The sequence below is a fragment of the Arvicanthis niloticus genome, chromosome 1 (genome assembly GCF_011762505.2).
Source record: "Arvicanthis niloticus isolate mArvNil1 chromosome 1, mArvNil1.pat.X, whole genome shotgun sequence".
Classification (NCBI taxonomy): Eukaryota; Metazoa; Chordata; class Mammalia; order Rodentia; family Muridae; genus Arvicanthis; species Arvicanthis niloticus.
The window spans coordinates 151,321,111-151,603,972 of NC_047658.1; the positions used below are offsets into that span (position 1 = coordinate 151,321,111).

Genomic DNA, 282,862 nt, shown 5'->3' on the forward strand with positions numbered 1-282,862 from the left:
GGCTTACCTCCAAGTTTTTGTTTGTTTATTATTTATTCATTGTTTTTGTTTAGCCTATTTTTGAGACATGGTCTCATTCTGTAGCTGGCCTGGAACTTCTTATGTAGACCAGGCTGGCCTTAAACTCACATAAATCAACCTGCCCCTGCCCCTGCCCCTGCCCCTGCCCCTGCCCCTGCCCCTGCCCCTGCCCCTGCCCCTGCCCCTGCCCCTGCCCCTGCCCCTGCCCCTGCCCCTGCCCCTGCCCCTGCCCCTGCCCCTGCCCCTGCCCCTGCCCCTGCCCCTGCCCCTGCCGCCTCTGCCTCCTGAGTACTGGGATTAAAGGCCTGTGCCACTATACTGGACTGTCTTGTTTTAAGACTTATTTATGTTTCTTTTATGTATATGGCTGTGTTGCTTATATGTATGTCCCACATGCATGCAGTGCCCATGTAGGCAAAAAGAGGGTGTTGGGTCACCTGAAACTGGAGTTACTGGCTATGAGCTGCCATGTGAGTTCTGGGAATCAAACTAGGGTCTTACTGCTGATTCATCTTTCCAGTCCATTTTTGTTTTTGAGACAGAGTTTCATATAGTTCAGGCTAACCTCACACTTAAGATATAGTCAGAGCTGGCCTTAAATTCCTGATTCTCTTGCCTCTGCTTCAAGAATGTTGGGATTAGAAGCAAGTACTACAATACCTGGTGTTACTTCAAATTTAATCATGGCACTGTGTTTGGGCTTTGGGGGATGCACACGCCATACACAGTATGTCTGTAGAAGTCAGAGGACAGCTTTCCTGGTTCTTGCCTTCCACCTTGTTGAGGCAGGGTCTCTCATTTCTGCTACTGCACAATGTACTTTAGACTACCTGGACTTCCAGGCAATTTTCCTGTCTCTACCATCTGTCTTGCTCTGGGAGTACAGGTTTGCAGATGCTTACCATGGGTCAGCATTTTACATGGGTTCTCAGGATTAAATTCAGGTCATCAAGTTTTGGAGACAAACTCGTGAGTCAGATTCAGCTTTTTTGTTTTTTGTTTGTTTGTTTGTTTGTTTGTTTTTGTTGGTTTTTTTTTGGTTTTGTTGTTGTTGTTTTGTTGGTTTTTTTTGTTTTTTGTTTTTTGGGTTTTTTTGGTTTTTCGAGACAGGGTTTCTCTGTGTAGTCCTGGCTGTCCTGGAACTCACTCTGTAGACCAGGCTGGCCTCGAACTCAGAAATCTGCCTGCCTTTGCCTCCCAAGTGAGCTTTTTTGTTTTTTAATTTTTAAGATTTATTTTATGTATGTGAGTACATTGTTGCTGTCTTCGGACACATCAGATCCCATTACAGATGGTTGTGAGTCACCATGTGGTTGCTGGGAATTGAACTCAGAATCTCTGGAAGAGCAGCCAGTGTTCTTAACCAATGAGCCATCTCTCTAGCCCCCAGCTTTTTTTTTTTCCTTAACAGTCTGTGTTACATTGGTTATTTCCAAATTTTACATTTATTTATTTAGCATCTTCAGGTATTTATTTAAAGTACTAAATTGCTCAAAAAAAAAAAAAAAAAATCCAGAAGGATTGTTGCTGTGGTTTTTTTTTTCCCCCAGAGACAGAGTTTCCCTGTGTAGCCTTGGCTGTCCTAGTACTCTGTAGCCCAGGTTAACCTCGAACTCAAGAAATCTTCCTGCCTCTGCTTCCCAAGTGCTGAAATTTAAGGTGTGCATCACCTCCGCCTGGCAGAAGGATTGTTTACAGAGGCAAAAGACATGGTTTCATTAGTAGGTCCAAAGCAATGACAATTCCATGGGATCAGTAGCTGAAAAAGAAAAATGGAGAATGTATGTTCTTCCTTTCCACTTTCCTTTCTTTGTCTTCTTTTGAGATGGGAATCTCTACAGTGCTTGGCATGCCAAGCAATCCTCCTGCCTCTGCTTCCTGAGTAGTTGCAACTATGGACAGATTTTTTTCAACCCAGAGTTTAGAGTCTTAATAATCAGAATGGCAACTGAACCCAGATGGACTGGGCTGAGGGTGGGGGTGGGGCAGCAGTGAGGCCAGAGGTCAGAGGCAGCTGGGGAGACAGTGTAAGGAAAAGATGCCATCCCTACACTCGAAGCCACACAGAAAACCTCACCGTGGAGTCAGCTATTCTGGAGAAGGCCTAACTACCCACTGCTGGCAATTTGTTTTGATTTTAATCTTCAGTGTTCCTGGCTACACACGCTCATTGTAAACCTATCAAAAGTCAGAGAGATAGGCAAAGTAACAGTAGGTCTCCCTGCCCACAGAGGTGTAACTGCAATGGCATTCGAGTATATGCATCCAGATTGGTTTCTCTGTAGAAATGGACACATTTATATATATGCACACATTTGTGAATTGTAAATTGTTATAAAATTCTTATAGTAGAACCCTGACCACTTAGAGCAGTGGTTCTCAACCTGTGAGTTGCAACCCCTTTAGGGGTTACCAACCCTTTCACAGGTGTCACCTAAGGCCATCGTATAACACAGATATTTACAGTATGATTCATAACATCAGCAAAATTACAGTTATAAAGTAGCAATGAAAAATTTTTATGGTTGGAAGTCACCAAAACATGAGGAAGTGTCTTAACAGGTTGCAGCATTCGGAAGGCTGTGCAAACCACTGTTGTAGAGCTTAAGCAGTCTTATGCCTGCAGTTAATGTGCTCTCTCATCTCATGTATGTGCACATTAAAGATGCTAAGCGGGGCTGGAGAGATGGCTCTGAGGTTAAGAGCACTGACTGCTCTTCCAGAGGACTCAGGCCCACATGGTGGATCAGTAATTCCAGTTCCAGGGGATATGACACGTTCTTTTGGCCTTGACACTGCACGTATGCAGTACACAGGCAAAACACCCTGTAAAATAAAAAGAAAGACATCTTTTTAAAAATTCTAAACAATGAACAAGCAAAACGCTCAAGTGTTCCACTCTCCTCTAATGGTCACCTCGGTGCTCTCTTAGAAGATGCGTTCTCTCAAAACAATTGTTCTTCCTCCAAATGGTAGCCTATCTGTCTGGTACAAGGCCTGGGTTTATCTCCAGCATCACAAATAAGTAATAGCAAAAATTGTGGCTCCTCCCACCTTTCTTGGTGCCTAAAGTATATGCAAAGTGAATAATCTACCAATACACACAATATACATTACCCTGGAGCTGGCTGTGGTTTCTCGTTTTTTTCCCCCCTCACATAAGATATCTTGGACATCTGTCCCTGTCAATATCTACGAATTATTGTGACTGACAGGTGTGGAACCTCTCTAGAGAAAAACAGGATTCTTTAGATGTCAGAGCCTGTAGGCACGCATTAGAATCCTGGGGCAATTTTTATGCTTTAGTAAATGTGCATTACAACCACTGGTGAGGAGGGTTTCTTCAGATTCTGAATCGCACTCACAAGCAAGCGAACTGCTTTCAATCCTTCACAGAAAGAGGTGAGATATAAATTGACTACTTGCTCATTTATTCAGAGATATCAGAGATATCTTAACACAGAAGCAATGAGTTCTGCCATCATAATTAGAAGTGAAGGTTAAAAAAAAAAAAAAGGAACAGAGAAAATTTACCAGTACAAGTTTTTCCTTTGTTGCCTCTGTTAAAAATGTATTTATACACTCGTTATTTTAACTATTACTTCGTGTGATACATTTGTTTAACTACTAAATCTTTTAAATTATAGAATAGACAGTGTTCTTTGCATGCTATCATCTTTGGGTTCTCTCTGAATCATGCTATTTTTATTTTTATTTTTTTGCAAATATTCTACATGTGCTTGAAAAGAATATAAATTAATGCTGGAATTTTGCCTACCATTCTTAGTGAGAGAAGAAATCAGAAGAGGAAAGTCCACAGTCCTAGCTACGGTTAACATCTTAGGCTAGGGTAGCAGCTCAGGGGCAGAACTTTCGTTCAGCTAGTATGTGTGAAACCCAGGGTTCCATCCTCAGCACTGCAGAGATAGATGAATGATAGATAGACAGATAGATAGACAGATAGATAGACAAATAGATAGATAGATAGATAGACAAATGATAGATAGATGATAGATAGATAGATAGATAGATAGATTAGATAGATAGATAGATAGATAGATAGACAAATGATAGATAGATAGATAGATAGATAGATAGATAGATAGATAGATAGACAATAGATGATAGACAGACAGATGATAGATCGACCAGGGAGAGAGGAGAAAAGTGAGAGGGAAGGAGGAAGGAAAGAAGGAATGGGAGGAAATATTTCAAGGTGAGTGGTTTCTCTGGATCCCCTCAGAAACCACACCTAAAGTTGTTCAAGTCTCTTGTATTATTTGCACATAACACTTTAGGTCACTTCTAGATTATTTATAATACCTAATACAATGTAGATGCTATATAATTAGTTATAATATCATTTAGAAGATGACAAAAGTCTGCATACATTCAGAACAAAGGTTTCTTTTTCCTCAAATATTTTCAATCCTTATAGAATTTAAATTGTTATTTATTTTTGTCTGATGTGTGTAAAGTGTTTTGCCTTCATGTAAGTATGTGTACTGTATACATAACTGATGTACAAAGAGGCCAGAGAGTGTTCTGGGCCCCCTAGAACTAGAGTTTCAGCTGGTTTTGAGCTTGAAGGATGCCAGAAGAGCAGCCTGTGCTCGTAACCCCAGAGCCATGTCTCCAGTCCCAACTTCATACAATTGAATCCACTGATATGGATAGCCCACTATATTGGACATCCTGAAATCCACCTTGCCGAAATCATCAAAGCCTTTTTAAAACAGAATTTTCTTCAACAGTAAAAATGTTGTTTAAATTTGTCAATCCAAGGGGCTGAAGAGTTGGCTCAGTGGTTAAGAGCACCTGCTGCTTGTGGTGGCTGTTCCTGGATGTCAACTTGACTACATCTGGAATAAACTACAATCCAGAATTGGAGGGCACACCTGTGATCCAGACCTTGAGCCTGGAAGACACAGGCTTCTAACCTGGTTCTTGTCATGGAGATCTTGAGGCATAGTGACCACAAAAAGCTTAAGTAGGCCCTGGCAAGGTAGTACATGCCTTTAATCCCAGGAGATTGAGGCAAGAAGATCTCTTAGTTAAGGTCAGCCTGGGACAAAACAAGTCCCAGATCCAGGCGTAGTGGTACACACCTTTAACTGAGCCATACCTTCTGCTGGAGGCCTACATAGGGACATTGGAAGAAGGAAGATTCACTCTTCTGCAACTGCTTGCACTTACTTGTCAGCACATCTGTTGGAACCTACTTCTACAGAAGACCAGCTCAAATAACTAGCCTCATGGGACTAAGTAACTACTAGACTCTTGGACTTCCCCTTCACAGCTTCCCATTGTAATAAATCCCCTTAATATATAGAGACATTCCATAAGTTCTGTAACTCTAGAGAACCCTAATACACTGCTCTTCTATCTGACCCAGGTTTGATTCCTCACTCTCACATGGTTGGCTCACAGCCAGTTCCAGAGATGCTAAAGTCCTTTTCTGACTTTCTTGGACAATAGGCACTTACATGGCACACAGACACACATACAGATATAATACCTGTGTGCATTAAAAAAAATTGCCAAGCCATATAAACTCTACAAAGTTGAAAGTCACAATTCCTTGATACTTCTCTTTCAACCCAGTCATGGCAAGGTGGAGGTACTGTCAACTGTATTGTGTGCAAACAGTCTATGACTTATTATGCTGGTTCTATTTCATGGTTTTAGGCTCTATGACAATGTCAAAGCAACACACATTCAGTGTTCATTGGGATTTTGACCTTTTCCTGGCCTAGCAATACGCTCCGTGATACTCTCTGTCAGGAGCTGGGCACTGGCTGTGAGCTGCAGCTCCTCATGAGCCAGGAGGCACAAGCAGCACTCTACAGTGGACTGTGTTGCTAGACTGTGACCTACGAAATGCATTCCTACTTTCACTGGTCTCAATTCACCCCGAGTTTAGCAGGCTGTACCATCTCTGTCAATCAAAGACATTACTTTACTTCCTTGTAGACATCACCTATGTACATATAGAATGTTAGTAAATATTACATGCCTGATCTTAAAAAGATAATATACAACATAAAAGGGATTTCACTACATACATACTTTGGTACGCTGTGCTTTTTCCCCTTTTTCTCAAGGTATCCATTTATATCAACACATTTGTATCTTCTCCAGTGTTTTTAATGGTTGTATGGCTGGATACAGTTGTTCTGTGAGGTACTTAATGATCATCCTTTGATGGACACTTGAGTTATTTCCAGTTGGCAGTTTTGAGTGCTACCTCCTCTCTTCAGCCGTCTCCGGGTGATCCTCATCCAAACCTTTCTTCTTTCAGCTGCTGTAGACCAAGGTATCCAACCTGATCCCTTCCCTTTAGTAATGCCATTTGCCCTTTGAGGTTGTCTGCCTCTAAGTCTCACTAAAGAGCAACCTTCTGTCCCTAAGCTCTCCTGCCTGATGATCAATACAGGGGAAGGGAGGGGAGGGACATTTCAGTTTTAACTGGTCTTTGCTGTCACTCCACAATGTAAGCAGGGACAGCAAAACTCATAAAGTATGCTTTAACTAGTAGGCTCTGGTTCCTGTCCACCTTGGGCAAGAGTAAGGAGAATGCCTATTTTACAGAGTTCACCAACCCAATTTCCACCCCCAATACTGGGGAGATCAGATTAATTCTTCCTCCTATAATATGCCTGCTTGTCAAGCGGGAGAGTAGTGTATTTTCAGAGAAATCTTAGTCACTGAGCACCCTAGATGTGGGATCTCCATTCAAGGGAGGGCCTATGTCCTTCCTGTCAGTTCTGTTGGCTCTAACCCTGTGCTCAAGACAACAAGTCCCTCCTAATTACTGTGCAACTAGATGGCTGCAGTGTTCTATGACCAGCAGACAGCCCACACCTAACCTCCAAGTACCTGAGACCAAGGCTGGCAGAGGTAAAGTCCTCAGGATGCAGAATTTCTGGACCCCGCCCCCACTGTGTAGAACCAGCATGTGCCCTGGTTGGGGAGGGTATCACAAAGGGGCAAGTTTCATGAGAATTCAGTCTCAAAGTGAGCTGTTGGTTCAAGTATCCCAAGGGTCAGTACATCTGTGGACACCTGTTGTTTCCCCATTTGCTCTGCTGAACCAGAGCAGCTCAGAATCCCCCAGGCTGATCCCTTGACTTTCACACCTGTCCGTGTCTAAGTGTTTCATTGTGATTTAAGCCAGCAGCCAGGGCCCCTAGAAAATCAGGCGCATAGCACTTCTTGGCTCTGCTCTACCACACAAACATGAAGCTAATTTTTCTGTTCCTGGAAGCTTAGAAGGCTACTTTCTGCCCAGGTCATAAGAACACAAAGTCAAAATTTTGTGCTTGGAGGCGTTCTGAAAGAGAACATCATGGTAAGGAACATGTGAGCCTCCGACGTGGGAAGCTGGATTTTGGAGGAATGTTAACCCAGATGCTTGGAGCTTGCCACCACTTGAGAGCTCAGACTTGAAGCCTGCTTCAAGGGTGAAGGCAGACTTGGTGAGTGGGATAGAAAAGACTGGGGTGCAAACAGATCAGCGTGGCTGAACAGGGATTTTCAAATACAAAGAATGTTGCCAGGCTCCTTTGATACAGTGTGTTTTCCTGTACCTCTAGCTGTTCCTGATAGAAAGCTAAGTGACTGGGATGGAGGGTCAAGGGACATAGGCAAGGAACAAAATCATCATTGTCAGGAACCCCAGCCAAGAGTAAGTGACTACTGGGTGACTCCTGGACCTTCAGCTGGGGAGGTCCAGGTGTTTTCTGGACTAGCACAGCTTTTGCCTTGGGTATATCTTCCTACCAAGTGTCATCCATAATGATATAAATAAATGATAGCTATTAGTAACTAGTTAATAACAGTGATCATCCGAATGAAGATTTATTGAGTACTTACTAGATGCTGCCAGGCACTATTATGAGCCCTTTATATGTATTAACTCAATTAATACAAACCAATGAAACTGGCACTACTGCTATGTCCATTTCACAAGTGAGAACTCTGGGGCATGGAGAGGTTAAGTGACTTCCAGAGTAAAAAAAGGTATTTCAAACTCAGGGAGCTGGCTTCAGAGTGTACACTCCTAGACACCCTGCCATTCTGCCTCTTGAGACAATCAGAGTCCTGTCCTCCTGAAGCTTTAATGTAGAGAAACTATTTAAGTGTAAGGTCACACACAGCACAGTGAACCCAGTACTTGTAAGGCTTGAGCAAGGAACAACCAGGTCTCCTTAGGGATAGGACAAGCTGTAGCACAAATGGCTTGTACAAAAGCCCAGAAGCAAGGATGATGGTGACATGCTCAAAGGTGTTCCTGTGACTGGCTCAGTCTAGGGAGCACCAGGAAGAATGATGGTCTACAGAGATGATAACGAGGATCACATGATGTCAGATCTGGCATGGCAAATCTTCAAAGTTGACAGGGAGGTAGGGGAGAGTCATGTCTTGTATGACATTTCATTTTGTTTTCTTGAGCGTGATGAATGTATGTGATGAGTTCCTGTACATGAATGGCATGGTCAGAGTGGTTTATTAAGGACAGCGGAGGCTTCAGTGTGGAAAGTGCATGAAAGCAGAGCAAGAGTCAAGGAGACCACCGTGGAAGCTGTTACAAGAAAGTCAGGACTGGCTGACCAGTCAGGGTGCAGACAAGAGACAGGGTTTTTGAGTATTCAAAATATGGATTCTTCTAAAGCAAATTAAAATATAAACCATTTAAAAGAACATGGGCAAAATATAGAAATATGTAATTAACAAAAAACATTAAAGTTGTCCCCCCCAGCATATAAATAGATATTAAACCAAATAATTAAGGTTAATGTAAAATAAAACAATGAAATACTGGTGGCTACACTTGGAAAGGTGATACTCTGATATGTCTCTGAACAGTAAATTAATTCAGCCATTTACGGAAAGCAGTAAGGAAGCATACAGTAAGCTTGCAATACAACTACCCCGCCATAGTCTAGTAATTTCCCTTCTGTTTATACAGCTCATAGAGGTTCTTGCACATAGACAGAAAGACATGTGGACAGACATGTCCACAGCAGCATGATCTGTCACGGGCAAATAAAAACGCAGACTACTGACATATAATTAAAATGTACACGTGCATATTTTTAAGATGTGCAGAAAGTGACCTTCTTGTTGACTAAATACGCACAAGAGAGTCTTTCCGCTGATGTCAAAGCACAATAGTGGGAAAGAGGGGGAATTAAAAGGGGGTGGCAAGGTGTTTGTTTGTCTGTCTGTTTTTTGAGACAGGGTTTCTCTGCCTTGGCTGTCCTGGAACTCACTCTGTAGACCAGGCTGGCCTTGAACTCAGAAATCCCCCTGCCTCTGCCTCCCAAGTGCTGGGATTAAAGGCATGCGCCACAATGGTGGCAGTTTTAAAACAAACAAACAAACAAACAAACAAAGGGACCAGAAGAGAAGTAGCTAGAGAAACGATTAACAGTTGGGAATGAAAACTAATGGATGTGTAGTTATATTATTCTTTGTGTGTATCTATAGATTTTTACATTTGTAAAGAACAAGAGGGGTTTATAAAGGTACTTGAGGTGCCAAATCAGTAAGACTCGCTGACTGTCAACACAATAAGGCTAAGACTGAGAGAGGAAGGCTAGGCAGTCATGTACACGTTAACCGAAACACATCCTGTGCATGTAACTCTCTGCCTGGTAGTGTGCTGTGTAGCTTGATCGTCATCTGTTTAACGGGTCAGTTTCCTTTCAATGTTCTGCTACTGATAATATGTCAAGACATGCCTTCATACGTTCATCGCTCTGAATGTTCCAGTCTATCTGGATGTAATGTGGGTCAGAGAACATGAACATTTTATATTTTTGATGGATAGCGGTCAGTGGTCCTTGTAGATGACCATAGGGATGGGTGCATGTGGTACTTTCTTTAAATAAAAACTCTTGAGGATGGGGATGTAGCCAGTTAGTAGAATGCTTGATTGCATTGAAAACCCTGTGGATTCCAAGTACAAACCTGGTGTGGGGATGCATGTCACCTTTGTTTACATAGGAGTTCAAGGCCAGCCTGAGATACATGAGACCTTGTCTTTAAGGGAAAAAAAAAAAGAAATTCTTGAGTAAAAATCTTGCCTACTCTCTGGAGCATTCCTCTAGGAGCCAAAACCACTCATTATTTCTTCCTCCTTTGGCCTGGACTAAACAGTGAGGTGTATGTGGGAGGGTGTACATGATCTCAGAGAAATAAACAAGTATTGGGGTATATATGAATCACTGCTAATTGCCTGCTTTGAAAGCATGCCTGTCATGTCTCACTCACAGTTCCCCAGGGTTTGGTGCTAAGAGGAGAGACACCAGACCCACATTCCCACGTGGAAATTATGCTCTGGAGATACCGCCCTCATTTAGTTAGGAATGTGCCCTCCAATGCCCCCGTCCCACCTCCTTCCACTCCAAGGCTGAATACCAGTTACCATTTATCATCATGCTGATAGGGACACTGGAAAAGGACACCTTTTCTAATTTGTAGGAATGTGGTGATTAAATGGGTCAGAATCCAGAAACTGCTTAGAACAGGATCTGACCCAAAACAGGGCCAATGAGTGCTTGGTGTGGGCATTACTAGTGTTAAAGAATAGTCTGGGACTCCATGTTCCTAAAAGAGGTAGGAAAATAAATCTGATTTGATTTTCTTTGAACTCCTTTTATTTATTTACTTGATAAAAAATTTGAAACAGTTTCACTGTGTAGTTCTAGCTGTCCTGGAACTCACTCTGTAGAGCAAGGTGGCCTCAAACTCACAAAGTTCTGCCTGCTTCTATCTCTGCAATGCTGAGATTAAAGGCATCTGCCCAGAAAATGTCATTATCTACCTAGTCCCTGCAGGGCTGAGTGTAAGAACCTTGATTGTGCTACACAAAACAAAATCTAGACCTTTGTATGGAATCCCTTGAATATAAAATATTGTTCCATGTCTTTAAACTTACTTAGGGCTTGATAAAGTAATATAGGACTACAATCCCAACCTGCATGATCATGAGTTTAAATTCTAGCACCCACATAGTAGCTCATAACCATCTGTAATTTCAATTCCAGGGGATCTAGGTCTCTTCTGCATACTTGTGGTGCAGACATACATCAAATATACACGCAAAGTACCCATACACACACAAATAAATCTAAACACACACACACACATCACAACATCACAGTTAGTGCCTTGAATTGCAAAAGACTGATACCGAATTTTTATCCCCAAAGGCTCTCTGTAGAGAGCTGTAGCTCCAGGGGAGTCAAGTTCTTCATGAAGGACAGTTGGAACAGGGGATATAAGAGCTTTCTGCCTGTCGTTCTCCCTTCTTGCCTATATCTTTCTTGCAGTCACTAGATTATTGAAGACCCAAGACAAGTTACATCAGCCTCCCCTCTGTCTAGAAGCTGTTATAACAGAAAAAAAAAAAAAAAAAGACACACCAACAGAAAATAACAATGACAAGACAGAATCAGTGTCTCCCAGTATATTGAGTGAAATATCCAGGGATTTCTCCATCAGCAAGTTAGCATTCAGTTCTTCAGGAAAGACAATCAGGTCTGAGCTCATATACCACGTGCACTGCACCAGTATTCTCTATGCCCCCCCCCCTCCAGCAGTCCTTATTGTTTTACTGTAGTCTGTGACTCATCACTCAGTTTCAAAACCCTCTGATGGCTCTCTAAGCATGTGTGAGAAATGCTTGCCTGCAGGCTGCAGTCTCTAAAACCAATTATTCCCCAAAATTTCTTTTACATTTTTAGATGGATAAATAGACTAGCACGGTAGAAACTTAAGACTCTTCTCTTACCTCCTCTATGTATACACACAAACATAGGTATATGTATTATTTTTAAAAAGCCCATAGAACAATGTGTGTGTGTGTGTGTATTGTGTATGTTACATGTTAAAGTCAGAATAGCTGTGATGACACACAATCCTCATTCTCAAGAGGTAGAAGCAGGAGGATTGTGGAGAAGATGGGTTATCTAGTGAATTCAAAGATGGCAGAAACTGCTAGATATGTCCAAAATCACAAATATGCTTCTAATACCTGGGTTTTGAAACATTCCTTGGCTTTAGGTTTTGCAGTTTTACTATTCAGTTCCTAGGAAATTTAGATTGCTTGGCATTATATTACATTTATCATCTCCCAGGTAGCCCCTGAAGCTAAACTGGTGCTTTTCCAACTCATTTGCTCAGCCCCACTGAATTCAACATCTGTTTGCAAAGGTGGTTTCCCTCTTTCTTTTCTCTTCCCTTTCTCTTTCTTTTCTTTTCCTTCCTTCCTTTCTTTCTTTCTTTCTTTCTTTCTTTCTTTCTTTCTTTCTTTCTTTCTTTCTTTCTTTCTTTCGAGTCTCGAGCCATGGTGAGCTCACCTTCCCTTCTCCAGACCCTCCTATGGTCTGTTTTTCCTCTGTCAGGCTTTCAAGTTAATTATTTCCTGTTTCTGTGAGTCTGTTCCTTATCCCACCTCTCAGACCACCCTCCACACAATCCTACCCCCATCCACTCTTCAGCACATAGGCCTTTGTCTCTTGACCTGCCCTAGAGTACCCTCTGAGGGCCTGGGAGTTAATTTCGAAGTAGAGCAATCTCAACACAAAAAAATATGCCTTTCTTGTAAAAGCCAGAAGTTGTGTCCCATGTTTCCAGCTTCTTAGCAAGTCTTTCTTATGTACTGCTAGTCTCCATTCTCTCAATGCCTGAATCCTGAGGTACTATGAGAGATCGCTTGCCCTGTTTGAGGTCTCTGGCATCCTTTTACAGTAAGCTTCTCAGGACTCCCACCCTGAACTTGTCTGTCCTTAGTGAACTTGTTCCATTGTTCATGCAACAGTGTTTCCCTAGGTATGTCTCCCATTCCCTCTCACCAACATCAGAGCCTGCTGGCTTCCTGTGGGCTGAGTTGTAGTTCAAAATACTCTATGTACAGAAGCCACTGGGTGGGCTGGGGTAGAGATGTGGTTCAGAGCACTGGCTGTTCTTCCAGAGTTGAATTCCCAGGACCCACATGGTGGTTGACAACTGTATGTAACTCCAGTTCTAGGGGAACCAGAGCTGCCTTCTGGCCTCTGTAAGCAGAAGCCTTGCAAGTGACACACAAACATGTGGACAGAATACTCACACATATAAAGTAAATAACTTTTAAAAAGCCACTCTAGGACCCAGGACTTTGCCCCCTTTTCCAATGCTCAAGAAATCTCACCAAACTAGCCTTTTACAGTGTAGCCTTCCTTTCTCCAAATTCTTCTTCCAGCACTGCCTGGGGACTTGTTTTAGCTCTCTCACCTAGACTTGCTGCAGTTGTTTATCATCATGTCCCCTATCAGTACCTCAGTTTTTCTCTCCTGTCTTGTCACCCCATGAGAGCGTACATAAGCTCTCCTGGCAGCTTTTACAGTCTTCAGTTTCCTGGCCGCCTATTTCCAGTCCGCTAGAAAGTCCGCTAGAAAGTCCGCTAGAAAGGAGGAAGAAAAAAACCCAGAAGCTCTCAAGAAGCTGGGAATAGCTTAGTGGCGTGTGCTTGCCTCACATGGATGAGACCCAGAAGTCCAGCCTCAGTGAGGTACTGAATATAGGTTAAGAGTACAAATGTTTGTGCATAGTGTATATGTATACATTTAAAGTGAAATCATGAGTCTAAACACAAAGCAGAGGTTCAACTCTCTTTGAAGGAAAGAAGAGTCTCAGGCTCCAGCCATCTGTATGTTCACTGTATCTCAGCCTGCAACCCAAATCTATATGTTTTTCCTGTGCAGCTTAAACAAAGAGAAGCCTTGATGTTTACTGAGGATTTAGGTAACTACTTCCCAGTTAAGAAGAGATTTTTTTAAATTGTGCTTTCATTATGACTCCATCTCCGTTTATTGATCAAGGGATTTCTTGCCTCACTTAACTCCATAATCTGCTGATCAGTTTAAGAAAATGTGAGAACTATTGTTTGGCAGCAGGGAGCAGAGACCTAAAAGTGATACTTGGGAGGCAGGAGACTCAGGTACGATAATGCAGGAAAAGTGACTCATCGATCATGCAGAACACGTTTTTATGCTTTATTTATTCTTTTTATGCACTGAGCATGGAATGGAACGAATCGGATTAGAGGTTTTGTGGCTATGCTCTATTATAGGACTGTTTGGGAGTTCCTAGTGTAGAAATAGCCAACACAAAGTACTAAATCAACAAAGGGATATGAAACAATGCATGTTAAAAGGCATAAACATATGTATGTTGCTATTCAACAAAGTTTCGATACTTATTGTGTTCTTTTTAAATGTTAAGGGATAATACATAAAACTAATACAGTAAATTCTAAGTTACAAGATGCCCTTGATTTGGGTGTTTCTTTTCTTACATTGTTACTACCTAGTATATAGCTGCATGTTCTGGAGAGACCTGTGTTTACTCTTTACTTCCTACCTGCCAGCCTATTGGTCACTTTATTCTCATTAATTCTTCCTCTTGAGGGATACCAGGGAACAGAAAAGAGGTGAATTTCAGGTCAGCCTAGTGCACTTAGCAACAGAAGCAATTCAATCTCAGTACAATAAATTTGGAAGACCTGTTCAATTTTTTTGTGTGTCATTTAGGAATTTGCTCTATCCAACTGAGGGAACATTCCTCTCAGTTAGAGCCTGGACATTTTTGAGATTGATAGGCTTTTTTTTTGGGGGGGGGTCTCTGGGAGGTTTTTTTTTTTTTTAAGTTCCTTTGAGACAGGATTTTGCTACATAGTCAAGGCTGGACTCAATATCAATTTCTCTCTCTCTTTAAAAAAATATGTGTCTTTTATTACATTCATGTGTGTATATGCTGATAGACTGCTGACAGAAGTCATAGGGTAACTCACTGAAGGGAATCAGTTCTCTCCTTCTGCCATGTGGTCCTGGGTCATGAAAGCAAGTTCCTTTACATCCTGAAATATCAGCACAGCCACAGCCTCCATCTCCTTACCTTCTACCTCAGTCTCCCAAGTGCTAGGATCACAGGCCTTCCCTAAAGCAACTAGCCTGTTACTGCAGGAAATCTGAAGACCAAAGGAAAGAGAATCATGTATTTGTACCAATTACATGAGAGAATCTTAACCTGTTTACATTGCTGGGTTTTATTACTTAAAATTGCCCAGAGAAGTGAGTAATTACTATACCCATTCTATACACGTGGGAAGTCAGGTTTTAAATTACTCTGACCAGTTTCTCAGTCTGGAAAAAAACAAAAACAAAAAACAGCCTAGGACTGGTGAGATAGCTTAGTAGTTAAGAGCACTAGTTGCCCTCCCAGAGGTCCTGAGTTCAATTACCAGCAGCCTCATAGTGGTTCACAACCATATATAAGGGTATCTGATGCTCTCTTGTCATGCAGGCATTCATGCAAATTGGGCACTCATACATAAATAAAAATTTAAAGAAACCCAACCTAACGGCCTCAAAGCTTAAGTCCTTTACAGATATGGAAAAGAAGTCTATTTTCAGGGAATTCATGGGAAACCCATTACAGACAAAAATGCTTTTACATAATAAAAATGTCTAATTCAATGACTGAGTGCTCCCCCACCCCCTCCCTTAAAAAAAAAAAAAAAAGATGGAACAACTATATCACTGTATAGAAGATCCCTCAAAGAACGGTTAAATTACATTATAAGAGAAGGAACAGAGAGGAAAAGGTGACAGCATTATGGCATTTTGGCCTAAGATGCTAAAGTGACTATGTAATATTAGCGCAGCTGTGTATTTCTTGTAGCACAATCGTGACAAGTGTTGGCCATCTTCACTGCAGACAGCTGCAGGCTCGGGTTTACTTCTGCAAACCTCAACTCTAGCTCTCCATCAGGCGGGTGTCGCCAGCTGTCGTAGCACCCGCAACAGCCTCTTCTTTCCCACTCCCACGCACCCGCCAAGGCCGCCGCGGCCCCGACGAGGAGGCGCGCGCCCCAGGCGCACGTGACGGGCCTGGGGAGGGCAGTTTTCATTCTCCCCTCCCCCTTCCAAAAAACCCGCCCTCTCCTGGCAGGCCGAGGCTTTCTATTGCGCTACCACCAGAGTGACCTCGAGGTCAGCCAATCGAGATGCGGCACCTCAAGTAAGACCCGCCCCCTGATGGTCCTCAGGTTCCTTCCCGCTCACACCGGAGTCACTTCCGAAGAGAGAACCGCCATGAAGAGAGTAGGGGGTGCCGCCCACCTCTGCACCGACAGCTTCCCCGAGTCCCAGCAGCAAGACGGCAACCACGCACCCAGCTTCTCCAGCCACAGCTCATGCCGCCGTCGCCAGCGGCGCCGACATGACAAGGCGCTGCATGCCCGCTAGGCCAGGTTTCCCCTCATCCCCAGCCCCGGGGTCGTCGCCCCCGCGCTGCCATCTGAGACCCGGTAGTACCGCCCCTGCTGCAGCGGCAAAAAGAACAGAGAGTCCTGGGGACAGGTACCGTGCAGAGGGCTTGAGAAGGGGCCGGGTTGTGGGGGCACGGGTGTAAGGGAGGACTGCGGACGGCTGCTCTTCAGTTCCCGCCATCCTCAGCGAGCTCAGGCCTTGATGTTCTGGGGCCTGCAAGCCCTCGCCCCGCCTTCGCGCGGGGGCTTCTGGGAGTTGGAGTCTCCTTTTCTGTAGTTGGGGGTGTTGCTTCTGGTCTAATGACCACCAGCCTAGATGGCTGCGGAGAGCCCGCTTTAGATAGATTGTTTTTCTCCTTTTCGAGCGCTTGCCCTGGGGCCCTCCCTTCTCGAAGCCTCTATTTAGATCGTTCTGGTCCTGGTGGTTTCTACAGAGTTTAATTATGTAAGATGTGATAAGGAAAACCCACGAATTATTTAATAGTACAGTGTACACGACCATTCATACTAAAAACATTTTTGGAATGCGCCTGTTTTCTCTTTGAGTGACTTTCTCCCTGGCCAGCAGACCTTTCTTTTCCTTTTTCTTTTTTCTTTCTTTCTTTCTTTTTTTTTTAATATGGTAAAGGTTTTCTGGGAGCTATGTAATGATGGAGAATTGCATCAAATGACATCCTCTGATAATAAAACATTGAAATTATCTATGAACTTGGTACTGTCTTTTTTTATTTTTAATTTTAAGAAGTCACAGACGTTTAAAAGTAAATTTATGCTTTAACATTGTACCACAGACTCAAAATCCTTTATCTTAATTCTGAAAGCCAGAAAGCTATGAAAAGTAAACGTTTTCATTAAGTTTTCTTCCACAGCTTGCGTGGCAGCTAAGCCAGGTTGACCAGAGATAATATAAGGTTGTGGGTAGTCTTTATTCTACTGAGTGTAAGTACTGATAAGCTTTGCTGGAGAAATATTAGTATTTTGACTGCAGGTGCAGCACCAGATCCTGCTGGGGGCTGTACATAATACATTTAAGTTATTTCCTCTCCGAAATCCAATAAGTTGAAAATTCTAACACGTTTGGTCCCAGAACTTTCAGATAAAGGTTTGTGAAGCTGTTGTAATTTTTTTTAAAACCAGTTACACATAAGAAATGGACATTTCTGTGTGCTTGAACTTAAGAAACAATTATTTTTACCTCTACAGAGTTCATGTATAGTTTCATGGTTTACCCAAAGCCATTTTTTCCTTTTGGATGTATTGAAGAGTAGTATTAGGTTTAATACTTTAGGGAAGGGATATGGTGTTAATATTCAGTAAAAAGATATAAGTATATCTTGGTTTTTATTTTCTGCTTCTGGGTTCTTTAGCACCTCTCCACTACCAGTAATAGGACATCATTTGTCTTCCCTTTGCAGGCTAGCATTTCTTCCTTACTCAATGGTGGAGTTAATTTACCTAATGTAATTTACTTTCTGTAACAAATGCATGTATTCTCCCATAACCTGTCACTCATATTTCTCATAATCACTTAGGTTCCCCCAACATACTGGTGGAGTCTAGGTAAACCAGTAAAGATGATCATTGCTCTTCTAAAGTGACCAGTAAAATGTCCAATAGAGAAGATGAGCTGTGGGTTTGGATTGCTCAGGCTGCCCACTGAGTACTGGCTCAGTGGAGGAGTGTTTAGAGACAACGGTAGCCTGCTGCTTGTATGCTCTCTGAACAAAACGAAATTTCAGGAAAAAAAATATTTTTACTCAATTTTTTTCTACATGTGACATCTCAATATGCATGAACAGATCAGAGTATAGGTTCTGGTAATAATTGTATGCCCATGTTAGGGTTCAGTAACCCAGACATGTTATTAAAGCTGTTTGGTTTTTGTTTTACTTGTTAACTGTTCGATTCTCTATTTATTTTACTTAGGTAGTATGCGCTTTTGTAAAAATATCTTACGAAGTTTTTTTTTTTTTAAGTATGTTACTTATTTTTATTTTATGTAACTGAGTGGCTGCATGTGTATCAGCACCATGTGTGTGCCTGGTGCGAGGAGAGCAGATGGCATCACATAACCCTGGAACTGGAGTTAGTCATTTGTGAATAGCCATGTCGGTGCAGGGAACCTTGGCTCTGCAAGAGCAGTGAGTGTTCTTAACCACTGAGCCATCTCTTCAGCCCCTTGAAATCTTTGCTTGTCTTTGTAGGTTTTGTTTGTTTTAATTTGTTTTTCAAGACAGGGTCTCATTGTGTAGCCCTTACTGGGCCTAGAGTTCACTCCATAGACCACACTGGTCTCAAATTCACATAGATAGACCTGCCTTGTCTCCTGAGTGCTGGAATTAAAAGGTGTGTGCTACTGTTCCTGGCTAATCTTAAGGAATCTTAGATCTTGCTGTTAGTTTAGGATCTTATAAAACATAAAGCTTATAGTATAAGATTCATGAATGAGTCTTCCTGCTTTTGCCTTGCACATTCCTTTTCAGATCAACCTAATTGTTCATTCTCCCATTTGCTGTTCTGAGGCAAATCCCTGTTAAGGTCTATGATCTCTATTATTTATCAAATTTCTGTTTAAGTCTCAGTTGTGTTTATAAACTTAGCAAAAAATGGTTACATTTTAATTTTCTTGTAGTTTAGCAAACTATGATTGACATTTCAGAACTTGATTTGTTAAATCAGACAGTGGAATTCAGCCCATATTATAGAAATCTAACGTTCACTACTTAATCTAAAATATTGAGGTTTTAATGCTTGGTTTTGTGATGTCATATTAGTTGTGCTTTCATTTTCAGGAAGCAATCAATCATAGATTTCTTCAAGCCAGCTTCAAAACAAGGTATGCATGTTAATGTTCTTGACGGGCTGTTTGAGAGGTGAAGAGCCTCCAAACTTTTGATTATACTGTTCAGAATTGAGAAATGCTTGTAATAATGAAACTGTGGTAAACAAACCATTTCTTCTACATTCTTAACATTTAAAAAATAGTCCAGCTGATGGTACTTATATTATTTGGGTTCTCTAGTAAAGTAGCTCACAATAAAGCCATAGGAGCTTAGTTATTGTAGCAGAAGGGAGTCATGAAACTTCATAAAAGATAAGCCTATTTCTTAATTTCTCTCTATTCCCCCCAAAACGTAGTTTATCACCACATATTAACTGGCTTGAGTTTTTTAGTAGCTTCAATACAGTTAAAAGTTAATAGTTAATATAAATAATAGACACATCAGTTTATTTTTAATAATGTGTGATTAATATGTGTTTTAATTGTGGCTGTTTTAGACAAACATATGTTGGATTCTCCTCAAAAATCAAATATCAAATACAGAGGAAATGGATTATCCATCACTGGGACAGAGCAATTTGAAAGGAAAATATCTTCACCAAAAAAAACTAAACCCAAAAGAATGTCATCCGAAGAAAGTCCTATTTTAGAAGCTTTCATGAAAGGTGGGAAAGAGCACCACAAAGATCGTGGTGTCCATGAGTCACGTCGGCCTTGTATGTCTCTAAGCACCAAATATTTACCCAAAGGAGCAGGCATCTATGCGCCTTCCTCTTACCGATTGCCCAAAGAGATCAAGGCACGGAAGAAAAAACACCGGTCTCCTGAGAAAAGAAAGTCACTGTTCATTCATGAAAGTAACAGGGAGAAGAATGACAGAGATCGAGGCAAGAACAGTGAAGACTCCAGAAAACATTCCCCGGCCACAGAAGGTGACATCTTCAAGAACAGCTCCAGAAGTGTTAGTAGCAGAAGCAGCCTATCCAGGCACCATCCAGGAGAAAGCCCACTGGGGGCTAGGTTCCAGTTGTCATTGGCTTCTTACTGCCGAGAGCGAGAACAGAAGAAGTTGAGAAAGGAACAAATGGAGCAGAGAATCAACTCAGAAAATTCTTTCTCAGAAACAAGCAACCTTTCCTTAAAGTCCTCTGGTGTAGGGAAAAAATGTAAGCCAAGGCATGAGCACAGCAAACACAACGAGGCTGTACCTGGGAAGAGTAATCTCTCAAATCTGGTATGTACCGCAATGACTAAGGTAGCTTTGTTACTGCTGTACTGTGCTTAGACCTAAGTATGCAGATACTTAGAAATCCATAACATTTAAGGAAATACTAGGTTATCTCTACCCTTCATTGAATTCTGGTTTGTTTTTTTTTTTTAATTTAATTAATTTATTTATTTTGGTTTTTCGAGACAGGGTTTCTCTGTGTAGCCCTTGTTGTCCTGGACCTCTCTTCATAGACAAGGCTGACCTTAAACTCTCAGAGCTCCACCTGCCTCTGCTCCCGAGTGCTGGGATTAAAGCCTTGCACCACCACTGCCCAGCTAAATTCAGTAGACCAGGAGCAAAGACCTTTTTTTTTTTTTAACAATTTTAAATGATACCTCCTCTTCATTTTTTTATGTGCATTGGTGTTTTGTCTGCATGTATGTCTGTGTGAGGATGTCAGATTCCCTGAAACTGGAATTACAGACAGTTGTGAGTGCCATGTCGGGGCTGGGAATTGAACCCAGGTCCTCTGGAAGAGCAGCCAGTGCTCTTACCCTCTGAGCTATCTCTCCAGTCCCACAAAGATCTTTTCTAATGAAACATTAGGAAAGAATGAAACATTCTTTCAGGCAAGCGATATAAATTTTTTTTTTAAAGATTTGCCAAAAGGAGGTACTTAAGCAGTGGCAAATATAAAAGAAGAGGAAACAACTTAGAGCAGTGCTTCTCAAAATGTCCTCAAGGGCAGTAGCAGCAGTGACCCTTGGGAATTTGTCACTCACTGTTCCAGTAAGAAACAGTGGAGTCAGAGCATAGCAGTCTTCAGTTAAAGGACCCCCAGATAACTGCCCTCTGAAAGTTGAAGAACCACTGTTTTAGATTATATATAAATCTTTGATTTATTTACTTTATTTGAACCTATATGTGGAGGCCAAAATAAGCTGCCACATCCCTGGAGTTAGGGCTACAAGTGGTTGGGAGCTGTACCATGTGTGTGCTGAGAATCAATCTCAAGTTCCACAAAAACACAATAAATCTTAACTGCTGAACTGTTTCTCCAGCCTCATATAAATCTTAGCTAATTGACTTAGAAAACTACACATATTTTTAGTCCTATCATATTTTTCTTTTGAGAATACAGAATCAGTTAGCATTAAAGCTTTTCTTCTTCCCTAGACCGTCAAGTTATCAATTTCAAATTGTATCTACATAAGAACAAGGTCAGATATGAAAAAGTACATACTTAGAATTCTAGCGCTTGAGAGGTTAAGGTAAAGGATTATGAGTTAGAGACTATCCTAGCCTACATAGCCTAATCCTGTCTCAAAAACAAAAAGCGAAAGCTGGGAATGCACCTGACTGGTTGAGCACTTGCCAAGCATGTGAGAAGCCCTGGGTTGAGTCCCCAGCACTGCAGAGAAGTGCTATGTTGATTAATACTGTGAGAATTTCAAATCAGGTAAATGAAAAACTATAATGTTCTAGGTGTGAATAAAAAGAAATCTCAGCATTATATATTACTAGGAGGTATTTGTAAATCAAGAAGCCTATTTGTAATAAAATTGTACCTTCTGGGCTGCTGATAACAGATGTAATATTTGGTCAATATACCAATAGTCTTCTACTATTGTATTAGTTTTTTTTTTTAAAGATTTATTTATTTATTTTATGTGAGTACACTGTCACTGTCTTCAGACACACCAGAAGAGGGCATCAAATCCTATTACAGATGGTTGTGAGCCACCATGTGGTTGCTGGGAATTGAACTCGGACCTCTGGAAGAGCAGTCAGTGCTCTTAACCGCCAAGCCATCTCTCCAGCCCTACTGTATTAATTTTTGAGTTATAAATCAGTTAGCTTATGAAACAAGGACTTCATTTTGAGATTTTATTTTTTTTATTTTATTTGTTTTATGATACAGATGACCTCATGAGTGTGTGTGTGTGTGTGTGTGTGTGTGTGTGTGTGTGTGTGTGTCTGTCCCCATCCGTGTGTCTCCCTAGTACTAGGTATTGCATTTGGGCCTTGTGTGTCTGGGCAAGCACTCTACCCCTGAGTTATATTTCCAGCCCATATTCTTCATTTTAAGATTCTTTTTTTTTTTTTTAAGGTTTTTTTCGAGACGGGGTTTCTCTGTGTAGCCCTGGCTGTCCTGGAACTCACTCTGTAGACCAGGCTGGCCTCGAACTCAGAAATCCGCCTGCCTCTGCCTCCCAATTGCTGGGATTAAAAGCATGAGCCACCACTGCCTGTCATTTTAAGATCTTTATAAATTTTTTTTTTAAAGCTACCTCTGAATATAAGTGCTTGCTCTATTTGTCTAGAAGTCTGTTCAAGTGTAAGTTCATATTCTTCTCAAAATTTCTAATTTTCTTCTTTTCCTCATAGGAAAATGGACATCTCTCAAGAAAAAGATCATCTTCGGACTCGTGGGAACTTTCAGGTAGGTAGCATCAGACTTAAACATAGAATTTCTAAGTGAGTTTGTATCTTTTTCATACCAGTTTTTAAAAATAAATTTGTTCAAGTATTCAGTTCCTTTTCTAGAATTAAATGTCTCAAATAGTTAAGAGTTTGATAAAATTACATACCAAAGAGTAATATCCAGAGCTAGGTATGGTGACACACATCTGTAATCTCACGTACTTGAGAAGCTGAGACAGGAGGCTCTAGAAATTTAAGTCAGCCTGAATTGCATAGAGTATACCTGACCTAAAAAACTAAATAGCTTGAATTTATTCTGCATAATCTGTTTTCTTGACTTCTCTCTGTCTTCTTCGGGAGTTCCTAATAGTGTATTTTAACAGTGTATTCTTTATACTGGTATTGAGTGTTTCACTTCTGAATCTTTGTCTACAACAAATCTGCCATCCCAGCACTCAGTAGGCTGAGGGAAGAGGATTGAAGGTTTGAGGCTGGCCTGGGCTACAGTGGGTGCTGTCCTAGAACAGATGAGCAACAGCATAGTCTTGTGTTCTTGCTTGATGGACTGTTAAAGATGCTTTGTATTCAGTTAAAACGAGATCTAAATACTCCAAATACAAAAATGCTTTTCTAATAGTACACCTCAAGGACGTCTACAAGATTTAACTGATATTTTAATCACAAATAGCTGTTAGCTCAGGAACAACAGGAATTCTTTTTGGGTTTTTTGGTTGGTTGGTTGGGGTTTTGGTTGTTTGGTTGTTTGGTTGTTTTGTTTGTTTGGTTGGTTTTTTTTTTGAGACAGGGTCTCTCTTTATAGCCCTGGCTGTCCTGGAACCCTTTGTAGCCCAGGATGGGCTCAAACTCAACAAAATAAAGACGTGCACAACCACAATCGGCTAACTCAGTTCTTTAAGGTATATTTTCTTAATTGAAAAATAGAACATTAAATGCTGAACACTACAAGTGACCCTGGGAGAGCCTAGTTTATTGTTGTTAAGGAGTCTGGGAGCACCATTTGTATGTTAAATCTCTCTGGACCACAGAAAGATCTGAAGCAACTTGAGGTGACAACCGTGTATAAAAAGATTTAAAGTAGGGATCCAGAGTTAAAATATTAAAAAAAATTAACACTGCAGAATTTTATTCCTGAGGAAATGAAAGGCTTCTAGAAATAATCTTATTCCTCTAGTGTGTCAGATTTTTCTGCCATAACCTCAAACTTTAAGAAATGAACTTCACAGGTTATTCCTACATTTGGGAAGGTGTAGTGAACGTAGCAATAGCTAACAGTTACTGAAAATGTACTGTGTTTCTCGTGTCGTTCATGTGATCATTTAAAATGCCTCTGTACATGTAATACATTCCTGTAATTTAGGCTGCAGAGCAAGAGCTTGTCTCAGAAGCAGAAATGAGGGGCTAAAGAGATGGCTTAATTGAGAAATCGAGTGTTACACAAGGACCACAGTTCAAATCAGATCTCTAAGTGTGTGTAAAAGCCCAACATGACGGTGCTCGCCTATAATCAAAATTCTGTGAAACAAATATCCAGCTGATAGACTGTCGAAAGTACAAAAGAACTGAAAATTCTGCCATTCCTCTGCTTCCTAGAAAGTTTAGAAAAGGAGTCTCACACTGGGGCAGGGAAAGAAGGGATCACCACATTTGGCTAGCTTCATTTTTTGAATTGTATTTTCCAGATTATGTGTTCATAAAGGTAACCCCAAAGATTATTTATTTTGAGGGCCTTTTGTTTTGTTTTATGTTTTGAGACAGGATTTCACTATATAGCCATGGCTGCCTATGTAGACCAGACTGGCCTCAAACTCAATGGAGATATGTCTGACTATGCCTCCTGCCACCATGCTGAGTACTTACTAGGTTGAGGCAGGAGATGGAGTTCAAGGTCATCCTCAGCTACATAATGAGTAGCTGACTTCCAGACAAGCGTGGAGTACATGAGACCCTGTCTCACCCTCTTCCCCATCCCAAAACAAGCAAACTTTAAAATGGTAAGAAATCTGCACACACACACTCATAAACATACAAGAAAAGATATAGGCAAATTTGATTTTGAGAATACAGATTGTATTCATTATTGGTTTTTTTTGTTTTTGTTTTTGTTTTTTTTTGTCTTCCTGAGCCTTAAGCATGGGCTAGGCAAGTATCTACTACTATATTGCTTCCAGTCTTCATGAATTTTAAATGAATGATTAAAGGATGGGTTAATGAATTTTTTTTTCAAGACAGAATCTCTTGTCTAGCTGTCCTAGAACTCACTGTGTAGACCAAACTGGCCTTGAACTTAGAGATTGGCCTGCCTCTGCCTTGCAAGTGCTGGGACTACAGTCATTTCCCACCATAACAGGCTCAGTGAAAATTTTTTAGCATAATGTAAATTTTAAAGACTGATTAACTTAGGCTGAGGAGATGGCTCAGTGGGTAAAGTACTTTCTGTGTAAGCATAATGACTAGAGTTCAGATCCCAGTACACATATATGTGCTGGGCACGTGTTACATCCCACCTGTAACCCAAGTGCTCTAGAGGAAGAGACAAGATCCCCAGGGTACGTAGGCAAACTAGCCTAGGTGAATTCATAAGATCCATGTTCACCTAGAGACCCTGCTTAAGTAAATAAAGTAGAGGATGAGCAAGAATGACACCCAACAGCAACTTACTCCAGCTTCCACCCAAATACTCATATAAGCCAGAACTCAATAAATAGATAACTTTTGTTTGTTTGGGTCGTGAGGTGTCAAGACAGGGTTTCTCTGTGTAGCCCTGGGAATCCTGGAACTTGTTCTATGAACCAGGCTGGTCTTGAACTAAAGAGATCTGCCTGCCTCTGCCTCCCAAGTGCTAGTAATTAAAGGCTTCCACCACAACTGCCCAGAAAATATAGTTATTAAAATGTTTTTGGTTGCAGTTGTTAATGAATACAGGCATCTGTAACAAAGTACCCCAGCTAGGATAGCTTAAAACAACAGAAATTATTGCCTCATAGTTGTAGAAAGCTGAAGTCTAAAATCAGTGCGTTGGTAAGGCCCTCCTCTGATAACTGTAGGGGGAAAATGCTTCTTTACATCTTAAAGTTTCAGGTGTTTGCTTGTAATCTTCAGCATTCCTTGACTTGTAACTAACTGTATCACTCAGTCACATGGTATCTCATCCTGTAGTGCCAAAGGTCAGTACTTATTTGTGAAGACACAGTTAGTTAAACCCATCACAGCTGAAAACTAGAGGGACATATAAGAATTCTTGGGTAAGTCTGTTTACTTATTGATTTATTGATTTTTTTTTTTTTTTTAAATTTGGTTGGTTGGCTGAGATTGTTTTTGTTGTTGTTTTGAGACTATTGTCCAACCTTCCTACCCTCTTCCAGCCCAGGCTGGCCTTGTATTCATGATCCTCCTGCCTCAGACTCCTTAACTGCTGGTATTATAGGTATGCATCACCATGCAAGGTAGAATTTATTTATTTTTATTTATTTAGAGATAGGATCTCTATGTAGCTTTGGCTATCCCGAAACTCTCTATGTTGACCAGGCAGTCTTTGAATTAAAAAAGATCCCCTTGCCTCTCTGCCTAGTGCTAGGATTGAAAACATATGTTACCACCACCCAGCCCAACGAATTTATTTTTAAATAAGTTATGTATCTGCCTTTTTATTTCTATATTTGTTTATCATCTAAAATCCCTACACCTATGGATGTAAAATTTTATTTCTATAACCAGGTAGTCCAATGTGTAGTATCTAATGTTTTAGGGAGTGATACCTTTGGTAAGATAGCAAACTAAGCAATAAAAATGAGCATGTATCACTAGCTTTAAATTTCTTGGACATCGCTGTCAGTTGGTGTAAAATATGACAGCATTAGTTCTTTTTTTATTACATAAATAGTGAATTGTCTCAGCTTAACCTTAGAATTTAAATATTTCTTCAGAGTGTTCTGTGAATAAGCTTGACCCAGACAGAAGAGTATACTTCTCACTGATGTGACAAAAATTAATTTTAGGCTCTAAACAGAATAAATTCTCCGACAAAAGAAAAAGGAACTCTGTGGACTCAGACCTGAAAAGCACAAAAGAATCTATCATACCAAAAGCAAAAGAGCCCTTCCTAGAGAAGCGCCCAGACACATGCCATCAGAGAGAAAAGTTTATAAGACACATTGCACTGAAGACTCCTGGTGGTGTTCTGCGCTTGGAAGATATAGCCAAGGAACCTGATGATGAAACAGATCGCTCTTCTGCAGACTTGGCACCTTCAAATTCTGGCCACCATTCTTCCAGGAATAGTGACCAAGTCCACGCAGCAAGTACCAAAGAGACTAAAATACAGAAACCCCACTTACCTTTACCTCAGGAAAAATCTACAATTAAAAGAGCTAGCAGTCTTCAGAAAAGTAAACCGGCTGGCTCTGTGACATCAAAAGAGACAAAGCTACCTTTACTTTCTCATGTTCCAAGTGCTGTTTCCTCTCGAGTACCGCTAAATGCTAAAAATTGCACTCTTCCAGTTTCTAAAAAAGATAAAGAGTGTTCCTCCTCAAAAGAACGTTCTGGGCATTCTACAGAATCCTCCAAACACAAGGAACACAAAACAAAGACTATTAAGGCTGTTTCTAATGAATCTTCAGGGAAAAATTCTGGGGGATCTTTGCATTCAGAGTACACCCCTCCAGCAGCATCTCCCCCAGCTGCCTTGGAAGTTGTGCCGTGTGTCCCAAGCCCTGCAGCACCTTCAGATAAAGAGAGTTCAGGCAATTCCAATGCAGGTAGCAGTGCACTGAAAAGGAAATTCAGGGGTGATTTTGATAGTGATGAAGAAAGTTTAGGTTACAACTTAGAGAGTGATGAGGAAGAGGAAACACTAAAATCACTGGAAGAAATAATGGCTCTGAACTTCAGTCAGACTCCTACAACTTCAGGAAAGCCTCCTGCATTTTCCAAGGGGCTTAGATCCCAGTCGTCAGACTACATGGTAAGAAGTTCTATGGTAACTTGTCTTCACTTGACTGGGGAAAGATGGATTAATTAAAGAAGATAGATTGTTAACTCACTTTAAAATTCAGTGTTTACCACAGCTCATCGTTAGACTGACATGAGTGTGAATTCTTGTTTGGTAAATGAGTTCCCTATATCTTCAATTTTATTATTGTTAATCAGTGGTCTCCAAACTTTTTTGATCACATGTACTTTTTTATTAAAAGAAAACTTTAAGCATGTACCCCAGTATATATATGTAACTTATATATTCTATACATGTACCACTATAATACTGTGTACTTTTGAAATAAAGTATATAAAGAAAACAGATTTAGAAGGAAAAAGAACAATTGAGTATTTCCTGTGGCAGTTACATAGAAGTTACTATAGATTAAGTTCTACTGGAGTTTCTATAGACGTTCCATATAAATAGAAGTTCTATTATTTTCTTCCTGCACCCCAATGGATCACCTTGCACACCCCCTGCTTTGGAGACCACTGCTGTAAATGAAGGTAGAGTGTAGAAATGTTGTTAATTGTGGTGTGCAATTTTATTTATAAAGTGCTTCATTCTATCTTGGGAGTAAACTGTATTAATTTTAAAATTTCTGTAAAGTTTGGTGGGGAAGGTATAATATTCCATGGTAAAACCTAAAAATTAGTAGTAATTTGACTTCACTAAAATAGAATGCAGAAGCAAAGATAGGGTCACCACAGAACCCTTGGGTGTTTGCATTCAGATCCTGAGGCTAGCAGGGTTTTACAGGAAGTGTCCCTCCTCCTAATGGATATGAGACCAAATTGCCTGCAGTATAGAATACTAGATTTAAAGCATGATGATGAAACTTTTCCTTTAAGAAGGGTGTCATCCAGACCCAGGTTACTGACATAGAAAATAGTCAATTAGGACTCTGAACAACTTTAAAATATCCAAGTTCTTCTACTAAGGTAAGTTACAAAGTATTTTTTAAACTCTCTTTTTGTTTTAGGAATATCCTCAGAGTGGAACTTACACAAATACCTTAGAGCGACTGGTAAAGGAGATGGAAGACACACAGAGGTTGGTTAAATCATAATCTGTTACATGTAACAAACTGCTTTGCTATGTGGTTGGCTTTAATTTACCTTAGAATGGTATATTAGTATATATGGGATGGGGACTTAGCTCAGTGGTAAAGTGATTGCCAAGCAAGTACAAAACCATGACTTCAGTCCCCAGTCCACCAAAGAATCCCAGGAGAACTAAAAATTAACACGCATTTTTTAGGAGTACCATTATTCTAATTCTCTTGTCAACTGTTTTAGAAATAAGGTGTGTTCTCTTGTTCAAGAGACATCAAAAGATACAGGTTTTTATAGTATGCTGTATATTACATTATTAATATAAATCCTTTTGCTTGTTATAACAGTATCTTAACTGATGAAAAGCATGAGTAGAATTTATTTTCATTATATGTGTGCACGTACAGTGTGTGTGCATGAGAGTGCTAGTGCATGTTTGCTGTAGCATGCATGTGAAGATCTGAGGACAGCCTTGGTGTCTGTCCTCACCTTCTGCTGTGTTTGAGGCAGGCTCCTCACTGCTGTGTGTGCTAGCCTTAACTGACCCAAGAGCTTCATCAGGTAGTCTCCTTTCTCTGCCTCCCATTTCTCTGTGGGATTATAGACACTCGTGCTATGCATCCAGTGTCCTTTTTTAAGAGATAGGATCTTGTTGTATAGTTCTGGCTGGCCTCAAACTTACAGAACTCTGCCTGCCTGTGCCTACTGGGTTTTGGAACTAAAGGCATGCACCAACACACCTGGTCTATGCATGCAGCTTTATGTGGGTTCTGAGAATTCAAACTCAGGGCCTGGTTCTTGTGCAGCGAGTACTTTATGCCATCACCACAGCCCTACATCTTCTCAATAGTACAGGTTAGATCAGCATACTGACATCACCACCACCTCACTCCAGAGTGTTCTTTGTCTTCTCAAACTGAACTTCATGCCTGTTCCCATTCTGCTCTGCCTCCTTGCCTTTGACAAACCACCATGTTTATTTTTCTACCTGTTCCTATGAAATTGACTACTCTAGATATTTCATGTGAGATCACTTATTGGTTTCCTTATTATATCTAGAGTATGGTAATTAGCATAATATCTTCATTGTAGTGAAGATTGGGTCAGAATTTCCTTCTTGAGGTTTTCTCTTCCGTCTTGCATACATGTCACATTTTGTTCATTTATCCATTAATGGCCCACTTTTCAGCTGTTGTAGGAAAAAAAATGCTATGATGATTTATGTATCTTTCGGTTATTTTGAGCCTGACCCACACCGGACTTAGTGAACTTGAGGTAATTGTTGGGATTTGGAACAACTGCCACACTGTCTTCTGCAGCAAGTACACATTTTACATTACCATCTGCAGTGCGTGAGGATTTCTCTTCTCCACATTTTTTCCAGCACTTGTTATTCATTCATATTCATATTCCCTCCTTTCCCTCTCCCTCCCCCTCTCTTCTCTCTCTTTCTCTCTCTCTCTCTCTCCCTCCACTCCCATAGCCATCTTAAAGGACATGGGATGGTATAGTTTCTCATCATGAGTTTAATTGGCATTTTTAATACATTTTTGTGTGGTTTTAGGCTTCATGATAATTTTGGAGTAATATCTATTGACAGCCTTTGCCTATTTTTTTATTAGTTTTTATTATTAGCACAAAAGTAGGACCTTGATTTTTATGTTTGTGCTCACTTCAGCACAAACAAAATTGGAACAACACAGGGAAAATTAGCTTGACCCCCTGTACAAGGATGACAAGTAGATTCATGAAGCATTTCTTAATTTTAAAAAATTAGCAACATTTAGCTCTCAAAAAACTCGGTTTTCATAGAATATGGAAATAAACTACTTTAAATAAGGAACCATAGTTATTTATTATTATAAATAAATTGATTTCGCTTAGGGAAATAAACATTTTAAAATCCAAACTTTTTTTTTTAATGTTTACCAATTTTAGACATTTTATACTGTTTTCTTGGGCTGGAGGAAGGGTAATTTGCTTAATTAAGCATGATCTCAGTATATTGCCATGGTTGGCCTCAAAGATTGGATTCTTCTGCTCCCAGTCTCCCAAAATTTTGAGATTACAGGTGTATACCACCATGCCCAACATTAGGAACGAGGTTTGAAACGGTACATGTTTTCTGTGTCACGTTACTCTTTGGAAGAAATAGTTCAGAAAGCAGCCCATTTTGTACGCATCAAATGTGAGGGTCGTGATTCCCTAATGACATTCATGTGGCTAGCTGAATGTATTGACCATTGTTGTAATTCAGGAACTTGGGAAACTAAGTCAGAAAGAGTGCCATAAATTCAGTGTCTATCTCAATAAATAAATGGCCAGAGAGATGGTTCAGTGGGTGAAAGCACTTGTTGAGCTTAACATCCAGAGTTCAATCCCTAAGACTCATGTGGGGAAAGGAAAGAATTGACTTTTGAGTTATCCTCTGACTTATGTACCTATGCATACACACATGGAAGTCGATGTAATTTTGTTTGTTTACTTTTGGCTTTTTGAGGTAGGGTCTTACTATGTAGCTCTGGCTGTCCTAGAACTCACTGTGTAGATCAGGCTGACCTCAAACTCAGATCTACCTGCCTCTGCCTCCTGAGTTCTGGGGTTAAAGGCGTGCTCCACTATGCCTGGCTTAAATATAATTTAAAAAGTAAAATATAAATAAAAAGTTTAAATACTTGGCCTAGAGATATGGCTGTGCTTCAAAGAGGCCTGAGTTTGTTTCCCAAAACCCAAGTTTGATATCTCACAACCACCTATGACTGTAGCTCCAGGAGCTTCAGCACCCTCTTCTTGCCTCCATGGAAACACACATAATCATACATGTACATAAATTAAGCTTTGAATTAAAAAGTTATGTGTGTGGTTGCAGACTTGCTGTTTTGTTTTTGGTTTTTGGTTTTCGAGACAGGGTTTCTCTGTGTAGCCCTGGCTGTCCTGGAACTCACTCTGTAGACCAGGCTGGCCTCGAACTCAGAAATCCGCCTGCCTCTGCCTCACAAGTACTGGGAGCAGACTTACTGTTAATGATACCAGAACATGTCTATTCATGCACTAGCCCAGAAAAACCTTCATTTAAAGTTTGTTGACTGGAGCAGGTAAGATGGCTCAGTGGGTAAAAGCAGTTGCTTTGCCACCAAAACCTGATGACATGAGTCCAGTGTTGAGAATCCCTGTGGTAGAAGGAGAAACAGATTCCTATAGGTTGACCTCTGGCCTTCAAGCATGCACAGTGACACATGTTGCCAACCACCACCATGGTCACAATACATAAATAAGTTAGTAAGTAAATAAGTAAATGTTTCTTTAAAAAGCTGTTTAGAGAGCTAGAGAAATGGCTCTTTGATAAAGAATACTTGCTGTTCTTGCAGAGAACTACAGTTGAGTTGCCAGCACCCACATTGGACAACTCACAACTATTTATAGCTCTAGCTCCAAGGGTATCTGGCACCTTTTTCTAGCCACCACAGTCACCCCCATGCAAATAAAAAAAAAATCAAATTTTAAGTAACTTTAAAAAGAAAGTTTAGATAACTGAATTACATAGAAGTTACAATTCTCAAACTTGTTAAACATATAACTATAGGAAATCATCAGACATTTAGGTTAAAATTTTCCCCTCTGAATTTAGAGAAATTGTTTAAAATTAAGCATTGCTACATGTGGTGACAAACACACCAACACTTAATTTGAGGCATGAAGATCTCAATTGTCAGGCCAGCCTAGGAGACATCAAAAGACTTATTTCAGTACACACACAAACAATGGGAATGGTGATAATATTGAGTGTTCTCAGACCAAAGAAGAAGAAATATTTGGTGTGATGATTGACCCATCGGTAGTGAGAGAACCGTATGTTTATCAATCACTTATTTTCCTTTAATTTCACCAAGAGTTTGTGGTTTGGTGTTCCATAGTAAGTGCTCAGTAAGCGTTACATGTAGTAATGATAATAATCATGTGACCACGATGAAAAAAAAACCTAATTAACATTATAATGGTGTTGGTCTACAAGATGTCAGTATTAAAGATTTGAGAAGATAATTATATTTGATCATTATTTACCTTTTTTCCCCCCCTTTTCTATTTCTGGTCATTCTTAAATTTCTAGTTGTAAAAAAATATCCAAACGGCTGGAAAGATGCCTCAGTGATTAAGAGCACTGGTTGCTTTTCCAGAGGGCCCATGCTTGAGTCTCAGCACCCACATAATTGCTCACAATCATTTGTGACTCTAGTGCCAGGAGATCCAACACCCTCTTCTGGCCTTCATGGGTACTGCACATTTAAATTTAAAAAATAGTGTAATATATTTTGGAGATATGATTTCTTCTATATTATAACATAACTTGTTATATAACAGTACGTGGTAAAAGTCTTCCTTGGTGCAGCTTTTAGAGCACAGCAAAAGTTGTCTGTTTTTACATAAATCATAAGCCTGGCATGCATGCCTTTACTACCAGTGCTCAGAAGGCAGGTGGGTCTCTGAATTTAAGGCCAGGCTGGTCTATGTAGAGAGTTCCAAAACTATATAGAGAGACCTCGTCTCAAGAATGAATGAATGAAAAAAAGAATGAATGAATGAATGTGACTTATTTATTATGACATTCTTTTCAATTTTCAGGCTAGATGAACTACAAAAGCAGCTACAGGAAGACATAAGGCAGGGCCGTGGCATTAAATCTCCTATCAGAATTGGTGACCAGGAAAGTACAGATGATGAAGATGGCCTCTTGGAAGAGCACAGGTAGTGTCTTTTTATACCATCTATAATCTTATAGTACTGTTTTACCATTTTTTAATTTTGATTTTTATAAAACAGCTGGATCTTTGGCTGGCTGCTCAGGGACTGAGATACACTCGGGTTTTATTGAAAGGCAAACATTAAAACAAAATTAAATCCTAAATTTTAACACTGAGAGACTCTGGTTTTCACTACTGAAAGTATGAAATGTGTAGCCGTAAGAAGGACTGCAAAACATTGTTTGTCTGTGTCTGTTTCTCTCCCTCCCCCACCCCTCCCCTTCTGTCTCTCTCTCTGTCTCTCTCTCTCTCTCTCTCTCTCTCTCTCTCTCTCTCTCTCTCTCTCCACCCCCGGTCCCGGCCCCCCAAGACAAGATTTTTCTTTGTAAGAACCCTGGCTGGCCTGGAATTCTCTGTAGACCAGGCTGGACTGGAACTCACAGAGATCTACCTGCCACTGCCTCTAGAATACTGGGATCAAGGTTGTACACTACTATACCTGGCTGAAGTATTTTTAAGTCAGTCTGAAATTAATATTTTACCTACTGAGCCATCTCCTTAGCCTGAGTTAATCAACTTTAAAATTATTAATATGCTAAAAAAAAATACATTGGTCCTATCATGTTAGCACATGCATTAATTCCAGCACCTGGGAGGCAGAGACAGGCAGATCTCTGTGTTCGAGTTCAGCCTGGTCTACAGAGCAAATATCAGGACAGCCAGGACTGCACAGATAAACCCTATCTCAGAAAAAGCATACACAAAATGTTGATTCTTAAGAGTTTTCCAGGTGTTTTGCCTTCATTTTTAAGTACAAAGTCATGTATGTCCTAACTCTTTGATATTCAATGATCCTTGTATTTCAGGGAATTTCTAAAGAAATTTTCAGTTACAGTTGATGCTATTCCTGATCATCATCCAGGTGAAGAAATATTTAATTTCCTCAATTCTGGAAAAATTTTCAATCAGTGTACCTTAGATTTAAGAGACTCTGGTTTTATCGGAGAAAGTGCTGTGGAAAAGCTTATTCTCAAGTAAGTAAATCCGAAACATTTGGATTTCTTTTTTTCCTGTATAAAAATTCATTCTAAGGGCTAGAAAGGCAGCTCAATGATTAAGAACACGCAACTGCTCTTGCAAAGGGCCGAGCTTCAGTTCCCAGCACCTGCATGGTAGCTCAGAGCTATACATAACTGCAGGTCCAGAGGAGCTGACACTGTTCTGACCTCTGTGGACACCAGATTTGTATGTAGTACATACATATGCATGCAGGGTGCTCTAGAGCAGTGTAACCTGTGAGTCGTGACCCCTTTATGGGAGTCCCCTGAGACCACTGGATAACACAGATATTTACATTACAATTCATAAAAGTGGTAAAACTACAGTTATGAACTATATATAAGAATAATTTTATGGTTGTGATCACCACAACACGAGGAACTGTATTAAAAGATCACAGCACTAAGAAGGTTGAGAACCATTGGTCTAGAGGAGCAGAGCTTACAAAGTGAATCCGTTGGTATAGAAAGGGGATTTAGTAGGATGGTTTACAGGCTGTGTTCCAGCTACACCAATAATGGCTGTCTACAAAAGGAAGGTCCAGAAGTCCAGTTATTCAGTCCAAGAGGTTGGATGTCTCAGCTGGTCTTCAGTATACTCTGGAATCCTGAAGAAGTAAGCTTTAATGCCAGTAAATGAATGGACTTCCTAGGAAAACAAGAGCCAAAGCCAGGGGGGTGGGGTAATCATTCTTCTATGTCCTTCATATAGGCTGGGAGGCAGGGAACACCTGAATCTTTAACCCCAGCACGAGGAAGCAGAAACAGGCAGATCTCTGTGAGTTTGAGGCCAGTGTGATCTACAGAATAAGGTGCAGGTCAGTCAGGGTTGCACAGAGAAACACTTTCTTGAAAAACAAAAGAAAAAGAAATGGGGCTTTCTACTTCAAATTATTTTATTACAGGGAAAACAGAATCCCAAACATGGCTGGGGAGATGGCTCACCAGCAAAGAGCACTGGCTGTTCTTCCAGAGAACCCAGGTTCAATTCCCAGCACCTATGTGACAGCTCACAACCGTCTTAACTCCAGTTCTAGGGGATCTGGCACCAAAACGTAGACCAATGCATGTAGGCAAAACACCTATGCACATGAAAATAAATTGATTAAAAAATAAATTAAAAAGGAAAAAACCGCTCACAAGTATGCCCAGCCATTTGGGTTTTAGTTAATTCCATGTATAGTCAAATTGACAACCATGAATATCCATCACAGAGGCAAACTACCCATACACATAAAATATAACCTTTTTTTCAAAAGTTGCTCTTAAAAGTGTTTGATTGGGGCCCAGTAAAAGAGTGCTGCTGCCTTCCAAGTGTCAGCTTCCGTTTTCTTGCTGTTTACAGTGCTAGAAATAAAACCAAAGGCCTTGAGCATAGTACGTCCCCTACCTCTGTCAGTTAGGATTAAATACATGTGGAATGTCTGGGGCCATAGCTTGGTTGGCAGAGTGATTATGTAGCACATACAGCGCCCTGGGTTTGCTCTTCAGCACCACACAAACCAGAAGTGGTGGCATATGCTGGGTAAGGAAAAGTGAAAAAGCGTTTCAGGTTGTCTTCAACTTGCAAATTTGAGGCCTGCCTGGGCTACAAGAGATACTATCTCAAAGTGGAGAACTGAGTATGTAAAATCAAGCCATGACAGTTCACAACTGTAATCCTAAAGTTGCTGGGTAGGAAGATGACAAGTTTGGAGTCACCCTGAGCCTACAGAGCAGGGTCTTTTCTCCAAATGCATTCTCAGTACCACAAACATTAATAACAGTGGCTGTCAGAATAGCTGGGGCTTGACCAAGGTTTGTTTTACGTCATGGCTAGGGAGTCCTGGCTCCAGTCTACTGTTTCTGCCGTGTTTTTTCTCCACTAGTAGTATCTTACTGCTTTACTGTGTTGCAGTGCTAGCTTCAGAAAGCACACACAGCCTGAGCTTCTGCTTTTGGCTAATTGGATACTGTCAACAGTACCACATATAGCAAGTGATTTTGCCCAGCTAAAGTCAGAATTTAGGTACCACTGAGAAACTAAAATGAATACTGAGTAGACAGCTCTTAGGCTCTGCTCAATGCTAGACTAGGATAATTGTTCTGAGTGTGTGGCATTTTGGGTCTGTAATGACCATGTGGATTCTGGTGCTGAGTTTTAGAAAGTTCATCCCTAAACTGACAAAAGCTGATGTTCTCAGACTTGGTAGACTCTGAGTACTGCATACAAATGTGCCTTTGTCCACAGAGGAGTGTGGAGCCCACAAAGTAAGTCAGATCCACGTAGGTTATGTATAAACCCATTCCATGTTGTGTGGAATCCACCTCCATGGACTGAAGTTTGCTTACTTGTTTCTCTGATTTTGTCAAATGTGTTTGTGCTAGCGGTTTTTTTTCCCATGGATAACAATCACTGATTTTCTGTTTCCAGATCAGGAAAAAAAGATCAGATTTTTTTGACAACACAAGGCTTCCTTACCACTGCATACCACTACGTCCAGTGTCCTGTACCTGTGTTAAAGTGGCTGTTTCGGGTAAGAGAATTATTTGGGATTTATAGCGGGCACCTACTGTATTAACTCCTAGGGTCTAGCAAACTGACTCAGGAGTGAAGATGTTTATGACCAAACTTCACAGCCTGAGTTCAATGGAAGAAGGAAAGAACCACCTCAAGAAAGTTGTGCTCTGGCCTCTACTTAGATCATGCACATACCCCATACACACTAAATAAATGGATAAATGATTTTTTTTTTCTTTTTTTTTTTTTTTTCACTTTAAGCAGAAAACTATTACTCTAGCCATATTAAACCCATGATTTCTGGGGAAATAAAATGAGGCAGGAAGAGCCAGTGCTCTTTCTCAAGTTACCTATGTCCTGATATTCCCTATTCATATGTGTCTAAGTGTGAATATGTGGGTGTGAGTGCAAGCACCTGTGGAGGCCAGAGGTGTCAGATTCCTTGAAGCTGGTATTACAGGTGATTGAGTCACCAGACCATGCATGCCAGGAACCGAATTCTAGTTCTCTATGAAATGAAGTACAAGTTCTTACTCTTAACCACTTAGCCATGTTGTCAGCCCCTATGTAATGAGTTTTTATGGAAACTCAACTGAATGTTTCTCTTCCATGTTCATATTTAATACTTAAATTCATTTATACGTCTTTGTTTCTGTTTAAATGATGTAGATTTTATATATTGCTTTGGTGTTCCTCTAGATATATTAGACATGAATATAGGTGTTTATTGCTCTGGACATATCAAGAAGATAGTAATTTAGTATTTAATATAGTGGATTTTGGCAGAGCTGGAAGGTCATGGAGAGGGCTTTCAATGTTACACTGGGTCCTCTGTTTACAATAGTGCCCAGTTAAGGTAGAATTCTCCTGCCAAGGACAAGATTCACAGCGAGTTTTATCACTTGGGTTTTTTTGTTGTTTGGTTTTGGTTGTGGTTGTGGTTTTGGTTTGGTTTTGGTTTTGGTTTTGGTTTTGGTTTTGGTTTTGGTTTTGGTGGTTTTGGTTTTGAAGACAAGGTTTCTCTGTAGCCCTGGCCAGCCTGGAACTCTGTAGACCAGGTTGTCCTCCAACTCAAAAAGATCCGAGTGCCTCTGCCTTCCAAGTGCTGGGATTGAAGGCCACCACTGCCCAACTCATGTCAGGTTTTTCTCAGACTACTGGACTGTTCTATTTTAATAAAATTCTGGATTTATAGAAAATAATGGAAGTAAACCGTTTTTAAGTATAAAAGGATATTTTGTACTATGCAAAAAAATTGCCCTCCAGGCAGGGGAGATGTTTCTGTGTAAAATGCTTACTGCACAAGAACAAGGGGCCTAAGTTCAGATTCTGAGGATCCGTCTGCAGGCCAGGAGTGGCAACACATCTGTAACTCCTGTATACAGCTGGAAGTATATATAGGAAGATTGTGGGGCCTCATTGCCCAGTTATTCTAGCTGAATCAATAAGCTGCAGGTTCAGCAAGAGACCCTTTCTTAAAGAGTAAGATGAAATGGGCTGGGCAAGATGGCCCAGTTGGTAAGGGTGATGGTTTTCAGAAACCATATGGTAGGAGACAGCAGACTCCTGAGGTTGTCCTGTGACCTCCACTGGCTTGCCATAGTATACATGTGTTGCCTTTCACCCCCAATAAGAAAATAAGGTTAGAGTGATACAGGAAGACTACCAGTGTTCACCTTTGCCTTAACAGGGGCCTGTGTGGGTGATTATGCCTTCATGTACATACACACAAAAGTCTTGCCCTGGAAATCCTCTCCTTTTAAAGACAGTCTCATTATGTAGCCCTTACTACATAATGAACTCATACTAGAACTACATACTAGTTCTACATACTAGAACTCACTATGTAGACCAAGCCTCAAAGATCTACCAACCTGTTCTTGGAAGGGCTGGGTGGGATGACTCAGCAATTAAGAGTGCAGCTGCTTTTGCAGCAATCCAGGTATTGTTGTTATCAGAAAACTTTATTACATGTTGTCTGAATCAGTGGTGTTTTGCTCTGAAGAGACACCACAACTACAGCAACTCTTATAAAGGAAAACGTTTAACTGGGGCTTACTTAAAGTTCAAATTCTTAGTCCATTATCATCATGTTGTGGAGTACGGCAGCATGCAGGCAGATATGATGATGGAGAGGTAGCTGAGAGTTTTACATCTGAATTGACAGGCAGCAGCAGGAAGAGAGTGACACTGGGCCTGGCTAGAGCATATGAAACCTCAAAGCCCACTCCCACACCTACTCCACCAAAGTCACACCTAATAATGCTATTCCCTATGAGCCTGTGGGGACCATCACACTTGTGAACTAAGATTTAGGGGGAAATACGGCATTTCTACTCTGGATGTTGGAAGCATGTCAGAAAATTATCTATTTGGCAAGACTCTAGAGACATTCTAGTATACTCTTTCATTATTTTCATGTGGTTGTTGGCAGGTGAGAGGTGTTTTTGTTTTTTCATGACTGGTTCTCTGCATAATGGCTGTGGCTGTCCTGGAATTCTCTCTGTAGGCCAGGCTGGCCTCAAACTCACAGAGATTCACCTCCCTCTGCCTCCCAAGTGCTGGGATTAAAGGTATGTGCCACCATGCCCAGCTAGTGGTTGACATTTTTTGTGTCACTGTGTGAGGTAGTAGATGAAACATCACAGGAAGCCTACATTTTAACACAGAAGAGGTAGAAAAAAATGTGAGAATTTACAGTAGTTTTTTTCCTAAGAGTCAAGTACTGTGAAAAAAAAGTAAAACAGGCCAACATGGATATGGAAAGTATAAGAAGAAAGAGGGATTTTTGTTTTCTTTAATGGGAGGTAGTTCATGATGTTTTTGGTTGTTGCTTTTGTTTTCTTGACTTTTTTTTTTAAGACAGGGTTTCTCTGTGTAGCCCTGGCTGTCCTGGAACTTGCTCTGTAGACCAGGCTGGCCTCGATCCACTAGTCTCGGCCTCCCACCACCACCCTACTATGAGACATTTCTATTAAGGTGAAATCATAGGAACGAGGAACGAAGTTGTTTGAATGGGCCCCACCCTTGTCCCCATACAAAGCAATATAAGTTCCAAATAAGGTGTTTTCAGCACAACTCATACCACAGAAATTGATAGAGTGAGCTTCCTGCTGTGGGAGAGGAGCTTTGTCCACAGTAACAGCAGGTAGTATAAAGACCACAAAGCAGCATTTGCCTGAAATGGTTAACAATTTTGATCTGTTGGTACTAATTATCTTTTCTATCGCTCCCACAGTAAACTTCATCTCTCTTAAGTTATTTTAAAATAACAAATGACCCTCACCCTTCTCCGACTTTCCTGTCAGTCTCCTTGATGCCTTGGTGCTCTCCCTGAACAGGCTTTAGTTTGCTAATGTCACTGTTACAGTGCTTTGCCTCTTGTCAGAGAGCACGTACATATCTGAAGATATCTCTGTCTGCTCAGCAGTTTTCAGTGACACAACTACCTCACCTGCATATTTGTATTTATAATTTTAAAGTTGACTGTCATACTGGGGTTTCCGTAATCCCTGATTACATATTTTTCTATTGTATTTTTATATTGATGTGGACTGTCACGTATACAAACATACCTTCCCCTAAGCAGATTGTTATACCTTTCTGAATCATTCTTTGAAAATTAAGATAATAAATATTTTCTCTGTATAAGACACATTTTCTCATCTCTGTTTTTCAGTTTCATTACAATGATTAAAAAAAACTTTGACTTTTATCATTTGCATATTAGATAAATTTTAATGTTAATATTCCTAACTGTTGGATTTTTTTCAAGACCAGGGTCAGGCTGTGTAGCTCAGTGCTGGCTTATACATTTGTGCCACCATACTCTGCCCAGCATATTTTTTTTTTCAGTTTGCTAAAATGTAATAAAAATGATCAAGGCATACATACTGTTTTACATCTCTAATAATGGTGACTCCAGCAGCAAGGCAGGAACATCTCAAGTTCAAGACCTTTTCATGCTGTCTAGAGAGTTTGAAGTCACCCTGAGGCCAGACAAGGCAGCCAGCTAGAAGAACATATCCCACAGATAGGCAACAGGTTTTGGGATAGCACCCGTTCCACTTGTTAGGGACCCACATTAAGACCAAGCTGCATATCTGCTGCATATGGGTGGGGGGCCTAGGTCCAGCCAGTGTATGCTTTTTGGTTGGTGGTTCAGTCTCTGAGAACCTCAAGGGTCCAAGTTAGTTGACTCTGTTGGTCTTCCTATAGAGTTCCTATCCCTTTTGGGGCCCTCAGTCCTTCTCCCACCTCTTCCATAAGAGTCCCCAAGCTCCATCCACTGTTTGGCTGTAGGTGTCCGAATCTTTCTGAATTAGCTGCTGGGTGGAGCCTCTCAGGACAGCCTTGCTAGACATCTGTCTACAAGCATAACAGTATTATTAATAGTGTCAGAGATTAGTGCTTGCCCAAGGGATGGATCTCCAGTTGGGCCAGTTATTGGCTGGCCATTCCCTCAGTCTCTGCTCCATTTTCTGTCCCTACATTTCTTGTAAACGGGATAAATTTTGGGTTGAAAGTTTTGTGAGTCGGTTGGTTTTCCTCTCACCTCACTGGGGTTCCTGCCTGGCTATTGGAGGTGGCCTCTTCAGGCTCTATATTCCCAGTGCTGAGAGTCACAGTGAAGTGACTCTTGAGCACCTCTCCTATCCCGGGTCTCTGGCACCTCCCCGAGATGCCCTTCACCTCCCCACCCATGTGGAGCACATCTTTGGGTGTTACATTCTCCTGGTAGGCGAGCTTAACACAGACACAGCAAAGACGTTTTTAAGGTAGATTACTTTTTAAATTGGCTTAAACTGTGTATCTAGCTGAGCAGAATTTGGGTTATTCCTTATAGTTTAGATTTAAATTTATTGTGGTTACAACCTATGGCTCTGGGTAGGAGAAAAGGATAGCAGTTGAAGTTGTGTGTATCCTACAAACATTTTTACAGTCGGGAGTTTTAATTAGTGTGTGTGCACAAACACTCCTTCTAGGAGTTGGTTCTCTCACTGCCATCTGGATTCCAGCGATCCAGTTAGGCCCTAACTGGATCTTTCTAAGACAAGAGTTTCAATACATAGCCTAGGCTGCCCTCAATCCTGGTGCTGAGCTCACAGGTGTGTGTACCACCATTCCCAGCCACAGGTTGTTTTACCTTGGATTATTTGTCTCTGGATCTAAATTTTTACATCTTGTTAGATCAATGATTCTCAACCTATGGGTTGTGACCCCTTAGGGGCACTTTTCATAGAGGTTGTCACCTTCAACCATCTGCATACCATATTTACATTAGGATTCATAGCAGCAAAATTACAGTTATAAAATAACAACAAAATAATTTTATGATTAGGAGTTGTATTAAGGGGGAGTTGTATCATGGGAGATTGTATTAAGAGGTTGCGGCATTAGGAAGGTTGAGACGCACTGAACTAGGTAAAAGTACGATTTCACCTAAGTATTGATAGACTAAGTTTTTACCGAGTTACCAGTCATACTGAACATAAAGCTCTTTGCTTTTCTAATACCCTGATTGTTAGGATAAAACAGTGAAGGGGGCCTTGCCAGGTTGGAGCCAAGGAATGCCACAGTCACATTATGCAACATACCTAGTACAGGAGGAGAAGGAGCATCAGAGAGACAGAGGGGGAGTGAGAGGGAGCATGCCTTGATGTCCAGAGGGACTTTTGTAGCAATGCACCAAATGTTCTGTACCTAACAGTCATTGGGTGATGACATAAGCTCCTGTACTAGTGAACACAGATTGTCCTGACTTTTGTTTGGGGATGGGGGTGGGTGTTGAAACAGGGTATAACACTGGTTGTCCTAGAACTTACTCTGTACATTAGGCTAGCTTTGAACTCAGAGGTCTACCTGTCTCTGCCTCCAGAGTTCTATGTTTAAATGAGTGCACCACTATCACCTGGTTGTTCTGTCCTCTCCTTGAAGGCAGCTAATACCTAGTTACTGTTCTTCCTTTGTCTCTGGTGACAACTGAACATCTTTGGTACCTTAGTTGGACCTGGGGAGTTATGGGTAAAGTGCTTCCCTCACAAGCATGAGGACCTGAGTTCAGATCCCAGCAGCCACGTAAAAGCTGTGTAGAGTGGTGCATATCTGTATTCCCAGAAATGTCAGCATGAGGGTAGAGGCCAGTAAATGGCTGACTACTCAATCTAGAGAAATAGTGAGCTCCTGGTTCAGTGAGAGACCCTTTGGTCTCTCATTAGAATTATTTGAACTAGAAGACATGAGACCCTGTCTCAAAAAGAAATGAATGAGCGCTGTTTCATGAGTGTAGGTGCAGTGTGATCTACTAGCTGACACTTGCTTCTGTGCATTCTCTACTGTGATGGGATGATCTCCTGAAACTGTAAGCCACGATAAGCCCTTCCTTAAAAAGAAAATTGGAGAGTGGCTAGGTATGGTAGTGCCACCTATAAGCATATCCTTAGGAGATGGAAGCAGGAGGCTCAAGAGTTAAAGTCAGTTTTAGATGCATAGCTAGTTTGAGTCCAGCTGGGGCTACATGTACTCAGATTCAATCCCCTCACCTAATTAAAAATATATGGGTATATTGCTTATTTGTAACTTCAGTTACTAATTTGTGGTTTGATTTTCCCATATGGGTGCTTAAAAGAGGCCAGGGATAAACCTGGGGTGTTCCTCTTTAGGCCTGAACTTGCTTTGTAGGCTAGACTACACAGCCACTGTCTTAGTTAGGGGTTTACTGCTGTGAACAGACACCATGACAATGACAACTCTTATAAGGACAACATTTAGTTGAGCCTGACTTAACAAGTTCAGAGGTTTAGCCCGTCATGGCGGCAAGCATAGAAGTTCACTGGAGAAGGAGCTACACCTGAATTGGGAATTTTATATTTTCATTGTCAGGCAGCTGGAAGAGAGTGACACTGGACCTGACTTGAGCTTCTGAAACCTCAAAGCCCACCCCCAGTGACACACTTCTTCCCACCAGGCCACATCTACTCCAACAAGGCACCTCCTAATAGTGTTTCTACTCTGTATGGACCTTTAGGGGCCCTTTTCATTAAAATCACACATCCAGCAAGTTACAGGAATTCCCCTCTCTCAGCCTTACTAGCATCATGATTAAGTACGAGTAACACTGCACCCTAGCTTTTTTTTTTTCTTTTAAATGTAAGTTCTGGCAATTGAACTTAGTTAGGTTCTCTTCTTGAACAGCAAATACTTTAGCAACTGAACTGTCCTCACCCTGTGTTATTTTTGTGTATTGATCATCTTAGAAGCAGTCTTTTTCTTAAAGTTTGTTTTTTTGGTATGGTGGGGGTGTGGTTGTAGAGGACATATGTGTATGCATGTGTTGGCTCGGGATTGACAAGGGTGTCCTCAAGTTGCTGTCCACTTTATTTTTTGAGACAGAATCTTTTACACTTATTATCTAGTGTGAGCTCCAGGGTTCCTTCTGTCTCTGTTTCCCCCAAGCTGGGAATTACAAATGCACCCCGCCCAGCTCAAGAGTAGAGACGACTCACTAGTTAAGAGCATTGGGTGCTCTTCTACGGGACCCAGGTTAAATTTCCAGCACCTACATGGCAGCACTCAACCTGTGTAATTCCAGTCCCAAGAGACCTGATGCCCTCTTGGCTTTCATGGGAACTGCACGTGTGTCATGCACAGACATAAATGCAACCAAAACACTCATACACAGAAAAATAACAAATAAAACATAAAAAACAAATATATACCACCATACTTAGATTTGTTTGTATTTTGAGTTGAGGTTTCACTTTATAGTCCTAGATGGCCTGAACGCTGTAAACCAGGCTGACTTCGACTCAGAAGAGATCTGCCTACCTTTGCCTCCCGAATTCTGGGACTAAAGGCATGCACACCACAACCAGCCATACTTGGTCTGAGTTAGACACTAAGGATGGACCTCAGGTCCGAACACTTGTTCACTGGCACTGTAACAACTAAGTCATCTTCCAAGGCCTGCCTTTACATTTAATTTGGAGTGGTGCTATTGTTTCAAGTGTTGTTTACTTATTAATTACAGGTAGACATTGTAAAAATAGGAAACAACAGAGGCTGGAGAGATGGCTCAGTGGTTAAGAGCACTGACTGCTCTTCCAGAGGTCCTGAGTTCAATTCCCAGCACCCACATAGTGGCTCACAACCATCTATAATGGGTTCTGATGCCCTCTTCTGGTGTGTCTAAGGACAGCGACAGTGCACTCACATAAAATAAATAAATAAATAAATTTTTTTTTTACAAGGAAACAACAGAAACCTATGTATCTATTTTGTGTACCCATTGGTAAGGAATTGGTATGCTTGTTTACACATGTAATGAAAGCCCCTTTTTGATGACATATGTGAAACCCATTGGGAACTGGGATATCACTGCTTTTCCTGGGCTAGACTTGAATTCACAATCTTTCTGTCTTAGGCTCCTAAGGAGCTAGGATTAAAAATAATATTTACAACTGCATGTGGTGGCACATGCCTTTAATCCCAGCACTTGGGAGGCAGAGACTTGGTTCCTGGTCTACAAAGTGAGTTCTAGGACAGCCAGAGCTACACAGAGAAACCTTGTTTTGAAAACCCAAAAAAGGAAGGAAGGAAGAACAGGTGGATGGACAGACCAAGAAAAAAAAAAGTTCTCATGACCAGACTCAAAATAGCTTCATATGAACTTGCAAATACTAAACTTTCCTTTCTTTCTAATATTTATTTATCTGTTTTTTGATAGATGATGTCGGTTCACACAGATTGTATTGTGTCAGTGCAGATTTTAAGTACACTGATGGAAATAACCATTAGAAATGGTAAGTGTAAGTTTCTGTAGTATGTGCTCTTGCTTACTACACACTGCCTTTCATATTGCTTGATGTTAAAGTTGTGATTTTGTGTGCTTTGATTTTGCTGGTACTAAGAATTAAACGAGATATTAACAGATGACAGCCCTTAATATTTAACACATGAAGACTGGAGAAATGACTCAGTGGTTAAGAGCACTGGCTGCTCTTGCAGAGGACCCGGGTTCAGTTCCACATGGCAGCACACAACTGTCTGAAACTCTAGTTGCTGGGGATTCATGGCACCAGGCATTCATGTGGTCTTAAATCTTTAAAAAAAAAAAAAAAAAAAATAGTTAACACGAGTTATTTTATGGGGTCAGTAGAAATAGTTGAAAACTTATCTATGTGTTAAGTCACCCAATTAAAAAAATTATTATTATTTAGACTTAAGTGTCCTTATTGTTTGACATAGTCTTGTGCAACTCAGGCTATCCTCAAACTAACTTTGTAACCTTGGCTGGCCTTGAATTCTTGATCCTCTTGCCTCTCCCCTCCAAGTGCTGCTAGTATTACAAGGGTGCACCACTGGGCTCAGTTTGAACCAACTGAGGTTAACTGGCATTTGGATGAACAACAGTTATGTTAATGTTTGCACAGAGTGCATTAAGGCAGATTGAAACCATCTATTGGAAGTCTTCAGTGCTTTCTCACCTTTGAAAGCCCTTTTATTAAAAGAAGCATTATGGTTTAACCAGTCACTTATTTGAGGGATGAAGATTTGAGGGATAAAGGCAGTGAAGATGATAAAGTCTTCCAGTGTTGGTGGTATTTAGGATTTTAACCAGTATTGTCTCTAGTCACTTCAAAACATGTTACTTCCTTACTATTTACACTTTATGATGGATCACTCAGATATCTTTTTTGTATTATTTAGTTCACACAGTCTGAGAAATTATACTTTTTATGATCCATAGCTTAACTATATTATAAAAATACCATTAGCAGCTATCATTTCTGTGAAATCATTGTGATTAAAGCCAAGTATGGTGGCATATGCCTAAAATGAGTATGCATAGGCTGCATATTAAGACTTTTGTTTAAAAACGAAGAGAAGGAAGGAAGGAAGGAAAAAATCATAATCTGTTTTACAGATGGTGTCTTAATTAGGATTTTACTGCTGTGAACAGATACCATGACCAAGGCATCTCTTATAAGGACAACCTGTAATTGAGGCTGGCTTACTGGTTCAGGGGTTCAGTCCATAATCATCAAGGTGGGAGTATGGCAGCATCCAGGCAGGCATGGCACAGGAGGAGCTGAGAGTTCTACATCTTCATCTGAAGGCCTCTAGGAGAAGACTGGCTCCCATGTGGTTAAGAGGAGGGTCTTAAAGCCCATGCCCACAGTTACATACTTCTTTCGACAAGGCCACTTCCGAATAGTGCTATTCTCTAGGACAAGCGTATTAAAACTACCACATTCCCCTCTGACCCCCATAAGGCTTGTTCAAACATATAAGTCTATGGGGGCCATACCTAAACATAGCATAATGCAAAAATAATACAGTTAGTCCAACTTCCAAAGTCCTCATAGTTTGTATCAGTCTCAATGTTAAAAGTCCAAAGTTCAAAGTCTCTTCTGAGATTCATCCAATCACTTAAATATAATCCCCAAAGCAGGTCATGAAACCAGCAGGGCAAACCCCAAACTCTGCATCTCCATGTCTTATATCAAAGCAGTCTTTAGATCTCATCTCCTTTTTTATCTTTATTGACTGCAACAAACTTATTTTTCCTGGGCTTGTTCCACTCCCTGTCAGCAGCTTTCCTTGGCAGGTGACCCACAGCTCTGGCATCTTTAACATCTTGGGGTCTCCAAGGCAACTTCAGCTTCACAGCTTCTTGTTCCAGTGTCTAGGATCCACACAGGATCTTCTGGCCTCCTCCAAAGGGCTGGCATCACTTCTCCAGCTCTGCCTTCTCCAACACTCTAAGCTCAGGTTGATCCACTCCACTGCTGCTGCTGTGGAGTGGATTAACCTGATCTTGGTTGGATCTGCTGCTGGTTCTTGGTGATTATCCCATAGTAGTGGCATCTCCAGTGCACTGGCGTCTTTAACTGCAACTAGGCTTCACCAGTAGCCTCTCATAGGCTCTCTTCATAGTGTCAAGCCTCAACTCCTCTTCATGACCCCTTCAGTCCTGGCCATTTACTCCAGCTGAGGCTGCATCTTCACCAATGGCCTTTCATGGCCTCTCACAGTGCCAAGCCTCAGCTGTTCTTCCTAATTCCTTCATGCCTTCAAAACCTGTACCATCTGGGTGACTCTTACATTATCAAGTCCAGCAGCATGAGGTACAACCTAGGCTTCCTCTGGAACACAGCTTCTTTGTGCTCTCAGAAAATACTTCCTAGAGGTCACCTCAGTGATGCTGGTCTCTTCTTAACCACTGCTAGCTAATTTCTTAGCTCCAGCTAACCAGCATCAATTGTCCCAGTAACCCCTTCTATTCTGGACTCTTCTATTTTGGCCAGAACCATGTGGCCAAAGCTACCAAGTTCTCCTGCTTGCTGAGGCTGGAACATGTCCCCCCTGCATCCCCTTATTCTATTACCAGCTTTCTGTTTTTCAACCCCCTTAGTGCCTAGCCTTGGCTCTTCTGGAACTTGCTGTGTATATTGACCTTGAACTCAGAAATCTGCATGGCTCTGAGATTAAAGGTTTGTACCACCATGCCTGGAGTTAAGCTTTTCTTCGTCTAGAACTTGCTCTATCCTTGGTTGTTGTTAAACTCAAAGATGTGTTATCTATCTCCTAGAAACTAGGATTCAGCTCCATTCTACTTCCTGGTGCCCCTTTAATACTTGAACCATATATTTTGTATTTCTCCTTTTTCAGCTTTTCCTTTTCATTAAAATGTTCTTTGTAAGAGTAAAATTCAGAAACCATACAACAGAACTTATACCAGGTTCTTTAGGGACTTCCTTTTTAAAGCATTTAATCTAAATCTCTTTACCTTTGCTTTGGGCAGACTCTTCGGACAGTGCCAAAAAGTAGCCACATTTTTTCATCAAAATGCCACAAAACCGTCTCTAAGCCACATTCTTCTCCACTGAAACCTTTTCAGCCTGCTCTGCATGTTCAAATCACTCACAGCAACAATGTCTTCCATATTCCTACTAGGATAGTCCATTAAGCCCCACTAAAAGAATTCCACTGCTTTCCAAATCCCAAACTCCACATTCTTCCAAACAAAAGCATGTTCAGGACTATCACAGCAATACCCCAGTCCCTTCTGCCTTACTTAGGATTTTGTTGCTGTATACAGATACCATGACCAAGGCAACTCTTATAAGGTTATGACAACATGTAATTGAGGCTGGCTTACTGGTTCAGCAGTTCAGACCATTATCATCAAGGTGGGAGTATGGCAGTGTCCAGGCAGGCCTGGCACAGGAGGAGCTGAGAGTTCTACATCTTCATCTGAAGGCCCCTAGGAGAAGACTGGCTCCCATGTGGTTAGGAGGAGAGTCTTAAAGCCCAAGCCTGCAGTAACACATTTCCTCCCACATGGCCACACCTACTCCAACAAGGCCACACCTCCTAATAGTGCCACTCCCTAGGACTAGCATATTCAAACCACCTCAGATTATCACTATTCAGAGTGGCTTTGTGAATGAGTGGTTTGAATTAAAATAATTTCTTCTGTTAACCAGATACTTTCAGTGACTCTCCAGTTTGGCCCTGGATCCCATCATTGTCTGATATAGCAGCTGTATTCTTCAACATGGGCGTTGGTTTTGAATCTTTGTTTCCTCTGGAGACTCTTCAACCAGACTTTAATGAAGACAATCTAATGTAAGTTTTCTTCACATTGTAAATACCAAAAAGATCTCTTGGGGGTTTTTTCATTTTGTTTTGTTGAGATAGTAGTATCTTACTCTGTAGCCCTAACTGGCCTGGAACTTGCTGTGTAGAACAGGCTTGCCTTGAGTTTATCAGAAACCCACCTGCCTCTCTCTGCCTCTCTGCATGCCTCTGCCATGCGGAGATTAAAGGTGTATGCCACAAAACTGGGCTCAAAAAGATTTTTAATGGTTGCTGTTCTTACATCGTCATTATAATTGATTTAATAAATTCAGTATTCATTCTTGACTTAATAAGTTCAAAGCTGAAATCAGTCTTGAAATACTTACAGTCTTAATACCTGCCCTAATGTAAAAGTTACCATCATGTTTAATGAGGAAATAATAGAAACAATCCTATAAAGGGTTTTTAAAGTCTTCTCATTGCTATTTAACATTGTTTTGATAGGACAGCAAGATGGCTTGTCAGATAATTCCCATGTAAACCTGATAACTTGCCCTAGTAGATAACCTACACCTAAGAGAAGGAAATAGCTTGACTCCCAAAAGATGTCCTCTGTCCTCTGTATCAAGGCCTTGGCACATAGATCCAAACTCACACACTGTACCCTCAGTAAATTTAATTTTTTAAAAATCATATATAGATATTTATTGGCAAAGCAATTAGATAAGAGAGGAGGAAAGCCATAAAAATTGGAAGGACCTCGGTAAAAAAATAACTTGATAAATTATTCAGTCTATGCCTAAAGGCCGAAGAATCAGCTGAGAGACTATGACAAGTAGATTTTGTATGGATACCAGGGTATAAAATTGAGAAAGAGAAGCCAGTACCCTTTATGTATCTGATCAGCAACTGGTTAAAAGTATGCCACAGAAAGGAACTTCCTTAGTGGCAGGAGGGGAAAAAAAAATCCAGAGATAAACTTAACTAGAAATGCGTGTATATAAATTACTAAAGCCAAAAAGATAGTAAATGAAAAGCCTGCTGTGCTTTTGCACATGGAACTCTACCATGGGTACTCAGATCTGGGGCAAAATATCAGCAGGACTTAGGAATGCTGGAAGAAGTCAGACCGTACAGCTGATTCAAAATTCATAAAAATCAGAAATAGGAGGGAAAACTGGCCTCAGCAAAGTTTTACCAAATGGGAAAAACAGTTCACCAATGGTAAAGGTCCAAAGGTCTCCCAGATACACACCGGCACTTAGTGTACACTAAAGGTGTAGCTTAGGAAAGAGTGTTCTTCAGGGCCGCCAAAGCTCAGTAGCCATTTAGTGGGGCAGTGGACTCAAACCTCAAGTTGACAGATCATGGATTTCAACGTACACAGTGAAAATAAGTAATAGAAAAACTGGCAGAATTGTTTTATTCTAGAACAGGAGAAGATGGTTTTATGTATAAAGTAAAACTCACTGTGAAAAGAAATGTGAATTTGATTATATTTTTTGAAGTCTTGATGACAAAGATTAAGTAATGTCAAAGAAAACCTTCAAAATAAAAGGGAACAGAAAGATGGGGGGGGGGGGGGGGGAGCAGGAACGGAAGTGAGAGCCCAGCCAGTCACAGACAAGGGCTGGATTCAAATAGAAAGAGAAATATGTTCAACAGCAAAACGTGCTCTAGTAATTTAAATAGAAGAAACAACGCCTTCCTTGCCCATCCAAAAATCTCCTTATATTAGAACGTTCTATTTATGGTTTGAAACAATAGGGATAGCTGTCCTGAACTTGAACAAATCCTCCTGCCTTTGACTCCTGAGTTACGAGATTGCAGGTATGTGCCACTACACCTAGCCAGCTAAATACCTCTTCCCACCACCCCACCACTAACCTCCCTGGACAGGGTTTTACTCTGTGGGCCCTGGCTGTCCTGGAACTTGCTAGGTAGACCAGCTGGCCTTGAAGTCACAAGAGATTTGCTTGTCTCTGCTTCCCAAGTGCTGAGATCAAAGACATAGAGCATTGTCACACGCAGGTAACTACCCATTTAAAATACCTTATCCTTCTGAATAACACAACAATTAAAGAGCTGAAGTGATGTTTCCGCAGTTAACAATTTGTACTGCTCTTACAGAGGATCCATGTTTGGACCCCAGGACCCAGAGTCATTGGTTGACAACTACTTGTAACTCCAGCTCAGAGGGAATCAGTGTATTTCATCCTGTGACATATTTACATTCGGATACACTCATCCATACAACAATAAATACATATATAAATATTTAAAATAGCAACTACATTGTTTTTAAGGAACGCAATAGTGTATAGTAATTTTGTATATTGTATACATATGAGTTTGTGATTGATTGTAAGCATTACAGTAGTACAATTGAATAATTGCATTAATACAAAAATGTGAATAGTACTTAGTCATATAATTATGAGGGGTTTCTGGAGATCTGGCTCAGTGGTTGGGTTGCCAATGCCTGCATCAGGCTCTTTACAACTGCCTGTAACTCCTGCTCCACAAGGTCCAGTACATTCTTCTGGACTTTGGGCACTGCACTCATATATACACAGAACTAAAAATAATAAGTTCAAAATTATAATCTTGATTATTTAACTTGGGTTGAGTAAATAGACAATGGTGCATAATGGTCAGGGAAGATGTCTCATGAAGAACAACCATGGTGTTCAGAGAGGACTTTGAAAAGCTGACACAGTTCTGACTGTGACTTCTAGATACACAGACTTAAAATTTGAGTCCTAAGAACAGTCTACCACGACCAGTGGTGGGTACACCTTTGATCCCAGCACTTGGGAGACAGGCAAACAGATCTCTGAGTTGGAAGCCAGCTTGGTCTCCAGGATAGCCAGGGCTAACCTCTTGGGGGGAATCTGCCCTTTTCAATTGAATGTCTCATAGCTATTTCTTCCTGTATATGCCTCTTACCAGTCTTAAGATCCTTTCTTTTCTAGCATGTTTCTCCAAAATTCTTCACTTTTAGAAGAAATGCCTTACATAAACATCATATATTTGAGTTTACAATTTTACTGATCTATTTTTATTTTTCCTGTTTTCCCCTCAAGACAAGAATCACTGTTACCTCAGTCTAGGCTCAAACTGAGGTGTTCCAGCTTAAACAAGTAAGAGCTGGGAAATACTAGGCCTCTGACGAATTTTTTATTTTGTTCTTTAGCCTTTTGTTCTTACCAGATTGATCTGCCTATTAATTTTTCACAGCCTTGCATCACAACTGGGAAGTTTTATATCATATTTGCTGTGTGTCAGACACAGCTGAGGGTTTGCTACAGAATCTTTAGTTAACTATAGATATTACTAGTAATTCATTACCATTTTACAAGTGAGTTAGGTGTAGAAAGATGAAGTAATTCCTGAAAGTTATACAGAGGTGGGGATGTGTTTGCTAGATGAATAGTGATTTCCAGGCTGGCCACTGCTGTAGTTAACCCTGCTTTGCTTTTTGGTTATCTTGTTTTTCTTTTTTAAAGTCAACATGGTGCTTCATGTTTGTAATCCCGGCATATGAAAGGGTAAGTCAGGAGGATCACCACAAAGTAGAGATGAGTTTAGGCTACGTAATTCCAGGTCAGTCTGAACTACAGAATGAAACTATCTCAAAAACAAAAATGCTCCAAAGCCAGGGGACCATCACAGATAGAAGGCAAAAGGCGAGTGAGAACTGGAGGCTGGGAGGGACAGCTGTGGAGTGCTGTCGTCTGGGCATGCTGTGGTTGTTGTAGCTGAAACTTAGCAGTGCTGCTTACCTGGGCAAGACCTTGAGAGTGGTAGGTAGTGTATGACTGCCAGTAGACTCCTCTCCTTGTGTCATCTTACTCTTTGTGTGGCCACTGGTAACAGCTTTGCCAGAGAAGTAAACCCCCACTCAGGCTCATGCAAGTAGCTCCATTAAAGGTAATGGGACACAAAAGAGAAGAAGAAATTGTTTACATTCAGGTGTAGAGAGTAATCAAGGTACGTTGCTAAGAACAGTACATAGTATGCCACTGTTGGAGGTAAAGTGGATGCAGAGGGCATTGTGAAAGGCTGAACACTATTCTGACACCAGATATATGAATTTGCCACCTACACAGAGGCCTGAATAGGGTGTCTGATCTCCTGGAGCTGGAGTTAGAGATGGTTGTGAGCCACCTAGTATGGGTGCTGAGAAACAAACCCCAGTCCCTTCTAAGACTAGTATGCACTCTCAACCACCAAGACATCTCTCCAGTCCAACTTAAGACTTCAAGGTTGCATTACACACGGATGGTGGATAAAAACATTGGGCATTTAATGATCAATTTGATTTCTAGACCCTCTGGGTGGATCTTAATTTTTAAACCTCTACTCACAGGTTAAACACCGATGTCTTCACGAGTCACCTTATCTGCATGAAGAGAGTTTCAGCTGTTAAGAGCACTTGATGGGACCTGCTCATAAAAACCAAATACATGTTCTCAAAGCACAGGGTCCTGTGTTTGCATTTGCATTTTATATGTAAAATGCTTGTAGAAAAGGAAGGAAGGAAGGAAGGAAGGAAGGAAGGAAGGAAGGAAGGAAGGAAGGAAGGAAGGAAGGACTGAAGGACTGAGGCCAGTCCTTCCACAGTAGTAGCTGTGGGAAGAGGAAGCAAGTAGCTCAAAGAGCCCAATTGGGAGGTCAAAACTTTTAATATGGTTTGAAGATGGTTTTCTTTCTTTTTTTTTAGCCAAGTGAATCTTGTTGGGTAGTAATGATGGTTGTTGGGGTTTTTTGTTTTTGTTTTTGTTTTTGCTTTTAACAGAACTATGTTGCATAAGTCAAATGCAGAGTCTACAGAGATGGCTCAGTGGTTAAGAAAGAGCACATAATGCTCTTGGAGAAGATCTGAGTTTGGTTCCCTATAGTCTGTAATTGTATCTCCAGGAGTTCCCATGTCCCCTTCTGGCCTCCATTGGCATTTGCACCTGTGTGTACAAACCTACACATACACAAATAAAAAAGCCAGTCCATGCATTTTTTTCATGAACCTTTACTAAATTCAGATGCTTAAAATTGGTATGTGTGTGTATTATTCTTTATGTATACTTACATATAAGTGTGCCTGTACCTACTCCTCTTTGCATGTACATGCAGAGGCCAGAGCAGGAGGTTGAGTATCTTCCTCTACGATGTCCCACCCTATTGCCTTGAGGAAGGATCTCCTCACTGAACCAGGAGCTTATCCTTCAGCTAGGCTGGCTAGTGAACTCTTGGGATATGCCTGTTTCCATCTCTCAGTGTTGGAATTTCACACACTTACAGCATGCCTGGATTTTTATATGGTTGTTGTAGATTCAAGCTCAGGTCTTATTGCATAACACTGAGCCATCTCCTTATCCTCTATAATTGTTTCCCTATATCAGTTTTGTAGTTTATTTAGGTCACTCATGGGGCTTATAATAATCATAAGTTTATTCTTGTTATATTCACCCTGTATTACATAGCTTTATGACACCAGGAGCACTAAGGAAAATAATCATTTCAAATAACAACTAAGCTAGGTATAATGGCATGCATCTGTAATCCTAGCTTCTCAGGAGGCTGAGGCAGGGTGAATGTATGTTTGGGGCTTTCCTGGGCAGCATAATTAAACCCTGACTCAAAGGGTAGCTGTTCAGAGTTTCCTACAGTGAATATTGATTGATTCCATACTGCTTTCTCATGATTCTGAAACACATGCTTTATTTTCTTTTCAATAGTTCTGAAACACAGAAAACACTGGGAGGAAAAGGAAGTGAAGATTCATCTTATAATCCAGTATTTTCAGCTCTTCCTGAAACCAACATTTTAAATGTGGTTAAGGTAAAGGAAAGACTTTGTATATACTTAGCAAAGAGCCATAACCAGTTTTGTGGTCAATTGTTTAAAACTCCACTGGTTTCTTACCAAGTGAAATGTCTTAGCAATTATCTTTCCATTGTAAATGAATTTTTCTTAATTTTATTTTTGTTTTGTTTAATAAAACAAAAGCAATCTTCAGGTCAGAACATACCGTTAAAGTGTTACAATGTAATTCAGTGACCAAATAACTATAGCATGAGACATTTTAGTTGCTGACTCCAGTCAATAATACTGAGAATGAAGAAGAAACACCCTTTCATTCTCCTATTTGTGTTACATTTGTGCCTTTTGTAGACATCTGATACTTGTAATCTGTGTGATCCTTTTTTGAATCTTTTGTCAAAAGTATAACATAACTCTTGAAGTAATTGTTTCCTTTGTCCATTTCCGGCAGTTCCTGGGCCTGTGTACATCTATACATCCGGAAGGTTATCAGGATGGAGAGATAATGCTGCTGATTTTAATGCTGTTTAAAATGAGTTTGGAAAAAGAGCTTAAACAGATTCCATTAGTAGACTTTCAGAGCCTTCTGATAAATCTCATGAAAAACATCAGAGATTGGAACACAAAGGTAATGTCTCTTAAAATGTAGGTTTTACAGCAAAGGATGGCAGTGGACACCTTAGAGTCTAGCATTTAGGAGTAAAGGCAGGAAGTGGGAGAGCTATAGAGTCATCCTCAGCTACACAGTGGCTACAGGACAGTCTATAAAGCCCTGGGTGTTAGGGTCGTTACAGCACCACAATGTTTCATGTGCATTCAGTGTTCAAGGATTCTAAGCCCAGTTAAGAGTGATGCTGACTGAGGAAGGCCGTTTGCTGGAACTCTTAGTTAAATTAATAACAGTTTTGTTTTTTATATAAGCAGCTGTTTTTGTTTTTTGAGATAGGGTTTCTCTGTGTAGCCCTAGCTGTCCTGGAACTGATCTGTAGACTTAGGCTGGCCTTGAACTCACAGAGATCCACCTGCCTCTGTCTCCCAAGTGCTGGGATGAAAGGTGTGAGCCACCACAGCCCCTCAAGTAACTGTCATTGCAACATTTTATTGGGGATTTACTCTGCCTCAGCATTTACAGGGTATAGCAACCCAGTCAATGCCTTTGCCCTGTTGGGCTGCCTTATCATTCACTGCAGATGTCTTAACACATCAGGTTGTAATTAAGTGTTGCAAATTAAGATAGAGGGTGACCAGGGTGTCAAGACTAGCACAGCAGGGCTGCAGTGACATCATCTGAGGCCTTCAAGGAAGGCCTTTCTAAAACAACCTCTGAGCATAACCAACATGATCATGATTGTCATGCCTGCAGCCAGGATTGAGTTGGGGGTTGCCCATGGATAATTTTATTAGGCCTTTTTGTAGGTACATTTTCAGATAAAACTTTGGTTACACTGGATCACAGAAGGTGTAATAAACTCTTACCAAGCTCCAGAAATTATCAAGAGATAATCTATCTCGCTGTCTTGTCTGAGTATACCCAATCCTTATTTCCTTTACTCATCAGCTCATTTTGAAGCAGCAGTTAATTTTTAATACTATTAAAACAGAGAGCTAGAGGCATCGTCCAGTGATTGCATACTTGCCTCGCAAGTATAAGGCTGGGCTTTGTCACCAGAAGAAAAGAAAAATACTGTAACAGGATCCAAGAGTGCAAGAATTTTCAGGTCATGAATATCTGTGATCTTGTGTATATATTATTATAGACATTTAGGGAAACTGGGATTAGAATACTTTATTCTTTCAAGAAATACCTTCAAGTATAAATAAAGATAAGGTGTAACAACAACATGAGAGTGATGTGACATGCTAGTAGAATGTTACCATTTTACAGTACTTTACAAAAACCAGAATTTGTATTATGTTCACTGTAGTAGGGTCTAAATGACATGTGTTTTTTAAATTCAGAATTCTTTTTTAGTGATTTATAGTAAGGCAAGAAGTTATGTAGATCTGATTCCGGGCTGGTTCTCTCTCTTTCAGGTTCATGAACTTTGTCTAGGCATAAATGAACTCTCCAGTCATCCCCATAACCTTCTGTGGTTGGTACAGCTAGTCCCTAACTGGACATCTCGTGGAAGGTATTGAAAAGTGAGATAAACATCAAGCTGTTTTATAATGCTGGCACTAGTTAAATGCTTTGGAGTTCTTATTTTGAGACAGGGTCTTACTATGTAGCCCACACTGGCCTCAAACTCAACAGTCTTTCTGCCTCAGCCTCCCCTGAATGTTAAGTTTACCAGCCTAGGCCACCATGCCCTCCTTGGGACTTTGTTTGTATTCATCATTTCTTTGAATGTTCTTTTATTGAGGGAAAAGGTGTAGAAATCCTGATTGTAGCAGTGGTAGTGCACGCCTTTAATCCCAGTACTTGGGAGGCAGAGACAGGCGGATTTCTGAGTTCAAGGCCAGCCTGGTCTACAGAGTGAGTTCCAGGACAGCCAGGGCTACACAGAGAAACCCTGTCTCAGAAAACAAACAAACAAAACAAACAAACAAAAAATCCTGATCGTGATGGTGTGTATATGCTCAATAACATATACAATAGTGCCAGGGAGTGGCGTGATTAGGAGGTGTGGCCTTGTTGAAGTAGGTGTGTCACTGGGTGTGGGCTTTTAAGACCCTCATTCTAACTGCTTAGAAACCAGTCTTCCGGGCTGGTGAGATGGCTCAGTGGTTAAGAGCACTGACTGCTCTTCCAGAGGTCCTGAGTTCAATTCCCAGCAACCACATGGTGGCTCACAACCATCCATAATGAGATCTGATGCCCTCTTCTGGTGTGTCTGAAGACAGCTACAGTGTACTTATATACATAAAAATAAATAAATCTTAAAAAAAAAAAAAAGAACAACAATATATGTTTTTAAAAAAAAAAAAAGAAAGAAAAAGAAACCAGTCTTCCACTAGCAGCCATCAGATGAAGAGGTAGAACTCTCAGCTCTGCCTATACCATGCCTGCCTGATGCTGCCATGCTCCTACCTTGATGATAATGGACTGAACCTGTAAGCCAGCCCCAATTAAATGTTGTCCTTATAAGACTTGACTTGGTCGTGGTGTCTGTTCACAGTTGTAACACCCTAACTAAGACACTGATTATGTCAGGTCACAACATGATTGTTCTTGATTGTTATTGTAAGCCAGTATTGATCAGTGCTTCTCAACTTTCCAAATGCAGCGACCTCTTATAGCTTCTCCTTTTCTGGTAATCCCCACCATAAAATTACTTTCGTTGCTACTTCATAACTCAAAATTTTCTACTGTTATGAATTGTAATATAAATATTTGATATGCAAGATAGCTGATATGGGACCCCTGTAAAAGGGTTGTTCAACTCCCAAACTGATTGTAAACCACAAGTTGAAAACTGCCTTTATATATAGATGATCCATAACACAAAAATGAAATTTTTATTTATTTATTTTTATTTATTTATTTTGAGGCAGGGTTTTTCTGTATAGCCCTGGCTGTCCTGGAACTCACTCTGTAGACCAGGCTGGCCTCGAACTCAGAAATCCGCCTGCCTCTGCCTCCCAGGTGCTGGGATTAAAGGCGTGAGCCACCACTGCCCGGCTATGAATTCACTTTTCTATTGTTCAGTAAGATTATTTATTTCAAATAGGTTGGTTTTCTGTCTGTAAGTCAGCAAGATCAGTAACTGGTTCTTAGTGAGCTTTAAGGAGTTTCTTTCCTACTTTTACTGATGGTTGCTGGTGTGCTGGTGGTGGTGGTGTTTGGTGAAGGGAGCTGGAGGAGAGTTGAGGTAGAGTTTCTCTGTGTAGTCTTGTCTGTCCTAGAACTCACTCTGAAGACTAGGCTGGCCTCAGACTTGAGAGATCCGCCTGCCTCCACCACACTCGGCCTTCTTTTATACTTTTTTTTTTTTTTTTTTTTTTTTTTGGCAAGTTCTTAGTAGCTCAAGCTAAGTCTGGACTTGGCATGTGGTAGTGGATGATCTTGAACTCCTGATGCTGTGCTGAGCACTGAGATTACACATGTGCACTACCATATCATGCTAGGTAGGCACTCTACCAACTGAACTATATCCCCAGCCAGAGGCAGTTTTAACTTTATGTGTGTATTTCTTACATGAATATACTGCAGCTCTGTAACAGTTGTTTCTTCTACAACCCTGAGAGACTAAGACTTCTTTGGGCTCATTTACTTGCCTGTCAAGCAGTACTGGTTAAACACATTATAAATGCTTTTCATTTTTAATTCCAGGCAGCTGAGGCAGTGCCTCAGTCTGGTGATAATTTCAAAGCTTTTGGATGAAAAACATGAAGATATTCCTAATGCCAATAATCTCCAGGTAAAAACATATTTTTGTTTCTAATAAATGGGAGAGTTAGATGTTGGGAAATATAAATTTATGAGTTCTAAATCAGAATTTGGGGAATATAAATTTATGAATTCCAAAATCAGATGTCCTGATTAGCTGGGTGTGGTGACTCATGCATTTAATTCTAGCACTCTGAAGGCAGAACCCGCTAGACCTCCAAGTTCAAGTGCAACCTGGTCTACACAATTCCAGGACAGCTAGTGCTATACAGAGAAACCTACCTCAAAAACAAAACAACAGCAAAAAAGTCCTTAGTAAATTCAAGTTTCAAGCATAATACTGTTAATACAATCTTTAGTGTGATACCTAATAAAAAAAATTCAGGTTTGTTTTTTTATCTGTAATGAAGATGGTATACCCTCTACCCTATAGGACAGTTACAGACTGATGAATTAATCTATAAATAAACTACTGAGAAAATCATAATTACCATTAACAGTTAGAACCTTGAAAATTTATTCAGTTCCCAAGATTAGCAGTGTGATGATAGGATTAGAAGTTTCAGAGCTATTAGCCACATTTTATACCTGTTTTAATACAAGTGGTCTTTATAGATCATAGAGCTTAATATGGTTTGCCTCCAGTTCTTGTCAGTAGAGATGTATATGAACATGCGTAAGTATCTATACAGGAACACCACTTGAGTTCTGGCGACTTTGCAAACAGTGACAGTACTTATAGGGCTGCCTTTTGTTGGATCTGAAAAATTTAAAAACTTCATCTGGGTATGCCTGTATTGTTTTAATTGCAAGTCACCATAAAGTAATAGGTTATGTCCTAGGAATAAATAAAAATGATACTCTACTCTAATACTAGATTATACTAGTATTATAATACTCTATTATAATACTAGATAATACTGATACTCTAATACATAATACTAGATTATGGTAGACATAATCTAGTCGTATAAACCAACAGGATGCTGTGGACAGAACTGACTCCCACCCTCGTCAGGTGGACATGGATTTGATTATAGATACATCGGCTCCATTCCTGAGCCATTAGGATAATTAAAAGCCCTCAGTGCATTTAACAATATTTATAGCCATCAAAGGATCCAGGATAGCATCTCTGCTGTTGGTCTTACTAACTCTATCTTGTCTCTCACATAAAAGAGAACCAAATGAATAATTACCCATCAGGTTTCCTGCTCAGTGTCAGCCAGACCTGCCACTCAGTAACAACCCAGTCAGCCTTGAACTCCAGGGATAGATAGCTCCTGCTTCAGCCTCAAGGGGTGACATTGCAAGTGTGAGCCACCACATTGGATAGTGCTGCTTTTTTCGAATTCAGTGGCCTCTATTGTAATATTATTTGATCTTGTCCTAAGCATTTATCCTAACTTAACTAAATTGTAACATAAAATGCCTTAAGTATATGAAGACTTTTCAAGTAAAACAGAAAAATGGCTATCATAGAACTATGGCAAGGGAGCGGGAATGAGGATGGGCACAGTGGAATTAGCTCAAGAAAGAGCACTGCACTGCTCGGAATTGACCAGTCTCTCTTCTCTTGATAGATCTCAGTCCTACATCGCTATCTAGTGCAGATGAAGCCTTCTGATTTGTTGAAGAAAATGGTCTTGAAGAAAAGGGCCGAACAGCCAAATGAAACTATTAATGACAGTCTTCATTTAGAACTTGAAAAGCAGGTATCCAGAGCTAGATCTCAGAGAATGAATACACAGGGCATATAATCATGTTTTATAGTTTATTGCATTCTGGAAGTTTTTCAGAACAGTGAGAATGGGAGTGCAAGGGTCGCTGATAGTGACATAATACGCTTTCCTGTGGCCCAGTGCCAAGCAGTTTTAAGGTAGTAAAAAGAAAGCACTTAGTTAAAAATCAGAAAGTCTGGTTTAAGTACACAGCTTCCCTTCCTCACAGACTAAGTGAAATCCTATCTTTCCTAGGCAGCTTTGCTAGTCTGTAGACTGAGATGGTGTTTATACTAACTTTTTCATGGGTAGTAATTTTCTTCATCTCTCTAACAGGCATATTACCTGACCTACATTCTTCTTCATTTAGTTGGGGAAGTTAGTTGTTCTCATTCTTTTTCTTCTGGACAACGGGTAGGTAATATTTAGTGTTATTCTAAGTAGGTGTTTCCATCTGTGAAATGAATGAGCGTGTGTATGTTAGAAGAAAACTTAAGAGTTGGCTGGTTTTGCTCTGGAAATCAGAGTGTACTCTAGAAGATGGGTAGTCATACTACCCTGCACCTCTGTCTTAGTGACAGGAATTACTTCTCAACAGTTTTGTTCGAGTAGACCACAAGGACCATACCCTGACAGTAGTATAATGCATTCGTAAGATACCAGGGGTACCAAGTGGACTAGCTTTTGATGGTTTGTTCCCACTTCTTCCTTTGAACCCCCTCCACTCACTTTCATTTTTCTTTAGAAACACTAAAAATGCCTTTAAAACTGCTCATTTATAGGGACCAGGGAGGTGCTTAGTGGTGTAAGGTGCTTGTTGCAGGTTTGACAGCCTGAGCTCAGTCCCCAAGGCCACCGTGGTAGAAGGAGAAAGCCAGTGTATGCATTGTGTCTGACTGCCACATGTACGCCATGGTGTGTGTACATACACACAAAAATTTTTCTTTTAAGATTTATGTATTTTATGTATTTAAGTGTTCTGTCTGCTTATACGCCTGCATGTGAGTGCTGGGGCTGAAGGCGTGCACCACCTTGGCAGACATTTGATTCTCTATTAATAAAAGCCTATGATTGCTGGCCAAACTGGCTCATACCTATAATCCAGAATTTGGAGACTGAGGAGTAATAGCATGAGTTTGTGCCTGGACTGTATAGTAAGTTGCAGGCTGGACTGTAGAGTTGCTTCTCAACCTTCCTAGTGCTGTAACACCTTACTACAGTTCCTCATGCTGTGGTGAGAATTATTTTGTTGCTACTGAATCATAACCATAACTTTGCTACTGCTATTGAATTGTTATGTAGATAATATACAGGATATCCCCAAGGGGTCTCAACCTACAGGTTGAGAGTGGCTGCTCTAGAGTCATACCCTGTCTCAGAAATAGAAACAAAGCAAATCCCGTAAAACCAGGTGTGATTGGGGATGCACCATTCTCTGCAGTCAGGAGGGGAAGAAAGTTACTATGAATTAAATCAGTGTGCACACAAGTGCTAAAGCCCACAGGGCAGTCAGTGCTCATTCCACCTTAAGTGGGCTCAAGGCTTAAATTAACTCACGATGAATCATAACCATTGTGTTCTTGTGGAAGCCAACACCTTTCATAGGTGGGACTCCATCAAATAAGTTTGAAGCAATTTAGTTTTTTTTAACTGCATTGTCTGTTGTTTTGCAAGACTTCAGGATTGTTTTCATCTATTGTGTTTGTTTTGTGTAGAAACACTTTGTGCTGCTTTGTGGGGCTTTGGAAAAGCATGTTAAGTGTGATATTAGGGAAGATGCAAGACTTTTCTACAGAACTAAAGTAAGTATATTATTTGTGGTGGGTGTGTGGTGTACATACATATGATTTGCTGTACATGTGTTTTGAGTGTCATTCCTTGCTTCCTTTATACCTGATTTAAAACACAGTCTAGTTTCTGTGATAACTAGCTTCTAGTTATTACATACGTGTACTGCTACAGCTGTCTTGCACTGATTCTGGGGATTCGAACGCCATCCTCAAGCTTACGTACACAGCAAGCACTTTTCCCACTGAGTGCTCGCCTCCTGTTGTTATGTATTGTTGGTAATCCCAGCACTTGGGAAACTAAAGCAGGAAAACCTGGGTCCTAGGCCTTTGTGTGCAACACAGTAAGGCCCTGTTGAAAGAAAAAGAAAACATAAGCAAGAGAAGTACACAAGCTCTTTGGGTGGGGTGAGGGGTGTAGTGGGGGGTGTGTGTGTAGGCTTGTGGTTATAGCTTAGTGGTACTGTGTTAAGGCTACTTAATTGGATACTCAGACAGATATGTACTTATTTCAAAGAACATAAAAAGGGCTTTTTAAAGTAAAGACAGTCTACAGGGTCTCACTTTGTAGCTCTTCTGGCCTGGAATTCATTGTATGGAGCAAGCTGTCTATGAACTCACACAGATCCACCCACCTCTGCCTTCTAAGGCTCCCACTATACCTGGCTTTCCTTGAGCTTTGAGGGGTTATTTTATATTTGTTTATTTCTTAGGTGGGGGTGGGTGTGCACAAATTTCAGTGTGTGTGTATTGGTTGGAATATAGAGGTCACAGGAAAACTTGTAGGACTTGGTCCTTTTATTCAGTCATGTGGATCCTGAGGATCACACTTGGGTTATTAGGCTCTGTGGCAAATAGCTTTAATGTTTGGTCTTCTTGCCTCAGCCTCCTGAGTACCAGAAATGTTACTTACCACTCTGGGTTAGGACTTGGTTAGTCAGCTTCTACTAAGTGTTTTGCTAGCTATGTTGAAAGTACAAGTAGCCAGGCGGTGGTGGCGCACGCCTTTAATCCCAGCACTTGGGAGGCAGAGGCAGGAGGATTTCTGAGTTCGAGGCTAGCCTGGTCTACAGAGTGAGTTCCAGGACACTCTGTAGTTCCAGGGCTACACAGAGAAACCCTGTCTCAAAAAAACAAAACAAAACAAAACAAACAAACAGTAATCTCAAAGCAAATATATTTTTCACTTTACTATTTGTTCTGAAATTTCTTGACAGCCAAAGAGATAATTTCTTTAGCGCTATTGGGACCTTTTGTTTTTCTCATTATACAAATTAAAGCCATTACACAGTTATAGTTAAGTGCCTGCTGCACAAGCATGAGCACCTAAGCTTGGATCCCAGCACCCACATAAAGAGCAGTGCTAGCACACAGCTGTGGCCCTGTGCGGGGGAGGGGCAGAGGCAAGTGGGGCCCTGTGCTCACCTGTCAGCATCTAGCTGGTCTTTGATCTCTAAGTTCATGAGTGATCTTGTCTCAAAAACTAGGGTTGAGAATGATGAAGACGCTTTGTCCTCCACACACATTTGGTCTCAGACACAAAGCCTTAGCCTCAGAAGCATACTCTGAGTGACTAGTTACTGACCTATCCATGCGTTTGGCTGTTGGTGACAGACATACTCACAGGGACCACTAAGGTTTAAATTTCATTGTTTTTTGTTTTTTGTTTTTTTTTTTCTCTCATATTTTATTTCCTATTTGGGAGATGGGTGTGTGCCACATTGCTCATGTGGGGGTCATAGGACAGCTCACAAGATGGGTTCACTGTTTTCATGATGTGGGCTCCACACGTGGAACTCGGGCCACCAGACTTTCACAGCAAGTGCTCTTATCCACTAAGCCATTTCACTGGCCCAGCAAGGCTGTTGCCAGAGTCACTGGCCCTGTAAACCGCTGCAGGGCATCATCTTGAAATAGGTTAGCAGCTTCCTGCTTCCCCAGAAGTTCTGTAGACAAGTGGTGGTTGTCATTAAGACAGTTTTCTAACTTTACATAGTAGGGAAAAGTGGAAATTTTAACTTTGTTTGTTTGTTTGTTTCGAGACAGGGTTTCTCTGTGTAGCCCTGGCTATCTCAAGAACGCCTCTGTATACCAGGCTAGCCTTAATTCACTTGACTCTGCCTCCTGTGTCTTCTTGACTTATGGCCAGGAATGGTGGATCAGTTCTTTAATATCAGCACTTGGGAGACAGGTAAACAGATCACAGTGATTTCAAGGCCAGTCTGGTCTACATTAACCAGTTTTAGAGCTACATAGTGAAAATATGTCTCAAAAATTTTTTTCTGGCTTGTTTAAATATCTTATTCTAGGTGTGGTAGAGCATGCCTGCAATCCCAGCACTTGACAAGTGGAGGTCATAGGGAAAAAGTCAGTCAGCACAGCTATATAGGGGAAAGTAGAAATTTCTTTGAAGGCAGAGTTGTGGTTCTCTGGACCATCTTTACTAACAGGAAATCAGGCATGGTGGTGCATTGCTGTAACCCCTGTACTCAGGAGACAGAGGCAAACAATTGCTTTAAATTTAATGTTAACTGGGCTGGAGAGATGGCTCAGCAGTTAAGAGCACTGACTGCTCTTCCAGAGGCCCTGAATTCCATTCCCAGCAACCACATGGTGGTTCACAACCATTGGAATACGATCCAATGCCCTCTTATAGTGTGTGTACAGTGTACTTGTATACACTTAATAAATAATATTTTTAAAATTGTAATGTTAACTAAGGCTACATAGAGCAACCCTATCACATAAAATAATTTTTAAAAAGGAAATTTAAGACTGGAGAGGTGGCTTGCTGTTAAGGGAACCGACTGACCTTCCAGAGGACCTGGATTAGATTTCCAGCACCGACATGGCAGCTCACAAGGATCTGTATGTGATAACTCCGTTCCAGGGGATCTGAAGCTCTGTTCTGGCCTCAGTGAGCAATGAACAGATGTACATGGGGGTAAAACACCCATACAGATAAAATAAAAGAAAATTAAGAATGGGAGTGGTGGCTCAAACCTTTAATCCTAGAACTCAGGAGGCAGGGGCAGGTGGATCTCTTGAGTTTGAGGCCAGCCTGGTCAACATAGGGAGTTCCAGAATAGCCACAATTATATTGAGAGACCCTGTCTCAAAAAACAAACAAACAAAATTAAGTCATAATCATTTCACATTTTAGATTATTAAAAAAATAAATTATGGTAATAAAAGAAAAAATGTTATCATTTGAAAGCCTCCCCAAAAGATGAGTATCCTTTTTATTGATGGCAATCAAATAGAATTGTTGGGTACAAGCCTGTGATACCAATGAGATATGTGTGGGGATTTTTGTATTTAATCTTGTTGTTACTGTTCTGTTGTGTTGAAGCAGGATCTCCCAGCAGCTCAGACTGCCCTTGGACTCTTGAGCTGTCCTCCTGAGTGCCTGGTGCACAGCGTGCACCTCCATGCTAGGAGCTCTGGATGCTTTCTATTATGCTAAATTGATTTTAAGTGAGGATACTTTGATCTGAATCTCTTTCTCTTTTTGTTATTTTAAGGTGAAAGACTTGGTTGCCAGAATACATGGAAAATGGCAGGAAATAATCCAGAACTGTCGGCCTACTCAGGTGTCATTTTATTTAAGTTTTATTTATTATGAAAACTCCTGCATACTGTGTGATTTGTGTCTGAATTTTAGAGTTTGTTTCCTTTCTGTCCATTATTTTCAGGAATAGCTTGCACCCACTTAAAAGTGTCACAGTGAATCAAGTGCAGGAGGCTAGCATGAATACTTCTAACAATTGTTAAGATAAAATGCACAGCCTGGCAGTGGTGGCACACGCCTTTAATCCCAGCACTTGGGAGGCAGAGGCAGGCGGATTTCTGAGTTCGAGGCCAGCCTGGTCTACAGAGTGAGTTCCAGGACAGCCAGGGCTACACAGAGAAACCCTGTCTCGAAAAACCAAAAAAAAAAAAAAAAAAAAAAAGAAGAAGAAGAAGATAAAATGCACAGTGCACAATTCAGGACACTTTCTGCGGTCCCTGCCCATTCATTCCTCCACCACCTTCAGATGCTTATCTGTTTTCTGTGGAGATTTTCCTCTTGTAGATATTTCCTGCACATGAATGAAGTATGTGATCTTTCATGATCAGCTTCTTTTACCTGACAATGATAAATCCATGTTGTAATATGTATATCCTTTCTACTGCTAAATGACATGTGTAAAATTTAGTTTATCCACTTACAAAATGAGCACAAGTTGTTTCTGCTTTCTGACCATTAAGAATAATTTCTCCATGAACATTTGTGTACAAGTATTTGTGAGTATGTTTTTAAAGGAAAACATCTTGAGCATATTCTTTGGTAGAGTCCTGTGTTTACCAATTTTCAGTGGCCAGTGTTTGTGTGCTTACAGTGCTCTAGCCTGGTGTAGTAGCAGTGTTACCTCTTCCTCTCCTGCTACCATTAGGGGTATGCATCACCACACCCTGTTCATTCTGAACTGAGGAGCAAACCTAGGACCCTGTGCATGCCAGGAAGACTTCTGTCAGCTGAGCTTGAAGATGTCCTCAAGCTCCCTTTGTGCAGTGTGGGGCCTTTGTTGTTGTTTATTAAATATTTTATTTTGCGTGTATGGGGGTTTTATGTTCATGTTTGTCTGTATCACTTCTACGCCTATAACCTTGGTGGCCAGAATAATACGTCAGATCTCCTAGGATTGGAGTTACAGACATTTGTTGGCTGTCATTGGGTGCTGGGAATTAAATTCAGGTCCTCTGGAGGAATAGTCAGTGCTCTTAAAAGTACATCCCTTTGTGGGTATTCCCATGAGAAAAATACCCTGTATTTATATTATGCATTTTTACTGCTAGATCATAAAATGTAAAGGTTATAAAATCAGAAGAAATTTTTAGTTGCACGTTGTTGCTTCGTGCTTTTACTCCCAGCACTTGAAAGGCAGATGCAGGCAGGTGTCTGTGAGTTCAAAGTCAGCCAGAGCTACACAGTAAGACCCTGTCCCAAAAAAAGAAAAAAAAAGATTTGTTTTCAGAGATGTGTATATATAATGATTTTATTAACTTTCATTATCAAAACCTGCTGTCAGTGATTAGTAGTTTTAGAAGGATTAATTTATAATCTGATTAAATTTTTCCTTTTTTTCTTTTTTTTCCCCTTCTCTAAGGGGCAGCTTCATGACTTCTGGGTGCCAGATTCATAACAGAAGCTATAGCAGCAAAAATACAAAATGCGAAGGGCCTTTCCAAGAGGACTACTGTGGGATCCAGCAGATGCTGAGGAACACGGCTGTGTGCCACCTGCATGGGTAGTGTGAGGCTGGTGATGAGGGCTTGCCAGTTTCTGAAGCAGATATGAAATGCCATCTGCAGCTGACTGTAGAGGAAAGACCAGGGGTCGAAAAAAGGAGGGGAGGCTAGAAGCAGCTGGTAGCTACAGATCCAGCCTGCCCCTCCTAGCCCCTCTTGATAAGTTTTCAGCAGTTATCTTGTAAGGTGGCTTCATAACGCTTGGATCATCACAGAAAATAAGGAAGAAACGTGTGGACCAGCTTGAGTTGGACATTGAAATGAAGGCCTAAGTCCAGCTGATTTTCATTTCCCTTCTGGTTATTTTAGGGTGCAAAGGGAAAGCTTAGAATAGAGCCCTGTAATTAAAAGTGTTGGTCTCTTCTATAACCCCATAAACCATAAGCAGTTTCAGCTCATATATATCCTTTAGTATTCAAGATTATAAATCTGAGATTTTTAAATATATTTAAAATCAAGGAACAGACATCTGGTATGTTGTCAGACTGCCCTTAGAGGAAGAGATTAAGCTACAAAGTAGTAACTGTTTTTAAAGTGCCAGAACATTCATAGGCAGTTTGTTTAGAGTTTCTTGTAATTCATATATTTTTAAATACTGGTTTAATCATAAAATCTCAGCTAAGCTAGAATTCTGGCCATTGGTAACTATATTACAGAAGTCTCTGTAAAAAAAGGCTTAAAAAAAATCTGGAAATTTCCAAAATCCTTGTTTCCACAAGTATATAATTTAGCAGAGGCCTTGATGGTGTTTATTTTGGAGAGAGAGAGAGAGAGAGAGAGAGAGAGAGAGAGAGAGAGAGAGAGAGAGAGAGAGAGAGAGAGAGAGAGAGAGAGAGAGAGAGTGTGTGTGTGTGTGTGTGTGTGTGTGTGTGTGCTCGCGCGCACATGCACACTGGAGTTTGTATCTTGAAATTGTTGCACTTGAAAACCACAGCTGCTCTAAATTCTTTTAAACACTGGAAAGCCATCCTTTAGTTTAGATGGTAGAGGTTAGCACATGCTAGATTGAGCCTTAGGCCCTTTAAAACTTTGGTAGTGACACTCCTGCTGACCAGTGTCAGTTTGGGGAGGGTTTACTTCCTAAAAAGGATGCCAACTGCTTATTCTTTGACTATTGGCTGGAGCGGCTTGCTCCCTCCTGAGCATGCTAATGTCTGTATGGGCCCAGGTAGGGTGGTGGAAAAGGGAACTGGGTTCAGTGTTGTGGTTTGAGAGGAGAAAATAAGTTCTGAGAGCTAACTTTCTACCTCTAAACTGAGGCTTAGGAATAAAAACCATTTTCTCTTAAATTCATCATTTAAAATAGTATTAGCAACTTTAGAGCTCATGTCAAGCATTGGGCAGTTAGAGATTTTTATAGGGAAGACTACACAAATCACATTTTCATGAATTGAGGCTGATCAAGGCTCCAGGAGTCAGACCAACAAAGGTTTTATTCTGTGTTGAGTTTACTGGTAAGAATATTGTCTTGATGCTACCTCTCAAGGGTATTGTTACAAATGCCACTATGGTTAAAGAGATAGATACGAGTTATATTTGACTGAAGCTTGAAACTCTGGCATCTATCTGCCCAACAGTGGGGCTTTCACTCTGTAATTTAATACCTTGTAGATACATTATTTGTGTGTAATTTTATAAGTGTTCATATTTTTCTCATTTTGCATTGTGTAAAGTGTACAAAATCTCAAAGTATAAAAATCTGCTTATATTGCTTGTAATTACAGTGTGTAAATATTTTCTATTGTGTACATTGACGGGGACAAGTGGGTTATTCAGGTTTTTAAGTGATCCTTTTATATTGCAGTTTCAACCAATAACCACCCATCAAATTTAAAACCACTTTGATACATTCTTATTTAGCAGTTCCAATAAGAATAAAATCTATTTTCAATTGTCTTTCTCCATTAGAGAAAAATACTTTATCTGTCCCTTTAAAATAAATGGCCAGACATCAGTTTAGGCCTCTGTATTTATGACTCTGGTAGCCTCGTCAGCCTCCGGGTCATAGTCCAGTCAGTATTTACATTTGCTTCTTGTGGAAATGTTGTGGTTCTATTTTAGCACAAGTAGCTCATGGTTTTCCTCCCAAATCAAGTATTTTCCATCTCCTTCTGAGTCCCCATGCGTTTTCTCCCTCTGCCTGTTGTTGCCCAGGAAATGGTATGGGAGAGAGGGAGGAAATGCTCATTGCACAGAGACTGTCAGGCCATATTTGGGACTTGGCAAACGGAGCTTGCACTGAGTGGTGGTGTGTTTGGCAATATTACTGTGCCAAAAATAATCCTTGTCTAATTTTCTGGATGTGTATGTCAAACTTTTTACCCTTACTGCAAGCTGAAAATTAAAGTACTTGTGTTTATGCTTTTGTGTGTAACTGTTTGCCTTTTCTGACCTGTTTTTCTTGTTACCTGAAAATACAGTTCTGTGATCCATGTTAAGTGAAGAGGCTTTCCGTGCACAAAATCACCTGTGTAGCACTGAAGTCAGTGGTGTGCATTGTTTTGTCTGTGTCCTGATGGCATCGGTGCCTTTGTCACCTTTCAGAAGGTTGGCTTTTTTTTTTTTAATGCAAGTAGTAGCTTGCTTTTGACTTCACAAAAAATATATATATATATATCTCCCCAGTAATGATAGAAAAGATAGTTACCACCCAGGCTCTGTTGAAGCATTTGGGAATTTTTGTTTGTTTGTTGTTTTGGGTTTTTTTTTTCTTCCCCTGTCCCACCCAATCAAACAGTTGGTGGGGGCAGTAATAATGTGTGGAGTCTAGAAGCCAGGAGTATTTTTAAGTTTAAAAACTGACTCATTGACAAGCAGCTGAGTTGGAGACCTTACTTGGCTTGTCTCTCAGGAGGCAAGGGTCGGGTACAGGTGGTGGCTGTGTGAGTCACTCAGCACAATTTGATCTCGTGGGTATGCCTACTCTATGGTGCAGGCGCACCTCATCTGTGCCTCAGTTTCCCCGGGGCATTCTTGTCAGCCAGTTAATATACTAGCTCTTAGGCAGTAAATGCAATGTGGTTCTTTTTTTCCTTTAAATTTTTATACTGTCTTGTTTAAAGTCTTCTGAATGTATGTGTATGTGTTATTAAAACTTTTTTCTCAGCTTATACGTGTCTGGTAACATTTGATTGAGTAGTAGAGGTAGTTGAGTATCTAAAGTACCCTGTTTTAAACTTGCTTTTAGCTTGATGTCCTTTTTTAATCTGTGGGAAACAAAGCCACAGCTCCACAATTCATGTTTACATAGCCCAATTAATAATTTGCTGTGGACTCTACAGTCAGTTTAATCTCATTCTTACCTCATTCTACACAACCATTTGGCTGCTCTTGCCTACCTACCTGGTAAGGTTTGGTGGTGAACAACACAAAATCATGACTCTTACCTGCTGGTATCCAGGGGAAACAGGAAAGGAAGAACTACCCTTGACCTGGGTGTCTCTAAAATTCTAGAACCCAGAATCAAGAAAAGTGATTCCATACAGTGCAGGAGGGTTCAGAGCCACCTGTGACCTGGCAGGCAGATTTGTGACATGCCATCTGCGGAAAGGCTGACACCTTGTAGGAGAAACACAGGAGCTCACAGCGGGCATAGGCATAGTCGCCAGAGTCATGGTGCTGCAGCTGTTTTTGCCTTTATGGCAGACTAGGTTGGAAAGATGGATGCTGACAGCCCAGGTAGAAGCAAACATGGGCATAAATACTAGGGATAGTCACCGTGTTCAAGGAAAGGACCTAGGCTTGGCCTCAGGTCTCAAGATTCACCACACTGGCCATTTGATGTTTGTTGACATGAGTTTCTATCTGTTGAAAGGAGTATCCCTTATTTCATGTTTTGTGAGGACTCACATACATGGCAGTCACTCAGCACAATGCCTGGCATGCAACATGAACAGAACAAAGGAAGACAAGGTTGAGGCTGGGCATTGTGCATTGTGATCACCTTTATCCCAGCCCTCAGGGAGGCAGAGCAGGCAGAACTCTTGAGTTCAAGAATAGCCTGGTCCACAGAGTGAGTTCCAGGACAGCCAGGGCTACATGGAGAAACCCTGTCTCAAATAGATACTAATGTTTTTAAAAAGACAAATTTAATGGAACTGAAGAAGATAGTTTAACAGTTAATATGGTTGCTCTTCCAGAGGCGCTCTGGGTTCAATTCCCATCCGCCGTGTGATGGCTAACAACTGTAACTAGTTCCAAAGGCTCCCGTGCCCTCTTCTAGCATTTACAGGCAAAAACATCCATGCACATAAAATATTAAGTTAATTTTTAAAAGAAAATTGACCAGTGGATATGCTTACTTCTAAATCAGGCCTCCCAACATCTGTAGCTTTAGAGTACTCTTCCTTCAGACTCTAGGAACTCTGGATGCTTCCCTGTTCCTGCTGCCAAAAATATGTTAAATAAACCAAGCATGCTGACCTAGTGTAATACCTATGATCCCAGCACATGGGAGACAGAGGCAGAAGGATCACAAATTTGAGGCCATGCTGAGCTACAGTGTGAGACATAGTTTTAACCACCAAACATGCTTGATGGTGATGGATGGTTTCCCAGCATCTGCAGACATGTCCTGACATTCCCTTCTAGCTCACCAGGGCTGGAAGCAGGAGAAGGCAAACCAGAAGGTCCAGCTTTGGATTTGACTCCAAGACAAGTGGCTAGGATTCTGGAAAACTTAACAGGCAAAACAGGCTTCTGGGGCACAGTAAGACTACAGCATTGTTGGACAGGTGGCAGTCGCTACTGAGGAAGTACCTTGTGGCCAAAAGATTACATTCTCCCTAAGGATAGTGCTGTACAACCAGAGATGGCAAAGCAGGAGCCAAGGCCACCACGGTGAACAGGAGACAGGACATCTTGGCTAAGCCAGGGTTCTCATGCCTTGAGGACCTCTGAGGTCCTTCCTCTTCCTGGGTCACCAATACAATGTAACTTTTGTAAGCCAACCCTAGAGCCAAACCAGCCCTGAGATGTGTGTCTGGACACCAGTGTCAGACACACTCAGATGCTTTATCTTACAGCAGAACTGGGGAAGATAGGTTAGCAGAAGTGAAGTTTGTGTTCTCCAAAGAATTTTGAATGACATCCTTACACATCTGCCCTGTGAAGCAACTGGCAGTGACTCGGAGGATAGGTAACACCCCACTTAACAAATGATCTGCCTTGTGTCCCAGGGAAGAATGTCACTACTGTATTAAAACTATTTTTTTTTTAATTTTGTTTTGTTTTGTTTTACTTTTAGATAAGCTCTTAAAGCCCAAGCTGGTCTTGAAATTGTTAAATAGCTGAGGATGACCTTGAACTAAGCCTCCTGCCTCCACAGATGAGATCAGGCGTGTCCCACCAAACCTGTTTAAAGTAGTGCTAGCTTATTTGTTTTGGCTTTAAGTCGTATCTCTTTCACAGTAAGGAATTTTCCTTTTATCAACTTGTTGCAGTGATTAAGAGTTGTCTGTCAAGGGAGTTTCCTATAGAAAGGTGGGATGTTGAGATCACGAGGGAAGAGAAAGGAATGGATTGTGTACTGAGTCTGTTTTACCAGCAGTGCTGACATAAACGCCCATGGCAGTTTCACAAGTGCCATCCTAGAACTTAGCTTTGAAATCACACGTTTTACTTATTTTAAAAGAAACCCACCGGGCAGTGGTGGCCCAGGCCTTTAATCCCAGCACTTGGGAGGCAGAGGCAGGCAGGTTTCTGAGTTCAAGGCCAGCCTGGTCTACAGAGTGAGTTCCAGGACAGCCAGGGCTACACAGAGAAACCCTGTTTTGAAAAAGAAAAAAAGAAGAAGAAACCCAGTGCTCTGTTTAGCATGCCTTGGACCTAGAAGAGAAAAAAATGAAGAAAAAATATACATACTGGGATTGGTTGGGCTGTGTTCACTCTGATGGAGCAGCACTCCAGGCACCAATGACTGGATCCTCAGTGGGTGTGCCGTGTACAGCACAGAGGAGAGTAAGCTCATCTTCGTAGGCTCATCTATTGGGGAGCAAACTCACATCATAGTCATGCAGGAGGAGGAAGCTGCAGTTGCTAGATTTTGCACACACTATTGTACTTGCACAAACTCCCAACATCTGCACTGGACCAACTGAAGGCTCAGGCCACACCCAAGGGCATCTGAGGTATTAGGGTCCTCAACACGCCATGCCCCTGTCAGATAATACAAGTTCACTCAGGATTTGGTCTTCACTTTACACATTCACTGAAGGCTTCCTCAGCTCCCTCCAGTTCAGTGAGCGGCAGAACCTGCCACACTGGCCGACTTGTTTCCTCCTGAGGGAAGTGCAGTCAGCACAGCAAGTGCTGACTTAGCAAACCAGCCTTCTTAGTCTAGTGGTCCCTGCAGTTTCTCCACAATGCCAGGTACCAAGACTGGCAGTCTTCTGTCCTCTTCCTTCCAATCCACTTTCTCACGAAGCCTACAGGGGTCCTTTAGCCATGTCTTGATTCAACCTGTATTGAAGCTCTGAGTTTTTCTGAAGTTTTCCCAAGCCATTAGCTAACTTCTCTCCCCCTCTGTCTTCCACTAAGAACACCCCTATCTTGCCAGATCAAACCCACCAACGTTTTGTAGTTTTGTATGCCCCTTGTCTTCTTCCATCAAACAAGCCTGTCTAGTCATCTTTCTCAGGCTTGTCTGGCCCACCCTTCTTAGACTTCTCCAATCCTGTCCTCCATAAACTCAACAGAGTTCAAGGCAAGTTACAATCTGCTTAGAACCTGTTTTCCCAACTAAAAAATGAAACCACCACTTCCTCCGAATGGGATAGGGGCACAGAAAAAGGAGAAGTGAAGCAGAGCACTCTGTAAAGTGTGTGCTTGGCTTCGGCAGGTGAGGTGGGCTGGCAAATGACAGGTGTCTGTCGCCAAGCCTGACAACCTCTGAGTTTGATATCTAGGCCCCACATGATGGAATGAGAACAGACTCGCTGCAGTTTATCCTCCGGGATATTGCACGTGGGTGGTGTCCTACATGCATGTATGCGCTTTCACACAAATTAAATAAAATAAACGTTTAAAGTGTGTGCACTTTTTAATATAAGCATTTCTCCCAGTCTCCCCCACTTCACCACACACTATCCTGCTTGCAGAGTGCCAAGAGACATTCTCACAGGGGGTGGAAGTGTGATCTGGGCCCTTCTGTCTAGCAGTCTGCAGCCACGCACACAGTCCAAACTCTGAGATTGTATGGAATTGAGTGCCAAACTGTATGAGCTTTGGGGAATCCTGGAAGAGGAATGAAGTTTCTTCCCAGGCTCTCATCAGTTTCATACGTCACTAGAAGCCGACTCAAACTCCTAGGCACATGCAGGAGTCTGCTTTTCAGACTCTTATTTTGGTCCCCTTTGCCCATTATATTGTCATGGATTTTTTTTTTTTTTTCAAAGGTGGGGTGCTCATGGCCAGAGATCGTGCTTAAGCTTAACTAGGATTTAAAACTGAGTTCACTGTTGCTTTTGTTTTTTGTTTTTCTGTGGTGCTGGGGATGAAACTAGAGCGTACTACATGCTGGGCAAACAACTGTGCCCTTGAGCCACAACCCCAGCCCTAGATTCGCTCCAATAGCTCTTGGAAAGGAGGAGAGCCCTCAGAGAAGACCATCCTAAAGGAGTTAGGGAAGGAGGCTGAACCTGGCAAGCACAGACTATTTGGCTGCCTGGGAACACTGAAAGTTTGGAGATAAAATGAGGATGGAAAATGAGAAATACAATCCCTGAGGTGAGCCCGGGTTTGGACTAAGATTTGTTGAGCGATCCATGCGTAGCGGCATGGCTTACTTGTGCATAAAGAGCATCCTCCGTGTGCTGGCCCTTCATCCCTCCAGGCCCCCATCTCACCCACTCAGACCTCAAGCTGAACAGCCTGGGGAGAGCGGGGAGCGAGGAATTACACCTTGAACTGGGAACCAGGAGCTACGCAGAAATCTGATACTGTTCGTCCCCTTCAGCACGCCCGCTCCATAGACCAAAGGCAGGAGGGCATGGCAAACATGTTTTGCAAGAAGTGAGGTGCAGGTTAGAGAGCAGAGTACAAGACTCTAGGACCCGAGGTTTACGCGTCCCTGCAGTAGGTAAATGGGAGGGGTCTTAGGACCAGAGCCGACCCGCAGGATCAGCCTGTTTTAGGGCGCACGCTGTGGTGAGCCCCCCCCCCACCAGGGGGCGGGCGATACCCAGACCGACTGAGCCTGGAAGAAAGAGGACTCCAGGAGCCGTGGGCCTCGAGCATCACCCACAAATCGAGTCTATTGTGTGTGGTGGGGGGCGCAAAGGAGGGCGGGCACCCTTCCCCGCCCCCGCCTCCGGCCCGCCTCCGGCCCCCGCCCCACCCCCGGCTCCGCCTCCACCCCGCCTCGCTTCGGCCGCGGCCCCTTCCTCCCGCAGCTGGTGCCGTGGGGCCGCGGAGCCGCACGTCGCTGTCTCTATGGGCCCGGATCCCAGCGCAAAGGTGAGGGAGGCGGGGAGTGCGGGCGGTGGCGGGACCGGGGGCTGTGGCCGGGCAAAGCCTTGTCCATGTCCATTCCACCCTCCAAGCTAGGCCAGGCCTTTTTCACCGCCGAGACCCCCAATCCCGCATAAATGGTTCTAGAGGGGTGCGGGCCAGGCCTCGGGTCGCGCAGAGCGCAGACTGGCCTTCTCGGAGTCGGGGGGCCCTAGCGTGGCAGGGACCCGCATGGAGAGCAGTGTTCCCCTGGATCTGGGTCATGTCTCCTGGCGTCCGGCGGGATCGAAGGAGAGCTTGTCCTCGAGCCGCAGCAGTTGATACTGAGGTTAGATCTGATCAAAGGAGAGATCTGCGGACTGTCCAGGATGGTGGAGGGAGGGGAAGACGAGGGAGAGGCGCCCTCAAACCTGAAGAGACCTCCATCCTACTGGACAGAGGCAAATACCGCTAACCCCAGGCAGATGGACATCAGGGATGAAGGTTGAGATCCTATTGATCCTATTGGGGGTGATCCTCCCCTCCCCAGTTTTCTCCACCCTAGGATCTAACAGAAGATGATCAGAGTTCAGCGGGCAAGCCCTGGGAAGGAACCCAAACTTGGAGTGAAGTGTGGGGTGTGAACTGGAGACCTTGACCCCTCTTAGTACTGCGGGGAGGGGGTGGCATGCTCCACCCCCTGGCCATTAACCCGGCCCTCCCAACAGGTTAAGTGGGGCTGAATGCTTTAGCCCAGTTCTCCAGATCTAGAAATGCAAACTGGGGGAAAAGAAGGCTGCTAAGGTAGCATTTTACCTTCCATTTGCGAGATGAGGATCTCCTCCTCCCTGGGTTAGCCATTTGCCTTTACAGGCACTCACCCCAAGTCAGAAGACACACACAAACACACACACACACACACACACACTCGGCCGAGGCAGGGGACAGAGAGAGAGAGAGAGAGAGAGAGAGAGAGAGAGAGAGAGAGAGAGAGAGAGAGAGAGAGAGAGAGACAGACAGAGAGAGACAGAGAGAGAGACAGAGACAGAGAGACAGAGACAGAGAGAGACAGAGAGACAGAGACAGAGAGAGACAGAGAGAGAGAGAGACACAGAGAGCTGGCCTTATGACCAGGACTTTCAGGAAAAAAGACAACATTCTGCTGTGCATCTCACCCCAGGAGACTCAGAATACATGTGTGCACTATGCCTGCCCACGATCAACAATTTTGTGTGAATGCCCCTATACAAATGTGTGTGAACAAGACCCTCCTGTTGACTAGGACGCCAGCTATCTAGCCCTGCTTGTTCACCTCTGAGGATATATGATCCACTGAGTGGATGACAGGTAAACACAACCTTAGGTGGCCTTGGCCCTTTGTGTGCTCTGTGTGTACGCGTGTGCGGGCGCATGCGTGTGCACATGACTCCTATAAATAAATGCATGTGTTCTCTGCCCTACTTGAACCTGTGTACACACTGTGTGCAAGTGTGTCACAGTCTTTGAGACCCATGTGACTCAAAATAAATGCACCCGCGTTCCATTCACTCCACACTGAGTGTTTCCTCTGACCTAGGATGTGTTCCTCCTGCCTCTCCTGGTCAGACAGACTTCCCTAGCCATAGGACTTCAGTGCTGAGCAAACAGGAGGCCCCAATGTAAGCAGGTGTGCTTTCACAGTGAGGGTGGAGCTTGGGCAGCCTGAAACTTCCTCAAACAAGAACAGATGCCCTTTCTGGGGCGGCTCAGTCTCTCTCTCTCTCTCTCTCTCTCTCTCTCTCTCTCTCTCTCTCTCTCTCTCTCCCTCACCCTCTCCCTCTTTCTCCCTGCCTCCCTCCTTCTCATGACAGGGCTAACCTTTACCTCTTGAACAAACCCTCCAAATTCTTTCTATTCCTCTGACCAGCTCCAGATCACACCCCTCTCTTTACAGCCAGATGGTTAATATTTGACCCAGAAGGAAAAGGAGAGGTCAGAGACACCCTCTGACCCTGCCTATGGCTGTCTGATGACATTGGGTAGATCAGGCATTCTCCACACCTTGCCCAGCCAAGGAAATCTTCGGAAGTTCCCTGGAGATAAGGGGGAGGCCCATCAACTGCCCCCTACCTCAGGCGTGGGACTAGTCTTTAAGATGTGCCACGAAAGGTGGCCGAAAGCTTCAGGATCCCATAGCTCACTGATTCCATATTGCTTAAGTCTTAACTAGTCTTTCACACCGCAGTCTCCTGAGCAGAAATTACACCTGTGCAGCTCAGAAACCCAAATACCTGCACCTCACCCCCAGCCCCTCATGCCTGTGCTTCTTGCCAGTGGGTAGATGCCCAGCCAGAAGGTGCAGTAAGGGCTCGCACAGGCAAGGCAGAGTTGTGTACCCCTTAGAGAAAAAATGCCAGAGAGAAGTGTCTAATTAAAGAGAAATTCCAGAGGGAGCTCTTAGGCCAAGGGAAAGAAAAAACAAAGGGAAAACAGAACAAAATTAACAAAGGCCCATTAACTGACTGCCCAGGCCTTTCAGCAGTAGGCTCCCCCGCAGGCAGCTTTGTTAGAGGATCAGGCCTCTCTACCAAGATGGGCCCAAGCAGTCTGCTGACTGGAAGAGGGTTGTTACCATGGTATAGGTTAAAGCTAGTCTAGAGTCTTGTGAAGACAGTGAGTTTGCCACAGCCTTCTGCTCCAGAGCAGATCTGGGCAGAATGCTGTGAGACTTTCCTGGTGTGGGATGTCCGGCCTCTGACTTTCAGTGCCACCTGAAGTCTGGTAGTCCCTCTTATGCCCACGCACAGATCAAAGGCTTTCCATTTTGGAGGGTTCGTTTTATTTATTGTTTTGGTTTGTTTCTCTCCTCCTTCAGAGAACAGACAGAGAACTGGAACTTGCCCTGAGGTTGGGGGCAAGGTGACCCCTTCAGTACCCTACAACCCTGCTGGCACTCTACAATGCCCACTCTCCATGGAATTTGCATTTGATGCAGAAAGGCACGTGACTCACCCCTCCCTCTGACTGCTTCCCTGTGATTCCATGGCCACACAACCCTGTGGCTCCATGTCCCCTCCATTCCAGGATCCTCCATGGCCCCATGACTACTTGACCCCCATGACCTCATGACCCCTGACCTCCATGTGATCACACCCTGGACTTTGAACCCAGTGACTGCTCTTCCCCTCCCCTCCTGTGACTCTCCTGGGCTGCCCTTGGGGTCTTGTTGGTCTGAACTTCCAAGGAAGATGTGGGGGAGGCTCTGGCCCCTCCTCTTCAGCTTCCTCAGGGTAACAGCAGTGCCTGGACCCTCACTGCGGAGACCATCCCGTGAGCTAGATGCTACCCCACGGATGACCATCTCCTATGAAGGTTAGACCCCCCCTCCAACCTTGAAAGATTATGTCTGCCAGAGCTGGGAACAGGAAGTAGCCCCCAGGTGGCTCACTGCCTCTCTTGTTCTTAGAGCTCTCCTGGATTCGGTACTTCAAGGGCCAAGCCCACAACTACTCAACACTGCTGCTAGAGGAGGCATCTGAGAGGCTGCTGGTGGGGGCTCGAGGCGCCCTGTTCTCTCTCAGTGCCCGTGACATAGGAGATGGGACTCACAAAGAGGTCAGCCCCTGGCACCTGGACCAACCACAGGGTCTCCAGCTTCCTGGTACCTCAATTACCCAAAGACCTGGCCCCCAGCCTTTGACCTCTGGACAGCACTGTCCTCTCCAGCCCAGGGCTTCTTCTGAAATCCACCTCCCTTTAGTGTCTCCTGTACTCTGGAGCACCACTGTCTGATTCTCTGGGTAGTGGATATTGAGGTCAACATAGCAGTCTGTCCCTTTATTCTCACTAGATCCACTGGGAGGCCTCCCCAGAGATGCAAAGCAAGTGTCATCAGAAAGGGAAAAACAACCAGGTATGTGAGCTCCCTGTCCCCAGGTCTCCTTTTTTCCTCCTCAACCAGGGGTGCCAGGATTGGAGGGACACAGATGGAGTAGGACAGATGTGCATCCAAGTGCACAACCGTGATGAGTCGTGTGAGTGCCTGGGCCTCAGGGTAACCCTTTGACCCCAAATATCTGTGGTCTATAGCTTGGTCTGTCACAATAACTTAATCTCTTTCCTGGGGGATCTCAAAGTATAATCATAACAGTAAGTAACTGCTAACAAGTGACAACTAGATCTAGTTCTAAAATAATCCGATGAAACATTGTTATACCCATTTCACAGTTAGGAAGAATGAGACTTTGCTGGACCTCTAGTCTAAGCACCTGGTGTTCATGGAAAGACATTAGTCAAATATTAGTCCTTTCTAGCTAAAAGGCAGAGTGTTTGTGAGGGATCGGGAGATCATGTCTGGCTAGGTAACAACCATTTAGAGAGCTTTCTAGGTTTCTGTATCTACTTATTTATTTTGGAGTTTTTGAGACAGAGCCTTACTATATATCCTTGGATGGCCTGCAACTCACTCTGTAGACCAGGCTGGCCTCCAATTCATAGAGATTTGTCTGCCTGTGCCTCCCAAGTGCTGGGATTAAAGGTGCATAACACCACTGCTGGCTTGCAGAAATTCATAAGAATATACATTCTTGGACCAGCGACATGACTTAGCATAGGCACACATATGAACACACAAAATAAATAGAAAAAATACATATTCTAAGCTAGTTATGGTGGCATATGCCTATAATTTCAGCCCTTGGGATATATATATATATATATATATATATATATATATATATATATATCATATATATGCATGTGTGTGTGTGTGTGTGTGTATGAAACAAAAAGTGCATATTCATACTGGACATGGTGGCATGTGCCTATGATCCCGGCAGTTGGATTAGAAGTTCAAGGAAAGCCTTGGCCCCAAACAAGTTTGAGGCTAGCCTGGACTATATCAGATTTTTGTTTCAAACTAAAAGCAATATATATCCCAAGGGCCACCAATGTAGAGATTCTGACTCAATAAGTCTGTGGTGTATCCCTCTAAATTTTTCTCTGAGAGGCTCCCTCAGTGTACTGTAGGTAATAAACAGAGGTAGTGGGGTAGATGAACCCAGGTCACAAAGTCTCATAAATGCCCAATGGAGGGTTTGGACTTTATTGTGACAATGACACGCATACTGTTTGATGCCTTAGAGGCCCTCATGTGAATCACAGGCTCCGGATCAGTTGGTCTGAAAAGGCCCTAAGACGCTGCTGCTCTAGAAAGCCGACTAAAGCTGTTATCTCTGGTTCCCAGACCACTTTGAGCAGCAAGGTATCAGAGAACATTTCCCAAAGCATTGCCCTGAAGGATACTCGTTTTCAAAAGAGGGACTGAAGTGGTCCAGTGTGTTTGGAAGGGGCGGCATTCCTATCCCACAGTGCACAGTGACATCCTTAAGGCTCTGAGAAGTCACCCAGTAGAGACAGATGTGACTGCTTCCCAGGCTTATTGACTTCAGAATTCTTCCCAAACTGCCTTTTCTCTGTCTTAGGGAACGGCTCTAGGAATGTCTGCCTCACCTCACACACCAGAAGAATTAAAACAGACTGAGTCTAGAGACAGCAAAACAGTGGAAAGTTGGGGGCATCCTAGGGCTGAGGAAAAGGCCTGAGCAGGCCAATACAAGGGACAGGCATAGGTGACAGCGTCTAAGTGGAAATGAGAAGTCTTCCATGGATTTCAGTTCTGGGTAACAGACAGAAGGAGGATCCGAGATTTGGACAGCAGCCTAGGGCACCTGAGGGACAGAGGAAACCAGTGTGGCTGGCGTAGATGGAGCGAGCAGGCAGGGGAAGACCAGGGACATGTGGGCCTGTGTGCTCAGAGCATTGGTGAGCCGCGGCCATGCCTTGGTCTGTTTTACATCTGAGGTGCTTTGGAAAGTAAACTGGATGGGCGCAAGAGGGCACTGACAGATGGTCATCTCTGGGAGCAAACTTTGGACATGGCGTCTACGGTCCCCTCCTCAGGCCACCTGGGAGGCAGGAAGACAGGACAGGCTGTTGACAACAGCTCCCCTTGTCTGTTTGAATTTCACACTCTGAGTGCCTTTCACTCACTGAGTGAGCGGCTGTCATGAAGAGTAGCATCGGTTACGAGGGGCCAGGTGGCTGCCAGACCAAAGGAAGAGGTGCTGGTTGTCTGAACCAGATGAGAATAGTGAAGTGGCCAAGTTCAAGAACCACTTGGCACAGTGGCTCATGGAGCAGGACTGAGTGTAGGGACAAGAGAGTAGGCCACAGCAAAGATGCTTCTGGACCAGAGCTAGGTAGATGGAGGTGGAGGAGGGAAAGACTGGGTAAATGGGTTTAAGAAGGATGCTGTGGGTCAGGGAAAACAGGAGCTTCCTTTAGGACAGTGTGAGATTGGCGTTGCCTGTAAGGTAACAGAAAGAGAGAGAGAGAGTTAGGATTTGTGGGAGCTCCAGGATTAGGGAGGAGCATTGCTCAAAAGTAACTTTCCCCCCTCTGTGCATTAGTGTTTTGCCTACATGTATGTCTGTGTGAGGGTGTCATATCCTGGACTTACAGATGGTCGTGAGACTGGGGATTGAACCTGTGTCCTCTGGAAGAACAGTTAATGTTCGTAACTACTGAACCATCTCTCCAACCCCTTAAAAGTAACTTTTGAGCTCGTGTCAAGCCCCCATTCTCCTGAAATCCTCCTCTGTCTTTGAGCTCTGGTGGAGGGGATTGCAGGAGACAAACACAGGAGATGCTGGAGGAGTGGTATCAGGAAAACGTATCCTGTAGGTGGGGGCAGGAATCTGACTGCGAAGCTAGAGTCATGGAGGTGGCTTGTATCTGGGCAGACGGGTTCCATCACTGCCTCCCTCTGTCTGTAGACGGAGTGTTTCAACCATGTGCGGTTTCTACAGCGGCTCAATGCTTCCCACTTCTATGCATGTGGGACCCACGCCTTCCAGCCCCTCTGTGCAGCCATTGTGAGTAGCCGTGCCCCTAGCCCTGACTCCTAACCCTAGACTGGCCTGACGTTGAGCTGCAACCCTTGCCTGTCCTCAGGACCATTGACCAATTGGGACCTTTATTCTCCAGGATGCTGAGGCCTTCATCTTGCCCACTAGCTTTGAGGAGGGAAAGGAGAAATGTCCTTATGACCCAGCCCGTGGCTTCACAGGCCTTATCATTGGTGAGCAGACACTCCTGCAGCTAGCCCTCAGCCCCAGGATTCTATGATCTGAATGTGGATCCTGTTGCTAGGACTTGCCGTTTGTGCATGCCATGTTCCCTGTTGCACATGACATGTATCTCATGCTTGGATGTCCCTGCCCCAGATGGAGGCCTCTACACAGCCACGCGGTATGAATTCCGGAGCATTCCTGATATCCGCCGGAGCCGCCACCCACACTCTCTGAGAACCGAGGAGGCACCCATGCACTGGCTCAATGGTTAGCAGGATGACGGGGATTGGGGGGAGTCTATTTCTTATTGTTTATTCCTTTGGGCAGCTGACCATCCCATTTTTAAGTCTGCAGGTGAGCCTGTCCATTCCACACCTGTGTATTACGGAAGAAGGCTGTGTGTGTGTGTGTTGCGGGGGAAGGTGGCTATGAGGGGGTGTGGCTTGGGGCGAGGTTGTGGGAGAGAGCTTGACCTGTTTCATAAGCCACTCAAATAAATACTCAACCCACAGATGCTGAGTTTGTGTTTTCTGTGCTGGTGCGGGAGAGCAAGACCAGTGCAGTGGGTGACGATGACAAGATTTACTACTTCTTCATGGAGCGTGAGGAAGGCTCCAGCAGCTTCACTCAGAGTCGCAGCAGCCACCGTGTGGCTAGAGTAGCCCGTGTGTGCAAGGTGCATATGATGCAGTCAGGGTGTGGGAAGAGGCTAGGCCTCTGATCCTGATCCTGTGTCCCTGCCTCCTCAGGGAGATCTGGGAGGGAAGAAGATCCTGCAGAAGAAGTGGACATCCTTCCTGAAGGCTCGTCTCATCTGCCACATCCCACAGTATGAGACACTGCGTGGGGTCTGCAGCCTGGACGCTGATACGTCATCGCACACACACTTCTATGCGGTCTTCACACTGGCCACACAGTGGTAAGCACAGAGGTGGTGGGAAAGGAAAGGAACTGACATCATGGAGGAGCTGGGGAGAGGGAGGGCTGGCTGCAAAATGAGGTCAGGCTTGTCAAGCTATCCCAGGGCCAGAGGGCATTGTGGTCCACTGATGCACAAGATGGGTCCATGGGCCTCCAGTGGAGATGGACCGTGGTGAAGTGGCTCCAGACGGAGCACAGGGCTGGGGCAGGCTCCACTCAGTCCTCCACTATGTCTCATTCCTAGGAAGACGCTGGAGGCTTCGGCCATCTGCCGCTATGACCTGGCTGAGATTCAGGCTGTCTTCACTGGCCCTTTTATGGAGTACCAAGATAGTGCCCGGCGCTGGGGCCGCTATGAGGGTGGGGTGCCTGAACCCCGGCCTGGCTCGGTGAGCACCCAAGCCTGGACACCCTTCATTGAGTAGACAGAGCTGGGGGGGGGGGGTCGGGGGCAGGGCCTCAGCTTTATAAGAGGGAGGCAGGTGGTGAAGTCCCGAGCCTCACCACCCATCCCCCAACCCAGTGCATCACAGATTCATTGCGCAGCCGAGGCTACAACTCATCTCAAGACTTGCCCTCCCTGGTTCTGGACTTTGTGAAGTTGCACCCACTGATGGCTCGGCCTGTGGTGCCCACACGTGGGCGGCCCCTGCTGTTGAAACGCAGTGTACGCTACACACATCTCGCAGGAACACACGTCCACACACCTGCTGGACCCACCTATGACCTGCTCTTTCTGGGCACAGGTGCTTCTGGGGACCCAAATCCCTGATCCCCAATGGCCTTGGTTACTGATATTTCTGAACACAATAGTTCCTGCCACCGTGGCCTGGAGTATCCCAGAGCCTGAGCAACCACTGCTGGTGGCTGACCTCTTGTCTCTAACCTTATGATTCTTGAGCTGTTCCCATTAGGCATCCTGTTGGGTACTGAGAGCATATCACACTGTTGGGTTCTGACTTCTGCCTTTTCTACATCAGCTGATGGCTGGATCCACAAGGCCGTAGTCCTGGGCTCTGGGATGCACATTATCGAAGAGATTCAAGTGTTCAGGGAGCCCCAGTCTGTGGACAATCTAGTTATCTCACCAATGCAGGTAGTTTGGCCTCAATATGCTAACAGAAAAGGGGACTGGGGAGGCTGGGCAGAGACTTGGGTTGCTGATCGACTGTCCTCTCTGGTTCCAGCACAGCCTCTACGTGGGGGCTGCGACTGGAGTCATCCAGTTTCCTCTGTCCAGCTGCTCACGCTACCGTTCCTGCTATGACTGCATCCTGGCACGGGACCCCTATTGTGGCTGGGACTCCAGCACCCATGCCTGCATGGTGGCCACCACCGTAGCCAACAGGTCCCAGGGTAGAGGTTGGGGGTACGGATGGGGTAGATGTGCCTTAAGTGGAGGAAAAAAGTCCACCCGCCTGTAAGGTATTACTGGTAATCTTGATGCCCATTTTTTTGGTGTTCACGAATCTTGATTTTCTGTCTGCAGGACAGCATTGATACAGGACATAGAGAGAGGAAATCGAGGCTGTGAGGGCAGCAGGGGTGCAGGTGAGTGGAACTCATGGACTTATGTGGATGCTTCTGAGTTGCTGTGCTTGGGTGGTTTTGGTGAGGATGACCCAGCACAGAGTGCTGGTTGGATATTTATTTCCCAAGTAAAGTGTAAATAAGGAAATGGACTCAAGACTTGGAGACAGGTGGGGGTGTGGCTAATTGGTAGAGAACTCTCCTTGTCTTATGTGTATAAAGGCCCTGGGTTTGCTCTCTAGCACACACACACACACACACACACAGAGAGAGAGAGAGAGAGAGAGAGAGAGAGAGAGAGAGAGAGAGAGAGAGAGAGGAGAGTGTGTTATGGTTATATGATCGTATATATCTAAAGTATATGCCTAAGTAGGGGGATGTAAGCACAAATAACTGTGATTATTAACAGTTTCAACTACAACAAGATGCAGAAAGTTAATGTGTTTCTCTCCAAACGAAATCATGCAGCAGAGCTGATACCCGAAGGAAGAACAGAAGTCGGCAGTCAGAGCTGGCATGGACTGAGAGCTTAGGTGACAAGCATGGGTGTAAATCCTGCCGTCTGTTTATTTTCACAAACACTCCATGTGAGCGGCACCATTGTCATCCCCATGAGGGACAGCCCCTCTGAGGCACGGGGACTGTGAGGAAACTGTTCATGGTTACTCAGCTACTAAGCGGCAGGTGCAGAAGCAACCTGGCCTGAAGCAGTCAGATCCGAGTTTGTGCTTTTGATCACTAAGCTGTGCTGTGTCCAAGCTCGTCAGGCAGATAGAGGGCATGAGGAGAGCAATGGCACCAGACAGGGGTCAGCAGGGCATCAGAGAGCTCAGGAGGAAGAGGCTGGCGAGTGTTGGTCCTTACAGGAAACCTCGCAAGAGTTTTACACCACCAAGAAGTAGTATGATCATATTCGGGTTGTTTGTTTGTTTGTTTTAAATCTAGACAGGGTTTCTCTGTGTAACCCTGGCTGTCCTGGAACTAACACTGTAGACCAGGCTGGCCTTGAACACAGAGCTCTGTGTGCCTCTGTCTCTCAAGTGGAATTAAAGGCCTCCCCACCCTATATTTTTAAAAAATATTTTATGAGTGCACTTTGCCTACATGTATGTATGTGCACTGTGTGCATGTCTGGTGTCCGTGGCAGTAAGAAGAGCATTGTATTCCCTGGAACTGGAGCTATGGATGCGTGTGAACGACCCCATGGGTGCTGAGAGCCAAACTCAGATCCTCTGTAAGGGCAACAACTGCTCTTACCCACTGAGCCATCTCTCCAGCTCCTGAGTTCAAATTTTTAAAACTATTTATTTTGCTCACAAGCACGTGTGATGTGGATGCACACGTATAAGACACCTTATGGGAGTCCGTCTTCTCCTTCCTACATGTGGATCCCAGGGGTTGAAATCAGTGGACAAGCTTAGCAGCTAGCCCCTACACTCACTGACCTGTCTCCTCAGTCTGGATTTGTGTTTTCAAGGATCACCTGTAGTTGCAAGAAGAGATTAAACGAGGGCCCTAGAGGGCAGACAGCCATGGAAGGAGAGAAAGGAACAGGTCTGAGAGTCTCATGAGGGTAGACATAAAGAGGACAGAGAGAGAGAGGCAAGGGAGCCTCCCAGGTTCCTGATGCAAACTGCTGAGCAGCTAATGGTAGCAGTGCAAAGGACGGACCTGGTGTGGGTGATGGATGAGATGTTAGCCTTATCGAGATGCCCAGAACATGGTAAACAGTCAAGTCTGGTGTTCAGGAAAGGAAGCTGTGCTGACGGTAAGATGTGGTAAACAGTAGGAACTGAACGCAGAGGGCAGAGGGGCTGCTGGAGAAGGAGAAAGGGCCTAAGACACTGCTCACTTCCTACGAAGGGAGGGCCGAGGTGCATCCTGGGAAGCACGATGCACGCACAGGCTTGCTTAGGTGTCACCAGTTCTAGATTGTGTGCCTGTAGACAGCTGTCTACAGTCTATCTTGCCAATTCCAATGCTGTCTGGGACGGGCAGGTATTGATCTTTCCTCCCGTTGCTCCCCAGAACCACCACCGTCACTCAAGACCCGATCTGTGCTCCGGGGTGATGATGTCCTCTTGCCCTGTGACCAGCCATCTAACCTGGCCCGGGCTGTGTGGCTACTCAATGGGAGCAAGAGCTTGAGTGATGGGCAGGATGGCTACCGCGTGGGAGTGGACGGGCTGCTGGTAACAGACACACAACTGGAACACAGTGGCAACTACGGCTGCTATGCCGAGGAGAATGGCCTCCGTATGCTGCTGGCTTCCTACAGCCTCACAGTCCGGCCAGCCACCCCTGCCCCAGCTCCACACGCCCCTGCCACACCTGGGGCACAGCTGGCACAAGACATGAGGTTGTTCTATGTGGTAGCCATTGCGATTCTTGGTGGCCTCTGCCTCATCTTGGCATCTTCCCTCCTCTATGTGGCTTGTCTGAGGGGAGGCAGACGAGGTCGAAGACGAAAATACTCATTGGGTCGGGCTGGCCGGGCAGGGGGCTCGGCTGTGCAGCTGCAGACAGTCTCAGGCCAGTGTCCTGGAGAGGAAGATGACGGTGATGATGGAGATGGAGCTGGAGGTCTGGATAGTGGCTGTCTTCAGATCATCCCTGGGGAAGGAGCGCCAGCCCCACCCCCACCACCCCCACCACCCCCACCGGCTGAGCTGACCAATGGGCTGGTGGCACTGCCCAGCCGGCTGCGAAGGATGAATGGCAACAGTTATGTGCTCCTGCGGCAGAGCAACAATGGAGTGCCAGCAGGACCCTGCTCCTTTGCAGAAGAGCTCAGCCGCATCCTGGAGAAGAGGAAGCACACACAGCTCGTAGAACAGCTAGATGAGAGCTCTGTCTGAGCGCAGCTTCCCAAACAAATGCTCTTCCAAGCCAGCCTGTCTGCCCTAGGCTGAGCCACTGCCTCCCCAAACATGTCCACCCTCCTTCATGCTCCCAACTCCACTTCCTTCCAACTTTTTGATGTCTCTGTAGGTCTAGCCAGAGTCATGGTTAGCCAAAGTCCCCTCCCTCTTCAGTCTCCAAGGCACATGTGAGCAGCCCAGGCCCACCGGTGCTCCTCAAAGGTAGGTGCTCCCCGAGAACCAACTACTCCGCAAACCCAGACCCAGTTTCTATCCCTTGACCTAAAGACTTGGGAGGAGAGAATTGTCTTCTTATCCCATTATCTGCCCAACCTTCCTCTTCTTCTCAGGTAGGGCTCTGCAGGTCCAGATGGCCTCAATGTCACCACCCTCTGCACAGCTGTGTGCTGGGTAGTCCTGAATTCAGACAAGACCTCTCTCTACCAGCCACCTGAGTCCTGCTTCCTTTCACACGGACACATGGATGAATGTGTATCAGCTGGGCTGCAGTGTCCGCTCCTCCAACTGGGGCATCCTTGTCTCACTCATCCTAGATTCAGGGCACCCTCCCAACTGTTACCTTCCGGTCTATCCTCTCTCCAGCCCCAGCCCCGTGTGGTAACCCTTTAGCAGGAGACTGGGAACAGGCCAGCTTGGAGGAGAGAATCATCACTCCCCTCTTTTTTCCTCTGTAGTCCTTGTGAGTCAGCCTCCCTCCTCCTCTCATTCACACGCAAGGCTGCCAGAGCTCCAGGCATGTCCTTTCCCTGAGCCGATGTGGCAACACATCCATATCATGTGCTTACATTTCTGCCCACATGTACATCCTGAACCTCCCCTCGCTGCCTCAGTCAGACCTGTGTCTACTAGGTTTGGTCCATGGATATTTCAAAGGAAGATTTCCCTTCCCATTTAGCTGTCCTCACTGAACTAGGACAAGTGGCCAACACTGCACTCAATGAGCCAGCCTCCCTCTTAGGGACCAAGCAATTGCTTCTCCTAGACCAGAGCAGGAGGAAGTGATTGATATCTCACCTGGCACATGACGCCCATTTCCTGGAACTATGCAAAGGGCAGAGGCTGGGAGTGTGGATGCTTGGCTCCCATTCCTGTCCTACCTCACCAGGGCACCTTCAAGGTCCAAGGGCCTCAGATGTCTCCAGGCCCAGACGGGACAATCAACCCTGACTGAGCTCTCCCATTCCCCTTGGGTGAGGATGACTGTTATTTTTGTAGCTGAGAACGTGGAACCCCACGAGTTTTTACTGCCCTTCACCCATGCCTCTCCCACCTCCACCCCACAATGAATGTATTTATTGTGAGAATGGCTGTACTTCTTCAGGAATGCCCCCACTCATCACCCAGGTGGGTGGGACAGGCATGGGATGGGATAGGGAGCCTGGGCTCTGCTCCTCCTGATGTTGGCTAATAAATGCCCTCTTTCCCCACAGCTTTGAGTGTCTGCTTGGTCTAGACTGGCTTTACCACAGCCACAGCCAGATCTCTGGCTAATGGAGAAGGTGCTCCAGAGATTTCTTCATCAAGGGTTGGCTTTGTTCCCGATAAAAATATTTACATAAGGAATGAGATCCTCCACTTCTGCCTTTGCTGAGCTGGGCAGGCACAAGGGCCATGAGGGTTCACTTTACTCACTGATGATGATGTTAAGGGGGACAAAATCAGAGCAGCTCAAGAAGTCACAAGGCCTCCCAGCATTTGCTCCTGGCCCTTTTCCTTTGGCTGCATCTTTGCAGATAGGGAATCTCACTGTTGCTCAAGCTGATCACTAACTCTTGGGTATGTGCAACTATTTTTTTATTTTTTGGCTTTTTCTGAGACAGGGTTTCTCTAGGTAGCCCTGGCTGTCCTGGAACTCACTCTGTAGACCAGGCTGGCCTCGAACTCAGAAATCCGCCTGCCTCTGCCTCCCAAGTGCTGGGATTAAAGGCGTGTGCAACTATTGATATGCACTAACAGTTCCTGGCTTTTTTTAAAAAAAAAATTGTTGTGTGTGTGCACATATGCTTGAACATGGCAGGGTGCACATGTGGAGGTCAGAGGACAACTTGAGAGAATGTTTGCTTCTTCTTCCACTATGTGAGTCCTGGGGATCAAACTCAAGTTGCCAGGCTTGCCAATGATTGCCTTTATACACTGAGCCATCTAATCAGCTTTGCCTTTTTTTTTTTAAGACCTAGTCTTACTGTGTAGCCTTCACTGGCTTGGAACCCACTTTGTAGACTATGCTGGCCTTGAACTCATCGATCTGGCTGCCTCTGCCTTCTGAGTGCTGGTCATTAAAAGTTGAACCACCACACGAAGGCCTTTCCCTTCCCTCCCCGACACCCTGCTGCCAGATACCCTTAGAGACCAGGTTCCCTGGAACCATGACAGACGGTTGTTGGTTGCTGTGTGATTGCTAATTGAACCTGAGGCCTCTGGAAGAGCAGCAAGTGGTCTTAACCCGAGCCATCTGTGCAGCCCTTGCCTTGATTAAAGTAAGCCTGGAAGATACTCCCTGCCAGCCCCTGTGCTCCCCGCAAGCTTCTCAGCACTTCCCACTCGTGGATCCAGGGACAGACATGGGCTCAGTTCTGTACAAAGAATTTTGGGGTAGGAGTGCAATTAGGACTACATAAAGCTTGTCACCTGGCACCTGCTCTGAGACTCTTGAGTCATATTGCCTTTGACACTAACCATTGAAAGGTTTTACGTCCTGTTTCTGGTTTCAGAGTCAAAAGTATGGCTTATGCTTAAAACATGCGTACATTTTGAGCCAAGCAAGTGGCGCACACCTTTAGTCCCAGCACTTGGGAATCAGAGGCAGGCAGGTTCTGTTAAGTTTGAAGCCAGCCTGTGTCTACATATCAATCCTGGACAGTCCGAGCTACATAGTGAGATCTTACACCTCGAAAAAAGTACACATTTCTGAATTGTGACTTTGAGAGGCTGGAGAGATAGCTCAGGTGGTTAAAAACATTGACTGTTCTTTCAAAAGGCTCGAGTTCAATTCCCAGAACCAACATGGTGGCTCACAACTGCCTGTAACTCCAGTTCCAGGGGACCCTACACTGCCTTCTGGTCTCCGTGGGTACTGCATGTGCACAGTGCACAGAAATATATGCAGGTAAAACACTTATACACATGATAAACATGATAAATAATCTTCAAATACGGCTTTAGTAAGTTTAATAACTTCAGTTTTCTTTCTAGTTTTTCTTTGGAGAGCTGGTTGTCTTGGAACTCATTCTGTAGACCAAGGTGGCCTTAAACTCAGAGATTTACCTGCCTCTGCCAACCAAATGCTGGGATTAAAGGCATGCACCAACACCAGATTCGACTTCGTCTCCTAAACTGCACATAAACAGGGATATAAGATGCCTTGCCCAGTGCCATACCACTGCAAGAACAGGATATCCCGGGTCCTTCAGAAGTCAGCCCTCAGACTCTTTGCTGTGTTTTGAAGTCATTATTATTTACATTTCAGAAAACCAGCTCCTTGTATAACATTTGGAAGTGTTGTACACTTCTCAAATCTCAGTTTACAAGGAGGCCAACTGAATCAGAATTGGGGTATTCACAAGGTAGCAGTCCCTAGCTACAAGTGGGCAATGGAAAAAGCTCTTTATCCGGGGCTATACCCTCGCTGGTAGGCTCCACCTACTTGGCCTGCGTTTGAAATCCGAAAGAGGAACCAATCCTATCACTTTCATTGTCCAAAGCCTGGTTCTCTACTGTGCTTGTATGGAAGCTGGAGCAGAATCCTGGAGTTCTCTGGGTCGCAGCCCGTGGAGGGCAGTCCGTTTGTTGGTGAAGGGGTGCCACTGGCCCTGGATGCTAGGGTTGTCCGTATGGAAGGGCTTTCGGATGCGGATCACATCCAAGCCGGATTGGTCTGCCAGCTTCTGCACCAGCGACGTGATCTCCTCCACCGACTTGCTGTTGACGTTTTCCTCGCGTACAGCCCCGTTAACTGGCAAAGGAAAGTGGGAATGAGTGGAAGCCGCCAGGTCGGAAATCAAACAGGTAGAACCCAGCGGGCAAGCCGGGATCCCGCCCTCACCAACCCTAACTCGGCCCCACTCACGGTATTCGGCTACTATTCGTGGCACGGCGCACGGGCGCGGGTTCACGTATATTACGACTCCTGGGTTCCGTCGGGCGAAGTCGGTCACTTCACGTTCCACGAACTCCCTGCGAGACGCAGCGAAGGTGAGTACGGTGCGCCGAACCCAGTCCCGTCGTTCCCCGCCCCCCTTTCCGGTCCTCCCGCTACCGCGCCCCTCACCTGGCGCCGCGGGACGAGGGCGAATCCCGGCTGAGGCTGAGGCTAAGGCGCTGCAGCTGCTGCACGTAGCGACCTAGCCCATTATGGAGGACGCTGGTCAGAAAGCGGCTCGGAGTCCCGCGCCCGGTCATGGCTACGGTTAGATAACTGGGACACAGAACTGGAGGGCGGGACTAACCATCGACTTCCGGTTCCGGGGACATGGGCACCCAGGAGAGTTTTGCTTCCGGAGTCACAGCGAATGGCGCGTGCGGGCGACCCACGTTTCGGACAGAATACGAGAAAGGAGAGCGGTGACGCGAAGCTGGGGGCGGGAGCGTGGAGCTTCTGAAGTGGAGGGCAGAGCCCGGAGCCAGCGAGGAAGCCGGGCCTGAGCGCGTGACCTCCGGCTCGGTGGAGGGTCCCTGTGAGCGCTAGGAGCTAAGAGCGCCTGGAGTTGGGGTTCAGACAGGATGCAGAAAGCTGTAGAGATGAGGTTGGCGAGGAGAGCCCGTAGAAGGGTAGTAGACGTGAAGAGATGATACAGAGAAGCCGTTTAGATTGAGGGACCGTAGAAGGCCCTAGTAGTATGAGAATCTTCAGAGAGGGGCGTAGACGCGAAAGGGTAGTATAGGTGTGGAGGGATGAAGTAGCAATATACAGGCAACCAAGGTGATTAAAAATCGTGTTCTTAAAGAAGTTTTAGGAGAGATAAAGAGAAAAGCCAGCAATCGTGAGTTCTGTGAGTGCCTTGTGGAAGATCCCTAGTGAGGGCACTAAACCAGACACCAAAAGTTTTTGCAGTAGTTGCATCCGACTCCATTAGAAATGTGGCTTCTTCTCCGACGTGCGTATCCCCTCCGGATCTTGCTGCCACTGCGTGGGGAGTGGGTGGGTAGGAGGGGCCTGCCCCGAAGCTTGGCTCCAGGTCCTCCCCGCAGAAGGTACAGAAAAGAAGCGCTCCCAGCCGTAGAGATACCAGTGTCGCCTGTGACTACAACTGAAATCCGCCAATATTTACGCACACATGGGATCCCTTTCCAGGATGGCCACAGCTGCCTTCGAGCACCAAGTCCCTTTGTGGCGTCCTCAGACATCAAAAATCAGAAAAAGGATGATACCACTTCCTTCTGCCTCTTCATCGACAAGACCACAGGACACTTTCACTGCATGACCAGCCTAGCAGAAGGGAGCTGGGAAGACTTCCAGGCCAGTGTGGAGGGACGAGGGGATGGGGCCAAAGAGGGCGTCCTACTTAGGGAGAGCTCAGAAACTGAGGACAGGGAGGAGGTCTTGAGAATCTGGAACCGAGCCATACCTCTTTGGGAGCTTCCTGACCCTGAGGAAGCCCAGCTAGCTCGGGTGATGTTTGGCCTTACCAAGGTGACAGATGACACACTCAGGAGATTCAGTGTCCGATATCTTCGATCTACTCGAAGTCTGGTCTTCCCATGGTTCACCCCTGGGAACTCAGGATTACGTGGCCTGAAGCTCCTAGGAGCTGAGGGACAGGAAAATGAAGTACAGTACGTAGACACCACCATTCCCCGGCCTGGTGCCTATCACAACCTATTTGGATTACCACTGATCAGCCGTAGAGATGCTGAGGTGGTCCTGACAAGTCGTGAGCTGGACAGCCTGGCCTTGAGCCAGTCCACGGGGCTGCCAACCCTTTCCCTACCCCGAGGAACCGTCTGCTTACCCCCAGCCTTACTCCCTTACCTTGAACAGTTCCGTCGGATTGTGTTCTGGCTAGGAGATGACCTTCGATCCTGGGAAGCTGCCAAACTGTTTGCTCGAAAACTCAACCCCAAGCGATGCTCTTTGGTGAGGCCTGGGAACCAACAACCTCGTCCCCTGGAGGCCTTAAACCAAGGCTTAAGTCTTCCCCGTATTCTTCGTACTGCCCTCCCTGCCTGGCACAAGTCTATCGTGTCTTTTCGCCAGCTCCGAGAAGAGGTGTTAGGAGAACTGTCAAATGTGGAGCAAGTAGCTGGTGTCCGTTGGAACCGCTTCCCAGACCTGAATCGTCTGCTGAAGGGGCATCGGAAGGGCGAGTTGACGGTCTTTACAGGTGACTATAAAATCACTGCTTTGGGGGCTGGAGAGATGGCTCAGTGGTTAAGAACCACTTAACTGGCTGCTTTTGCAGAGGACTCAGTTCAATTCACCCATATAGTGGCTCACAACTGTCTGTAGCTCCAGTTCCAGGGGGATCTGATGACTTTTTCTGGCCTCTAAGGACACCAGGCGTGCATATGTTCCGTAGCCATACATACAGATAGAACACCCATACCCATAAAATAATATAAAAACATCAGTGTTTTAGGTAAAGGATTAGACAATATGGTGACAAAGTTTGACCACTGGCAGTGTCTATTTATTTATTTATTTTAGATTTATTTATTATCATGTTCATGAGTGCTATGTATGTATGTATGTATGTATGTGTACAACATGCATGCCTGATGCCCTCAGAAGCAAGAACTTATTCTATCACCTGGAACTGGACTTGTGAGCCATCATGTGGGTGCCGGGAATCAAATCCAGGTCTTCTGCAAGAGCAACAAGTACTCTTAGTTCCTGCTTCATCTCTCCTCACCCTGCTGGCAGTGTTAAAAGGAGGCTTCCCCTCTCAACTTTGACTGGAATCTTGGTTCAAAGATCAGACTTTTATCTTTTTGTTTTTAAGATTTATTTATTTTATGTATATGAGCACACTGTAACACACCAGAAGAGAGCATCGGATCTCATTACAGATGGTTGTGAGTCACCATGTGGTTGCAGGGAATTGAACTCAGGACCTCTGGAAGAGCAGTCAATACTCTTAGCCACTGAGTCATCTCTGCAGCCCCTCTTTTTTTTTTTGTTTTTGTTTGGTTTAGGTTTTTTGGTTGTTCAAGACAGGGTTTCTCTGTATAGCCCTGGCAGTCCTGGAACTAACTCTATAGACCAGGCTGGACTTGAACTGAGAAACTCTCCCCCTGCTTCTGCCTCTCATGTGGTACTAGACTTTCCTCTTTTGTTTGTTTGTTTGTTTGTTTGTTTGTTTGAGACAGGGTTTCTCTGTGTAGTCCTGGCTGTCCTGGAACTTACTCTGTAGACCAGGTTGGCCTCGAACTCGGAAATTCACCTGCCCCTGCCTGCCAAGTGCTGGGATTAAAGGAGTGCGCCACCACTGCCCCGCTAGACTTTCCTCTTAACTTGGGACTTTGTCCATCCCCCTATAGGGCCAACAGGCAGTGGCAAGACAACATTCATCAGTGAGTATGCCCTGGACTTGTGTACCCAGGGAGTGAACACACTGTGGGGTAGCTTTGAAATCAGCAACGTGAGACTAGCCCGGGTCATGCTGACTCAGTTTGCTGTGACACGGCTGGAAGAGCAACTGGACAAGTACGAAGAGTGGGCAGACCGTTTTGAGGACCTGCCTCTCTACTTCATGACTTTCCATGGACAACAGAGCATCAGGTAACTTCAAAGCCCAGTTACTTTTTAAGGAGATAATTGATTGATTGATTGATTGATTGATTGATTGATTGATTAGAGGCAGGTCTCTCTTGCTAGCTCTGGATCTCATTATGTAGACCAGGCTGCCCTTGAATTCACAGAGATCCACTTGCCTCTGTCTTCAGAGTGCTGGGATTAAAAGGTATGTGTCACCATACCTGGCCCTTCCTTTCATTTTTGAGAGATCACATCATATTTTTGATTCTTTTTCCAGTTCCAGTGAGAGTGCCATCCAGTCTCTTTAAACAGGCTTGAGGTTTTCAGAGAACAGGAAGTAGGAAGAGCAGGCAGGTCTTCACTGGTGTTTTCAGGATGCAAGCTCTTCCCCCTGGTGTGTCCTGAGGCTATTTGTTGACTATTTAAATGTCTGCTTCTCTTTCCCAGGTCTGTCATAGACACAATGCAGCATGCTGTCTACGTCTATGACGTTTGTCATGTAGTCATCGACAACCTGCAGTTTATGATGGGTCACGAGCAGCTGTCTACTGATAGGTGAGCTCTTCCCATCTCACACACACACTTGTCTTCTCTTGAAGCTGTCAGGGACTGGAGGGTGAACCCTTACGTAGAGGGTGTAACAGGACTGGGATAGTTTGTCTGGTGTGACTTGCTCAAGAGTTTGTGTATGTTCCACCCAATAACCTCTTTTATTGCTGAACTTCGTTGCTGCAGGATTGCAGCTCAAGACTACATTGTTGGAGCCTTTCGGAAGTTTGCTACAGACAATAGCTGCCACGTGACTCTTGTTATTCACCCACGGAAAGAAGATGACGACAAGGAACTGCAGACAGCATCCATTTTTGGCTCAGCCAAAGTAAGTTGTCTTTAAGGTACTCAAGCTCTGAGGAGTTAGAGAGGTGTAACTAGAAACAGTCCTCATTCAGCCTTAGAGCCCCGTGACGGTCCTGAACAAAAGAAAGATGTGGGGCTCTGGGGCCATGGCATGAGAGATACCAGGGGTGGTAGCTGGCTCTTTGCAGTCTAGGAACTCAGATCTGCTAGCAGCAGAGAGCGTGAGCTGGTGATATAAGGAGTTGTCTGTGAGTCATCCTGTGACATCTGGGGAGACTTCCCAGCAGACATCCCAACAAAAGTCATACTGAGATTTCTAGATGGTAAGTATCAGGTTATCAAATAAATAGGCAGGCCTTCTGGGCCACAGGACCAGCCCCATCCTGATGTCTCCAGTAGTCTACTGAATTCCTTTTACATGCAAGGCCTCAGCTAAGCAAGGGGGGTTGAGGCTGAGTTACAAAAACTATATCACTTTGAAACAATCATGGAACAAGAATAATGCAGAAGTTTAAAAAATGGTGGTACTGTAGGGGATCAAAGGTGGTCCTAGGGAAGTGACACATGAATGGTGAGAATAAGGTGGGCAGGTGGGAGGGACCACCATGGAGGAGAGGCATGGTAAACAGGGGCAGCAGCACAAAGTCTGAGACAGTGGTGAGTTGGTTAACAGCTGGGAGATGCAGCGGCTCCAGCATCGATTGTGATTAGTTGCTTAAAGAGCTTAGTGATGAGGGGGTGCTTTTTCCATTTTTAAAAATTTAATTTAATGTGTATGGGTGTTTTGCCTGCATGTATGTGTGTGCACCACATGCATACTGGTACCCACAAAGGCTAGAAGAAAGCATTGGATTCCCTGGGACTGGAGTTACAGACATTTGTACAGACTACCCTGGAGGTGCTGGGAATTGAACCTAGGTCTTCTGAAAGAGCCGCCAGTACTCTTAACTGGTGGGCCATCTCTTTAAGCCTCTCCTTTTCCCATTCTTGCCACTCCTCCCTGCACCCTCAACCTTTCACTCATGTCTTTTTTCTCTTGCCCCGTCTCTTTTAGGCAAGCCAAGAAGCAGACAATGTTCTAATCTTGCAGGATAGGAAGCTGGTGACTGGGCCTGGGAAACGGTATCTGCAGGTGTCCAAGAATCGCTTTGATGGAGATGTAGGTGTCTTTCCACTTGAGTTCAACAAGAGTTCCCTTACCTTCTCCATCCCACCCAAGAGCAAAGCCCGACTCAAGAAGGTCAAGGATGACAATGGACTGGTGGCCAAAAAGTCTTCTTCTGGCAAAAAAGGGGCTGTGCATCAGAACTCTGAGACTTGCTTAGGCCAGGACCCCAGCTCCTACCAGCCAGATACTTCCAAGTCCTCAAGGTGAAAGCAGTGCACAGCTGCTTGCTGAAATGAGCCTGGTGGACCAGGCTGACGCACAGGCGCTTGGCCTTCTGCTGGGTCTCTTCTGTATAGTCCTGAGCTATGGAACCTTTCTCAACCCAGGGCTGGCTTCCATGGTGAAAAATTTTAATTCAGCAGCTACTGGGCATCTCCTGTATGCTGGTTTGTTTTTTGTTTTTCCCCATAGATTTTTATGTATGCACTGAAAAGATGAGGTCTGTTTCCAAAAAGCCAGCATTTTGGTGAAAGGAACAAAACAAAGTGGAGCAAAGCTAGTTTTGATTAGTCAGTCTAAAAAGGTGTCTGAGCAGAGTGCATGTGAGAACTAGATGTGGGCCTTGTGAACCTCTAGAGAAAGGGACCTCAGGTGGGAATGAGCAAGTCAGATAAAGAGGGTGGCAGGAGAACCTGCCATGAAACGGGAGGCTTGGTGAAACTCCAGCATGTTGGCATTCAGAGCTGAAGAACGATGCAACGGACACCAAGCCTTTCTGCTCTGCTTTATAGAGTCGGGCAGAAGAATTGATCTGAGGTGCTTCTTATGTACTATCAGGGCCTCAAAGACGGGAGCCGCTTCTCACTGGACCATGGGAAGAAGCTGTAAGCCTGCAGTGCCTGCCCCCTGGGTACCAATTCCACTGTATGCTGCCTCTGACAGCTGGAGCTAGGACTCTGTAGATAGAGCCTTTTCCAGTTTGAATGAAGCATTTCTATTGCCTTTGTTTCTGTGCTTTTTCTTATTTGTCCACCAGGTGTCTCCCCACACTAATTGGATTTCTTCTCTGAATTGGGAGTAAATGGGTCCTTTCCCCATTTCAACCTTTGAACCATAGGCTCCCAAATAGCAGGGAGCAGTACAGGGTCTTCCCATCCCACCCCCTAAATAGACATCTTCCTTGGCCTAGGGGAGTGGTGTTGATAACTTACCTGAGGACTCCAGAAAATTCCTGACAGATGTGGGTCAATGGGCCACATACCCAGGCCTTGCCTGACCAGCTGTCCCTCTTCACCTGTGAGGTGAGCCATTCACATTTCTCAGTGTAGACTCAAGAATCAGTCCTAGCTGGGTGTGGTGGTGCATGCCTCTAACTCCAGCACTTGGGAGGTAGAGGTAGGAAGATCAGAAGTTCACAGTATCCTAAGCTACAGAGTCTGGGCCAGACTGAGCTACTCAAAACCTTGTCTCAAAAATAGCTTATCTTTTTATCTTTACCCTCATCCATTTCCTCTGGAATCCTCCCATTTCTCCTTAACCTGCTAGAACTCCTGGGAATTTGTTAAAAATGCAGAGCTTAGAGCAGTCACTCCCCTCGGCCTTTACAGACTCTGAGTTTGATATGGAGTCTGGATGCCTCAGTTAACAAACACTACAGAAGATTGTAGAAGAAATGACCCACAGGCTGCCAGGCATGTTGCTAAATGACCTTTTAATTTCACTTCCTTTCATACCCTAAAGTACCAATTTCAAGATGCTCAGATTGGGGGTCTTAGAAAGCCTCTGCCTTTTACTCCATAGAGGAAGAGCAACCTTTTCAAATCAACCCAAGGGGAAGGTTTTAGAACGGGATGGAAGAGTCCAGGGTTTCTGAGAACCCTAGCCACAAAGACCTGAAACAATTGCTTGCAAAGCTGTTGGTGGTGGGGAACAACCCAGGGGTGGGGGTAGCTCCTCCGGGGTCTGCCTTCTTGGGGGTCTTTCCCAGACTGGCTGGAGCCAGGCCTCTCTAATCCTGCAGTAATCATTACCAGCAGTTGGCTGCTCTAGGCCTCATTCAGGGTCTGAAATATTTAAGTCAGCCATGCCTTCCAGATGTACAAAGAGAGATCACGTCTACCTGTAAGCGCATGATTTCTGTATTCTCTCCCTAAAATGCCTGGTGTGTTCTCAGAAAATCCTTTAGTTTCTAGTTTGGAGTTTGTGAGGGCTCCGCGATCAGGAGAGAGAAATAGATACACATTTGCCTGTTTGTCTTGCTCCACCCTCCTGGCGCACACCCCCACACAGCACAAACCAGAATGAGGAGGAGGAGGGGAAGATAACACACCCCCTACACAAACACATTCCACTTCATACCTGCCCTAAACTCCCCACAGCAAGATCTAGCACAAAGTGTACTCAGTGGCTATTGGAGCCTAGAAGCCAGGAAAGGTTCTATATGTTTAATATAAAATCCCGAGGAGGCACGGAAATTATGTCCACATACTCAAAGTGCCTTGAAGCAAATCACCTGGGATGAGTCGTGTAACCCTGTGCTCCAATTAATGTGCCAGAGACCTTCTGGAAAGGTCTGGCCTAGCAGGGTCAGATTAGCTGTGCAACCCTGTTTTCAGACTGACATTGTGTCTCACATGGCCGTGAGGGGCAGTGTTAGGTCTTCAACAGCTGTACTGTGTGGGAGAGTCTGAGAAGAGACCAAACTCACCTTGGTCTCTTGCAGGCCAATTACTCAGGCAGTGTGTCTGGCTCAGAGAGCTGTAAACTCAAGCCTTCCCACAATATACACCTGGTAAGCCAGGGAGGAAGGGAGCTTTTGGTACCTCCCTGAAATACAGGCCAACTTCCTGTTTGTTCCTGTGGGTGGGACTTTATGAGTCTGAGGGAAGCCTAGCCATGCCCTATGGGGGCCAAGACTAGCAGCTTTCTCACCTGGGTTGGTTAACTACTCCAGGGAAGGAGGCGGTGCTAGGTCTGCCAGGACAGCCCCAGACAACCCAAGCCCTAATGAATGTGAGTGTGTGTGTGTGTGTGTGATTTAGTTTTATGAAACTCGACACTTCTTTGTCTGCTTCATAGGGATTTTCCCTCTTCTGGTTGTGAGCAGAGTGGACCGGATTGAGCTCTCTACAGAGCAAGAGAGAGTCAAGCTCTATAGCGCCTTAGTTAAGGCTGCCAGGTAGCTTAACCGTCAGTTACATCTCCCCTCCCCTTAGGTCAAAAGCCAGTGTGCTGCTCAGTCAAAAGGCCAGAGAGACAGCCTTAGGCCACCATCAGGCTACTTTTGGACTGGGTACTGGGTCGGACTACTTTTGGGCTGGGTACTAGGTTAAGTATTTGGAGGTGCGGGGCAGACCACTCCCCTCTCTGGGTGGGTGGGGCGCGGCTTCAGCCGCCCCGCCCCACACTTCCAGGGCCGTCCTGGCGGGAGCGGGGAGCCGGGAGCACTAAGCCCGGAGCCCGCTGGAGACCCAGAGTTCTATCGCGGCGGGGAAGTAGGCACGCTGGAGCAGGAGCCAGGCCAAAAAGGGAGCAGCGGGCAGGTGACTCTGGGTGAGTGGTGGGGCGGACTGGGTGCAGGAACTCCGGCCTCCCGCAGGTCCTCACTTTGGAGAGAACTTTTCGCGTTTTAAGAAACCGGATTGGGATGACGAAGGGGTCCGCCCTCTGGAGCGCAGGCGAAACCTGAACAGCAAAAGGGGCAGGGAAACGTACACAGACGCACCGACACACACACACACACACACACACACACACACACACACACCACGCACGCATAGACCCATGTATTCACTTAGGATACGAACACACGTGTGCTCAGGAAAGGACAAGCACAGCGAGGTACCCTAGCTGTCCCAGAAGTAGTGCCACAAGCTCGCATGACCCCCCAGCTCACCCCGCGACTTGGACGTTGAGGTTTTCTGTCGGAGGCTGAGGGAGAGGGGACGCCCTGAGACTGTCGGCGGGGGCGGGCGGGGTTTGTCGCACCAGGCGGTTCCTGCTTCCCTGCCGGCTGCCTGCAGGTGAAGACCAAGACGTAAACAGGCTCTGAGCACGTGATTGCTTCGCAGACGGGTGGGCAGTGCTCCCCAACTCTTGTCTAGGCAGGGACACCCCTCTCATCCACCTCTCCGCCGGTCCTAGCATGTTTGTTTCGCCCTGTACAGGGCTTTATTCCACACTTCACCTGGAATGGTGAGAAATCCTCTCACCATGAATGGGAGCTCAACGCCTCTGATGGCCTGGGTGCCAGGCCGGGAGGCCTGGAGAGGGTTGAGGTTAACCTGGGCTCCTTGCCTTGAAGCTCACTAGCACGTTTTGGGAACCCATATCCTTGAAAGGTATCTGAGAGAGGACCTTGATGGCCTCGGACAGCTGCCCCGGTCTCATACACCCAGCCCCGGGAGCAGCTGTCTGTAGGTCCTCTTCCTACGGCCACCTCCAACCCTTGCAGGACTGGGCACAAATAGCCCACCCATGCAGAACAGTCTCCCCTCACCCCTCCTCACAGGGAAAGCACTAAGAGGAAATACATCCTTAAACCTGAGTTCTGCCTCCTCTAGGTGGAACAAGGACCAGAACCCCCTCTCTCAGAAAATGAAGGGAGGGGGGCTGCAGCCCTAGTCCTCCCTCCCCCTCCGGCCCCCACCCTTCATCCCCCACCCCTCACCCCGCCACACGCTGAGCCCAGCTGCTGCCTGAGCTTCTGGGCAGGAGGCCAGAAAGGGGAGGAGGTTCTCGGTGCCCTAGGAGGCAGGGATCAGGGCAAGGCCAGAGGAGGGGGTTTCTGTTGGGGAGAGGGGTTCAGTCTGTTCTTGTGAAGCTGAGGGGCTGGAGTGTGCCCGAGGGTGGCTAGGCTGTGTTTTCCTTTCCAGGGAAAAAGAAAGAAAAACAACCCTTTCCATGGAGCTAAAAATAGAGCGGAGAGCCGGCCAGGCTGTGGCCTGGAAGGGGGGGGATGCTTCTTCCTGGGGCTGAGCCCAGCTCTGGCAGGCCTTGGCCCTGGCGGGGTGAGGGGAGCATCGAGGAAGAGAGGATGGCCTTGCCAGGAGATGCGAATGTCAGCTGACCTGACCAGGTCACAGAGACCCCTCAGGGAGTGTGGCTAGTTTGTGGCTATGATGTAAGGACTTGCCTGAGTGGCTGAATACGGCTATGGCTGTCATTGCGTGGAAGAGGGTTGGGAGCCTTAAGTGTATTTAAAGAATGTGACTGGATGCGAAGGACTGTTGTGCACTCTCACGTGCACGAAACACCCAAGTCTTCTGTGAGTTGGCCTGAAGGATTCTGGAATGAAGGACTATGGAGCCACGTGATGGATGAGACCGTGATTGTGGCTGCCGGAGACAGAATGTGGGAAAGGTCGTGTGGGTGTTACGACTGTTGTTTTCGAGAGGGTAACAATATTTGTGACCCTGAGAAAGCCTTTGGGATGTCTGCTGCGGAGTTAGTGTAGGTCTGAGCTGTTCGTTTTTGTGATTATTGGGGGCCAGGTACCCCCCTCTTGGAGCAGCGACCTTTCTCATAGCAAATGACCCCCGAGGTTCGGCTGGGGAGCCTGGAGCCATGCCAGGGACAAGCCTAGGCTCGCTGCCCGAGGTGCTGCGCTGGAAAGGGAGTGGGATTTTGGGGGGGACTGGGGGGGGGCTGGTAAGTTGCTGGAAGGGGCCGCCAGGTGGCGCCGCTTCGGAAAATCCAAGTGTGTGACCTCCAGCCTGCTGGGGGTGGGACAGACAGCGACCGAGCCAGTCCCTCAACTTGTGCCCGGGAGCCGGCAACCGGAGAGGGGCGGCTGACCCCCTCGGCCTCCCCTTGGACCGGGAAGCTGGAGACTGAGGAGGGAAGCTTCTTTTAGAGGAGCGGAGGGGGAGGGGCGGGCGCCGCGCCTTGGCTCTTTGTGCTGGAACAATGACCAGCTGCCGCCAGCCCTCGGGCTCCGGCAGGGGTAGCCGATGACCCGCTCTCCCCCGTCTCGAGCCGGACGAGCCTCCTAACACACACGCAGTCGCTAGGCCACTCTGGGAGGAATTCCGAGTGCCACCGTGCAGCCCCCGCGTGCGCCCTGGCGGGCACGCGTGACGTGGGTTGCTTGCGCGTGTCCGCGCCCCGGGGCGGGAACGCCCCTCGGACCCCTCCCCCGTTCAGCGCGCACCGCCCACTCGGGCCGGGCGGGGGCTGGTCAGGGCCGGGGGGCGCCGGCTAGGCGGAGGCGGGGCCGAGCCGGGCAGCTCCGAGTGGCCGCGCGCGGGCTGGAGCGGGCGGCGCGCCTGTGGAGTGCTGGGGCGACCCGGGGCTGAGCATGGAGCGGCGCGGCGGAGGTGAGGGGTCCAGGGCTGAGGGTGCCCCAACTTCAAAGCGATGCGGTCCGGTGGGGAGGTGGCATTTCATAGACGACCCCAATTCATGGAAGGAGCGGACGGTTGTGGGTGGGCCGGGGGACTCTGGGCTTCCAGTCTCGGAATGGAAACTCGTGATCCCACACTGGATCCTGCTTGACTGGTCTCTGGAGTTTGAGTGTGTGTGGTGGGGGACTTTCCCCAACTCTCCGACCCCAGCCCTGAGGTCAGAGAGTTGGGACGTGGCCAGACTCATCCATCTCGGGCCCTGGCGCGGCCCCAGACCCCAGAACCCTCAGCCTGCTTGCTGGGGTCGGGGCACAGGGGTCTGTGTATCATAGTGATAGGTCAGGGAGTGCTGGGGAAAACCAGGGGTTTCTTTTTCCCACAGCTACAAACGCATTTCTCAAAATGGAGCCGCTTGCCCCTCCTTCTCTCTTGGGCCTCAAGAGCGGGAGCCAGGCTGGCTAGGCCTGGCTTTCCAGACGCCTGGCCCTTAGAGCCCAGCTTTACAGTTCCTCTGGCTTTCGGAGTTCTTGCCTGCGTAGCTTCAGCGACCCTAACTCGTGGTTCTGCCTCTGGCTCCTCGTGTCTGAGCCTCTTGGCCTCTTTGTCTTTAATGTCTTCGGTCTCTCTGAGTGTCTGCCCCGGCTCTTGCCCTTCCTTCTGGGTCTCATTTTCTGTGTCTCCTGGAGTAGGGACAGGAGTGCCAGCCCTTTCTGTCTTCTCTCTATACTGTGGAGCATTCTCCATCCCTAGGCTGGACCTTGTGGGGGCGATCTCAGTACTTAGCCCTACAGAGAATTATGTAGTTGCTTCTCGTACCCATTTCACTTCCTACCCTAGATCTCAGCAACTCCTCAAGCTGGACTCCCGGTGATTCTCTGGCCCTAACGCTTAGAGCTTTAATGGAGAACAATATACAAAGATAAGCTGGGGAAAGGGCGTCAGACATTGTGATCTCACCTTGCCTCAAACTCTTAAGTTTAAAGAAAAAAAGTTTTAGGGAGGAGCTCCCATTCACCCGGTGGCCTTGAATGTCACTGAGGTGCCAGCGCACTCCCAGAACTCTCACTCAGATTACTTCAGATGAGCTTGTGTAAAATACATACATAGGAATCCATGTAACTGTCCTGACAGAAATGAACAGGTTCTATAGAGATTCATGTGTCTCTCAATCTATGAGAGGCTGGAATCAATGGACCCCAAAGAAATGAGGATTTCCCTAGGGATTTCATGCTGAGAAAAGAAAATTGCTTATTGAGGATGGCTGACTGAAACTGACTTGGGGCCCAAATTTGGTGGTATTTACACAAAAACTCACAGATATGTAGACACACTGCTATATCTATCCAAACATTTTGTTTGTTTTTTGTTTTTTTTTTGTTTTGTTTTGTTTTTTTATTTTATTTTTTCTCTGTGTGACAGGGTTTCTCTGTGTAGCCCTGGCTGTCCTGGAACTCACTCTGTAGACCAGGCTGGCCTCGAACTCAGAAACTCAGAAACCCGCCTGCCTCTGCCTCCCAAGTGCTGGGATTAAAGGCGTGCACCACCACCGCCCGGCTTATCCAAACATTTCTTATGTCATATAGTGTCAGTCAGAGCCCACAGATTCATTTCTTACATACACATTAATAACGTTTATGTGCTTTCTAAGTTATGAAACTCGTAGCCTTGTAAAACATAAGAATTCACACATATAGCCTGGTGGTGGTAACACATGCACTCAGAAGGTGGATTTCTGAGTTCAAGACCAGCCTGGTCTACAGAGGAAGTTTCAGGGCAGCCAGGAATACACAGAGAAACCCTGTCTTGGAAAACAAAACAAAAAGAATTCACACATACAGCTGTCCATAAGAAGCACAAGGTTAGAATCCCAGCTCTCTGAGGCAGGAGGATCCCTGAGTTTGAGGCCCACCTGTGGTACATAGCACAACCCTGTTTGGTTTTGTGATGTCCCTCTACATCACACACACACACACACGTATGAACGTACTGACATCTGTCTAAACCCACATGGATTCACACTGTATATTTTCATGCACTTCTCACAGATACAGTTCATTTTTATGATCCTGTCTACGTACTCACACCCACAAGTAAATGTGCAGACACACTCTGCTCACGGAATCCTCTGTCCACTCCTTGGCCCCTGCACTACGTGATGACTTCAGCAGATGCCTAAGTCTTGGTCATCAGCAGCCTTGGGACTGGGAGGGAGTTCCGGGTGCAGGCTTGTTGTCCTTTCCGGGAAGGAGCAAGACTAAGGGAGGTGGAGCCATCTTACTTGAGATCCTACCAGAAGTGGTAATGGGCTCCTGCTCAAATTCCATAGGGGTTATTCTGAAGATCAACTGAAGCAGGAAGGTTTATAAAGGTTGGCAGTGGGACAGGGCCTGAGTAGGCTCCCTTAGTCCCGAGTGATGGCAGAAGCTAAGAGTTGACATGGAAACAAGCACAGCGTACATCAACCTCTGGGAGGTAGGAGACCCCCAGAGGGCACCTGTGGGTTCCTAAGACCTTGTAAGGTTTCCTGTTTGGCCAGCTCCACCCTCAATGTCGCCTGAGTGTCTGGGAGAAACTGAGGCCCAGCAGTGGGAGGCCGGACAGTGCCTAGCTTTGACTCTTTGTTCCCTAATTACCATCTGAGTTGCTGATTGCATCCCTGACGTGTCCCTCTGCCCAAACAGCCCAGTAATGAGGCCACCTGTCCCAGGAGAGGAGGGACCTGTACTGGGAGCTAGTAGTTAGGGATCTCGGCCCAATCTGAGTCTTTGGCTATATAGGGGATACAGGTTTGGCCTTAAACTGGGTCTTCTCTGCTAAGGTACCCTGTGTAACCTCTTAGGTGTCTCATTCCTTTGTCTCTGTTTGGTGAAATTATTCCTTAGCATTGTTCCAGACTAGAGTTCAAGACCAGAGGAACTTGAGGGTCATGCCAGTTGTTCGATAGGAAGTCTTTTTACTATGTGGGGAATGTTCTATTAGGAGGGGGTCAGGAGAAGGCCTATAGGGGAGGATCCTCAAGGTGCAGGGACTCTGACACCAATGCCCTGCTCACAGGTTGCCCTGGAGGCCCCTGGCCAGGCCTGAGCCTTTGCCACCATGGCCATTGTGCATACTCTGCCAGTGCCACTGGAGCCCGCACGTGAGACAACCACTGCCCCACAAACTCCAGCAATGGGCAGCGTGAGCAGTCTTATCTCAGGCCGGCCCTGTCCTGGGGGACCTGCTCCTCAACGCCACCATGGTGTTCCTGGGCCCACCTTCTTCCGCCAGCAGGATGGGCTCCTACGGGGCGGCTACGAGGCACAGGAGCCACTCTGCCCAGCTGTGCCACCCAGGAAGGCTGTCCCAGGCAACAGCTTTACCTATGTCAATGAGGACTTCCGGACAGAGTCACCTCCCAGCCCAAGCAGCGACGGTGAAGATCCCCGAGAACATCAAGCCCACAATGCCCACCTCCGTGGGCCCCCACCAAAGCTCATCCCTGTCTCTGGAAAGCTGGAGAAGGTAACGGGCAACCAAGCCTCTTGGGAGGATCTGGGTGGGGTCAGGAGCTCCTGAGGGAAGCTAGAATTTGGGAGCATATGCAGAGCAAAGAGTATGGGTTCTGTCTTATCTCTCCTGGCTCAGGGAAATAGCCTATCAGGGCCCCATTTTCTGTATCTTTACAGTAAAGGTTAGAGGCTAATCTTTGTCGGCTCCTATTAGAATTAATACTTACTATAATACCCAGCACCCTCAAATGAACAATATCATAGTTGTTTCAGTTATTTATTTTATTTTATTTTTTTGTTTTTTTTGAGACATGGTTTCTCTCTGTAGCCTTGGCTGTCCTGGAACTCACTGTATAGACCAGGCTGGCCTTGAATTCACAAAGATCTGCCTGCTTCTGCCTCCCAAGTGCTGGGATTAAAGGTATTTGATACCACCTCCAGCCTAGTTGCTTCAGTTATTACAGTGATATGTGTGTGTCTTTGGGCCTCTACAGCCTTGTTTTTAATATGAGACAAGGATAATGTTTTGCTTGCATGGCTATTACAGTGATTAAAAATGAGCATTTTTGAATTACTTAACATAAGTGGACAATTAGGGGCCTGCTGCCAGTGGGAACAATTGGTTTTAATTTGTAAGGGTTAAGGACCCTGGATGGGAAAGCAAGTAGTATGATGGTTTTAAGGAAGGTTTGGGGCTTGAGGAGATAGCTAAGTGGGTAAGTTGCTTGCTGCGTAAGCACAAGGACCTGAGTTCGGATTGCCAGTACCCATGTAAAAAGCTGGCCATCGTGGCATAGGACTGGAATCTCAGCACTTGTCGGGCAGAGACAGGCAGATCCCTGGGGGTTGCTGGGCAGTCAGACTAGCTGGATTGGTGAACTCCGGGTTCCAGGTTCCATCAGAGACTGTATAAAAAATTAGGTAGAAAGTAACCTAACTTTGACATTTGCTCTTCACACACAGGCACCAGTGTGTGCACCCTCATGCACATACAATACACACATACAACACACACACACAATACACACACACACAGATTAGTGTTTTGAAAGATCAAGCAAGCAAACTGGGCTTGGTATCACACACCCGTAATCTATTTATTTATTTATTTATTTATTTATTTTTGGTTTTTCGAGACAGGGTTTCTCTGTGTAGCCCTGGCTGTCCTGGAACCCACTCTGTAGACCAGGCTGGCCTCGAACTCAGAAATCCACCTGCCTCTGCCTCCCAAGTGCTGGGATTAAAGGTGTGCGCCACCACCACCCGGCTCACACACTTGTAGTCTTAAAGGGCAGAGAAACCTTGCTTGTGTTCAAGGCTAGCTTGAGGATACATAGTGAGTGAGCTTAGGCCAATAGAGTCAAATCCTGTCTCAAAAAATAACAACAAAAAGAAAAAAGTTTTAAAGAAGGAAAGGGATCGGGCAGATGAACCTCACAGCTTCACGTGGTACCTCCTTTCAGAATATGGAGAAGATCCTGATCCGGCCAACAGCCTTCAAGCCTGTGCTACCCAAACCTCGGGGGGCACCAGCCCTACCTGGCTTCCTTGGTCCTCGAGCTGCTGGGCTATCTGGGAGCCAGGGCAGCCTGACACAGCTGTTTGGGGGGCCAGCCTCTTCCTCCTCCTCTTCCTCTTCCTCCTCTGCTGCTGACAAACCCTTGGCACTGAGTGGTTGGGCCAGTGGCTGTCCTTCAGGAACACTGTCAGACTCTGGCCGAAATTCCTTATCCAGCTTGCCCACCTATAGCACTGGAGGTGCCGAGCCAACCACCAACTCCCCAGGTGGGCACCTGCCCTCCCACGGCCCTGGCCGAGGGGCACTTCCTGGTCCAGCCCGAGGGGTCCCTACTGGGCCGTCCCATTCAGACAGTGGCCGGTCCTCTTCCAGCAAAAGCACGGGTTCCTTGGGGGGTCGTGTAGCTGGGGGTCTCTTGGGCAGTGGTGCCCGGGCCTCTCCTGGCAGCAGTTCGGGTGGAGACCGTTCTCCACCCCCTCCACCGCCTCCACCCCCTTCGGATGAGGCCTTGCTACACTGTGTCCTGGAAGGGAAGCTCCGAGACCGAGAGGCAGAGCTGCAACAGCTGCGGGACAGTATGGATGAGAGTGAGGCCACCGTGTGTCAGGTGCGGCCAGTGGCAGTCCTGGGGCAGTGTGGCTGGACACTCAGAGGCCTAGGAACAGTGAATGCGTGGAGCATTTGCCGCTGGGGAGGGAGAGGGTCAAGACTCAAGGTGTGACAGCCCCAAGGTTGTTAGCTTACCCTTCAAAGCAGTGAGGAGACGGGGTATGTGAATTGGATCTAGCACTGGCTTGTAGGGTGTTAGATTTGAGTAAGTTGCTGGACCTCACCCAGCCCCAGTCACCCTGTCTAAATGGGGATAGCTGTGACTCTGTAGGGGTGGGGGTGGGGGGTATGAAGATTAAATAAGACGAAAGGGATGAAGTGCTTAGAATACAGCCTGACACCTAAGAAATGCCATATAAGTGCCTGCTTTTATGGTCGTCATAATTCACTGGATTCGGGCCAAGCAGGAGATGCTAGAGCTCACGACCTGCGGGATCCTGACCGTTTCTAGCCTGCCATCTTTCCCTAGGCATTCGGGGCACGGCAGCGGCGCTGGCCCCGAGAACGCGAGGACTGTGCAGCCCAGGCACAGCAGGCCACGCAGCGTGTCCAGCGGGCCCAACAGCTGCTGCAGCTGCAGGTGTTCCAGCTGCAGCAAGAGAAGCGCCAGTTGCAGGATGACTTTGCCCAGCTGCTGCAGGAGCGAGAGCAGCTGGAGCGCCGCTGTGCTACCTTTGAACGCGAGCAGCGGGAACTCGGGCCGCGGCTGGAGGAGACCAAGTGGGAGGTATGCAAGATGGGCGCCGGGCAGGCTGAAGGGGTCACGCTCTGCCGATGTGGCCCAGGGTAGTTGCTGTAGAGGGTCTGCCCTGCCTCGTCTTTCTGGGTTGAGGGTTTCCTTGTGCCTCTGTTGGATCTCACGGTTGCATTCTAGTGCCCACATAGCTAGTGGCGTTTCCTTCTCTGTTAGATGGGTACTGTTCATACCTCTGCTTCATGAATGAGGAAAACTGAGCTAGAGGCCAGAATTAAACTAGCCCTGGCTGGGCTGAGATACGAACCCTGGCAGTTTGTTTTTGATGCCCTCTCTTACCCAAGACACTTGCCTTTTCACCTGGACCTGTGGGAATTGCCCTGGACTGCCCCACTCCACTCCTGCAGCCCCTGCCACCATCCCCAGGCCTGATACAGCGTCTGGAGTAAGGATCCCGGCATTGAAAAGATCTTGGTCTCTATTCTCCTTTAGCCTCTTACTAGAAGTATAATCATGGGGGCTGGTGAGATGGCTCAGCGGTGACTGCTCTTTTGGAGGTCCTGAGTTCAAATCCCATCAACCACATGGTGGCTCACAACCATCTGTAATGGGATCTGATGCCCTCTTATGGAGTGTCTGAAGACAGCTACAGTGTACTTACATATAATAAACGAAAACCTTTTGGCCAGAGCAAGAGGGAGAAGGGAAGGGGGGTGTAAAAAGTATAATCATGGGCATGTCACTAGGCTTGTCTCCTCCTGTGCTTCTGTGTGTAAACTCATGGGACAGCATCTCCTTGAATGCCCAGCCTGCTGCCCAGTGCCCAGCACCCAGAGGCCTCACCATCTTTCCTCAATACTTTCCACCCACAGGTTTGTCAGAAATCAGGTGAGATCTCCCTACTGAAGCAGCAATTGAAGGAATCTCAGGCAGAGCTGGTTCAGAAAGGCAGTGAGCTGGTGGCGCTGCGGGTGGCCCTCCGAGAGGCCCGGGCTGCCTTGCGGGTCAGTGAGGGCCGTGCCAGGGGCCTGCAGGAGGCAGCCCGAGCACGGGAGCTGGAGCTGGAGGCCTGCTCACAGGAGCTACAGCGGTACCGCCAGGAGGCTGAGCGGCTCCGGGAGAAGGCCAGGCATTTGGATGCTGAAGCATCGGGACTCCGCGAGCCCCCAGGACCCCCTGCCACCACCGACCCGTTCCTCCTGGCAGAGAGTGATGAGGCCAAGGTGCAGCGTGCAGCGGCTGGGGCAGGGGGTAGCCTGCGGGCTCAGGTGGAACGGCTGCGCCAAGAACTGCAGCGGGAGCAGCGGCGAGGAGATGAGCAACGGGACAGCTTTGAGGGGGAGCGGCTGGCCTGGCAGGCAGAGAAGGAACAGGTAATCCGCTATCAGAAGCAGCTGCAGCACAACTATATCCAGATGTACCGGCGTAACCGGCAGCTGGAGCAGGAACTGCAGCAACTGAGCCTGGAGCTGGAGGCCCGGGAGCTTGCTGATTTGGGCCTGGCAGAATCAGCCCCTTGCATCTGTCTGGAGGAGATCACTGCCACTGAAATCTAGGGCTTTGCCAGGGATGCGAGCCACAGGACCATCTGCCCCAGGATCCACCGAGCGCTCCAGGTCTTAGAGCCAAAGGGCCTCTGCCGAGCTTTCGGGTGGCCCTGTAACTTGGAGAAGCAGAATCAACCCTCCGTGTCACCGTCACCCAGAGGCTCCTGCCCACTCTGCCATTTCACTTCCCCACTGTCGCCACTGCCAACCCACTCCAGCTGGGAAAGGAAAGGGGCTCCCCTGTCTCCACATTCTACCTGCCTGAAGCCAGAGAGAGCCAGATGGCACCAGCTGCTCCAGATGTGCCTGCCCTCAACATGCCCATGTGGAGGGGCAGGGCTAGGAATGGGGGCTGATCCCCATGTCCCAGCTCTGCAAGCCTCTTCTGGGCTGAGAGGGCTGAAGTCAGACCAAAGGAAGAACTCAGCAATGTCTTGTTTATTTGTGTTTGTGACCAAGCCGCCCTCCCTAGTTCCAGGGTTACGGCCTCCTTTCCACTTGTATATTTTTCACACTGTAAATTTCTTGTACAAACCCAAAGAAAAAAAATTTAAAAAAAAAGTTTTGTTTAAAAAAAAAAAAAAAAAGAAGTGTGCTGGATAAAGAAACTCCAGGGGAATTTGCTTGACCTCTGTCTTCTCTGCTTGCTGGCTACTCAACCTACCTGTGATGGAGTTCTTAGGACTAATCCAGTAGAATTCCGGGCCCTAGTGCACTACACCATGAGTCTTGAGAACTAGAAAAGCCTTTCATCCTGTCCTTTGCACTGAACCCTGCTTGCACAGTGACCTCCTTGAGGACTCTCAGTTTAAGCTCCTCAAACTCTGGTGAGCCAGGTCCATCATGAAAAACCTCACACCAGTTACGTGCTCCAACTTGAGTCTCTCTGTCTCCTCATTGGGAAGCAGTCCAGGATTAGGGAATCTACATGACACAGGTTGCCCACTTGTGCACCTTGTTCTTGGACACCCAGCTTAGTTTGAAAGGCCAGAGCCACCAGCATGGTGGTGCTTTCAGTAGTCAAATGGATAGGACAGAGGTGCACGAAACCTGGAGGCAGCAAGAGGACTTGAGGTCACTAGGAAGGGTCATGGGGATCCTTAAGGATGGGGGAGAGTTTAGGGGTACTTTGAGGGACCTTTAGGGCTGAGCTGAGAGCCTGCGGTAGTTGCCTGGCCTCAGTGGGAGGTAGCTGGGTGGGAGTCAGAGCATCTTCAGTGGGTCCATGGGCTGAGGAACTGTCAGCAGCAGCAAGGCTCTGGTCCTTAACAGCTCGTAGGTCAGAGGATAGGGCCAGCAGGCCAGGCCCAGGGACCCTGACCACAAGCTCCATAGGTTCCCGTGCCTTGTTCCGATAGGCTCTGCGGATGGTGTCCACAGCTCGCTGGTGGGTTACCTGCTCCAGGCTTTCTCCATCTACTGCCACCAGCTCAAAGCCAGCCTGGCACAGAGGTAGAATATTCAGTTCTGAGTCATTACCACCCACCACCCAACCTGAAGGCCGTGGCCTTTCACCTCCACTAGCTAGGACACTCCTACCCATCTGGGTGCTGGCAATGGACAATAGGACTTTTGTGCCTGGAGTTGGGGGCAGGGTGGGGCATAGACAATAGCCCTTTGTCCCTTGGGACTTGAGGTGGAACAGGATGGGCCATTATCAGGCCAAGACTAGCATGAGGGGACACATTCTTCTCTAGGACTGCCCATCTTATGGGCCTGACCCCCATATCCCCAAGCCACCTCCTATGACCTGTTCTGAACATGCCCAGCCAGAAGTGTGGAACAGTCTTGGACCCTGCTATACTTGCGCCCTGGGCCTAGAGAGGCTTAGCCCTTCACCTACCTGCAGAGCCCCGCAGAGGAAAGCAGCACCTCCGGGAAAAATCTTCTCTATCTTCACCATGGGCTGCACCTTGGACTCAATACCCCCTGAGATGCTGATGCCTGGGAAAGATCCGAAGCAGAATGACAGCCTTACCCCAAACCTTGAGCTCCCGGGAGGAGCCTAAACTCCCCACCCCAAATCCAGCCCTTCCTTCTTCCCACCTCTGACATTTGTCTCAAGTCTCAACCTCCAAACAGATTCTCCAACTATATACTCAGATTCCTTTCCTGGCCCACCAACCTCCCTCAAGCCCAGGAGTCCACCCTGCTTAACCAGTATTCCCAGGACTCACCCAAAGACTGCTTCATCTTGGATAGCGTGACGGTCCTCAGCTCTCCAGTGGAGACATTCCCGGCTGCTTCCAAAGCTTTCCGACCAATCCCATTCTCCAAGGGCCCTTGCCTGGCTCCCACCTTGGCCACCTGCCCATCCAGAGGTCGTGGAAGCAGGGGCCTTGCCTTCCGAGGCCTATGGTAACGCCCGTTGGCTGTGGTGGCATTGGTGATGGGTGCCGGGGAAGGGGAGCGCCTGCGCCCGGGAGACTTGCCTCGACCTCGGCTGCGACTGCGGCTGCGACTGCGGCTGCGGTTGCAGCTTTGGGTTGGGGTCTGGCTCTGGTTCTGCTGAGTGTCCTCTTTGCTTGGGGGTTCTGTCAGTAACCAGTTAGGCCTGGGAGGCCTGGGAGCCACTGGAGGTGGCTGGGGAGGAGGTGCGCATGCGCTTCGGCGAGGAGAAAAGGCATCAACTGGCACGTCTTGTAGAGGGGGAATTCCCTTGTGGTGGTGAGAAGCAGAGGCACCGAGGGAGACCTTAAGGCCCTCAAGCCTCTCCCTTATCTCTCCATCTTCATCCTCTGAGCAGCTGTTCACTGGCAGCAAGTAAAAGCCTCCACGGCTATCTGGGAAACATGGTCAAGGCTAACTGGCTCCTCTTGGCCATCGATTCCAGGACACCTTTCCAGACCCTGCTTCTTACTCTTGCCTGTAGGATGCCCGAGTATGTGCAAACAAGGCCTAGATTTGCTCAGGTCCATTTTAAAGTATCCCATGGTAAAGGGGCACTGGGCCAGTTGGACAAGCATGACCTGCTATTAATAATATTTTATAGTATAATACAGTTCTACTTTGACAGAGCCAAGAGACCAGATTTTAAAACATGTAGTTTTAAACTGTCCTGTACAGGTATGTGTGAATAACAATGGCCTGGAGGACAGTGCTTTCCTTCCTGACTACAGTGACCCTGCTTGGAGGCAAGGATGGGAGGCCTGTTCTTCCTGTTCCAATGTCCCCAGGGTTGTCCCCTTTCCCCAGGTTATAGGACTCTGACTGACCAGGCACAGGGGTGATGAGATGACGCTTGGGTGGCGTGTCTTGCCTGGTAGGTCTCAAAGCAGAAGGCCCCACTGGTTGGAGAAGAGAGCAGGTCAGAGGTCAGACACCCCTGCCAGGCTCCCAGATGGCTCTGCCAGTGAGCTCAACACCCTTCACTCCCACCCCATCCCTGACTGGAGCTCAGGAGCTGGAAGTCCCCCAACCCCACATACACTGCTGACCTGCCCTGCTCTTAAGCGCCTCAAAAGCCTCCAGCTCCACAGGCATTACCATGCTATCGAAACGGCCAAGGTCTGTGGGAGCCACCACGCTCCTGGGGGGAAGACAGGGATGTGGGGTAAGCAGGACTTGGATCTAGGGTGCAGTCATGGAGAAGCTTCAGCCCTTAGGGTCACTGGAGCTTCTTGCCCCTCCCCCTCCCTAGCCTCTCCCAACCTGATGTCTCTCAGCAGCAGCAGCTTCGCCGGCCTGTCCAGGATGGCCAGCAGGGGGCGCACCAGGTCCTCCACACCACCCTCATGGACGTACTGCATTTAGAGACATCACAGGTCAGCCAGCAGCAGCAACTCTAGAGCTGGGTGTGGGGAAACATCAGGGCACACAGGGACCCTGGGGCCCATGCGGCCGTCTTCACTCTAAGATAGGGTCGCCCTATCCAAGGTCCACAAGTTGGTGTATCAATGACCTTGTGGATGCCTGGAATGATCAGCAGATCTGCAACAAGTACCAACATCAATAATGGCATCTGGACAGGCAACTCTAAGCCTTTTACATGCAGTCTCTCACTTAGCAACCACTCTGAGATGATTCCTGCTTTACAGACGAGGAATTCTCAGGAGAAATTGCTCAAAGCCACACAGATAAGGAAATATGAGGAAAAGCAAGGACCCAAGACGTCTACTTCTTCCTTGCTCTGGTTCAGGAAAAAAAATGTTCAGGAGCTGGACTTCCCCACCCCACCCCACAATCCCCCACACCCCACCCCCACGCCTTTGCCCAGGCAGAAGGAAGAAATGTGAGCCCAACACTAGGCTGTGGGCCTGGCTGTCCCCACCCTTTGTTCAGGGCTAGAATGATGACCTTGGCAAACGGATGGCTCTACAGCCTCTCTAGTCAATACCCTTCTGCCTGGTACGGCCTGGATGCCACACCCCATGGATTCTAGAAAACTGAACACTGAGAGCCAAGTTACTCAAGCAGCACACCGCCCCCTAGTGGTGAAAGGAAGGAAGACAACTTTAGAGCGCTCCTCGGATAGTTACCACGTATGGACATATAGACACAGAAACAGCCAGCACTCTGGTCATCAGAATGAATCATCAATAAATATTTAGGAATGAATGAAAAAGTGTGTGTGTGTCCCTAACCTACAAGTATGATTTCAGGGACTCACATCAACAATATGCTGCCATACATGTGAATGTCCCTCAAGTCCACAAACACAAATTCAGCATCTACTGTTGGACCCTGGGTGACAAAAGAGGCACAATAAGACCCTCTCCCAGAGCCTCAGAGACTCTGGTGGGAACAAGGACAGATGAGCCTCATGCCGCAATCAACCGTAAGCGACATTGCGAGTTTCTAAGAAGGGCAAAGGATCATAATGGGTGCCTCGGGAGCAGAGACCACTCCATCAACTCTTCTGGAGTGGATCCAAGGACCAGCCCAGGAGCTGGGGAGGAAAGCGTTCTGAGGGTAGGCAGGATAGTGAGTAAACAAAGGGCCCATGTAGACCCTCCAGTAGGACTGCACAGGTTGAGAACACGTGACTAGCACCCCAAAAGATAGGTGACTCATAATTTACATCAGCTATGTGGTAGTCCTGGAAGATCCCAGAAAACCTGGGGATGGCAGATTGGGGTGTCACACCAGGGACGGCTTAGAAGGTGGGAGAAAGCAACTTGTACTCTGTTCTGCCTCATAAGGGAAGTGCAAATCAGTATGAGAGGTATTTAAATTCCTGGCCTGAGGGATGTGGAGGGGTGGCTCATGGGAGAGAGGAGAGAACAGGGCATCATAATGACTAGGGAACTTGGCCTCTCTCTCAGGCCCGGGCTCTGTTTCAGAGGGTGTGGGGTGGGGCACTGGGTTGATTGTGGACAGTAGGTTCAACCTACAGGGTAAATAGAACCACGGTGAAATTAAGTCCTGTTTTTGAAGAAGGCTGGGGAAAGGAGGGGTGTGAGAAAGGGGCTGGTCAAAGATACAGGTGAAGAGCCCCTCCTAGTGGCCATATCCTGGAGTTGCAGTCTCACCAGAGCTGGACTGCTTAAAGTTCAGAACGGAGAATGACAGAATTTAACCCAGAGCCCTTGGCAGGACCCTCCATCTACATTTCTGTTGTAAACCAGACCTTGGAAAAAAGAATGTGTGAATGACCTCATCTTAGCCTTTGAGTGATACTACATCGTATATGGGCGCATATGTGCGTGCTAGGCACGGATAAACCCATGTGGACGTGTCAACACAACACCTCACAGACATGACAGTGTACACATCACGACAATACACACACAGCCCCATCACCAGGTATAACCAGGTATAATTAGGAAGAAGTGGCTTTCTGAAACTGCCCAGCTTGCCCACAGTGTTCATGTTCCCTCCAGGGAACCAACCACAGGATCCTTGGGGTCCCAGAGACAAAATCATAGTAAAGAACTTTACAGTTCTTCTGGAGGGGTGAGCAGTGCCCCGCAGCCTCCCCAACACTTAGGCTCCAGGAAGTCCTCCAAAACTGACTCCCTCTGGTACTGGTCAAAGAGAATAGCGTGGGTATTGGGGACAGTTGAGATGAGAGCAAAGGCTAACCAACTTGGGAAACAGGAACACGCCCTTGGCATGAAGCCACGCCTGCTGGCTGTTCCAGGCACAGAGGGGAGATGGGAGACAAGACTGGGGGCCGGAGAGAGCACCGTCAAATGCCTGCAAGGACTTCGCTTCCCGTTTATCATCTGTTTCCCTCTTTTCCTCAACTTAAGTGTCACCTCCTCTGAGATGCCTTCCCAGATTTCCTGGGTTACCCACCTCTATCTTTCACCCAGCTCTGTATAACTGGTCACTAAGAGGGACTTAGATTCTAGGTGTTGTCTTCCTCTTCTTCCTGCCTGGGAGTTTACTGACCATTGTCCCCGCCCTCCCCCCCAACAAGCCCAGGTACTGGTCAATGAACAGTAGCCTAAAATGAGGGACCTTAGGCGGAGACTTACCCGGGAGCAGTGGCGAGTGACTGCTAGTACCTCATCGTCTGTCAGCAGCCTCCGGGCCAGGTCCTGAATGAGGGGTCGTCGACTTTCCCAGGCCTGCACCTGCTCATCCCCATTGGGCGCCTGGCCAGAGGGGCTTCCAGACCCGGTGGAGAGCAGAGCCCGGCCCCTCTCCCGGTCTGTAGAGCAGGGGTGAGAGGATGTGATAAAGGTGACAAGAACTAGGAGAGCAAGGTAGAGTTTCTCTTGGGGGGGGGGGGGTGAGGCTCCAAAGAAGCCAGCCAGAGACTGAACATGCTGGGTAAAATCCTGCTGGGCCCCTGTTCCCAAACACGGTCTTCCCTAACAAACTGCCATCAAGGGAGAGTCAACTCCAGCCTCCCTCACTCTCATAGTAATCCCCCCCCCCATTGGAGTACAGACAAGCTCCGTCACCCCCCAAACCCTTTGGAGATCCTAACACAAGCCTCATTCTCTGTCCTCCTTATACTTTCTAGTAAGTTAGGCAAGTTCTGGCTGATTCCTCAGGCTCAGCTCTAAGTGAGTTTTGTTCAAAGTCGCTAAGCTGGTCACAGGCTGTGATCTGCTGCTTTACCATGGGGCCCTTGGGATCCTGGATTTACCTCGTCTTAATCTCCAGGTGACAAACTTTTGTACAGGTCCCACACTCCCTGCTGTAAAGAAGAAATAGGTTCAGTTCAGCAGGACTCAAAGGCCTGGTCATACTCAGCTAGGGACTGCCCTCACAGGCAACGGGGAAGTCAGCAGAGGATGTGGAAGAGGAGGCAGTGTGAGTGGTTGTGGAGTTTATTTGGAAACGAATGAGATGAAGAACCCCCGAGGACAGCTTAGCAGTACCTACCTTCAAGAAACAGAGAAGGAAAGAGGAGCCTTGGAAGGAGAAGGGACTGGCCAGAGAAGTAGGCTGGGAACCATGAGAAACCAGCATCCTGAGAACTGAGAAATGAGAAAGCAGCTAAGGAAAGGGGTACCCCTGACTGGAGAACCGTCTCTCCCACTAGCCTGTCCCCCAAGGCCTCCAGACACTCAGTTCTAAGGTGGAGCAACCTCGGGTCTCTCATCCTTCGCTTGCTTCCACCTACCCAATGTTCGCTCGCTCCCACTTTCGGAAGCAGCACCCTGCTTGAATCCTGGGTGACCACCTCCATTCTTAGCTCATGTGTTCCAACTGGGCTCATGGCCCAGGGTGAGCTCCGAAATCACCTGTCTATCACGTCCGGCTCCTGCCTTGCCTTTCTCTTATGTCACAGTGGTTTGCTCAGCAGGATAGATAAACCCAAGAGGGTCCCGAATGACCCCTTCAGCTGGAACTGTTGAAAAATATTCCTTTAGGCTGGGTGCGGTAGCCTGTGCCTTTAATCCCAGTACTCGGGAGACAGTCAGAGACACATCTGAGAGTTTGAGGCCAGCCTCAAACAAAATGTCTCAAAAACAAAAACGAAATAAAACAAACAAAAAGCCCCAAACAACAACAAAACCTCTCTGCTAAGGGATAGTGGTCATCTCATCTCCAAGTTGGCAAAGCCTTCTAAGGCAAAGGCACAGGCTTGAGGAGATATGCCCACTGGTGTTCCTGCCTTCAGACAGGCTAAAGTCAGTTGTGCCTAGAGACACACTTTAAAGCTAGCTGGACTTGAGTTTCTGTCCTATGCGTCCATGTTGGCTCTGGTCTCTAAGCCGCAACAGGGTTGACAGGCTTCCTGTGAAGATCCTTAGGAAACTTATACCTGGGGCTGGGTCTAGAATCCAGTGTTAGAGGGCTTTTCTAGTATGCTTGAGGTCCTCAGATTCAATTACCATAGTGTGTGTGTGTGGTGTGTGTATGTGGTGTGCAGTGTGTGATGTATGTGTGGTGTGTGATATATGTGTGGTGTGTGTGTGGTATGCAGTATGCGATATGTGTGGTGTGTGATATATGTGTGGTGTGCAGTGTGTGATGTATGTGTGGTGTGTGATATATGTGTGGTGTGTGTGTGGTGTGCAGTGTGTGATGTATGTGTGGTATGTGATATATGTGTGGTGTGTGTGTGGTGTGCAGTGTATGATGTATGTGTGGTGTGGGGGGGTGTTTGTGTGGTGTGTGTGGCATGTGTATAAGTGTGTGTATGTGAGAGTGTGAGTGTGTATATATGTGGTGTGTGTGCGTGTGCATGTGTGCACACATGTCTCCATGGGGCCTGTGGAGCTCTGGATGGAGGACGTGAAACCAGGGTCCCTACCAAAGGCACCTTCCACTGCCACCACTGCCATCACTGCCACCACTGCCATCACTGCCACCACTGCCACCACTGCCATCACTGCCATCACTGCCACCACTGCCATCACTGCCACCACTGCCATCACTGCCACCACTGCCAAGAGCACATAACTCCAAGCTGATCTCAATCATTTCTTGCCATGCCTTGAGCCTGTCACTTTGCCTTTCTGAGACGTAAGATGACAGTGTGACTGCGGCCACCCCATTTTCAGAGCACCATCTAGGAGTTAGACAAAGTGTGACTTAACACTCCCATTTCACTTGGTCTCCATATACCTAACAAAGTGCCTTTTACTCCTTTGGGGGAAGGGCAGGGTGGGATTTCAACCTGGAACTACCAGATGGATCCCAGCACCTACCTTTCTCCAGGTCCAGGCGAGGGCGGACTTTGGTGGGGCTTCTGCTGTCCAGTGTCCAGGCCTCTTTATGCCCGTCCCCTGCTGGCCGCCCCTGCCGCCCTCCCTTGAAGAAGAGGTTCATCAGAGTCTTGGAGCGCTGCAAGGCCCCCTTCTCCCCAGAGGATCCTGACTTCTCCTTCTTCCTCTGTTTCTTCTCCTCTGTAGATATGAGGGAGCCCCCGGGAGGGCTGGAGGGTGGGCAGAAGAGGGGGCGGGGCATAGGAAAGGGCAGAGAGAAGGAAGGGGGGCAGGAGGGATCTTCGGCTATTCCAGAGTGGGAGCAGGCGGGGTGGGGTCTTCTTCATGCCTTTCACCTCTCCCTACCACACACCTCCAGGGATGTTGGGAGTCTTGAGTATATCTGTAACTATACAGGCCTGGGCATCCCAAGCTGGAGAAATTGGAGTTACGGCTGATTTGGGGCCCATGCTTCAGTTTGGGTCCTGGGACTGAGGTGGGTTTGGAGTCCAGGCCTGTTTAGTGAAGTGAAGCCTAGAACAGGCTCCAGGGATGTTCTGGGACTGGACCTGGGACCTGGCCTAGACCCTGGGACAAAAGCAGATTTGGGATTGCTCTTTGGAGTGTGAGACAGGTTTGTTTGGACTAGAACCTGTGGAAAAAGTGGCACCCCTCCCCCCAACATACCCCACAGTGTCAGGTGGCTCTGGGATCTTGTGATGGGAGGCCTGGGTCGGCTGAGGGCCAGAAGCAGAGCTGTCTTGGGGGACTCTGAAAGTGCAGAATCAAGGTGTCGGGTAGAAGATGGACCATCAGAGCGGATGGCTGTGTCCCTGAGGATGACAGTTGGCCTTACGCTGCACCAAGTTTCCACACGGCTGCCCATATCAGGCTCAGTCTGCATGGCTGTGTCTGCCCGCCCCCAGCCTGAGCCATGGCCAGTGGGCTCCTCTGGCCCCAGGCAGACATCCATGCGGTCAGAGGGTAGTGAACCCGAGCTGCAGGGGGCGCTGGAGGCATAGGAGGAGACGCTGGAGCTGCTCTCAGAGGCTGGTGACAGCTGCTGCAGTACCCCATTGCTCACTGCAAGGGAGAGGAGGCAGGGTAGCTCATGGGTCTGCTTCCTTCCCTTGGGGCCCTGCCATGCTCACAGACTACCCTTGGGCTTCGGGGTAGAGGAAGGAACCAGAGATCAGAGCTGCCAGCTGCGGGCTTGCCACCTCCCTCAGGGAGGCCTTGGGAAGTCACTTCTCTCCTCACCCACTGGGGCTTGAGGCCCACAAGACCCTGACATTGAATCTGGAAATCCTCAGGGGAGGTTATAAGCATCTCTGACTGTGAGAAGGTTCTGAGGGCATCCTGATACTCCCCCGCCCTGCCCGAGAGCCCAGTCCCACCCATGGGCCTTAGCTCTTTGCTTCCATCTCTCCAGACTCACATCTATCCAGCCAGCAGTACTCAGAAACCATCTCTTTGTAGGCAGGGTATCGACCGGTCTCCTGAAGAAGACATGGTGGGCATGGGAGGAGCAGGTGAGGAGTAGGGTGGGGTGGGGTGGGGTGGGGTGGGGCAGGGGACAGGAATAGTTTGCAACTCCATTTCTCTCCACTGGGTCCAGCAGGCTTACTTCCTAAACATGCTAATTTCCTTTGTAGTTTAGGCCTTTGCTCTAAAGCTTGTCACATGGCTAGCTTGGTCCGTCTTTGACTGTCACTGTCCTCTTGTCTTGCTTACAAGGCCCTGCCTCAGTTCCCCCTCACATGCCAATTTCATGGTAGCATTTATCAAAATCTGATGATTGCTGTCCTCGCAGGAGCTGAGAGGCCTGGTTGGTTTGTCCTAATCTTGGTGTATCCCAGCACCTGGCCTCAAAGACACTGTTGAGCCAGGCAGGGTAGCTCGTGCCTAGAATTCTAGTGTTTGGTACTTGAGGCAGGAGGATCTAGTGTTTGAGGCCAGCCATGGCTACATAGGAAAACCTAGCCTGAACTACACAGGGAAAATCTATAAAAACAAGAATAACACATGCATGCGCGTGCGCACATGTGCACACACACACACACACACACACACACACACACACACACACTTGACAGAGGACAGAGTTAACAAATGAATTGGGGCAGAGCTGGAGTTGAGAATGTTCAAGACAATTAGGTGCTGGGCGGTGGTGGCGCACGCCTTTAATCCCAGCACTTGGGAGGCAGAGGCAGGCAGATTTCTGAGTTCGAGGCCAGCCTGGTCTACAGAGTGAGTTCCAGGACAGCCAGGACTAAACAGAGAAACCCTGTCTCAAAAAAAACAGAACAAAACAAAAAAACAAAAAACAAAAACAAAAACAAAAAAGACAATTAGAAAAGGGATGACGGATGTGAGAGAGATGGCAAAATGGAGGCTCAAGTGAAGTAGGGAGGGGCCACTGAAGTGCTGAATGAAGCTGGGTGACAAGCCAGAGAGGGAGCCAGAGAGGGAGCCTGGTAGACCCTAAGAGAGAGTCACTTCTCTGCACACAAAGACCTGATCCTTAAAGTAGACATGACTGCCATGCCACCTGAATAATGAAACCAACCATTCCCCAGGCAACCCAACCTCAGCTGTAGCCCAGTCTCTTTTGGCCTGTGCCCCAGAGATCCCCACAACCCAGGTCTTACCCACTGTAGCTCCCACCCCTGTACAGTAGTCCTTGAGGCCTTCCCCCATGCTGAAGAAGAGTGACTAAGCTAGAAATAAGGGAAGCCAGACCAGAGCCAGGCCAGGCTGCTGACCAGCTGAGCCACTGACTGGGGCCTCTTTGAGCCTCAGGTCCCTCTTTTGCCAAATGGGCAGGAAAAGGGTTCCTGCTGTCTCTTCAGGTGGCCGTGGGATTGGTGGCAGTGGCAGAACAAGGAGCCTAATTAAGAACTTGGTGTTCTGAGAAGTTCCTCCCCTAGTCAGGCCTCTCCCTGCTGCCATGTAGTCTGGCGCACCTTGATGGTCAACATGATGTGTGTTTGGCCCTTCAGCACCTCCACGGCCTGGCTGTGGCTGATGTCATCAAACCTGACACCGTTGGCCGCCAGGACTTGGTCCCCCACTTTGATGCCATTCTCTTCAGCCAGCCCCCCATGGTCCACTCTGGGAAAAGATGGGTGTTGGTTGATAAGACCCCGACGTGCCTCCCTCCCCGTCATCCAGACCCCTTCCCTTGCCTTTGGCAGTGCCCACCTGCGTTTCTTGGCCCTCTTCTGTTGACAACACCCTCTGCCCAGGCCCTGTCCTGAAGGGGCCCTCACGTCAACATTAGTTGGCCAAACCTCATGTGTTGACCCATGCCCGGACTCCACTCTCAGCCCTGCCCCCGGCCTAGGTTTTCCCTTTTACCCCAGCACTCACTTGGACACATAGATGCCCAGGCCAAACTCCTTGCCCCCCCGGATGTTGAAGCCTAGGCAGAAGTCATCGGAGGTTGTATAGAGATGGACAATGCGGCGCACACCGTCTTCGGAGCTGCTGTCCGACGGCGTTGAACCGCACTTCTCCACCACCAGCCGCCGGTTCACTACATCCACCCTGCCACAGCACAAGACACCCTGATCCCAGCTCCTCCAGGAACACCCAGTCTAAAAACCCTGGCAGCTAATTGGGGAAAGGAAGGTTCCTTTGTGAGGGGGTGGGGATGGGGGAGGAGCCTTCTCTTGGCGCAGGATCAGCGGAATGTAGGTTCCATCAAACGTATGAAAGGATCCGAACCACCCCATCATCTGTTTCTACTAAGCAGCCGCAGCATGCTGGGGACCAGGTTCCTTTTCTGTTTTGTTTTAGATGCTGTGGATGAAACCCAAGGCTTCCCTGGATGACGATAAGCACCAACTCTACTCCGATCTCTGTGCCTGCGTCCCAGATCCTCAGTTCTGCTCTTTACAAAGCACCGTGGGAGGATAGGTGCCCAGAGGGGTAGGTGGCTCAGTACTCAGAAAGCAGTGCAACAGGAAGACATTGGGCATGGGCAGGGAAGTCACTGAGCAGGGAGTCTGGGTAAGGCCAGGTCTACTCACCACGTGGTCTTCTCCTTGGAGAACTTGATGCCGGGCACACGGCCCATGCGCCGCACCATCATGTGAAGGCAGCTGCTACTGGTCAGCAGCCGCACAGCGCTACCCATTGTGGTGCTCTCTAGACTCAGCCCGTTCACCTCCGTGATCTTGTCTCCCACACACAGGCCAGCCCGCTCTGCGCAGGAGCAGGGAAGGGCGAATCCTCAAAGTGGGATCCACATGTCGTTGCACTAGGCTCTGTCCCCGAATCCACTCAGCAAGAGTGGGATCTAGCTCCCATCAGTCCCCGCCCTCCTGAGCTGAGCTGATTCCTATCCTTGGACACCTAGCTTCTGCTCCTCACTAAAGAGGGAGGCACATCCCAAGCCACGCTCACCTTAAGGGGGTCCCTGCTCACCTGCGCTACTCCCTTCCTCCACCTTGCTGACGAAGATGCCCAAGCCATGCTCAGAGCCACCTCTCACGCTGAAACCCAGCCTTCCTGAGGGGCTCTTCTCCACACGAACTGCGTGGATGATGTCACTTTCATCACTGTTGGCTGTGAGGATAACCACACAGGAATGAACTCCATGTTAGTTTTGGCCACTAAGCATCTGGGGTCCCCAGCTTGGTGTCTGAAAAGGCTAGGTTTCTGTGCAGAGCAGCCCAGATGATACTCAGGGCTCTCAGTGGAGATGGTATACAAGTTCCCTCTGGGTAAATCTGAAACCACAGGCGGACAGCATGGGAACAGCTGAGAATGGCCAGTTCTCTCTCTCCCTACCTTTCCCTCCCTTCCTCCCCTACTGTGTGTGTATCTGATGTTTTCTGAATTCTTATGTGCAATCTCTGAAAATCTGCCCTTCTGAGTGACAGATGGCGAAAAGGAAGGTTCAGGACTCAGTTGTGAGGAGTCTGGGCTCTCTGCTTGCAACAGAATGAGGCCTGCATTAGATGCCCAGTGTGTGACTTAAGGGCAGAACCAAACTAGCACAGGGGAGATGCCAGGGCAAGCTGGCCCCACATAAGAGGGGGAAATTTATTTTAAACAAGGTTTACTCCAGAGGTTTTGAAAGGGAGAAAACACACACACACACACACACACACACACACACTTCAATTTAGTCTATCGGGTTACAATGTGTGGCCAGGACAGATGGGGCTGAAATCCCCAAGGACAGCCTGGACAGGGGTGGTACAGGACAGAGACAGGGACCCTGGGGCTTCCTAACCAGTTGTCACCACACAGTTCTCAGATCCCATCACGTCTTAGCTAAAAAACCTTTAGCTTTCTGCCCTCAGCCCACTTCCTTCTCAGTTCCTCCTTGGGGACGTATGCTCTGGGCTGTTGGGATGTCACATCTGAGCTTTTGTTTGTTTTAGGTGTGTGTGTGTGTGTGTGAGAGAGAGAGAGAGAGAGAGAGAGAGAGAGAGAGAGAGAACATCTCAGTATGTATCTCTGGCTGTCCCAGAACTCAATATGTAGAGCAGGCTGGCCTCAAACTGAGTCTGTCTTCCAGGCGCTGGGACTAAAGGTGTGGGCTACCATGCCCTGCCACATCTGAGCTTTGAGACCAGGGATGTAGATTCTTCTCTCCCTCATCTGACCTGAGTAGGCCACTGGCCCTCTCTGCAACACATCCTCTGCCACCTCTGGAGGCTTTCTCTGTCAGTCACCTTCAGACATCCTCACTTTTTTATTTTGGTGGCTCACATGAGCTAGAAATTGTCCCCTCCTGTAATATTCTCACTTTGGCTTTAGTTTTGGGGAGTGGGGAGGGCTGGCTCCTTTGCTCATCCCCTCTCATCTTAGACATCACTTTCTCAGAGAAGCTTGGCCCAGGGCATGGTACCAATAGTAAACACAACTGGAAATCTTGTTAAAATGGGAATCCTGAGGGTGAGGAACCTGGGGCCTTGTGTGTTAGGCGAGCACTCTGCTGTATTGAGCAGAGTTATTATTATGAGTTTTATTGTGCAGGCCACGTTGACCTTGAAGAGACCTTTGCAAGTGCTAGGACTGGGAGTTGTCTGGCTATAATGTTTGATTGTTTTTGGTTTGTGTTTTAAATGTTAAGAGCTAGGGTACAGTAGCCCAGACATAAAATCTTATCACCTAGATGCCTGAAGCCTGTGGGTGGAGAATTCAAGGTCAGCTGTAGTGAAACTTTGTTTCAAAGCAAACAAGTCAGGTGCAGTGCCTGAGCTAGTAATCTCAACACCCTGGAGCTGAGGCAGGGTTGCCACAGGCTTGAGGCTGGCTTGGCCTACATAGCAAGTTCTAGACCAGCCAATACTCTCTCTATATTGAGAGTTTATCTTTAAAAGAAACAACAACAATCCCAGCACTTGGGAGGCCAGCCTGGTCTACAGAGTGAGTTCCAGGACAGCCAGGGCTATACAGAGAAACCCTGTCTCAAAAAACAAAACAAAACAAAAACAAAAAAAAGAAACAATAACAAAACCAATAGAAGTTTAAAAAAAAAAAAAAAGCAAGCTAAGATAGGCAAGCAACTCAGAACACGGCTTAAATCCTGGATGCCGATAAAATAAAAAGTAAGAAAATCCAGACATGATGGCAAACATCTTTAACCCCAACACTCTGGAGGCAGAGGCAGGTGGCTAGCTCTGAGCTCAGCGTCAGCCTGGTCTATACTGTGAGTTCCAGGACACCCAGGAACAGAGAAATGTTGTCTCAAAAAAAAAAAAAAAAAAGTACGTCTTTCATGTATACGAATGCTCTGTCTGTCTGCATGTATACCGAGAGGGGAGCTGATAGCTGATTCTCTGTGGATGTTTAGAAGCCACCATGTGGATGCTGGGAATTGAACTCAGGACCTCTGCAAGAGCAGTCAGTACTTTTTAACTGCTGAGCCAACTCTCCAGCTCCCTCCTGATCAGTCTTCTAAAAAATTACATGTGTTTACTTATCTATTTAGCGTGTGTATGTCAGGGACATGTATGGGGGTCAGAGGACAACTTTCAAGAGTCAGTTCTTTCCTTTTTGGGGTCTCAGGTCATCAGGTTTGGCAGCAGATGCCATTCCACACTGACCTGTCTCGTAAGCCCCCCAGTCTGCCTGTTAGTTGCCTTCTAGGGCAACTTTGGCCTGAGTCTGGCTTGAAAGGCTTAGGAACACTCTCCAGTCTACTAGTCACATGACTTTTCCTTCAGAATTGTTCTATCTTGTGTCTTATTGTTTATCTGTGCATTGTTTACTGTTGTTCCGGAAGTCTGCAGGCTTCATCCCGGGACTTTGCAGTTCTTTCCCACCTATACATCCCTAGTTCTTGCACAGTGCATAGTATCTGACAGGTAGTTTTGGATAAATGAACAGAGGAGTGAATGAATGAAAAAACATTAATGAACAAACTAGGAGAGGAGAAAGGGTCATGCCAGCCGGGGTGGTGGTGGCACACGCCCTTAATCCCAGCACTCAAAGCAGAGGCAGGAGAACCTCTGAGCTCAAAGCCAGCCTGGTCTACAGATCAAGTTCCAGGACAGCCTACACAGACAAACCCTGTCTTGAAAAAAACCAAAACCAAACAAAAAAAGAAGAAAGGAAGGAAAGAAGGAAGGAAGGAAGGAAGAAAAGGTCATCTTTCCTGCTTTCTAGCTCCTCTGGGGGTTTCTGCTTCTTGGTCAGAATGGCATTGGTGACCTCAACCGTGCGGGGCCAATAGTGGTCACTGACAGTGATGGAAATGAGCATGCCAACCATATCCTGGGCAGCTTCCTTTGAATGAGAACAGAGACTTGCAGTTGCATTGGAAGAAACACCAGACCTGAAAAGTCCAGTCTGAGATCCAGCCAGGAGAACCGTGCTGGCTCAGAAAGAGGAGAGGGGTTGGAGATATTGATCAGGTTCTATCCACAGAGAGCCAGTCAGTCCCACAGGGCCTCACTCCCCTCCTGGCATTCAAGGCTCTGCCTTGCTCACAGGCTCTTTGTCATCTCACGTCTGTCACCATAATCTAAGCTGCCTCATTGTTCTTCCCACTGTTCACTTCTGACTTTTGTGGGGCGGTAGCTGCAACCCCCCTACCAGCTGTTTTAGTTTTTTGAAGTTTGACTATGCTTCATATTCCTATAAGGGGAAAACTGGGCTTCATCTCTCCAGGTCCCTTGCAAGACCTAACCAGGGTAGATACAGATTTGGTTGCCATGATATAGTACCAGGTAACCATACAGTCATTCTCTCCTAAGGTCCCAGCTCTGGGGCTCTCACTCCCTGCCCCTGCCTCTCATTCCTCCTATCCCCACCCCACCCCCACCCTGCCTTTTCATGGACATTTGCTGCTGTGTTTTGGCCCATGCCCCACACTCTGAAGCCTGGGCACTGACTCTCTACAGTTCCCCACAGTACTGGTCACACAGCTGATTGTCTGGTGGAAGATCTCCTTCATCCTGCTCCACTCCCTAAGATACATACAAATGAGTTGGGAGAAAGAGTTTAAGGGATGGAGGGGCAGATTCAGCAGGGGCTCACGTATGCCTTTTCCTCAGACTGTGGTTCCCTCTCCCACCTCTGATCCTTCTACAGCCCTGACGCCCTAAAATAGTGGCTGCAGGATATGCAAGGGTAGATGAAAGATGATCCTGTTCCCTGAGACTCTCGGCTCTTGAACTCCCTTGAGCCTACTGGCTCTGCTTCACACCCCAGTTGGTTCCTGTTGTCCTCAATACTCCCATCCAGGCGGCTCCTGGGCCCCACACCCACCTTCGATGGGGGAGTTGATGAGGATGACACGGCCCATGGGTGAGGAGGCTCGAATTCCTCGGGAGGGCCCATTCAGCAGGTATCGTGTTGCGGTGGCGCCTGAGTCGCTGCCCAGGTGGCCTCGGGAGGAGAGGGAGCTTAGGGAGCCAGAGCTGAGCTCTCCTAGACCCAGCGGGTCAAAGCCTACTGTGAAACCACGTGCCATACTGAGGCTAGGCAGTGGCCTACAGATCCAGATCCAGACGGAGTCTGCCTGTCCTCCAAAGGCTGGCTCTTGGTGTTCCAGACTCCATGAGCTTTCTCTGTAGGGTTGGAGTCTTGATAAGGCAGATCTCACTGAGTCATAAAAACTTTCTCTGGCCACCCTGTCCTAGAAAGTCTGCAAGACAGAGCAGCTGATCCCAGGACACTTGGAGAAAAGGGATCTCTCTGATATAATCTCAGTCTGAATGCTTCTTTGGAATATGGGTTCCACATCTGTGTAGGAAGAACAGGGTTTGGGGGAGAGGGATGAGTGACCCATTGACCCAGCTTCCACACTTCCCCCTGCCTTGAGCCATCCTGTCCTCTTATATTTTGGGCCCCTCGCCTCTCCTACCCTGAGGCCAAGGAGATCCGTCCTGTTCTGCACCGTCTTGGATTTAGGGAGCTGTTTCTACAAGGCTACTGGGGAGCTTCCCTTCATTCCTACATCCCTCCATTGCTGCTCTCAACTGAGTCATCTCCCCAGTTTCCAGTCCTCATCTGACGCTCAGAGAGTAGAGATGGGGTTACAGCAGGCTCTTAAATTTTAGACACACAGAGAAAAATGGGTGTCACGGCAGTATATTGCAGCATCTTTCCTGTGTGTATGTATATGGTTAGGGGCTAGCCTCCCGAGCTGGACTTCAGGACCTGGGACAGCTGCAGTTGAGCTTGCCCCCCATCGCCACCCCCAGGTGATTGTCAGGCTCCAAGCTGCAGCTGTGAATCTAAAGTCGCTGCAAGCCCCTATCCCAGGACTGGGTGATCTTCTAGAGAGAGCCCCATAAATCGCTAGTGCAAAACCAGGGGTCATGCCCCCCAGAGCATTTCTGTGAACCAAAAAGCAGACTCCCCCATGTAGGACCTCCTGCCCCGCTACTTCTAGGACTTGGCCCCCTCACCTGGTTGCGTGTGCCGCTGCCCTTGTCGCCCGCCGGCGGGCTCGAGACAGTGAACTAAGGACCCCGCCCACGCTCGGTGAGGCTGCTGGAACAGGGCTGCCCTGCGCGGTCCTGGGATCCCATTGGCTGCTAAGACCGCCAGTCATTCTCTTCTGACACCTTTGGTAGCCTGTCCGGATTGTAGCTCCTCACCTGCCTGATATCTCTGGGCTCTGACCGCCCCCACTGGTCGTTGGAACCTAGGAGTTGGCTCTGGAGCCCCGCACTGGCTACTAGAATCACGTCTTCTCCGGGTCACGCTAGCTTCCCGGGCTCCTAAAATTGCCATCCCTTCCGTAGTCACTCCTGAGGTCTCTGTGGGAGAATGTCACAAACGAAAGAGCTGAACGTGAGCCTGAGATGAGCAGGAACGAAAGCTGGAACCTGGCTATGTCGCGTGTCGCGGCCGTGCTCTAGGTGCTAATGGATAAGGAGTGTGTGTGTAACCCCTTCTTCACCTTCTGAGTCGAAAAAAAATGTTTCTCTGAACACCCTGTTCTGGAAAGGCCGCATGACAGAGCCGCTGATCCCAGAACACGAGGAGAAGAATCTTTCTGATGCGCCTGCTTGGATGCAGGCAGAGATCCCAGGAAACTCTGGCCGTGCACATTCCAGGGACTGAGGCGTCAGTCTGTGTACGGATAAGTGTTGGGGGTACAAAGAAACTGCTGGCACAGTGGAGCTGGGGATTAGGTGGCAAAGGGGACTGGGAACACAAAAGGGGCCCAGACACCACCACAATGTGGCTGGGAAGGGATGCGAATGATGGGTGTCTGCAAGAGGAGCCTCTAGGACCTGGAGTAGCAGACCAGGGTGCAAGCAAGGAGAGCCCATTGCCAAGGCAGCCATCAAGTAAACAAGCAGTAATCCGAATCCCTCCGGGCGGCGCACCACCAGAGGCCCGCCCTCCCCGCCGCTCACCCGCACCCAGTGCACCTAGACTGGGTGCTGCCGGGTTGGGTGCCTCCAGAGGCGAGCTAAGGGACTGCAAGCGAAGGAGGCAAGTGGGGCGGCTCCTCCCCTTTTCTCCCTGGTTGGGAAGGCGGCCAAAATTGCTTCCCACGACTGGGTAGGGTCTGGTCTCAGCAGCCTGGTCTGGGGGAGTCACTCCATATGACATCCACTGCCTCAGAACTCTGCCAAGAGGGGGGTGGGTCAGGCGAACGAGCTTAGGGAGCCCCCGCCCTTCTCTGCTGCTCAGCGTCACGCGTGACGTCTCGGTGATGGCTGGGAGGAAAGCGCAGAGCGGTGAAGGAGGGCGGGTCTGAGAGCTGCTAAAAGCTGAAAACCCCGGAAAGCGTGAGTGCGGGCTGCCTTGGGAATCAGCAAAGTGTAGGGGTGAGGGATTGGGGTCAGAAGAGGAGGCTTGCTTTGAAAGGCGCTCTCTCTCTTGTGGGAATTCCATATTGCGTGGTCTGTTAGGATCTGTAGGGCACAAGGAGGGGTTGGTTGGGTGAGGCTGTGTGCTAGGCATGCTTTCAAATGTCTGCAACTGATAGATATGGCTGAGCCTGTGCGTGTGTGTAACGGTATTCTGGCTGGTTGGCTAGTGTATACAGTGTGGGTCTAACCTGTTTGTGTGGCGGGGAGGGCGTGCCTGTCTTTGTGTATAAGTATGTGAGAGTCGGGTGGGGACAGTGTCTACTGTGAAGGAGGATGTGGGGTTGGAAGGGATTAGTCATTCTGCAGGATTTCTGCCTAACACAGCCAGATGGCTGTTCTTGACATTCCTTTTTGTGCTGGGTGGAGGGACGTCCATTGAATCTTGCCCTTTCCTGAGGTTTTTCTAAGGCCCAGAGAGAGTTGGGTAGGTGTCTGCGTCACTCTATTCAACCCAGGACCAGGGAGAGCCCCGGGTTGTTGTGCAGGAGTCGAAGCAAATGGGTTTGAAGGGGGTATGTGCATGCTCTCATGCTCACAAATGGCTGCCACTCCAGTGCTGTTTGAAATCTGGTGCCGGTCAGCCCGCAGGTGCCTTATGACCCTTGTTCTCCTCCAATCAGGGGCTTGCTTGAGTGTGGGATGACTTTTGTCATTTTTCCAAACAGCCTTGGAGGTTTTTATCTAAATCTTAGAGCAACTGGGGCCTGAAGCTTAAATGAGCTTTGGTGTGTATAAGTTATCCATGTTCTATGCTCCTCCAGTGGGAACCCAAGATAGCTGCCCCGATGAGGGCTGGTGACTCAACCACACACATGTAACTCCTGCATCAGGCCACAGTGTGAGGAAAGCTATATTCTTGGTTCTGGTCTTCTACTCTTCAGTGGCTGTAAGTCCCTGGCTAAAACACTACCTAGGGAACACCCTCCCCCACCCTTGTTTATGGAACTGGAGTCACCTTGAGCATCTGCAAGCCCTGGTCAGTTTCTGGGACCAAGGCAGAGCCACCAAAGTTTCTGTCAAGTGAGTGAAGTCCTTGGACCTGATGCTTATTCTTGCTGCCTTGCAGAAGATGGGTGATTTGCCCTTAGATATCAACATCCAGGAACCTCGATGGGACCAGAGCACATTCCTAGGCAGAGCCCGGCACTTCTTCACAGTCACCGATCCCCGAAATCTGCTGCTGTCCCGGGATCAGCTGGAAGCTTCCCGGAACATCGTTCAGAATTACAGGTGAACCTGCCTCAAATCCTGCCACTGTGACACAGCATTTTTGCTCAGCGGATTTGAGGACATTTGGGCTGAGGAGACAGCACCAGTGTTGTGGGTAGGCGGCAGCTCTGCAGTTCACAGATCCTCAGAAATGACATTCCTCAGTGCTGTCCACTTTGCTAGGACAAAGAGAGTCCCGTGCAGACAGAAAAGCAATCCTTTTCCGGAGGTTTAACTCTTGGAATGTCCCCCAGCCATCCCAAACCCACTCAAAACCACCATCACTGTGCCCCTGGAGAAAATGTGGGACCACCAAGGATGTAGAAATAGGAAAGCACATTTAGGAGAAGCTTTGACCTCCTCCAAGGGACAGGGAGGTTCTTTACTCTGAGGTTGGGTGCCAAACTTCCTGATCCTTTGCCCAGAGTTCCCTGAGGCGAGCAGCAAAGACAAGAAAGGCAGGTCTGACCCCTGCAATAGCCTGCTGGTTTCTTGCCAATTTCTACAGGGCTGGTGTGGTAACCCCAGGGCTCACTGAGGACCAGCTATGGAGAGCCAAATACGTGTATGACTCAGCATTCCATCCGGACACGGGGGAGAAGGTGGTCTTGATTGGCCGCATGTCAGCCCAGGTGCCCATGAACATGACCATTACTGGCTGCATGCTTACCTTCTACAGGTAAATCTTATCCCATGTCCCCTTCCTGCATGTTGTGTACCAGAGCATGGCTGGGTGACTAGAAGTCTCCTTTCTGCACCCTTTTCAGTAAAGGACAGTGGGTGGGAGAATACGTTAGGATCCTTTCCAGTTCTCAGAACCCAGCCTCCATTTGTGTAGGTGAGCCTGCAAGGTGGATGAGGGCAAGCTTGGGGACCATCAGCTAAGTCCCACTTGCAGAGTTAAGGGACCTTAAGGGTTTTAATATTGGGGGGCTATTGTGGAGGGACAGATATAAGTAGTCTGTCTTTGTCCCCTCAGGAAGACTCCAACTGTGGTGTTCTGGCAGTGGGTGAATCAGTCCTTCAATGCTATTGTGAATTACTCTAATCGCAGTGGGGACGCTGCCATCACTGTGCGGTGAGTGCCCCACATCCCCAGCCACTCCTAGTCCTTGTGGGCCCCTGTGCTAGCAGCTCGGCTCTCCTTTCAGTGTGTTCTGTTCACCTCCACTTAAGGGCACTCAGTCCTTTTGTAGCTGTTTTGGGGATCCACTCCCCTTTTAAAGAAGAAGGAAGACTTTCATAGAAGTTTCCTGGAGTAGGGGAGGGCTTTTGCCCTCTGACACCTCTTGCACCAGAAACACAAATGTCCCTAAAGGAAACGCAGGCTGGACTCTCCATCTCTCCCTGTTACCTAGCCTTCTCCCCCACAGGCAGTTGGGAACAGCCTATGTGAGTGCCACCACTGGGGCTGTGGCTACTGCTTTGGGACTCAAGTCTCTCACCAAGGTAAAGTTTCCCTACCACTACTGGCTTCTCACGAATCCTTTACCTATTTTTCTCTTCCCTGATACCCTCTCAAAAGGCTTCCCATATCTATCCTGAATTCCTCCCTACCCATGATCCTCCAGAGCCACTGAACACCCCCTTTCCTCCCCCAGCACCTACCCCCACTAGTCGGTCGATTCGTGCCCTTTGCAGCTGTGGCCGCTGCCAACTGCATCAACATCCCCCTGATGAGGCAGAGGTGAGTGGTCCTGGCTCCTGGCACAGGCATGTCCAGGGCATACATGATAGACCCTCCACTCCTGCAGACCAGACAGACCAGGGTCAGTCTTCTCCATCACTGGATGTGAGCAGCTGGGCCCTGGCTTAGACTGACCCCGTGTTTGAGAACAAGCAGTTCCCACTCTGTGAGAACTTGCCCTGAGGTGAGGTGAGATGGTAGGGTGCAGGGTTTTAGAAAGGGCACTTCACTGGGAACTTGCTGATAGGGCCGAGGTGTTGGGTGGCAGCAGCAAAACCAGCTCCCCATGACTTGAATGAGAAGGAACACTGTATTTGATAGTCAGGTTGAAGGTGACTTTCAATAATCAAAAATGTACCCTGAAGTATCTCATGCCACTATCAAGGAAATCACATTTCTGGCAGTAGTGACATCAGTGTGTTGGTTATAAAACTCTATGTGCCTTTTGGTTTTTTTTTTTTTTTTTTTTTTTTTTTTTTTTTTTGGTTTGGTTTGTTTTGAGACAGGGTTTCTCTGTGTAGGCTTGGAACTCACTATGTAGATCAGGCTGGCCTTGAATTCAGAGCTCATGCCTGCCTTTGCCTTCTGTGTGCTGGTATTAAATATTTGGCTCACACAGCATTATTAATAGCTTTGTTTGTTTGTTATTTTATGTGAGCACACTGTTGCTGTCTTGAGACACACCAGAAGAGGGCATCGGATCCCATTACAGATGGTTGTGAGCCACCATGTGGTTGCTGGGAATTGAACTCAGGACCTCTGGAAGAGCAGTCAGTGCTCTTAACCACTGAGCCATCTCTCCAGTCCCAGTTTTGTTTGTTTATCTGGGATGCCTTGTGGAGAGGCCCCACCTGAGCTACTCAGGGGCATTCTTGGTAGTTAGAACTCAAGATACTTGTTCCTGTCATGCTTGATCCCAGTACCTTGGGAATTATCCTACACCCTGGCTCCTCTCCAAACCCATCTTCTTCAACCAACTGAATGACCCAAAACTTACCCACATTCCCTGGTTGGCCAGGCATCTATCTATCTACTCTCTCTGGGATCTATCATACACCCTGGGAGCCGTTCAGAACCAGCCTTTGAGTGGGGAAGGTAAAGGGTCCCTATTGATCAGCTGCCTATAATCTGACCCAGCCTCTTTCTCTCCTTAGGGAGCTGCAGGTGGGCATTCCAGTGACTGATGAGGCTGGTCAGAGGCTTGGCCACTCGGTGACTGCTGCCAAACAGGGAATCTTCCAGGTGGTGATATCGAGAATCGGCATGGCGATTCCTGCCATGGGTGAGGCTGGGATGGCTGGGTGGAGCTCAGGAGGAGAAAAGAGGGCTTGGGGGGGGGGTCTCAGGGTTTTCTGATAATTCAGTCAGCAAGTCTGGGAAGAATGGGAGGAGCTGGGAGGGAAGCCTTCCCTCAGGCTCCTGGAGCTTGCTCCATGATCTCTCCCACTGCCCTGTTCTCCCCTCAGCCATTCCCCCGGTGATCATGAACACTCTGGAGAAGAAAGATTTTCTGAAGGTAAATAACTCACATTTTACCTATTCTGTCCCAGAAGGGTTGGTGTCAAAGAGAAATGACCTGTCCCCAGTCCTCTATCCAGCCTGGCCTAAGTCTAAGACTTGTGGTCCTTCCCTGCCTCTGTACCTTCATTCATTTATGAAGAAAGACTGGGCTGAAGGGAAGGAACAGGAAGGGGAGACAGAAGGAAGGAAATGGAGTCCATCCTGAAGAAACTACATTAACTCCAGAGGTCTCTGACATACACAAGATGACTCTCACCCACAGGCTTGATGCCATACTCGTGATGTCACGCACTGTGTCCCCACTAACAGGCACACATAATACTCATGAATGCACAAACAAGATAGGGAAGCTCAGGAATACAGTCTCCAGCTCATTCATCAAATCATTTATTCACCAGTCAGTATTAAGCGCCGACTGTGCACCACACATGCTAAACAGAACGAACATGGCTGTGGACCCTGTCCTCATGAGGCTTACAGTCAAGTACAGAAGCCAATAAAGGAACAAACAATAGGGCTGGATGTGGTGGCTCACATCTTCAATCCCGGCTGAGGGGAGAACAGGGCAGTGGGAGAGATCATGGAGCAAGCTCCAGGAGCCTGAGGGAAGGCTTCCCTCCCAGCTCCTCCCATTCTTCCCAGACTTGCTGACTGAATTATCAATCTCTGGAAGCAGAAGCAAGTGGATCTCTGTGAATTTGAGGCCACCCTGGTCTACATAGCAAATTCCAGGTCAGCCAGAGCTACACAATGAGACCTTTTCTCAAAACAAACAAACAAAAAAACAAACAAAAAAACCCACCCAAAACAAAACAAAATCAACAATACCCTCTCAAAACAAAACAAACAAAAAACAAAACAAACAAAACCCAAACATATCATTGTAAGTTATGAAATGTCCTTTGTAGGAATCCAGTGGGGCGGTGTAATTGAGACTATCTGGGGAACATTTTAGGCAAGCACAGGCCTCGGGAGATCCAAGGAGTGAGGCGAAGAGTGTTTCGGATAGAGAGAACAGCTAGTGCAAAGGCCCAGAGGCAGGATAGCCTGATACATTTGAAGGACAGAACAATGGCTGAAGAGGATGTAGGAGGGTGTGGAGAGGGACATTTTTATGCCCTGGGATGACAGGAAGTAAGTGGAGGCCCAAGGGAGGCTCCATGAAGAAAGTAGCTGCTGGAGAAAGTTGAGTAAGAGAAAGATGGTCAGAGTACAATGGGGACCGATTCTAAGAGGCAAGAAATGTACAGCGGGCTAGGCAGCAGGTCTGGTTGGGGTGGGAGGTTGCCCTGTGCCGGTCCCAGCCCCTCATTGACTGGGAAGAAACAAGGGCTGCAGACCTTGGTGCAGAACGGTAGGTGGAGTTAATGGTTTAACAGGACTTAAGCCATTCTGTTGTCTCTGTTTCCCCACAGCGCCGCCCCTGGCTGGGGGCGCCCCTGCAGGTGGGACTGGTAGGCTTCTGGTAAGTGTGCAAAGGGGTCAATGGGGGTACATGGGGGAGCCTTTATCATTTTGGGTGTGGGTGGGCACACACTATCTTTGAGATGCTTACATACATTGGTTAATCATACATCCAATTCCAACGGATACCCATAGTGCCAAATGGCACTATGCAGGCGCAGACATGTGTGCATGTGTGTTGGGGGGCTCTAGGGGCTCTAGGGGTTCTTGCCTTTGAAAGTTGAGGGGTTCAGTCTTCACTCACCAGAGGAAACCATACGAATAAACTCTTTGGTATGATCCAGGAGTTGCATCCCATTTTGTCTCTGGTCCTGTTGCTCTCTGACCATGGGGCTTTGGATGGCTTCGTGGGAAGCTCAGGCAGAATCTAACATCAGGACTGAGTTTAACATCCCCGAATGTCCTTCGACTCCATTTTCCAACCTTTATGGCTGGAATAGAGCTCAAAAAAAGGCCTTCGCTCCTGGGGCTATTTCTGTGAGGTGGGGTACAAGGAGGGTACACTCAAGCCAGCATCACAGACATTTCCTGTGCTTTGCTTCTCCAGCTTGGTATTTGCCACACCCCTGTGCTGCGCTCTGTTCCCTCAGAGAAGGTAAGTGACGGCCGCAGGTGGACCTGACCAGAGTCTCAGCATGGGACTCCCCATCTCAGGCCCTTAGTGTGTTGTTCTAGGGAGGCCTGCTAAGAGCATCTGGGAGCTGGGGGAATGACAGTGAGCCAGCCCTTCTGAAAGCAGGGAGGATTCTTCACCTGGGAGCGAAGGGAAGCCAGATCCTGGGTCTGAGACGCTGAGCCCGGAGCATATCCATCTATCGTGTGCTCTTTGTTCTATTGCAGCTCCATACAAGTGAACAGGCTGGAGCCGGAGCTGAGAGCTCAGATCCAAGCACAAAACCCCAGCATCGATGTGGTTTACTACAACAAGGGGCTCTGAGAGGAGTCGGCCTCTGTCCCTGTCCTTACCTCCTTAGGCTGCTTCTCTGGTGCTACCTTGTAACGCTACCACCTGATATTCTTCCGGGTACTGGGCAAGGGGCTTGATGTAGGGAGCAGCCACTGAGACCAGCAAACTTAGCCTGGGGGAGGCACCCCTATAAGCCTCTTCTCACCTCTCTGGTTTCAAAGAGCAAGTCACAAAACCCATCCCTCCTGCGTTTGTGTGTGTGCAGCTACACATGCAGTACACATAAGTGTTTATAAATTTGGTCCTGGAAGCTAAGATCAGAAATGCTGTTCTAGGATGTCCTGATACCTGTCTTCTCTCCTCAGTCTCCTGCCCACCTCACGGTAAGCCCGATGATAGGTAACACTTTCTTCCCTAAATTGTTCCTCTGGCCAAGTCATTTCTGACAACATCTTAGCGTTCTGCACCCAAAATCAGCCCCAGGATCCCAGAACACCAACTGAAGGACATCAGCAGGCCATACAGCTTAACCCATCAGCTCTAAAAGCTGGTTCAAGACCTGGGCTGGCAGAGGAAGCAGTGCGGGATCAGGGAGGCAGGGGGCTCATGCTTGCTGGCCCCCACACCCTAGAATGGCTCCACTCTTCTCTTCTCATGGAACATGGGGATGTCAGCAGCCTGCACTGCTCTCCACGCTGCAATGTGGGTGCCTTTAGAGACAGTCTTGGACATTCTTGGTCTGTTCTGATGACTCAGACAGAAACCCCACACTTTCAGTTCCCTCCCCAGTCAGAAAGCCACACAGGAAGAGCAAGCATTCCCTTCAGGAGCTGCCACCACCCCGTACCCACTTATAGGGGGACCGGAGTGGGAATGGTGCTTAAACACAGGGCTCAGGTGTACAATATCAAGACAGGTAATTTTGTGTTTCATTGACTCTTCTTAGACACACCCCCACCTCAGTTCCTTCCTTTCCATTTACTGCATCTCCAGGAGAACCCAGAGCTTCATATATGCTAGGCAAGTGCTCTACCACTGAGCTACATCCCCAGTGCCTGCCCTCCCCCCTCTTCCTTCCTTCCTCCCTCCCTCCCTCCCTCCCTCCCTTTCTTTCCATCTCTCTTTCTTTTTTTTGTTTTTCAAATATGGTTTCTCTGTGTGGCCCTGACTGTCCTGGAACTCAGAGATCTGACTGCCTCCTCCAGTGAGTGCTAGGATTAAAGGCATGTGCCATCATTGCCAGCAGCCCTTCTCTTTCTTAAGACATGGCCCTGTGCTCCCTCTGCCCTTAATTTCAAAAAGAAGAGGGATCCAGGCGTTAATAGCTGGACCAAATGGAAGATGGGCTTAGGAATGGCGTGAATAGTGGTGACTCCAGGGCGTAGAATTATATCTCCACTCTAAATCCATGACCTCCAGCTAAAAGGTGATTGGGGTCCCATCCCCAGTGTCATCCATGGAGACCACTTTCACTAACCCCCTCCTCCAGTGACAACAGCTGTCATGTCATAGTGTCAATAAACTGCAATCCTGTCTAGTTCTTGATCTTGGGTTATTCCATGTTCCACTTGTCTAAGTGTCCAGGAGATTTTTCTGCCTTTCAGCTTCTCCCCAAACCCTTTGTACTGTGTCTGTAGGGAGTCTCATCTCCCAGCAGAGGGCTCTCTGAGCTTACAAAATGGGTCCTCTGCCTAGCACCTATTCCCTTGGAAGCTGGAGCCTTGGCTTCATTTCTTTCTTCACTAAGAGAGGACTGCTCACATATATATTGATGGAGGCTCTTGCCTTTTGGTTTCTTTGAAGAATCTAGCATAGGGTGGTGACTTCAGTCTCTAGAAAACCGTTAGAGAGGGGAGAGGAGGCCAGCAAGTGGCTGCTCCACCAGAGAGAAGCTGGTAGGGGAAAGGAAACCCACACCTCCTCTGTCTTTACCAGGTCACTATGGAAACTGGCCTGGCCAGATCCCTTCCAATCACCCAGGACTCTTTATTCCCCCCCCCCCCCACACACACACAGAGAGAGAGACAGACAGACAGACAGACAGACAGAGAGGAGAAGAAGAAGAAGACGACGACGACACTGACACTATTTTCAGAAATCAATGTTTTCTTTCTACTGTTGGGTCCTAGGAATCAAACTCAGGTTGTCAGTCGTGGTAGGAAGAGCCTTTACCCACTGAGCCATCTCACCGGCCTCTTTCCTTTTATACTACTTTCCTGCCCTGGAGAAGCTGAAGTAGGAAATGCGTGCTTATATACAGGTGATTAAGAGCTATGAAAGGTCACCCTCAACTGCACAACACCCTTGAGGCCATCCTGGGTTACATGAGACCCTGTGTCAAATAACGAGCAAAAAATAGCAACAAGATGCTGGGTCTAGCAGCGCACACCTTTAAGCCCAGCATGTGGAAAGCATAGCAGGCAAATCTCTGCGTTCAAGGCCATCCTGGCCTGCACAGTGAGTTGTAGTACATTCGGGGCTACAGAAACTCTGTCTCAAAAACCCCCAAAAGAAAAAGCAACAAGAAAAACAAGACAGGATGGCAGAAATGGAGCCTGATTCCAGCTGAGCAGTGACTCCCTAACACGGTGTGTCCTTTCATTTGCCAGCTGCCAGCTAAACTCAGCCCCTCTGACATTCAAGAACCCCTTCTCCCAGACCCAGTGTGTTTACAGACCAGCACACCTGACAGGTCCACAACTATACACAAGCCTTTTCCTAAAGCCACTAAGAAAGCTAGACCAGGAGCCCAGCTGTTCATGTGGCCGGGAGAGCCTTGGTCACAAGCAAGCCCATGGTCAGTCTGGGCAAGTCCATGAGACATTGTCTTGAAGTAAACGGTAAAAAGAGGGATATAGCTCAGTGGTGGAGTGCTTGCTTAATATCAGCAAAACCTTAGGTTCAGTCTCCAATACCCTATCAAAAATAAAACAAAAAGCCTCAGCCATGACTGGGTTTCCAAATTTGAGTTTTATAGCTTGCACACATAAGCAAATAACTTCATTCTTGATTAAATATGGGACACTTAGGTGACCAGTTTCAATTTCATTCCACCCTGCCAATCACACCAAGGCCTCCTTCCAAGCCTCAGAGCCCTGGGCCAATTCTAGCTTCTTTTAGCAGTTAAGCTTTGACCTTTAGGCACTGCCTTGAAAAGAAATCTCGAACTTTTACTGGTGAATCCATGAAAGATAAACTCGTTTGTGGAGGAGAGAAGCAATCTGTGCATGACAAAATTAGTAAGAATGTTTTACAACAATTATCTGTGCTCTGCAGACAACACTTGGCCTCCTCAAAGACTGGTAGGTCATCTGAGGATGGCTCGCTTTCCTGTCTTTCCCTTCTGATTTCACACCAGTTTCTCAAACACTGTTGGAGAGTTAGCAATAAGGCATATCACAGGTTCTCTCAGGACAAATCCTAGCTAGCTAGGTACACTCTCTAAACTGTCTCCACAAGATGGCAATTTTTCTGAGAAATGAGCAGTCAGTGGGGAGTTGGGGAAGAACTGGGGGGCAGCACTCTAGTTCCACCAGGACCCATAAGGGCCAGAGCAAAACCCCTTTGTTTCCTAGGTAAGCCTATCAGCTTCTTGCTCCGCCCTTAAGACCTATCAATCAAAGGGAAGCCACGCCTCACCTACGTAGCCTGTCCAGAAATACTACCGCCCCTAGTGTCGCTCTTGTCTCTCAAAAGTTAAGCTCGACTCCACCCACTTCCGTTTTCCCTGGCAACGGCTGGCTTTAGCACTCCAGGCCCCTTTCCGGCCAGAACCCTGAGCCTGCTTCCTCCCTCGCTCTTGATCCTGGAACGCTCAAATCCGCCAAATCTCCTTCCTCTCCAGTTTCTAAACCCTAGAGCCACAGTGAGCCCGCCCCCTGACTTCCTGCCCGGAAATCCCGAGGTTTTCGAGGAATCACGCGACGTCTCTTATCTTCCGCTGCCCGGGATGCTGCAGGCTCTTGATCTCTGCCCTCCCCCCCCCCCCGCCCCCCAAACCGACTGTACCCGGACTGTTTCCTGATCCTCACATCCTCACGGCTCTGTGCCCCACGAGAACTAGGAAGTGATCTCACAGAGAACTGAATAGCTGCCTTCCCACCTACAAAGATAGTCCCCGTAACAGATAGGGAACCAGGCACCTTGCTGCATCTCCTCTTTGTTAATCTTGTAACAACATGTAGCGACCTTCAGGCCCAGGGTTCCGCGTGGAAGCCGAGAAAACTCGTTCTAGAGACAGAAGCTTCAAAAACAAAAGCTTAAATAAAAAACAAACAAAAAAGCTTTATTTTCTGAGCGCTCAGGGAGGCGGCCAGTTCTGAACCTGTAAGAATAAATTGTAAAAATGAAATTTTAGGTCTCAACGTGAGAGTTTCTTAGGTTCAGAGTTTCAATTTACACTCAAGTGTTAGCTGCCCCTGGGGTGCATTCCAAGGGCTTGAATAAACATTTCAAAAGCACAAAAGACCCAAGATAGAGGCAATAAAACCCCTGGGTAAACGGAAGTCACTTCAAAGGAATTCTCCCAGGAACAAGATACATATGTAAAATAGGATAGCCTGGTTGTAAATTGAGGGCTAGATAGAAACCAGGTTTGGGAACGGATGTTTGAAATCTCTTTTATTGTCTAAGAAGCAATTTACTGTCTTTGTGAACTTTGTATATATACCATCCTTTTTGGTCACTCGGGGTTCCTCTTTCTCGATTGAGGGTGAGGGACCCCGGTGCACCGGCTACTGTTATTCCAACTATTCATCAAATAAATCTCATGCGATTGCAGCGACTCCCTTCCGTGAGTATTTCTGAAAGAGCGCTTCCCGTGGGTTTGGGTTTGGATTCTTAGAGTCCAACATTTCTTGGAGGTTCCACCGAGATCCGCTCTCTCAGACCCCACGGGGTACAGGGGTCGGAGGTTTATTTCGCTCGAGCGTTTGTGTGTGATCTTTGTCTAAGTCTCTGTGTACTGTGTCTGTGTGCCCTGGCAAGGGCGGTCTGTGTAGCTTGGTTTTTTTTTTTATGCTTGTGGCAGGAGCAGGAACTGAGTTAGCCACGGAGAGCAGGACCCTGGGAGAGGGTCCGGACCCTGAGAGAGGGTCAGGTTGTGGAAGCAGTACGATAGACGTATCAGCATACTGCAAGCCACAGTTCCCTGGGGACGCCCAGGGTTCGATTGTGTGAGAGATAGGGTCTAGGAAGACCCTTCTCTGTGTGAAGGTGGTTTTTTTTTACCACAGCCGCCTGGGGCGGTGTCAGTTGTGCTCTCGTGGCAGTATATCCGTGTCTAATTCTGTCTGTGTTGTTTGTGATATTTGTTGGACTGACGAACCATTATGGGACAGACACTAGCTACCCCACTATCTTTGACGCTTGACCACTGGTCAGAAGTTAAGGCTAGAGCTTATAGTCTGTCAGTAAGAGTAAAGAAGCAGAAATGGCAAACCTTGTGTACATCAGAATGGCCATCTTTCCAAACCGGGTGGCCACCAGAAGGATCCTTCTTCTTAGAAAAGGTCAGACGGGTAAAAGAAAGAGTCTACCAGAGGGGTCCCAGTGGACATCCTGATCAGATCCCCTACATAACTGTCTGGGAAAACTTGATTCTCTCTCCCCCTTTGTGGGTCCGCCCATTTGTTTCACTTTCAGGCCCATTGAAGACCGAGGTACTCGCTCTAAAAGACGGAAACGAGGAGATGAAGGCCTCACATCCCGTGAGAGAAAAAAAGATTTTAACCACAGACGCTGACCACCTCTTGTTAGATCCTCCTCCCCCTTATCCACCAGTACCCCAAGCAGCTGCGGGACAAGGAGGCTCTGCCTCAGCAGGGGAACCGGGAGTTGTAACAGCAGCTGCCGGACAAGGAGGCTCTGCCTCAGCAGGGGAACTGGGAGGTGTGACAACAGGTACAGGACAGGGAAACTCCGAGAAGCAAGGGAGTACAACCTGGGTGGAACCCTCGGCCCCCTTACTTCACCTGGAGGAGGGAAGCCTAGAGGGTCCGGCAGCTGGGACTCGGAGTAAGAAGGTAGTGTCTCCTGACTCTACTGTCTTGCCTCTGCGGGCGTATGGACCCCCTGATGATCAAGGGAACCAGCTTTTCCAGTATTGGCCTTTCTCATCAGCAGATCTTTATAATTGGAGAACTCACAATCCTCCTTTTTCTGAGGACCCCCAGGCCTTGATAGGCCTAATTGATTCCCTTCTTTTCTCTCATTGGCCCACCTGGGATGATTGTCAACAGCTCTTGCAGGTACTCTTTACAACCGAGGAGAGACAGCGTATCCTCTTAGAAGCCAGAAAGAATGTTCCAGGGACGGATGGCAGGCCCACCTCCTTGCAAAATGAAATAGACGCAGCCTTCCCGCTGACCAGACCAGATTGGGATTTCAATACAGCAAATGATAGGGAGCACCTCAAAATCTACCGTCAGACTCTAATGGCGGGGCTCAGGGGAGCCCACAAATTTGGCCAAGGTAAGGGAGACAATCCAGGGTCCTGCTGAATCCCCCTCAGCCTTCTTAGAACGGCTGATGGAGGCTTTTCGGCAATTTACACCCTATGATCCAATGTCTGATGAACATAAAACTACGGTGACAATAGCTTTCATTGACCAATCAGCCAGTGATATTAAGAGAAAGTTACAGAAGTTAGATGGATTACAAGACAAATCTTTGAGGGATTTAGTACAGGTGGCGATTGGCCGGGAAACTCGAGACCACCCTAGACACACGACGACCCCTTGGAGGTAGGTCTGTGTGAGTGGTGTGTGTGAGAGTGCGGCGCCGCTGTCCTTGTCTCTTTGTTTTGGTTTCTTCTGCTGTCTTTGTTTCTGTGTTTTGATATCGGTTTCTTTGGTGAGGGGAATCTTCCCCATCTGAGACTGAGTGCAGCTGTCATTGTGGACCGTGAGGGCCCAATGACTGTGGATGGACAGACGTGTTGAAACCCACAGGCTGCAGCCCGGGAAGGACGCTTCACGGGTGGTTAGGGAGTCAGAGTGGTCTGGCTGCCCTTGGGGAAAGGCGGTATCCTTCCCCATCTGGGTTAGGGAGTCAGGGAGGTCTGACTGCCCTGTTTTGGAACAGGAGATGAGTGCTCCTGCTAGGGGGAAGATGTGGAATCCTTCCCGTCAGAGGTCGTGTTTGGCTGGTTCTATGAGACCAAACTCGGGCAAGTGTGTCTGACTGTGTTAGTTCTGTGTGTTTATATTTTGTGTACAGTCTTTCTGGAACCCCTCCCTGCCGCTACTGTGTGGCAGAGTACCTGAGCCAGGCTCCACAACCACTGGCTGCCCTGGCCCCCTCGGTGGTCCCCTCTTCGCCAGCGCTCGAGCCGCCCTGGTACTGGAAGCCAGAGTACATGCAGGTCTCCCACCCACCGCAGTTTAAAAGGCGGGAGATGAGTTCCCAGCCTCCCGCCCGTGATGAATTAAGTACGAGCGGGAGGCGAGAGGCGGGTGGCGAACACATGCAGGCAGGCGCCTAGCAAGAGATAAGGGCTTTAGTGAGTGCGCTCGACATCCTGAGAACTACGTTTCCCAACAGGCTTTGCAGCTTTGACAATTATATCCAAGATGGCAGCCGGCCTGAGAACTACGTTTCCCAACAGGCCATGCGGTTTCCAGACACTGCTGCGATTGTTGACAATTCTGTGCCACTGATATAGTGATGGGGCAGTCTATCGTGTTGTCTTTCCTTGTCTTTTCTTGATAAACTTCGTTCTGTGTTATTTGTTTCACATGTTCTTGGACTCTGACTGACAATTGACGTTCCTTTTCTTTTTTCTGGACTGATACTGTGTTAACATCCTGAGTTTTAAAAGCAGAAGCAATGAGACAGGCTGGTCCTGTTCCACAGCTTGTGGCCAAGAGAAAGCTCTGTTCCTCTGGAGGAAGAGACAGAGTGTGTCAGGTGCCTGATTTGGTGTGATGAACTACTAAAACTGCTTACTTAATTTAGTTTAAAACTTACTTGTGAGACAGTCTTAATTTACACAAGAAAAACATAATTCGCCCTGCTCTGTGGCCAGGAGAAGGACACCAACAGAAAGAACCTTGAAGAGAACAGACTGTTTTCAAAAGCGGCTCTTAGAAGGGGGCCAGCAGTTTTTTTTTGGCTTCTATGATAAGAGAGTTGATAGTGGGTTTTCCTAGTTTAATAAATAAAAGAGCACTTTTTTTTCCTTTAGTTACAGCTAAAAAGTTACAGGCTGTCCTGAGTCAGAATATATATATATATATAAGCTTCTATTTTGATAGACTTTCTAGCCATTGCTGTCTGAGATAATTTCATTATGTATATGAGACTTTCATCAAGATTTGGTTCAAAGGTGAGAGTTTAGACAAGAAGAAGTGGTGAGGACTTGTGCTCTTATGTTAGATATAAAATGTTTACTTTCCTGTTCTTGTTGTGTATCACTTCTAAAACAATATTCTAATTAGAAATAACTCTTTAAAAGATTTTTATAGAACTATGACTAAAGTTTCTATTTTGTCAAAAGTTAAATTTAAATAAGTATCAAATCATTAATACTATGTGAGCCTTCAACATCTTAATAGTCTTTACTGTGAAATGCTGTAGATAAAGTTATTCATTCTGATTTGGTTTCTTAGAGCTTCAGAGGTGAGCTCACATTACACCTGTAGACAAGGTACTGTTTACAGACTGAACTAGGTTGTGGTCTCTAGTGTGAGGGGAACAACAGTCATGCAGCCTCACAAATACATCAGTCTACACAGAGTTCTAAAAGACTACTGCTTTTACAGGTGATCAAAGCAATAAATAAGATAAGAGCCTTTCTTCCACAAGACCCTTGTAGGTTCTGGTCTTCAGGAGTGAAGAACAAGAGAAGACACTGGAAAAAGAATGCTCCTTCAGGATGGGGACCCCATCAATTGATCAGGCTGTGGTCAACAGCGGGTTACAGAAGGTAAGGGACACCCAAAGGCCCACGCCAGATTCCATTGACAGATCTTGAGAGAGATACATGAGATCCCACTAATTTTAATCAAGACACATGAGGTTAAGCAAGGGTCAGATAAGTTACCCACAGCCTTTCTAGACTAGCTCATAGAGACATTCTGTCAGTGTAGACAAGGCTTCAGAGGCTAGAGAGACTACAAGATAAGTCATTGAAAGATTTAAGAAGTATCAGGGAGAAAGGAAAAGAAAGATAAGATAGATGAGATCATAGACAGGATTAAAATTATTGATGATAATAGCAACTGTGAGAAAATTTAGTCTAAAAGAAAGGAGTAGAGAAGGTTTAGTGTAAGTCTAGAAGAAAAGAGTAGAGAAGAAGAATAGAGATAAGTTGCTGTGAAAGTCTAGAGAAAAAGAATGGAGAAGATAGAAAGTCTAGAGAGAGGTGAAGAAAAACAAAGGTGACAGAGAAAGAATTTACAGAAAGCAGAAAAGAGGGACTTCAATCAAAGAGAGATAAGAAACTCCTTGAAAAAAGACCAGTGTGCACATTACAAGTAAAGGAGCCAGCTTCGGTATCCAAGAGGGCCCTAACAAATAGAAGCCAGGGCCAAGAAATCCCAGGCCTTGAAAAACACCCCAAATGTCGAAGATATTAACTCTGTGTAAAGACAGAGATTAAGATAGACAGGGTCCTCCTCCAGGCCAATGGGCCAAAATATATTTATGGACTACCCGAAAAATGATGGACTGAGAGATGGGCTGGGTATCCCATTCATTTATGGTCATCCTAGACTGTTCCTACCTTCTGTCGGGTTGAGACTTACTCCCCAAGATGGTGGCCTAGACGGGCTACAACTAACTGACAAGAACTCACGGGTAGAAGAAAGGTTTCTCCTACTGACTCCAGCCAGGAGCCGAGGTAACCTGCTTTACAGACGGGAGCAGTTTTCTCCATGCTGGTCAGAGACAAGACAACTTACTGTCTTACTGTGGTAGACAAATGTCATCTGGGCTGACTCCCCACCCCTGGCCTCGTCGGTGCAGAGAACAACCTTGGAACTTGTGGGGCTGACGAGAAAACCAACATCTACATGGACAACAGGTATGCTTTTGCCACAGCCCATGTCCGCAGGGCTATATATCAAGAGAAGGAACCCTGATGAAGCCAGCAACTGTGAGTACTCGTTGCCCAGGACACCAAAAGGGAAGAGACTCAGTGGCCTGAGACAATAACCGGACAGATCAAGTGGCTTGATACGGGAGCCTGTTCCGGTTGTGGGCCTAAGAGATGGCCTCACTTAAAACACAGAGTAAGAGAAAGAAAAAAAAAAAAAAAAAAAAAACTCAGATTGCTAGCCATCCTGCCAGATACTATCTAGTAGGAAAAAGACAATGGTGCACACAAGAAGGGAGAACTATACTCCCCAGAAAACAGAAGATTTACCAGGTTAAATACACAGATGGACTCTTAAGATAAGAGTGCAACCAAGCAGCCAAGAGATTTAAAAACATATAATAGACCTCAGGTTTTGGGCCAGAGAAATAATAAGACAGTGTAGGATATGCCAACAAGTAAAGGCTTATGAGACTTAGAGTAAATAAGAAAAAAAGCTAGAAGGGAACAGCCTAGAATAGAAGTTGTCCCAAGGTTTTCAAGCATCTGAGATAATTAGATCAGATAATAGCCTTGCCTTTGTCTGTAAGATAAGTCAGAAATTGTCAGAAATATTAGAGACTAATTAAAAGCTCCACTGTTTATACTGTCTCCAGAGCTTAGGACAGGTAGAGAGAATAAACAGAACCCTAAAAAACTAAATTACCCCTGAGAACTGGCGCTGGCTAGAGTGTCCCTTTCCTTGTCCCTATTCTAAACCCAGAATGTCCATCTTGTGTGAGAGATGATTTTTCAGGCTACTAAGAAACTATTCCTGATGCTGTTGAACATAACTTGGGCTGACACCTGCGTCTGATGCCAACTGGAGAGAACAGCTGGACACCTGAACAACCTCCTCAGGCTCAAGATCACCTGCCATTCTACAAGGCCAAGGACCAGCAGGCCTTGACTCCTGAGATATGCCCATCCTGGAGACACAGGGATAGAGATTGCCCAATTGTCAGAGATAAGAGACATTTGAATCTAAACTGTGTCCCAGACACAGCCTTAAAGAGTGGGACTTAAGCTACATATGTACATCCCCGAGATGAAAAAAAAAAGCCAACAGGCCCATTAGTGTGTGTGTATATGTATATGTATATGTATATGTATATGTATATGTATATGTATATGTATATGTATATGTATAGAGAGAGAGAGAGAGACAGCTACTTTACCTAAGTACATACTAGAGACCATCCAGGGGGTGAGAAAAAGATAGTTAAAGATTCAATGACAAAGATATAATTAGACAACAATATCACTCTTTACACCCAGATGATGATTCATAATTCCAAGATTGGAATTTGACCATGAGAGAAAAGGAGGAAATGTAAGAATAAATTGTAAAAATGAAATTTTAGGTCTCAACGTGAGAGTTTCTTAGGTTCAGAGTTTCAATTTACACTCAAGTGTTAGCTGCCCCTGGGGTGCATTCCAAGGGCTTGAATAAACATTTCAAAAGCACAAAAGACCCAAGATAGAGGCAATAAAACCCCTGGGTAAACGGAAGTCACTTCAAAGGAATTCTCCCAGGAACAAGATACATATGTAAAATAGGATAGCCTGGTTGTAAATTGAGGGCTAGATAGAAACCAGGTTTGGGAACGGATGTTTGAAATCTCTTTTATTGTCTAAGAAGCAATTTACTGTCTTTGTGAACTTTGTATATATACCATCCTTTTTGGTCACTCGGGGTTCCTCTTTCTCGATTGAGGGTGAGGGACCCCGGTGCACCGGCTACTGTTATTCCAACTATTCATCAAATAAATCTCATGCGATTGCAGCGACTCCCTTCCGTGAGTATTTCTGAAAGAGCGCTTCCCGTGGGTTTGGGTTTGGATTCTTAGAGTCCAACAAACCTCCTCCAGAGAGGAGGCTGTTTGCTTTTTTTTTTTTTTTTTTTTTTTTTGGTTTTTCGAGACAGGGTTTCTCTGTGTAGCCTTGGCTGTCCTGGAACTCACTCTGTAGACCAGGCTGGCCTCGAACTCAGAAATCCACCTGCCTCTGCCTCCCAAGTGCTGGGATTAAAGGCGTGTGGCACCACTGCCCAGCTGTATTGCATTTTTAAGGGCAGAAACTGGGTTATCTAATAACATTTTGACTTTATGGGGTAAGCAAGGGAGTACACGTTAGAGACTGGGCCTTTTCCAGGGCTCCTGGCTTCAAGGTCATTCTCCTAGACTTTAGTTCTGGAGCTCAGAGTGACATGGAGACAAAAGAGGTGGTCAGGTGCATGCAGTTAATTAGGGCACAACAGGCAATTGGATATATATATATATATATATATATATATTTACAACTTATGCACCTTGGTTTAGATAACAGCAATTTCTATATTCTCTGCTGGTTAACAGACAGTTAAAACATTTGGAAAAGTAGGATGGGAGTTTGTTTCTAGGCCCGAGAACATGAATTTGTTTAACCCTGCTAGGAAGATGGAGAGTTGTCCCTGAGGTGTCTGGACTCAAGACAACTGCTTACAGTAGAAGCTGTTCAGCTATTGGGAAGTCCCCAGCTCTCCTAAGGTCTGGGACCTTGAATTTAGTTTCTCCCTATGATTAGAAGGTGCCAAGGACCAGCCTCTGCATAGAGAGGGGTTCCTGAGAGAAGGACTGTTTGGGAGCCAGGCAAAACAAACGACTGAAAGTCAAATCGTGGCTCCATGACAGCCTGTGTTTTGCTTGAGACTGCTTCTCAGATTGCTCTGGTGTGTGTGTGTGTGCACACGTGTGTGTGCACGAGTGTGTGTGTGCAGTCTCTCTGTCCCAGGCTGACCTTGATCTCAGGATCTGCCTGCCTTTATAAGCATAAACAAGAAACTTAGCTGGGTGAGATCTGACCCTGTGATCCTCACTCCCCCAATCTCTCTATCTCCTTCCTAATATCTTTCTGACAAACTGGCTCACAGTGCAGCTGCCTCTGTTCTTTAGATCTGTGAAGCTCCTTACACAGTTCGATGTAGGCCACCAACCTTATGCGGCTGAATAAAACGGCACCGCAGAGTTGACACGGCTGACTAAAACAATGCTGCTCCGCTTCAACTCTGCGGGCCAAGGGCACACATTTGCGGGTGCCAGCCGCTCTGAGGCAGCAATCCAAGATGGCGCCTGCCTAGGCTCTGGTAGGAACTACCAGAGGCCTGCGCATGCGCAGTTCAATTTGGCTCCAGCCCCTCCCGAACGGGGCATGCAAATGAGGTACCACTAGGGTACCACGAACCTGACCAATCACCCCCTCCCGGGCGGGGTATGCTAATGAATATGCTAATGAGCCATTGCAAATTGATCAATCGGACACCTCCATGCGCTTTGCCACGCCCAGGGCTGGGGGTATATAAGCAGCCTGTTCTGGGCATTCGAGGCAGTCTCTCCCAAGAAATCTAAAAGAGTGCTTCCACAATAAAGGCTGTTGAGAAGGATTCGGTTTGTCGCGTCTTCCTTGCTGGACAAGCGGGGCGCGACAGTTCATATTGCTTCCTTACATTTTGCAGCATTGAGAAATTATATATTTTTGAACTCATGCGTTCAGCATTTCCCCCCACAACCTTAAGGGCTGTTCTGAAGGTCACAGTGTTCTACCATTTTGCTGGGACATTAGCCATACCCTTGCCTCCTGGACTTGTGCTATCTCTGATTATCATGGAATCATTAACCTTGGCAGAAAGGAACAAACTTGAAGGAAGAACACAAAGTAAAAAATATATATATATATTTTTTATATACTACGGGCTCTGTGCTAGGGGTGGGAGCCATGTCATGCTGTCCCTGCCATGGCCAAGAAGGAATTGGCCAAAAGGAATCTGAACACAAAATGGCAGTAATTAGATAGTTTCTTTTGCTTGTTCCCAACAAAATATGTAGCTAAGGATGACTTTGAATTCCTGATCTTCCTGCCTCTCCCTCCCAAATGCTGGGACTATAGGCATGAGCCACCATGAAAGCAAAATCCCATGCTCTTTAGGGATAGGTGAATGTGGAATCCCAGAGTGCTCTCAAACCTTACCTACATGTTCACTCTAGGTGTGGTTGTGAATGCTGTGTTCTCAGTCTAGTTCACATCTTGGCAAACCTAAAAGATTGATACATTCACAAGAGACAACATGGTTCACAGCCCTGGTGTTTTTAGGATGGAACAGTGTCTCCCTTCGGCAAGCTTGTCAGAATCTCAGAGGACAGTGTTATTTGAAAAGTCCCCTGGACGACATGAATCTCATACCTAGATGAGACAGGCAGCAAAAAGATGAATGTAGCTGTCTTCATAGGTATCTAGAATTGAGCGCAGGCTGAGGTGCAGTGGATGTCATATATAGAATACCGATGAGTGTTTTGTTTGACTTCTCCCCTTCAGACCTCCATACCTATCTCTTTGGCCGTTCCCAGGGGCTCACCACTCTCTATCCCTGCATTTCCCTGGGTTAGGTCCCAAGTCGAGTGCTTTTATTTACAGCAGGCTTGCAAGGAGACACTTCACATCAGTGTCCATGCCTACAGAGTGGCCCCAACGGAGGGTTAGTTGGCCTTACTGTGATAAAGACTTGTTGTCATGGCTTTCTCTCCAGTGCACCAAGGTTCACTGAAACAAAAATGTGGTGTTACGCAATTGTGGTATTATAAGAGAAATCCAATCCAGTACTCCTGGAAACACTGCTTTCTGAATTATTCAGATCTGCTGATCTGTCCTGCCAGGCAGGCACCTCACTGCTACTGCTTTCCTCTGTGGGTCTTTCACCCCTTTTCATAAGCTTGCTTTTCTTAAAAATGAGTTATATGGGTTTTTTTGTTTGTTTGTTTTTTTAAAAAAAGACTTATTTATTTTATGTATGTGAGTACACTGTCATTGTCCTCAGACACACCAGAAGAGGGCATCGGATCCCATTACAGATGGTTGCGAGCCACCATGTGGTTGCTGGGAACTGAACTCAGGACCTCTGGAAGAGCAGCCAGTGCTCTTAACAGCTGAGTCATCTCTCCAGCCCGTGGTGTATTTTTATTAGTTGAGGATTTCATACCATGTGTTTTCCTTATCACACCCACCCCTCCCCTTCCTACCAGAACCACCCTCTTCCCTACACACCCAACTTTACGTCCTTCCCTCCGCCTCCATCCATCACGTCCAGTTCGTGCTACTAATATGTTCTTGGCTATGTGGCCTTCTGCTGGAGCATGTTTGACTTACTGAAGTTAAAACCATTGACTATCACCCAGTGGCTACCAGTTGCCAATAGCTTCTTGGCCAGCAACAGGACTTTTTACCCACCTCCCTCCCTGCTGGGATTCAGCATTGTTTGAACTTTCCACAGAACTTGCTGTCATGGTTGTTGTGGATTTGGGGTCTTTTGGGGTGTTGTTGTTGTCGTTTGAGACAGGGTTTCTTTGTGTAGCCTTGGCTGTCCTGGAACTCACTCTGTAGACCAGGCTGGCCTCGAACTCAGAAATCCTCCTGCCTCTGCCTCCCAAGTGCTGGGATTAAAGACATGCACCAGTACTGCCTTGTAAGCAGCTGACCTGACGCAGACCTGACGACTGGAAGGCACAGCAGGTCTGTCAGCTTGAAGAGCAGCGCCGCCGACTCAAAGCGGCTGCCCGTTTTTTCTCACGGCACCGCTGACTAAAAGCGGCTGCCTCCTTTGAAAAGCGGCTGCCAGCTGAAAGAAGCAGCGCCCCAGCCTCAAAGCGGCTGACAGCACTGACATTCGCGCGTCAGCCGCTCTGAGGCACAATCCAAGATGGCGGCTACTTAGGCTTAGGTAGAACTATCAGTGCACTTAGGAATTTGACTCCAGCCCCTCCCAAACGGGACATGAAAATGAGGTACCACTAGGGTACCGCAAACCTGACCAATCATCCCCTCCCGGGCAGGGTATGCTAATGAATATGCTAATGAGCCATTGCAAATTGACCAATCGGACACCTCCATGCGCTTTGCCACGCCCAGGGCTGGGGGTATATAAGCAGCCTGTTCTGGACATTCGAGTCAGTCTCTCCCAAGAAATCCAAAAGAACTGCTGTTGAGAAAGATCCGGTTTGTCGCGTCTTCCTTACTGGACAAGTGGGGCGCAACACTGCCTGGCTTGCCATGTGTCTTAAACGTCTATTTCTGTGTATAAGTAAGCCCTTTGCTGGAATGTACATATCTGTATCACGTGCATGTCTAGTGCCCGAGGAGGCCAGAAGAATGCCTCTGACCCCCTGAAACTGGAGTAACAAAAGGTTGTGAGGCATCATGTGGGTGCTGGGAGCTGAATCCACATCCTCTGTAAGAACAGCAAATACTGTTAAAACTGAGCCATCTCTCTGTCTTTCTTACATTTTTTTTTATTTAAAAAATGTTAAAGATGTATTTAACAACTTTATGTTATGTGTGTATTTATGTTATGTATGTATTTATGTGTGTCTGTGTGTATATATGCAAGTATATAAACCTGTGTGTGCGCCCAGAGGACAGAAGAAGGTGTGGGGTATCCCCAGAGGACAGAGGAAGGTGTGGGGTGTCCTACTTTCTTACTCTCCACCCATTCCTTTGAGACAAGGTCTCTCCTTGAGCCTAGGCTCATGCCTTCTTGGCTAGGCTGGGGTTACAGGCATTTTGGGGGATGCTCAGCTTGTTATGTGGGTTCTGAGATCTAAACTTCTGTCCTTATGATCACAAAGCAATCATTTATAACCATGCAGCTGCCTACCTAGCCTCTTGTTTGTTTTCTAGATTAGCACACAAAGTAACATTTCATTATGGCATTTTCATACTTAACCTTTGACAGCTCTCCCCTCTGCTCTGATCTGTCACACCTTGCTCTGACTTGGACCCTTGCTCTGCCTCACACCCTCCACTTCCCTGTCCATTAGCCCTTTCCTTCCTCTTCCTTAAGACCTCTTTTTCCCTTCTCATGATTTCTGTTTTTGTTTCATGACCTGTCATACACTTCCCACACATAGACACATAGATAAAAATGAAAGTCCCAGTATCTGATGATGAGAGACAGTATATGGTCTTTGTCTTTCTGAGTCTGGGTTACTTTACCTAATATAGTAATTTTCAGATCCATCCACTTGGCTGCAAATTTCATGATTTAATTTTTCTTTATGGCTGAATAAAATCCCATTGTGTATATGTACCATATTTTCTTCATTCATTCATGTACTGATGGGTATTTAGGCTGGTTCTATCTTTTTGACATTGTGATTAGTGACCATGTATGTGCAAATATATGTGTGGTAGGACTTAAGAGTTTTTGAGTATATACTAGCAGTGTATACCTTGGCTCTATGGTTGCTATATTTTCAGGGTTTTTGTTTTGGAATTTCCTAAAACTAATTTTCATAGTAGCTGTACCAGCTTAAACCCCACCTGCAGTAAATAATGGTTTCTTTTTCAACAGATTAGCATTTGTTGTCATTTTAAAAAAAGATTTATTTACTTTATGTATATGAGTACACTGTAGCTGTCTTCAGACACACCAGAAGAGGGCATCAGATCCCATTACAGATGGTTGTGAACTACCATGTGGTTGCTGGAAATTGAACTCAGGACTCCAACCTTGTTATTTGTTTTTTAAAAATATTTTAGTGGGATAGAGAGATAGCTCAGTGGTTAAGAGCACTGACTGCTCTTCCAAAGGTCCTGAGTTCAATTCCCAGCAACCATATGGTGGCTCACAACCATCTGTAATGGGATCTGATGCCCACTTCTGGTGTGTTTGAAGAAAGCTACAGTGTATTCATATAGATAAAATAAATACAAATCTTAAAAAAAAAAATAAAGAGCTAAACAAAGGTCACCAAACAGGAAATAAAGGTGGTAATACTAAAAGTTAGTGTACAGGTTCTGAAGTTGAGTAGAACTCAGTAAGTGCACACATCCCATTAGTAAGTCAAGTAGGGTTCCTTTGTGACAAAAACATTTCTTGGGGGAAATGCAACACACACTGTTATAGGTCCGGGGTTGTTCAGAGATTCACCAGTCTGACCATTAATACATATCAACAAAGAAGAGGTTTTTATTCATATACTGGCACCAGGTCTCCACCCAGGACTCAGGATCCCTCAGGATGACAGTCACATCAGTCAGGGACTTTTAAAGACAAAGAACACAAAGTTACTTTGTCTACCTGCAAGCAAAAGGTCATCTTGTGCAAAGGAAACTTACAGAAGCAGAAACAGCAGTTTTGCTAAAGTGGGACAAGACCAGGAGTTTGCAAAAATTAACCCTTAGCAGCCCTGGATATTTGAAAGTCCAATTTTGCTTTCTAGTTCTTGTAAGCACAGAAAAAGTGCCATCATCATCACAACAATAGGCATCACCTTAAATCTATTCACCCCAGATAGAGCCCACACCCAACCAAGCAGACGAAAGTATACACAACACCTTGTTGAACCCACCTTGGTGAACCGTGAGTTTTATTGAGGCTACTTACAGGAATATGAATGAGGGGTTATTTATTGAGAGTGGAAATGATTCAGAGACCGTTACATTGTCAAAGCCCACCCCAGCATGGGTGACAGCTTGCAAAGCTGGGACTCTAAAGCTCACTGCACAGCCTGTAATCAGCTCAACAGGTTGGAGAACGTCCTAGAAACCTCTTTTTAAGCAGTTCTGCTGGTTTCTGCTTTTTTCAGGCAGCTGTTCTGGTTTTAGAATCTTTGTAATTTTTTTCCTGTGAGGCAGAACCTTAGCTTTTATTGCTTACTCTGGCAGGAAAGGGCCTAGTGAATTTGGTAAATTTCAGGGACTTCCTGAAGCTATTTTGAGTTGCTTATCTTCCTGTTCAAAGAGCTTCCTGCAGGGTAGAACATTTTAACTTTCTGAGGAAACTGTTACACAAGGGGACAAAGGTTAAGAATGTGTAGGTTTGTATTTTTTTTTAAACTTACTTTAATAAGGGTTCTTAAACCCTTCAACCTCCCTTCTAGCCCCCTGACCAAAGGTAGGGGAGGAAGATGGTTAATAAGACAAGGGGGACGTGGACAGTTTGGAAGTAGTTCTTTGGGGACGATTTCAATCTTCAATATCAGCAGTTCAGTCCACTAGCAAAACACGAAACACAAATCAGCAGCAAGGACTAGATCCAGAAGAAACTTTGGGACTGCGGATCAGCTCCAGTCTGCTGAAGCGAAAAGAAGCAGACACACCACCGCCAGAAGTTCTTGGTGCATTTCTCTCTACAAAGTCGTAACAAGCGGAGATCAGCGAAGAAGCAAGGTGAACCAGTCCAAGAGCATTGTCCACTGCCTGTTGAGTTTTATGTGCCCTCTCAAGTCAGCTCTGGCAAAACATCACATGTCCTTTCACCAGGCAGCCTCCAGAAAAACACCACCTGTCTGTTCTCAGCAAAACATCCTCTTAAGTTTCTGCTCCAGCAAAACATCCTCTCATAAGACAGTTTCCAGAAAAACATCACATGACACAACTGAGTCTCCAAGGAAACCAGAATATTTCTTTCCTCCTCCTCCTCCTCTCCCTCCTCCTCCTCTCCCTCCTCCTTCTCTTCCTCCTCCTCCTCCTTCTTTTTCTAAGAGTTGTTCTATGTAGCACTGGCTGCAGTGAAACTTACTTTGTAGACCAGGCTGGCTTCAAACTCAGGGATCCTCCTGCCTCTGCCTGAGTACTGGGATTCAAGGCATGTGCCACCATACCCTGCAAGAATGAATTTTTATATACTCATTTGGGAGGCTCAGGAATGACTTAGTTGTGCTCAACTCTGATTCCCATGTGAAACTGCCAGGTGCCTGCAAATTCAGGACTACAGAGGAATAAACAAGGGTATGCCTGGTGCCCACTGCTCAACTAGCCTAATTTAACTGATGATTTTGGACCAACAAGAGCCACTGTCTCAAAGAAGGTGAACGGTGTTTCTGACGTTGACACTGGAGGTTGTCCTCAGGCCCCCATGCACACATGTATGAACATGTATACATGGGATTAAACATGTACACAGGCATGGACATGTACATATGGGGATTTTAAAAAATCCATGTTTCGCCGGGCGGTGGTGGTGCATGCCTTTAATCCCAGCACTTGGGAGGCAGAGGCAGGCAGATTTCTGAGTTCGAGGCCAGCCTGGTCTACAGAGTGAGTTCCAGGACAGCCAAGGCTATACAGAGAAACCCTGTCTCGAAAAAAAAAAAAAAAAAAAAAAAAAAAAAAAAATCCATGTTTAAAATCCCCAATCTATTTACTTTAGTTTTTCAAACAGCTATAGTTATTTATGTATAAGAATTTAGGGTTTTTTTGGCCCTTAAATAAGGGCCAAATTTTTTAATATTTAATATTTAAGGGAACTTTTAGGCATTTGGGGACCTTTCCTAAATAAATGTAGGAAGGAACATCACTGCAATGGTTTTCCAGTTTCAGATCTATGAAATCATCCAATGTTGTCTTTGTACAAAACGCTCCCTTACTGGATTCCTTCTGCCTTCGTGTGTTGCTAGCAAGGGTCTTGCTGCACGCTTGGCAAGGACTGTCCATTGGGCTGCACACCCCAGCCAGTTCATTGGATTCTTACCTCCATCTGGGACATCAAGAACCCTTGTTTCGTTGGTCCACATTGTGATCTAACGGCATGGGGGTAGGAGGAGAGGCTCTCTAAGCACTGGTTGTGGACAGTGATGGAAATTGGAAGTCAGAGTTTCACTGTCCAGGGCACCTCTGGCCACCAGGATCAGAACAGAAAAGAGATCAAGGACAGAGGGGTCCGTCTCAGCAAGGCTCTGGCTCTGCATCTCCTTCCTAGCTACACTTAGGTACTGGTATCCTTGGCAATCTGCTTTACAGTGCGCCCCCTGGAGGCTTCAACCAGGCTGATGGACTGGACAGATTGGCAGTCTTTCAATCACTGGCATCTGAGAGGAAGGGAGATGGTGGGCGCCTCTGGGCCTCACTAGATCCACGGTCCTCCCTCCCTCCACAACCAGCATCCTCAGGTGGCTAGCAGGCGCCGTTAGGGCGCGAACACTGCAGGACCCGCGGGTCCCTAGCTCCCTGCCTCATACATTAAAGATGCGGAGGCGCCAAGGCTGCAGTGCCACAAACATGAAGACAAATTTTTAATCCCGAGCAAGAAGATGCCTGGAGATTGGGGGCGCAGGAGAAAAATGAATTACGTTTTTATTATGTGTTTTATTATGCTGCAATTGAACAGGATTAGGTGAGAATACAATATATTTCTGATGCGGCAGGAGACAGCGGGAGAGAGGCTGACAGCAGGCCTGAGAAGGTGAAACTCTCGGAGGAGGAGTTGGGGTTCCTGGATGCAGCAGTCCCGAGGGAGGGCCAAGAAGAGGCATAAATGGCTGGGCGGGCTATTTCTCGTGTCCCTAGGACAGTTTGACTCTGGATGGGGGGTGGAGGGGTTGTGGTACTCCTTTGAGAAGATGGCATTACAGCTTGCTAAAGGAAGAATAGGCTTTGAAGGTGTGTGTGTGTGTGTGTCTCAAAGGTGCTTCCGAAGGGAAAGTGAATGGGGTTGTGGGCCAGCTAATGAAGACTGGACCCTCTGGGACACTGGGGTCCGAAGGCCAGAAATTTACACTGGCTCTTTTGAGACTCAGTCTCTAGACTCGGGGGCTGTGAGTCATTTCTCTTCTATGCCCCTGTCTCCTTTTTTTTTTTTTTTTTTTTTTTTTTTTTTTGCTCACGCTTAAATTTTTAGCTTCCTGTTTGTCATGGCACAGTCCTGGCGCCTTTGTATCTTTATGAGCCAGGGAACAAGGGATCTGCAGGTTATATTGACTTTGGGAGTGCCCACTGTGTGCTGAGTCTTTGCTTATTGCAAGGCTACCTTGCTCTAGGGTCCTTCCCCCCCAAATCCCACCCAAGGGCTATCACCATCCCTTCCCTCTCACCCCTGCACAACGCTCCAAGAAGACCTCTTGGGATGAAAGGCTCCCAGCTAAACTCCTGAACTGGGCTGTCAGCTGTGGGTGGAGTACCCCCTTCTCAGCTGGAACCGTCCCCTCCCCTGGATCTTCCCTCTGAGCACCCCAGCCTAGGCAGCCTCATTAAAGGGCCGTGGGCCCCGCTCACCTGCTGCAGCGCCCTCGCGCTCCGCCAGGGACCCGTTCCTGGCGGTGATGAAGAGGCCCATTAGCCGCTTCTACCTTTAGGGCGGACTGAGCCTCTCCTTCCACCTCCCAATTAGGACGTGAGAAACCGTCAACCAAGATTAATAGTTGCCCGGCCCCGGGGCAGGGAGAAGAGCCCAGAATCTGAGCCTCCGCTGCTCGCTCTGTTGGGGGGGGGGGGGGGGGGTGGCAAGCCAGCGCGGGCTGGGCACATCATCTGGCCGCACTCCCCTTCTCCCCAGCCCTTGGCGCAGCTTAGACTCAGGTGAGTCCAAAAACAGGGCGACCATGTTCCGAGCATGGGAGAGAAAAGTGGCTCTCTCCAGAGGGACTCCTCAGTTCTTCTAGACATTCAAATCTTAAATCATGAACTGACCACAGGATTTCTAACTATCACTGGCAGTTTTTCATTATATATTTATAGAGAGTATTATAGCGTTCGTGCCATTAGAGCGTCGGTGTCTGTCTCCTCAACTTGGGGTTTGGGTGGAGGGGAAAGTGGTTTTGCATATCATGTGCCATCAGAAACTGGGTGTTGAATGGGCAACAGGCTTGCTTGCTTGTGTTTATCAGGACATCTGCTTCCAGTACACACCCACCCACAGTCTCAGCACCTGCAATCTTGTGATTCATATTGTCATGACAATTCAGTATTTCTTTTTTTAAAGTCACCTTTGTTTAAAATATTTACCCACCATCCACTCCCCAGGGTTTCTCTGTGTAGTCCTGGCTGTCCTGGAACTTGCTCTGTAGACCAGGCTGGCCTAGAACTCAATAGAGATCTGCTTGCCTCTGCCTCCCCAGTGCTGGGATTAAAGGCATGTGCCACCATCACCTGACCAAAAGATACACTTTTTAATTTATGTATATGGATGTCTCCCTGTGTAGGGATATTCACAGAGGCCAGAAGGTGGAGTGAAACCCCCTGGAACTGGAGTTACAAGTGGTCGGGAGGTACCCCATGTGGGTGTTGAGAACTGAACTTGGGTCCCTTGGGAGAGCAAGGAGTACTCTTAACCACTGAGCCATCTTTCCAGCCCCTTATTATTTCTGTAATAATCAGTTCTGTTTCTTCTCTCCTGCAAGGCCAGAAGCTCTTGAAAGCACAATGCTGCGTCCCTCAGTGCCAGCAAGCGGGAGCCCTAGGCATTCTGACAGACGACTATATAGTGTCCAAGGCCCAAGAGCCTTGGGACTCTTCCAGCCCCAACACGTAAGTCACCCGAACTTGCCTAAGGCTTAAAAATAACGTTATCTCCAACACTTATTTTTCTTTGTGATTTTGGAACGCCTTGGGGAGTTTGCAGGCAGTTCCCAGGTATCCTTTGGCTATGACTGTCATCAAGAACTAAGCCCTCCCCCCTCCCAGATTAGGAGCTGGAGTCCAGAAGTGCCTTGTACTTTGTACTGAGAGAAAATTCCACTAAGTCTCAGGTTCTGGTGGCCAGTGCCTACATTACTAGATGAGGCAGGAGGGTGGCTTAAAGCAAGAAGTTGGAGGTTAGTCGGGGAAACAAAGGAAGATCTAGTCAATAAATAAATAAAAAATAAATAAAGTCAGCCAGCCTCAACTCTGGTTTCTCTCCTTTGGATGTAAAACCTAGGGCATCTGTCTGGAAGTATGTGAACTGTCCCTTCCCAGACCCACAGAGGTATCAAGGAGAAACTGAGAAGGGAACTAAAGAGACCCTGCTAAGCAGTGTATGGGTGTGTGTGTGTGTGTCCAGTGTTCCTCTCTATGTCATCTGGTGTCATCTCTCTAGAACCTACTTATTCTATAAAAGAGGGTCAGGAACGGATTGGGGCAAGATCGATACTTCTCTGGACGTTGATGACCGCAGGCTTTCACCTTGCAGATAATGGGGTGAGCGGTGGTAAATTCACTCCGACAGAGCGGGCTCCCCCGGCCTTAATGAGATAATCAATACTTGTTCTCGGCTTAATTTCCATCTAATTGCTCTTTAACGACGCCGGATAATGGGCCGCCTCCTGTGAGGTGGGAGCTGGCTGGGAATCCGACCCGACTTGGACTCCCTCCTTTTCACCCCCCGGGTGGGGTGCCCTAAACGCAGGTGGAAAGGGGGCGCACCGCCTGGCTGCAACTAGAGCTCCAGTGCAGGCTTCCCCACCCGCCCCATGCTGCCAACTCTGAGCACGCCAGGCCTTTGACGCAGGATGTCAGAAAAGTATCGGTTTGGGCCCAGGAGCCACCCACCTGCTGGGCAGCCTCTGGCCTTGCCAGGGTGCCTCTAGAAAAGTTCTCTTCCTTCTGTTTCCCACCCTAAGGAAATTATTGACCTCCCCCGGTCTTAGGTGCTGTTGTTGTCCTGAGGGAAGACTCGAGTCATCTATTTTTTTTCCTGTGAGAATGTTGATCCCACCTGCAAAAGAAACCAGCCAAATTAGAGGCCTGTATCACCAGGCCCGGCTAGAGAGAATACTGTTTTGCCTACCTACATTTTTTTTTTTTTTTTTTTTTTTAAATTTTGTAGTTCTGAGGATCAAAATCCAAGGCCTTGAGGCAAGTGTTCCACTGAGCCACACGCTGACCTGACAGCTCTTGGTTCTGGTCCTGAAGCGCATTAGCGTCCATGCTGAGAGACTGTGATCTACAAAGTTCCTTATCACCTCCCTTCCTCTTGGTCTTCTATCTTCTGGGCCAGCGGTTCTCCACCGTCATTATGCTGGGACCCTTTAATACAGTTCCTCATGTGGTGATGGCCCCCAGCCATAACGTTATTGCGTTCCTACTTCAGAACTGTAATTTTGCTACTTTTATGAATCATGATATAATGTCTGTGTTTTCAGATGGTCTTTGGCAACCCCTGTGAAATGGTTGTTCGATCCCCAAAGGGTTGAGGATGGCTCATCTGAGTTCATGCATCCCTGAATCTCCACAGCAGGGCAGTTCGGAGTCTTTATAAACTTCTACTCTGGGTTGCAGAGATGGCTCAGAGGTTAAGAGTATTGCCGTTCTTCCGGAGGACTGGTCCCAGCCCTTACATCCTCAGGCCTACAACTGTCTCTAACCCCAGCTCCAAGGGATCCAACATCTCTGGCCTCTGTGGGTAGCTGCATGCTCATACCCACACACAGATACACACTACAGATAATAAATACTTATTTAAAATGTACTGCAGTGTAATCCAGAGTAGTGGTCCATGCCTTGAGTCCCAATACTTTGAAGGCAGAGGCAGACAGAGGTTTTAGTCTGAGGCTATCCTGGTCTACAGAGTGATCCCAGGACAGCTAGGACAACAAAGACAGCAATAACAAACTAAAATAAACTTTAAAAATGCACTGCAGTTTGGATTCCAACTACAGGTTGACAAGTAATATCAGGATAGTGAGGTGGTGAGAGTCACGTCTTAGACCCGGCAGCTCCAAGGTCAAGTCTTAGCTCGGTTGGTCTCTGGCCAGTGTTGACATTGGGCAAACTTATCCAGGGATCTGGACCTCAATTTGCATCTAAGAAGTAAAGCTAATAATCTTACCTTGCAGGTTTTTTACACGTCTGAGACAAGCTAACATATGTAATTTGTTAACCACTGTGCTTGGTCCCTGGAACTATTTGCTAAATGATAGCTATTATTACCATTGTAGCGTTATAGCAGAGGGAACCTTCTAACTCAAGGAACACAGTAGCAAGGCTACAGGGGCAGGTAGGAACCTTAAATGAGGGAAGCAGGTCAGGAAGAGGCCACTGCAGGCTAGAGAAGACCAGCTTTGTCCAAAAGAGCATGCAGTATTCACGTGGACTTGTAGGTTAGGAAGTACACATGTGGATCAGACGTCAGTGTTAGGTATTATTTCTCAAGAGCTATCCTTTTCTCTCCTCTTGTCTGTCTGTCTGCCCACCCCGCCATAGATAGAATCTCTCCATGATACCTGGTGCTTGCCAATTAGGCTGAGCTGGATAGCCAGAGAGCCCCAGGAGATCCATCATGCCTGACCTTGTTCTTGAGTGTTGGGGATTTAATTCAGATCGTCTCATTTTTGCAAAAAGCAATTTACCAACAGAGCTATCTTCCTATACCCCCAGGACTCGCTTTTGGCATTGCTGAATGGGATCAATTTTCCATTTTTGTTTGTTGTTTATCTTTAAAACAATCAGGCAGCATCAGTGACTTAGCCGACAGCTCTAGTTTTTCTTTCTCCCTAGCTCCATAATAGCTGGAAATTCACTTCAAGAGATTTCCAGGGGCTGGAGAGATGGCTCAACGGTTAAGAGGCTGCTCTTCCAGAGGTCCCTAGTTCAATTTCCAGCAACCACATAATGGCTCACAGCTATCTGTATTAGGATCCAATGCCCTTTTCTGGTGTGTCTGAAGACAGTGACAGTGTACATACATTAAATAAATACATAAATAAATAAATCTTTAAAAGAGAGAGAGGGAGAGATCTCTAAACATCTTAACCAGACAATTTGGACCCCAAATTCTGGGTTTTATATACATTTTTCTATGTTTAAATATTAGTAGTTAAGGAAAAACTTTACAGACATAGTACCAGGGGCTGAAGAGATGGCTCTGCAGTTATAAGCACTAGCTGTTCTTCCAGAAGACTTGGGTTCTATTCCCAACACAAACATGATGGTTCACAACTGTCTGTAATCCCAACTTCAGGGGGTCCAATACCCTCATACACACATACACTCAGGCAAAACACCAATGCAAATGAAATAAAAGTGAATAAGTCATAAAAAGACATATTTTAAGAAAACGCTGTGACCAATTAAGTGTCCGAAGGCTGAATTCACCGAAAGTTTTTTTTTCAAAGAAACAGTCTAGATAAGTGACAGTTACTAGCAAAGCTGATTCCGGTAGTCTAGATCTTGTTTTCTACAGACTTATTTTTAATTATATTTATGCACATGTGTCTGAATGCAGTTGTCCATGGAGGCCAGAAGAGGGCATTCAATTCCCCCAGGGTGGAGTCACAGGTCCTAGTGAGTAGCCTGATAGGAGGACTGGGAACCAACTCTGGTCCTCTGAGAGGGCCCCAAGTGTGGAACCACTGAGGAACCTCTGTAGCCCCAAGGAAGCTCACATTCTAAGTCACAATAACCTCTCCCAGGAGGCCTTCCTTGACTTTGGCTCCACCCACCACAGAGAGATGCTAAATATCTCGACCTGACCCCAGGTTCGGACCCCAAGTTCTGGGGTGTGTGTGTGTGTGTGTGTTTTCTCTATGTTTAAATATTAGTAAAGGAAAAAAACCTTTAAAGACATAGTGCCAGGGGCTGAAGAGATGGCTCAGTAGTTAAGAGCACTGGCTGTTCTTCCAGAGGACCCGGGTTCAGTTCCCAGCACAAACATGATGGTTCACAATTGTCTGTAACTCCAGCTTCAGGGGATCCAACAGCCCCATACACACATACACTCAGACAAAGCACCAATGCAAATGTCTGGTGGCTAGGCTTGCAGAAGCTTAGCTCCCTAAGCCTTAGATCTGGGTCCCAGCAGCCTTGTCTCTTCTCTTGTCTGTCCACCTAGCCTTTAAAGTCTGTAGAGAGAAGTGAGACTGCAGATCAAGCCCCAGGTCCCAGGAGGCTTCAGTCCCCTTTTCAAAGCCCCATAGTTCTGCACTCTTTGTGAGCAGGACATTGATGTGAGGTTACATGTTACTCACGTGGAGGGTAATGATCAGGGGACGAGGCAAGCGGTTCTGATGAGCATTGTTCAGATTGCCGCCTTCTGTTACCTCTCTTTCTATGTCTTGCCTTTGGGAAAAGAGACAGAAAAGGTACAGAGTAACACTGGGTTTTGTGAGGCCGAGAGCAATCCTAAGGTTTACAAACTTCTGAAAGTGCTTGGTGGTGTAACAGTTACAGTAAAGTGCTCTGTGGGGATCAGGATTCTCCATGGGTTTGGCTGCCTACAATCCATAGAAGACATGATCCGTTCTCCTGTTTGCAGTTCTGAGTACAGTTTGCAGGTGCATTTTTTTGTTTCAGCAAGCAGGGCAGTGCCGGGGAAGCTTGCATGCTAACTTATACCCCAATTCTCCTCAGAAATCAACATTAGTCATTCTCATATATATATGTGTGTGTATATTCATATATACATATAAATGTATATATGAATATATATGGTTTTTGAATGAGGGTATTATGGACCCAGCATTCTTTATGCTTCTTGTTGGCAACTGTCATCTGTCTTTTGTGAGTCTGTCACCCTATCATGGTCCTTTCCCACCATTTTCAGCCCCTCCAGGGCTTGGAGGACCTATGGTCCAGTCTTAGAGCCTCTGCTGAGATGGCCTGGCCTGACAGCATTTCTCTGTATCCCCCACAGATCCTGGTCATAACCAATCCTTTGTGGTTCTCTCCATGTCCAGATGCCACGCTGTAAAAGCAGCACGTGTAGAACCTGTGTCATCATAGGGAACAAGCTCTTTTTGTTTGGCCAGCATGACAGTATCCACCCATTTGGGAACTTTTTGGCTTCTGGGACTCTTTGAGGAAGGCTACCTGATGGTTTATGGTCTTTTATCCTAACTCCAGGGTCGAGCAGCCTGTGTGTTGACAGCCAGGTGAAAGGGGCCAGACTTCATTACATAAGAGAAAAGGATAGAGGTAGGATCTGAACCTGGAGATTGTTACAAATAGATGTTACCAACATTTGCAGAGAATAAGATTTCTTACTGGCCTGTGTGGTCTTGGTAGGGCTTTTAGGAAGACGGCCCCCTCCCCTTCAGGGACTCAGAGAATCTAATTTTCAGTGCTTGGGATAAAGGGCACATTAAGGAATGAGTTGTCGTTGTCTGTGAGGTTGAGGCAAGCCTGTTCTGTGTGTCATGTTCTGGGTCATCCAGAACTACATAGTGAGGTCTTGTCTAAAGAGAACAAAGGAGCTAGAACAACAGGTGTGGGAGAGCGGGCTGGTGAGACGGTCCAGCGGGTAAAGCACTTGCTGGACAAGGCAGATATGCTGAGTTCAATCCCCACATCTGATGGTAGGAGAGGGGAACCCAACTCCCCCGAGTTGTTCTTTGGCTTTCACTGCTCAACTAGCATGTGTGCATCTGTACATGCATACAGACACCACTTACACATAATTATAACTTTAAGGAAACATAGACTACTTTAAATACCCCTTCTAACTTTATTCTTACGATTGGTCATCAGGTGGTCAAAAGCAGAAGTGATATCAAAGGTCGGGTGTGGGCGACAGAAAGAAACTGCCCTGAGAAGGAGGAAGAAGGATAAAAAAAAAACTATTGGCCTGGTGTCTGTCCAAGATGCCTTAAAATCCATTCAGCTTGCTGGAGTGCCTCGGTATTCCAGAAGCAAGTTCCTGGCTAGTATAAATTCATTTTGTAATGTTACTTGTAGATAAATTACAATATTTATCTTCCTATCTGGCTGACCCCTTTCTATATTCAACATTCTAATTTACCTGAAAAAAATAGTCTGTATTCATTTTTTGGTCTGCATGGGAGATTGGCCTCTCTCTTTCATTATGAAAATAATTTTACAAAGTAAAAGATAGCATTCCACTCAGCCTCATCCCAAATTCTCTCAGTGTTTACTGATATTTATGATACATCTTTATACAGTTGTGGTATCTATATACGTATCTTAATCTTATTTTTTACCTTAATGAGAACATCGATTTGTCATAGTAGGCCGATATAAAGCATTCTATCTTAATTATCGATCTTGAGCCTTTCTGACTTAATTGATTCTAATAGTCATAGGAAGCAGAGTTCATCTGTATCCATTCTGTCTCTGTGGACCATGTGCCTCATTTCCTCCTCAAATAACACTCCACTGTTCCCAATAACTGTGCCAAACACAGCGGCTATAAAGTGAGTCCTCCCAAGTCATCCCAAGGGCTTTTCCTGTTCTTTGAATTTTGGAGACAGGGTATTGTGTAACCCTGCTGGCCTTAAACTAGGTAGCCAAAGATGAGCTTGAACTTCTGATTCTCCTGCTTACACCTCCTGAGTTCTGGGATTACAGGCACGTGTCACCATTCCCAGCCTCCACCAAATTTAATTAAAAGGGGGTGGGGGTGGGGCACTGGAGAGATGGCTCAGTAGTTTAAGAGCACCAGTTGCTCTTCCAGAGGACCTAGGTTCAATTCCCAGCACCCACATGGCAGCTCACAACTATCGGTGACTCCATTTCCAGAGGATCTGACGTGCTCACACAGGCACACTAAACACAAATGCACATTAAAAAAAGAAAAAAAGATTTGGGGGCTTGGAGAGATGGCTGGAAGGCAGGACACTTGCACCAAGCACGATGATGGCCTGATTCAATTCCTAGAGTTCATGGGGTAGAACAGACCCCCACAGGTTGCTCTCTGAGCTCCATTCATGTGCACATAGTGTGTACAACGCACCCACACCTGCACCAACACAAACAAATAATGTAGAAAAAAATATTCGGGAGCAGCAAGATGGTTCAGCAGGTAAGGGTGTTTGCTCTGCAAGACTGATGATGACTTCAAGATGGAAGTGGAGTCCCTGAAAATCGCCCCGAGCTCCAAACAGGAATGTGCCTGCACGCGCACGCACAAACACACACGCACCATATACACAACACAGGAATAAATATTTTAGGAAAAAAATGAACTATCAGGAGTTCATCTGGATCTCACCTCACGCATTGATAGGCAAAGGACGCTGCCTGGTAGTGACCTCATCATCTGGACTAGAACTAATTTCCTCTGGCTCCACAATAGGAAGTTCGTCAAACCAAGGTTTTAAAGTGTAAGTAACGCAAGCTCTTTTTCTGTTTCTGATACACGCGGTTGTTGCTTAACGTGTCTTAGCGCTTCAATAGATGAAGTACCAGATGAGGAGCATATGGAAACACGAATAGCTAGCTAGGCTTTCAAATTGTCTTATGCGAACAAACTCCCTTCTAAAACATTACTATACGGCTGGAGATACGGCTCGGTGACACAGTTCTGGCTTAACTATAAAAGTTCCGGGTTTAATCACCAGCAACGCAAAATTACTGTTTGAAAGGACTTTTTCAAAGTTACAGTGGGTCCCTAGTATAGACAGTCTCAGCTGCTGCAAACCCACCAGAGGGCGCTCGTTCTCCGTCGATTTAATCCCTAGCCCCTCATTAGTGACAGAAAATTCAAGTGAAAGTCCTCTTTCAGAGTGAGGGAGTCTTTCACTTTTAATGCACAAACGCTTCCCAAGAACTTACTTAGCAGCCAGTCGTGGGGGTACAGAGACATAAAATACTGTACTGAATTAGTCGTGATTCCTATTAGGCGCGAAGTATAGGGAAGACTAAAAGTAAACACCGGCGGCGACTAGAATGTCTAGGACGCTGACGCTGGGGATTTTGATAGTGGCTTCTAGGGCTGGAAGCTCACAGTTTCTCATTTGGACCTGGAGAGCTCCCACTCTGTCTCGGGTGACGATCCCCGTCCCCAGGGGCGCCGTCAGTCACAGCTAGGGATCTCCCCTGGAGTGGCTCCATTCTTCCAATAGGCAAGCCTTCATCACGCCTTTTCCAGAACATTCTGAAATCCTCGGTTCACTTCCGCTCTCAGACCAAACTTAATTTGTCCTTCAACCAAGGGATTGCCTAGTACCACCATCAGTATCTGCCTGCCCTCGTTCTTTCCTGGATCAAAAGCCGCGGGCTTTTCCTTTCGAACATCTAGCTCGTCGTTCTGTTTCTCGCGAGTCCCGAAACCTCGCGTGAAATTCGCTTCCTGTCTCCTCGGAGTTTGGGATTGTCTTGTGTGCAGCTCTCGTCCACCTCGTCAGAACCCCGATGGCCAAGAGCAGCGTCTCTGCTGACTGAACTCCCCTTTAAGGATGACTCGGCCAAAGTCAGAACCGCGTGCAGACTTCAGTGCTTCTCCTCGCAGTGGAGCACGAAGCCGCCGCGGGCCGCAGGCGCACGCGCAGTCAGGGCCTATGACACCTTCTGGGCGGGGCCTATATAAGCCCCTCCCTTCCCTTGCCTGAAGGCCGTGTTTCTTCCTGCTCCTCCTCCTCTTCCTAGGATCTTGGATTGCGGTTTCTGGAAGCTGTTTGGGGCTGGCAGGGGCGGGGCCTTCAGGGATGCTTTGCTTCCTGCCCCTGGCCCAAGTGCCACCGTGGCGTTGGTGGAGGTCTGCAGACTGAACACTTTTGGCCCCGACCTGCTCGAATTTGCAACCTGTAATCCGGATGCCAGAGACGCCCTACGGGGAGTCACCCGCCGGCCTCGCTTCGGCCGATAGGCAGTTCCGACCTCTAATCACCAGGCTCTTCCGCGGGTTCAAGCACCTGCCCTATAGTGGGAGGGAGATAGCCAGATGTGAATGGCAGCTGGAAACGCTTATAGTCTAGTCTGCGCCCCGGTGGAGAGACTGGGTGAGCACAGCTGCAAACCGTGCCCAGGGGAAGCTGGCCCCGAGCCTGCCCCTCCAGAAACGCCCATACCGTTGAAGTAAATTTTACACTGAGTAAAATTTCTTAGCACCAGAACCCCTTCCTTCTGTATTGCAGCTGTTTGCCGCTCTCCGGAGCTAAATCAGATGAGACAGGACCTGGGGTTCAGCCAACAGTTTGAGCTCCTCGGCCATTCCCACCCCTACTCTCTTCTCACATCCTTGCTTTCCCAGCTGCGGCGTCTGGTTACGGCTGCTCTGTACACTCATTGTGACTTTGGGCTAGGGTTGAAGTGAAAGGCCCAGGAGGGTCCTTGTGAGACTGGATAAAAGTATCGGCCTCAGGGCCTGGGAAGAAGGCGGGTATTCTACATCTAGGGGCGGGGAGAAGGGGCGGAGGAGTTTCTCTTTGAATCTTAAGTCTGTGGGCTGGCAGCGATCCCCCGACAGAAGCAGAGGTGGCCTGCGGGTCTAGCTGCCCGTGCATGCGACTCTTTCGTTCCCCTACCGGTTCTTTAGGATTGGAAATCACAGCTGTTAAGGGCCCAGTCCAAGGCACTAGGTGAGTCGCTGGGATGCCCCCAGCACCATCACTCCAACCTGAAGTTTTCAGGTGTAGTTTTATCCATCTCTGGGGCAAAGGTGAATCAAAGTTGGGTGGCTTCTGGAGGTGGTGCTGGTGTGTGCGCGGGCGAGCATGTGCACGTGTTTATACGCGTATGTGTGTGGGGTGTGTGTGCATGTATATGTGTATGGATGTTACTGATCATACCCCGAGACACTGTCTCTTTACTACCAAGTCCCCAAGACCAGCTTAATCAATTACCAACTGGCATAAACCCCAGGGAGTCACCAGGCCTCTTTATTGGGGCTTCTCGTTGGCTCCAGGGTAGCAGAGGAAAGGTCAGTGCCAGAATCAAGCTTTTATACAGGGAGCAGTGAGGTTGGTCTTTCAGCATTGACTTTATCTCTGACCCCCAGACCTGGCTTCCCTCTCCTGGCAGGGTGCCACCTACGCGCTGATGCCCCGAGTGTTCACAGGGCTTCCAGCTAACCATGCTGCACCTACCTTGGCGCTGCCCTTCCTACTACTATTATTGCTGATGGTGCGGACCCAGGTACCCGTTAGCGCGAGGCCGTCCACAGGCCCCGATTACCTGCGGCGAGGCTGGCTGCGGCTGCTAACCGAGGGCGAGGGTTGTGCTCCCTGCCGGCCAGAAGAGTGCGCTGCGCCGCGGGGCTGCCTAGCAGGCCGGGTGCGGGATGCGTGCGGCTGCTGCTGGGAATGCGCCAACCTGGAGGGCCAGCTCTGCGACCTGGACCCCAGCGCTAACTTCTACGGGCGCTGCGGCGAGCAGCTCGAGTGCAGGCTGGACGCGGGCGGTGACCTGAGCCGAGGAGAGGTGCCGGAGCCGCTGTGTGTCTGCCGCTCGCAGCGCCCGCTGTGTGGTTCGGACGGTCGTACCTACGCGCACATCTGCCGCCTGAAGGAGGCCTCCCGCGCTCGCCCGGACGCTAACCTCACTGTGGTGCATCCGGGGCCCTGCGAATCGGGTACGCAAGCCCAGGGCTCGTAGTACCAGGACCCTGGCTTCCCACAGGCACTGCTCCCGGATCCCCGACAGCTTTGGTCTATGGTCAACAGAATGAATAGATGAGAGAGACCAAGAGCCTCAAAGGCTGCCAACTAAAACGCAGGTTGAGATTTGTTAGCAGGTTTGAGGTGCCTCAGCGCCCTATCCAGACTTGCAGGGACTGGCCTTCGGAAGGAACAGGAACATAGCCAATAGCTAGGTCAGAACTGAAAGGACCTCTCCCCAACCCCCAAAATTTTGCCCAATCTGCTGGAGCCGAGGCAGAGGGAGTCCTGTGAGATGCATCCTGTTAACCCTGGCTCCCGCCTATCCATTTTCTCTTGCATTTAGGATTTAGTGAAGGGAAAATGGCTCCTTGCCTCTCCTGCCCCTCATCCTTTGGGTTGGGGACGTTCAAGCTTGAGGTTTTCTTTGGCTACTCTCACTTCCTCAGCGTTTACCTACTCTAGTCTGGCTGGGCTGGAGTTGCATGGAAAACAAACGCACTAGCAGGGGGGTCCCAACAGTTTTTTGCGGTGCAACAAGGTGGCTTCAGGTTCCCCTCCCTCCGTGCTATTCCCACCTCCTCCCTCTCAGAGCCCAGATCGTGTCACATTCTCACGACATTTGGAATGTGGCTGCTCTTCAAGCCTTTGGGAACTGGGCCTAGTTAGAAAAGGGGGGAAGGAGGGAGGGAGGTGTTGGTTACATGGCCCGCAGGAAAGGGGCCCTAGGGTAGAATGAGGGCAGCGGAGCAGTCCAGGACAGAGTATGGTTGCCCAGCTAAGCTACAGGTTTGTAGGCATGTCTGTGTAATTTACACTGCTCTGTGTGCCTGTGCACTTCCAGATGCTTTTGTGCCCTTGTGTGTATCTGCACTTACACAAGTGTGTATCCGGGCTTGTGGCATATTTTCTTTGCAGATGCATGTTGACCTTGGCATGCTTTGTGTCCTGCCCCAAACATGGCCACATTAATTTGTAAATTGTGTTCTTGCTAAGCTGGATACAGTTTCCTGTTGTCAAACCTCATATTTCCATCCCTCTGCCCCAGAGCCCCAGATCCTGTCGCAGCCTCACAATATTTGGAACGTGACCGGTCAGGATGTGATCTTTGGCTGTGAGGTATTTGCCTACCCCATGGCCTCGATTGAGTGGAGGAAAGACGGCTTGGACACCCAGCTGCCAGGGGATGACCCCCATATCTCTGTGCAGGTAGAGGCAGGGAGCATGGGGGGGGGCATACTCCTAAAAACCTAGAGCATCTCCAGATGACCTTGCTGACAGCACATCTGTCTCCAGTTTAGGGGTGGACCTCAGAGGTTTGAGGTGACTGGCTGGCTACAGATTCAGGCTTTGCGACCTAGTGATGAGGGCACCTACCGCTGCCTTGCCCGGAATGCTTTGGGCCAAGTTGAAGCTTCTGCTACCCTTACAGTGTTCACACCAGGTAAGGGAGCCCTGAGCTCTGGGCCACAGGAAGATGGGTGCATTAGGACTCTTGAATGCCTGTAAGGGACAGTCTGCATGTGACTTGTACACACACACACACACACACACCTCTTCCCATACACCAAGTCTCTTCCCTGACCCTTTTCCTTTATCACGTATGTTTGCAGACCAGCTGAACGCCACAGGATTCTCCCAGTTGCAGTCGCAGAGCTTGGTTCCTGAGGAGGAGGCAGAAAGTGAAGGGTTGGAGGATCACTACTAGTCCCAGGTCTCTGGCTTTCGGGTGTGGGGGTGTGGGTATATCGCTGCACCCCTGCTGTTGAGAAAGCCCGGAGAAGACGGGAAAGGACGAGCAGGGTCCTTTCATGGGTTGTTTAATGCTCAGTGTAGCCTCAGTTTACCTTTCATCAAAACTCATCTTCCAGAAGTTTCTGCGGTAGAGATGAGCACAGTGGAACTGATTTAGTTTGGTGCAGGGAGGGGGTGGGGCAGCTTCATGTCTTATACACTCTAGGGGACAAAACCCACCTAGCATACAACTAGACACAGTAGGCACCAATAAAAAATTATAAACAACCCGAGCCACACTGCTGTGGACAATTCTTACAGATGCGCACATAGAGACCAGACAACCCTGAGTGGCCTCCTGCACTAACGGGACTCTGGTTTCTAGTGATTGCAGGCCCTGGTGTGTGACAGGAGGCTTGACTCAGGCCTATACTGCCCTCTCCTGTTCTCCAGTGAGGGAGCCTAGAGCAAATCTGACTGGAGAGAGGAGAACATTATCCCAGCTCCCACCCCAAAGCTCAGTACCCCCCCGCCCCCCCAGGGACAGATTATCTCCAGATTATTCTTGTCTTCTCCCCAGGCAGAGTGGGAAACCAGGTCTCTATGGGTAGGACCCCAATATAAATCTTAATTAGGTGGGGGCACCTGTGTTAGCTACACCCTTCCTCTTCTCCCTCCTTTTTCTTCCATTTTCCAGCTAAAACGTACAACCCTGTTTCTAACTGTCCCCGCTGTGAGCAGTCATTTCTGACTTGAGGTCCTTCACGAAAGCACTCTTTGGCCTAGATCTCTCCTCCATAGTCTCTGTACCTAGCCCGGGGACACGGAGGAGTTTATGAAATTGTTTAAGGGTAGGGTGGAGTTAGTCACCAGGCCAAGACGCTGTGTGTGGAAAGCGACAACCTCCTACGCGCCGGGGCTGCGCCCGAAGCTGGCGCCACCGCGGGGAGGGACGGCTCTTGGCTCAGCGTCTCTGTTTGCGGTGTGAGACCCAACGCAGGCTGCTGGGCCCCCTGGAAGGGGCGTGGCCGGGAACCCCAAGCTCAAGGCCTGGCCACCCCTCCTGCCTCTATGAACTGCATCTCCAACTGCCTCTGCCTGGCGGCGGCCACTTTTCCAATATGATTCTGACAGTGATCCCCAGTAGCCGCGTTGCGGCCGAGTACTGGCAGCGAATTGTAACGTGCAGGCAGAAGCAGGACAGTGGGAGGGTCTAGGCCGAGTGGGGGTGGGGAGCATCCTGCTGGAGGATTTCAAGAAAGTCCTCTCCACCCAGTGAGTCTGGGTCCCTGTGTCCATCATAGCTTGCTCTCTATTCTGCGGGGCTCCAAGGTGTCCGGTGGCCTTGCACCTACCTGCAAAGCACAGGCTGGCTCTCGCCCAAACCCAAATCTCTTGAGTCTGCAGAGTCTATAGGGAGTAATCTCGACCCCTCAGTTTCCCTCTCTGCAGCCTTGAGGGTTTGGGCCCGGCAGCCTGGAGTGGAAGGATGCTCTGCCACCCACCGCCTGCGCCCTCCCCGCACCCCGCCTCTGCTGCAGCGGACGGGGTTTAATAATGTCGCCGGAAAGTGACACGCGATTTATTATTAAAGTAATGCGGGCGCGGGGACGGGAAAGGTTTAATAAACGCGCTGAGATGCCTAGGATTATTCACCGCAAATAAATGAGAGTGCGGACGGTGTTTTAATAAATAATTTCCCGCCGCTCCCGAGGGAGGAGGGGGGAGGAGGACGGTGAAACTGAGTGGCTGCGGGCACTCTCGGCTCCTCATCCCCACGGGTTTTAAAGCCTCTTCGACTAAACGGCTCATAGCCGAGGTGTGCAGTTCCTTTCCTGGAGAGCAGAACCAGAGAGGCCCAGGCCTGTCGGTGGGACGTTTGCTGTGCACCGCCACCCGGCCCCCAGCGCCCACCTCTGGGACTTTAAGTCATTTGCGTAAGATGTAGCAAATGGGTTCCCTTTTGCTCCCACCCAGAGGTTGTGTGACTCAGGGAGAGAGGACCAACTGGATTAATACGAATCAACTCCCTCCTAAACTTGTAGTCCTGGCCTCTGACCTTCGACCTTCGGGAAGGGCTGCTGGATTGCTTTCTCCTCCATTCAGAGCAGGGTGTGTGGAGAAAACCAAAGGGGACTGTGTGTACAGGTGTGTATGACACGATGTGCTAAAGGCACCAACTCCATCACCCTCTTTAGAGTGGCAGTAACATGGATGCTGCTGCTTCTGACCACTTCTGCTTAAGGCTCTAGGATTCTCTCTTCCGCGCTGGTCGGAATTGAGGGTGTAAGGCTTAGCCAAGTCGCATCCGCCCCATAGGGGTCGATCTGAGGACTGAACAGAACCGAAGACTTCAGGGAGAGCCCGCCCATCCAGTAGAAACCTGGAGGATTGAGAGAAGGAGAACTTGATTTTGAAGAGGTCAAAATTGCAGACTTTGGGGACCAAGCATGTTCGCCATACTGAGGATGGTGATAGGGGCTGAGCCTGTGTACCAACCACTAAGAATGGTGCTTTTGGGGGGGGGGGGGGGGAAGGCTACCTCTCTGGCAATTCTTAGGCGGACAGGAGCTGGGGAAAGGCTGCCATCTGGTGGATACTTCTGGTAGTGACAGCCGGACCTGGGTTAAGGGGCCTTGAGTTTTCGTTTGATGGAAAAAATTCTTGTAAAAAGATTCCCTCAAGGGGGGACTGAAGAGATGGCTCAGCGATTAAGAGCACTAGTTACTCTTCCAGAGGACCAGGGGTAAATTCCCAGTACTCACATGGCAGTTTACAACTGTCTGTAACTCCAAGGGATCTGACACTCTCCCATAGACATCCATGCAGGTAAACCACCAACACACATAAAATAAAAATAAATAAATTCTATGTAAGAGACTTTTAAAAAATATATTATTTTATTAGGGGTGTGGTGGAGCATGCCTTTAATCCCAGCACAGGTGCTAGCACAGGCCTGGTTCCCAGGAGGTCAGACATGGGACATCAGAGTCCCTGAAACTGGAGTTACAGATGATTGTGGGTGCTGAGTCAAACCAATTCCTCTGGAAGAGCAGTCAGTGCTTCTAACTGCTGAGCAGCAGCACCCGCCCCCCCCCTTCTTTTTTAAAGTAAAGTACTCTACCAAGAAAGGGTCACAGGAAGGAGACGGGCTAGCCCGTAGTCTAAGGGTCTCTTAGAGACTGGCAGGGGTCTCTGTGAATGGTTTTGAACTCTGGGACTCAGTTGCAGAACAAAAGGGGAACACTTGGGATGTGATGGTTGAAGCAAGAAGGGGCTGAGGGAAGAAATAAAGCCAGGTTCAGGTATAGAGTAAACTAGGGGACCCGACTGATGGGATTAAGTTAGGGGACCAGAGAGATGCTCTGGTGCAGGGATACATGAGCACTAAGCAGAGCCTGGAAACCAGCTCACACAAGTCACACTCCCTCTTCTCTCGCTAGGGGGCCCCTAACCCTCTCTAGGCTTTTCTGTGTTTAAGCTGGGTTCCAGATGTGCTGGGGGGGTGGGGGGGGGGGGAAGAAGAGTAGAGCTTTAGAAGCTTCAGGGCGTGGCCTAGCTTAGGTGACTCATTGGTGGGTAAGGTGGGGCAGGTGCTCAACACCAGTGTTCCATAAAACATTGTTCCCAACTCCTGGGTCATTTTCTACTATGCTGTCATTATGGTTCTGGTTTAAACTCAGTCCAGGGGACTCAAGCGAGGGTGGGACGTTGCTCTGAAGAAGAACATGATCCCCACCAGCAAACTCCTAGGGCAGAATCAGGAAAGATGCTTCCTGGTTATTTCTTTCTTCTTCCTTTTTTTTTTCTTACATGGATGCTGTTAAGGCCCACTTAGCAGACCACCTGGGCCCATCTGTGGAAACAGACATGACCCCTTCCTCCTTGCCTTTTTGTTGTTGTTGTTGTTGTTGTTGTTGTTGAGTTTCTTTTCCTCACTGGTTCCCTTCTTTGAAGTCCTCCCTCTTCCTAGGGTTGAGGTCTTTGGGGTAGCAGGGATGGGGGGAAAGGGAGAAGGACAAGGTCTCACTATGTAGACCACACTGGCCTTGGCTAATCAAGATCTGCCCACTTCTGTCTGCAGAGTGCTGGGATTCCAGGTGGGTACCACCACACTTAGACAGAGCACTGAGATTTTAGCTGGGCTTTCGCCTCAAAGGTCAGGAGTGGTTACAGGGGCGGGATAAATTTATTTTTGGCATTTTCTCTGCCATCTAGGTCCCCCTGGATGGAGTGGATAGGCGTGAAACACAAGCTTTAGGTCAAGTGTGTTTACCATCACTTTTCATTCCATCCATTGAATGTAGAGCACTACAGGAGAGAGGATAGACTTTGAGGAACAAAAAACAAACAAACAAACAAACAAACAAACAGAGTCCCTCAGGAGAAAAGAAAGAATTCCCAAGAGAAACCCCAAGAGGGGTTGAGAGAAGAGATGGATGTTCCAGGGTTCATGGCTGAGGACTCTAGGCCCAATGGCTTCTTGTCTCTCACCTGCTCCTGGTCCTAGGTAACTGAACCAGGGCAGAAGTTTCCATACGTCTTCTCTGGCTGAACTGGCCTCTCAGTAAGCCTGGTTCGAACATGAGTTTCTCCAGATCTCCTGCCCTTCCTCACAGTGTGCACTAGCATTAGGGGGCTGGGTTCTAGGGCAGTGGCAAGATCTCTGAGGGCATCGGTTCTGCAGGATAAAGAAAGGTCCTAGGAGCAGAGCTGAGCACTCTACAAAAGTGCTCACAAGTGGACAGGGGAATCTGTATAATGGGTTCAAGACTCAGTTCTGCCCCCTTTTTAGTTCATGCCTTTGGACAGCTCTTTTTCTTCTTAAAACCTTGAGGGTATCAGATTCCATGGAGCTGGAGTTACAGGCAGTTGTGAGCTTTCACATGGGTGCTGGGAGCTGAAGTCAGGTCCTCTGGAAGAGCAGCAAGTACTGTGAATGGCCGAGCCATCTCCCCAGCCTCCAGAGCCAGCTTCTTCACCTTCCTTCTTCTCTGCTATCTTCTGCAAGATACTGATAACAGTTCGCAGGTACCAGAATTCCTGTAAATGGCACATCTAGAGCAAATAAGTGTTCCACAGATGGTCCCAACCTTACCAAGATTATTTCTAGGCCTGTGATTGGCTGGAAAGGGGCAGGGTGCCCAGTGCAGGATCTCCTTTGGAGTACAATGCATCGGTGTACCTGCCTGGAAGAGTCCTTAGGAACGGGGCCTTCAGAAGGGAAAAGGCTAAGGCAGGATGAAGATGCTACTTCCAAAGAGCCTAGCGGTGTCACCCCTACCCTAGTCCTCTGTAGGGAGCCCCTGTCAGAACTCAGGGCTCTAGCTCTGGCTTGAGAGGAGGGGCATCCCCCCAAACTCACATCCATCCATCTCTTTTATCTGGGCTGCTAAGTTCCAATGAGGCCTCTGATGGGGAACAGATACAGCTCCAGCGGAAGCTGCCAGATCCGCACTGAGCTGGGGCTGAGGACAAGGCCAGGGGTCAGTGAAGACAGATAAAGCTCAGAGCAGCCGGGGGCTCAGGGGACCCTTGAGGAGGCCTAGCAGGGACCATGGGCTGGTTTCATCCTGGGAGGAGGCAGGGCCGGAAACCTCTGATGAGGGCCGGTGGCCATCAAGGGCTTCAGATAGCCAGACAAGGCCTCTGATGACTCTTTGGGAGGAGGGGAGGGATAAAAGTCCCCTCCTGAAGAGAGGATGCAAGAAAGCCAGGGTGCCCACAAGGAATGAGGGTGGCTCCTGCAGATGTTAAAACAAGCTGGAGCAGCTTCCAGGGGCAGGCCTGGGGCAGGGTTCCCGGGCTGCCTTAACCTTGAAGGCAGAGATGGGAAACGGGTTGCTAAGTGAGTCTGTGATTTTTTAGTTCCTGTTTTAATTAACTTTGAAGGGCTTGGGAACTCCCTGAACACCAGGGAAGGGAGCAGAGAGGATGTTCATTTTCCTCTTCTCCTTTTTAAAGACATTTTTATTAAATCACTTTGTTTTCATTCTGGCTCGAACATGGGGCGTTTAAATGGAAAAGTAATTATTTCACCTTGTTTGCTTATGGAGAGAGATCAGGGAAGTAGAGGGCCACTGGCAAGAGGCCGCAGCCTTACACTAGTACTGCACACATGTGCATGTCTGCAGCACACAAGCACACACACCATATTCACATACCGATACCCTCCTATGCTGACACACTTGGTATGCTCCCCACCCCCAATAAAGATACTTCAATGCTTGCAAACCATCTTCAATATTCTCCCAAGGACACACCTTCACGGTTGTACCTATTTTCTGTCCTATACTGACACCAAAAATGTGCATTCTCTGTCTCTGACTCTCTCTGTCTCTCTCTCTCCTCTCTCATCAAGCTTATTGTGTTACATCACCACAAGAACACCTGGGTTCCTCCACATAGCCACACAACCACACACTCTTTCGGAAGCACACATCCTGATCAGGACCCTTGGGGACAGACTCATGGGAGGGGAGGAGGCAGAAGAGTGTCCTTAGACTCCCAAACTACTACGCAGGCTTCTCCAGACATCCAGTCTCAGACTCTGCTGCAAGCTTCTCTCAGTGGCTTTGTGGCTTTGATTCTGGAGTCTTTGGCAGAGCCCTTCTAGGCATTGCCGACCATCCTGAGGCAGGCAGGACGAGGCCCTACAGGTTTCCGGGTCTCAGTTGGCTCTTGGCTACATTTCAACTCCAGCTTCCCTCATGCTCATAGGCTATGCACCGCACCGGCACCAGAGGGGTTAAAACTTCGGTAGCCCCCTCCCCCCCCCACCTCAACCAGGCTGGTACACACGGAAGGCCGGGTTTGCAGGAGCCGTACCTGTACTTTGTCTTCATCTGTCACCCCTTCTGACAGTCAGATACATCTTGTGGGGGGCGTGGGGGGCGGGGGGAGCAATAATTAACCTCTCCCGCCTCAGCCCCCAAATGCTGCTGCTTGTGTGCTGGTTGTAGCTGGGTCTGCAGGCTGCGGTGGAGGGAGGGAGTGGAGATGGAGGGGTGAGGGAGGACGCAGGCAGCGGAGAGCAGCCAGCACACAGGAAAGGCCCTGACTCCTTTATTACAGGGGCCAACCGCAGCTACCCTCCTCTCCCTTGCTGGTCCTGGAGAATCAATGGCAGATGGGAGAAGGATGGGGAAAGGCGGAGCCCAGACTCCCCCACTCTCCTTCCCAGAGGCCCCTGCTGAAGAGGGCAGATGGGGGTCAGTGGGTGCCAAGGGAGAGCATTCAGGTGTTATTGGACACACAGTGCCACTGGAAAGAGACTTGCATTGGCCTTGTGTAGAGGAGGTTGGGGACACCACGCTGGTGCTGATGGCAAATGACTAGAGCTTGTGTTAAGGACCAGTGTCTCTTCCAAGCAGTAAACGGGGGAGTGTGGCTCAAGGAGATGTCAGACTTAGGTAGTACAGAAATGGCTCTGTAAAAGCAAACCAAGCAAGCCCCTGGGAGGTGGCTGGAATGGCAGACCAAGCGATAGATTTGTCATGGGCCAGGTCTTGGAAGGGACAGATGGGACCAGAAATGTAGAGTACTCTCAGCCTTCCTGAGCTGACCTCCAGAGAGGGAGCTGGTTCAGGAGCCTTCTCTGCAGGGGAGAATGGCAAGAAGATGTACTCTTCCCACCAGGGCTGGAAGAGGTGTGGAGAGACATGCCCTGCCCTGTGCAGCCTGAAGGCCACAAGCAGCTAGCTTTTCCCACTTTCTGAGAACTTGTTAGTCAAATCTGTCTTCTTTATATCTGAGAAAGGAATCTAACAGATCTGTAGATACAACCTCACCCATGAGTTGGAAACCTTTAGGTTCTAATTCTGGTTTGGTCACTAGCTAACTCTGTTACAGAAAATAGAGCCCTTAACCTCTCTGGACCTCAGGTTTCTCATTTCTCAGAGAAGGTAGGGGGTGCTGATGAGATGCCGTCTTTAGATGCTGCATGCACACATGTCCTGAAATCGCACAGAGACACAGACCAACTCCAACTCCCCAGTGCTCTCTCCCCCTCATCTACACTCCTTATCCATCATCTGTAAGATTTGCTGTGTACCCCCAACAGAGAGAGCTGATTCCATGTCTTCTCTTTAAAACAGAAAGAAGAAAATGGCCTAGGAGCTGGGGTTCGGTGCAGGGTAACAGGAAGTTAGCACTGGGAAGGGCTTCCTATGGAACACGAGGGTTGGAGGGAAGGACAGTGGAAAAAGCAGAGACTCTGTCTTGGAGAGGCAGCCTTGGGAGAGAAGGCATAAGACACCCAGAGAGGCTGCAAGGGATTGCAGCTGAGAGCTGAGCCTGTGTGAAAGGAGCTGACAGACCTGTCGGGAACTCACCTCAGTTAAGGAGCCCCATGTTCTCTGGTGTCTGTTGGGTTCCATCTCCCAAGGAGAGGAGCCTCTGTGAGTCAAGAGGCTTGCTGCCCTGTATCCCCCAATCAGTACACACACAGAGGCTTTCTCTGAAGATGCAGCTCATTACTGGCTATTATTTTCTACACCTGGAGGAACACTGGGATTCTTGACAGCAGTGGGGAGAGGTGTGGAGAGAAATTAAGGCTGCCCCCAGGTGGGGCTTCCTCTGCTGCAGCTGGGTGGCCTGTGTAGTGTGATGCCTAGGACTGAGCTAGTCTCCTAGGTCATGATGAAGATAAGAGGCGGAGTTTCTGCTGGCAGCTGGAGTCAAATCCAGGACACATTGGGACCCAGTGGATAAAGCTGAGCTCTTGTGGGGAACCAGAGCCCAGGAAGGGAAGGCAACAGGGGGCCACAATCATTTGTGGAGTAGACTTTGCATAGCTTCTGCCTTAAGGGTCTGAAGTCATTTCTCTTCTGGCCATACTGGTCTTCTTTTGGCCTACCTACTTCCCCTAGCCTCCCCCTCTGAGAATGTGTCTCAGGTTTGAGCTCTATTTATGCTTTCCCTTCCAATATGCAATGTTAGCAATATGATCTCTTAGTCTGTCTTTTAAAAAATATTTTTTTGTCCTTAGCTTTTTTTTTTTTTTTTTGGTTTTTCGAGACAGGGTTTCTCTGTATAGCCCGGGCTGTCCTGGAACTCACTCTGTAGACCAGGCTGGCCTCGAACTCAGAAATCTGCTGCCTCTGCCTCCCAAGTGCTGGGATTAAAGGCGTGTGCCACCACCGCCCTGCCTTAGCTTTTTTTTTTTTTTTTTTTTGTCTGTTATTTTATTTTATTTTATTTTATTTTATTTTATTTTGAGAAGGGTTTCTCTGTGTAATCCTGGCTGTCCTGGAACTCAGTTTGTAGATCAAACTTTACCTTATTGTCTTTTACTTTAAAAATCTACCCTATGAGCCTATGCCTACTACAGTTCAAAGCTGTGTGGAGAACAGGACCTTTGTGCTTTACGTCATGGTCCCTGGGTTTTTGTTTGTTTGTTTGTTTTTTAATGGACCTTTAGGTTGTTTCCAGGAGGTACAGACGATACTTCTCTGGCATCCTCAGCATGTTATTTAGCACAAGGATGAATATTTCTGTGCTTCTGCATTCCAGAAATGACATCAGTGGGTCAAAGGATTGGCACTGGGACTAGATATGTAGCTCAGCACTTGGCACAAAAACTACAACAAAAATAAAATTTAAAAAAAAAAAAAAAAAGCATTTTGCTAAGCCTGACTTGACTTTTAAGTTTGTTTCCTTGTTTTGACTTTGTCCCTCCTGAGGACTGAGCCAAGGGTCCTCCTGCTCTTGCTAGGCAAACACCAGCACTGAGATAAACCCCCAACCCCTCTCACAAATTTTGTTTTGTTTTGTTTTTTTTCAAGACAGGATTTCTCTGTGTAGCCCTGGCTGTTCTAGAGCTTGCTCTGTAGACCAGGCTGGCCTCCATCTCAGAGATGTATCTGCCTGCCTCTGCCTCCCAAGTACTGGGATTAAAGGCGTGCGCTGCCATGCCTGGCTCTCTTTCAAGTCTTAAGCACATCTTTCTTTCTGAATGTCTTTAATTTATTCTTTGTACAGTGTATCTGAAATACAGATGTTAAAGCAAGCATTCATGGATGCCTGAAAGAGGGCAGCCTGCCAGTTACCTGTTGGTGGAAGTCGCTAAGCATTCATTTTAGCAAGCTCATCACCTCCTTCCCTCCAGCCCCTCCCACTTTGCCTCCCTGCTCTGGCCAGCATCGTTCCTGCAAATGCTGTTACCCAAGCACGATACTTGTTGCTGTCTTTAAAAATAAAAGATTCACTTATTCATTGTATCCTGTTTGCGTGTGTTTGTGTCTGAATGTACTTACATGCACAGCATGCATGTAGGTTCCCCCGAAGGCCAGAAAAGGGCACTGAGTCCCTTGGGACTGGAATTACAGGTGGCTGTGAGCCTCCTATTGGGTGCTGGGATCTGAAACCCAGGTCTTCTATAAGAACAGTAAGTACTGTTAACCTCTGAGCCATCTCTTCAAAGCCTCCCCCTTTAAAACATTTACTTAATCTGGGCAGTCTTGGCACATGCCTTTGATCTCAGCACTCCAAGAGACAGAGGCAGGCAGGTCTACAGAGAGAGTTCCAGGACAGTAAGGGTACACAGAGAAACCCTGTCTCAAAAGAACAAAACCCCAAACCATGTATTTAATTCCCTATCTATCTATCTATCTATCTATCTATCTATCTACCTATCTATCCATCTCCTGTATGTTCATAAGCATTCACTTGCCATGGTGTGATGTGGAGGTCAGAGGACAGTTTGCAGGAGTGGATTCTCTCTTCAACCATCAGACTTCAGGAGTCAAACTCACATTATCAGCCTTGTGGATAAGCACCTTTAACCACTGCATGGCAGCTTGGTGTGTCTCTGAATTCAGCTAGGAAGTGCCTTAGAGGGAGGCTGCTAGGGCAGGGTGCCTTCCAGCCATGCGTTCTCTCCTGCTCGTCTGTGTTGTCCCGATTCCAACTCAATCTTAGCTAGTCTTAGTCTCCTTTGACTGTTTTCCAAGGCTGGAGTCTCCAGCAATGTCCTTTTGTGGCAGGGGGTTTCCCAATTGGCTCCGATTTGACTGTTGACCGTCCCCTGCACTGCACACCAACTCTGAGCAGTGTCAGAAGCCATCAAAATCCAGGAATGCCCAATCTGTGACCAAGAGAGGGGAGGTAAAGTAGGCCCACTCAGTGTGGTAAAAACTGGTCCTCAAGTCACTCCAGCCACACCCAGGTAGCCCACCCCAGGGGCTATTCAGGGAGGGCCTGGCATCAGATTTCTATTCTTCCCTCAAGTTGCCCCCACCTGCCTGAGTCATTAGGACAAGACTCTGAAGTTCTCTATCCAGCCCAAGGGCACCTGAAGCCTCTCCACGCCTTCCCTGGCATTTCTTCTCTTGCTTGGAGGTTGCCAAATGGATACTGAGCCTGGATGGGTCTTGGTGGCCAAACTCCAAACAGAGGGGGAGGCATCCTGGTCCCTTGCCAGCATTCTGTCCATGGTAATTTGGCAGCAAAGCACCAGCTGCATATATCTGCACATCTGTTTATGCCTCTGGCTTGTTATTTATTCTCTGCCTTTCCCGGGGAGCAGAGCCAGAACACACCTCAACTCTTCCCAAGTTAGATTAACTGGGAGAGAAGGCTAGGACACTCAGTCACAACAATCGCTGAGCCTCATGGAAGGGTCCGCCTTCTCCAGCAGCTGCTGCCACTTTTCAGAGAAACGTAGAGGAGAGGAGAGGAAGGGAGGGGGAAGGAAGGGAAAGAGTGTGAGGAGAAGGGAGAGGAAGAGAGGGTTGTGAAGTTAGAGCCTTGGACATGCTGGGCGTGGTCAGGTAGCCTGGTCCTAGGCCCCACTAGAGGCAGCACTGTCTTTTGATAAACAGTCACCCAAACCTTCTTTCCTGCTCAACACTTGAATGCTTGATTTCGGTGTGTGTGTGTTGAAGTTGGGAGGATTCAGTCATGGGAATGAATGAAGTTTTTAACACACACTCCTGGGGGAGCTTAGGTGACTGAGCTTGAGGGGTTTCTGGAGTGAAGAATTAAGGCACCAGGTTCTGTCCCTGGGATTAGGGAGGAGAAATGAGTAGAGGAGTGGTAGGAGGAAGAGAGGGAGAGATAATGGGAAGGAGAAGAGAAAAAGATAGTTAGCAAGCGAGGAAATACGTTTTCCAGAGAAAAAAAAAGAGTGGAGAACCTTGAGCCGCCGGTGACGCTGTCCGTGGTCCTGACAAAGGCCTATGAGTGAACCGGAACACCAGCCTATGTGGACCGCCCCCCCCCCCCCCCCCCCCCGCGCCCTTCCCCCAAACTCTCTGCAGTTTCCTTTGAAGGCGACTCAATGGTTCTGGATGGAGAACAAAGGGCCGAAGCTGTACCTCATGAGCTCTCAATCTCAAATTGAGCTTCTCTCCGACACCATCTCCCTTTTCTCAAATCAACGTTCCTTGAAGAAAGCAGACTGATGTGTAGACTCAAAAGTAATCTGAACAGAGCTCTTGGAGAAAGATATGGATTCCCCAGGACCCAGCAGACTTCGGCCTGAGTAGTCTCATGAGACAAATGGACTGGAACATGGGGGTGGAGACCTATGGTGGGAAGTGCTGGCCCAGTCCAACTAAAAGCAACATGGTCCACATGTCTTTAATGGCAGCACTGGGAGTCAGGGGATTGAGGTGGTGGTGGGCCAAAGCAGGCAGTCTCTGTGAGTTCCAGGCCAGCCTGGTCTACAAAGTGAACTCCAGGCTGGCCAAGGCTGTTTAGTGAAACTCTGTCTGAACAAACAAACAAACAAAAACAAACAAACCAAACATTATTTTTTCTCTTTGACTTGTCCTCCCCTTCTTTTGTATAAGTCAAACAACAGTGTTTGGGTTCAGTGGTACAGCACTTACCTACTCATCTCAAGACACTGGGTTCAGCCCCCAGCACAGGTGTGGGCAGGGAGGTTAAACCAAAAACCAAAAGCAGGTCTGGAGAGATGACTCAGTGGTTAAGAGAACACACTGTTCTTCCAGAGGTCCTGAGTTCAGTGCCCAGTACCCACGTCAGGGGGCTCACAAACACTTGGAACTCTATCTCCAAGGGATCTGATATCTTCTTTGGGACTTCACTGGTACCCACACACAAGTGTACATACTCACACATGTACACATATACATACTTACACACACAGGCATACATATGGTAGTTTGAATATGCTTGGCCCACAGGGCGTGATAACTATTAGGAGATGTGTCCTTGTTGGAGGAAGTGTGTCACTCTGAGTGTGGGCTTAGCCAGTTTGGTCTTGTTTGTCTTCGGAAGAAGATGTAGAACTTTCAGCCCCTTCAGCACCATGCTTGCCTTGGTGCTGCCATGCTTCCCACCTTGATAATAATGGACTGAACCTCTGAACCTGTAAACCAGCCCCAATTAATTGTTGTCCTTTATAAGAGTTGCCTTGGTCACGGTGTCTCTTCACAACCATGGAAACCCTATCTAAGACAATATACATAACTAAAAATAAGATAAATCTTTAAAATAAAAATAAATAAGCAGCAGCAATAAAAGAAACTCAATAATGACATTATTTTGGCTCCTTTAAAAATTATATGTAGCTGGGCGGTGGTGGCGCACGCCTTTAATCCCAGCACTTGGGAGGCAGAGGCAGGCGGATTTCTGAGTTCGAGGCCAGCCTGGTCTACAGAGTGAGTTCCAGGACAGCCAGGGCTACACAGAGAAACCCTGTCTCAAAAAACCAAAAAAAGAAAAAAAGAAAAAAAAATTATATGTGCACTTAAGCAAGACTGAACAACGACAACACCAGTTGACATTTTAATGTGTGTGTGTGTGTGTGTGTGTGTGTGTGTGTGTGTATGTATCTTACAAGGCCCTACCTCTAGATTTGGAGCTATAGAGAGGGGAAATCTGTCTTCCTCAAGGATGAGACCCCCTAGGTTATCAAATCCTAAATAGTCAGCTAGAAACACATACGTATGAGCACCACTAACTGGACTACGTGGGTTGTATTTATATGCACACATGCATTCATAAGTACACATGTGTAACAATTAAATAAGAAGAGGCCGTGAATTTTAGTGAGTGTTAGGACGTTGGAAGAATTGGAGGAGAGAGAAGTGGAATGGTACAAATACAGTGCTCATGTGTGATTTTTTTTTTTTTTTAATAAAGAAAATCCATATGAGGTAACCCACTAATGATAAAAACTAAGCCAGCTAAACAAATTCACTATATAATAGTTTTACAGAAACATATAAAGATGACAAAAAAGAAGTAAAACTGAGCTGTAATGAGCTATTCCCAGGCAGGCCTTGGACAGACGGGGGTTTAATCAGTGAGAGTCTAAACACACGGGCATTCCAGCTAATTCAATTCCCACCCATTCATTAGGGGAAATATTCATCATCCAGAGATTACAGCAGGGCCAAAACTCTGAATGGATTCTAAGGAGCTGTCAGTGGAATGGTAGCTATAGCAGCCAGGCAGGGGCACCTATGGACATGACCACACCCTCACCTTTGCTCTCACCAGGTCCTCTGGGAACTTCTGTTTGCAGACCTCAGGGTCGGGCACTGAGAAGAAAGAGGTAAAATCAAGGCTCTGTTTGTTTGTTTCTTTGGGTGTGTCTAAACCAAAAGGCAGGTATTCACAGGGCTAGACTTCGGCCACAACGTCCATAGCACTTCCTGACACTCCTGTCTTTGGACTTTAATCCTAGCTGTGATCCTGAGATCTAATGAACCATGCATGCTTTAAAAGGAAAAGCCAGTGCCTTGGAGGCACATCACAGACTTTGGGACCTCTCAGCTCCATGTCTGTAGACAGGACTCAGAGAGCAGCAAGAGATACAACAGGGGGCTGCTGGACTGTTGGGGATGGCAAGATCCAGAATGCAGATGAGAGCTAACCTGAACCAAGGGGACACTTAGTTACCTGCTGGCTGCATGCTACTTGTCTTATTGCTATGGTAAAACACCCACAAGAGGCAAACGCAGGGGGCTGAAACGATGGCTTAGTGGTTAGGAATGGGTACTGCTCTTGCAGAGGACCTGACCTCTGTTCCTCATACCCATGTTGGGCAGCTCACAACTGCCTGTAACTTCAGTCTCAGGGGGTCCAGCGCCCTCTTCTGGACTCTGAGGGTACTTCTTATGTGCATACACTCTCATATACTCACAATTAAAAATAACTTTAAAAAAAAAAAGGAAGCTAACTTAAAGAAAAAGTCATGTCGGCAGGGACTTGAGAAGGCTAGTCATACTGTTGTGTTTGCACAGTAAGACACAGAGGGATGAATGTATAGCTAGTTTTCTCCTTTTTATTCATTTGGAGACCAGTCCATGAATTGGTACCTCCACATGTGGGCTGTCTTTCCACCTCAATTAACCTAATCTAGATCTAGATGATCCCACAGACGCTCTCAGAAACTAACCTAATCTGCATAATCTCTCAAGACACTCCCAGAGGCTTGTCTCCTTGATGATTCTAGATCCTGTTAAGTTGACATTGTTAAACAGCACACTGGTATAGCCTACCTTGGACGAATAGTCAGCAGTAATATAACTGGGTTTCCAGCCTTATTTTTCCACTCACTAGCTCTGGAACCTGCTTAGTCATAGAATCTGTTTTAGATCTGATTCCGGTTTCCTAGTTCCTAAATAGCAATGTAACATCAGTCTGAGAACCAGGACAGATATGTGTTACAAAGGATAGCATGATCATGGAAGTTGTGTGATTGTTGCTCTGGCCCCTTCCTTACAAGGTGGGCCTCACAGGACAGAACCCACACCTAAAATACCAACCAATGAATCAACAAAACTTACCTCATACTGTAAGAGTTAGGGATGTGGCTCTGTGGTAGAAGGTGTTTGCCAATATGTGCAAGGGCTTGGGTTCAATCTCCAGCATCGCCAAAAAACATTTATTAAAGTACTAACAAAATCTTCTTCTCAAAGAATTGGCTCACTCGGTTGTTAGCTAAGTCAGTGTGAAATACACAGGGTAGAGAATGAGAAAGTAAAGACTGAGGACAAGACAGAACCTCCTAGGCACTGGCTAGGTACTGTTCACAAGCAGCCTGGCTGGGAATCAAGCACGGGAGAGCCTTGGGAGATCCACCTATTCTTTGGAATTCGCTTGATGAGGAAGATCCCAGACCTTTTTAAGGGCTCATCTCAATGGGCCAGACCCATAGAAAACAACCTCCCCAGTTTCAAGTCAACTGATTAAGGACTTAGATTACATCTTCTGAATCCCTTTCCAGAGGACATAGATTAGTGTAGGCTGAATAACTAGGAACTGTCTGTAAGCTACAGAGTGTCTCTGCCCTCCTGTGTTTATCTGGAAGCTTTGTCTAGTCTGACAACAAAACAACAGACCACCAGGGGAAATTTTGTGTGACCATTAGCAGACTAGACTGTCTTTGAGAAAGTTCCTGATACACAAGAGGAACTCAGTGGAGGTCATGCAGACCTATCTATCAGGAATTCTACTCCTATAGGAAGCTGAGATACCTCTTAGAGAGTAGAGGCTAGAGAATGGTTGGTCTTTGTTTCCTTTGATCAGGGCATCTTGATGGGACTTCTAGAGTTGGTGGACATGGAGAGGACCTTGAAATTAATCAGCACTCTGAGGACCCCTTGCTCTGGCTGTTGAGGCCACCAGAGCCAGAGCGATAGCAGCAGGTGAGAAGAGTGGCCTCAGTGACCAGTGGGGCTTCAGTAGGCAATTACCCAGCAGAAGCTGGGAACTGACAGGGTAATTATTAGCTTCTAATTGAAGGGCAAACTCAGGCCGGGATCCTCCTCTCCAAAGCAGAGGGCATTACTATTTGCATAGCAATTAATTACTTTGGGAGCTACAGAATTTAATTACCCACTAGTCCGCAGGAGCCAATAATTAAATTACTCTCAGAAATAGGGTATTTATTTCCCAGTTAGCTGAGCAGGTAGCTTCTACCTCGGGGAGTGTACGTGGGTGATGAACCCTGGCCTGAGGGCAGGGCCTTGGCTTGAGGGGCACAGAACAGCAACCTTGGTGCCCAGCAGATGGACATCCAAGCATGACCTCTAGAAGCCCAAGACCACATGGCACCATGTGCCTACTACAACCCACAGTGGGCAACCACACATGTGGTAAACAAGTGGGAACTGAGACTAAAGAGAAGACTTGGGCTCACTTCTCCAGCCATGGTCATTGCATTTAACATCTTCAAATGTGTAGGTTGTCAGGGTCTTTTTAAGAACTGTGTACTTTGATCATCTATGACTTTGAGCCCATCTGGAATCTCTTCGTGGCTGCTGCCTCGCTGGCAAGGGCTTCGGACTGAGACATGCTTAGGACACGTTTGGGTTCTAGAGAGGCCTGAGGATTATCTATTTGGACAGCACTTGCTAATGCAAGTGTTTAAAACCTTGACCTAAGTTGGATGTCCCTAAATCAAAGCATCCGTGTCAAAATGCCATATGTTGCCAAGATCGACAGGAGCCAATGAGAAGCCCTGAGCTCCGAGAGAATCTGGAGGCTTCCTGATTGACAGCGACCCAAGGAGCTGGCCTGTGTTGACTTTAGCTCCGTTTCTCCTTTCATGGTTAAAAAAAAAAAAAAAAAAAAAGTTAACTGAGAGGTGTAGTGGAAAGAGGGAGCTGAGGGCATGGGAAGCCATCAGCACGTGTTTGGGTTGGTTTACTGTCCAGAGATGAAGACCTCCTGTCCTCTCGGCCTAAGAAAACTGAGAAGCTGAGCATGTCTTCCTCAGCCCTTCAGACTCCTCTTCTACCTCATGGATCATCACTGGCCTTCTGAGGGTTAGGATCAAGGAGCCAGAACGCAGCTGAGATGAGACACTTTTCATTTCCATCCTAGAGTCTCAGCCTGGGGTCTGGGATCCCAAGGTTGGAGGTGACTTCTGCTCAACCTCTGGGCTAGCAAAGCTGGTGTCATGGCCCATGGTCCCTCTCTGAGGAAGGATGGAAGAGGAGAGCTCACTTCCTTGTTCTCTCCCTTCACCCTGGTGAGGGTCTCAGGCGGATCATTGATTTCAAGGTGCCATTTTTTTTTTTCTGTCTAGTTTTAGATGTGATCACCAGACTCCTGCTGCACGCAGCTCCAGAGCCCCACCCCCACTCTCTTCCTGTTACCTGTCTCAACGAACATCAGCTCCCAGGGCTGACACCTTGGAACATGCCCTCTCTCAAGCCTCAAGCCTCAAGCCTCAAGCCTCAAGCCTCAAGCCTCAAGCCTCAAGCCTCAAGCCTCAAGCCTCAAGCCTCATGCTGAGATCCTGCCCCTACCTCAGGCAGGATCTCGTGGACGCTTCTAATGAAGTTCTCTCTGACTCTGTCTGAGCACCCACCACGCGAGGAAGGGAGCTGCGGCCGCCGGCCCTCAGCCCAGGCTGCTGACAGCAGCGATCCATCTCCATCACCGTAATGGCGTCCCCATTAATCGGCCATAAACTAATAAAGCAAGCACTTTCCACCCCTCAGCCCCCCCCCCCCAACTTCATTAAGTCTTTAGTACATTAATATGTCTTACTTAGTGTCAGCTAAGCCTCTTTCTCTGTTTGGGGTGGAGCTTGATAGGGTGGGCATCTCACCCAGTGGATGGGAGACATGACCCATCCCCGGCCTAGGCAGAGGGGCTGCTGACTCAGGACCACTCCTCCCCACCCTTTTCCTGCTCCAATTGTTGCCCCTTGGGGGTGCCTGATAACTTCCGAAAGGAGAAAGGGCATGAAGAATAGAAAACACAGGAGTAAGAAAGGTAGGCAGAAAACTGAGGACAGGGGTCAGAACAGGAACAAGGCCGGAAGAGGGAGGAAGAATGAGATGCCGGTTGGGGGGTGGGTGGAAAAAGAGGAGATGGGATGGGGGAGGAGACGCACACTTCCAAATTAAATTTGTGATTCAGGCATCAGATGGGCCGACAGCCAGAGATTAATTCGAATGATCGAGTTATAAAGAGCGGGAGGCCTGGGTAATCAATCTTAGAGCTGTCAGGCTGACAGGCAGGAGTATTAACCTGGCGAGACGGCATGTGCAGAGGACTTCATTTTGCTCGCCCCAACCGCGTCCCTGACCACCTCTGGCCCATCTCTCTAAATAATAATAATTGTGGCTGTTAACGATGACAGAGACAGGGTGAAGCCGTCCCTCCCGGAGCTCCCATCCTTCCTTTGCTCAGCTTGACCCTCCCAGGAAGTAGAGCTGGTCCTAGCTTTTGGCTCCCCTTTGAAGGAGGAGACTCCAAGGAGACCTTCAGACAGGTCTGAAATGGGGCCAGGAAGGTCCTCTAGGGTAAAGGACACCACAGATCTCTTGGGAAAAGTTGTCCCCACCCAGTACCTTCCCTGCCAACCAGGTGTCTTAGCCTCTCAGCTCCTGTCAAGGAACTGGGTCCAGAAGCAAATCTGGGTGCTAACACTTGTGACCATGAATCCAGGCGCTGGGTAGGGTAGCTGGGGCCCCCATTCCCTGGCACGATCCCCTGGTCTGCAGCCCTGTTCTTCCTGGCAAACCACCTCCTCCCTCCACTCTGCTTCAGCCTGACAGTTTCAGCCCACACCTGGGGGTGGGGTGGGGGTCCCCCTGCAGAGACTTGTGGAAACACCATCCCTAGGGCAAAGAAGGGCTGGGGTGGGGTGGGGGTGCCGCCTTGAAGTTGACACCTCTCTCAGCTCCAGCTAATTTTCACATCCTTCAAAGCTGATGTCTCTCTCTCCTAGCTCCAGGGAAAGGAAGAGGGAGAGAGGAGTGAAGGAGGGAGGGAAGCAAGGAGGGAGAGAAGGGAGGGATGGAGGGAGAGAAAAGGGGAGGGGAGAAAGAACATGAATTCATGTTTGGGGGTGGGTCAGGGCCTGGTCAGCTGTCTGAAATGGTTAGCTATAGGCATATGTGTGTGTGTGGGGGAGGGGGGATGGGAGAAGGAAGTGAGGCTAGAGCAGAGGGAGGTGGGCTGCTATGAACCATTCCCTCCTCAGTAAGAACCAGGCATGGGGCTGTGGTCCCTGTAACAGCCTAACAATGCTATATGTGCGTTTTTACAAATTAAATATAATAATTTGCTTTGTGCAAATTATTTGCGCAAATAAATTAGCCTTGTGCTCATAGCCCAGCGTTGCCACAGTTGCTGGGATTACAGACATGTGCCTGTGCCAGGCCCTAACAATGCTACTTATTCATTTATTATCATTATTATTACTAATTCAAGGTCCCCTGCCTCCCAACAGACAGCAGTCCCATAACACTAACTCCAGATGATTGTGTTCCAAGGGCCAGGGTCCTGGTAAGGGCTTGCTGTATATTACTGTTATTGGGTTAGTATCTCCCCCCCCCCCCAAAGCCCTATAAAACTGATTCCACTCTTATCCCCATTTTACAGGTGAAAATCTCAGGTTCAGAAAGGTTGGGAAACCTACTGACAGGAAACCCATAGAGTCAGAAAACAGTGAAGCACATGTATGCTCCCCAGTTGGAGTCACAAGATAACCTAACTTTCCCGGGGACCCCCAATTTACTCATTTACCATCACAGTTTCTTGCTGCTTGAATCTGTCTCCACTTGAAGTTCCTCGGACATCCGCTCACTTTTTCAGGCACAGTGGTCGGGTAGGGGGTGCTTCTGTTTGCTTAGAGGGTAGGCTTGGGAGACCTAGTGTCAGAGAACACTTACCCTGGGCAAAAAAGAGTCAGGACCATGCCTGGGGAGACTTTCCAGTGCCTAGCCCTAGAGTAACCTAGAGTGGCCCCTGTTCGAGCCTTGGCCCTCCTGGGAAAGAAGAGGAAGATGCTACATAAAGGTAGGTGCCTGTGTCGCCCACCTCCTCCAGGTTGGAGGGAGGCCACTCTTGGTAGGTCAGGGCTCAGCAGGATCTGGATGTGGACAAGCCTAGAGAAACAGCGCTTGTGTCCACCCTTGACCCCCTGCTGGGACTGAGTTGGAGGGGGAGCTGTAGAAGTTGGCTTCCCTGAGGTGGTAGCAGTTGGAGGCTGGAGCCAGGCCAGCCCCTCTCCCGGTCTCCCTGGGGTTCATTTCAAGTGGCTTCTTCCAGGACTGGCCTGCCTGGGGAAGAGAATCGGGAATGGAGAGTCTTTTTCCAAGCAAGGGTTCAAGGGTCTCTTTTCCTGGGTCTGCCCCCTTGCTCAGGGCAGACACTGATTTTTCCCTGTCAGTCTTAAGTGTTTACTCCTTATGTAGGGCCTTGGCCAACGAAGAGGCCCAAGTTACTGGAGACATTGTCTGGATCACCAGTGCTCTGTTTGAGGAGGTTCTTTTTCTTTTCTTTCAAAAAAATATTTATTTATACATGAGTATTCTGTTCTGCATGAACACCTACATGCCAGAAGAGGACATCAGATCTCATTACAGATGGTTGTGAGCCACCATGTGGTTGCTGGGAATTAAACTCAGAACCTCTGGAAGAACAGACAGTGTTCTTAACCACTGAGCTATCTCTCTGGCCAGAAGGGGCTCTTGAGCCTAAAGTATAGGTGGATGAAGATGCTCAGTGTGACAGTTAAGGTGTTTTGTTTTGTTTTGTTTTGGGCAGTGCTGGGGATGAAGCCCAGGACCTAGCTCACGCCACACAAAGATTCTACTGATGAACTACAACCCCAGCCCCAGTATTCAGGTTTTCTTTCTTTCTTTCTTTCTTTCTTTCTTTCTTTCTTTCTTTCTTTCTTTCTTTCTTTTTACATTTAAATTCATTTAATTTTTATTTTTGTTTATGTATATGGGGGAGCAGCGTGGATGGATAGGTGGGAATGTGCACATGAGTATGGGTACCTGCAGAGACCAGAGGAGCTGGCATTACAGTAAGCCACCTGATGTGGGTGCTGAGAATTGAACTTGGGACCTCTGGAAGAACAGAATGCACTCTTAACCACAGAGTCATCTCTCCAGTCTCATATTTATTATTTATTTCACTTATTTATTTTTGTTTTGAGACAGGGTCTCTCTACACATATCACTGGCTATCCTGGAACTCACTGTGTAGACCAGGCTGACCTTGAAATCACAAAGATCTGCCTGCCTCTGCCTCAAGGGGAAACCTTTAAGATAAATCACCTACTTCATGGTACTTGCCGTGAAGGTCGGGAAGATGGTTCAGTGGGTAAAGCATAAGGAGCTGAGTTAGGCTCCCCAGAACAGAGATTTAAAAACCAGATGCAGGTCTAGTGTGCTGATGCTTGCCTTTAATCAGAGTCCTCAGGAGACACAGGCAAGGGAGGCTAGCCTGATCTGCAGTCAGTTCCAGGTAAACCAGGGCTGTGTGTGTGTGTGTGTGGGTGGGGGGGGCAGTTGTGTCTATTTGCATCTGCAATAGCTGCTGCACTGAGGACAGGAGACAGACAGGCAGATCCTTGGAGCTCACTGACCAGCCAGTATAACCGAATTGGGGTGGGGTGTCAGGGGGAGGCTCCAGGTTCAGTGAAAGGCCCTCTCTTGGGAATTCCTGGGCAAGTTGGCTGATAATAACTAGTTGCATTAGTTAGCTCTGGGTTCATCAGGAGACTCTGCCCAGGTTTAAAAAACAAGTGGAGTGAGTGCTTGAAAAAGATATCCAACTTCAGCCTCTGGCTCCCACCCACACATGTGAGCCCATATACATGCAAATACCTACACAGATACACATTAAAAAAAAGAGCCTTTGTTTCAGAAAATATGATCCATAGCAATTGCAAAAGATACCAAATGTTGATTTCTGGTCTCCACATGTTCATGTGCAAACATCCACATACCCACATGAACATATTCATACACCCCGCACATGCACAAGACTGGTTATCTTTGTGTGACTCTGTTTCCTCATCTGAAAATTGGGAAAAGGACACCTGCTTCCTTAGGCTGTGGTGATGGGAAGGGCCTGGGAAGGCCTGGGTGCTGAATAATGTTGGTAACGATCAGCAAGATTGGGCAACGCCTGGGGTATCAGGAGGGTGTGGACTCGGGGGAGACACTCTCGTCTCTCGTCTCTCTCCGTTGTTCTTTCTCTTTCCCCAGCTTTCCCACCCTACACTCTGGGGCAAGCCCAGGCAGAGAGTTTCAGTTTGAACATTCTCTGCTCTGAGGTGCTCTTGGACAAGAAGAACATCCGTGTGCTGGACGCGGGCGCGCTTGGGAAATGAGTGTGCTCCACGTCTCTGTTTTGAGAGAGGAACTACTTGGATATCAGCCAGGCTGTGGTGTGTGTGTGTGTGTGTGTGTGTGTGTGTGTGTATGTGTGTGTGTGTGTGTAGGCAGTGGCTGGCACCAAAATACTTGCTGATTAATCTTTGTCTTCAGCATGCCCAGCTTCAGTCCCTGGGAAGCTCCAGGCCTGAGCTGGTGTCCAATGGGCCTGAGGGGGCAGAATCAGGCCCAGGAAGATGGATTTCCCTGTCCCTTTGGCTTGTGCCCAGCAGGGAAAGGGGGAAAGGCTGTTTCATTATGTTTAATGGGATTATTGGGAGGGGGCAGTAGTCATGGGGCATTAGCTGCTAATTGGGTCCATAATAAAGTTAATAAAGCTCTTATGGTCTTTGCCATTAAGTATAATTAAGGGGGTGCTCCGTGGTGAGGAGGGGGTGCTGGGGGAGTGGGCACTGGGCTCTCAATGGCAGAAAGGTGTTAGAGGAGCAAATGCTGGGGAAGCTGGCAACCTTGTCAGAGTCGGGATCCATGTTGGCTTCCTGAGCCACCCCTGGCTGGGGCCCCCAGCACACCTGGGATCTGGAGTGGGCGAGGTGGACAGGAGGAAGGGTGCCCACATAGGCTGCCCACACATGTCCAGAGTGGAGTTATTAACTCCAGCCCGAGACAAAGAAGCTCAGGACAGGGAAGAAACAATATCTCTGTGGACAGGGGGCAGAAAGAACGTGACTCTGGCTTGTGATGTGTGTGAGCTGCCTCAGTTTCCCATTCTGTAACATGAGAGCGATGCTGTAGTTGCAAGGACTCCAGATGCTCTGTGATGGGAGAAAACTAGGCAGTGAACCATAGACCTCTCCTCTGCTCTCCCACTTTTTCCCACTTCACTCTGTGATCACACGGGGAATGCTAGGCACCCTCCTCCTGGGTGTGAACAGGGAGACTCTCCCAGCCACTGCGTCCCTGCTCGTGAATTGGAGATTAGAGATACATACTTGCACATGGAATAATGTGTTTTTCATCCTCTCTTCCTTCCTCCGATAGGATGGTGCTTTTTACATGCTTTATAAATTTCTCTTTTCATTTATATTTGTCTTTGTAGTCTTTTCTAGGGAGTACCTTAGCCCTCCCTCTAGTCTTTGGCCACTCGGTATTGTTTATTTTTGTTTGAGACAAGATCTTGATATGTAGCCTAGTCTGGCCTTGAACTCAAGATCTTCTTGCTATATTACAGGTTCAAGCCATACTGGCTTCTGTACACTTGGTGTTCTACAGTAGAGGTGAATGGCCATTTATTTAAACAGTTACCTAGAAATAAACACATAGGTTGCTTCCAGAATTTTCCCATTTGTACATCTGATCATTCTTGTACTGTCTCTGCCTATTTGTGTATTTCTGTGAGCTAGAAAACTGAACAGTTCAATTAACCAGCATACGAAGCTTATTTTTGTATACATAGTAAATTTGTTTTTGAAGGCACACCTCATCAGGCATATAACCAACTGGAGAACTTAGCTTTCATCTACCGCACACCCCCAGTTCTTCCCACGGGCCACCGCTGCTAGATTTGGTAGGATTTATTTTCTCAAAGATATTTTCAAGAGTTGGGGATGTCGCTCAGTTAGTAGAGTGCTTGCCTAGCCTTCATGAAGCTTCCGGTTCCATCCTCAGCACCGCATAAAGCCAGGCTTGGTGGCTCTACAAACCTGTGTTCAGGAAGAGGACCCAGGAAGATCGGGAGTCCAAAGTTATTGGCTACGAGGAGAAAATACTGAATTTAAGGACAGCTTAGGATATATAAGATTCTGTCACAAGAAGGTGGGGGGGTGGTGGGCAGGGGTGGAGGGATGGCACAGAGGTTAAGAGAACTGGATGTTTATCCAGACAACCCACGGTTCAATTTTCAGCCCCCCCACATGGTGGCTCACAACCATCTGTAACTCCAGTTCCAGAGGATCAGATACCCTGTTCTCACCTCCATGGGCATTGAATGCAAATCGTTCAGACATACATGCAAACAGAACACCATATACATAATATATTTTAAAAATTATTTTATTACATTCCAACCATTGTCCCCTCTCCCGGTCCCCCCCCTCACAGTTCCTCATCCCATTCCTCCTCCCCCTTGCCTCCACAAGGGAGCTTCCCGCCCCCAGGTATCCCCCACTGAGGCCAGACCAAGCAGTCTGCTGCTATATATGTGTAGGAGGGGCGGGGGGAGGGGACATAGTATGTTTTTAAAAAGCAACTTAACAATAACAGCAGAAATCAAAGGTATTTGAGTGCTTTTTTTACATAGTTTTTTTCCACCTGCAAAAGATGACATTCTGTCCTCTGTTCTGTATCTTTTTTAAAAATCTTCATTTTTGCTACTTAGATTAAAAAAAAAAAGATTTACTGATTTAGTTACTTTTATGGGTATGTATGAGACTGCATGAGCTTATGCACACCACGCTCAGCAGGAGCATGTGGTAGCCAGAAGGGGGCGCCAGATTCCCTGGAGCAGTCTATACAACCTGCCTGCCTTGGGCCCTTGGCGCTGGACTTGGGCCTCTGTAAGAGCGGTAAATGCTTTTAACCGCCAAGACGTTGCTCTAGCGCAGTGGCCCTCAACTTTCCTAATGCAGTTCCTCATGTTGAGGTGACTCCCAAACATAAATTTATTTTGTTTTTACTTTGTAACTGTAATTTTGCTACTGTTATGAATCATAACACAAATATCTTATAGAGGATATTTGAAATGTGACACCTCCAAAGTAGTTGTGACCCATGGGTTGAGAACCATTGCTGGTCCTCATAGCTAGATCATTCTATGTAGAAAAACATGCTGCCGACGCTGCTTCTCTCTCTCTCTCTCTCTCTCTCTCTCTCTCTCTCTCTCTCTCTCTCTCTCTCTCTCTGTGTGTGTGTGTGTGTGTGTGCGTGCATGTGAGTAGAGACACGGTTTCTCTGTGTAGCCTTGGCTGTCCTAGAACTAACTCTGTAAACCAGGCTAGCCTCAAACTCATAGAGATCTGCCTGTCTCTGCCTTCTGTGTGCGGGGATTAAAGGCCAGCGCAGTTCTCTTAAATGGCTGCATAGTGTTCTGTCCAATGCTGTTTTGTCCGGTCTGCCCCATAGCTGCACTCCTAGGTTGTTTCCAGCCCTCAGCCCTTACAAAGAGACAATAAATATATACACAAATTCCTAGAAATGCAGTTTTCAGGTTAGTATGTGCACACGTTTAATTCCCCACTTGGGAGGCAGAGGCAGGTGGACCTCTAGAGTTGGAGGACAGCCTGGTCTACAGGAGTTATGTGTGTAGCTTAATGGTAGGACATATGCTTAGCATGTTTGAGGCTCTGGTTTCAACCTCTAGTATGAGAGACAAAGATCTTGAGCTGAGCTGGGCGGTGGTGGCGACCGCCTTTAATCCCAGCACTTGGGAGGCAGAGGCAGGCGGATTTCTGAGTTCGAGGCCAGCCTGGTCTACAGAGTGAGTTCCAGGACAGCCAGGGCTATACAGAGAAACCCTGTCTCGAAAAACCAGAAAAAAAAAAAAAAAAAAAAAAAAAAAAAAAAAAAAAAAAAAAAAAGATCATGAGCCAATTTGCTCTTCTTTTAAGTTGCTATTGTAACTTAAAAACTTCTGAATAAGGGCTGGTTTCCCATAGCCCCGGAGATTGCTGGAGTCGCAAGAAAAGCACACCAGCAAGAACAAAACTGGGGGATGGGGGAGTAAGGGTGGTGGGAGTGAGGGGCAAGAGGGAAATGCATCAGAGAAAGCCACCGGGTAAACAAAGTTGTCAGAGGGGAGGGAGAGTTACAGTTGGGGTCAAGGGTTAATGCGGACAGAGCTACTGGGACGCGCTGAGCAAAGCAAACAAAACAAGTTGGGGGAGGGGAGCAGGGAGGAGCCCGTTGTCTGCTGGGGAGCGGATGTGCCTCTAGCCTGGGCTTGGCTCTGCCATTACAAGGCGAAGGCTCCGAGGTTCTGAGGACCCTGCGGCCAGCTGTTAGGACCTGCGCAAAGTGGGGTGGGGGGCATCTTTCTGCTATCTAAAGCCTCCCCACCTCAGGGCTGGCAGGGTGGGCCTGCCCAGAGACCTGCACTACACACTTCCAGGGCCCCTGGGGTAATCCCCCTGTAGCCTGTCTGAAGGCTTTGTGAGGAATTAGACGTGAGCCGAGTGGCTGCCCCGGAGCCAGGCACACCTTTTAGAGCATTCCTGGGCATTAGGCCTCTGTTCCAGCCAAGCCTCACCCACACCCCACTGAGCCCCCAGGGCTTCCGTGTGCATCGGCTCATGGCCTAATTACAGGTGTCTATGTCAGGGTCAACAGAAGGGTTAATTTGGGACTTGTCCTGGGGTGGCCGGGGGCTCATTAATGGAGCCCAAGGAGTCCAAGGGATGAGCCAACCAAGCAGGGGATTAGAGATTGAAGAGTGTTATGGAGGAGGCTAGGTTAATCAGGCCAGAGAACTGAGACCAGCCTCGGAACGGTCATATCATACACTGCGCAGAGATACAAGTACGGTCACATTCGCCCAGGCAGACACACTATTGGGACTTAAAACTGGCTTCATGGTTCCTTTGGGTATACAAAGATAGTCTTGGGGGAGATGGTCCCCCGCTGGCCTTTTAAGCCCCATCAGGCTGTTCTTACCAGCCCCCTTCTCTTGTCCCCTCAGGCTCCAGGTAAGCGCGTGATAGTCTCCTTCCAGAATCTTTCCAGCTCCAGTCCTGGGATTCTAAAACACTGGTTTGCCTGCGTGGTAGCTCAGAGCAGTGTCTAGGACTATCTCCAGCAGTGTGCGCCATATCCTGCAGCCCCTGCCATAGATCCTGCTCACACATAGAATACCTCATGTTAATCATTACTGCTGATTTACTGGCTTCTCCACCTTGTACATAAATTATTCACCGTGGCCGGGCTGCTTGGAGAAATCTGGAATCCAACCTGGACCACAGGGTTCCTGAGCACAGCCATAAGCCCAGCTCCCAGAAGAGTTCCCATATCCACACTGGGCCTCATGACAGCCCTGGATGTTGAGGGGAGACAAGGCCACACTGCCCAGAGGTCACCAAAGAGGCGGGTTGGCAGGGGAGAATCTGACGGGAGCCAGGACAAGGAGGGACAGGGAGAAATCACTTAACCCCAAAGCCACCATTCATCTTTGGAACCCGGGCACTGATGGGAGCCAGCTGGAGCTGGCTGAGGACCCAGAAGCTCAAGTGTGAGAATTTGGGAAGGTGGCCTCCCAGAGTTTCCTGGGTCAGCTGGGAGGAAAGCACTGGGAACCTCCTTCCCCAGCCTGCCGGAGCTGTCTTCCCTCCCTGGGGGTGTGGAGACAGAACCAGTTTCCTTGTCCGTGCTGCCTACAGGAATGTTTCCCAGCACTGGGTTAGCACTCAAGCTCTAAGCTGACTGCCTGAAGTTATTTCACTTCTAGCCATGGAGGTGGGGTAAGAGATTGGGGGGGGGGGGGCTCTTAAACCCCAAGCTTTAAGGTGGAAGAGCCATATTCCTAACAATGACTCCTATTCTTGTGTTCCTTCCCTAAGCACAGCCTTGACTGACACTTACAAGTGACCATTGGAACCAAATGACACCCCCCCCCATTATACAACTAGCCACTACTCCACCCCAGCAATTTAACTTATGGTAAAGGTGCCCCCCTCCCAGGACCAGGCTGCCACCTGTGGTCACCTCACTTTTGATTGTAAGCATCTAACACCCCCTCCTCAGACTTCTAGCCTTGCCTGAGCCGCCACGAGGACCCCACACACTCCACGTCCATAATTGAATATAAAGGCCCGGAAGCAATGATAACGGCAGCATTAATCACCAGCAACCTGGCAGCCCCTGCCATAGATCCTGCTCACACATAGAATACCTCATGTTAATCATTGCTGCTGATTTACTGGCTTCTCCACCTTGTACATAAATTATTCACCGTGGCCGGGCTGCTTGGAGAAATCTGGAATGATGACTTCTGTTCTCCCATCTCTGATCCTGAGGCCTCTCAATCCACCCATCTGTGGAAGTTCACTGGCCGAAGAAAGAAGGGCAACGGGATTACTGATAGTGTGTGTGTGTGTGTGTGTGTGTGTGTGTGTGTGTCCATATTCAAGAGTTTCAATCTGCCCAGGGGCACTTACAGGAGTTCTCAGCTCCAGAAAATGGAGGCTGGGCTTTTGGAAACTCCCCAGCTGTGGGCAAGGAATACGGGCAGAATGGAGGGTGTGCTTCTGGGTGGCTCTGGGTGGTTTTCTAAGGCTCTGGCAAATAGAGCCAGGGGAGCCTTTTTCTGCAGGTTCCTGCCCTCCACCTGCCAATCAAACTTAGCTCCTGAGAGTTCTGTATCCTAGAAACAGGATATGAGCATGCTAGTGCAGTTTGGAAATCTGCACACGTGTATCTCCTGTGCAATGCCATTGCCCTGCCCTAGGATATTGGTTGCTGTCTCCAGCTAAGTTAGCCTTGGAGAAGGCCACAGGGCCTCAGAAGATGGTGGCAGTAGTTTCGGCCATGTCCACCAGATGGCAGTCCTAAAACCCAAGACACTGGCAGAAGACCTAGAGGAGAAGCTGGGTAGGGAACTGTGTCTGAAGAGGTCGGCTCCACGGGGGTGGGGGGGTGGGGGGTGGCGACTAGGGAAATGGGAAGCTGGTGGAGATGGGGGTCTTACTGGAGCAACAGGTCTAAGTAGCATAACCCATGCGTATCCAGCCAGATCCCAAAGGCCCATCTCTTCATCCCTTCCCTGATTGGAGAGTGGTGAGCTTCCCAAAGATCCCAAAAGCTCCACTGGACTCAGGAGACTTGTTGTTTCAACTTGAGATTGCCAGAGGTCCCAAAGCCTGCTGTTTCTCCAGCCTTTCATCTCCCAGATACACTTGGCTGGTGTGATCTTCTACCTTCCAAGGAGACCATGATTAGTCCTACGGTTTGATGGTGCATAGAGCATCTCATGGCCGACTAGCAAAAGCTTGTTTCCCTCATCAAGATGCAAGACTCTGGTCATCGAAAGACTGGGACCGAGGAGTATGTCGCTGGCTCTGAAGAAGTCAGGAGGCCTCCTGCAGCCCCAGCTGCCTCAGTCCTAGTCAAACATCTGAACTTTACAATCTTTGGTCATACTTGCCCCAAGCTCTCTGAGAATATTAACTGAGTTATGGGGCATTCCCTTGGCCCCTCGCAGGGCTCTGGGGTCTTGATGAACTCAGTCCAAGCAGGATGCTTTCTCCAGCTCTCTGGCTCCTCGAAGCTAAGATCAAATTGAATTCATTCCTTCAATGAAGACCAACATTTCTCCAGATATGATTTCTATGCCTTCTTCAAGACTATTAAATTTGAGACTGTGGGTTTGGGGTCTCGGGGGAAGCAAATGAGTTTGAAAACTAAAGCACAAAGGACCAGGCCTTCCTTGACCTACTGTAGTTTGCAGAGCTGTGACTGGAGGCCTTCGAAGCTGGCTTCAGAGTGCTGGCCTCCCACAGTGGCTGCAATGGGCCTAGGCACCTTCCTGGGTCTTCCTTTCATCAGGGTCCCTCCTCTGCCAGCCTCTGGCCTTTCCATACCAGCTTGTCTGTCTGCCCAGCCCCGCTGTCTTCACATCTTTCTTCACATTTGCTTCAAGACTGCCTCAGGCCAACTTGTTTATCCGTCAGGGGGTCCGAGTGTGTATTTCAGCCCCAATTATGCTCTGGCCACAGCCACCACAGATACCAAAACAAACGGCCTGGGCGTCAGAGGTGGGGGCGGCTCAGACAGGCTGGTGCCAGGGGGCCTGATAAAGGGGCATCCGCTTGGGCTTAGAGGTGATGAGAGCTGTCCCCAGCGATGGAGCCCTAGGGATTAGAGGCTCGTGGGTAATTGGTGTCCTTGGCTAGCCCACAGAGGGGATAGTGTCTTGGTCTCAGTGATTCCTTTGCCATCTCCAGTGTCCCTGTGGTCTCATCTAACGGAAGCTTGGGAGCGTGGTGACTTGGAAAAAACTGGCCTCAGCTTCTATAGAATAAAAAGTTTGACTCCTGAACCCAGGCTAGCCCACAGAGACCGTTTACACCATTCTCAGACTGTAGTCTGTGTCTGTGGAAAGAAGAGAGTGGAAGCTCCCTTTCCCACTTTGCCTCAGCTCTGTTCAAAGCTCAACAGTTCCCCGGGGGACATAGCCAGAGTGTCTGGAGCCCAGAGCTATGGTTGCCTGGGAGCCCTGTGAATACACCCTCACCTCCACATCCCCTTATTCCTTGCTATGCTCCTCCCCTTGGCTAGCACTAGTCCACAGCTGGGTGGACCCACAGGTCTGACTTGGGAGGAAGTCCAACCTCATTATGAGAGAGTTCCAGTCCCCTCTGCTGGCCTATTGCTTGTGGTGTGGACTGTGGCCCTTCAGCACTGTGCCTGTTTCCCACTGGAAGGTCAACTAATGGAAATGACCTCATTTTGACTGTATGCACACAGGGAGCAAAATCCTGATTTGCCCCAAGCTCTCTGGGCATGTACAAGGAAAGTCCCGGGCAGCAATGGGAAGCAGGGATAGAGCCACCGGCTGGTGACAAGACACAGAGGAGAATTGAGGTTCCTTGATGTGTGTACCTCATCTTCTAGCTAGAGTTTCTTTTATTTTTCTTTCTTTTCCCCTTTTCCTTTTTTTTTTTTTTTTCTTTTGAGACTGGGTCTCACTATGTACCCCTGGCTGGCCCAGAACTCACTCTGTAGACCAGACTTGACTTTGAACTCACAGATCTGCTTGCCTCTGCCTCTTGAGTACTGGGATTAAAGCTGTGTGCCACCAGGAAGGGCCATCCTAGGGTTTCTGAGGTTTCTGAGGCTAGGTCAGCTGGCACCCAGGAATCATGAAGAGAGTCTAACTCCATTGGAATTTGTGATGGGACATCAGGGATTCTTGCTCAGCACCCCCTAGCTGTGCTGTATCCCAGGTGGGAGACCCCTCTCCCTGATTACCACTGCCCTCTAAATTCTCATTCAGCACATACATTTACCCCATCCTGGGTGTTCCTCTCTATCCTGGCAAGGCCTGCTGAGCTGGATCACCCATTGGCCTATCTGTCCCACAGGACACACCTGGGAACATCTTGAACAACAGTTGGCACTGGGGAGATGGATCAGTGGGTAACCTACATGCTGTGCAGACATGGGAACCTGAGTTTGGACCCATAGCACCCATATAGGATGCCATCTATGGCAGCAGGCATTTGTAAAGGAGACAAAGATACAAGGATCTCTGGTGCTCGGTGTCCAGCTAGCTTGATCAAATTGATGAACTCTGGTTTCAGTGACGGGCTCTACCTTCAAAAAATAAGGCAGAGGGTGATTAGGGAAGATAACTGGTATTGACCTGTGTCTTAGCGTGCACACACACACACACACACACACACACACACACACACACACACGCCATCACTGAAGTGAGGCAGGGAAAATGGCCTTTGGAAAGTGGGGGTGGGGAAGCATCAGGAGCTCACAAGAGCTAATATAGACACAGTGGTTGCACGTTGGAGATGGTGTTGTCACGACTGTGAGTAGATATATGCCCATGAGGGGACTAAGTGCCTATGTGCACCGGAGAGAGTGTGGAAGAGTGGCTCCTTGAAAAATAACAATACCAGGGCTGAAGAGATGGCTCCATGGTTAAGAGCACTTGCTGCTGCTTTTCCAGAGGGCCTGGGTTCAGTTCCCAGCACCCACATGGCAGCCCATACCTACCTGTAACTACAGTTCCAAGGGATCCAACACCCTCACACAGACACAGACATGCAGGCAAAACACCAATGCACAAAAAATAGAAACAGATTATCTTAAAAAAAAAAGAAAGAAGGAAAGAAAGAAAGAAAGAAAGAAAGAAAGAAAGAAAGAAAGAAAAAGTAGGGTGACCAAGCAGATGTGCTGGTGCAATCGTGTGGGACATGAGGGCTTAGTAGTGTAACTGAGGGTGCTTAGCTGTGAGTGTGAAAACAAGCGTGCAATGGATGATTGCTCTCAGTGTGTCTTAAGAGGAAAATCTCAGAAGGTCTAGAGGCCATGCAACAAATATAGAGAGGATACCCCTCCCAGGGCAGTACTGAGGGCTAAGGACAGATATGTCCTGGGAAACACTTTATAATGTGTTACCGTCATTGCTTAATCCCAGTCAAGGGGTTATACCCTGCCTTTGATCTTGGGTCCCAGATAAAAGACACACAACCTTTATATTTATGATAAGCCTTAGACAGCACTGAAGCTGGGCAGACACCGACCCTCTAAGCAATTAGTATCTGCGCCCCTATCAATAACTCTGAGTTATACCTTGCCATGTCCCATCTGGGCAGCTCTTAACGCCAACTGTCCAGCCAGCCCTCATGGACATATTTTCATGACTCACCTACCCCATGGCATCTTCTTCTCTCCCCGCTTCTCTTCTCTCTTGTAGTCCTCTTCAGAACCCAACCGAAACTCCACCTACCTCTCCTCTGCTCAGCTATAGGCTGTCTGCATCTTTATTCAACCAACAGTTTTAAACTAAAGAGCACCGGGTGGTGGTGGCGCATACCTTTAATCCCAGCACTTGGGAGGCAGAGGCAGGTGGATTTCTGAGTTCGAGGCCAGCCTGGTCTACAGAGTGAGTTCCAGGACAGCCAGGACTACACAGAGAAACCCTGTCTCAAAAAACAAACAAACAAACAAACAAACAAACAAACAAAACAAAACTAAGGAGCAAGGTCACATAGCATCACTTGGTGTACATGAGGACCCTCTCATCCCTGAGGCAACCAGGGCCAGTATTTAACTTTACAATACATAGCAACAGATCCAACCTCAACAACTGTCTAATTTCTGTCCCTGAGAAGCCAATGTCCCCAATCGTAGGGCTGGTGTCCCCACCAAGGGCTGGGATGGAGTGGTGCCCTAGAACTGCCACTCATGCAACAGAGCTTGGGGGTTCCAGGCTCAGGGTGACCGGCTGGGTACAGGGAGAGTGACCAGGTGTAGCCACTGTACCTGTTCACTTCGTCTCTATGGGTGATCTTGATCCAAAAATTGCATCAGCCTCTCTGTACCTCCTTGCTCTGCTCAAGGTTCAAGGGGCATCTCCTACACTTCGCCCAGGCTAGACACTGAGTTCTGATGCCTTCTTTATAGAGTGGAGGCCAAAGGGCAGAGTAGCCTATTCCCCAAAGATACCAGGTTTCAGGCTCCATCTCACTGCCTCCTGCAGCTCCTCGGAGGTTCTCGGACAGCCTGGTGCCACTAATTGTGCACTGTATTCCGAAACCATCTCCTGCATGCAGTAGCACTACAATGGGAGCCTCCCCACAGCCCCAGAAGGCTGAAAATATCTTCTTCTGAGGACATATCCCTGGGCTGTGATCTGAGACTAAATCTAAAGTTCCTGAAGATTCCGGTGTGCAGCCAAGCTAGAGAAGCACTGCTTGGGTTTCCCAAACTTTCCTGGAGAGACGATGATCTGGGATGCTTGTTAAATACCCCTCCTCTGGATAGGTCTAATATAGGTCCCAGATGTTTGCAACTTTTATTCTTGTGTGTGTGTGTGTGTGTGTGCGCGCGCGTGCATATATGTATGGGTGCACATGAGGATGTATCTGTGTGCATGCACAATGTGCATATGGAATCAAAGAACCTCTGGTGTCCTCAGGCACAATACCACTTTTTGTCTCTCATTTGGTAGCATCTGAGTTGGTGGCCAGCAAGCTTCCGTGGATTCCTCCTCCTTCCACCCTATCAACCACATCCCGCTTCGTATGTGTCATCTGGGGCTCTGAAGTCAGATCCTTACACTTGTAAGGCAAGGACTTTACTAGATAAGCCATTTTCCCAGCCCCAGGAATATTCATTTTCAATAAATAGCTCAGATGATTCCAATCCTCAGGGAGCACTGGAGATATACCACACAGACATAGACCACATGTGCATGCACGAGCACACACACTCATTCAGGAGTTCTGAGACAGGAGCCTAAGACTGTCGATTCAGCCAGAGTGTAAATGAGATAGAAATAACGAGAAATCAGACGGGGAAAGCAGCAGCCAGATAAGCTATGATGTAGAGATTATACTCAATACCAGGGCAATGAGAAGCCATTGAAGGGTTTCAGGAAAATATTTTAGAAAGATTATTCAGTGACTATGTGGGGAATGGCTGAAGAGATCAGATACTGGCCAGGAGGCTGTGGTTGTGGTCCAGGGAAAAGATGGTAGCCAAGCCAAGGAAGTGGGATAGGAAAATTAGTAATCCTGAGGTGTGGGTGGAGGTGGGGGGCTTTCCAGATGGCCCCCAGTTAGCTAGTGATGCCTTACTGGTAGAAAGGGGGTGCTGCACCCTTCCTTCATGTTTGGCTGTAGGCTCCTGTGGGATTAGGTGCCAGGATGCAACAGGAAGCGGCCTAGAGTATGCTATGGAGTTGATGTCTTAGAGCAGTGGTTCTAGGCCTTCCTAATGCTGCGACCCTTTAATACAGTTCCTCATGTCCTGGTGACCCCCTCCGACCACGAAATTATTTTTGTTGCTACCTTGTAACTGTAATTTTGCTACTGTTATGGATCGGAATGTAAATGTCAGATATGCAGGATATTTGATAAGCAACCCCCAAATTGGTCTCCACAGGTTGAGAACTGTTCTCTTCGAGGGTCCTGTCTTGCCTCTGGGGTGATTCCCTGCCAGCAATCATGAAAATAGAGACTGCTTCAGAGATTCAGTCTTCTGATGGTCTTCAGTCTCCACCTTCTGTGGCTCCTGTCTAAACAAGGATGGGATGCAGGAATCTAGGGATTCAAAAAGCATCTTGTCCTTGGACCTACCTAACTTGCTTGTGATAAATCCTGAGTATCCTCCACAGACCTCCGGACATCTCCTGGACTTCCGCTTGGCACACTGGCCCATCCCACCCTTGACCCCAGATGATCTTCCTGCATGAGCTCTCTGGCCATCCACTCCAAGGACACTTGGCCTGTTTTCTTCCTTGGGTTCTTCGAGAGTCTGTCTGATTGCCCTGGCTGCTGGTTCAGCACCCTCTAATCCTTTTGGTCCTCCAGAGACTCCAGGCAGATCCATCCCTTCTTTTAACTATACCTCCTTTCATGATGCAAGTGTTCAGCAAAGGAGAAGTTCACCAAGCCCAAGGGCCACCACCATCTAGATTGACCAGCCCCAGTTCAGTGTCTATCGAGAGCTAGTTAGGCACCCACTAAAGGCTTTACCTGTATTGTCTCAGTGTACAGTCACCACATTGCCCAAGACAGGAAGATTCTCCTGCTAATTCCTATTTTATAAAGGAAGAAACAGAGGCAAAGATGGTAAACAACTTGCCAATGTCACTGCATTACATGGGATTGGAGCCCTGGTTATATGACAGCAGTGGGTATGGTTTTTTTTTGGGGGGGGTTCCATTGATTTACTGTGCCTCTCACGACTTTCACTATGGATCCAAGGACTTAATAAGTTATGTACCTGAGACAACATCACTGGCTTTGTCAGGCTGTGCCCAGAAAACCTGAAGCGGGTGGGAATCAGAAACCCTGAGGGGTTTTGCTGCCATGGAGTTAAGCATGGAGGGTCAAACAGATTGGGATTTGAGTCTTACTCTGCCTGTCATCATCCGAGAGAATTTTATCACAAGTCTTGATCTCTTGGAGCCTCAGTTTGCTCATCTGTGACATGGGCATGGCACGAGACTTGAAGAACAAGGGAAGAGATGAACAAGGCAGGGTTTGATTAGTTGGACTTACTGTCATTCAATAGCTGTCATAAACCGCTGAAAGTGAGGCCAGGAGCTGTGGTTATAGCCAGGAGCCCCTGGGTCTTAGATTCATCCCTGAGCTGACAAACAAGCAAATAACAACAAAAACAAAACAAGCCAAGTGTAACTACAGCCAGCTTCAAAACAAGCCGAGTGTGACTACAGCCAGCCTCCCACTTGGCTTTTCATTATCCCTCCTTGTGTTCTTTTCTTACCTCTCTCTGTAAAATGAGGGCCCCTGGCTCCTCAATTTTTAACATTCCAGCAGTGGGATGGAAGGCAAGTTCTTGGCACATTTGTCAAAACAGGACTGCTACTAAGGAGAATCTTTTTCTTCCTACAGCAGGTAAAAATCTCGCTCTCTATGTCATGTTTGTCTGTGTGAAGTCTCACTGCCTTATTCACTCGACACTTACAATTATTAAAATGTATTTAAAACTTTGAAATGAGGCACACATGAGTCCTTGTTAAGAAATACAGATGAGGCCTGGTGGTGGTGGCACATGCTTTTAATCCCAGCACTCAGGAGGCAGATGCAGGCAGATCTCTGTGAGTTCAAGGCCAGCCTGTATACAGAGGGAGTTCCAGGACAACCAAGGCTTCACAGAAAAACTCTGTCTTGAAAAACCAAATAAATAAATACAGACAGACAGACTGACAGGCAGGCAGGCAGGCAGACAGACAGACAGACAGACAGACAGACAGACAGATGAGAGAGAACTGGGTGTGATGGCACATGTTTTTAATCCCAGCACTCAGGAGAGGCAGGTGGATCACTGAAAGTTGAAGGCCAGCCTGGTCTACAGACCAAGGTCCAGGCAAGCTAGGGTTTCATAGTGACACCCTGTCTCAGAAATGAAACAAAAAAGAAGTACAGATGAGTCAGGTGGTGATGGCACATACCTTTAATCCGAGGACCAAGAACAAACCTGAACAAATTATTATCTCTGATTATGATTCTCTTTCTCTTATGGAGAGTGTTTTTTCTTAAGTCCATTGGATGTTTTATACTTCTCTTTCTATAAATGACCTGTTCATAAATGTGCCCACTGTTTGATGGTATTTCTAATTTAGTGAGGGAGGGTGTTGGGAGCTGAGTCAAGGCCTCATACCCGTGAGGCGAGTGTTCTATCACTGCGCCACATTTATTGAGACAGGGTGTTGATCTGTAGCTTAAACTGGCCTTGAACTTGGAATCTGGCCTCAGCCTCCCAGCTTCTGGGATTATGGTTGGGAACCATTAGGCCTAGTTTAAAATCCTTTTCTTATTAGTGTGCTGGAAACTGATGTTTGTTGCATTTTAGTTGCTTGTCTGCGGATGTCACTCACGATCTTTCGAGGCGTGACAGTTTTAAATGTAGATGCAAGTTCTCACTGTTTCTGTTTTAGGTATCTACGGTTACCATCTTAGTTTAAAAGTGTCTTCTCTGCTCTGCACTTAGTTAATTTTAACTTATAGTTTCTCCTACCATTTTTAAGAGTTGTCTATTTATTTCTTCCAGAATCTACTTTATGAATAGTGGGAGGTCAAAGTCATAGTCAAAGGTCTCCCTCTACATACGCAGGCTATTTTGCATACATATGACCATGCTGTCCAGACACAGGTCCACAGACTGCATGTGTATATAAGCTCAACACGTACCATGCATGTGCTTGCCCAGAGGCATATCTGCAACACCAGTCTTAGCACACAGAAGTGTGGACACATGTCTACACACAGTCGTTCACGGTGACATTGATTTGTTAATAGCAAGACCTTTACCTTCCTCACTTAGAGTGGCAGTGTTTGTAAGCACTGCCAGGTGTGAGATGACAGAAACTTACTGTGGCATAGGATGACTGAGGAGACTCGCTGGGTGATGCTCTGTGCAGCACACTTGCCTTGGCTCCTAGTCCTCACCCCTCAGTATGGAGACGATCCTAGACAAAGTGAATGGTAGGTGATTCCCCTAGAGGATCCAGGGAGGCCATGCATACATGAACCTGGTACATGAGGCATCTTTTCTATATAACATATGTACCATTATATGGATGTTTTTATCCTCAATGCACCCCCATCCCCAACAAAAATGTGAGCCCACTGAAGGCACAGACACAGAGACTGGGTCCTCTTCATTTTTGTCTCTCTTATACCTAATACAAAGCTGGCACCCTTGGGTGCCTGTGTGCAGACCTGTGTCCACACTTCTGTGTGCTAGGATGGCTGTTCCATCATGTACCTCTGGGCAAGCACATGCATAACACATGCTGAGCGTATATACACATGCAGTCTGTGGGTTTCTGGATAGTGTGGTCCTAAGCATACAGAGTAGCAGACTTATGTCTGTGTGCACAGGAACACACTTGGGCTTCGGTTTTTCTCTACCAGTTTTCCACGCTGGACTTCCTTGGATCAGGCAGTTATTACTTTCACAGCTAAGAGTATTTATTAGTGGAAACAAAGTCAAGATGTTGCAATCCTTACGGTTTCTCCTTGGAAAGCTTCATTTTTTTCCCTCTAGCCTCTCCTATTCTCCTCACCTCTGTGTATCTCACATGACTCCCCTTCTCCTTCCAGAGGCATCTCATCTGAGCTCAGTCTTTGCTGACATGGCCATTTGGGCTATTAATGGGCTCCTAATGAGTGACTGCCTTCGTGGCCCTTCCCCTACCCAACAGGGAAGGGTCAATTAGCTGTTGCTGTACACACACACACACACACACACACACACACACACACTGCATATGTATTTATGACCATGCACATATGTACATATAATAAACATATGTACCCTCCCTTGTTATTCATTAACTCACTTATTCTGGAGATAAAATCTAGGGCCTTGCACATGCTAGGCAAGTGCTCTATCACAAAGCTACATCCCCCGTCTGATTATGTCTTCTTGAAGGACCAAGGATTTCCCCCCCCCCATCATCAAGGACAAAGCCTATCAAGGACACAAACACATGTCCAGCTCAGATTCCTACAGTTGTCAACCTTCATTTTCTATGAATGAGCCAACTGACCCACAGAGCCGAGCTCAGAGTGGTAAAGTGTTGTGTTCAACAACTGTCCGTCAGCAGCCGATTGGGAGGAGCCATGGCAGATGATGGACTGTCCCACAGGTGTCCGTGCTGCCTGTGATTGGAGCTGAGGGACTTCAAAGGCAACAAGTTTAGTTTAAGGTGTATGGACATGATCCCAGAGAGAGTAGAGACCTGGGTCTCTCTGCTGTGCTTAGAGGAGAGTGAGGTGGGCTTTCAGAGGGGCCTACCTTGTCTCACAAGTCATCTTGACCCTAAAACTGAAGAGTCCCTCCCATAAGCCTTTTCTTGGCTTTCTCACTTTCAGAGTCCTGGCTTCAGAGTCCATGATTCCTGCCTAACCCCTTCTTGGCCAGACAGGAAGAAGTGCTTCACGAAGCATCCTGTTCCAGAGCGTCAGCTGAGGTCTGAGGCGGACAAGTCCCAGCACAGTGTAGTCTCTGCCTCCGACATGTTATGCAGATCCCATGAGGACAAGGAGGTAGAAGAACTAGACCCTTGGTCTGTGACATGCAAGATCCGTTATGGCCTGCCTGGGCTTCCCGGGTCCCAGTCTGCAGCACCACTAAGGTTAACAGTATGGGAAAGGCCACGAAACTCTCAGCAGCTCTACTCATGGCTAAGATTTGGCAAATCACTTCTAAGACCCTGACCCTGCCAGGAACTGGATCTTGTTCCCAGGATGTGTTTAAGAGAGGAGTTGAAGATAGGTCTCAGGGACTCTTCTGCAAAGTTACATGGGAAGGGTTACAGCGGCAGACTTTCCAGAGCCTCTCCTCACCTCAGGAGCTCCAGCTAGAAATAGTACTTTCCTGACTCCTTGTTTCGTCAAGTCCCTAATATGGAAGTATTATGAAGGCTGGCAGGGGCCTGCCTGCCTCACCTTCTGGAGATAGAGTGGAAGTCCTTCCCTTGGCTAGTGACAGTCTCTACTAGTCTCCAGGCTCTCTCTCTCTCTGTCTCCCTACCCCCTGTTAAGAAGGCTCTGGCCAGCAAGTTCTCCCCTAAGCTTCATCTTCCTAAGGGGTGTCCTTCTCCAGCCTAGCCTTCAGCCCATCTTAAAGAGCACAGATCAGTCAAGTCCTGGAGGAGCTGAGGCCTCTTAGTAGGGCCATCATGGTGGTATCATGGGATGGAGTGTGCACGGGGCCAATGGGGGCATAGGGAACAGGAAGGCACAGGTCAGGAAAGCTTGGGTACGATCCTAACTTCCTCACCTTTGGAGGACATCCCATTTTCAAGAGGTTTCTTCAGAGGTCCTGGGTTTGAGAGCCAGCAAATGGAAATAGGAGATTTCTTTGTTGTTGAGATCTCATGGAACCCAGGACAGCCTCAAACCTGCTATGTAACTAAGCTTCCTACTTGTATCTCCTGAATACTGAAATTACAGGCATTGCCACATGCGCTTGTACTAGGGACCAGACCCAAGGTCTCATGCTCGCTAACCAAGCTCTCTAACTGAGCTTCATCCTGAAGTCTCCTAATTAATGCACGAGGAGAAGTTTTTGCTGCAAGACTTACAAGCCATGTAAACCATCTGGTTATGGTTTGCTTTTGTGTGCCTTGACTGTTTCTGGACGAGAGTATATGCAAAGAAAAGGCCGACAATAGTTACCTCTGGGGGTTGGGGGCGTAGCTCTGCCGTACAGCTCAGGCTGCCCATGAGCAAAGACCAGGCCTCAGCCCAGCATTAGAACCAAAAGGAAGCAAAAGCAGCGGAACCCAGGAGAAAGAAGGGAGCCTTTTGCTCCTCACTTCCTTGTCTCTTGTACCACTTTACTCTTACTGCTAAGTACATTTTACATTTATTTAAGGAGAGAAGAAAGAATGAACTACCAGCCAAGTAGTTGAGCCTCGTTTGAGTCAACAAACAGTAGCCTTAATTGTTATCTGTTAAATTCCTAGCAATCTGTCCTTCCCAGCGTTGTGTCTAGGTGTGAAGCGATTTGTAAGTAAATCACTGTATAATTGCTAGTTAACATCTAGGTAATGATGTCTGTCTGTGCAACATTGTATATGTGAGCCAGCCAGTCCTAAACATCAGGGGATAACTGTATCTCCTGAAGGGTGATTATGCAAACATTGCAGGGCTGGTGCAGAGCAGTCCCAGTAGCTATGCTGTCTAAGTTTCAATGCTAAGCCTGTTCTCACTGGAAACATGATCTTGACTAATTTATTTAACCTTTCTCTGCTTTATTCTTTCTGTCTTAGACGAAGATTCATTGTGCCTCCTCCAAATCATTGTTGCCATGTCATGTCAAACCCTTAGAATGGCCCCCGACACATCAGGAGGGTGCAACCAGTGGCTATTTTTGTCTGTGTACATGTGTTGATGTTTCTCCTTCTTGGAAAAGGTTTTGCCTTTCATCCAGGTTTGTGAGGTGGATGAATGTGTCTGTTTGGACTCTACGGTCTGTTTGAAGACTTCTGCTAGAAGAAGAGACAGGTCGGACTGGGGATTCTACAGCTAGAGTCCATCCTCACCAAGAGCCTTGGGCAAAACAAGGGGATTCACATGAGGTCTCTTCCTTCCTAGGCATCCAAGACACTCTTGGGGATGGAAGTACCTTCCTAGTTCTCTTAGGTCACCAGTATAAAAGGCCTGCTGAGCCAAGAGGGAGCCACCCACCAGATGTATGTGGGAGTGGAGAACAGGAGAAATAGTTCATTGTTAGAGTTCAGGCTACAGAAGGGAATAGGGTTCTTCAAGCTAAGGCCGTCGTGAAGGATCAAGTCAATTTCCCAACACCCTCCAGAAGAAGTTACCCCGTGACGTCATCTACTCCACGTCCAGCATTTGCTGTCTGGTTCTGGTAGTGTAGTTATTCTCATCCATCCCAGCCTCTGGGAGGCACCTTTGAGAGAGGCAGGGCTGCCAAGCAGGTGGAGCAGGTTTGGAAGATGGGAAGGCCCCTGACTTTGGGGAGGGACTTGGGGCCAGGTCCCCAGTCAAGGCTAACCTGAGAAGCAGGTGTCCCCTCCTGCATCCCCCCACCCCACTAGCGAATAAGCCTTTCCTATTTGCAGGCTCAGCCACCTTCGTATGTAGACAGACTAAGTGTCTCTGAGGACTGCAGGAATCAGAGATTTTGAATTCCAACTGGGGCCATATGGTCAGGCAAATGTCTTCTTGTGATCTAAAATGGGTGCAGGCTTCGTTTGCTTCCTCCTGGTTGGTATAATTAGTGGATAAATGCTTTGTTGAATAACAACATGTTCAACAGTATGTAAATTGTACATGCACACTATGATTTATTGCTGTATTTATAGAGCTCAATGAATATTTCCATAGTAGATGTCGTCAGTGTTTCTCTATCACTGTGTTAAGACACTGACACGGGAAGAGAGGCTTTTTGTTTTGTTTTTGAGACAGCATTACTCTGTGTAGCCCTGGTGTCCTGGAACTCACTATGTGGATCAGGCTGGCCTCAAACTCACAGACATCAGCCTGCCTCTGCCTCCCAAGCACTGGGATTAAAGGTGTGTGCCACCACTGCCTGGCTGAAGGAAGGGTTTATTTAGCTGGAAAATTATAGTCCATCATCTGGAGAATCCAGGACAGGATCTCAAGGCAGAACTGAAGTAGAAACTAAGAAATGTCACATACTGGCTGCTTCCTCTGGCTTGCAAAGCTAACTTTTTTTTTATATACCTGTTTAGGAGTAGCGCTGCCCTCAGTGAGCTGGGCCCTTCCATACCAACCATTTATTAAGAAAATGTCCCACTAACATACCCACAGGCCAGTCTGACAGAGGCAATTTCTCAGTTGAGGTTTCTTTTTCCCAGGTGACTCTAATTTGTGTCGAGTTGACAAAAACTGACCTGTACAGACACACTCAATGTAGACACATAAAAACAGCTCATTATTGGCACCTGAGGAACTTCACATCTCTCCTGGACACAATGGCAGCCTCCTCCGGGGTGACCCTATTCTAAGTTGTCACCTTGTAGATTACTTCTGTCCATTTGAATACTTGTGTAAGTGAAAACCCTTCATGCTTAGCTTCTCTGACTCATCTGTAGCTCTGAAATCAATTTGTGTTATTTAGACTTACTTAAACAATATTCACACACCAAGAAGTGCACACAGTTACAAAACGCTCACATCCAGAGCACTACAAAAAACAAAAGCCAGAAACCAAACAGAAAAACAAACCCCAAAACACATGCCCCAGAAGGTCTAATATATCCAGTTCTTTCACAAGGCTTACTTCCACTGCTTACACACAGGCTTGTGTAACACACTCAGGTTCTCTCACATATAGGCCCACTCACTCCATGCACAGCAGTGCATCCCATACAGGTATAGACATCCGTACACTTATGAGCACAGCCTCAGATGCTCGGTGGTCCTCACACATATAGGTATAATATAGGTATACATGCAATGTATACCTCTTATGTAATAGGTATGTTTGTGTGTGTGCAAACTCTTGCACCCTGTACTCCTGTTTACACACATGTATGCAGTTTCCCTTATATACAGACACATCACACCCGTCTCCATTTCCAGTCCCGAATGAGCACTTTCACACCGTACTCCCAGCCTCCTGCACCAGGCCGCCCCACTTCTCACATGCATGCGTGCGTCTCTCTTTTTGCAAGTTGGCACTCTCAGATTCCCTGGCTCTGGACAGACAGCAGAATGTGATAAAATCAACAGCTGAACGCTGTCTTGAGAGCAAAGCTGTACTTTGTTGAGAAATCCGAGCCCTTATTGGAGGGCTACAAGTGCTGTGTCTGGGGCTGGGACAGAGGGAAGGCGGAGGGGTGGTCTCCCAGGGCGCCTGTGGCCATCGGGCGGTTTCCATTATAAAAATGATGAAAGGGCCGGCACCAAGAGAGCAGGCCTGTGAGTAAATAAAGCTGCCACCTCTGACCCTTAAAGACCAGAGCGCATCCCAGAATGAATACTCATTAAGGAGCCGGACTTGGGCTCAGCCCAACTTCTCCAGGACCTAAGGCCTTGGGCCAGACTCCCAAGGGACACAAGCGATCCGATCCGAGAACACCCCCCACCCCCCCTCCCCCGCGCATGAGCGTGGGGGTGTGTAAAGGAAGCAGGTTGAGACCGGATATGGGGTGTGGGAGGGAGGTGGGAGCCACTAGGGACAGGACCCAGATTGGAGGAGAGGTGGGGGTCCTCTCAGCAACCTCTTCAGGTCTATTCCTCTCTGAAGAAAGCATGCATCCCCTCCTTTTGAGGGTTTTTTTGTTGGTTGGTTGGTTGGTTGGTTGGTTGGTTGGTTTTTTTTGAGTCTTGCTTTGCTTGCTTTTCTAGCTACCAGGAACTACAGGCAAACAGGAGTTAGCAAAACTAACAAAACAGAGAAACGACCAAGTCACCGGGATCCTGGAAAGATTGAGAAGCGACTGACTCTAGCTTTGACACAGGAATGAGTCTTGCTGGACTTGAGATGTGTGAATCCCACCAAACCTTGTCTCTGGGAGACCTGTCCAGCTCGGCACCAGATACACCTCTGTAGCTTTCAGCAAAGCTCAGTAGTGGGTGACAGAGAAAGCAGAGAATAAGGAACTGGGCAAGAATGGGAGCAGGTTTAGAAATCCCCTCCCAGCTCTGCTGGAGTTTGAACCTCTCTCCCAGTACACATGAGGGGCTGGCCCAGCATGAAGTCAGACCTGCTGGTACTCTTTTCAAGGTATCCCCTTTCTTTAGAACTGACTTCTGGGTGACCTCTCACTGAGTTGACAGTCACTTTATTCTACATCCATATTGGCTCTTGCATCTAGTCCAGTTCCCTAGAAAAGAAAATTCTTGGACTGGAGAGATGGCTCAGTGGCAAAGAGCACTGGCTGTTCTTGCTGAGAACCTGGGTTTGGTTCTCAGCACCCACATGGTGGCTCACACCATCTGGAGGTATGCATGCGATGCACATACGAACACAGAGGCAAGCTGAGTGGCAGTGCACGCCTTTGATCCCAGCAATGGGGAGGCAGAAGCAGGCGGATCTCTGAGTTCAAGGCCAGCCTGGTTAACAGAACGAGTGCCAGGGCTAATGATGCAAGGTCTCAACCCCCTCCCCCAACAAACAAACAAAGAAACAAAAACCAGGCAGGCAAAACACTCATGTGCATAGAATAAAACAGGTCTAGAGCTGAAGTGCTGACTCAGGAATTAAGAACACCGGTTGTTCTTCCAGAAGAGCAGGGTTCAATTCCTAGCACTCGGGCAGATAACTACCACTAGGAACTCCAGCACCAAGGGTATCCGACCACTAATTGAAATGAAATAAAAATGAGTAAATAAAATAAATTAATATAAATTAAAATGAAGACGCCAATACCACAATAATAAAATACGGCAACACACACAAAGTCTTCATCAAAAGATAAAGAGACACCCAGGTTTTCTCTGTGATGGACAGGAGGGGAAAATGATGAGAAGCCAGCAACCACATCTGTCCTGGAAGAAGGGGGAGAGAGCGGAGAGTTCTGGAAAGCATTCACATCTCTGTATGCTTGCAGATTTAGGGCAGGAGCCCCAGTGTTACTGGAGGAAGCCCAAGGTAAGGGCATTCCTTGTTCAGTGCTGGTCTATCTGTTGAGGAGTGGCTTGCAGCTAAGGGGCCAGGGTCAGGACCTGCTCCATCCTCCCAGTACAAAGCCTACTTTCCCTGAATTCATTGATGGTGACTCATCTTGGTCATGGAGGGGAGGGGAATGTAGGCAGCTGAGGCCTGTGTGTCAGCACAGGATTCTTGCTCTATACCGAGAGCCCTCTCTTGGCCAAGTCTCTCTTGTCTCGTCAGCTGAGATGAAGGGGAAAGGCAGGTGGACTCAACTTTAAAGCCAGCCACAGATGAGGACGACAGGGGCATCAAGAAAACCAAACTCCACTTCTGCCTCCCCTCTTAGAGGTCCCTCAGCCCCAGCTCAAAATGTAAGCAGTTTTTCCTGGGAAGTTTCCCTGGGACAGACATTAGCCCACGAGTTTCACATGAATCAACTTTACGGTAGCCCTGGATGAAAGCACGTTACCCACATTTACAGGTGAGAGAACTGAGGTCCAAAGAGGTTGCTAAGTTACCAGTGCAAGAGTCTCAGTTATTAAGTAGGGTGGGATCAGAACCCAAGCATCCTGGCTTCTGTATCTGAGTCTAGTTCAGGGGCAGAAAAAAAGCCAAGTTCAGAAGTTGGGTCAGAAGTTGGGGAGGCATGAAGAGCACACAGCTTGCCAATCAGCATCTCAACATTAGGCCCCCCTTTGCCCCTGATGCCTCCCACAGGCAGCACCAAGCCAAAGATGAAGTCTTTGCAACACCGCCCTTTACTTATCTTGCTGACCCCTGTCTTTGTGACAACAAAAAAAAGTCCACACATTCGAAATACCAACTGTTTATATCAATCATTTTTCATCCCTTGATCCTTAATCAAAGTTGAGACTTGGGCTTTGGGCTGGGGATTTAGCTGAATGGTATAGTGCCTGCCTAGAATACATAAGGCTTTGCCCCTCCCCCCTCCCCCCAGCACTCTGGAAATAAAATAAAACCAGCTAACCTCTTCTGAACTGTTCTTATGTGGTTAGTTAAGAGTGTACAGTTTTCTGGCTGGGGCTGTAGATAAGTTAGCAGAGTTCTTCTTGCTTAGCATGCACACCAGCCCTGGGTCTGGTCCCCAGCTCTTTGCAAAACAGGCACAGGGCTGTGTGCCTATAACCTCAGAACTTTGGAAATGAAGGAATGAGGATCAGAAGTTCAAGACCAGCCTCCATCACACAGCAAGTTGGATGCCAGCATGAGATAAATGAAACTGTCTCAGAAGCTTGTATTTTGTTGTTTTGTGTGTGTGCTGGAGACTGAAGCTATGGCCATACACATATCACACGCCATACCGATAAGCTGAACTCTGAGGCCAGACTGACGAGGTTTAAAGTTTTTACGTTGCACTGCATTTATGCATACGTCCGATTTGTGCCCCACCCCACAATTGACACTCTTTAAAAGAATATTTTTATCCCACTGTGTGTATGTGTGTGTGTGTGTGGTGTACGAAGGCACACCTGTGTGTGCACACTCACACATACAGGTGGAGATAAGAGGACAACTTTCAGGAGTGGGTTCTCTCCTTCTTCCATGTGGGTCCCAAGGATTGAACTCTGGTCGGTCATCAGCCTTGGCAGCAGGCACCTTTACCTGCTGAGCCAATGCAGCAGCTCCACACCATCCTTTTGATGGCTGTGTAGTAGTTCACATGCATATCTCTTGCTGGCTTCCCTACTTCCTTAGTGCTGGGTGGCTGGGCTACTTCCCGGGCTGAGCTATTATGACTAGTGCAGCTGTAAAAAAAAAAAAAAAAAAAGGCTTTGTACAAATTACTTTTTTATTTCCTTGGCATATGGTTCTAAAAGTGGGATTATCTGATCAAAGGATGTGAACAGTGTCATGTCATGTTTTTTTTTATTTTTTTTTAAATGCAACTCAGGAAGGGTGGGGCCGGTTCACCACCACCAGTAGCAGCTGTAGGAAGAATACTGCTGGTCCCTTAACAGCCCCCTGATCAGCCTGCAGACTAAATGAGTGGTTTGTTCCTAAAGGTAACAAATCTAACAAACCCTGGTGTGGGAGGTGACAAAGTAGAGCCTTAAAGCAAGCCTCTCACCGCCAGAGGCAGGCTGCCTTCTTCATCCCCATTTGAGTAGCCCTGAAGCAATTCTCAGTCACTCACCTGTGTGGGAGAGCCTGGCTGTCGTCTGCCTTCTCTGGTTTTATTTTGGTTTGGCTTGATTTTTTTTTTTTTTTTTTTTTTTTTGAGACAGGGTTTCTCTGTAGAGCACAGGCTATCCTGGAACTCTGTAGACCTTGAATTCAGAGAGAACTATCTACCTGCCTCTGTCTCCTGAGTGCTGGGACTAAAGGTGTACACCAAGACCAGGTGGCTGTCTTCTGATTTTTTAAGCATCCATTTGTGTAGCAATTATTACGTGACAGGTATTCACGTTACAAATGTTAACTTGTTTCCCTTTTATGGTAAGTTCAAAGGGCACATCCCTTTACCCCCATACCCACTCTGAAGGTGAGGGAACAGCTGTGGAGGAGTTTACTGGCTGCCGACTTGGGACACCTTGACATTCAATTCAACCTCTGGGCAGTACGCTGTACGGCTTGTAGCATCTTTTCCTTCCCTGGTCCTGCCTTGGTCCCTGCAGCTTCAGTCCCAAGAAAGGAAATCTAAAGCTTCTTTAAATGTAGATTCAACACACTTAACCTCTCCGATAGTTGGTTTTGTCCTCTATCAAATGATAGATTAAGAGATGAGGGGACAGGGGAGATGGCTCCACAGTCAAGGGCACTTCTACAATTGCACAGGACCTGAGTGCAGTGTCCCAGCACACATGATGTATCACTTCTGTAATTCTAAGTTACTGAAAAAAGTCCAAAGTCTTGGGTTTCAGACGTTACACTCACCTTCCAGTTCTTTCTCATATGTACTCACACCCACCATTGGACTAAGCACTTTTACATATTCTTAGCTCTCTTTTTTTAAAGTTTATTTTTATTTTATGTGTATGAGCATATGCCTACATGTATGCACACCACACGTATGCCTGGTGCCTGCAGACATCAGAAGAGGGCATTGGAGTTCCTGGAACTGGAGATACGGCAAGTGCTCCTGACAACTGAACCATCTCCCCAGCCCCCTCCTCTCTTAGTCTTTACCACAATCATACAAAGTCGATTGATGTTTTCATTTGATAGAGGTTACAGAGCAGAAAACCAACGTATTAGTCAGGGCTCTCTAGAGTCACAGAATTTATGGAATGTCTCTCTATATTAAGGAAATTTATTGGAATGACTTACAGTCTGCAGTCCAGCTAACCCAACAAGGGGCACCTGTGAATGGGAAGTCCAAGGATCTAGTAGTTGCTCAGTCTGTGAGGCTGGGTGATACAGCTGGTCTTCCGTATAAACTGAAATCCTGAAGAAATAGGTTCCAAGTAAGTGCAAGCAGGCAGTGAAGAGAGGGCCTTCCTTCTTCCTCTGTCCTTATGTAAGCCTCCGGCAGAAGGTACGGCCCAGATTAAAGGTGTGTATCGCCATGCCTGGATTTGGAACTTGCTGTGTCCCAAGCTGGTCTTTAACTCAGAAATCTGCTTGCCTCCATCTCCTGGGACTAAAGACATGTACTTACTACCTTGCCTGGGCCTAAGATTTCCATGGCCACTATACCTCAAAATTCGTATCAAAAGCATCATCCCTTGTCAAGATCCAGGTCAGAAGCCTGTGTCTTTTAGCCTCAAGATCCGGATCACAGGTGTGCCCTCCTTTTCTGGACTGTAGTTCATTCCAGATACAGTCAAACTGACAACCAGAAACAGCTATCACAGCTAACTATCAGAGAGGGTAAGTGTGTTGCCCAAGACCACACAGCTTGTGGAGAAGCAGATCAAGAATTCAATCAATTCGCTCATTATCAGTGTCTCTGGTCTTTCCATTCACACTTGGACTGTTCCCGGGCCTTAGGGCTCTACTCTTTACCTTAGTTCATTTCTCTTTGTCCTGATTAATTTCTCCTAAATCACACAAGTGTGAAGATAAAATCATTTAGTTTAGCTAAGCTGCTCTTCCTGGCTGCAGTCAGCCTGGCTTTATCAGGACTATGATCGCCATACAAAGCATTAACATTTCCATTTACTTTCTGGAACTGAGGGCCACTCCTTAAGAGAGGCCCAAATAGCTCAGAGTCTACACCCCTTTGGTACCCACCCACTGTGATTCTACTTCCTGTCAGAGGATCTTCAGTTAATTTTACCAAAGCAGGCGATGGGGAGGTTCTGATTCCAACAAAGAGACCACACCCCTCAGCTCAGTTTTGTGCTTCCTCTTTCTTTGGAATGACTGACTCATAGCTCAGGTACCTGCTGGGGAGTGGCTTTTCCCAATCCCAGCACACAACTGTAAAGCTCCAAATCCCTGAGCACACGTTATGTTATGTCTTCCCACCAAGCACAAGAGAAGCCACTTCCTCATTGTTAGCAAATCTGAGGGTTCTGCTGGGAGCATCAGCTTCAGAAACTGTGATTGGCCAGTTGACTGGTTATATTTTTGTGTCTGAACATCCTTTTTTACACATATGCACATTAGTGTGGTCATGTACATATTGAGTACATGTTTTTTTGGGGGGGGAGGGAAATATATAATATACATGTACATTTGCATGGGCTGGGGATGTAACCCAGTTGACAGAGTACATGCCTACAGTGTGCAATCCTTAACACCACAAAAACATGTATATTTAAAGTTTAAAAAAAAAAAGAGTTTATGTATTCACTTTGGGAGTGAGGCATGTATCTGACCCTGCAAGTTTGTGTATGAATATTTGTGCATAAATGTAGGCATTGGACGAAAGGATGCTTAGAAAGGTTTCCTAAGCCCAGAGCATCAAGAAAAGACTTGGAGAGGAACTGGACAGGTGAGGTGGAGTGGAAAGAGAAATACGAAAGAGAATCAGGTCTGATGTTTCATAACTGAGAGGGATGCAAGCCAGAAGAAACACTCACAGACTCAGACTGGTGTGTGGCATTCAACAAAACCTGCTGCAGCCCCAGTACAAGATCAGTAGGTAGGACCTGGGGGTAAGTAGATGCTGACTTGTGGGATCTCGCTCCAATTTCAAGAGCAAGGGATTGGGTAAAGTATTTCATGTCCTCCCATTCAGTAATGGTGGTCCCAGGTGGTCCCAGCAATCCTATGACTTGCCTGGATGGAAGGGAGTTTGACACTGGTAATTTGGGCTCCAGGAGGCTCATGGCTTTCTTGCCAGTGTCTCTCAGTTTTGCTTCATTATCTTTTTTTTCTCCCAGAAGCTGCTCAAAGGTTTCCAAGGTTTGAAGGTTTCGCTGACTTCAGAGGGATGCACAGAGGAAAGGATCTGGGAACTCTGGGGGGGGGGGGGCAATTTTTGCTGAGACTGCATGCTCCCAGTCCCTCCCTAGCTCCTCACTGCAGAAGTCCTTAGGCAGAGAAGGTCTGTTAATTGAAGGCCAAGAAGGGCGTGGGGTTGGATTAACATGGAGCCTTCACCAGGGCAATACATGAGGCCTTGGAGCAGTGCAGATGTCCTCTTATCTGTATCCTATCTCTGCAGCTTCATGTTTTATCCATGGAGCTCTAGAGAGGCTTCAAGCAGTGGACTTTAGGGGGTCAAGAAAGACGCCTGGTATGTCCAGAGCTGTTCTGCATGTATTCGCAAAGACTCCCAGACCTGTAGGGATGGCAAGTGTTTTGCATAGACGTCAGCGCAACAATGAGAAAGACGGTAAAGTTGAAATGCACACAGTGGAGCAGGAAGCTCTTTGTGCTTCGGTTTTCCATTGGTTCTTGATGCTATGGCTCCTTAATAAATCAGACAAGCAAAGGCCAGAGGAGCTCACCGATCTGTCCACATTAGCACTTAATGAAAAGCAATGGCTGAGATTCCAACTCATGCTTCTGTAACTTCAAATCTAGGACCCCTCAAAAGAGGCTCTTATTAAGCCCTGTGTACTGTTGACCACTTGCAATAAGGCGCATGAATGATACCTGGAGAGTGTTAGGGAGGCAAGACTCTGAATGAAAGTGGGGCTGAGAGGGGTTCCCATCTGAAGGATGGAGGTGAAAGGTGTGAGTGTTCATACAGGGCATATCATGGCTAATGGACACCCGATTGGGATTCACACTATGAGGGTGCAAAAAGTAAGTTAAGGACCATGAATGGAAGGGCACAGGCTTTGGCTTCTCCTCTGTGGGTGGTGAAGATCACTAAACGCAATTACTCAAGTAAGAAAGGTTTGCCCTGCACATCCTTCTGGAGAGGAAAATGTGTATTTAAGTCTGTGTAGACTGGAGAGAGGAGCCAGAGTGCCAGCTAGAACTGAAGGGCATAGAAATAGAAGACACAGAGGCAGCTTCTCTCTTTCAAGAGGCTGCCTCTTAGAACGGGGCTATACTGGATCAAGAGACCTGGAAAGCCAGATGCCCAGGTGAGCTGGGAGAGAGTACAGGTCCTCCAAGGCCCTGGTACGAGGCATGGGATGGACTTCAGTGAGCAGACAGGAGGGCAGTCTTAGATCTCTGCACCTCATTGAAGGGTTATTAATAGGGAGTTTGTCTGGTGTCAGAGCGCAGACACAAACTGCATTAGCATCACCCCATAATCTTATTTAGTAAATGCTCATGCCGTTCAGTCTCCTGTAATTGCATTGGGAAGATGCAATATTTATGAAAGGGGAGAAGGGGATGTCACTGTTCATCTCCGCTCTGCAGTAAAAATCCCGGGAAATACCATGTGGCCCAAGGAGTCCTGGCCAGGGGCTTGCCGGCCCTAGCCTGAGCAGTTGGTGACTTGTGAGTTCAGAGTGGCCCGGCTGGCTTGCTGCCAGCCCAGGGCTTCCTTCTCAAACTTCCTAAGAGCTTGATAGCAGTCTAGGGGTGCAGGGAGAAGCAGTGACCATTTCCCCACATTGCCTAACTCCTGGTTTTGGTTCTTGGCAGACCAAGAGCAAAGCTTTCGGATGCTTTACATTTTCTGTTGGGCACAGGTTTGGAATTTTACCTTTCCCTCTGGTCCAGATTTACTTCTCCCCAGAGGTGAGTGTACTTCAGAGCTGTACAGGGAAGAGGATTTAACTTTGCGCATAGCAAGGGTTACACAGCAGAGTTGAGAGGAGTGGGCCACAGCAGGTGGTAAGGGAGGTGGCAGGTGGGAAGCAGGGGCCTGCTTCTAGAATAGTTTTGGCCACTGGGATGATCTTCAGTTCGGAACCGTGGGTGGAAGACATCTCTCATCCTGCCAGGATCCCCACCCCCACCCCCAATTGCCTAGGACACTTCTCAAAGAACATATTCTTCAGTCTCCTATCTCTACAGTAACTTGTACCCATTCCACCTGAATATGCTTCTCTCTGTTGCTCTTGTCGAGGTCAACCGCCAGGGGGACCTTCTCTTCTAGTACCAAGAGCACTTGAGGGTGAGGGATTGTGGGGGACAAACAGGGACTGTGGTTAACACACAGGCATTTAAAGTTGAGGATCAGGACAGACACACATGCTCTCCACCCGTACTGTATTAGGCCACCTAAACTAGAGGAATTACTTCCCAGTCACATTTTGGAGGTGGGCAGGGGTGGGATGGGGTCCCCCACTATGTTTAGAGGACTCTGTGATCCCAACCACACGGAGTGGTTTGCATGAAAATAGCCCCATAGCTTTGATTCAGAGGATTCAAATGGCTGGAAAGGAAAAAGCTGAGTAACGCAAACAAACACAGACAGACAGACAGACCAGAGGGGGTGTGTGTGAGAGAGATTTTCTGTCACCAATTAAGAAAGGGGGGTAAAAAGAATCAAGGAAAGGAATACTGTCAGTTGGTTACAGGTGAGATATAGGGAGATGCTGGCTTAAGTCTGTGCAGATACAGGGAGAGACTTTCGCCTGGGCTCAGGTCCAGGTTCTTGGTGTTGGGTTAGTGTGGAGCCCCCTTCTACTTTTAAGTAGGATCCTCTCCAAGGTCTCTTCATAGAAAGCCCAAGGTGCCTCACTGCGTACTGATCCCGGGATCTTGGGTTCTGATCTACGCCCTTTTCTACTTGAGTAGGGTCCTCTCCCAGGTCCCTAGGCCATCTCTCAAAGGAACTCACAGAGTTTGCACAGCTAGCAGACCGCTGAACATTGAACCTACCCCTCCCACCCCACACGCTCGCTCGAACAAGTAGTACTCGTTAGGGTACCCCACCGGTCCGACTCCAGTAAATCGCCTGCTTCTCCTGAGGCCCTCGATTCTCCAGTCTAGGTAAGGACACCGAACCCGGTACGAAAGAGAGCCCCAGAGAAGGGTATGCCAAGAAGAACTGAGACCCCTCCCTGTGTCAGCTCCCTCGCCACTTTACCATTAATCACCGAGTCGCAGTACAGTTGGGGATGGGGCGCCCAGTGCTGCATACAGCCTATGGGACAATAAGATTATTTCCGGGGGGAGAAGCTGCCTGGGGCCGGGGCTCAGGCGGCGGAGCCTCCTTCCCTCAATCGGTCCCTGGGTACCCTGTGAGCGCCTGCGGCGGCCGGGGACGGGTGGCAGAGCGGACGCGGGTGGCGAGCGGGTGGCAGGGCTAGGCCGACCTAATTCAATTAGCTAGGCGGCCGCCGCTTCCTTGTAACTCTGGGCCCGCGGGGCTCAGGCTCCCCGCAGCTGCTCTTTGTGCTCAAAGCCCATGCATATGGATTCGGTCCCTCCCTCTCCGTTCCCCTACCCTACTTCTGGCACCTGCGGCTTGCTCCGCCTCAGTTCTCCTCCTGTCTCTCCCGGGTGACTTTGGCCTACCCCGAAAGTTGGGAAAGTAAGAATTGTATATGCGTTTAGAGTGACCGTTTGTGCTTGAGATCGCACAAGAGGGGTGTTTGCTTGTTTTGTTTGTTTACGAATCTTAGCTGGAAGGTCTCTGTGGAACTGCGGGTACCTGTAGGTCTGTATGGGTTACTGCTGTATGCGTCTTCCGTCCCTCATGACCGAGAGCAGTGACCCGCACAGGGCGATGTGCATGGAGAGGGGGTTAGTTTAATTTTGTTCTGGTCTGAACTGAAGAGTGCACCTGCAGGCACCCGTGTGTGGACCAAAAGCAAAACGAATCTCAAGTAGTGGCTCATGTCTGTCATCCCAGCACTTGCGATGCTGAGGCAGGAGAGCTACTATGAATTTCAGGCTAGCCTGGCTAGCACCATAATCTTTGTGAGGTCTGGGATGTTCACGCTGGCACTGGGATATTCACACTTGTGTGGGGGTGAGACAGGGTCTATGTGTGTGTCTGCATGTAGGGCGACGCCAACCTGAATCTCCAAAGCTTCAGGTGTTTGAATCTAATTTGTTTCACTATTTGTGTATATACTGTGGTTGCTTGTGAAGTCAGACATTGTATAGAAAAAAATTACCCCACCAGCTACCTCCCAGTACCTGCTGCCAGCCGCTAAGGCTTCCGTTCACCAAGCTCAGTACTTTTCTTCTGGAGAAGGAGGTTAAAGCGTTAATTTAAAAAAAATCCCAGTTAGACTCTTATACTGGAGTCTGTTTCCTGGATGTATCGACCTCCAGCCCCCTCCTGCTGCAGTGGGGAGGTCCTGGCCGGCTTTTCCAGTTTTCCACTCCAAGCACAGACACCCAGCTCTACAGTTGTCCATGGCTTCCAACCACCAAATCCTGTGGTGTGGTCTGCAGATCACTAGACCTGTCCACACAGTGGGATTGAAGATCTTGGGGGGGGGGGCAACCTCAAGATTCCTCTCTGACACCACCTGGGACTCTCCTGAGGAAGTTGTGTTTCCTAGATCTACACTCTTCCCCCAACCACTTGAGTGTCAACTGTGACACAGAAGCGGTATCCTTACTCTCAGATGGTCTGAAGAAATGAGGACTCTGTTAGTCTGTGTAGAACAGATGGGGGGCTGTAAATCTGCATGAAAGCTTGCCCAGTCCTTTCTGAGAAGTTTCACACTTGAGGTACACAACGGAAGCTTGCCAGGGAATAGATTGGTTCCTAGAAGATGATGCTGGACCTGGGGGTGGGAGTGGGGTGCCAGCACCTGGCTGGTGCTCCCTAAGGACCTTTCCTCTTCTTCCACATCTAATCTTGGGATCTGCCCCCCAGATGCTCCCTGCTGTGTAGGTACCACCCTGCAGACTTGCATGGCCAATAAAGTGGGTGCTGAGAATGGGAGAATTGACCTTGGATTCTAGGCTGAGCTGCCCTTCTGGGCTCAGTGGTGGTAAGCTGAACTCTTGCATAGGAGTGTGCTCTGCCCTGAGAATTTTCTCAGACCAAACCCTATCCTTTCTGGGGTTCTGGCAAGCTGAGAGGAGACCTGGAATCAAAAATATCCAAAGCATTTTTGCACAGATTCTCTTGGGGAGACGTTTGTCAGAGAAAGGCAGGAGGCTTCAGTTTGATTTACCCAAGAGTGAATGGGGTCCCCAGAAAGGACACCATCTCAAAAACACCTACCTGCCCAGCTTTGATGGGCCTAGTGGAAAAAGAAAACTGTCACCTAATCTCAGGTGACAACTGGGGTGTAACCTAGTGAACAGGAAGGTGTCTGTCTACCCCCCATCCCTTTGTCCTCTGCCTGGACAAAGTCCCTCCTCTGATGGGAAAATGTGTGTCAGTCTTTTATACTAGACAGGCTGCTAGTCTTTCTTTTTAGGATTGGGTGAGGGCTTATGGAGCTAGCCTGGAATCCACACCCCAAAGCTGAGGAAGAATCATTGTGTTATGGCTGGAACAGTCTGCCCTGTTTATGTTCTTCTTTTCCAATCTAGGTACTGGAAACTGCCACCCACCCAAGCCCACCACAGGCCACAGTGCTCTTCTCTGTGTCTCTGAGTCCCCACATCACTGACAGCTCCTGTCAGCTGGAAAGGAATCATTCTGGTCCCTTTGCTGAGACAGAGGGGACAATTCTACCTTGCTGACCCACAACGCAGTGGCCTCACCGTCTTACACACCCTTTGCATGCTTCTCAGCTCCTTGGCTTTCTCTGCAGAATTCCTGTTAGGCATGGTTCTTTCTTCCTCGGGCCCACCCCAGGCCCACATGTGGCCATTTCCCTGACAATTACACTGGGGTGGGGGGAAGACTCCTTTACCATAGAGATCATATTTGACATCATCACTACACTCATTCCCTCACACATCACTTACACACCACAGGACAGCTGTAGAGACAGACACACATCACTTCTGTCCCAGCAAACCCATAGCACTTACACACTCACTGTTGCATACCTCCCTAGGCGACCACTGCAGAAATAACTCAGAATCCGGCGGCCTCTCTTCCGACAAGCTTTACTTGTGGTGGTACCATCCCGATGTGACCCAGTGCCTGATCCTTCACAGACAATAAATATTCATGCAAGAAAACACACAAAACTACCCCCTTAAAAACATGCCCAGGACATCTGCACACCCTGCCCAGTCCTCACTATTGAATGTTCACATCCAACTTTCCCACACAGTTCCACAAACACAAGGTAATTAAGTCACCACACATAGCCCTGAGCTAAAGGACAACCTCTGCCCCTAGGGTCTCTCCCAGAGGAAGCTGTATGGGGTCCAAAGAGGACTCCCTCTGGGAACTCCAGCTTCTCTTCTTCCTCTCCCAGCCTCAGTTGCAGCTGCTCCCCACTTTAATTGGAGGTACTTCTTTATTTTGCAGGCAAGGGGGAGGTTGTACTGAGGGGCCACAATTGCCAGGTGGCTTCCAGAGGACGGGAGAAAGAAGGGTGGAAACTCACCTAGACAAGGTGCAAGGGAAGAGTCAAGCTCAGCAGGAGGAAGTATTTAGTGACAAGCAAAGCTGAAAGCAGTACTGGAGTCCAGTCTGCCTCTTCCCAGCATGCAGTGCCTGGGTTGGCTCAGGACAGATAGCAAAGATGGCATCGAAGACTTACCAGGATTGATGGAATGTTCACTGCTGTGATCAAGGGGACCTGAGCCATCTCAGGTGATCCCTAAGTGCTGCTCCCTCTCCCTCCCTCCACTCCCCTAACAGGGCTTCTCTGTGAGGTGTGAGCCACTGCTCCAGAAACACAGATGAAGCTGTGTACTGGGGCGAGAAGGGGGTTGGGGGAGGGGGCAGAGCTCACCAAATCCAGATCTTCTGGTCTCCTCTTTCTAGCTAGAGACTGAGGTGCGAGCAAAGCACCAAACCCTCCCAGCTACCCCGGGACAAGCACCAGCAAGCACACTGTCCGCTCAGAACTCCAGCCTTCCAGACTGGATTGGGATAAAAATTGACTCAGAGAACAGAAAGGTTGGGAGTGCAGGGAAAAGCCAAGCACTCCTTGACTGTAGGATTCCAGCTAGCCACACAATCTCAGTGGGTTGCTGTGACCTCTGCCAACCTTTCCCCAGGCCAGCAGGTGTCAGGAGTTGGGAGAGGCAGGAGAGGAAGGCTATAGGACCAGAAAGATACATGTTGGTGGGAGAGGGAGGGGGAAGTGTGGAGAAGATTGAAGTGGTTTCCAGCAAGGGCCTCAGAGTGATGTAGCTCTGAAGAAAGAAAGAAAGAAAGAGAGAGAGAGAGAGAGAGAGAGAGAGAGAGAGAGAGAGGAAGGAAGGAAGAAGATTCTAATGTGGCAGACCCGTGGTTAGACTAACAAAAGCAGGACAACTGGCCTCCAGCCACAAGGGTGCTACAGGGTCCTCTGCCATGGTCACAGATAGAAGTAGTTTTAGGTGTTGAGTTTCCAGTGCAATTCTCTTCTGCCTGTGGAACTTTGAACAGATTTGTCTTTTCTCTAAAATGACACATGGGAGGCTGGAGAGTCTCCAGCAGCTCCGCAGCGGTTGAGGAAGCTTAGAGCTTTTGCAGAGGTTCAAGATTCAGTTTCCAGAGCCCACATGGTAGCTCAGGACCAGCCATTACTCCAGTTCCAGGGAATCAGATGCCCTCTTCTGGCCTCTGCAAGTATCAGACATATACACATGGTACACATACAGGCAAAGCACTCATGCACATAAAATAAATACATCTCAACATTTTAAAATAATATGTAATTCACATTTTATACTTTCAAACTTTAAACATGGACAATTCAGAATATTCATGAAGTTTTGCAGCTACCACCACTAATTGCAGAGAATTTTTTATAAAGATTTTATTTATTTTATGTATGTGATGAGTACACTGTCCTGTCTTCAGACACACCAGAAGAGGGCATCAGACCCCATTACAGATGGTCGTGAGCCACCATGTGGTTGCTGGGAATTGAACTCAGAACCTCTGGAAAAGCAGCCAGTGCTCTTAACCACTGAGCCATCTCTCCAGCCTCCAATTGCAAAGAATTTTAATCATTCCAAAAAGAAACTCTGTACCTGGGAGCAGTCACTTCCCCTCTTCCTCTAGTCCTGGCATCAACAAGTCTACTTTCTGTCCTATGGATTTCTCTGTCTTAGCCAGTTTATATAAATGATCTATCTAATGTGTGACTCTTTGTGCCTGGCTTATCTCAGTTAGCATAATATTCCCCAGGTTCATCTTTGTTGTGGCATGAACGAGCACATACTTCCCTATTATGTTCCATTTTGTGGATATACCATATTTTATTTGTCCATCGGTTGATGGACAAATAGATGCTCTGGGCTTTAATTCACTCAGCTTTATTTGGTAAAAACATCAGGTCATACCCATAAGCTTCTTAGGGTTGTTATGGGTCTCAAATGAGTGTGGGATGTGGTGTATGATACATAGTAACCGCTCATGCTGCTTCTGTTCAAGATAAAAGGCAGAAGACGTTCATCAGTTTCAGATAACTTCCCAAGTAAGTTACAGAAGCCTGTGGGTCTGGTATATAGAGGGCTGAGTGAGGAAGCAAAGCCTGGCAGCAGGCCGGAGCTCTACTCTCACCGTCTTGTTTAGTGTTAGCGAACAACCTGCTTCATGCTTTCTTATCTTCGTCTTGACTGAGCATTTGCTCTCCTGGCTGAAGATGGGGAGAGTATTTATCTGAGAACGATGCCACTGAGTTTCTATAGTTATCCATAGTACTAACTTCTGGCGTATCCTTTGTTTTGTTGTCTGTATAGAACATAAGTCTTCTGAGGTCAAGACACTTTGCTGTCTTCCCAGCACCTAGAAAGTACCAGGTACATTTTAAGTACACAAATATTTGTTGGGCACGTCTCCATTAATTTATTAGTCACTCAAGACGAGCATGTTTGATTTGTTGGGGCTGTTTTGGGAGGAGGACACATATACACCATATTATGCTATATATATGCCATATATATGTACCATATACCTAATATATATTATATATAATTTCCTGTCTCTGAGAAAGTTTTGTCAAGTGCCTGTGTCAGACAGACACGGCCAAAACAAATAGATTCCACTGACACTTGGTGACTGTGGCTTTGACATGCCAGAGCTTTGCCTGTTAGAGACCTCCCAGTTGATCATGGAATAGACCTGAAATAGATCAGAACGCATAACCTATGCTTTCTTTTTTTCTAGAACTTGGCTCCTAGGAGGGAACAGACCTTTCCCGACTGGAAAGGGGAAAGAGAGGAAGCAGAAGGAGGGAGTTTCCTTCTTTTCTCTTGGGCTCTCAGCCAGGCAGCCACAGGCATAACTTTGAAAAGGCCTAAATTTGTCCTGGACGCACTTTCCTGAATCTCGTCCCAGCAGCCCCAACCCCCACAGCGTTAAGACCCAAGGCCTCCCTCCAAAGATTCTAAAAGCAAAGAAATAGAAATAACTCCCTTTCTCTCACAAGCCCAGAGCCATTCACTCGGGATTCATAGGAATTGCTTTTGGGAGCATCCGTTTACTCAAAATGAAAGGGGCACCTTGAGGAACCGGCACCCTCGCACAAGCTTCAGACTAATCCGTTGGCTTGTGCCTGCTTTTCAGGATTGACTTTCCTTCCCTTAAATTCTCTAAAGAGACTGAGTTGGAGTGGCTGCTAATTTTTATAACAATATATAGTCAGTTCTTCATAGGACCTGTTTTAAAGGACAAGCCTGAACTCACCGTCCTGCCTCGGGGCCTGGGCTCCATACCTGGGGAGTAGACAGTCTTCTACTTTCTAACAAGCTGGACTTGAAGTTGCAGTAAATCTCCTGGTTGAGTGACAGGTGTTCCCCAGCTCAGCCCTTGGGGAGATTCTCCAGTTGGGCAGGACACCTGTCCCCAGGGGCCTAGTGGGCTGGACTCCTTCGACCCAGTTCAAAGTGAGGGGGTGGTTCCTACCAGGTTTGGGAAAGGGCTCTGATTTCCCTCTCCTTTGGTCCGTCTGTCTGTCCGTCTCTGGGAATGGCTGCTTCCTGATCTTTTTCTTTCTCATTTTAAACCCCTCTCTCTGTAGCTCTCCTCCTTTCTCTTCGTTGAAACTACTCAGAGCTCTGATCTCCGTCCCTCTGTCTCTGGCTCCGGCATCTGTCTGGGCTCCTGGCCTCCTTCTCCCCCTCCCAACCCCTCCCCCGCGCTGTCATTCACCCCGCTCCTCTCCACGCACAGCCAATGGAGAGACCCGGCCGAAACAGCTAGGCTCGCTCGCTCAGGGCTTTTTCGCCCGGTGATTGATGTCCCAGAGTCAACAGCGAGCGAGCAGCCGGAGAAGGGAAGGAGAAGCCGGAGAGGGGAAGAATACAGCTCCCCCTCTCTCCTTCCCCTCCCCCCTACTTTGGCCCTTCTGCGCACTTCGCCTTCAAGTCTCAGCGCAGCCTGGAGCGGCGATCGCCTCCGCGCCCCTATTCGCTGCCCGCGTAGTCCAGAGCAGCGAGCGCCCGCGCCCGGGCCCCCGCGTGGGGCCGGGGCCAGCATGGAGCATCTGGGTCCGCACCATCTCCACCCGGGCCACGCGGAGCCCATCAGCTTCGGCATCGACCAGATCCTCAACAGCCCCGACCAGGGCGGCTGCATGGGGCCCGCTTCGCGCCTCCAGGACGGAGAATACGGCCTTGGCTGTTTGGTCGGAGGCGCCTACACTTACGGTGGCGGGGGCTCCGCTGCTGGGGCGGGGGCCGGGGGCACAGGCGCTTACGGCACCGGTGGCCCGGGTGGTCCCGGTGGCCCGGCGGGCGGTGGCGGCGGTGCCTGCAGCATGGGCCCACTGGCCGGCTCCTACAACGTGAACATGGCCTTGGCCGGCGGCCCCGGTCCGGGAGGCGGCGGCGGTGGCGGGGGTGCCGGTGGCGCCGGGGCGCTGAGCGCTGCAGGGGTGATCCGGGTGCCCGCGCACAGGCCGCTAGCTGGAGCTGTGGCCCATCCCCAGCCCTTAGCCACCGGCTTGCCTACTGTGCCCTCTGTGCCTGCGGTGCCGGGTGTCAACAACCTCACCGGCCTCACCTTCCCTTGGATGGAGAGTAACCGCAGATACACAAAGGACAGGTTCACAGGTGAGTCCGGCCCGCGCGCGTCCCGCCTGGCCGTGGCTCGGGCTCTGTGCTACCCAACTGCCCTGCTTGATGGCTCCTTGAAGCTCTTCCTGAGCGCCAGGTCGCCTAGCGGCTCTCTGTTCGGTTCCTAAGTTGAGCTGCCTCCAGGATTCTATGTGCTCAGAATCGCTGAGCTCCAAGAGTTCTTGCAGCCTGGGTTCTTCTGTCTCTCCTCTAGGACCCCATTCGTGGAAGCAAAGCTCGGTCCTCTCTCGGGATCCCGGGGCCCAGTCGGGTAGAGGGCTGTAAATTCAGGACTTCTGTCTACAGTCTAGGTTTTGCACGCCGTGTGAGCAAAAATCAAAAATGTTTTTCTGTCCTGTTTGCGGTTTCCTGATGGAGGTCAAAAGCCCCAGAATTAGACACAAGAAAAGGTTCTCCTACCTCTCTTGTCCCCTAACACACACACACACACACACACACACACACACACACACACACACACACACACTTAGGTGCTCTGAGTTGTGCGGGTCGCTACAGATCCGCAAAGGCCCCAAGCCCGGGTGAAGGAGCAGAGCCAGCTTTCTTCCTGGACCGCCGGGCTTCTTTAGAGTCAGTGGCAGCACAAGGCTGAGCCGATCTTCGGTTTTATCCTGGGTATCCCTCCCAGGGGTCGGCTCTCTTATTTTGGGGATGAATAATGCACCCGCCTGCCCAGAGAGTTGGCTGGAGGATAACTCCCCCGACTGTGCCCTCGGTGACGGTGGCGGCCAGCTGCCACGCACTGTCTGCACCTCCCTCCGCTAGCCCTAGCTCCCTCTGACCTGGCTTCCGTTCTCTCTGCCCTAGCTCTGGCGTACCCCCTTCCCCTGCGCTCACTTCCCGCTGCCTGCCTTTAGTTGTCCTTGGATCCTTAGACCGTGAGCTGACCCAGGAAAGTTCAGGCCCAAATCCGGACACACAGCTGTTAGGAATTGGGTCCCAGTTAGTTGTTTGGGCCTTAGAGAGGGGAGGTAGTAGGTTTAGGCCTCTGCTTGTGGATGGGACTCCCCAAAGCAAGCTTCAGGTCTTAACTGTAAAGTGTGTGTGTGTGTGTGTGTGTGTGTGTGTGTGTGTGTGTGTGTGTGTGTGTGAACATACTACAGCTAAGCCTATCCAGGCCACCCAAAGTTACCCTAGGCCCCTCTGCTTCTGTTACAGACAGCACGGGCAGAGAGACTGTCCCTGGGGGCCCTAACCAAACTTCGGGGGCCACCGCAGAAATGGGAAGGAGTCTCTGTGCTCACTGTGGAGCGTCCAGGAAGGGCGCTTGTCAAGGGGGTTCAGTGTTAGAATCTAAGTCCTCTCATGAGAGAGTAAGGGGACCCAGAGCCTATTTCATTTTTCTACTTAAGCCCAGGCCAGTGTCAATGACTGGCTTTGACCCACACTATGAACCCACTGGTTGTGTGTGTGTGTGTGTGTGTGTGTGTGTGTGTGTGTGTGTGTGTGTGTGTCTGTCCTATACAAAAGATATCCAGCACAGGCCTACTCTGGGGAGTCACAGTGAACTGTAGTGTCAGGCCTGAAGGAGGCCCTGAGAGTGGATGGCTGCAGACCTGTGTTGCCCCATGTCCTGTTGCTTGTCTAGGTGTGCAGTCTCTTCTGCTGAAGTACAGATTTGGAAGTTTGTAGCTATATCTGCGGTATGACCGTGGGGCTGTGACCAAGATTGAACAGGCCCTACGGCCTGGAATTGTGATCACCCTGGGCCTCGTACTTTATGGAGTGGCCCTTTTAAGTTTAGTGGTTGAGGTTGAGGAGACTGGATGCTTAGCTGTCCTTAGGTGGGGGTGAAGGGAGCCAAAAGGGAAGTGGATGGGGTCTCCGAAGCCCCGAGCTGGGAAGATTTCCGAAGTGGCAGCTTGGGGAGGCGTCAGTCTGGCGGGCAGGAGGGAACACTTTGCGATCCCGGGCTGGAGGTGGAGGGCTTGCCGGGGTGGATCACTGCCTTGCTTTTAGGGGGGTCTAGCCACTGCGCTCGGCCTCGCGGGGTGTCGGGCCTGGGACGCCTCCTGACGCTCTGCCGCTTGCCTCTGCCGTCTGTCTGTCTCCCGCTCCAGTGGCCCTCTCACCCTTCACTGTAACACGCCGTATAGGTCACCCCTATCAGAACCGGACGCCCCCTAAGAAGAAGAAGCCGCGCACATCCTTCACACGCCTGCAGATCTGTGAGCTGGAAAAGCGCTTCCACCGCCAGAAGTACTTGGCTTCGGCGGAGCGCGCTGCTCTGGCCAAGGCGCTCAAAATGACCGATGCGCAAGTAAAAACCTGGTTCCAGAACCGGAGGACGAAATGGAGGTGAGCTCGCGGGGCGGACCGGTGGCGGCGGAGCGGGCTTTTTCAGCCTCTCTCGGGTTGCACGCACTCCCTCTGCTTGCTGGTTTAGACAAGTGAACTCCTGCAATCACTCCGGACTACAAACAATGAAGGGCAGTAGCCTGGTGGGGCTGGAGAATCCTTCCTGTGTTTTAAGAGACGCTTCAGGGCTTTCAGGACAGCACAGTCTACCCCGTGTAGACGCTGCTCGTCTCTGCCGCTGGGGCAAACGGGCCTATAGACCAGTCTGTGCGATCCGGACTTCGATACTCAGGGAGTCCTTTAGGGGCTTTTTGATTGTCCAGCCTACCTTTACCGTGGGGAACCTCCCCTGACCCTGAGACTTGCAGACAGAAGGAGCCGCGCCAGGTCTCTGCGCTCCAGCCGGACTCTCTGCAGAGCGGCTGGGGCCCCGGGACCGCCGGCTGCCGCTACTTACTGCTTCCTCCCCAGGCACTTGAGCTCTGCGCAGTCGTCCCCCATCCTGGAAAGGGAAAATCAATCTGCGCCGGCTGTGGCGGGGATTCTCGGGTCCCACTGAAAGGGGGAGGATCAATTAGGAGCAGATGGGTGTGCAGGAGGAAGAAAGAGACATTTTCCTTCTGTCAAGCGCCGACGACAGCGCTTACCACGCTCTCATTATTTTATTTTTTTCCGAATGCATACACCTCGACCTTCCTCACCTTCTGATCATCTTTCCCCCCCAATTCTTACGAACATAAGGCATCACACACCCTAAGCAGCTTTATTCTCTGCTCATACCCACACCTTGGTGCACCCCTGAGCCTTTCTGGTCCCCCCCTGTGCTTCTGGGAGTCTCTGAGCTCAGACCCTGGGGAGGTGCGTGGCAACAGTCTGAGCAAAATCGGCGGCGCCGCTCCGGGCGGGCCTAGAGCGGGAGGAAGGAATTGGAGTTTCCTCTTTTTCTGAATGAAGGCGAGGAATCTGCCCGAGATTCCGCCTTCGAGGCCACAAAGGAAGCCCGGGCCCTGCGAGTCGTCTGTCCCCCACCAACATTCCTGTGGCTGGGGAAGGGGTGGGGAACGTGGTTTCAGCCCTTTGCAAAGCTAGTCAGAGGAGCTGGGCTAGCTGCGGAGGGTGGCCAGTAGCCGCCAAGCTTACCGTGATGAAAGCGGGGTGGTGCGCAGAAAGCCAGCCACAGGCGAGGAGAGAAACTTAACACAAAGGAAAGGGACAAAGACGGCCCATTTTACAAGGAAATAAAAAAAATTCTCAAAGGTGGGACAAGGGTACGGGAGAAATGCAAGCAGCCAGAAATCTGTGAAAAGGAAGGTATCAGATTACTAAAAACGTAAATTTTCACTTCGAACAAATTCCCCTAATTTAGAAGAAACGAAGGGGTAAAGAAAAAAAACATGGGGTAAGACAGAGCATGGAGGGAAACATTTGGGCAGGAAATTCAGGAAGACAGGAAAAATGAGAGACAGAAAGACGAGGAAAAGTCAGAAAGGCTCTGTGCGAGCAGCCGGCGTCCGCCTCGCCTCGGGAAGAGCCGCAAGCTTCAAGCGGTTTCATCGATCGCCTACAAATTGCTTCTGGAGGCCCCGGGGACTCCCATTAGGTCTGTCCACCTTAGAGACAGACGTTTGATCTCAGTTGACAGGGTGGAGGGGCGCATTAAATGGAATAAGTGAGTCACCGCCCCTCTAGACCGCCTGGGAGGAAGCTGGGGGGTTCAGAGAGAGCCTAGGGGCACAGGATTTGGCTCAGGAGGTCTGAGGCCTGGGCCAGGCTGGAGGTGAGAAGGAACAAGCAGGTCTTTGGGGCTTTTCGGGCTTGGGATAGACCAGTTTATCCATGGTGTGCCCTTGAAAGTGTAGGGTATGTGCGTTAATGGGGAGGCCCAGAAGTTTTGGACTTTTTCATTGCTCCTCTGGGATACTTCTGTTCCATCTATTTTGGGGGGGGGGGTTCCAAGGTATTTTTGTCAGAGTCAGGACCCCCAAGAGTAGAGAGTGCATTAATGGGGCCATGCAGGAACTGAGGGGTGCTTAAGGGACTATCTTCTGGGAGCGTGCTCGGGGCCTGCGCAGGCGCGGGAAGAGGGTTAGAGTCTTGGCTAGTTGTAATAGCTTGTTCCCACTGCAGGCGACAGACAGCAGAGGAGCGTGAGGCCGAGAGGCAGCAGGCAAACCGCATCCTCTTGCAGCTGCAGCAAGAGGCCTTCCAGAAGAGCCTGGCCCAGCCGCTGCCCGCAGACCCACTGTGCGTGCACAACTCCTCGCTCTTTGCCCTGCAGAACCTGCAGCCGTGGTCTGATGACTCCACCAAGATCACTAGCGTCACATCCGTGGCTTCGGCCTGCGAGTGAGGACCCAAGCCCAGTTGAGGGCTATCCGGAGAACCAGAACTCTCGATACCCTTTCTGACTGCACGCAGGAGGGGAACGGGGCTTCTCAGCAAGGCTTCAAAGTACCGCTTCCACACCCCTGGACACTGTCCTGTCTTCGATGGAAGAGGGCTGGGGATAGAGGCGGAGATATCTTCCCAGAAGCCTGTGTGATCCTGCCTCACTCTGGAACTGTTCAGAATCCTGTTTTCCTCTATTTCGTAAAATTTACTCTGATTTTAACAAGAGACAGAGAGACCCAAGGGAAGTGGGGTCCGGAAGGCTCCTGGGATCCCCAGGAAGCCATCTGTAGTAAGGCTGGAAACCTCTCTATTCCTCTCCTCGTACACCCGGAGGCCCACACAAAGGTGATACCACTGTCCCTCCTGGTGTCACCCCAGAATCACACTCTGCCTATGGCAGAGCGTCATGCACATACAGGATCATAGCAATTGACCCTGGTTGTTGGGCATAGTCTGGGTTGACTCTCAGGCTTACCCCAACAGCGCGGACCTCCTCTCACTCGAACACAAGGCCATAGTCACATTGTGACACACCAGCCCCCCCACACACAACAGCTAAACCTGGCCGGTCAGGCCCTCGCCACACACCCCAGCGGTACCCAGGTATGCAGCACAGACAGGCTTTCACACAAATGCAGCCCATTTCTCCAGATCCTGTTTGGGGAGGGGGGTAAGTTATGCACTTATAAGTTATGCACTTATAAGGTGTTTTCTGTGTAACCATTTTATAAAGTGCTTGTGTAATTTATGTGGAAAAATAATAAAGCCCTCCGGATCAGGCCTCTGGGGCTGTCTGCTCCTTGCCTAGCCCAGCCTTGTCAGCTACTTGGGTTTGGTGCAAGATGGAGCTTCAGAAACAGCATCCAGTAACCTGGATGTGGGGGATTTATGGATGGGCAAGATGATCAGGCTCTGTAGAGAGAAGAAAAAGAGAGAAGGTGAAGCTGAGAGGAGCCAGACCATGCTGGGATTGCCTGGGTTTGACACTATGGGTGTCTTTGAGAGTTGAGAGCTGTGTGGTAGCTTGGACAATCAGAATATTACTGTTAGTGAATGTTTGTAATGAGACTGAAGGTGTGACTATGTTTGAAGTTTTAGTGTAAAAATGTGTGTTTCTCCTTAAGTTGAGCTTACAGTAATAGTAGTGTGAATGTGTGTGTGTGTGTGTGTGACCATGTAAGAATGAGCCATTTGGGGTTTTTAATTGTATATGTTTTTAATTTCATATGTATATGCGAACGTGATGGAAGTGCACATTAGTTTCCTTTGTGAATCTGGTTTTGTGGTAAGTGTGTGTTTTGGATTGTGTATCATCTCTAATTGTGTAGGTGTAATTGTGTGCAAGGGATAACCATGTGTGCCGTGTGTTTTCACTGTGAGGCATGTACTCTCGTGCATGGTGGTTTGTAATTGCAGGAAGTGGGGATGGTTGTGGGGAGCTGTCCCTGCAGGTAAGAGCATGAGTATGTGTGCGTAGTTGCAAGCCGCACTGATGATATATCTATCTGAGGTTCTGAGGTGAGTGTGCAAATACTGTGGGGTGGTCAACATCTGTTAGGAGTGTGGGGACTCTGTTCCCTTCCCAGCAATCTGGGACACCGAGTCAAGCCACTGAGTCAAAAATATAGCCAGAATCTTTTCTAGTACTCTACCTGGGCTCTCAATACTAGCCTGGACCATCAGGACCTTCCAAGGACCTCGGGGAGCCCTTAGACTACTTGGGCCAGAACAGTGGTTACAACACCCATACATCCTCATCTCTAACTCTTGAACTACTAGACCACTGCAAAACAACAAGAAGAAACTGATTTGGGCCTGGGGGCAGGAAAGTTGGAGAACTCACCGAGAAGGAAATGAAGTAGGAGACAGGGAGCCAGTCCTTTGGAGAAATTTGTAGGTGGGATGTTAGTGTGGTTGGCGTCTAGACAGTCACACAGAACTGTGTACACCAACATCACCAAAGCCACTGTTGTGTGGCTGTTGGCACTCATGGCGGGTTGTAATACAGGGACAAAGAGTCTAGCACACACACACACACACACACACACACACACACACCCAAGGCCCAAAGAAAAATAAAATAGGCTGGGTAGGGCAGGGGTTTGCTCCTCCAGTCCCTCATCCAAGGAAGGGCCCCTTGGTTCTGAGTAAAAGGGAAACCAGAGCCCATGATTCCTGGCACACTTTCTTGGCTACCGTGCTCGGACTGGCTTTAGCAAGCTCTGTATTAGACATGGGAGAGGGTTCAGTGTATTCACTGGGGAGCAGTCATTCAAAGTCACAACACCCAGTACCTAGCAAAACCCAAGAGCGACCCCCCAGAGCCATGAAAGTTTCTAACCTGGACAAGGCTGGCTGCCCCTAAAGTCTCTGTGGGGCTGCAGCTGTAGGTCTCCACCTTTAGCCCTTCCCAGTGTTTTCCCATCCCCTCCATTTGTATCTTTGAAACTTAGACGAGTCCTCTGCACAGGACCTGTGCCTTTTGATATTCTGACAACGTCGAGTCTTTACAGACTAGAGGACCCCATATTTCCTCTCCAGGATGTTCAACTGAGGAACTCAAAGGTCCCAGAACCAAAACATAAAAGTCCCCAAATGGCTCCAAGGCCACTCTGACCTTTTGAGGAGACAGAACGTAAAGTTGGGCACCCATGCCTGATACTTCCTCATAGCTTTGTCCTGGGAGTCAGAATTGGGCCAGCAGATACAAACCTAAACCCTCTGCTCTCCGACGCTGCTAAGTTCGTCTGGGACTAGAGCATAGCTTCTCCGGGGTTCATCTCTAGCGCTGTGGCGGGTGCAGGAAGTCCAATGAGCTATCCACACCGCCTGCCTGCTCCTGGCCTCTGGATTTCGCTCTCTCCAGGGTCTACTTGGGGATTCCCAAGCCCTGGGCGAGGCCTCCCAAGGGTATCAGACTCCAGGAAGTTTTGGGATCCTTGACGTTGAAAAGCAACGCGGTACGGTACTTTTCCCTCCGGAATTCGTTGGGCCCGAATCTCAGCGAATCCCGTGTACACCGAGCGCTCCCGGAGCGCTGCAATCACTTAGGAAGGCGGTGACCAGGCCAGGCCTGCACGGAGCTGCAGCTCCCTCCCCTCAGCAGTGGGTCTGAAGCCTGGAAGGAGGGACTGTGAGGGTCAAGGCCAAACGCTCCAAGAAAAAATAAACTCGAAATTTCACTGTTTTCAATCATGTCTGCCAGAAACTCTGTTTCAGATAGAAGACAGAAATGAGGGGAAATCATCTAAATAACCTGTGTGTCGAGGCGTTGAGAGAGGAAACAGCAGTAACAAACCTGTCTGGGCAGAAAGGCCCATCTCCTTCTGAGGCTTGAGTGAGCCTGTGGCAATGACCAAGTCCCCAGCGTGGAGCCCTGGGCAGCGGCTTAGGCTTTGTGCAGTCTGTGGCCCCAGGAATCCAGGAGGAGCTGAAGAGCAGAGAGTCCCCAAGTTGTGCAGTGGGCGACACACAGAAAATCTGGCTCAACCTGCTAACTATAATAGAGGCTTTGTGTGGCCCGATCTGTGCTTGGGGGCTGTTCAGTCACTCTGCAGCGGGTGAGTGCTGTTGCTCTACGGTGCTGCTACCCGTGAGGTTTCGGGGATGAAGGGGGCCCTGCCTTAGATAACTGTCCCTTTGTGGCCCCGCCACAAAGTAGAGCTTGGTGCTTCTCAACCTTCCTAATGCTGTGACCCTTTGACACAGTTCCTCATGTTGTGGCAACCCCCCAACCATAAAATTATTTTCGTCCCTACTTTACAACTGTAATTTTGCTACCGTTAATGAACGTAAATCTGTGTGTTTCCTGATGGTCTTAGGTGACTCCATGGACAAGGTAGTTAGTTCAGTCCCCAAAGCGATCATGAGTCCATGCAGGTTGAGAGTCACTGGAACAGGTAGTAGGCCACTAAGCTAAGGCAGCTGGGGGCTCTGCAGCTATGCTGTGACGGTAGCCGCCCCTTTCCTTAGGGGCCCTGGCCTCAGACCAGGGTTTCTCCCACCCTGGAGCTTCCCTGACTCCTACTTTTGTGTAGTTCACAAAGGTTTCCCTCCCTCCCAGCTGCTCCCACCAGGTTTGAAAGCTTGGCCCAGAGTGGCCTTGCTTCTAGCTTGTTTGTCTCACAGAAGCCCTCAGGTAACCCACACACCCGTGCTCTCCTCTGGGTTCCTGGTCGTGGGGATTCTGATGGACAGGCTGAGGGCGGGCTGGAGCCAGGACGGGTTTTCCAATTAGCCCAGAGAAAACCTAGTGACCTGGACGAGTGGTGTAGGATGGGGGATGGGGGAGTCAGGTAAGCCTAGAGACCTAGGGGTACCCACTTGTGCTGGGGAATGAGTATAAATGTCCTCACCTCCCTGCTCCCAACCTGTACTCCTGTATACAGCCTACAACAAACTGGGCGGGTAATGTTGTACAAGAGGATCCGCGGGTGTGCGGAACCAGGCGCACGAAGAGCGCACACTTCACTGCCCGGGGCTTGTGGTTACCCTCTCACAAGCTGATGCCTGCCACACTGCCTGGCTAGTTCCGCTGGCTCTCTAGGTCTTCTTCCTATTCCCCCAGCCCAAAGGGAGAAGGGTCCAATTCTGCAGGAGGGCCTGGGGGTGAGGACTTCTTCCAACCCGGGCTTCAACTTTCTGTGGCTTCAGCATGATAGAAACCCCAAGGTCAGTCCCGTGGTTGGGCTTAGGATGATAGGCTGCCCTGAATTCTGGTACAAGACCCCAGCAAAGCCCAGACCTTTCAGTGCCCTCTACCACCTCCTGTGAATTTCTGAAGCCCGAGATCCAGCTCCTGTATAAGAAAGTGGGAGGGGATTTAGAGATAGGTGCAGGTGCAAAGTTCCAGCCGTAATGAGCCTCAGAAAGGAAGGCTGTCCTGGGAGCTGCCGCTCTGTTTGTTTGTTTCAATCCTGGTATCTCAGACCCCACATTTCTTTCTTTACCTAGGAAGGAAGGAAGGAACCTTGTGATCCAAAGGTGGCCTCTGGCTTTTTAAAAGGGAACTAGACTTGTGTTTAAACTCGGAAACTCGGGACAAATGGGTTCCGGGCGCCCTCTAGGGGTCACAGGAGGAGAGTCGCTTTGAATTAACCTGCCGAGTGAGTAGTCAGAGGGCTGGAGTGGCTTCTTCTGGATCTGGCACAAAAAGATAAAAATAGTACTAAAAATAAGTATTACAGAGTGCCTGCAGTGTTCCGAGCACCGAGCTAGAATATAACAATACTATTTGTTCCTAAACACCATCGTATGAAACGGATATTATTATTTTCTTTTACATACACCCGGAGAAGTTAAACAACGTTGCCTGAGAGCACTTGGTTGGTAGGCAAGGGTGCCAGCATTCAGAGTTCGTCTAAGCCTGGAGCTAGGATGTTTGGGTGGGATGGCCAAGTGCAGGGTGCGCTTGGAGGATTGGAGTGAGCTAGCTCTGCGTCAGGGTTTGCTATTTTGGAAGGACCACGGACTAGAGAAGTCATTTGCTCTCTAGAGATCTGGGGCTCTCCTCCAGCCCTATACAGTCTGCTGTATACACACACACACACACACACACACACTGACACTACTCACACAGACACACACAACACACACATAGACACACACTCATACACATATACACACATATACATACATACATACATACATACATACATACATACATACACAAAAACTCATAGGCCGGGCGGTGGTGGTGCACGCCTTTAATCCCAGCACTTGGGAGGCAGAGGCAGGCGGATTTCTGAGTTCGAGGCCAGCCTGGTCTACAGAGTGAGTTTCAGGACAGCCAGGGCTATACAGAGAAACCCTGTCTCAAAAAAAAAAAAACAAAAAAACAAAAAACAAAAAACAAAAAACAAAACAAAAAAAAACAAAAACAAAAACAAAACAAACAAACTCATACACACATACACAGATACACAGACAAACAATACAGACACACACAGACACAGACACACATACACACACAGCACACACATATACAGAGACACACCACACACATTCACAGACACACAGCACACAATATACAAACACACATACATACATCATATGCATATATACACACACATACATGCACAAGCACACACGTATACATATATATGCATACATACATACATACATACATAACAAACACACACAGCACAGACCCACAGACCCACAGCACACACATATACAGATGTACATACACACACACACACACCCCTTCTTGAGCTTATAGGCTCCACTCTGTCAGGCCTGAGAGCCCCCCCTTTCACCTAAATGAGCCCACACTTTGGGCTTTTCCCAGCTGGGTTTGACTCCTTTCAGGAGCCTCTAGGATTGGAAGGAGGTTCCATCTTCCACAGTCCTTCCTCTGCTGCTGCCTCTGGGTCTCACACATGGGAGGATCAAACCAGCAGAAAGTTAAAAATAGAAGCAAATGAATCATACTTTATTAGACAAAAGAATGGAGAACCAGGAAGGAAAATCCTTCCCATTCCATCTGCTCATGCAAAGCTTGTAGTGGGAGAGGCTGCTCAGGGATGCAGGGTGGAGGGGGTGGGTGTGAACGGGAGGCTGAGAATGGGAGGGAGGGAGAGAGCTAGAGATTGTCATGATAAAATAATAATAATAATTATTACTACTAATAATAGCATAATAATAATAATACATTCATATTATTATTTTAGTGTTTTTTGAAATGGGGTCACTATATAGCTCTGGCTGTTCTAGAATTCTCTAAGTAGACCATGCTGATCTCGAACTGACAGAGATCTGCCTGCTTCTGCCTCCTCAGTGCTGGGATTAAAGGCATGAGCCACCACACTGGGTGGTAACCTTCTAATGAGTAAGTTTCAATCAAACTATGAACCACTTCCTTTCTGCAGGAGGCAGAGGAGGCAGAGTAGTGTCCTCCTGGAGGTCTCTCACGAGCAGCATGAGGTGACCACAAATAGTCACTGCCAGTGTCCAAACTTTACTGTGTGCAAGAATCACCAGGGAGCTTGTCAAATACAGACTCAGTGCCTGAGAGCGGGGTGTGGTCCAGCACTCTGAGTGGCAGAGGGCTGACTGTACCTAATGTGGCTGCTGGCCTGCATCCAGGGGCTGTGACTTCCACCCCTGAGTCCTCATTCAGGTCTCAAACTGGCCGGGCAACCATAGTCTCCAGTTTTGCTTCATTTGCTCCAGTTTCCCTACACTCATTTTTATTTGAAGAGATGGACAGTGGGGACACTTACAGTAGGACATTTTAATGTGCTCTCCAGTGAGCTTGGGTCCTCACCTGCTGCTTTTCCAGTTCTCTGCAAGGTTCCTCTGATCCCGGTTTCCTTTCCTGCACCTGCTCTTGGTCTAAAGCCCTCTCTCACTCCCAGGCAACAGTTTAAGTGTCTTTGGATATCAGCCTATTCACTGAGCCTGTCTTCTCTGCCGTCTAACCTCGGGCAAGTTAATAAAGTTTTAGGAGCTAGCAATTTCCTTGTGTATATTACAGGGCCAACCCATCTCCGGATTACTGAGGGGATTAAGGAGATGACTCTGGTAAAAAGCGTTGGCTCTTTGCAGGCTCTCCAGGAATGGCTCTGAGCGCCCCAGGGTAGAGAGACCCAGGTTTTCCACTCTTGGGGGCAGGGTGGGGTCGAAGAAGTGGAGGATTGGCTCCGCCCACTCCCTCCCCTCCTCATTTCCAGGTCCTTGCCTTATGAGAGAAATGGCAGTGGATGCTTTCTGACTGGAGGCTCTGCCCCCCACCCCAATACTTCAAAGGTTGCATTAGTTAAGTGCTCTAAGACTAGTCTAAGACTAGTCAGTCAGCTAGTCACCTCATTCACAAGCATCCAGTGGTGTAGGAAGTTAGTGTGGTAAAAATCTAGCAAAGGCCCAGAAGGAGATGGGTAGAGAACCCCAAAGAAGTGCTCTATCTTAGCCAAGAGTCATCCAGCCTTAGGAGGCTCACAGGAGCTTCCCAGCAGGGGTGGAACTGCTGAAATGCAAAGCCCTACCATTCACCGCCTGCATCTACCTACTTCTGCATGTGTGTGCATACACACACACACACACACACACACACACACACACACACTGCTGCTGTGTCTTTTTTTTTGGGATGACTGGAGTCTACTTATGCCCATATATTTATCTCTTTGCTCCTGCTAAGAGTCCTTGTTCATGGGCCCCACATGGGCCTGAGAGCTGCTTTCCTGGGCACCAGTGGCCCAGGTGACCACATGGTCATTCCTGAATGCACAGAGACTCTAAGGCCAGTCCCACAGGTCCACTTAGTGCTTAGGGGCCTTCCCTCCATCTTCTCACCCTTAACTTGCTGGCCATAGGAAAACCTGCTCCCTTGTTGCCAGCTTGGCTGCATTAGCTCTAGGCTGTCCTGTTTTGTAAAAGAATGATTTTATATTCATAGGCTCAGGCTTCTCTTTCCAATCACAGGTTCAAAGGCAAGCTCTCCCCAGTCCAGCATAGTTGGCACAGAGGCAGTGTGATTGATTACTCTGCCCAGGGACAAACCGGGGCAAGGAGGGGGAAGGTTTGTTTGTTTGCATCAGAGAAGCCCCAAGTAAAAGCCCATGCCTCTGGGACTCCAGCAGCCTAGACTTCAAGACAGACTGGCTTCTCTTTCCTAGCTTAATGTGGAAGAGGTGCATATGCCCACTGAGGTGATCCACAGCCTCTAGTTTAGGGGATGTCACCCCCCACCCCCTAAAATTTCCAGCTTTTCTCTCTGGAATGGTTTCTACTGATAGGCCACAGAGCAGTCTAGCCTTTTCCTGTCAGAGGGAGGTAGATGCCACTTTCAGTTGATCCAGCACCTAGAACCCACGAGGCTCCAGTCAGCATCTTCTTGCAAACAGGTTCCTGTACTGGTGGGGGAGGGTATAGGTGGGGTGGTAGTGCCCCAAAGCAAGCCCTGGCTAAGGATAAGTTTTCCTTTCTAATTCAGGCTGCCTTTGCCCTAACTATTGCCTGGCAGTGGTCAAGGTGTCGAAAAGTCCGGATAGATGGAGAAGATCCAGAAGCACCTGTCATATAGGCCGTCAGGCCCCAGACAGTGGGTTCTCCTAGAGGAGACACCCACATCAGATCACAGTTCAACAGAGACACACAAAGAAGTGAGAAATAGGCTCTCATTTTGAAGTCTGCTTTCTGCATTCTGCTTCCCTATGATTGGGAGAAGGACCACAAGCTGGTTCTTGAGAGAGAACACTGGTACCAATTCCCCTGAACATATTACTCTGAGAGTGTCAAGAATCCAGGCAGCCATATGCTTGGACCTGACTAGGCAGTCCCATGAGCCTCCACTCTGTCAGAGCCAGGATGTCCAGATCAGATATGGTGAGACACTAACTGTACAGTGGCCACAGTTGGATAACTCCATCAAACTTGGTCCTTTCAACCACAGCCCTGACCACAGAGCTCAGCTCTCACCCATCTGGATTCTGTTGCATTTTGGGGTGTCACCTGTTGGTAGGCTCCTCTTTCTCTTTCTGCTTACAGGATTGTAGGGATCATCACTATGAAGGTGGTCCCAGGGCCCACAGGGTGCCAGACCCTTCCGGGTTCCTAGGGGGCCTGCTGCAGCCAGAACCACAGTGCAAATAGTTGGGGCATTTGTAGCCACCCATTCCCCACGTTCTCTCCCTCACATCAGTTGCCTGACAGAGACTCCAGCTCAAGGCTCGGGTCTCCTGTCCTCACACACACCAAGACATGGTCAGATGCCAATTGGCATCCTAGCCACAGAAAGATAAGCCTCGGAGAACAAGTGGCCAGGGGCCTTTGAGTCAGCCTTTACCCTGCTACTGAAGGCACAGGAGCCCAGGTTTCCTGGAGAATCTGGAAGGAGGAATTCACGCTTTGCCTTGGATTCAAAGTTCCATCCCTCTAGCTTTATGGAATCCCATTCCCTCAATGGCTCTAGGCCTTACTGAGTGAGTGCCTAAGGGTCCCCATGGAGTTGGATGGTTTTATCCCCACCTCTTACTGAGTGCTAGCTTTATATGGCTCAGCCAACAGTGTCCTTAAAGGGTTGGGCAAGGGCTAGGGCAAGGCTTTCATATTTCAGATGCAGTCCCTTACCCTTGAGAAGAAAATGTCCTCAGTGTCTCCTTCCTGCCCCCACCCCTGCGCTGCCACTCTTTCAATCCCTTGGAACAGCTAGAATCCAGGAAAGAGGCAACATACATTCCAACCTGATTTCTCTTCTTCAGACAGAGGTTACTCTATCTCTGCCCTCCTGTCTTTGGAGGTAGGAAGGGTAGGGTGGCTGAAATCTGGAGTCTCCAGATTTCTGGGTGGCAACTATCAGCACTGACAAACGTGTTTCAGCGCAGGGCATGAGAAGGACCTGTAGGTGGGGCTGAAGTACAAGTATGGCTCATCTGCCTTTGGGGTCTATCTCAGGAGTGCACTGAGTGGTCCTGACAGTTCGTGGTGAAGGACTGAGAGCCAGAGGGAATTCTCTCTTAGGCTTTGTTACTAAAAGCCTTTGGCCTGTGACAGTGGTTGACCACTGGCCTTGGCACACATGTTTAATCCCAGCTCTTGGGAGGCAGAGGCAAGTGGATCTCTGTGAGTTCAAAGCCAGACTGGTTTGACAGGAGTACCAAGACAGCCAGGGCTACACAGAAGAAACCCTGTCTTGAAAACATAAAGATAGAGATAGCATAGAGACAGACAGACAGACAGACAGACAGACAGACAGACACACACACACAGAGGGACAGGGAGAGAGAGAAAGAGAGAGAGAGAAAGAGAGAGAGAGATGGATGGATAGATTGTAGACTTAAATTTTTTAAAAACTTATTTTTAAAAAGGGGTTTTAAATGTTTTAATGTCTTTTCTAGCCCACCACCCACCAGAGGTAGTGAAAAGGAAATGTTAACAGGGCAAAGGAGGATGTGGACCTGTTTAGAAACAGTTCTTTGGATCAAATCTAATCAGGATATCAGAGGTTTAGTTCCAATGAAGCAGCAGCAGCAGCAGCTCGGTCTATTCTCAAACACCACTCGGGAACCACAGAGTAGATGATAGCTATCCGTGTCACACAGCAGACACTGTTCATCCCAAAGAGACTTCATACTTTTCTTTCTACTTCCTTGTCCCAAATTCATTAAGTTCAGCCTGATTTACAGTTGTAATGTCAGGCGTCTAAAGATCTTGTAAAGACAGGAGCGTCAAGGATTTATCCTGTATTCATGGGTCATGGACCTCCCAGCCACAATGTCCTTAGAAAGAATCCCAGATGCTTCCCGCCTAAAAACTTTAAACAGCACGTTGTCAAGGCAATGACGATCGACAAAACAGGCTTTAGCAGAATGTTCTTTGTAGACTAGGAATTTGGGGGCCCAGCTTTCTTCCCCGTTATCCACATCTCCAAACAGAACCACTCCCTGCTGTCCAACTAGGAAGCTCACCTCAGCATCTCCAGAAAATGCCCACTTACATTAAATTCGGCCAAGGTTAAAATGGGTCACTCTTTCCTTGTGAGGACCCTCTTGAGTCCCCTAGATGTCAAGTCCTGGCTTGGTTTGGTTTGGAAACCTGTTCTTTCTCTCTCTTTTTTTTTTTTTTTTTTTGTTTGTTTGTTTCCCTGGCAGGCATCCTGAGTTCCTGTGGACTTGGAAAGAATGTTGGAGAGGAGGGGAAGCTTGGGGATCAATGTGATCCCCTGGCAAGGTGGCTCCATAAAAAGTCACCACAGCATCAGAGAAGAGGGCGTGGTCAGAGAAGAGGGCGTGGTCAGAGAAAAGGGCGTGGTCAGACAAGGATGAAGGCTGCTTGAACTTATGAGAGAGCTACAGGGTAGCTGGGGGCAGCCAAAGCTTCTGAATGCCCCTCTCTTGTCTGAGTCCCTGTCCCTTCCCTGTCCCTAAGGTGTTGCTTTTCCCAGCCATCATTTTAACTTGAAAGGGCTGTGGTTTGTTCAACTTATCTCAAGAACTGTGGAGGATCAACATTGGGATTGGCTTATTTTGTGCCAACCCTTATAAAATATAATAAAATAAATTTCAGTATTGCCTATGGGTTTAATTTATTGGTTTGAGCTGAGAATTTTAGCTTGCTCTTCACTTTCTGTATAATGCCTTACACTAGACACACTGGCCTGTAGTCTCTTGAAACCTTGCTCTCAGAGAATACTTTATTTTAAGTGACCAAGGGCAACAATTTAATTAATTGCTTAACATCATATGGCATAGGCTACTGGCTATCCATGGGATTCAAGAATTCCTGAGTGCGCATAACGCTACAATCCTAATGAAGCCAAATAATTCTTTCTCCCAGCTTTCTGATAATCTTTGGCCTACCATCATCTGGTACAATTTACATACCACTCAATATTCTTGGCAGTAAGTACCGATACTAACACTAGATACCCTAAAGAGGAAAGAGTAATGGGAGTTCTTTGGAAGGATGTTAGGTTAGCCAAAGAGTCTGTGCAACTGCCAAAGAGCCAGTGTGCAGAACGGTGGGCATGGCAGCCAAGGTCATCTGGATGAGGATATCCGGGCTAGGAGTCTGATGGTGTGCCTGCCGCCGAGCACTCAATGCTATGTGCTCTGGGCTTCCAACCCCACTTTGCCCCCACTTTAGATTTTTTTCCAGCCATTCCTGTGTCCTTGAGTCATCCTGGGTGGGAGAAATTAACTAGCTAGACTTGAGTCACAGTCTACGGCAGATGAAGCTCTGCCTCCCTCTCTTCAAGGTACGTACACAAGTGGGGCATGGTGGCACATGCCTTTGATCCCAACACTTGGGGGGCAGAGGCAGGCAGATCTACAAAGCCTGGTCTACAAAGTGAGTTCCAGGATATCTAAGGGATATACAGAGAACCCCTGTCCAAAAAAAAAAAAAAAAAAAAAAGAAGAAGAAGAAGAAGAAGAAGAAGAAGAAGAAGAAGAAGAAGAAGAAGAAGAAGAAGAAGATACACATACAATGCAATCAAATAAAAGGTTCAGATGGGGGAGAACACACAAACACATACAGGAAGGAGAGGGAGGAAGGGAAGGATGGAGAGAGAGAGAGAGAGAGAGCGCGCTAACTGTAGAACTATAGTAATCAGGGGCCTCCTGACTCCCCCTTTTTTCTCCATACAGCTTAGACCCTTCAGCAACTGAAGTCTGACCCCTTATCTGACCCATGGACTCCCTGGTCTTGGACCCTTCTAGGCACCTCATGTCTTCTGTCATCAGGCCACAGAACTCTGCAGGAGAAACCCACACAGCAGCAGAACAGAAAAATTCATGGTTCCAGCCTGTGATGGTTTGTATATGCTTGGTCCAGAGAGTGGCACTGTTGGGAGGTGTGGCCTTGTTGGAGTGGGTGTGTCACTGTGGGTGTGGACTTTAGGAACCTTATCCTAGTTGCTGGAAGCCAGTATTCTTCTAGCATCCTTCAGGTGGAGATGTAGAACTCTCAGCTCCTCCTGCACCATGCCTGTCTGGATGCTGCCATGTTCCCACCTTGATGATACTGGACTGAAACTCTGAACCTGTAAGCCAGTCCCAATTAAATGTTGTCCTTATAAGGGCTGCCTTGGTCATGGTGTCTGATCACAGCAGTAAACCCTGACCCTGGCTGTGTAGACACAGCCTTTGCTGAGCCATGCTCACACTCAGGAATCCTCTGTGAAATATCATGCTTTCTTTCGAAAACCAAGAATTTTAAAAATTAATTTATCTTTTTATTTCTAATTGCCTTTCATGTTTGGCCTGCATATGTGGGAGTCGAATCCATTAGAACTTGAGTTACAGACAGTTGTGAGCTACCATGTGGGTGCTGGGAATTGAACCCAAGTCTTCAGGAAGAGCAGCCAGTGCCCTTAGCTGCTGAGCCATCTCTTCAACCCCAAGAATCTTTTTATATATGGCTAAAATTAAGAACATATAATAGGATCTTATATCTAGTCCATGTTCCAATTATCCCCTAAATGCCATAAAGAATACATTTCTGTAAGGCAACTATGATTGTTCAGCTCTCTAGTTAAAGTATCTCAATGTGTGAGGTCTCTAAAGCAGGCAGATTCAAGCAATACGAAGTCATTAAGAATCAAAGGGGGAAACTGTCCCCCTGTCCCCTCTACTGTCTCCTTCTCTGTCTCATCTCCCCAGAAGTACAAATTGTTGGTTTCATGTATGTTCTTTTTTACTGTGTTTCATTTATTTTTGAGGCAGAGTCTCACTATGTAGCCCAGGCTGGCTTGAAACACTTGACTCTCCTGCTGGGATTACAGGTGTGCCCTCGAGCCTAGCTGTGTGTAGACTTTCCTTTGCTCTGCATGTTTTCATGGCAGATGTTCAGGTGCAGGTCTGTTCTCTGATATCTGGGGATCCCACCACCCACACTCTCGCCTGGCTTGCTCTATTCGATTCATGGTTAGTCGTGATCAACTTCGCATTGCATGTTTGTGAAGATAAAACCCATCCAGCAGCCCCAATCTTCCTCTTACGCCCAAAGCTTTGTTTTTACCAAAGGGCACGCAGTTCCAGAGTACTTTGCTCTCCCTGGCTAACGTGTGGTATTTGTCTCTGTCAGAAATGTCTTATTTTTAATGGGACAGAATGAACTCTTGTCTTCTCAGAAAGCTTCCCTACTTTGAGCCAAATTAGGCTCAGTGTGTGTGTGTGTGTGTGTGTGTGTGTGTGTGTGTGTGTGAGAGAGAGAGAGAGAGAGAGAGAGAGAGAGAGAGAGAGAGAGAGAGAGACATGTGGACATGAGGAAACCATGGTGGGCTGTTGTTTTCTCTGTGTAGCCCTTTAGGATGTCCTAAAACTTGCTCTGTAGACCAGGTTGGCCTTGAACTCACAGAGATCTGCCTGCATCTGCCTCCCAAGTGCTGGGATTAAAGATGCATGCTGCTACCCCCTCCACCACCTAGCTGACAGAATTTCTTACTAGTTAAGAATTCTCTAGACAGAACAGGATAGGCTAGTGAGCCCCAGGGTTGTGAATGCTGGGATTATGGTATGCCACCACAGAGCTCAGTCCTATCTCAGGGCAACAGACAATAAGACCATGACACTCCTCACATGGCACAGTGATCAGGACTTCAGGAGAAAAGACAGGGAAGACTCTGGAAGGATCACCAAAGCTGGTGCTGTGGGGAGGGGCCCTGTAAGCAGCAGTGTACCAGAGTCCTATCTAAGGCTCTTTCGAAGCTCTACTAACAGGGTCCTAGTGGGTGAGGGCAGGAGTTTTGGTGAGAATGCTTAACATCCCAGACAGCCTGCACTTTCAGGTAGAGCATCCTGATACACTCACCAAAGCCACAGACACTTTTAGTATCTTCATGTAAATATGATAGCTAAAAAGTTGACAAAAACAAACAACCTTACTTTGATTATTTTGGAGTGCATCCTTGGATACCGTGCAGTACATGCTGCATTATAGCATGAGTGTTTGAGTGTTTGACAGTGACCTTCCAGTCACCAGCGAGATGTTGGCATGCCAGGGGCAGGCAGAGTGACTGTGCCGAATGTTGATTTTATCTAGAGAACAAGATAATATCCTTCCTTCTTTCCGGGTCCCTTCTCCTCTCCTCCGTTTCTTTGCTTCTTTCTTTGTTTCTTTGTTTCTTTTTCTCACAAGTTAGGGACCAAATCAAGAAAGAGCTTCTCACACTCTAGACAAGCACCATACCACAGAGATACATCATCCCCAACACCAGGCCATATTTGACCAGAACAGATGAGATACCTCCATGGTGGGGCGAGGAGATGGCTCTGTGGGGAAGACCCTTGCAGCACAAGCATGAGGAACAGATTCCAGATCCCCCACACTGAGAGTCTTGGGCCTGTTATCCGAGCACATGACAGGCTGCGAGGAGGTCTCAGGCGCTAGCCAGATCACTGAGCCCTGGGTTCAAGTGCACACACACACACACACACACACACACACACACACACACACTCAGTGTATCTTACTAATACAGGTTGTTGCAAAAGTTGGTATGGAGTGTAAAACAAGTATCAGTTTCTTACTGTCAGGGTCTATAGAGAGAGGATCTGCTAAGATTTCTCGGGGATTTCCCCATTTCTGTTTCTGTGGTAGGACGAGGGAATTCTTAGGCCCGTCAGGTAATTATTCTATCTTCCTTTACCTGTTTCCTTTCCAAGAACTCAGTTTCTCTTTGCCTAGAACATTTTCAATAAACTCAAGTTTGGCCAAAATATTTCTTGAGTATCTGTAAGGCACCAGGCACTGCACTGTATCCAAGGTTATACTCTAATTAAAATAAGTTTGTTTGTTTGTTTTTTGCCCGCTTTTTAACCATCATGTTACAGGAAGAAGACGCTGGAGGGTTTGTGGCTTTGGTGGATGTATCAGGATGCTCTGTCTGAAAGTGCAGGAGGTCTGGCATGAATGAAGTGCCTTTTAGGGGTCCCTAGTAAGATCCCTTAAAGAGGTGGAAAGTCGTCCTCCAGAATGACTCAGACTGATACACAGCAAATCTGTGCAAACAACAACGAGGACATGATTATGTGTCATCCACAGAGGCGCGGAAGACAAAATCTGAATGCTTGAGTTGAGAACCAAAGAAGGCAGACACGTGATGTCCCAGTCCCAAGAGATGAGGCACTCCATGATCAAGGATGGCCTCGTTCCTAAAAGTTTAGAAACCGTAGCCTCTCCTTTCTTTTGCATGTAAGCCTCTTTACAGGGCCACTAACACTGTGGCGGCTGGCTTCATCAGAACAGATAGGGATGTTTTGAAGCCATCCTAGGCTACTTAAGAAAACCCTGTCTCAAACAAAACAAAAATGCAAACTACAGGTCACAGCTGGTGAGAGCAGATGTTTTACAGATGACTTCTGTGCCAGAAGGTTCTGAGAACAGCACTGTTTGCCTCAGACCCCAGGTGGGGGATTCCTGTAACCAGCTGGGGACTTGACCAGTGACAACAGGAATTAAGTGTCAGTCTTCCCCGATAGTAAGATGGAATTCATTTTCTTAACCTCACAGTTACATTCTTCCGATTCTGTATTTCTTCTCTTGATTTCATACCTTAAAGTGGGGTTACAGAATGGCCCTCTGTTCTCTGGGAGAAGGTAGCAAGATCTGAGAGGACTCTTCATTTCCGCCTTCAGTACATTAAAAAAAAAAAAGGGGGGGGGGTTCCTGGAGTAAGCGAGGAAGACCCGGGAAAGACAGGCATGAAGTGCTGGCACATTTCCACAAGAGGGCGCTCTCTCACGATGTCCATGGTATCATATTTCCAAAACCCCTGCTCAGAAGCTGCGGAGATGGGAACTGACAAATAGAACAGAAAACCTGAGAAGGGTGCAGCATCATAGGAAGGAGAATGTGATTTGTATGAGGCCAGGACCTATCCAGAAGCTTACAGAAAGCCAGCCCTTTCATGCCCCTCACCATCTCCCCCAAGGCCACGCTCCTCCAGTAGGGTACCCGATATTCTTGGTCTCTGTGTCCTCAGAATCTTCGTGAGTGAGTGATCAAACACATGTTCAAACAAGCAGAACACAGGAGCAAGGACAAAGATGTATGAAGGTTGGATCCACATACATATGTGTGGAACAGTGCATGTTTCACATCGTTAATGATTTCTAAGGTGGGAGGCAGATTATATCATTAGAGGAGCAGAAGAAGTTATGTTAGCTCTGTCGGGGCACTAGTGGACAGCCATAATTAAAGGACTTCTGGTTCCACACACACTGCTGTGGAACTACTCGGGAGCCGCTACAGGCCTTGGTGCAGGACACGACACGGCATGTGCTCCTATAGAGAAGAGACATGTACATCTGTCCTGGGCTGTTTGAAAAAGTAAGTTGGGTGATTAGTGGGGAGCAAGCCAGTAAGCAGCCTTCCTCTGTGGCCTCTGCTTCAGTGCCTGTCTCTAAGTCCCCACCCTGAGTGAGTGCCTACCCTAAGCTCCCTTCCAGACAGCTGTGAGACAGAAGATGAAATTAACCCTTTCCTCCCCAAGTAACTTCTGGTCATGCTGTTGATCATGGCAACAGAAAGCAAACTATGGCAGGTGCCTAAGGCATAGAAGGCTCACTTGATTCTCTTTTATATGAAGTCTGAATTGTGTGAGAATGCGAGGCTTGGGGAGAGAGGAGAGAAGACTCCTTGTGTCTCAATTCTTTCACCTGTAAAACCAGGCAGTTAGGAATCTTTCCAGTGCCTTGTGAGTATGGAAAGGGTGACAGACCTGGGGTTTTTCTGGGTCCGCCACCATCACTATCCTTTAGTACAGATGACCAATGAGGATAAACCTCTGACAGGGAGAGGCCAGGGTCACTTATGTAAACCTTACAGAAGGCAAAGTCCTGAGAAATTGAGAATGGCTGTGTGTTCCCTGACCCTGCTAATTTTAGCACCAAGATCAATGCCCTCATGGGAATCCCCTGCTGAGTCATGTTATTCTTCCCCATGTCTGTGGCCACACCCAGAACCAACACTCTGTGGTTATGTAACTCACTGGCTGCTTCCTGTCTGTATTTTACTAATGAGGAATTGTTGGGGTGAAGGAATATGGCAGAATCCCTCCAGAAAGTGTGTGTGACTTCCAGGTTCATGGTCTTCAGAGACATTCTCCCTAGGACAGTGACAATGTGGCTGCCTGGTCACTGGAGCTCTTAGGCCATTGAGGCTCTGAGAGGGTGTTTCAGGAACACACTGTCACCATGTAAGCATTTAAGTTTCCTTTATTCTGTCTGCCCCTTTCTTCTCCAGGGATGTAAAGAAAGCAAGGTGCCTGAGAAAGTTATGATCCGTTGGTCAAGACAATCAGATGGGATTACCAGAGTCAAGAGAAGCAAGTATTACTGCTTCTCTTCTGCCAGGTCTTGAGATTTAGGGGCATCTGAGGGCTGGGGTGGGGCTGAAAACTTGGTGGAGCATTGTCTTTATCATGGAAACAGAACAGTGGGTGCGAATGGCCAGGTGTGGTGGCGCACGCCTTTAATCCCAGCACTCGGGAGGCAGAAGCAAGCGGATTTCTGCGAGTTCGAGGCTAACCTAGTCTAGAAAACGAGTCCAGGACAACCAGGCTGTTACACAGAGAAACCCTGTCTCGAAAAACAAAACAAACAAAAAGAGCTTTCTAAGATCACGGGGATATTCATGTTCAAAGCTGCCATTACTTTAAAGTGCCACAAGAGGGCGCCCGTGCCCTGCTATCGGCTATTCCAAGGCCTTTCTCGACAGGTGCCAAACACTATTTTCTCCACTAGGGGCTGATTATTTACACTCAAGGAAATCAGAAAGTGATGTAGAATCCGGCCAATTCCTGCTAAATTCAGTGTGTGTGCCAGAGCAGACCATACATGGTTCCTAACAGCCTGGCTCTGGTGTTTTCTCTTACAGTCTGGATATTTTTCTCTAAACTCACCACCTCAGAACAGCTCCAATTCCCAGCATCTGTTATCTCTTTTACCTCTTCGCTGTCCTCCCCTGCACCTCCCCACCCCAACCACACACACTGGACCAAGCATGCACAAGGCCTATCCCCTAGAGAAACATCCACTGCCAAGAGGGCTGCACATCCGTGAAGCCGACGCCCAGCCACACTCCCAGCCAGTCCCACACAGAAGGAAGGAATGGTCTCCCACAAAGGCTATTCTTGCTTTAGAGATGTGTGAACTGCATGGTCTCTGTCCATGTGGCCTCAGAGAGAATCTTAGGCAGACATGGTTTAGAATGAAGTCTGCTGGGAGCTGGAGAGATGGCTCAGTGGTTAAGATCACCGACTGCTCTTCCAGATGGACCCAGGTTCAATATGCAGAACTCACTTGGCAGCTCATAACTGTCTGTAACTCCAAGATCTGACACCCTCACACAGACATACATGCAGGTAAAACACCAATGCACATAAAGTAAAAGTAAATAAATTACAGAATTTATTATAAATGCTGACCAGCTTTGATCGCATGCCCCCACCCAGGGAACAAGTGTGAAGAGAACTAGATTGTCACTTAAGGTTTGGAAAGCCCAGGTGTCCCAGGAGGAAATAGTCCCAGGCTTCCTGTGCTTTTCTTCATTTTGCCATCGGAGACTTGCCTTGAAAGAGTTATGGATACAAGTTGAGACACTGAAATAAGAGAGACGGAGCTGAAGAAAGACAAACAGTTTGGGTAGGAGCTGACAGGAAGTCCAGTAGTCCTCTTCCTTCTACTGATGCTTTAAGGAGTGGCAGATACAGCGTAAGCCTTGTCGGGCAGCTGTTCCAGTGAGAAGAGCAGTTATCAGAGCTTCCTTGTCACTTGCTCTGTCACTGTTTGCTCCTTAGGCACCTGTGCCCGCCTCAACACCAGAGGCAGCCTCCTGGGTCCCCGAGGGACCTGGGCCTCTATCCCTTGGTTCTGTCAGCACCCACTGTGGTAAAGAGATGAGGTAACCTTGGGAAGTGACAGACACTGTGCCAAAGGTGCCCCAGTTATCCAGAGAAACAAGAGGTGAATAAGATTTGTGGTTCTGAAGCTAAGTTCCTGGAAATCTGTCATATAAGGGCATGTGTGCGTGTGTGCACGTACGTGTGTGTGTGTGTGTGTGTGTGTGTGTGTGACAAAGTGGGCACAAATGCTCAACTCTCTGTGCCTGTTTCACTACAGATGCACCAAAAGAAGCCATATTTAAAATGAAAAGCAAGCCAGGCAACGGTGGCGCACGCCTTTAATCCCAGCACTTGGGAAGCAGAGGCAGGGGGATCTCTGAGTTTGAGGCCAGCCTAGTCTACAGAGTGAGTTCCAGGACAGTCAGGAAACCCTGTTTCAAACTCAATCAACCAACCAATCAATCAATCAACCAATCAATCAATCAATCAGATGAGAAGCACAGGGTAATGGGGAAAAGTCCATCCGACTGCCTTGTGCACTGCAGCCATTAGCTATGAGATGAACATATGATACAGACCAAGAAACAATAGTCTCTGCTTCCCAGGTCCCTGACACACCCCTTCCCCGATCAGCTAGTTACAGTGTTAGCATGGTGATGGCTCCTTTGTAGCTTACTGTCTGTGGCTGAAACCCTCCACAGTACGGTGCGGTGTGCTCGCTCTTGAAAGTTTTATATGGGAATTATACTGTAGGAATTATACTGTAGGAATTATACTGTATGCACTTTTGTTTTTGTTGTTGTTATTTTCTTTTTCAAGACAGGGTTTCTCTGTGTAGCCCCCGCAGTTCTGGAACGAGACCCCCTCCTTCTGTTATTTATCACGTGTTCACATACAGGTCCTTAATTCTGTTCCACTAGACTCTTCACATGTTTAACTTCATGCCAACTCACGTTTGTTGCTTTTTCACTACTGATCACGGCTGCTGTCGAGGCTCTGGGGTGCCGCCGCAGGGATTCCCAGGCCCTGTGTGCTAGAACCAGGACCTGAGCAGAGACACATTGCCAAGCAGGCAAGGCAGGAGAGTTCAGTTAGAAAGGGAAGGTGGACTGCCAATGGATGAAGTGGTGAGGCTCAGAGAGGACAGACGCTAAGAAGCAACATTGTATAAAGGTTGGGCGTTCACATCACGTGGGTGGGCTGTGGGACCCCCCCGTGAATTTTCTCAAACATGCTTTGTCACATCCAGTTCTGCATACAATGGATTTCATGGACCACGTGCTTCATTAGCATCATAAATCAACACTCAGTATGTTTCAGCCTTCCAGTGAACCACAGGTCACCTCTGAGCCTAGGTGGCTGGGCTGGGAGAGTGGTACTCCAGTCGTGTTCTTTGTTGATGGGTTTCCTTCTGTGTAGCTTTGCATGAGACTGAGAGCTGGTCATTGCTGCTACTCCCCTGCTGCAGGAACTATTCAGATCACCCTCCCTTGTCTTGTTTCCTATCATCTTTTAAGAAGGGGCAGAAGAACATAGTTTTTTTTTTTTGGTTTTTTTTTTTTTTATTGTTTTTGTTTGTTTTGAGACAGCAAAGACAGTTTTGCTAAGTGGCCCTGGCTGGCCTGGAGCTCACAGAGACCTGCCTGCCTCTGCCTCCCAACTGTAGGGAGGAAAGCCCGCACCACTGCACCCAGCTCCGTTTGCTCAACTTTCAATTTCACTGCTTTTTCTCTACTGACTAGCGAATGCTTTATCACATGTAAGTCCTACTAAGCACATGTAAGCCCTACTAAGCTCTACTTGAGGTTTCCTGTGCTTCTGCTACTTTGCTATCTTCTGGCACCAAGTGCTGGTACCATTTACTCCTGTATCTTTGCACTGTTATTTTATCTTTTGTTTTAAGATAATCTCAGGAACTTACCTGGCCAGCCTGGAACTTTCAGCAATCCTCCTGTCTCAGCCTTCTAAGTGCTGGGAATACAGATGTGAGCCTCCACACTAGGCATCTCATCTCTGATAAATATGTTTGCAGTTGTGAATTTTCCTGTGAGTCCTGATTTAACTTTGTCTCATGAATTCCGACATGGAGTGTTTTGTTATTTATCATCAAGTGGTTTTAATTTCTCTTATTACATCCTCTTTAAACAAAGAATTATTTGGATTTCTTCTTCTTCTTCTTTTTTTTTTTTTTCTGCTTTGTTTCTTGTATGTTGTTCATTTGCTTGAAACAAAGCTTCACCAGCTTTGATCTTTTGACCCTTCCAAGTGCCGGAATTCAAGGTGTGACCCACAATGCCCAGGAGAAAGTATTAGTTCACTTGGTAAGCGAGTCTCAAAGCTGTCACTTAGAACTTTCCAGTTCGATTTCCCTATGGCCTTAGGACTAGGTTTTTGGGTTTTTTGTTTTTTTTGTTTGTTTGTTGTTTGTTTGGTTGGTTGGTTTTTCAAGACAGGGTTTCTCTGTGGAACCCTGGCTGTCCTAGAACTTGCTCTGTAGACCAGGCTGGCCTGGAGGCTTGCCTGCCTCTGCCTACCGTGTGCTGGGAGTAAAGTTGTGAGACACTATGTCCAGCTATTTGGTACTAGTTTTTAAAACCTTTGTGTGCACCGGTGCATGTGGAGGTCAGAGGACAGGCTGGGTTGGTCTCATCTTCCACCTTGTTTGAGACAGGGTCTTACTTGCTGCTCTTCTGTCATGATAACTGGCCTGTGAGCTTCCGGAGATCCTCCAGGCTCCACCTCTCATCTTGTCATAGGAGCGCTGAGACTACAGACGCTTGCTACAGTGTCCACCTGAGGTCCCGACTCAGGGAGGCACATTTGCATGGCAAGCACATTATCCCCATGCATCAGCCCTGAGAACTAGTTTTGTTTTGTTTTGTAATATATTTATTTAAGAGCTAGTGAGATGGCTCAGCAGTGAAGAACACTTCTTCTTCTTGAAGAAGACCCGAGTCCAGTTCTCAAGATCTGTGTGGAGGCTCACAACTGCCTGTAACTCCAGATCTAGGAAATCCCACTTCTTCTGACCTCCAAGGGCACACAAAATGTGGTATATGTGCACACACACACACACACACACACACACATACACACACACATACACACACATACACACACACATACACACACATACACACACACACATACACACACACACACACACACACACACACACACATACACACACACACACACACATATACACACACATACACACACACACACACACACACACACATACACACACACACACACACACACACACACACACAAACAAAAATACAATAAATCTTCTTTATGTGGCTTCAGTTTTTTTAAATTTATTCATTGTTATTTATGTGTGAGTATTTTTCCTGGAGATGTGTATGAACACCATGTGCTTGCTTTAGCATCCTCGGAGGTCAGATGGAGGCACAGGATCTCCTGGGACTGGACTTGAACCCCCCAGTCCTCTGCAAGGGCAGCAAGTGTCCTTACTTGCTGAGTCACGTCTTCAGCCCCCAAAGTAGAATGAATATTAAAATACAATATTTATCTAGGGATTGGAGGATGGCTCTGTGGTTAAAGCAACAGTTGGAAGCTGCACTTCCAAAGGATCCAGGTTTGATTTTCAGCACCCACACGGTAGCTCACACAGACTGAAACCCTATTCCTAGGGAATCTGAAAGAAGGAGGCCTCTTCTGATCTCCAAGGGCATCAGACATGGTGTCGCCTCCACACACACACACACACCCCCCCCGCTAGATCAGCAAGGAAGAAGGGACAAACAGGATCCTTCTCAACAGCCTTTATTGTAGAAGCGTTCTTTTAGATTTCAGGGAGAGACCTCCAATGCCCAGAACGGGCTGCTTATATACCCCCAGCCCTGGGCGGAGATAAGCGCATGGAGGTGCACGATTGGTCCAATTGCAGTGCTTTATTAGCATACACATCAGCATACCCCGCCCGGGAGGGGGTGATTGGTCAGGTTCATGGTACCGTAGTGGTACCTCATTTGCATGCCCCGTTCGGGAGGGGCTGGAGCCAAATTCCAAATTGAACTGCTCATGCCCAGTGCACTGGTAGTTACTACCAGAAGCTAAAGCAGGCGCCATCTTTGCTAGCCGTGTCAGATCGGCTGGCGAGCTCCTTGGCCTGCTGAGTTGAAGCGGCAGCGCTGTTCAGTCAGCCGTCAGATCTGCGGCGCTGTTTTAGTCAGCCATCAGGTCGGCAGCTTACACAGACATACATGCAGGCAAAAAAAATGAACAATGTCTGTCGCAGGATATTTGATTATACTGTGAACCCCCAAAACTGTTGTTCATTGAAAGGAAAAAAAAAAACCAAACAGACCTATTTCTAGTTGTGGTGTGGCTCAGCCCTTAGCACACACTTTTAATCCCTCTGGTTGGAATACAGACACAGTTTACCACACACCTTTAAGCCCAACGATGAAGGAAAAGTTAGTTTGTAGAAGGAAGCACCATGTTTGAAAGTGATGGCTATAGCCAGGCAGTGGTGGCACACGCCTTTAATCCCAGGACTTGGGAGTCAGAGGCAGGCAGATTTCTGAGTTCGAGACCAGCCTGGTCTACAGAGTGAGTTCCAGGACACCAAGGGCTACACAGAGAAACTCCGTCTCAAAAAAAAAAAAAAAAAAAAAAAAAAAAAAAAAAAAACCGAAAGTGATGGCTATTTGAATGGCAGACAAAGTGACAAATCAGAGAAAGGTATTGACAGAATAGGATATGCTCAACTCTCAGGAGAGAGAAGAAGAGGAGGCTGCCTAGGGGAGAGCAGCACGGAGAGGGAGAAAGGGGCAGCTTTACCAGGGGAGTTTCACAGAGACAGACTAAAGAGAGAACAAGCTAGACACAGTGAAGACAGACGAGCCAGAGAATGAGAAGGAGCCAGAAGATTGGAACAGATTGCCAGAGTTAGTTTGAGGCCAAGCAGAGCAATTCAGTCAGAAGCTGCAAGCAGCAGCCAGTTTGCATCAGTCGGCCTGGAGAGGAGATTAGGCCAGAACAGCTGAGTTGAACCAGCCAGAGCTCAGAAAGAGCAAGGGTGAGCTTATTTAGCAATAAGTCTCAGAGGCTGAAACATTCTAGGCCTAGATTAGGTTGTGTGGAGGCTAAAAGCTTCCAGAACTAGGCCCAGGTTAGACAGAGGCAGTAAGCCTCAGAGATGACAATTATATCAGGCAAATAAAAGTTACTTCTACGAATGTCAATGTTCATTTATTTCTGTGTATGTACATGTTTGTATACAAGGGCCCACACATATGTACCTGTTGATACGCAAGGGCCCACGCATACCGCAATGTGTATGTGGAGCTCCGAGGACAAATCCCCTCAGCATTTACAAGGCTCCAGGGATCTGAGCTCATGCTGTCTGGCTCACACTGCCAACACCTTTACACTCTCAGGGGTTCTTTTGCTCTGAGGAAACTATGGCCATAAAAAAGTTGGGGTGGAAACAGTTTATTTTAGCTTACAGTTCCACATTCCATTCAGTCACCTAGGGAAGTTGGTAGGAACTCAAACTGGGCAGGAACCTAAAGGCAGAACTAAGTAAGAGGCCATGCAGGCCCACACTTACTGGCTGGCTCCCCATGGCTTGCCTGGCCTGCCCTGGTGGCACTGGCCACAGTGAGCTGGGCCTTGCCACAGCAATCAATCATCAATCAAGACAATGATCTGCAGGGCTGAAAAGATGGCTCAGTTGTTCAGAGCCCCTACTGCTCTTCCACAGAACCTGAGTTCAAAGTTCAGATCCCAGTACCCATGTCAGATGGCTTACAGTCACAAGTAACTACAGTGCCACAGGACCCAATGCCTTCAGGCTACCATGGCCACCTGCACTAATTCAAGGCATGCATAGACACACATATACATTAAATCAATAATATATATATAAAAAAGAAAGAAAATTCCCTACATACTTGCCTACTTAGGTGTCAACTACAGTTTTTGAAACTAAAAAGAAGGCTGGAGAGATGGCTCAGTGGTTAAGAGTGGGTACTGTTCTGGCAGGAGACCAGAGTTTGGCTCTCCCCACCCACATCAGGCAGCTCACAACCACTTGTGACTCCAGCTCCAGGGGACCCAACTTCTTCTTTTGGACCCTGTGGGCACTGCACATACATGCATGTACCACACGCAGATGCACACATACACGTAGTTATGAAGAATTAAAAATAGCAGGGCATGATGACATGCCTTCAGTCCCAGGACTTAGGAGGCAGAAACAGGATGATCTCTGTGAGTTTGAGGCCAGCCTGGTTTACATAGTGAGACCCTGTATTAGAAAGAATTTTTTTAAATGATTTATTTATTTTATGTATATAAGTACACCGTTGCTCTCTTCAGACACACCAGAAGAGGGCATCAGATCCCATTGCAGATGGTTGTAAGCCATGTGGTTGCTGGGAATTGAACTCAGGACCTCTGGAAGAGCAGTCAGTGCTCTTAACCACTGAGCCATCTCTCCAGCCCCTAGAAAGATTTTTTTTTTCCGAGACAGGGTTTCTCTGTGTAGCCTTGGCTGTCCTGGAACTCACTCTGTAGACCAGGCTGGCTTTGAACTCAGAAATCTGCCTGTCTCTGCCTCCCAAGTGCTGGGGTTAAAGGCGTGCGCCACCACTGCATGGCTGGAAAGAATTTTTAAAGGCTTCATAAACACAAATAAATAAATATTCTTTTGAAAAAGGACTCTAACCACCCATGATGATTTATCTGTTCCCACCCCCAAATTTTATCAGCTATGATTTATACTTTTCATGTCTATTCTTCATAACTACCATGTCTCCTTGAACACACCTTTTGGGGGGTTTATCTATATATGCTATCTCTTTCATTCTCTGTGATGGTCAGAACTTTGGTTCATCATCTTTGGTTTTGTTCTGGGTACAACACTATGTAGCCAAGTCTGGCTACGTGAAAATGACCTTGCCTTAATCTGCCTAGTGTCCACTTCCTGGTGTGGACCTCCACTTGCAGGGATGAACCTCCACTTGCAGGGGTGAACCTCCACTTACAGGAGTGAACCTCCACTTACAGGAGTGAACCTCCACTTACAGGAGTGAACCTCCACTTGCAGGGGTGAACCTCCATTTGCAGAGGTGAACCTCCACTTGCTGGTGTGAGCCACTACTTCCTGGTGTGAACCTCTACTTGCAGGGGTGAACCTCCACTTACAGGAGTGAACCTCCACATACAGGAGTGAATCTCCACTTACAGGAGTGAACCTCCACTTGCAGGGGTGAACCTCTACTTGCAGGGGTGAACCTCCACTTGCAGAGGTGAACCTCCACTTGCTGGTGTGAACCACCACTTCCTGGTGTGAACTTCTACTTGCAGGGGTGAACCTCCACTTGCAGGGGTGAACCTCCACTTGCAGGGGTGAACCTCCACTTGCAGGGGTGAACCTCTACTTCCTGGTGTGAACCTCCACTTACAGGAGTGAACCTCCACTTGCTGGTGTGAACTACCACTTCCTGGTGTGAACCTCTACTTTCAGGGGTGAACCTCCACTTGCAGGGGTGAACCTCCACTTCCTGGTGTGAACCTCCACTTACAGGAGTGAACCTCCACTTGCAGGGGTGAACCTCCACTTGCTGGTGTGAACCACCACTCCCTGGTGTGAACCTCTACTTGCAGGGGTGAACCTCCACTTCCTGGTGTGAACCTCCACTTGCAGGGATGAACCCCCCCACTGGCTTTTTCTTCCTTATTTTCAGATTTTTTGTTTCTTTTTTAAAAGTCATAACACATTTCAACTCAGTGATTCTTTATGTTTAATGTGAGATTCTGTGTCTCCTGATTTACAAGTTTAATCACATCTTTCTCCACATTTATTTAATTTCTGTCACACAGTGAGACTTCTGTGAACCAGCTTATTTCATATTTCCTACATTTTAGATGTAAGTTTTTCTTTTTACCTTTTTTGTAACTTTAATTGAATAGAATTTTCTTTGGCTAGTTTGAAAATTATTCATTTTATTTTCACTCTTCTGGGTTTATTACCCATGCATATGTGTCATCTTCTTTTTCCTCTTCCTCTTCCTCTTCTTCTTTTTAATTTAATTTATTTTTATTGGATATTTTCTTTATTTACATTTCAAATGTTATCCTTTCCCATTTCCCTTCTGAAAACCCCCTATCCCATCCTTCTTCCCCCTGCTTCTATGAGGGTGCTCCCTTACCCACCCACCCACTCACTCCCACCACCTTCCCACCCTGGCATTCCCCTACACTGGGGCCTCTCCCCCCATTGATGCTAGACAAGGCCATCCTCTGCTACATATGCAGCTGCTGCTTTAGTCCCTGGGAGCTCTGGGGGGTCTGGTTGGTTGATATTATTGTTCTTCCAGAAGTGGACCTGTTTAGAAAGGTTCTTTGGAGCAACTCCTGTCTGTGTTGTCTGGAAATCAGTAGTCCAGTTCACAGGTCAGCAGGCAGCAGTAGCTTGATCCACTTGCAAACACTTCAAGGATACACCGGCAGTCCTGTTCGGTAGAGTAAGCAAACATGAATTAGCAGTGGGCACAACCTAGCAGAGACAGCCAGGCCTCAGCTGTGGATTGAGTCAGCAGGGGGGACCAAAAGGAGAAGTTTTTGGCTGTGCCTCTCTCAGGGTATCAAAGATCAGTGAAGACCTGAGACCCAAGCATTGCACAGGGAGCTGCACCAGCAAGCTGGGCTCTGTCTCCATCACTCTGTGGAGTCCTATTTATACCCTCCAAACATCACGTGCCCTCCACATGCCTTGCCTCAGCATGTCCATCCAATCAGCCCCAGTCCACAGAGTCTTCACAGATGCAGCTCAACTACCCAATGTAAGGCGGACCAATACATGCATGTTGTTAGCATAGAATCCTTCATCACGTGTCCTTTCACATGCTTGCTTTAGCAGAACATCCTCTCTACTGTGTCTGCTTCAGTGGAACATTCCTTCACGTGTTTGCTCCAGCAAAACACCACCCGAGACAACTGACTTTCCAAAGAACCCTTAAATTTCCACTTTACCTGGAAACTTGAGAGACTTGTTTTTCAGTTTTTAAAAGTTACATTTATGGTGCTGGAGAGATGGCTCAGCAGTTAAGAGCAATTGGCTGCTCTTCCAGAGGTCCTGCGTTCAATTCTCGGCAGCCACATGGTGGCTCACAACCATCTGTAATGGGGTCTGAGGCCCTCTTCTGGTGTGTCTGAAGACAGCTACAGTGTACTCATAAATGAAATTTAAAAAAATTAATCTTTTAAAAAATTACTTTTATTTAATGTGTGTGTGTGCATGCTCTGGCCATTATGTATATGTCGAGGCCAGAAGAGAACTTGAAGTTCTCAGTTTCCTCCTTCTATTAAATGGGTCCATGGTTCAAATCAGGTAATCCATCTTGTTAACAAGTGTTTTACCTACTAGGTCATCTCACCACCCTAGTCCTAAGAATATCTTTTTTGTTTGTTTGTTTTTGGTTTGGATTTTGTTTTTGTTTTTCAAAACAGGGTTTCTCTGTGTAGCCTTAACTGTCCTGAAACTCACTCTGTAGACCAGGCTGGCCTCAGACTCAGAGATCTACCTGCCTCTGCCTCCCCAGTGCTGGGATCAAAGTTGTACACCACCAGAGCCCAGCTGCCTGGGCATATCTTTATTTCAAGTTTTGGTAAAATTATAATTTAGCTGAATATAAAAATTACAGTTCATACCAGGTAAGATGATCTGCACATTTAATCCCAGCACTCTGGGAGCAGAGGCAGGTGAATCTCTGTGTGTTTGAGGCTAGCCTAGTCTACAGAACAAGTTCCAGGACAGCCTGGGCTAAACAGAGAAACTCTGTCTCCAAATATATATATATATATATATATATATATATATATATATATATATAGTGTCTATATCTATATCATCTATCTATATCTGTATCTATATCTATATCTATATCATCTATATATAATAAAATCTAGTTCCTAAGTTCTTTTTCTTCCATCTGGAATCACTATTTCAGAAACTGATGTCAGGATGCTGAAGCAGGTGCATTGCAAACTGAGGCTAGCCTGAGCTATATGACAGTGAGACTTTGTCTCAGAAAACAAAAATCCAGTCCAGCAAGATGGCTAAGATGACAAAGGCTCTCAACAGCCAAGCCTGTCAGCAGAGCCTCGTCCCTGTATCCCACAGTGGAGAGAGAGAACTGATTCCTGAAACTGACTGGGATGATGTGGTGTGCACACATGCACAAGCACACACATGTGCATATGCACACACACATGCACAAGCACACACATGTGCATGCACACATATGCACACACATGCATGCATCAGTGAGCACACACTCTCAAGTGCACACACACACACACACACATATAATAAATGAAAATCTAAAAAGAGAAAAGAAGCAGAAACCAGGTAATACTTCCTTCTCCTGGTCAGCTTTTTAAAAAATTGTTATTGTTGTTTTTGTTTTTCTAATTTACTTGAATTCTCTGGAATCTTTTAGGATTATTCTGCCGCTTACTTTATTAAATTATACTATAATGTGCTCAAACCTTATTATTTCTTTATCTGCTTGATATCCTGAAATATTTCACATTTCTTAACTCTGAGAAACTCTATGATTTACTGGATTGTTTTGCACTAGAAACTGAACCTTAGATCCGTACACGCCGAGCAAGCACTCAGCTACACTCTCAGTCCAGTGATTCTATGTGTGTGTACGCTCGTGTGTGTACGTTCATGTGTGTGATGTGTAGGCACGCTCATGTGTGTGATGTGTGTGTACTCTCGTGTGTGGTGTATGTGTGCTGATGTGTGTGCACTCGTGTGTGATGTGTGTGCTCATGTGTGTGCACTCGTGTGTGTGATTATGTGTGTGCACAAATGTCATAGCATCCATGTGAAAGTCAGAGGACAAGGCTGGATGTTGACTCTCACTTCCACCTTTTTACGTATTTGTTTTATTTATTTATTTATTTATTTATTTATTTATTTATTTATTTATTGTGTGTGTGTGTGCGCGCGCGCGCACCTGCGTGCATGTAAGTCCAAAGGCCAAAAAGGGACTTTAGGTCCCTTAAACCTGGAGCTACAGGTTTTTGTGAGTCACATGACATGGCTGTTGGGTTCTGAACTTGGATCCTCTGATGGAGCAGTAAGCAAGCATTCTTTTTGTTTTGTTTTGATTTTGTTTTTCAAGACAAGATTTCTCTGTGTAGTCCTGGCTGTCCTGGAACTTACTCTGTAGACCAGGCTGGCCTCGAACTGCTTCTGCATCCCAGGTGCTGGTGAGAAGGGCGTTCACCCCTGCTGCCTGGTGGCAGTAAGCACTCTTAATTGCTAAACTCTCTCTCCAGGAAATTTCAAAAACCTTCCACCTTTTTGGATACAGTGTCTACTTATTTTGTTCTGCTGGGTAGCCAAGGTGGCCAGCTCATGAGTTACAGGGGGTCCCTGTCTCTGCCTCCCAACTCCCTGGAAGAGCACTGGATTACAGACATTCTCCATAGTCACGGGCTTTGATGTGTTGTAAGGACTTCGAGTCAGATCCTCATGCTCTCAGGTAGCCCAGGCTGATCTTGACTTTACTATGTAGCAGAGAGTGACCCGGAACTCCTTATCCTTTTGCATCCGCCTCCCACGTGCTGGGGTAACAAGCACACATCACTGCCATCCTATGATAATTCTTTCTTTGTCGAGAAATAATTATTTAACTGTGTAGGTGGGAGGGCTCAAGGGCGACACGCGCATGCGTGCAGGTGCCCACAGAGGCCACTGGCACCAGATCCCCTGAAGTTCAGACGTTGAGAGCCTGACTTGGGTGCTTAGGCTGGAAGCCCAGTCTGCCGCAAGCGCAAGCGCAAGCGCAGTAAGCACTCCTCGTCACTGAGCCACCTCTCCACCCCTCAGCATTCTCCTATTCTCTCCCCCACCCAAATATTTACTTCCTGACTTTCTTCCCCTTCTTTTCTGCGACTTCTAGTTTAGACACATATCTTCCATGCTTATTAATTTCACCCTTATATTTTCATTTCTTTATTCCTTCCTAGGAGGGTCCGTCAATCTTCTCTTGCAGTTTATGAATTCATTCGCTGTCTGGAGCTATTTTTTCCACTCAACTTATATACTGAATTCGTTATTTCAACCACTCTATCTTCCATATGCTAGAATGTCTCCGTGTACTTTCTCTCCTGTTTCAAATTTGTAATAATCTCCATTGTCTCTTAGAGAATTTTTATTAGGATTACTTTAAATTCTTGTTCTCTCTGCTCCATTAATTCTGCTTCCCCTCGCATAGGTTGTTCATCTTTTGGATTTTCTTTATGGGGATTGCATGACTCAGGTGTGCTCTGCTTCCTTATGAGCTCGTCTTGCCCTGGGGCTATTGTCCCTGTGGCTGGCAGTATGTACCAGAGCTCTCTATGGCACTTCAATCCCTCCACCACATCCGGTCAGCTCGAGGGCCTGTGCCTATGGATGAGCCTGGGGTATTTCAAACTGAGTTCTATTGCTCCTGAAACACCATCCCCAAAACCAGCCTCTCCCTCTGGAGGGTCTAGGCGAAGGGATTTGCAGGAGGAAATATATAATAAAGATGGATAAAAGCCTGGGCCCCTGGCAGGAGGGTTCTGTTCTGTGCCACCATGGTTAGACTAGACTACATTTTCCAGAATACTCACTCTGTATAGTTCTGGGTTAGAGTTAGCCTAAGGAAATATGCCCATGAATTGGAAGAAAGTAAGACAAATTTCAAAGTCAATGGGGCTAAAGACCACAAGAAACCAGTTCAGGGGCTCAGTGGTTAAGATCACTTGCCCTTTCAGAGAACCCCAGTACCCACACGATGGCTCACAACCATCTCTTACTGTAGTTCTGGGGTATCTGACACCCTTTTCTGGCTTCCCTGGGTACACGACACACATGCAGTGCACATGCATACATGCATACATGCAGGCCAAACACTCAGACACATAAAAATAAAATGAATAAAGCTAATAAAAAGTAAAGTAACATCTTTAAAAATAAAAGAAACTTATGCTAAGGTTCCAGACTCGTGATCCAATTTTAATTTTCTTTTCATCCTCCCTGTGTGTCCACTCTTCTCCCCCGTTTATCTTCTAGATTGACAGCAGAGACCCCATGGCTACAGAGTGTGTGAGAACTTATACAAGTACTGGCCAGAAGAGGCAACCAGCTACTGACCATAGCAGCCCTTTTCCTGATTCTACTCCAGGAAGCCAGGTCATTCTGCTTCTGGGTTTCTGGACAGACACCCCTATCTCAGCTCCACGCCCCACAGTACTTTCCGGGGCTGTGATAGTTTGTATATGCTTGGCCAGAGGAGTGGCACGATTAGAGGGTGTGGCCCTGTTGGAGTGGGTGTGGCCTTGTTGGAGTAGGTGTGTCGTTGTGGTTTTGAGCTTTAATACCCTCATCCTAGCTGCCTGGAAGCCAGTATTCTGCCAGCAGCCTTCAGATGAAGATGTAGAACTCTCAGCTCCTCCTGCACCATGCCTGCCTGGATGCTGCCATGCTCCCGCCTTGAAACTCTGAACCTGTAAGCCAGCTCCAATTAAATGTTGTCCTTATAAGAGATACCTTGGTCATGGTGTTTGTTCACAGCAGTAAAACCCTAATTAAGACAGGGGCCTAGAGAGATTTTTCCCATGATCTTCGTCCCTGCTTCATGACCTTCTTCATCTCCTCCAACAATTGTCTAGTTCATGGACAAATGGGTTTATTTCACGACAGCATCCTACTTCCCTGATGAGGGTCTTCATAGAACAGTAGATGGAGTCCCTGATGAGGGTCTTCATAGAACAGTTTCTGTACCAATCCTGCCATCTCTGCTTCTGGAGCCTTACATGAGGTGGGGGAGGGTAAACACATGCTACACATTCTACTTTTTAACAGCACGGCTTTCTGTCCTGGCTTTCCTGAAGCCTAGCCACCTCCCCTAGATCAGGTCAGGATAGAGACCCACCATAGTGCCACCCTGTGGACTCCCATCTCACAGGAACTTGGCCTGTAGCTCAAGTGACTTCTCCTGCTCCTCCTGCTCCAGACATCATGTTCACCTGACTGGGTCCTGCTTACCCTGCAGTTTTTCCTGACCTCAAGATGTCTTTGTCCAGTGTCATAAAAGCATTATAGCGACACCTGTGACTCAGTACCTGATCATTCCACAACTGTCTCCTCAGCTACACTCTCTTTTTCTGTAACACAGAGCTCCAGGGACAGATCTTACAGCCTTGATCGCTGTAGAAAGCTGTATGTAGAAAGTTTTAGGAATCAGTGAAGAAGCATCTGGAAGCCATGGGAGGGGGAGGGATGGTATCCAAACAGGACTAGTGGGGGAGGGGGACCCAGGGACCTAGAAAATACCCAAGCCGGCATCCATTTAGTAGACCCCTAGCTTTAGAGCCCCTCTCCCTCCGAAGGGATAAGGGAAGGGATAATGGTATTATGCTTGCTTCCTCCTAGGCTTCATCTTCTGTCTTTCCCAGAAGTCCAATTCTTTGTCAATCCCAGAAAGGGATCACCTTGATCCCCTAGCTGTCTACCACCAACCCTGTTACAAAATCTCTCTCAAAAGTAGTAGACTTTAATGGTCACCTGCTTTTAGGGGTGTGACTTAATTTTGAAGGCTCTCATTAGTCCACTGGTTGGCCCATAATTTATTTTATACATTTTTGTTTCATTTAGTGTGTGTGTGTGTCTGTGTGTGTGTGTGTGTGTGTGTGTGTGTGTGTGCGCGCGCGCGCCTCATGTATGCTCTCAAACATGCACATATTCCCGAAGGTCAGAAGATAACTTTTGGTGGATCTCTCCTTTCACCTTGTGGGCCCTGAGGAACCAACTTAGGTTGTCAAGGCAAATGACAAGTACTTTAACCTCCTAAGGCATCTCACCGGCTCTGGGCACATAATTTGATGAACTACTGTTCTGGGAAAGGACAGAAACTTAGGAGGCGGTAGACGGGTAGAGGATGGATCCTTGGGGTGTGCCCACCGGGACTGTATCTTGCCCCCTATCCCATCTCTCTCTGCTTCCTGGCTCCATAGCTATGCTGTGCAGCCTTACCGTGGGCCCCCATGTGACACACCCTGCCTCTGCACTGCCACAAGCAATGGAGCCAGCCAGAAAGACTGAAGTCTCTAAGAATGTAAGCCAAAATAAATTATTCATGTTTTTGTGCCCCTCACCCCACCCACCAGGGTTTCTCTGTGTAGCCCTGGCTGTCCTGGAACTTGCTCCATAGGGTAGATTGGCCTCGAACTCAGAGATCTGCCTGCCTCTGCCTCTTGAGTGCTGCATTCTTTTGCTCAGGTCTAGGGCAGAAAAAGGCCTATATATATTTTATAAAATGATCTTTATAATTTTTCACTCTACATTGCCTCTCTTTCCCCCCCCTTCCCTTCCCCCTCTCTCCACATGGTTGTGGCCGGCCTCTACTTCTCTTCTTCCTCTTCTTCCATCTTCTTCCCCCCATCCCCCCCACCTTTGCCCTATCTCCTGAATAAACCTTCCCCCCCGCCCTTGGAACCCTGTGGTCTGGAGTGGTCTGTTCTGGGCTGTGGTCAGATGTCTGAGCTAACAACTAACAATTTCAGCCACGTGATGGTACACACCTTTAATTCTAGTATTTGGGAAGCAGAAGCAGGCAGATCTCTGAGTTTGGGGTCAGCCTGGTCTATAAAGCAAATTTCAGGACAGTCAGGGCTGTCTTATCCAGCATGGGCTCTGCCTTGGCTTCTTCTCCAGCACATGGTTGCAGGCCAGTGTCGCAACCCCACTTCCTTCCTTCTTCATCCTGATTCTGCCTCTGCACTCACCTTCTCCTCAGCAGAGATAACCTTTGTGACATTCTGGTGGCTTTCTGTCTCTGTCTTTCAAGATGCATCTCAAAATGGTTTTCCCAGCTGCTCAGTGTCCTATCGTGGGGAGGGGGCACACATGAGACGTGAGGGAGACTTCAGAGCAAAACCCCTAGTTTATGACTGTTGTGTTCCTGGATCTGAGCCCCTAGAAGAACAGCCTCCTTTCTACTCTGTGACTTGAAGTCTCTCCTGCCCCAATTTTCTTTCTGTAGACACTACTCTCTGGTTCTACTTCTTGCAGGACGCAGGTTCCCTCCTAACATGAATGTATCTCACACATCAAGAATGTCGGGGGTGGAGGGTGGGGTCCGCCGGGCAGCGCCAGCCTTTGTTTCTGTTCTCCTTCACCTACTACACGAAAGTCCATCCCCTTCTGGACTCAGGCCACCAGCTCTGCCCTGGTAGTCTCTTAATGCTCTCGTGTCTTCTTGTCCACCTACCTCCAACCCACTGTCCTTCGGCTCAGGATGGGGTTTCCCTTCCACAGAGTAGGTAGCAGAGGTGATCTGCTAAGCATAGAAGCCTTGTGTTCTGCCTCTCCACCTCACGACCTGGGCTGGCTGAAGCTGGCTCTTCTGTCATCCGCCCCCGCCCTGCAGGGTTCCTAAGTTACCCTTGTAGCCTAAACCCCAACCTCTGCTTTTCCAGACGGTCTTCTTCGGTCTTCATGTTGAATCCTGCCTGCGGCAGACCCCTCCGCCTCCCTCTCTCCCTCCCCCACTGGAAGGTGTTCTATTACACAGCAAAGTGCAGTTTAAGTAGCTGTAAGGAAATGTGACAGAAAAATCTGTCAGGGTTCAGTCAGACTTGCCAAAACCTGGTGTACCTTTTGGATGTTGTCAACACGCCTTGTAAGGAAACCTGAGTTGATGGAAGCCAGAGGAGTCAGGATGTTCAGGTAAGAGGCCGGAAGCATTGTGGAGGAGGGGCAGACAGAGTTCAGCACCCCCTCCTCCGCTGTAGCCTGAACCGATCCTGGGGGTTGGGTACCAGAGACGTCTTTCTCAGGGTGCTACCAGACAAAGGCAGATGAAGCAGTAGGCTTCCTCCACGTTTTATTATGGGGGTCGCACTTGGGAGGTATAGGTGGAAGGACCAGAATTTCAAGGTCATCCTTGGCTACAGAGCCAGTTTAAGATCAGTCTGGAATACATTAGACCCTGCCTCAAACAAAACACTCAACAGGCTCAAACAGGAAGTGTCAGAAATGAACTCCCCAGATTCCACAGCCTTTCTGAGAATCTTCCAGCTTCCGTCCTGGTCCAGGCAGGGCTGGGTCTTCTTTCCTTCCACACCCCACCCCCACGAGCACTGTACCTGCCAGGGTGTGCCAGCCTTGCCCAAGCCAGCCTCCAGCCCTGACATGATCTCTCTGGTCTCAGCAGGCTGAGCTACCTGAGGCTTCAATTAGGCGCCACTTCAAAAGCTTTCTGAAGCAGGTAAGAGATAATATGTAAACAAGTGGCTACGTGAGTCACCCACTTTTCCTATCCATCCTGTGGCTCCTCTGCCAGTCTCTGAAGAACCAGCCTGTGTTGTCTCCCAGAACAGATGCTATCCTGGGGCCAAGGCCTGTCCAGGCTCCTCTGCCACCATCACTGCCTGTATCTTCTTCAGCACACGCCTAGTGTCAACCAAGCCATGCCTCATGTGTGTAACTCTAGACCACTAGCTGTTCTAACCCTCCAACCAAGCTCAGGAGTCCTGCTGAGCTCACCTAAACCGGCCTGGAGCACTTCTTCCCCAGCTCTTCTGGCCCCTTTTCTAGAACTCCCACCTGTGCACACATACACCACACACACATACACTCACACCACACACCACAGACACACCGCACACCACACACATATACACACACCACATGCCACAGACACACCACATGCCACACACATACACACACCACAAACACGCCACACACCACACACATACACACACACACACCATATACCACAGACAGACCACATGCCACACACATACACACACCACATACACACACACATACACACCACATACACACACACATACACACCACATACACACACACCATATACCACAGACAGACCACATGCCACACACATACACACACCACATACACACACACATACACACCACATACACACACACCACACACCACAGACATGCCACATACCACACACATACACACACCACATGCCACAGACATACCACATGCCACACACATACACACACCACATACACATACACATACACACCACATACACACACACATACATACCACAAACACACACACCATATACCACAGACAGACCACATACACACATACACACACACCACACATACATATACACATACACACACTACACACACATGCACACACCACAAACATATACACATACATACACACACCACAGATACATACACACACACATACACAAACACCACACAACACATACACCACAGACACACCACATACCACAGACACACCACACACCACATATATACCACATGCCACAGACACACCACACACACATAAATACCACAGACACACTACACACACGCACACGCACACACACACACACACGGACGCGCACACACACAGGTTTATTTTCAAGAATAGCTGCCACGTGGCTTTACCTCCAACTACACACTCATCTCATTTCCATGTCACTAATAGCCATCCTCTCTCTTAGTTTCCTTTTTCTTTTCTTTTCTCTTTTTCTGAAGCAGGCTTATAAAGGTGGGAGAGAAGGGAGTTTCTCAACCCTGTTCAGAGACAGCGCAGTAATGGGTGTGACTTTTTTGTAAAATTTCCTTGCATGTCAATTTTTAAAAATCCATAAGAGAACTAGAGGGAGATACTGGGGAGGGGCTGCAAAGTCACCTTCTGAGAGTGTATACGGGCTAGTCCCATAATCTCAGCATTTAGGAAGCTGAGGCAGGATTACTATGAATTTAAGGCCAGCCTGGGCTGTATCACAGTGGGACCTAG

The 282,862-nt window shown here is 47.3% G+C and overlaps 9 protein-coding genes and 1 non-coding gene across 37 annotated transcripts; 8 read left to right on the forward strand and 2 right to left on the reverse strand.

The window, feature by feature from the left end:
* Positions 1-16,130: 16,130 nt before the first annotated feature.
* Slf2 (SMC5/6 complex localization factor 2) lies at positions 16,131-71,751 on the forward strand. The gene is made up of 20 exons (XM_034507131.2): positions 16,131-16,430; positions 19,132-19,175; positions 19,619-20,355; positions 22,720-22,774; positions 26,772-27,739; positions 28,734-28,804; positions 33,427-33,549; positions 34,412-34,579; positions 37,017-37,119; positions 45,829-45,904; positions 49,595-49,736; positions 55,427-55,529; positions 55,963-56,139; positions 57,546-57,643; positions 59,785-59,872; positions 61,425-61,556; positions 61,899-61,976; positions 63,278-63,364; positions 66,874-66,942; positions 68,500-71,751. The coding sequence occupies exons 1-20, from the start codon at positions 16,291-16,293 to the stop codon at positions 68,533-68,535; spliced, it is 3,495 nt and encodes a 1,164-aa protein (XP_034363022.1). The 5' UTR covers positions 16,131-16,290; the 3' UTR covers positions 68,536-71,751.
* Positions 30,472-30,573, forward strand: LOC117699458 (U6 spliceosomal RNA). Its single transcript, XR_004605184.1, has one exon. It is a non-coding gene; the product is annotated as a U6 spliceosomal RNA (small nuclear RNA).
* A 5,197-nt stretch (positions 71,752-76,948) lies between the features above and the next one.
* On the forward strand, positions 76,949-90,942 carry Sema4g (semaphorin 4G). 7 transcript variants are annotated; one of them, XR_013106931.1, is made up of 18 exons: positions 76,979-77,095; positions 78,249-78,415; positions 78,645-78,734; positions 79,923-80,419; positions 80,514-80,662; positions 80,898-80,960; positions 83,884-83,982; positions 84,095-84,188; positions 84,334-84,447; positions 84,693-84,856; positions 84,930-85,099; positions 85,346-85,490; positions 85,625-85,847; positions 86,082-86,197; positions 86,289-86,449; positions 86,591-86,652; positions 88,660-89,714; positions 89,843-90,187. XR_013106931.1 is itself a non-coding variant. In XM_034511945.2 (15 exons), exons 2-15 carry the CDS (start codon positions 80,173-80,175, stop codon positions 89,487-89,489), a joined length of 2,637 nt encoding a protein of 878 aa, XP_034367836.1. In that variant the 5' UTR covers positions 76,949-77,095; positions 79,923-80,172; the 3' UTR covers positions 89,490-90,187. The 7 variants fall into 7 exon arrangements, 1 of the variants encoding a protein (XP_034367836.1); XR_013106933.1 differs by having other exon boundaries at positions 78,645-78,726; XR_013106929.1 differs by lacking the exon at positions 78,645-78,734.
* Positions 90,943-92,664: 1,722 nt separating this feature from the next.
* Positions 92,665-93,949, reverse strand: Mrpl43 (mitochondrial ribosomal protein L43). The gene is made up of 3 exons (XM_034511961.2): positions 93,781-93,949; positions 93,580-93,686; positions 92,665-93,465 (listed from the first exon to the last, which is right to left on the reverse strand). Exons 1-3 carry the CDS (start codon positions 93,909-93,911, stop codon positions 93,224-93,226), a joined length of 480 nt encoding a protein of 159 aa, XP_034367852.1. The 5' UTR covers positions 93,912-93,949; the 3' UTR covers positions 92,665-93,223.
* Positions 93,571-100,175, forward strand: Twnk (twinkle mtDNA helicase). Of its 7 annotated transcripts, none has more exons than XM_076922317.1 (7): positions 93,571-93,704; positions 95,491-95,586; positions 95,707-95,833; positions 96,990-97,230; positions 97,654-97,761; positions 97,942-98,083; positions 99,116-100,175. In XM_076922317.1, the coding sequence occupies exons 4-7, from the start codon at positions 97,109-97,111 to the stop codon at positions 99,434-99,436; spliced, it is 693 nt and encodes a 230-aa protein (XP_076778432.1). In that variant the 5' UTR covers positions 93,571-93,704; positions 95,491-95,586; positions 95,707-95,833; positions 96,990-97,108; the 3' UTR covers positions 99,437-100,175. The 7 variants fall into 7 exon arrangements, with proteins under 7 accessions (XP_076778432.1, XP_076778422.1, XP_076778409.1 ...); XM_076922300.1 differs by lacking the exon at positions 93,571-93,704 and adding an exon at positions 93,949-94,968; XM_076922294.1 differs by having other exon boundaries at positions 93,573-93,704; positions 94,804-95,833.
* Positions 100,176-102,566: 2,391 nt separating this feature from the next.
* Positions 102,567-114,001, forward strand: Lzts2 (leucine zipper tumor suppressor 2). Of its 9 annotated transcripts, none has more exons than XM_034498195.2 (6): positions 102,569-102,721; positions 107,840-107,985; positions 108,568-109,017; positions 110,468-111,130; positions 111,602-111,859; positions 112,699-114,001. In XM_034498195.2, the coding sequence occupies exons 3-6, from the start codon at positions 108,610-108,612 to the stop codon at positions 113,380-113,382; spliced, it is 2,013 nt and encodes a 670-aa protein (XP_034354086.1). In that variant the 5' UTR covers positions 102,569-102,721; positions 107,840-107,985; positions 108,568-108,609; the 3' UTR covers positions 113,383-114,001. The 9 variants fall into 9 exon arrangements, with proteins under 9 accessions (XP_034354074.1, XP_034354086.1, XP_034354101.1 ...); XM_034498189.2 differs by lacking the exon at positions 102,569-102,721 and adding an exon at positions 104,867-105,486; XM_034498183.2 differs by lacking the exon at positions 107,840-107,985 and having other exon boundaries at positions 102,567-102,721.
* Pdzd7 (PDZ domain containing 7) lies at positions 113,895-172,366 on the reverse strand. Of its 4 annotated transcripts, XM_034498238.3 has the most exons (19): positions 171,258-172,366; positions 168,280-168,370; positions 132,305-132,658; positions 131,160-131,636; positions 126,858-126,998; positions 126,461-126,635; positions 125,799-125,975; positions 125,393-125,540; positions 123,865-123,925; positions 123,114-123,509; positions 122,430-122,627; positions 120,416-120,466; positions 119,796-119,971; positions 117,025-117,116; positions 116,811-116,902; positions 116,589-116,660; positions 115,551-116,156; positions 115,217-115,317; positions 113,895-114,814 (listed from the first exon to the last, which is right to left on the reverse strand). In XM_034498238.3, exons 4-19 carry the CDS (start codon positions 131,362-131,364, stop codon positions 114,452-114,454), a joined length of 3,054 nt encoding a protein of 1,017 aa, XP_034354129.1. In that variant the 5' UTR covers positions 131,365-131,636; positions 132,305-132,658; positions 168,280-168,370; positions 171,258-172,366; the 3' UTR covers positions 113,895-114,451. The 4 variants fall into 4 exon arrangements, with proteins under 4 accessions (XP_034354129.1, XP_076778468.1, XP_076778479.1 ...); XM_076922353.1 differs by lacking the exons at positions 113,895-114,814; positions 115,217-115,317 and having other exon boundaries at positions 115,980-116,239; XM_076922364.1 differs by lacking the exons at positions 113,895-114,814; positions 115,217-115,317; positions 115,551-116,156; positions 116,589-116,660; positions 116,811-116,902 and having other exon boundaries at positions 116,997-117,163.
* On the forward strand, positions 133,204-142,051 carry Sfxn3 (sideroflexin 3). 5 transcript variants are annotated; one of them, XM_076922459.1, is made up of 11 exons: positions 133,204-133,343; positions 134,793-134,956; positions 135,444-135,614; positions 135,915-136,013; positions 136,309-136,384; positions 136,537-136,622; positions 137,777-137,904; positions 138,089-138,138; positions 139,559-139,608; positions 140,155-140,202; positions 140,448-142,051. In XM_076922459.1, the coding sequence occupies exons 2-11, from the start codon at positions 134,796-134,798 to the stop codon at positions 140,542-140,544; spliced, it is 966 nt and encodes a 321-aa protein (XP_076778574.1). In that variant the 5' UTR covers positions 133,204-133,343; positions 134,793-134,795; the 3' UTR covers positions 140,545-142,051. The 5 variants fall into 5 exon arrangements, with proteins under 5 accessions (XP_076778574.1, XP_034379466.1, XP_076778596.1 ...); XM_034523575.2 differs by having other exon boundaries at positions 133,330-133,642; XM_034523584.2 differs by lacking the exon at positions 133,204-133,343 and adding an exon at positions 133,381-133,642 and having other exon boundaries at positions 134,796-134,956.
* A 934-nt stretch (positions 172,367-173,300) lies between the features above and the next one.
* Positions 173,301-176,609, forward strand: Kazald1 (Kazal type serine peptidase inhibitor domain 1). Its single transcript, XM_034518961.2, has 5 exons — positions 173,301-173,565; positions 174,008-174,557; positions 175,631-175,791; positions 175,879-176,026; positions 176,196-176,609. Exons 2-5 carry the CDS (start codon positions 174,026-174,028, stop codon positions 176,288-176,290), a joined length of 936 nt encoding a protein of 311 aa, XP_034374852.1. The 5' UTR covers positions 173,301-173,565; positions 174,008-174,025; the 3' UTR covers positions 176,291-176,609.
* Positions 176,610-238,201: 61,592 nt separating this feature from the next.
* Tlx1 (T cell leukemia homeobox 1) lies at positions 238,202-244,523 on the forward strand. Its single transcript, XM_034521793.2, has 3 exons — positions 238,202-239,036; positions 241,157-241,358; positions 243,486-244,523. Exons 1-3 carry the CDS (start codon positions 238,460-238,462, stop codon positions 243,706-243,708), a joined length of 1,002 nt encoding a protein of 333 aa, XP_034377684.1. The 5' UTR covers positions 238,202-238,459; the 3' UTR covers positions 243,709-244,523.
* Positions 244,524-282,862: the final 38,339 nt, after the last annotated feature.

Coding starts and splice junctions, on each gene's coding strand:
- Slf2 (XM_034507131.2), top strand. CDS start 16,291: ATGACAAGGCGCTGCATGCCCGCTAGGCCAGGTTTCCCCTCATCCCCA. Junction 22,775..26,771: donor GGACTCGTGGGAACTTTCAG/GTAGGTAGCATC, acceptor AATTAATTTTAG/GCTCTAAACAGAATAAATTC. Junction 66,943..68,499: donor AGAACTGTCGGCCTACTCAG/GTGTCATTTTAT, acceptor CCCTTCTCTAAG/GGGCAGCTTCATGACTTCTG.
- Sema4g (XM_034511945.2), top strand. CDS start 80,173: ATGACCCCTGACCTCCATGTGATCACACCCTGGACTTTGAACCCAGTG. Junction 80,663..80,897: donor GAGATGGGACTCACAAAGAG/GTCAGCCCCTGG, acceptor TATTCTCACTAG/ATCCACTGGGAGGCCTCCCC. Junction 85,848..86,081: donor CCTGCTCTTTCTGGGCACAG/GTGCTTCTGGGG, acceptor TTTCTACATCAG/CTGATGGCTGGATCCACAAG.
- Mrpl43 (XM_034511961.2), bottom strand. CDS start 93,911: ATGACCGGGCGCGGGACTCCGAGCCGCTTTCTGACCAGCGTCCTCCAT. Junction 93,687..93,780: donor CCCTCGTCCCGCGGCGCCAG/GTGAGGGGCGCG, acceptor TGCGTCTCGCAG/GGAGTTCGTGGAACGTGAAG. Junction 93,466..93,579: donor ACGAATAGTAGCCGAATACC/GTGAGTGGGGCC, acceptor TTCCTTTGCCAG/TTAACGGGGCTGTACGCGAG.
- Twnk (XM_034484022.2), top strand. CDS start 94,588: ATGTGGCTTCTTCTCCGACGTGCGTATCCCCTCCGGATCTTGCTGCCA. Junction 97,231..97,653: donor CATGGACAACAGAGCATCAG/GTAACTTCAAAG, acceptor TCTCTTTCCCAG/GTCTGTCATAGACACAATGC. Junction 97,762..97,941: donor GAGCAGCTGTCTACTGATAG/GTGAGCTCTTCC, acceptor TCGTTGCTGCAG/GATTGCAGCTCAAGACTACA.
- Lzts2 (XM_034498183.2), top strand. CDS start 108,610: ATGGCCATTGTGCATACTCTGCCAGTGCCACTGGAGCCCGCACGTGAG. Junction 109,018..110,467: donor TCTCTGGAAAGCTGGAGAAG/GTAACGGGCAAC, acceptor ACCTCCTTTCAG/AATATGGAGAAGATCCTGAT. Junction 111,131..111,601: donor GTGAGGCCACCGTGTGTCAG/GTGCGGCCAGTG, acceptor ATCTTTCCCTAG/GCATTCGGGGCACGGCAGCG.
- Pdzd7 (XM_034498238.3), bottom strand. CDS start 131,364: ATGGCACGTGGTTTCACAGTAGGCTTTGACCCGCTGGGTCTAGGAGAG. Junction 122,628..123,113: donor GAGCCACCTGACACTGTGGG/GTATGTTGGGGG, acceptor TCATATCTACAG/AGGAGAAGAAACAGAGGAAG. Junction 114,815..115,216: donor TCCTCTGCGGGGCTCTGCAG/GTAGGTGAAGGG, acceptor CCTCTGTGCCAG/GCTGGCTTTGAGCTGGTGGC.
- Sfxn3 (XM_076922459.1), top strand. CDS start 134,796: ATGGGTGATTTGCCCTTAGATATCAACATCCAGGAACCTCGATGGGAC. Junction 138,139..139,558: donor AGAAGAAAGATTTTCTGAAG/GTAAATAACTCA, acceptor GTTTCCCCACAG/CGCCGCCCCTGGCTGGGGGC. Junction 140,203..140,447: donor GCTCTGTTCCCTCAGAGAAG/GTAAGTGACGGC, acceptor GTTCTATTGCAG/CTCCATACAAGTGAACAGGC.
- Kazald1 (XM_034518961.2), top strand. CDS start 174,026: ATGCCCCGAGTGTTCACAGGGCTTCCAGCTAACCATGCTGCACCTACC. Junction 175,792..175,878: donor ACCCCCATATCTCTGTGCAG/GTAGAGGCAGGG, acceptor ATCTGTCTCCAG/TTTAGGGGTGGACCTCAGAG. Junction 176,027..176,195: donor CCTTACAGTGTTCACACCAG/GTAAGGGAGCCC, acceptor GTATGTTTGCAG/ACCAGCTGAACGCCACAGGA.
- Tlx1 (XM_034521793.2), top strand. CDS start 238,460: ATGGAGCATCTGGGTCCGCACCATCTCCACCCGGGCCACGCGGAGCCC. Junction 239,037..241,156: donor CACAAAGGACAGGTTCACAG/GTGAGTCCGGCC, acceptor CACGCCGTATAG/GTCACCCCTATCAGAACCGG. Junction 241,359..243,485: donor AACCGGAGGACGAAATGGAG/GTGAGCTCGCGG, acceptor TTCCCACTGCAG/GCGACAGACAGCAGAGGAGC.